The sequence below is a fragment of the Haliotis asinina genome, chromosome 3 (assembly GCF_037392515.1).
Source record: "Haliotis asinina isolate JCU_RB_2024 chromosome 3, JCU_Hal_asi_v2, whole genome shotgun sequence".
NCBI lineage: Eukaryota > Metazoa > Mollusca > Gastropoda > Lepetellida > Haliotidae > Haliotis > Haliotis asinina.
The window spans coordinates 19,289,314-19,511,384 of NC_090282.1; the positions used below are offsets into that span (position 1 = coordinate 19,289,314).

General features: G+C 39.5%; 1 protein-coding gene across 1 annotated transcript; it reads right to left on the reverse strand.

Annotated features, from left to right (window-relative positions):
* Positions 1-35,404: 35,404 nt before the first annotated feature.
* Positions 35,405-182,519, reverse strand: LOC137277617 (potassium voltage-gated channel subfamily H member 7-like). Its single transcript, XM_067809433.1, has 10 exons — positions 181,829-182,519; positions 98,823-99,719; positions 52,253-52,416; positions 50,938-51,105; positions 44,693-44,790; positions 43,639-43,788; positions 42,825-43,043; positions 42,085-42,231; positions 37,520-37,763; positions 35,405-36,607 (listed from the first exon to the last, which is right to left on the reverse strand). Exons 1-10 carry the CDS (start codon positions 181,870-181,872, stop codon positions 35,487-35,489), a joined length of 3,252 nt encoding a protein of 1,083 aa, XP_067665534.1. The 5' UTR covers positions 181,873-182,519; the 3' UTR covers positions 35,405-35,486.
* Between the last annotated feature and the right edge of the window lie 39,552 nt (positions 182,520-222,071).

Genomic DNA, 222,071 nt, shown 5'->3' on the forward strand with positions numbered 1-222,071 from the left:
CATCGAAGTCCCCTGACCTTAATTGAGCACGTTTCGGATGCACTTGGGAGAAGGCTTCGTGGTCTTAGGAACCAACCTCAGAATTTTCAGGATCTTGGCGCTACCTTGCGAGAGCGATGGCGCAGAATCCCCAAACACGTTTCACAAGCATCAGGCAGTCGATGAGGAGACGGCGTTTGGCAGTGGTGAATGCGTGGGGCCAGAATACACAACATTGCACTGAGAACTTTCGAATTTTTATTCTTGTGACTTGAAATTCTGTATACCCATGTTTTGGAACGGCAGTGCAGCCTAATGGAACTGATTGTGTCACTGTCAGTGTAACTAGTACATCACACAGATCTCAGCAATGAAATAATAAGATTTTAATCACCTTACCATCTCTTGTTCTTTTATAGTGCCCTGAAGAAAGAGTGTGAAGTTTTGTTTTTGACTCAGTACATAACCGCGTCCTGGGCTCAAATCGCATTCTGAACTTTTACTACCTTTAATAATGAAACATATGCATGCACAGGCACGCATATACAGCATACATATAAATTTGAGGTGTTAATATCAGTACATCTAGATAAGACGGATCTCATCTTCAGCTGCAGGTTAGAGGTCCTAACAAGGCGCCATTCAGTCACCGCACGTTCATGCCTATTGATATGGAAGCACTCGTAAAATGCATACCCTCGAAAATCCCAAGACGCCAATGTCGTTAAACATTTAATCAACCATTCATATAGAAAAATGTGAAATAACAATGGAAGGTGCTACGATAAAACTACCACAGCGACTGAAAGAAGAATATTTCAATATGATATTTTCTAGAACTATATACATGTATTATGGAACAATATAGTGAAGTGACATCAGCTCGGGACTCAAAGCTATGAAAAATTGATGAAAATGTCTGAAAGGGGGCAGACCTATGACCGAATTACCTTTTTCAATAACATTTTGGAAACTGAAAACCATAATTTTTTTTATTAAAGAAACATAGACACCAGGCGAATTTCCGCACCAGTACATAACAATCGTTAAAAGTAATACTCATTTTCTAAGCAAAATGAATATAGTCGAGGTATCGCTAACCATATCTTCAATTTCTGATGAAATATCACTAGGGTTGGGCACACATCTATCGCAACCACTTCAGGCATCCATGTCGTATTTACCGCATCATACTTGGAGTCAATTTGGAAATGCTTGTTTTAAAGGTAGTCATCAAGCGCTTCTCCCAAACACTGCTTAATACCCACAGACTTGCACGATTGTAGTATTTGACTTTTTCTACTTAAACATCTAAACGGGTAGTAGTATTGGCACGACATCATCACGTTTTAGTTTTGGTCTCTCTGTCTTTGTGTAACACTTGATGGCTTCTTTTCACATGCTAAGTTACTATACTAGGTTATGGGGATTTGGCAGTTAAGTGTCACTTTACAGATTTTTGGATTTACCACTTGTACGCATGGTAGCTGTGGTCTAATGGACAGTGTATCTGTCTGGAAACTCATCAACGGCTACATGTCCCCAACAAACCTTACCTTTCTGGTGCTATTTATTAAAGGTCACATGCAACCCCAAAATCAAACATAATTTAAACACAATTATCAGTTATTCGTGACATATAATATGCTTTGCTGATTATGAAAAACAAATAAACAAAATCAGAAGCGTACAGTCGCAAATCACAAGTACAATATTTTGTAGTTGGGTCTACTACACTCGAGACGAAGTAGCGAACCCAATCAAAGCAGATGGGTGTACACTCAAGTGTAGCGAAATCTTTTCATTGACTGTCTCATTTACCGACACACTTAACAGACTCTCTGTTTATGGCGTATAAGCCCAATAGGTGTTTATTTCAGTGATGGAAGTTGTGCATTGCATATTGTCATTAGCAGACAGGCATGCAGACATATACGTGTCAATAAACCAGACATTGAGTTTTCTCTGTAACAGAGGCTGCTTTTCACAATCAACATGTTTTTTAGGCAACGAGTAGATTATTTACTTGTTTGTGCACACAACCAAGATTACACACGACCTCACACAAAATTAGTGAATCGTTTGAACTCCGATTTCGCGGGCTTTTTTAATCGCGTTTTTTAAACTTTATAGGTTGAATTGGCATTTTTGATGATTTGTCTCGGTAAGTGCATGCCGACAGGAATCAGAATCTGCAAAGTTGTGTTGTACGTTGCATGTGACCTTTAAGTATATAAGGTCGGAATATGGCACTGATGTCTTCATCATTTTTTCGGCATGGTTCATATCTGTGGTAGTACTGGAAACATCGGCGATAGTCTGAACAAGTATACACAAGCACGCACATGCTTCAAGACACTCAGAGACACTCCTACGTACGTGTAACCTTAATTGTAGGTAGGTAGGTGCTTTTACTTTGTCGTACTCGGCAAATGTCCAGCTATAGGCTACGGTATGAAAATAATGAAGTCTGGACCAAATATTGCAGTGATGGAGTGAGTGAGTGAGTTAATAATTAACGTCACATCGGCAATATTTCAGCCATATCGTGACGAGAACATTTCTATATTGAAATGAAATATGTATACACTATAAACACCTGTCGTCAAAGGACAGTAAAACAACTAGAATATCACAGTTACATTTAAAACTAGTGTGGAGAGTTAAAACAAATACCACTGTTTGGACAATACAATATAAAATACGGGCTGTAGATCGCCAACAACTGAAGGCAGATCACCATACTAGGGACCATGGGGACTTACATTACTTTTGCTACCTGCATGGACCCTAGCTGGATTTACACCATCTCCTCAGCCGTTGGTGATTGTAGGAAAATGTAGCCGAAATTTAAAATGACAAAAATACTACGATTAAAAATTGGTCAGTTTAGATTTCACTTTGAAAGTTTTGGGACTTACGTATCCTCTCAGGGGGACAATAATTTTACGCTACTTTAACCCCCTTTGAGGGAACAGCCACGAACAATCGCAGTCGACAATTCTTACCACCATGGTTAAAATATCAGCTTTCTATTTACAAAACATATTATTCAAAATTTATGTAATTATTCTATTTTCTTTAAAAATTCAATAATTAAATGATAATTAACATTAAAAAGATCCTTCATTGTTTTGACATGAAAATATTTCTCCCTTGTGATGGTAAAATCAATACAGTCAAGCAAGATATGCCTGACCGTGATTCCTTCATCACAAGGGATACAAAACGGATGATCCTCACCTTGAAGTATATATTCGTGAGTGTATCTAGTATGGCCAATGCGACATCGTCGCATAACAACCTCCTCAAATCTGGACTGACAGCCCAAGTAGGTGTAACCAATATACGGTTTTATTTCATGTAATTTAATAACACCCATTTGGGTGTCCCACTTCTTCTGCATTAGATCACGGATATAAGATCTAATTGTCGCTTTGTAGTCTGAGTATGGAATCAGAAGTGGTGTCACAGATTTGTTGAGTGCTGCCTTAGCAGCAAGATCGGCCATTGTGTTACCAGAAATGCCTACGTGACTGGGTAACCAACAAAGGACGATGTCGCACTGGCCAGTAGCGAGATCGTTATACAATTCAATAATTTCAAGTAAAAGTGGATGTTTACAAGAGACATTTTCAATCTCCTGAAGGCAAGAAAGAGAGTCAGAAAAGATTATATATTGGTGGTATTTAGGGTATTTTTTAATATATTTGAGGGCTGTTAATATGGCGTTTGCTTCTGCTGTGAAAATAGAACTGTTATCTGGTAGTCTATAAGATATTGTTCTGGATCCAATGACAGTGGCACATGCTACTGCGCCACCGGTCTTGGATCCATCTGTAAATAAGGATTTGTAATTGCCATATTTGTTTTTTAATTGATTGTATTCTTGTTTGTATTGTAATTCATTTGTTTCTGATTTCTTAAATGAAGTTAATGTTAGGTCGACTTGTGGCCTAACCAACTGCCAAGGAGGAGAAGAAAGAAGACGGGAAGGAGCTATGTTTTCCAGTTCAATGCCGGCCGAAGAAAGAAATGGTTTAATTCTATGCCCTAGAGGTGGAACCAGAGAAGATTTCTTGTTGTATAAATCTTCATAAAGGGGATTGAAGACACAATTAAACGCAGGGTTAGATTCATTGGAGTATAATTTAGTAGTGTACTGTAAAGCTAATTTTATACGGCGCTGCTCAAGAGATGGTTCATCAGCCTCAACGTAGAGACTGTCGATAGGTGATGTTCTAAAAGACCCAAGACAAAGTCTTAAACCTTGGTGATGGACAGAATCAAGAAGTTTAAGGTTGCTTTTGCAAGCTCCACTATATACGATGGAGCCATAATCGAGTTTGGAACGGACAAGTGATCTGTATAGATGTAGGAGAGTTGCTTGATCCCCTCCCCACTTTGAGTTGGATACCACTTTCAGTAAATCGAGGGCCTTCAGGCATTTTGTTTTTAGTGATTTGATATGCGGCAAAAAGGTTAAGTGGGAATCGAAAATTAGACCTAAGAACTTGGCCTCCTTAACAACTTTGATGGGAGAGCCATTTAAAAACAGTTCTGGGTCCTTATGTGGCTTATATTTTCTACAAAAGTGTATACAATTAGTTTTTGACATAGAAAATTTAAAGCCGTTTTCTAGACACCATTTATTTATTTTGTTTAAACACAATTGCAATTGCCGTTCGATAGTATGCATATTTTTACCTCGACAAGAAATATTAAAATCATCCACAAATAATGATCCATCGATTGAATCATTTAAAACCTTGGATAAACTATTTATCTTGATACTAAAAAGTGTTACAGACAAAATACTGCCCTGTGGGACCCCCTGATCCTGATGATAATGGTCAGACAGGGTTGAACCCACTCTGACTTGAAATTGCCTGTCACTTAAAAATTGTAATATAAAAAGAGGTAAACGACCCCTCAAACCAAAATCATGTAAATCTTTTAAAATACCATGTTTCCAGGTGGTATCGTACGCTTTTTCAAGATCAAAGAATATCGACACTGCATGTTGCTTATTTACTAGAGCATTTTTAACAAATGATTCTAGTCGTACCAAATGATCAATTGTACTCCTTTTTTTCCTGAAACCACACTGGATATTTGTTATAAGATTATTGGTTTCAAGAAACCATGTTAATCTATTGTTTACCATTCGTTCCATGGTTTTACAGACACAACTCGTTAAAGAGATTGGTCTGTAATTAGATGGATCAGTGTGATCCCGGCAAGGCTTTGGTATAGGGACAACAATGGCATTACGCCACGAAGTTGGGAAATTCCCAGAAGTCCATATTTGATCAAAAATGTCTAAAAGAATTTCTAAACATGATTCGGGCAAATGCTTTAGGAGCTGATAGTGAATATTATCAGATCCTGTTGCTGTATCACGAGCTTGCTCAAGGGCGGTATGGAGCTCATGTAATGAAAACAATTCATTATAGTCTTCACCATTGTCCGAGTTGAAATTGATGTTTTTCTTCTCCTGTTGTTTCTGGTACTTTTGAAACTCAGGGATATAATTTAATGAAGATGAATGCTTGGCTAAAGTTACACCAAGTTTATTGGCAATATCAGTTGTATTAGTTAATATATTATCACCGTCCTTCAGATGGTGGACAGTAGATTTGGAACCTTTGCCCTTTATTCTTTGCATCATATTCCACACCTTTGAGATGGGTGTACATGAATTTATTTTGGAAACATAATTTCGCCACGACTGACGCTTATTTTGCTTAAAGGTACGTCTTGCCTTGGCATTAGTAATTTTTACTTTGTCTAGGTTATGGACAGTAGGATGTTTTCGAAAATATTTTTCAGCCTTCTTCCTACATTTTCTGGCCTGTTTACATTCATTAGTAAACCATGGTTTACGAATATGGGGAATTGCAGAGGACTTAGGAATTGCTTTAGCAGCAATGTCATTTAGTGTATCCGAAAACAACTGTATAGGATCTTCACTGTTCCTAAAAAGATCGTGCTTCAAGTGTTCAACACATAGAGTCTGATATAAAGACCAATCAGCCCTGGCAAAGTTCCTTCTTGATACAGGTGGATCATCACCAGGACTGATGTTTTTGAGAATGGTGGGGAAGTGATCACTCCCACATAGGTCATCATGGACCACCCATTCAAATTCATTATAAAAGGTAGAATCAGTGAGTGTCAGATCCAGGGAAGAATATGTTCCCGTAGCTGGATGTAAATAGGTGGCTGAGTCGTCGTTTGAAATACATAAATCATTATTGGAAATAAATTCCTCGATGATTTTACCTTTATCATTAGTATGGGCACTTCCCCAAAGCGGATTATGCCCGTTGAGGTCCCCCATAATAACACATGGCTTTGGAAGCTGATCATAGAGATTCTGAAGGTCCGATAGTCGAATAGAAGACGAAGGAGGGATATATAAGCTGCACAGAGTTAATGCAATGTGGAGAGTTAAACGAACGGCAACAGTCTGAAGATTTGTATGAAGTGGGACACGGCTGTGAATAATACCCTGCCGCACTAAAATAGAAGTGCCTCCAGTAGCTTTATCCCCAGGAGGGGAAAAGGAATGGTAATCGCTGTACCGACGTAAGTTAAAGGTATCGGAATGTTTGAGGTATGTCTCCTGGAGACATAATGCTGACGGCTGATGATCTTGTATTAGTAATTGTATTTCATTGAAGTTATTCTTCAGTCCTCTGCAATTCCACTGCAGCAAAGTGTAGTCTGTCATGAAACCGTTTACGGAGGTTCAACTGGAGATCGAGAACGGGAGGACGTCCTATTCCCACTGCCTGGGAGTGAGGGATTCACCTCCATCTCCAGAGGATCAAACATATTTTGAACCTCTACAGGGGATTGTGTTGGAGAAAGTTCCTCCAAGTGCTGGAGTGCCCTGGCCTTTCTCCTCATTTGCTTTTTTGATTTTCTAGATACATGAGCGTCATCCTGATTGATATTTACATTTGTAGCCTCTCTATCTAATGGTTTAGGATGAGTTGTGGATGGAATGTCTGTTTGTGTGGCAGATGTTAATACTGATGTATTGCCATAGTTGCTCTGGTCATCACGTACCCAAGAGATGTCAGTTTGAGTTGATGTCGTTGACATTGGTGGAGTTCGACGCGTGGAAGACACAGCAGCTGAGAATGTTTTAGTGTAAGGAGAAGACGCTGAGAGTAACCTTTTTGTTTCACTATAAGAGATGTTGTTGGTACATTTAAGTTGTAATATTTTTGTTTCGTGCTCAAAAGCTGGACAGGTCTTGGACGAGGACAAGTGCGGACCATCACAGTTGGCACACTGAATCTCATTCGTACACTCGGAACTCTCATGAGTTCCACTGCAGCGGAAGCATCTTGTCGGTCCAGTGCAAAATCTGGCTCCATGGCCAAACCGTTGACACTTATAACAACGGAGTGGATTCGGGATGTAGGTCTCCACTCAAATGTTAAAGTAACCAGCTTTTATTGATGTGGGAAGTTTTGATAATGAAAAGGTGAAAAGATATGTGTGAGTGTTCACAACATTTCCAGCTTCTGTTTTTCTAGTAAAGCGCTTTACGGCAGTTACACCTTGAGATGTCAGTTCATTTGCTATGTCCTCCTCTGTCATGTCCGACAGACAGCGAGCACGATCTCTCACTATGCCTTTGCAAGAATTGAGTGACTTATGCGCAGAAACAACAACTTTTAAGTTAACAAAATGCTCAACACTCAACAGATTAACAGACTGCTGTCGCCGATCACATTCCACGAGGACTGAGCCAGAACGAAGACGGGTGACGTTTTTCACTTCCCCACAGATACTTTGGATTCCCTTAGAAATTGCAAAGGGATTTAGTTTTAGGGGATTTCCATCAGCAGATGTAATAACTATGAACCTTGGCCAAGACGTTGGAACTTGTGAACAGGCATCTTCATCAGATGACAGAGAATCTAAATGTTTACGTTTGTTAGTTTTCAACGAACCAGAGTGTGTAGGTAAAGCCATGTTGTAAGAATAAGGTTCAGCATCCCTGCTCCCCACCCGCCATCGAGTGTCAACTAGGACGGTGCTGTAGTGGAAGCCAGCCTACGGCATCAGGGTTACAGGAATACCATACTCCAAAAATACGGACATGAAAAGCTGTTGTAAATAACAGGAGTAATGTCAGGCTGGTCCGGCCCGTGGCATTTTCCCGTAGAAACTCAGTAATCAGCGGTCCATATCACCAGATTGGCCCATGAGCCACCGCCTTCTGGCATAGGACTCTAGGCAAACGTATATTATAGTATATAATTTGAAACACGAAAATCCAATATCAAAACGTGTACACAATACAATAAGTGCATACGAATGTTGTCCATGCACAGGGCATGGCGTGACCAGCCGATTGATAGAATCGGGCCGATTCTACCACCCGTTTAGGTGAAGTAAGGGTCGAAGTGGCGTGTTGAGCAACGGAAACACGGTTGCATGCTCCCATTGCCCTCAACCACCAGACTACCGTCCTCCACCGACACGGGACGCAACCCACGGCAAACAGGTTGCCCAATTCGGCCGCTCCTTGCGACCAGCAATGGGGTGCTATGGACCATGCTGACCCGGGTCCACACGGGGTTGGCGAGCTCTTAGCGTTACCCAGCACCCACCACGAGGAGGTGGCTCGCCACGGGTGCCTGCAGTGATGGACATCGTGAACGTTGATCTACGCAACTGGGATACGGTGCATCAACCAAGTCATCAAGCCTGACCATCCAATCACGGACTGCTGAAGGCCAAGTGTAACCAGTAACGAGTGTTAATACATGTCTATAGTTACGTAAGGGTGGTGTTCCCGGTTTTCTTGCTGTTTCGCTGGAAGTATGGATTCTTGCCACTAGTGCCTAGAGGTATCCACAAACAATCGAATTGGGTTGTCAACTCCAATATTTTCCTTACATTCATCTTCCGGAAACTGCAATGACCTTTCCTTGAGGTAAGATACCTTGGAATGCGCTGAGTGTCTTACTGACAAACCCATACATCATCCTTTGTTTAAAATATCACAAATATGTCACAGCCGTTACCTCTAACTATGAAACATGCGAGAACTTGAACCTGTTTTCATACTTGAACTGACGGCTGGGGAAAAAACTACTTGACTCAATTCAGCTGACGAATCATTGAATCCAGAATTTCTGAAATTTATGCCAAACGAGGCTAACATCAGAAACTATCAAAGATAACACCAAAATACCAAAGTCTCGCCATGCACAGATTTCCACCGGAGCCCGCAGTTAGTGTTATACTAGTTATGCTTATAAGTGTGAAGTGAGCCTTATGGAAGCCTCTATTCTAGCACATATTATTTCGGATGGTTCGACCCCTAGCTCGCTCCCAAGATAGAAAATGCTATTTAGACTTGTTTTCATACAGTCAAAAATCAAAACTACTTACTAGCTGCAGTAGCTAATTGATGATCAAAATGATTTTGCTTGACACAGCTTGTAATATAACGATTTCATCCTCGTAAGCAAGGTTGTGGTCGAAGTGACAATAAGTAGTACAAATAATTATTATTTTTGACGCCCACCTCGCTTCCAAGAGTGAAATTGTTACATTATAAACTGTCATGCAAAATGTTATTGTCTATCTATCAAGTATATCTCAAGAGAAAGTAGTTTAGATTTTGTAACTCTGTGAAAAAGAGCCTAAATAACTTTTATTCTCAGACTGGCGGATGTCCAAGGCGCCGCCATATTTTTTAAATCATGAGGTTCTGGACCAAAGTCAGCTCGAGAATCGATTAGATTATGGTTTGTTTTTATCAAGTTGATCTAAACTACTTTCTTCTCGTAGTTAAATATGTATTTAAATCATGTCCAAAAGGATTTTGGATGACACAGCTTGTAACAACGATTTATAACTGCTATGACGATCTTGACAGAATCGTTTGTGGAAAGCAGGTGACAAAGGTAAATGACTGTTGATTGTGCAACGTAAAACTTTCTTTTTAACAAACATTGTCACGATTTCAGGTTTGGAAAAACCTGTAAACAAGGTAGTTCACCCCCGGAAATATGCACGAATTCTGCAGCGCCCCACAAAGACACACCTCACATTACGCCACGGAGACGCTCTCGTCTGACTGGTTAAATTTTCGTTCGCGGAAGAGAATTATGCACTATTGTGAAGAAGGTCAGACAAACATCTCGTTTGGAACAAGTTGAAGATCCAACGTCTCGGGGTAGATGACAAACGGATATGGTTCAGTCTGGTACCTCCCAGCGTGACGACACAACGCTCAGAAAAACACTTTTAGTTGGCACATATGGCGATATTTTTTCAGCAACACAATCAATGGTTATAGAACGTCCCCTTAGTAACCGTTCACCAGTAACGCCCATACCTCAACACCGATGGATCTTAACTACGTTCCTCCCACACAGATTCCAGCAACCGCTATACCCTTACTATATCTGGCAACAGAGGTGTACCTGCGAGAAAACTTTGACTACGTTTACACGTCATCAGCTCCAGGTGCACGATGCCTAACTTCTAGTATTGTTTTTTTTATTCAATTCATTTTCTTTTATTCAGGGAACTGAAGAGGCCATGGACCCATAGAACAATACAGTTGTGTATAGTCACATAATATTTAAAACAGATTTTCTGTTGTTGAACCCATGATAGATGTATGTTGAGAGATTTTTTTAACAATTTGTAGATTTGTTGCTTTCAAAAGTAATTTAAATTTATCTTCACAATGATTGATGCGGTAAAATGGAGGGATATATAACATTCTTAAATTGTGAAAATATGGACAAACTAATGTAAAATGATACTCATCTTCTATCACGCCTAACTTTTATAAACTACACAGTCTATTCACTCGTGGAATATTATGGTATCTGCCTTTTTTCTATATTTAATATATGTCATGTGCATCGTAATCGTGCAGTTGCTGTCTTAAAGTGTTTAATGTTAACATCAATGAGAAATTACACTGTTATACGATTTGATTTAAAATTGCTATTTAGTGAGGTTTAGGGTGACAGAGTTAGCGAGAAAGTCCAATATAGCTTTTAACCTTTGTGTTAAGGATTAAACAAATACTAGTACATCTGGGAAGCTAATACAATCAAATTTAAAAGCATATCCAAATCCACATGTTTCAAGCACATCTCTCACATTTGTTAGCCCATATATCTCACCATTTTTATCAGACGTACACATCATATTGTAACATTTTTTGGGACATCGTGACTGTGGCATATTTAAAAACCTTATCCTGTTTGATTGGTACTCGAGAAGAGGTCTCTTCTAGGATGAGTTACGCTTCCTTCTTGAACGAACTGATAGCAAGAGATGTGTCCACAATCTCACAGGTGAACGTTACATTACGCTATATCTTCAGGAAGGGGATCGTGTAGGAGATTGGGTGATATGATCTGGGATAGAATAATAGCTGTACTAAGTGCTAAAATGATTGTGATTTGGGGAATGTCAACGGCATAGGGTGCCGAAACATTGCCAACCCATAAAGGCGTATCAAGGGATAAAATCATTATCAGTTTATCTACAGGTTACAAAATAAAGACCACATCTGTTGTCAGTTACTCGATAAAGTACTGTTAAAGTCCATAATTAGATAGTAGATGATGCCGCTGCTTAGCAAACTATTACGTCATGTACGTACATGGGTATTTTACATAGATATAAGTATGTTCTCGAAGATGATAATTGTTTCAAACTGTCGCGTTGGTCTTCCAAACATCACTATACCCCAAACTATTGTTGATGAAACTGTTTTTACTTCCCACAATGTAATCCAAGATGCAAGGCAAAACACAAATATACATTAAAAACAACAAAGTCATACAGGTTGATGAAACCTCCAGCCCTATACCTGAAGATGACTTGTTAAGACCATACAAGACCATATCTGCCTTTGAAACAGGTGTACATTAAAATAGAAAATGAAATATTCGTCCGTTCTACGCCATGCAAAGAGAACACAAATTGCAAGCAGAGTTAGAATCTGACATTTTGATTTCTTTGAATCTCTAATTTAACACAAAAACTGGAACATTACTATGGGACCCATTTTCAGCACAGGACACTTTTCATCTTCAAAGAAAACTAAAGGAGTTTGAAGTTGTGAGGTTCTGACACATCAAACAATGTTAAATAAGAACATGATCAGAGTTACGTTGGTTTTTCGGATTAGTGGTTGAAATTTTGAAATTTCAAAATGACAGTGAATGGCCTTGACTCGGGCGTACAGCTGAACATCCTCGTTTTTTAAGCCCGTTACACAGCTAAGCTGACAACAAAGTCTATGTCTACTTCGATCTGACATATAGATTTTGCGCTTAATTTAGCGTCAGCCTTGAGCAGTGTGTCTGCAGATTAATCAAACATGTCAGCGTTTGAAGCTTAAACACAAGGCCGTGTGTGAATAGCATTTAGGCATGGCAACATGAATCTGAGAAGGTCCAAACACATGCGATGGCAAGCCGAGAAAACAAGAACATACTGTGTACATGTCAAAACTCGAGAAATTGCACACCGAGTTAAAAGGAACATATGTTTACGAAATAAAAACACCCCAAACTGTTGACTAGTGTATCTATAAGCAAACGATGTTTAAGCATACGTCGACGTCTCCGCTTGAGCAAGTCCGATGTCTTCGTTCACGGAACATGTCTGATTGTACCCCAAAGGTACTGAAATGAAAACACCAAGTAGAGGCTTGACCTCATGAAAAAATGCGGAAAGTTACCATTGGAAGGCTGAATCCATTCCTCTGGTCACAAGTCGGGAGGTGATTGTTGTCATTGTGATCTCCACAGGTATGAACAGAGATCATATGTCGCGTTGTCATAGGTCCTCTTTTCCTAATTCAGGTGAGTGAATCTTTGAATGTTTTTTGGGCCAAGTACGACATGTACTCGTCTATTTATTTCAAGTGAAACTTCATGGTCACATGCTTTATTGTCTAATTTGTCAGTCCAAAACGACTATTCAAGACGGGAGGCGCATTTTCGTGAGTACGGCGATGCCTTCCTCTTGTCGAAGTGTTTTGTCTCCACACTGATATTCATCAATGCGAACGTCCAGTGTTTAACACATGTTATTATCTGTAAAGCTCACGTCACATGTCTTCTAATTGTTATATAGACAGTTCGAAACCTCCTCCGAAAACTACACCTGTATAAAAGTTGTCACCGTGGTTAATTGCCAATACCAGTGGATCACTCAACGAAGCTTGGACAGAAATTCTCTTCATTCTCTTCTGCGGCTGAAAACATTCAAGTGGATCCCTTGAGGTTTTGAGAATGTGTGAATTGACTGTGTGAATATATACAAAAACGGTATGAAGCAATTGTTATTGAGACAGAGATTTCTTTGTACATTTACTGGACCCAGCAACACATGTCTTTTTGAAGGGATTGCTTTAATTCAGTAGAAAAAGGCTGTTGGATACAAATCAACACATTAGAGAAAGATTCGCAGATTTTGCAGATCCTTCAGAAGAGGCATCATCTTCTGTGTTACATACACCAAGCTCTTTGGTCAGAGAAATAATGCAGCGATATTTACATATAATGGTTACGATATTTTGCATTTCCTCAGTGGAACTAGGAACAGTTCGTAAAGTGCGGAGCCACAACTTCGAATCTCAGCTGGCAGGTATAGAAGGGGCGTCTGTGGCAATGGCATCGAATAGACCTAACGTCTCCTTTGTCTGTTTGGATACATGTTTCAACAGCTTTATCCAAAATGATGGTAGCAGGTTACTTCGCAATTCGTGTTTGTTGTCTGTACTTGAACAACGGCTGTAATTATCAACGATACCCGTGATTACATAACTTGGCGGAAACAATATTATCGAACTCCATGTTCCGTTCTGCTCCACATCCAACTGAAGACCTTGGATGACGTCGACATTCTGGTCGTCCAGCAAACCTAATGCTGGGACGCCTAAGTTAACTGGCTAATATGAAACGATCCATCCCCCTGTTTGCAAAATGTAAATTAAGGAACATGCGGTCTTTTCCTGATCTGTGGAGTGATTGTTCCAAGCAGCAACAATATCTATACTCTCCAGTCGTTATTGTGAGCTCTTATTGTTTGTAGACCGTTGCAGCATAAAGTCACTGGAATCGTTTGATTTCTTACAGGAGGACATACAGCTTATTTTTACTTTGTGCATTTATAATAGTTCTTGAAGGAGAGGCAACAATCTCCCGAATCAATGATATGATAAATTTTAGCCTTCATCCTGTCCTGTGGGCATGCCTTTGGCAATGCGTTACTTAGAGTGAGTGAGGTTTACTCTGCGGTTAGCAATACTCCAGCAATAGTACGGCTGGGAACGCCAGACATGGACTCCATAACTGTAAGTATACGGCGAATCGTGACGAGTGAACGCTGTAATTACTCGGCTAGCACACCCGTTCGTTAAAACCATTTCCTCTATTTTGTCATTGCACGCATGTTCAAAACATACAACGCACTGCATGTGTGACGCCTGTGGAAAGGGAAAGGATATACTGGTATGTGTTATTCTTTTGAGTGTGGTATTATGACGAACAATCTGTCACGGCGATCTGTGTTACCTCAACTAAAAGGGCAGTTAATCCGTTGTACAATTCAGAATGTACCTGCATGCCTTTATAAATCACCCAGTTTGTCACGAACTTAACAGTTAGTCGTCAGAAAACGTGAATTTGGTTTAAGAATGAATAAATATGATTTTACACCGCCTTCAGCAATATTAAACCAATATCACGGCAGGGGATACCAGAAATGGGCCTCATATATTGTACCCATGTGGGGACTCGAACGCTGGTCTTCAGCGTGACGAGCCAACGCTTTAACCAGTAGCTTACTCCACCTCCCCGAATTTGGTACAACTACACATGAACTAGGTAAGCACAGTGTGTCGGTTGTCAGGATGGGCTTGAAAAATGATTGGTTCTAGTCCCAACTTTTATGCATGTTATACCTAAAATAGTTTCTATCCACTAAGAGAGATGTTCGTTAGTGGATAGAGCGTTGACATGAAACACATGGTCTGGACTAGTTCAGAACATTCCATGGATTTGGTGTACAGCAATACCTCGTATTTAACCATAGAGACTCGATTTGCATAGTAAATCACGGGGTTGTCTGAGACGGCCTGAACAGCTACAGGCAATTGGGGACGACATCGACGGATTATTGGTAATCCCGCTAGCGTTTTATAATGATCGTCCGAGCTGATTCGATTCAGACAAGAGTCGTTCAAAGACTGAAGCAAGTTATCCCCTAGGCAGTCCATCATGGCGGACTCCTCTGCCATTCTGTTGACTGTGATCACGTCTACATCTCGCATATTCTCGTGGTTGATGTTGGCTACAGTTACCGTTGCACTTGCCCGTGATTCATTGAGAAAAGACAATATTTTTAGCCACAAATCGTCTGTACGTTGGCTCCAGACTCGATCGATTGCTTCCAATAACCAAGCTCCACTGTTGGGGCATTGTGAGAAGGTAATGTGATTTTTGAGGCATACGACCCCAGGCCCCTACACATATCTGTCTATTTGCTCATTTAATCTGATTTGTTGCACATTCCAGTCTTGTGGTGATGCAATACCGCAGGCTGTCCCGATCGAAGCAGCCCGGGCGCAACAGTAGATACGGTCAAGCACTTCAAGTAATGTGCTTCCAAGCATTCAAAGACATATAACAGAGCTTTAAGGAATAACTGGACATGAAGCCGTGGTCAAATCGAATTGCGGTTTGTGTAGCGAGAGTTAACCATGTGAAACTTCAGAAATGTGTAATAATGGGTTTCACAACCATGTTGATTGCTATGTTCCCTGGTTTCCAATGATGTCAGCGATAAGTAGACACACGACGTCAGCCCAGTTTTGCCTATCCTCAGAAAGAGAATCCCACGGTGTACAAGACAAGCTTAGAAGCGTATATACATGGAGCACTGACAATCAGAAATGAAAGAAACGACTGGCGTGTGACAGCAACCAGCAAAACCAGACTATCAAAGTGATTAACCTATCCTTTCCCATATGAACGTGGCTCATACAGGGAAATACATATTTGCAGCTATCTACAGGTATATGAAAATTTTGTTTTGAACACGATAAACACTATAATCTGTCCTTGACGATTATGGAGGAGTTGACATAGGTGGTAATGTCTTTAATGATGTCAAAATTAGAAGCAGATAAAGTGATAAATATAGAAGGATTAATACCTTCAATTGGATTCATTTCTTTTTTTTCGTTAATGTAAGCAATCGACCTAAATCTTTATACGTTTACGTACATGTCATAGACGAGTTTACTACTAGCGTATATTCGATCACATCGATATTAGAATAAATGTTCTTCGGAGTGACATCGCATAATAAATACAAATTGCTTTATTCTTAATTAGGGTGGAATCCACCTATAGAAAAATGCTACATTAGAGTGAAACTCGTCTTCCAAATACCTTTCGTTGTATAAAAATCTAAGTCGGATTGTTTAGGAGATCAGACCATAAAATCGTTGTGTAAACAGTTTACTTTCTGCACATGTCATAATACGCAGTACACATGTGTAAAACAGACTGTTGGTTACACTCGGTCGGAGTGCGACTTCATGATTGTTGTAATACGGCTCTTGTTTATCAATGTGTTTTATTCATTTCAAAGGCTGTTCATTTCATATTTACCTGTCTATGGTAGTCGACAAAATCATACATATCTTGAAGTGCTTTAAGACAAATATACCTCTAAATGTATCTGGCTCACTTCAAAAGGGGAACGAATAATCGACAACGCAGACGATGAACTGTATTGTGTGTGTTCAAAATGAAGACTTGGTGCTCACACAGTCGTCCACTGGTTAAACTTACTAAGGAGTGTGCGTAGATTGGTGACTTCAACGATCGATACAAGAAGTAAACAGAATCTATACACATGAATGCAAAATACACACAATATACAAACCGAACGTTGACTTCAATTAACAAAAAAGTACAAGTCGGAAAAAGGTTTGCAAGAAACATTAAAAAAAAGATCAGTATAAATTGAGGTTTATTCCAGCTGAAAATATAAGCTTATGCTTATAAAACTAAGTTCAGTACACGACATGGTAGGTGATGTGCTTTTTGGTCTCATCGTCTTCCGTCCTAAAACGTCGTTCTAATATTACACGCATGCGCAATGGGAATATGACCGGTGCTTCAGAATGTATTTGATGTAGGATGACAGTTTCGTCTGCCACACGAAATGGATATGAACACCAAGCAGATCCAATCAGCCGATTGGTTGATTTAAGTCTCACACATCTCGTCTCAAGGGAGCCGATTGGTCATTTGTCTTCATGTATGTCGAACTGTTTAAAAGGGAGTAGCGAATCTTTTCCCTAGTGGGGCGATGCATCATGGCTGCAGACGGGAGACACGTTGAAGCCGTCGAAGATGTTCCATCGCGGCTGCTTTAATCTCATCTTCTCAATAACAACAGTGGTTCTTTGATTGCCTTCAGTTGGGGAAAGTTGGCATGTCAGTGCTGGATTTGCTTACGTCGCTTAATCTTGACAGATCGTGGAGAATGTTTTTTAAAAAGTAGTCATATTGCTTTGAAATGGATTGCTGCATATATTTTTTAGCATTCTCTTGAGTTGATATCAATTGATGTCCAGTAAAACTGGCCCAACTTTTAATCGTATTCCCGAACACCTGGTGACATCGCACGCTTTGGGGGTGATTCGTATTATTTTTGCTTGTTTAGATTTAGTTGTATCTGTTTTGTCGGATAATCCAGGCTGGCTATTCTCTGGCATTGACTGCCATCGCTGACATGTTACAGCGGAAGAAACTCATACATTGTGCCTTTGGAGACCATGTGTTCACAACATACTGTTGCAGTTTTTAACAGAGCTTTGTTCATAAAAGCAAATTCTTTACGACCACCGGCGGAGTACTTCCTTGCAAAACCGTGAAATCACATGCCGCATCGATGAAAAATAATAATACAGTAGAGTTTCCTTTGTTTTCGAGTGACAAAGAGAATATAGTTTTGCACCGCTCGTTAAGATGACAGTGAATGGTAAACATGTTATTAACAACATCATCCCTAAAGGATGTTCGAATCAACGATAATATGTAAAACGGAAGCCTCGGTCCACCAAACTGGATGTTCGAATCAACGATAATATGTAAAACGGAAGCCTCGGTCTACCAAACTATATATATATATATATATACATATGTGTGTGTGTGTAGTAGTAGTAGTAGTAGTAGTAGTAGTAATAGTAGTTTGACATAAGTTTATCATGATTAAACTGCTGAAGCGAAATCTAATGACATATCAGCCCTATGAAAAGAATACCAATCACTCAACGCACTTTTACGTGTACGTAAGATAAATCCAATATAGCAATAACGTCCTCTTTCAGTGATGAAGGAATTAACTTGCAAGCAAAGGTCACGGGGTACGGAGCATCTTCATTAAGAATCTACGTTCAACTTAGTTCAGGATTCTGTTCAACACTCAACTTTCAAGTGAGTTATCAATTATAGCCATCATCGGCAAAATCTTCAAGTATGACAAGGTCTATTCTTGTACCGGTACATTTCTTGCAGTAGAAACTTCAGTGCCTCTTTTAAATACCAACACATTCAGAGTAATTTCAAATAAAGACCCGCCTTGTCAAGCAGCCTGTGAGGACACACTCAACATCTCGTCTTTGGGTTGAACGTAGAGAGCTTCAAGAAGGTGGACTTCTTCCGATGAAATAAAGCAGACTGACGAGAAATGTTCTGCCAATGAATGCATAAGTGCTTATAGACAATCAACAATACAAGAATCAAATCCTTTAGTTGTAGGGTTGGAGGGGGTTCTGCGGTTGGTGAAGGGGTTTTACGTCAGTATTCGGGAGATTTAGAAGAGATGTGGAGAGGGCAATAACTAGATGAGACTGCTTGAGAGGGACAGATGACCGTCATGGTGGCCAAGTTGATAATATGCTGTCATGTTAACCCTACAAAGGCTGGCGTGTAAATCATGGTTGTTTGCGTATGTGTTGCATAACACTACGCCATGCAATGTACCAGTAATATGACGGCTGTATGTAATATTACAGTGTGGATGAGCCTATCCATCGTGTGTACCAACAGATCGGTGTTCATAACACTGATCACTCGATTATTTACCGACAACCACCATATGGGTGGAATATTGCTAAGTACTGCGTAAAACTGAATTCACTCACTCCAGTGACTGACATCATGGCCAAATATCTACACAAATGGCATACGATGACACGAGTCTACCTTGAGTGTGTGAGAGTGAGTTAAGGTTCATGCCCCTTGAGTTTCTTACAATATGTAAGTCCTTTTTTCATATGCTCAGTTATACCAATCTTAGTATATAACGTTATCCACCATTCAATAGACGTTTCTCAATGCAATTACGCTGGGTGACCTACAAAGAGAAATTTATCACTCTGTCTGAAGCAAACTGTTTAGTTCTTCAGTTCCATAGAGCACTGCAATAACTAAACCACCCACATGCCTTCCTTTTGTGGCGCCCATGGGTGGTCACAATGTGCATGGAAGCCTCTCTTGTCGCCCGACTTTGTACTTTGTAGATTTCCCGTGTTTCTCGTCTTTGTAGATTCGTTTATGATAAGCTCTCAAAATCGTTTGTTGCATAAATCAAAGGCAGTTGGTCAGATCTGTGAAGTTCAGTGTGCAATAAAACCGTTTAGGGCAGCTTTAGGGTTAAGCCTCTCGTGAAATCATCAGCACGAGAGCTTGTGAATCATTATTCGGCTGGGCACGTTTTTGTTGCCTCCCCAGAATGCCGAGATATTGCAGTAACAAGGCCCCCTCCACGCTATGCCCCTCCCACCCCTTCCCAACCCTCGGCCATGTCTGGAACATCCCAGCAACAAATAACGTTTGTACAATCGATCGTCTCTTTCCTTCTCAACCAGTGGGGAATTTTGTAAAGCTAAATCAATGATTTCGTTATGCAATTTTGACATAACAATTGCCACCCTGCCAAGAATTGCCTTTTACAGGACGTAGATTACTTAATGAAGCAAAGGATCGATGCCTCTCTCCATCTTGTGTCCCATGTGACGGGGATCTGCCATTTCCTCACCATTACCTTCCTGATCTTTGTGGGAGGATAGATAACATTGATGCTGCTAGAATTGCATCAGCAGTGCCGAGGAGGTTGCGACACTCTCTTACCCAAGAATGAGATATCTTCCTTTTCACGTGATGAGCGGGGGAGTATGGCGTCACGCATTGCTCAGTTGCAGATGCAAGAGGGTGTCCGTCCTGACTCGAGAGTCATGTTGTGTTTCAGGAAAACCTCTGCTTGGAAGAGAGACGGGTAGTCTGGTGCAGGAATTGTACTTGAACAGACAAGGCAGAACGAGTTGAGATACTCATTGAACAATCTAAAAGTTAGATATCTAAACTTTCACCTGTTTTGTTGATCTTCACAACAACATCGAAGAAAATCGAAATATGAGACACTACAAACAGGACTACAAACAAGGAGGCCTCTGGTTACATAGTTAGTCTGGTGACGCCACCTCTTTATATAGGCTATGCTAGCAAATGGACCTAGGGTATTTATGAAAAAAGACACCATGATAACTTCGTTTACGTTCATCTGAAACGGGAAGGGTAGCTTGTGGTGTTCTCTTTACTACTGAAGGTGAGAGTTGGATGGCACAACGCAGTTTGAATTTCGTTCGATGAGGAGAGAATTTCTTTAACCACGGAGTATTTAGATATTTGCAAATTCGTCAAGCGGTCGCCACGACATAAAAATTGCTATCACTAAAAATTGCCATCATTGTTCTTCCAAACTTCTAAATGCAGCTCTAAGATGATGAACTATCTGTCTCTCTGACGATGTTCTGTCTGAACGTGGGCCAGCGTGTGGAAAGTAGATAGTACTGGGATAAAAGTTCAGGGTCCTATAGTTCTAGCATGAGCAAGATCTTTTGAATGTGACTCTGTATATCCTATTATGGCTATTCCAGGGACACCCAATCCTATTGTTTGTAATGGTTTTGATGTTTGGAAGACTGTACCTCATTGATGTGGTCATTTCTGTAATTTAAGCTGAACATTCATATAGTTAATCTATCGTATGTCTGTAAGCATTAACCATTATCCTTTGCATATGAGTGCACAAGGTCTGGGGAATCGCGGGTTATAGCATTAGCATTGACCATTTAATGACCAGATCCATGCCGCCATGAAACTGTGAGGAGCTATGGATCGGTGGAAGATTACCAGGAAGCCAATGGCCACATATGTATGCACTTCTTATTAATATCATGATCCTCTCCATTAACGTCTTTTCATGGAAATACCATTCCATTGTTCATGTACTTATGACCCTTCTTATTATTTTCACTACACTACCCTCAAGCTAGTGATACTCGATAATTTCTGATCCACTTCGGCGCATCCTATGACAACTTACCTTCGGATTAATAGACATCGTTTATCGGTAGTATGTTGGTTAATGAGAATTTGCTTACCGCACATTCATGGGGAATTCTGTTACCAGGTTCCGAGTGTACGAAAGTCTGGAAACCGCACTGTGTTCTTCGAGCGGCCAAACAAGTTACCAATACCGCATCAGTGGTTGGTGAGTGCCAATTAGCAGACGAGTACAACCTACTTTTGGCGATGTTCAATGTGTCAAAGGACAAATGAGCATTGTAAACTTCGGATAATACGACACATATCTTCAAGACCTCAAGGGTGAGCGCTAAATACTAAAATTAAAAAGTGGTTGCATGATCAGAATCTTTGATTGCAGGCAACAGAAAGTATAAACCTGTGTTTAAACGCGTGGTGTGATAAGGGTATAGATACGTTTGTGACCTTACACATGTTTGTTATACATATGTTAACACCGAAACGTAATTGGGCGAGAATATTCTCCGAAAAACTGTAAACTTGAGGTCCAAAACACAACTATGGGTATGTTTATAAATGAACTTCTACACGCTGCTGAACATTGCTTGCTGAGGTTTCATCCGATTAAATGTGAATTTTTAAATGTTGATAGCTGCATCGTTTTGAGCAGTAATCTTGTTGTGTTACAATGGAAAAGACGGATGGATGCCAAGCTTAGCGTCTTTGACCAAGTATGAATCAAACTTATATGATAAACCAAGGATCAGAATTAGATACCCTCGGATCCTTGGATGACAAAGGGATGTAACTCTGTATAGCATTACCACAGTACACTACTTTCTATTCGTATATTCCGCTACACATCGCCCACTATGATTGCTACCTTAACTGTACTTTTCATTTCTTATTGAATAGTCAGTAATTACTGGGTCCACGACTCATGTTAACGTAATCCGTGGCTTCCTGCACTATGTATACATTGTAATGACCGAATGCAACTCTTCCAGTACATAATGAATAGTTAGTAATGACTTGGGAGCATTGTGGTGAATAACATATACGCAATATTAGCTAGCCGAAACCCTCGGATCGATGATGACGGGGGAAACACGGGACATCGCTGTACAATTCTTGGCAGCGATACACTGAAGTTGGCTAATTTGTAATTCCGAGAGACTAGCGGGATAAAAAGTCAGGAAGAAATCAATAAATAAGAGCTGTTCCTTTTCAAAACAAGTAAAACATATGGCAAAACAGATCGAACCGGCCTCTTTCCAATGCGCGGAGAATGAATCAAAGAAATAATTATACATTCCCGCAGGTACGCCTGCAGCCTTCTTATGTATTCAATTATTCTTGCCTTCTTTATTCCAATCTGTGCACATTAGTTCATTCAGCAATTTGAGATTCTGCGATTCTTTCATGTTTTGGTAGCATCTTAGTCGTCAGTTTTTATTTTGTTCTGTGTTTATTTTCATTAAATGTATGCTCGTATATAAAAATGATATGACTGAATGGGGCATAACGCTGATCTGGAAAGTGACATATCACAGTGTTTCAGTATAATGTTAGAGAAACACCCGGCTTGATGTAGGTCTCTGATGTTTACAACTTTGGTGAAATAGCTCTGCTTTATGGTGCAGACAGATCAAGAAGCATAACCAGAACCACGATAATATGTTTTTCCGTGCCTAAGGGCCGTAAAAGACAAAAACTCAGTTAGTGACTTATATGTCTGAACAATATGGATTTACCTACATCTCTTTTATTGATTAAATATGTAGTTTGCTACTCGCGTTTCCTCATTACAGAAAACAGAATTGTTGTTATTTCCTGGATCTTTCTGGGGTCCTTGCGAGGCTGAAGGACTCATGCTGTGGATCGTAAGAACAGTGTAAGAACCTTGGTATAAAAAGCCTTGCTGTAAGAACCTTCATGTAAGAACCTTCATGTAAGAACCTTTGTGTCACAACCTAGGTGCATGGACGTTTGTGTAAGAACCTTGGTTTAAGAATGTTACTGTTAAAACGTCGGTGTAAGAACGTTGGTGTAAGAACCTGGATGTAGGAACTTGAGAAACTTGATGTAAGAATCAAACCTTGGTGTAAGCAGGTTGGTGTAAAAAGTTGATGTAAGAACGTTGGTGTAAGAACCTCGATAATAAGAACCTTTGTGTAAGAACCTTGGTACGAGAAACTTGGTGTGAGAGGTCGGGTGGAAGAAAGTTTGTGTAGAAACGTTGGTGTAAGAACGCTATTGTAAGAACCTTGGGGAAAAAACCATGGTGTAAGAACCTTTGTCAAGAGGGATATGAGAAACTTGGTGTAAGAACCTTGGTGTACGACCCTTCCCATTAACCATCGTCAACCGTTGGTAGACCGTTACCGTTCCCACTGTTACCGGGCAATCAGATGGAAAATGATGTATTTACACTCCTGAAATATTTACGTGGCGTTTTTTAATCTTGTGCTAACTTAAACCTGTTGTTGCTAAGCAAAATGTATTGATCAGGACATGTGGTATTATACCCTTTATTTGTAGTAATCTTTGCGTAACCAGTTTTCCGAATTGCTTAGTACAGGTCGAATACCATTTGGTGCCGCGAGTCAACTTACTCTTGTGGTCAATATGGTGGCTCATTCGGGCCATCGCTTTATCGCCCTGTAAAATCAAGGCGACATTGCGACAAAGCGATAGCACGACACGACATTGCGATGCGCCGACACGATATTGCGATATTGCGATACGGCCAGAAAACGAAATGGCGAAAACCCGACACGATATAGCGATAACACGACACGAAATGGCGATATCACGACACGAAATGGCGATATCACGACACGAAATGGCGATAACAAGACACGAAATGGCGATAACTAGACACGAAATGGCGATAAAACTGGGCGACATTGCGATATGGCGATAACGCGAAAAGGCGACATTGCGATATAGAGACACGATATGGCGATACAGCGACATTGCGATATTGCGATATTGCTTCCTTTCCATTTATGAAATATGGAAAAGCGGGTAAGCTGATTCAGTTTTAGAATGTGATAGGCGGAGTATGTGAGATAAACGCATTTGTAAAACCATCCAGTTTACAGAAATAGCTATAGCTCATCCAAAAGCACGATGAGTGATGACATATTTCAAACTGTGATAGTTGTGCAGGCCATGGTCATGCTAACTTTGTAGGCTATAGGATTTCATCAGAACGGATTTGGCATCATACCGTGCCTTTTTTTCTTCTTTACGAAATGAAAATATGATCATAAAGAAAAGTTGTAGAAACTTTATATTCTTGTATCTATAAATAAGAAAATATTACATTGTACACTGAATTAATTCCAGTAAGTATAGTAAGTCACTCTCAGAATTTAAAGAATTTAAAGCAAAATATATTTGACGCCGAATACAGTATTGTGGACCCACTGATGACCTTCAGGCGTTTGAGGAGACAGCCCAATTAAACAGTCCGAGATACAATATTACACATGATTAGATTAAACAATTTGATACAAAATTGGGTGGAATTGACTTTAGTTTAGGTTTGTTGAGGCTAGAGCGATAGAATTTTACTGGAAAGGTACATGTACGGGGATGTAAATGTTTTTGGGGTGAAACATCTAGTTAATAAAATACAATGTATATGATTAATGCACATGGGTTTCAATCTGTCTCTACAGATATTTATGGATTAAGAAAGTGTAGGTCTTGCAGTTGTTATAGCATGATCCCTCTGGTAAACGATTTGGAAACAAACAGATAAAAACATGTATGTTTGTTTGTTTGTTTGCTTTCTGACCATGTCAATGTTGTATTTGAATGGTGGGGTGGATATTACTATTTAAAACGTACCTCTTATGTCTTACCATCTGTGTAACTGCGGCGTCATATTACCACTAACTAAAGGATAATGGAACAACGTCGACACATTGTTCCATACATAAGGACAAAAAATATTACAGTAAATGTAGAAATGTTTGAGATATTTACCGATTTTCTCTAAATAGACATTAGCAGGGTTGGGTGTTACCAAAATGTTCGTATAGCGATGTTTTGTGATATACGTTGGCGTACTGCAATATGTATTGCAATACATTGTGAAAGTGGAACACATGGTTTAAGGTCATGAAATTACTGTTCCATTTCTTTTGAAACAATGCCACTTGTCAGTTAGGAATCAGGTGTGATTGTAGGAGAGATCAAATGAACATGTTTCTGAATGCTTTGCTCTAATGTTTGGAACTCGAGTCTCAGTTTGGACATAATAATTTGGAAAAAGCGCGTGGCAATAATTAAAGTATTTATAGCTCTGAAAATGAGAGTGTAATAAGTAAGATATAATTTGAATTTAGACAATAACTCTGCCGATTTACATATTATTCCAGATTATTGTAGCCTTGTATGACTAATGGAAGAAGGGAGTGTTATAGTGTTAAACTCGTCCAGTTGTTTTTGTTCTGGCTGTCTTGAGTATCTTTGGCATTATGAAGGAAATAGTGAGTATTTTTACCCACTCCTTGTGGAGCTAATCTTGTTAAGTACTCTGGCGTTAAACATGTACCATCTTATAAAAAATAAACAATTTATGATTCTTTCTCCTTTGGAAGAGAGATGGCATACATGTTTCTTCGTCATTTGTTTAATGACTGATACCCATGATGGCCTCACTTAAGGTACGATGAGCATCAAGGTGTAATCTTTCTAGTACTGATCCTTGTTCTTGGGATCAGTTGTCCCAAATGAAGTCACAGTATTCAAAGACAGGAAGGAGGAATGATATATACAGTCTTTCTGTTTAGTTTATTAGTGCATATTTAAGACTCCAAAAGCAATATATTACAGGACTAGTTTCTTTACCTGATATTCGATTTGCATATTCTATATACCATTGCTTTGAAATCGTAGCCCTAAATGTTTATGATAGTCATCCATCATTAAATCAGTTTTCGCTCTAGGTATTGCCTTTCAGTGAATAACGTTGTCACTGGTTTTGGGGGACTAAACGACACCTGCAATTCATTTCTTCATTCAGACGGATTAGTAACATCACTGTTCAATATTCTTGGTGCATCGGTGGGGTTACGTATGATTATGTAAAGGGAGGTATCATCAGCAAATAAAAGTATGTTGCTTGATACCAGTAAGTGATTCATTTATCTAAACAAGGAACATAAGAGGACCCAATACGGAGGGTATTAATATATAATGATATAAAGGAAATACGAATATTATTAGTAGTTTGGCTACATCACAAAAATGGCAGATCGTATCGGGTGAACCGGTTCGCGAAAAGTGTACCACAATATATAGTACTGTGAAGCTCGTATGGCAATATAACGGTTAAGCGGTGTTATCGGCCACGTCCACAAATTTATCATTGTCGTACTTTAAAACCAACTTCTAAGCTACAACCAAATCGAGAAAGTGTTAACTTTAACAAGTAAAAGATAAGGTTCTAATTTTAAATAAATAAATAAATAAATAAATAAATAAATAAATAAATAAATAAATAAATAAACATGAGATATTACTAGAATGCGCACGTAAAGCACGTTCTTCATCCAGTGTATACCAGTCGGCGGCAGGATGATGTGCTGTGAACGAGCCTAGCACATTGAGGTATACTAGTATATTTCAAAATTGTACTTTGTGCATTATGACCCAGACTTTCTTTATCTATAAATATCTGCAGAGATAGATCGAAACCCATGAACATTAATCATGTAAATTATTTTTTATTAACCAGATGTTTAATCCCATACTCCACATATTAGATTCTAAAAGTGAATAAACTTATCCACTTTTCCACATTTCACTTTGGAAAGGGAGCAATATCGTCATATCGCAATGTCGCTGTATCGCCAAATCGCATTGTCGCTGTATCGCTATATCGCTGTGTCGCTATATCGCAATGTCGCTGTATCGCTTTATCGCGATATCGCTGTATCGCCATATCGTGTCTCTATATCGCAATGTCGCCTTTTCGCAATGTCGCCATATCGCTGTATCGCCATATCGTGTCTCTATATCGCAATGTCGCCTTTTCGCGTTATCGCCATATCGCAATGTCGCCCAGTTTTATCGCCATTTCGTGTCGTGATATCGCCATTTCGTGTCGTGATATCGCCATTTCGTGTCTAGTTATCACCATTTCGTGTCTTGTTATCGCCATTTCGTGTCGTGTTATCGCTATATCGTGTCGGGTTTTCGCTATTTCGTTTTCTGGCCGTATCGCAATATCGCTATATCGTGTCGGCGTATCGCAATGTCGTGTCGTGTTATCGCTTTGTCGCAATGTCGCCTTGATTTTACAGGGCGATAAAGCGATGGCCCGAATCAGCCACCATAGGTCAATATGTTCAAGAAGTTCTGTTTTGTTTCTAGAAGTCTCGTTTGTCCTTGTTTCCTCCAAACAACTTTACCCTGTAAGGCGGGGACCGATATGGATGAGATCTATTTCTCGCGTAGGCCATTCGTGTTCATATCTCCATAACAAACCAAATTGAGGCCACTCCTGTTATAGAGCGCTGTTAGGTAACTCCACGTTATAATCGGTCAAAGCCGATTACACTGGCTGTCTATGCATTTTGTTGATTGTCTTGTCACAGGTAGGTTTCAGCTTTATTTTCTAATAACGGTTCTACAGTTAGGTAATCAGGTTGTGTATTGGCACATGGTTTCTTGGTTTCAGCAATCATTTTCTGTGTGTCATGAGGTCTTCATCCCATATGTTGCCTTTGGCTACATTTACCTGCTAATAATATAACTGTGACACTTTACTACGTTTTCAAGTAATACATTATTCGTACGTCAGACACTCTGGTCTCTGGGGTACAGGTTAGTGACAGTTCGTTTTGAGCGTTCATGTTTCGTTTGAAAGTGCATTTATGGGATTGAAAACTACACTCTGATGCATGGAATAAATAATTTAATTTTTTACATTTTCAAAGTTAAAGCTTCCAAGCAGTCATAAGCAGTACTTTTCATTTTATATTTTTTCGGTAATTTCAAAGGGTACAACACAGTGCCACAGACAACTCCCAAACTGTCATGTTCTCACGCTTTTGAAGGTCCGTGTTGCCCCACGTGGCCGACCGTCAGTTTTAAAACAATATATCGTCTGAACTTCACGTGAAAACGTATCAGTCAGTAAATCTTACTTTCTTGTGGGTTAATTCAGATGAATAACGTTTGCACTCGCAACCTAAACAACATATATAATACTTTTTCGGATACAAGCACTGACATGCTGGACATAAAGCTATTTCCTTCTGAAGCAATGACATTGATTCATTTTCTAATGTCGGTCTACAGACATTAGCCCCCACCTCTGGAAAAGCGCGTTATCAAATCACTTGACTCAAGGCAAAATTCACTTATTGAGATTTCGGAGTTATTTATCCAGAATATCGGCTTTTGCGTCAGAGGAAATTCTTGTTGTTGTACAAACGACATTTCCTTTGGTGCAGAGATATTTTGCCTAGTTATTTCTTTCGGTCAGTTTGAGTAATCGGCTTGGATCACCACTGTGTGCAAATGGCTATAGAAGTGGTACTGGCATCTTCGATGCACTTCTTAACGTGAACAATTGTAGCTCTATATAGGCTTGTTTCTTTGATGTCACCCAGCAGTATTGAGTCTTTGCATGTGCAAAGTGCATAACAAAGACAAAGTATGGTAGTAAGTATGATTAACCTAACATGTGTGTGTGTGCGTGCGCGCGCGCGTTTGTTACAGTGAATAACATATTTCAAATCACAGATTATGTGAAATCACTGAACATTTCAGATATTTTATATAATTCCTGATTCACTCTTTGGTTTCACAAACTCCCCGTCATTCCTATGGAATTACCAAAATACCTGAACACCCCGACAATATTTTGTACATATTCACCGAACTGAATAGGAATTCCAGGGTTTTTATGAATCCCTGAACTTTTCATTGTAAAATATACATCACCCATAAGATTAGGTATTTGTTTTAAAAACTGTTAATTTGACAACGCTGTACGATTCCGTACTGGGGTGGACCTGAGTAACGCTGTGTGAAGCTCTGGTACTGATGGAATGATACCAACATAAAAATACCAAGGCAAACTCTGTATAGAAAGGCAAGCATGCGCTAGTGATGATGCTTTTGCATTGATACAGTGATAGCTTCGTAAATCTGGATTGAATGTGTATAATATCATATACGTCGACGTGACATATGGACTGAAATGCAAGTGACATGCAATTGACAGCTTGTATTTTGGCAAAGGAGTGCTGGAACACTATTCTTGTCTAAAAGTTGTGAAGTCGTGAGACGTATGTGCGGTACTTTCACTTATTCCTTTGCAAAGCGGTCTAAAACATAACTTACTCATATTATGTCTAACACATGGCTACTATTGTGATAGTGTCGCGTAGGCCGGATGGTATACTTTTTGACGATTATTTCCTGTGATACTTTTAAGCAATGCATATCAAGTGGCACTTAAATACAATCTTATCTCACCTTTTATCTCTTTATGTATGCACTGTGAGTGTTTCTACAATCGTTTAACATGATTGTTTGATTGGCATTATTAGAAGGTGGTAAGTGATAAGAGGGTAAGATTCTTTATGGATAACAACTTCTTTATTGCATATGATGCGACGTTTCGGTATGGATCTTGACAACGGTATAAGGATCCATACCGAAACGTCGCATCATATGCAATAAAGAAGTTGTTATCCATAAAGAATCTTACCCTCTACTCGTTTAACAGTATTTCAGGTATACGGATATCTTTTCGTCAGTCACTGGAGACCGCCATCATACAGATAGGGAGTATTACTTATGCTGAACAAAATTATCAAAGGACGATTCACACCTGGGAAAATGAATTACCATGAAAATGTACACGGTAATTACTATGGGTAATAAGAACTGGTACTTGAGAGTTAAGTAATTATCATGTAATTATTTCATGTTATGACCATGAACGTGCAATTATCCTGCTGGTTAACCTGCTGTTAACGGTGCCATGAGATGCAGGAAATGGACAATGCACAACCTTTGGACACGTGTACATCAGTTTGTGACGCCTGATTGCCTCAGACGATTGCCTTGTGTCACCTGACATGGAACCTTGACCGGAACACACAATTCTTCGTACCTAGAGACATCAACACCAGAATGCTGAAGAGCTGGACGCCATGTTGGTGTAGCAATAGCACATGTTGTCTGATGCTATTGCTGTTGTAAATGCGTGAGGGGGCACACAGGGCACTGATTGAAAACCTTGGGTACCCGGTAGTTTAGTGTTACAAGAGTACATGGTCAATTCATCTGGAAACATGTCCGAAACGTATGTGGTTCCTGGACGTTTTGATAACGTCAAAGTGAATAGGTAGTCACAAAAAAGACACATTTTGGGTAAAAACTTCATTTATTCTCAAATTCTTTTATTTGTCACCTAATATACTCAGCATCAATAGAAACGCATCACTCAAACAACTCATACCCCTCTAGAATAAACGCCTAGAATCAAGCTGACACTACATTAAACCTAATTAAACTTAAGCCAGGAGATAAATCCTGGGAAGCGTCACATGGTTATCGCATGATCTATACAGTATTCATTTGAATTTTTTTTATTTCCGGACATGACTACATATTACCGTAGTTTTGCTTATAAGTGTAACTCGGAACCGTTTTGGAACACAGTGGTTTCCGCTGTATTCTTCCCACTTAATTACTGTCAGGAAATTTAAGAACTCATGTCACAGTCTATTCATTTACTAATTAATATCGGTCTTTGTAACTGCTAAAACACAGCTAACGAATATTTGTGTTTCAGAAATTACACACCAATCAACAGTAATTAATTGTGATCAGTTATCAGTAGTTTCAACGTGACGTTGTGTTGTCCCGTGGAAACTGCTATGTCCCGATACAAAGAAACATTATCACAACATATGCTGGCACTGGGTAATCAAAATATCAGTCATTAACTCCAAGCAAAAGCACATTCACCACAAACGCTGCCTCTTTGTGTTAACCTGATTTTCGTTATAATTAGTTATATCATATAATCATATATTGTTGCGTTTCTACTGATGTTCAGTATATATTTCGTTGCCTTGTATGTACTGATGTGTCTATATAGGCAATATTTGCATATCAAGTGACAATACTTACACTGGTAATTGGCCTAGGATTCCCTGTTCATGTGTCCCATTTTGCATATAAACTAGAACAAAAATAACACTATATACAAGCTGATGAAATCAACAACTGAAATAAACATCATGAAAGACTACTGAATATGGTAACCCTTCGTGGCACACGTCTACGTTGTTTTCATTTTGCGTGTAAAAGAAGTTGAATCAGGGCTATGTGACGTGTCATGAGCAACTAACTGCATTGAAAACGAAAACATTACGAAATAATTGACATACAAAGTCAGAAAAATGGTCAGTTTTAGGATTCCCAATATACTATACGAGTGTGTTTATGAATCACATCTTAAGAGTATTGATAATAGTGGATAGCGAAAAGATGAATGTATGCTGCTCCCCCGTCACATCGGTAACAAATACATGCAGCGATAGTTCGCTTAGAATCATGAAAACGTGTGGCCTAGGTACGGACATCTAGTGTACAAATCACATATCAAAATACTGTATCTTTACTGAATCGAACATGTTGTGTATATCTGCGTTGAAAAAGTTCATATCGAAGTATTTCCTATTTACAGTACTTTCTAATGAGTGAATGAGTGAGATAAATTTAAAATCACAGCTTTCTGAAAACAACGCGTGTGGGGGAGACACCTATCTTCATCTTGTTGAACACATCTGTACAACAGGTCGACATGTCTACACATTTCTTGACGAAACAAAACATAGGGCATACCGTTATCCTTTGATTATGCACAGGTCATGCATTTTGTGACAGTAAAAGTAGACTATTGAAGGTTATTTGAACTGACCGTTGAAGGAAATGAGCACGAAAACAATGTGATTTTACTAAACATGTAAAGATGTCAACTTCTGTATCGTGACGAACACGTTTTGGGGTATATTAATAGTCATTCATCACCCTCTTATATTGAAGTTGACGTGCGTCAGGTTTCCAGTTCATGAATACCACTTCTAAATGCCATTCAAAGATGTTAACCTAAATGATAGCACACAAGTCTGAACGCTGGTTCAGAAGCATGATATCATATAAGAAACATGATCTCTATGCATAATATAAGAAACTTCCACTTATATATGACTGAAATGTTCAACTCAATATAACAGTAATGAATTACATATAATTTAATATAATTTATTTACCGATGAGAAGTGCAGTGTAGTTTCATTGCTAATTGCCGCATAGCCCATAATTCTGCCTACGTTTAATGACGTTGGAAGGATACGGTCATTGTTGTGCTTTACAGATCACATCTAAAGCTTACAGTGACATTACCAGTAATAACCCGCTTCGGTTAAACACAAATAATGCTTAATGAAATAATAAATTAACAGTCGCATAAATGTCTTCTTTAGAAATAATATTTAACAACTTCATTCGTGGTGTTACATCTTTGAGGTGTATTGGTATCATTCGTCATAAACATCGTCCATGTAAAGCGTGTTGATGCACGACAATCAAATAATATACAACTTTAACACACGAGAGAAATGAGTCTAATATTTCGAGTTGTCTCGTATTGTGATATTTATATATGATATTTCTAAAAACTTCCACACAGATCTCAGATCTGTTAGCAGATCTGCTGTATACGTGTTTGACATTCTAGTAACTAAGGCCAGAAGATTAAACCGAATTAAAGGACATGTGTTTTTAGACGAAGGAACGATCAATTCAGATTGGATATCAAACATCACAGCATCCTAAAATCAAAGTCCCTTCTATTATGGAGCTCAAATTGAAAACACGTTTTTCAACAGACAAATGAACGTTAAAGCCAAACCGTTCCCGTGTGATGTTTTTAGCGATATCGATAAACATTTTGCAATTTAACTATTCGTGACATGACCTTATCTGGCTATGACTCAGCTTGACTTTTCGGTTCTTTTCTTTCAGATTCAGTTCCATCTAATATATCATCACAATGCCTCGAATAATCAAACAATTAACATTCTAATGTAAATACCCTTTAAATTCCTTCTCTTAGTTCTCTAGATGTCACTATTTAGCAAGCTGGCTGACATGTTGTTCATCGTTTTGAAAAAGGAGCATATGTTTCTTAACAACTGATAAGGTTTTGGATTGTGAAACACAAACCCTTCACTACATTACTTTAAACTTGTTACGTTATGTGGAACAGGAAGAGCAGACCACAATGATCTTAAGGTAACCCTTGAACTACAGACATGGAATCAAATCTGTGTTATGTTGATGACATTCTCGGCATTAACCAATGAAGCTCTTGATGGTTAGCTGTATGTAGCATCTCTCCTTGCTAATTGTAGAGACTAAACATGGCATCAGTTGGACGGATACCAAACCAAAATCGAAGATAGTAAAACTGCAGGTAGTAAAACGAGGGGCAAAATAATGTGAACAGAGTTTGCATTATCATGTAATGGTAGACTGACAGAACTGTTGATAAATGTGATTCCTGATTGTGATAAAGTAGATCACTCATTTTTGAAACAGTTCGTAAATCAATGGGATTCTATGAAAATCGGTCTAAGAGAAGCATTTCCAAACATATGACACTAGCTATGCCTGAAACATATCTACATGTAAAATAATAAGATTCCTTGGATACCATTCAGCAAGTGTGTATTATGTGATTACTTTGTAAATGTTCAAATATAAATATTTTCCAAACAACAAACAACCTGGAATCATTCTTCTAGCCCCATGTACAGATCATCGTTCACAAAATAACAAACACTCTGCTGAATAATAATGTTCCTTTTGCTCTCCAGTTTTCTGTTGCTCTCCAGTTTGGTAAGTTTGAATGAGGAACAGTTTTGGTAGTGAAGGGATACCTAGAGCTAGCGGACTTTATATAGCAATGTATTCCATATAAAATGGACTAATTCTTTACAAATAATATTACTTTGATTTATAGTGATATATAATATATGACTTCTGCTTTAATAAAACAATTAATTTTGCAATTGATCTCTTAGTAGCAGTGTGATATTACAGCCTCTCTGTGTATGAATCTGAATGTTTACATTTACGAGAGGGCGGTAGCAAATTCAAATGCTTGAGATAACATAAAATACATTGCAATAAAATTTTGATTACAGTTCTGTCACCGAGTGTAAAGCAGAACGGCTGTCTCAGATCCTGAAACAAAACATTATGTCAGTTATGCCTATGAAGCTCATACTGTTAAAATTATCGTATTGTATTTAATAATTTTAACTTGAAAATAAATCTGAAAAATATCTTTCAAAAATGCATGGAAAAAAGATTATACAAAAATCTATGTTAACCTTTCATCAAAGTCATATATCGCTGTAAAATTAAGGCAGATATGTGTGAGAACAGTAACGACATATGGACAGAAATGACAGACAGAGCATCATTCTACGCCTATATCGAGTACTAAGGGGAGGTAACCCTTTACATTTGAGGAATGATGACCGCAAATATGGCAAAGGCATGTGTGCAGATGATTTTCTAGGTCGATGTCCATGGCAGCTCATGAAAGGAATGGCCTTTATGCGTCAGTTATCAAGATTGGATCTGTCGTCACCGTCACGTGTCACTCACGAGGCAGCCACGTGACCAGAACAGAGGATATCAACCTAATGTCTAGGTAAATGTAGAAAACATTACGTGATTGTCACAGAGTCTTGTTATACAGTGTCCTACTATCAGTGAAGTGTTACTATAAAAGACACTCAATATATTCACGACCTCACGCCATTTGGTGTGTGTATGTACAGTTGATACATATAATTGGCTTCAGTAAAATGATCACACAGTCATTCAAAGTCACTTCTTTCTCACTGGCCCGATACTTATACTCGAGGTGGGTCAAAGTCAAGGTCATTGCACATCCTACACAGGAACGCCATTCGGCGGTATCACAACGTAACATGTTGAATAGCACATTCAAATAATTCATGCATTATCACCTGATTTTGGCGGTTTTTCCTGAGGTTTTTCCTCAATAATGACTTCTTTTCTGATTGTTACTGGTTGTCCTCCTGCCCATTTGGGCTGTATAGACTCGTCCTTTTGTGACTTGCTGTCCTTACTAGAGGGAACAGAAGGGCTGACACTTACTATGCTCTTTTTTATAGAAGGGTCATCCTTAGGGATTTTCAGAATAGGAGTTGGTTGAACAGTGACAGTCGTGGTTGTAGTTGTATGGGACGGCTCTGGCCTTTCATCAGATTTTACTTTGGTCTCTTCCGATTTAGTCCTATCTTTTGAATCTTTAGAATGTTCCTTGGAAGGATCGGAAGGTACAGCAAGGAACTGCTTAACAGAAGTGCCCTTTGGGTCTGAGACTAGAGGAACAGCCTCATCTAGACTGGGAGTTTTACCTGTATCCTTTAACTTTTTGGGTTTGCTTTCTTTCGTTTCAAAAGCTCGTAAAAATTTGTTACCAAGGAAACTACCCCTTCTCTTCTCCATATCCTTGTCTTTTTCTTCCTTTTCTTCCTCAATCCTTTCTGGGGTCCCGGTCATGGAATAAGCATCTCCTACACTTCCCGATCTCTTTCTTTCAGGAAGAGAAGGAACTCGAAGTCCAAAGAGATTAGGTCCTGAGGGAACCTTTGGCAGCTTCCCAAACTTATGAGATTTTCCATCAGTAAAATCTATCAGATCTTTATCCTTTAAATTTTCCCGAGACTTGCTTCTTTTCTCCTCAGTAATCCTCTGCAACCTGGCAGAAAAATCAAATTTGAATTTTTTCTTAGGTTTACTACCATCAGAGCTATCATCGGAGTCTCCATCTTCGTTCTCACTGGCGCTGGTAGGGATGGGTGTGGATTCCATCACTATCTCGTTCACAAGCTTCTGGTCCTCTTCAAGGTCTGCTCGACTGCTCACCAAGCTCGGGTTCTTACCAATTTTGGACAGTCTCTCTGCAGCAACACTCTCCATCGTTCTCCTCATCAATGGGTATCGATCCAACACATCGTTGAAGTGCTCCACGGCTAGAGAGTAGAGGTTCACATATGTCTCCGCCCGAACACTAGCAACACGGCGTGCATTTGTCAATAGACAAATTTCTGAAAATAACAAAAAGAAAGTTTTGGACACTTGACTCGATCGTATAATTACGACTCTGGTTACGGTAGAAAACGCCTCTTTACCTGTAATTTTGGTCTCCGTTTTATTCTGTAAATTATCATGATGCACTCTTCCTAACTGGTTTTGTTGATATTTTTAATACCAATGAATACTAACTGAATAACATTTCTGTTAACACGTCCATATTAGACATCTTTTTTTTCGGAGGAAAATTGGGAATATGTGACACAACATGTAACTATCGGATGCAAAAAATAACAGTTTGACAGTAGCCATTAAAACATGCCCTTGAAACACGTTTGATAGCTGTGGCAAAATGGACAAAGTTGAAAATATTATGAAAACGTAAATACATGCAAAGAATGAGAATGAAGTGTTACCACCGAATGAGGTGGTATTTTCAAAATATCGTGCAATAAGACAGTCCATGCTGATCAAATGTCATGCTGTAAAAGTGACTTAAGAAGGATGAAAAGACATCGTGATGATATGCATAACGGTAATTCCCTTAGGTTTTTGTTGAGAGCAGCTATACATTGATTCAACGGTTTTAAAAATAAAATATGTATTATCCTAAACGACCGGAACCCCAATTTAAATAAAACAGCCTTCAAATTTACAAACAATATTAGCTAATTATCATTAGTTCATCTACGCGACTTACACAGCTTTTTTACACTTTTTCAGTGTGTAACAAAAAATAATCCAACCCCTTCAGAACAGCACCCCCTAGTTTTTCAAACGTACGTGAACGTAATCGTTTAATTTTCGTGACGACAATGATGACAGAATGTTGTGGAATAATGTTAGTGCAATGAATTTGGGTCCCTTTGAGACACCCTAGTGAGTTATCTATCCCACAGTGATAACTCCGAGAGAAAATCATCTACCTCCGAAGTAAGACCCATCTGAAAGACTAGTGGCGACCTCCTTGTCTGACGTTATGATGTCCACAATGCCCTCTTGAATGAAGAACATCTTGGTTCCAATAGTTCCCTCCTTTATCACCAGGTCGCCAGGCTGAAAGACTTCGAACTTTAGTTTGCTAACCACCTCTGAGACGAAAGAGGGGTCCGCGTTCGTGAAGAACGGAACAGATGCTACGAGGGCCCGACAGTTGTGGTTGATTACCTCCTGGAAATAGATCAGAGTAATTAAGTGAGTGAGTTGGGTTTCTCGTTGCTCTAAATAGTGCTGTATTCATATCATGTCATAGCAGCTCAGCAAAGAAGAGGAGACCAAATTGATAGAGGCCCTGGGCCTTTACCCACATGGTACGCTACACGGTGTTGGCAAAACCATCAATGACAATCAGGCGAATCATGAATAAAAACCCATCATTAGATGGTCACCAATAACCCATGAAATTCATTCAGAACATGACACGAGAACACATTTCTATGTATGGCAAATGAATATGGCCAGCGTTGAAACGGTGCAGTTGTGTAAAGGATGTGTTAATACAATCGCTTTGAAAAAAAATCAAAGGCAAATTAGATCGACATATTAAGGAAAGTTTCTTTGAGGAACATCATTGCTATATGGAGCATGAAGATGCCATGTTCTTAAACCACTGAAGTTGTGTGTGACAAATACGATTCCTAGGTCATGAACATCTTTGAAGTAAGAAAGTGATTTGTTACAAATTTCTTTATGGCTGTAAATGTTGATTTCTTTTCACGTTATTCTAGTGTCATACGAGACAACATAATACAGGAACATTTGAAGCATTGAATTGCGATGTAGAATATTTCAAAACAACTATCTTTCGAAAAATGACAACACATTGTATAAATCAAATAATGAATCTTTCGTACCCTCAGGTAGACTAATGAGCACTGCAAAAAGAGTTAAAGGCATTTATTGTGCTCTATAATGCTGAACGTGAGGTGCTACCGTAGGATCAGTGAAGAGGCACATTTGACATACAGTCGAGCTTACGAGGGGATGTCAATAAGTTTGAGCCTTGTGCATTTTTCATACCCAGGTGTCACAGCCTATGGTACGACATTGAACCTCGGGGTGTAGCTGATGTTTTGGTATCCTACTCTCAGAAGTTATTGAACAGCTCACATTGACAGAAAGAGACCACCCTCACGGCAGTGAAAATGAATAAATTTGAGTATAGAACAGTAATTAAGTTTTTAGTTCTTGAAGGAAATTCGGTGAAGAACATTGAAGAAAGGCTTTCAGCATTTTAGGGTAAGTCTTCCCCTTCATCTGCTACAATCAAACGATGGGTCAATGAATTTAAGCATGGTAGAGAGAGTCTTGAAGATGACCCCCGTCCAGGTCGCCCAACAACAAGCACTAGTCAGGAAAACATTGACAGAGTGCATAGACTTGTGCTGGAAAGTCACACTCCACGAGTTAGAGGAGACCACAGGCATTTCACACGGATCCATCGAGACAATTCTTCATGAACATCTCGTCATGTCTACTGTGTGCGCAAGATGGATGCCAAGAATGCTTCCAGATGAAATGAAGCAAACAAGGGTCACCATAAGCTAACTCCATGCTAACCAGACACAACAAGAATCCAGAAGATTTTCACTTCAGGCTAGTAACCTGTGATGAAACCTGGATCCACCACTATGATCCTGAGAGCAAACAAGAATCCATGGAATGGAAACATTTCACTTCTCACAGGACCAAAAAGTTCAAAGCCTCCAGATCAGTGCAGAAGGGAATGGTGACACTCTTCTGGGATAGCAAAGGCGTCATCCACATAGATTATACTTACCAAAAGGAAGAACAATGAATGGGGAATATTAAGCTAACTTGTTGAGGCAAGTGCGACAGGAGAAGCGCCGGGGCAAGATCAGACGTGGTATTCTTCTACATCAAGACAATGCTCCAGTACAAATCTCTCGCGTTGCAGCCGCTGCTGTCCAGGAATGCGGGTACAAAATCTTGCCGCATCCCCCCTACTCTCCAGACCTGGCATCAAGTGATTACCATCTGTTCCCAAATCTCAAGAAACACGTGCGTGGTCGTAGATTTCAGTATGATAGTGAGCTTATTGCTGCTACTGAGGCTTGGTTTGAGGACCAACATGGTGCCTTCTAGAGAGATGGCATCAGTGCCTAGCAGAAAAGATGGAACAAGTGTCTTGACTCACAAGGGGACTATGTTGAAAAATATATGTGGTTCATACCAATGTTTTGCGTTTTTCTATGCAAGGCTCAAAACTTATTGTCATTCCCTCGTATAATGACTGGCGAATAACCTTTCTCCATTATTCACCTATGTACAGATTCCACGGGGCGTGACAGTCAGGATAGCTGTGAACACTATAGATTTGAATCACTAATAGTCACTAATCCCAAGTTATTACGAAAAAGGTAAGCTTGTCTTGCATCATCACAAACTTTGCCTGACTGAGTGAGGTAAGATTTTAAGTCATACTGTCAGTATTTCAGCTACATCGAGACTAAATCAAGCTACAGATTCATAGTAATCAAACGTTACTTATTAAAACCTGTCAGCGAAAGATATTAAAACAACAAGACTGCCACAGGCATAAACTTAAAACAAGTGATTAAACTGGGTAACACGATGACATGTGTCAATCAAATCAGCGAGTCTGACCATAATGATATACACGCTACAGTTAAAAATAGTATGTTTTTAAATTAATTTACGTCAATTGTGTTGGGACTTACGTACCCTCTCCGGAGGCCAATAATTGTACAGTACTTCAATTTGCATGACATTTATCTGACACTACATATCAGTTCAAGTTACTGAAGGAGGGTAGCTACGCTTCTAGCCGTCAGAGGCAGACTATACATTCGGTTACATGTATCTGAAAAACACTTCCTGTAGGACGAGTGCAGTCATACTGCTAGATAGGCATCTAGTAGCTGGCAATTAACTAACCAACACATACGGCTAGATAAGTATGTAGTAGCTGACCATGAACTGACCAACACCTACGCTTGATTAGGTATCTAGTTGCTGACCATGAACTGACAAACACATACGACTAGATAGGTATCAAGTAGCTGGCCATTAACTAACCAACACCTACGGCTAGATAGGTATCTAGTATCTCACCATGAACTGACCAACACCTACGGCCAGATAGGTATCTAGTAGCTGACCATGAACTGACACACATATATGAACGATCGGTATGGTAGCACAGAACGAGAAGGCTGATTTCATTGTGTACATGTATATATCAACATTAACTACCTACAAGACTCCAGACTTAATTCAAACGCGTGTTCTTGAATACACAATTTTTCAAACCCTCCATGCGTCGCAGTGTTACACCCTGAACAAAGAAGCAAAGTTTAAACACGGAGCTTCACTAATCAGTTTGTCGTAACCAAAGCATATCGCACAATCAAAATCTGTATAAAAATGAAGATACAAATGGATGCATCTTGTACAAGAGTCCCGCCATGTGGCAAGTTGGCCAAAACTGGAACAGGCAACTGTCTAAATATTTGATTCCTGAATGACAATAAAAGTCTGTCTAGATTAAGGTGTCAGATTTTATCTACTTCCTCAGCCTTTAATACAGCACCAGTGTCAATAAAGAAACAAGCCAATTTCGCCAAACACGACAGGTTTGGTATGGAAATGGCGTTCGTTGAGCTTTAGGGTGGTCTGCCGAAGACCATAGTCTAAACTCTGTTCTAATCCCCAGCGTTTGTGTTAGAACTGCATCAAGTTTGTATATTCACCTGTCGCCGACACACGATTCACATTTAACGTGATTTAAATGAGAACACGATGTAAGAACGTCAGCAATGTCTTAAATACATCAATTACTAACACACAAGATAACAACATGGCAAGGGAGAGCTTAGAGACCGAGGAGCTCATTTTGTCAGAATGCTAAATTAGGAAGACTTGCAAAAACGGTCGTTTATATTTGTATTGGTTTCGTCTTCTGTGGAGAAAACCACTGATCGGTAATTTCAGAGACGTGTTCAGTTCCCTGGTTTTAATTATGGTGTTTTTTCACGTTTCATCACCACAAGTGACATCATTACGTCGTTAACGCCTATTATTTTTTACATGTTTGCATACCGGTTTAAAATCTGTGGCTTTTCCCATTTATCCTACAGCGTTTACATTCATGCTGATTTAATACAAAAAATGAAAGCCCCCCGCAGATTTTCACAAATTTCATGAGAACATTGTTTTGCAATACATCACTATCCCCACTAGTGATACACTTCCACCAATGTTGGCTACCTTGCTGATACATCAAGAAACATATAGAAACATATGTCCATTATTACAGAACCATATGTCCATTATTAATGATGCCACGTGACAGCTGTATCCGTAAATATACAATTACACATATATATGAATCAAACATCAAATAGTTCCTCACATACCCGTTAGGTAAATATCTAAAGCTGTTGGCGTTGTCATGGTGATACATGACCTAAACTGCAGCTTTCCCGACATATGTGAACCATCTACTTACATGTTTCAGACACTCGTTAAGCTCCCCTAATATCGTCTCTTCGTCGAACATCTTTCCCTGATATCGATGTTCATAGTAATCCGTAATCCTCTGGCGAAGGTTTCGAGGTAATTTACGATATATCATGTACTCTTCAACTTGTTTGAACTGAAATGAGAAACAAACGGGACTATTTACAAACATGTCATAACTTTATCATAGTGTAAACTAATGTTTGTTTTCAAATGCATGCAATTCGGAAATAGTGGAAAGAGTAATAAATCGCGAAATAGTGTTAAATGTAACAATGACTCCATTTGGAGTTACACATTAATATAAAGTTCCACGTATTTTGGATAAGAATTCAGGTCAATGGATGCTATATCATATATCGAAGCTCCACGTCCATTTGCATAAGCAAATGTATCTATAATCATTTACAGTATGCATCTTGAGTTTACCATGATCACGTCACGCCTGTGCCGTTAATGCTGATTCAGGAATGCACAGACCATATCAAACATGTATTTTAACAAGCAAAACCATCGGTTACTGTGTCCAAGAGAACTGACGTATCAACCATGACTGAAAAGTCAATGACATAAATAAACTTCTACTTGGCTCTCTCCAGATACAAGATTAATCCATTGAGATATCATACAGTAAAGACTAGATGTTTTGACACACATTTTGGGGCGTACAAGGTTGAAAAACAAGTATTGTTCTAAATACACTGTTAAACACTTGAAATTCATACTTACTTTTTCATTATAAAGTCTTCTAGATGTGTCAAATGACTGAATGAGAGTAGTGGTATGAGCAAGGAAGAGTGCATAGCAGGTGGCGCCACTCAGCATGCTCAAAATGGTCAACCACGTGTCCGACATATTTTGTGGAGGGAAACGCCCATACCCTATGCATAGCATATGAGATAACGCTTTGAATAACGCCCATGTATATTGTTCAGCCCAGTGAGCATCCTGAAATGAGAACGCTTGATGAAGTTTAAGAATATAACTTGAATTGAAATAAAATACCTATATTCTGAAGGTAAATGAGGAAGCAGGGGCAGAGATTTGTATGAAAACATGCATAGTACATGGTTAGATAAATACATTTCGGCACGCAAAGATGTGAACTGAGAGCAGAACAGCTGTAAACATCATTGTTCACAAGACTAATGGTACATTTTCCGGATAGCAAAAGCTACAAACATATGTATGACAGAGGGCACACTTAAAGGACCTATTTCTAGTATACAATTCGTACGTACGGAGTGTATTACTTTTGACGCCGGTTAGTTTGGTTTATTACAAAGCTGCATAATACTTTCGAGATGGCGGAGGTTAATCAACACATGGTTTTTTAATGACTGGAAACACTTCCAGTTATGTGAAGTACCGAACTATAAAATAGGGAGGGTGACGCCCACTGTAGACTAAAGCATCTAATTGATGTGTTGGTACTGGAGTTTTTATATAATTTCATTAAAAATGGAACATGTGTTTCAGTTCTTGGTTAGTTAGATAAATACATTAGTGTAATGGTTAAATGTTTACGCATCAATTAGCCTACTTGAAGTTCCTCTATGGCTACCCAGCAATCCTTTGGGAAGTCCTGAAGCATTGGTATAAGAAACTGGAGGCAACCATTCCAGTGACCCAAGAGGAACATCAGGCAGATGAGGTTGAAGATTCGCATAAACTTGCCAGCAATTGCTAAAAACTGAGATAAGGAAATTATGAGTCAGTTAGTGGTTCTTCACGAGAAGAAAATCGGCATTCCGATGCAAGAAAAAGCGTGCTTGAAAGCAGAAATGAATTTGATTGCGCTAGTGAACTGGCGAATACATCATAAAACTGAACATCAAATGAGGTTAGATATAAAGAACTATTACAGAAATTCTATACTTTGCAATAAACTTTGATTAAACAAGTGAAGAAACAAAAAAGATCTAACTAGCCTGAGTTGCAATTAATTGGATGCTAAGCTGACATCAGATAGAGAAAGAGGTTCCCTTTGTACGTTGTGTTCTTTTTATAAGCTGTTTAGCATTCAAAAAAAATTACAAAGATAGTAAAGAGACATTCAAAGAGAAAGACTGAAAGAGTAAGCTCCTTACATCGACATTGAAGGTAGGGTATAATTACTTGTATCATAAAACAGTGCGTATGGCGCATTAATACTCTTAACCATTACCATTAATTAACCATTATCGCCATAAGAAAATACATTCAAAAGTAATATATTACTTTACGACATGATTACACAAACTTCTACTTGTTACACAAAAATGATATTTAACTTAGCATTGCAATAGCTTTTATGATGTTTCTTAAATACTTAAATATATTTATATATATATATATATATATTAATATCAAGATATAACATGAGTATTAGCACATAACATTGTAAGCTACATCAAAGCAGACATAAGGTTGACGTATCTCCATCGCCGATACTGCTCTTCCAACAAACCATCTTTCAATGTCTGAATGTCAGCCTGTAAGCGACAGACTACTATCCATGTCTACATCTACTGTGTACATGTATGTTCTTCTATACTTATACCCTTCCTATCAGAGAGTAAGGATGACTTGCCAGTCAAAGTTTAAATTACCCCCACCTCTTCCCACTGCTGAACATATCGGACCAGTCTGGATAACCGAAGCAGCCGAAGCAAGCTCAGCAATTTGGCCAATCTCAGCATTCGCAAGGCCCTTCCTGTTGAATCAGAAATGGTTAACTCAAGAAACCCATAGTGATTGGTGGATGTGAGCCCAATGGCTGCGTCCGACGTTTTCTCTGGTGTTTTCAGTAATTAGTACTTGCCTTCAACATGGACAAACATCAAAGTGGATAGAAGAATCATTGTGAATAGACCCATTTAAGTTTGCAACCTGAAACCTTCAGCAACTTTCAAGCGAAGTAAAAATATTAACTTAGTAACATATTCACCCTGTGTCAACTTTATGAAAGGCCGGTATATCTACTAGTATTTATACGTTTTCCTATTGACGTAGTTAGGTTTATATTTGGGTCATTTGGGTGCACGAAAATGAAGTTGAAATTTTTTTGTCGAACGCAACCATATGGTCATCGATATATTGATCAGCATTATGTTGTTGTACACACATCTTAGGTCATGTCTGAACATGTTGTCACATTACTATTTTCTCCTTTAACTATAAACCGACCAAATATGAAGGTTCTGTTCATTTTGTTTGCTGGGTCTTTATTCAAAGAAATAGATCAATTGTACCAGGACACATAACCCAGCAGGAATACATATATTGTGACAATCTGATGCCTGACAAGCCCAGATGTTGTTCCATACAGTGTGCAAGGAGTAGTGGGGAGGTATGAGGTGCACTTGTTTCACTCATGGTTGGACCTCTGTTATATCTCTACACATACGTTGTGCTGGGAGTTACAGGTCACACATGTCACTCTTGGCAGCCATCACTTCCGAAAGTGCATTTGGTGATTAGGAATGTTGCATATCTACCATGCATTAACTCTCATCTATGTTCAAACGTGTTTACCCGTGAAAAGAAAGACGATGATATCATTACAGTGACCCTAAGGTAAAAGAGTTAATCAAAGGACTCATTTAGTATCTTTACTGTAGCATCTTTCTCTTTGGATATTCCAAACTAATCAATCAATTTATGTCTCGGGACTGGACACTTATTAGAGTGTGGGTAAATGGTTGTGAGATTGAATGGAGAAAGGGAGAGATTAGTGGGGTGTGCTGGGGATAGGCTTGTGGAAAGTGTGTCACCAGAATTTACATGGGGAGATGAAAAAATAGCTTTCTGAAATAGATACAAGACATATCAGTTGGGCAACATTTCATGTACATCTTAAATAGGTCTGGTCTGTGCGTATTGGAGGGTGAATGGGAGTGTTGTCATAAGGGAATGTTACATACACCTTGAGGTTATGAAACTAGTCAAAAGGAGGGGGTGAGGGTGGAGGGGTTAGAAGGGGTTCTAAGACCAACAGCCAAACTGTCTCCCCCCTGCTTTTTACTCCCCAAAATAATAAATGACCAGTCCCTTTTTATGGACAATGCTTATTGCACTTTTAACATTGCTTTGGGACAACACTTCGTTAAATACACGGTAAGCTTTCGTGTAAATCTTTTGTTGCATTTTGTCGTTTAGTCAACAGTTTAAGTCTGTGACTTTGTGCACAGCAAAGGATACGCACAACCGATGGAATACTGGTAACCAACAACACTGACATATGGGTATCAATCCCGGCAATGCAAGCATGCGCCGTGACTAAGTACACAATCAATACGAATAATATGTCCATATTTGTTATAGAAACTACACGGTTGATCGAATATGTCTTCAAAACACCTATTTGATAACTTTATCCGAAACCCGAAAGCAGTGACAAAAAGAACATCCTGAAACTGAAGTCCCCGTTACACAAATCCTAATTCTGACACAACTATTGCGATGAGATCACCTTGGCACTTAGATTGCTCTGATGCAAAACAAATAACAATTTACTGACGTCAAACAAAAGGCTGTAACTGCTAAAAAACCTCTAGATGCTGGACATTTTTCAAAACTTGTACAAAGCTTTCTGTCTCAGAGTGTTGTAAAAAGACGTTTACTGCAACACCTGGCAGTGTACAGATAATATTTGTATTTGTAGCTGAACCACTCCTGAAGTCGCTAAACTTGCAAAGTCAGTCATTATATTGACTTGGGCAAAATAAATCAGTTGTTAGGGGTATTTCACTCTGTCCTGAAGCATAAACAATTTTTATTATTTTTTTTTCACATACATAGTGAAAATTTGAAAATATGTCATATTTTGTAACAACAAATATTTTGTGCCAACCGAACATTTCACTATTCTAGACGTGTTGTTAACTGGAGGATGATTTTCATTAGTAAAATAACAAAATCCTTAATGAAATCACCCTCGTTGACACTTCATATGTACATCATGTGTTGCTAACTGTTATATACATATGTTATATATCACAGACTATTGAATGTATTTTGGGTGTATAAAAGATGTTAGATGAATGGAATGCTGAAGAGATGACGGTGATTATCATATAGTCTGAAAGACAAAATGGTTACTGGATTGAACAGTATCACATACCCGCAGTGTCTGTGGTCAGTTTAACAAACTAGGTGTATTTCAAATGGTACACAAGTATACATAATGAAAATAACTATGATACTCATATACTTAACATTCAAATACCCTTAGAAATCTACAGAATTCTACCAGCACTGCATTTGTAAATCAGTTTAACCATAACACGAGGCATGGTTTAAAGAAGAATGTAAAATCTTTACAGAATACGTCGTATGGTCATATTACATGTTCACTGTAACAATAGACTCACAGCAGTTCACAAGGGCACAACACGCGAGACAATTTCAAACACTAGGCAGCATGCATGAAAGGTTAAGGAAAATCAGAACATAAACGGTAAAGAAGCACATCCATAAATGCGTGCAAACGGGGCATGCGCAGTATGATAAAGAGGTGTGTAGTTATGAATCTAAATGTGTTGTCATTAGTGCACTACGTTTGTGAGTGGAGAAGGCTTGTGGGGGAAACATTTCCAGGAATGCGTTAAAAAGGATAAAATTTAAAAGATTTAAGTAGATCTATATGCAGAATGGTATTAAAATGCCTTCCAAGGCGATCATTCTCTCCAGAATATCCTTCGTTGAAGATGAAAGACGTTCTTGGGCCAAATAGAAATAACGTCATTAGCGTCATCATTCTGACTTTCCAAATGGACAACCGCTGAAACGAACGCCCGGGTTACCAAATATCCAAACCTTTAGAATGGTTCTAGAAGTATAAAATAAAAGAAATGTGACAAGAGATAGATTTTGAAATAAATTAGGTGCATGTTCATGATCGCGCCTGTTCCCTATGCGCCATTGTGTTCTCAACTAGTATCGAACGCTATGCATCAGACATAGACTTGTCATCTACACCCAGCCTAATGGTATTCCGTAGAAGTTGAAAACGTATATGGCGTCTTGAGCAGCCGCGTTACCCTTGGCATTAGCAAATTAGTTGTGTTACATGCAGCTGGTTGATGGCCCTCTGTTTTGCATTACAAGAACTGTCTCGTGTAGGAGTGGAATTTAAGGTCTTGCAATCTTTCGCTTTCTACAAGAACCTGAAATCTACAAAATAGTCAAAAGTTAAAACCGTCATTCAAGAAAATAAACCAATGTCCACAGAGATTGAGATAAAAAATAATTCTCAAATATTTGTAATGCTATAATTTAGTACGATGCATCATGCTGAGGACGCAGCCTCTATCTACAGCTAACAAACTGTTGAACGCAGTGTGAACTGAATGAAGAAAAGAACAGCTACGTCTAAATAACAGAATGATTCTCTTCAACATATTAACTACGTAGAAGTGTCATACTTTCTGTGGATGGCAGTGCGTACCAATGACACCTTTTTTCGTTATGGTGCTATACTCAAAGGCTGTGGGTCAGGTCTATATGGTTTTGTGGTCTATATGATCTGTGGTCTATACGCTCTGTGCTTTAATATTAGTGAAGCATTTGTTATGGAGTAAGTAGCAGAATAACGCTGACAGAACTAATTCTTAGGACCAGAATATTTTGTCAATAACACAGTTATTGTGTTATAGTCAAATCTCTGGCTGGGCTAGCATGTTAATGATGTCAAAGGCTTACCAACAAAAATAAAATGAATAAAAATGATGAAAATAATAATAAAAGCTCTATAAACTAAATTTTGAAATTTAAGAGGATTACCGAGATATAAGGTGCGCCACGGTATATCTGAAAAAGTAAAAGCCTTTCATCTTGGGTATAGCACCTGACGATGGTGTCACTGGACCGTCACAATTAGCTTAAGCTTAGCACAATAAGCAGTTGTTGCATACGTATGTGTTTTTCACAGCATCATAGCATAGCTATTATTTTGAAAACAATTACGCAACGCTTTACTTACATTACTTACGGATCTTGAAGAAATTTATGGATCGTGAAAAGGTGCCAGTGATTTCATTTATATATTTGAGAGTTTCTGAAGCGCACATCATGAAATCTGATGTTAAATATGCCACATCGGATTGAAACGTTGCTACTTTCAATGATTGTTACTTACTTAGTTTAAGCTTTTTGTCCGTTCTCGTTGGAATGGTATAAATACAATGTCTTTGGTCTGTGGAAATGACATGACCACTTTATAAAGATTGCTTTGAATGCCCTCTGTACTGTTGTTCCAGTGTAGTAAAGGAACCATGGCTCCTGTGCTACAAACTGACAAAGTATGCTAACATGCCTACAAAGTAGTGTAACCTTGTGTGAAACTGTCTATTCATATACCTATTACATTGATACAATGGATACCTTGCTGTTAACGTATGTGCAAGTCTTTGTATTCTCAATTGCTAGAAATCCATAATAAATAAAAGAAAATATATCTTCCAACAAAGGTTGAATAAAAGTAGAACAAACAACAAATGAGAAGTGAATAAACAAAATTATTTGAATGATCATTAGTATCGAATAATTTGCCAACACAGTAATCCATTCGCATAGGTTTCACCACTACTTTGCCTTTCTCCGTCAATAGACTTCTTGTTCTAATGTTGCTCGTGTATACATGATATTTGTCTTGTCCTGATCATTACGGCTCGGTACCTCCAGTAATCCGTGAAGTCATATGCCCAAGCAAAGATAATTACAATACACGTTGGAAATGCTCTCAGGTCAAATGTTGACAATATTCACAAAGTGTGTGACCAAAGAAAGAACAAAACATGGATACTTTGTCACAGTGATTAACTATATAGGTGAACACTATCGTGTTGACAAATGATGACTAACATGTAGTTTTAACGTAATATTAAAAGCAAAGCATTTTGTTTATAAGGTGATGGAAAGGAACTTTATACACTTATCGTGAGTTTGGAATTGTCATGCAGTGTAAAGAGCATTTACCGAAATTACCGCATTTTGGACATCAGCACAATCACGTGACTATATTTCTATGGCATGGCAGTAATCAATGCCATGATGACTACAGCTGTAGTCGCTGAAGAAATCGCTGTATTTCAGAACGTGTGCTTGTAATGTTTCATGTAAGTACAAGCTGATATTTTTCGACGCGGAGGAAAATGAAATAATAAAGGAATATGCAAAACGAAATGTTAGAAAAACATAGATGATAAAGCAATATATAGATATAGCTGTATGCTTACGTGAAGGCACATCAATATATCTCATGGATGGTTCACGATACTAATGGTGTATCAAAGGGAACTCAGAGGTTCACTTTAGAGGAATAAAACATATATATACGTATGGTAATATGACTTTCAAGATGGGTGCATTTTACATACACGTAGTGGAGCGGGTACCTTTGATTTAACATAAGCACTAGTTTCTTCATGGTACAAATATTCAAAAATATTTGTTCGAAAAAATAAATTGAAACAAATGAAAGTATGTGCTTAATAGAACACAATTTTTGTATATTACATTTTATAATTCCTAACAGCGTGATAAAAATAAATTAAGCAGTAAAACAGCAGAAAATACAAACAGTATTTGACTAGGTACGTATTTTTCCTATGATTTTAACAGGTGTCCATGAAGACCCTAGTGGAACACTAGGGTAAAGGGGTACGATGACAATTGCCAACGGGGAGGTGACCAGATAGGTCCTTGAGCAGTTGCCTGTAAGGTGACCTAGGGATGGTGGGCGGAAAGAGAGAAAGCCACGGAGGTTGTCCACAGATTAATTTTGACAGACATTCCAGCCAAAAAATGCGAGAATGATCACCTTGCCAGTACGGGAGGGCATCCAAGCGAGGTTTCGTACCTGCGTGGAAGAGCTGACTGAAATTGGCCTCAGAGTCCCACATAAGAAAAATATAGTCCATTGGAATGGAGCTTATGAGATCTAGAAAGAACCATGTCTTCATGTAATGTTTGGCTATAAGTTTTGGATCCAAAATAATTTCATCGGCAAAGTCATTCAAAATAACACCTGAAAAAGAATGAAAAAGTCAGGTTATTGTAGTTTGAGTTATCATGACATAAGGAGTAAACATTAGTGACGAAAAAAACACAACAAATGCAAACTTGCTTTTGTTCAGGAACTAACTGAGTCAAACATAAAATCATTCGTAAAAGTAAACATCAATGTCATTAACAGTAATACAATTAATACTTAGTAACAATTAGAAAGCATAAACAAATGTTTCCATATCTATTCATTTAATGTTGAAAAGAGGCCTTATGAAATGATACAATTCAACTGATGTGCTTTACCTTGATAAAGTGACCTGGTTGAATATTAAGAAACTAAAACATTCAACTTCGCATAGAAACAATAAAACGAAAGACAAACAGATATACTGTATAATAATTCACAATGTTCTAGCACTAGTATTGAAGAACGAGATTGAATTATACAAATGCCTTCAACAGAATTGTGTTATTGACGTCGACTACACTGGGTTTTATAGGTCGTTTATAGGTCCACTGTCTGGATAGCTCACACAACAGGATCGTGACAGTGGAATTTCGTGCTTAATCTTGCATACTCATTCTACGAGGTCACTGTCAAATTCAATAACAGTCCCCACATATATATATCTATGTAAACGTACTGTGACCTTTTTAATGACCAATAACTACATCTGTATGGTGTTTCAGAGTGGATTTTACATTCGTGGCCGAATAACAAATTTCCATTCTTTTTACAGTTTAGAGACAAATATCCGGAAAGAATTAAGTTATTAATTTTCATACGTATGAATTGTCGTCGTTCAGTTTTAATACCGCTTTAAACAGTGTTCCAGTTATATCATGGTGTGCCAGCTTAACTGAAGCCCTGGTTAATACAGGTCTCAGACCACTTTTGTGGAACCTATGAACCAGGTATGGTGTTGACATACCAAGATTCGATCCTAAAATCATCGTTTCCTAGCTTGCCAAAGGGAAACAATTAAACTGAAATACTCGTGGCCTCATCACCATCACAGTGATGTATGCATGTGGAAATATGCACATTGGTGTTCAGTTCTGAGACGAGTATTTTACCGAACATTGTGATCAGGTATGAACCTGTTCATATAGGCTTATTTACCCAAATACATCAAATTAATTTCTGTTGAAATACAATTGCTTACCTGTTCTAAAATTGATTATGATGTCAAGAAAAAATACAGTATCTGATATACAATTGAACACGATCCAGTGTGTGCTGAGGTCGTCGTTAAAGAAAGATATTGCTACTGGTAAAATGATGAGGTTCGCGATAAGTAGCACCAGCATAAACAGATCCCAGTAAAACCTGAAATGTAAAAAAAAAACCATCATTGAAAAATATGTACAGTGAAACCCAGAAATCTGGACGTAAATGCGTCCGGAATATACAGTGTTCGACTAAAAGCATTTTGTTATTCCTGAGCAATTTCGTTTAGTACAAATATAATCTTTCCCAGAAGTCGCCGTTCTGCATGTTGGGTGTCTGAATTTAGAGAGTCCATATTATGAAGGTATCAGTCTATGTAGAATGGGTGGTTTTACGAGGTGAAACTAACCATTAGATATCGGGTACTTATGGACATACATACATGTATATCTATTGAAAACAACCAGTGATATTTAATCAAGAAGGCTTTACAATGCAACACTGAACTCAAATGAACAGATACTTTTAAGCCTCTTTGCAAAGTTGTCTTCGTCAAGATTACACACAAAAACATATAGTGTTATGTACACTGTTTTCATCCTAGGAAGTCCTGCGGGCAAAGAGCAAACGAGGAGATCGATACATGTATCTTATATATGGTGATCGCGGGTATCATGTGACGAGTCAATATTTGAATTCAAGAACACTACATATAACACAACAACATTCTCGAGGCTATATATAGATCCTACTCAGTCTCGGTAAATGTCACGTTAGACTGAAACAGTTCCATAATAATAGGATTTAATACGTGCAAATAGTACAGCGTGGAATAAAGTGTGTAAATATTTCATTTAGCAAAATAGTTAGGACGTAAATAGACGTGTTCTGCAAACTATTTCTAAATGTTGACTGAGTTTTCTGAGGAACACCGTGGCATGCAATGACACTCGTCATTCCGATATGTTTGCATACCATTTCGTAAGCCTAACGTGTGAATACATATTCATTCAACAAAATGCTGAGTGATAATAAAACACTAGGTGAGTTTGAATTCTGAACGTCCAACACAGTGCATCGTAGGAATGAATGTTGTTAATAATCAAGCCATCTCCACATCAGTCTCCAGGATAGCTGTATTTGTTTGACCGCGGTGTCAAGTTTCTGAAGAAGACACACTTACGACGTACACCAACAGGCACTGATGCTACGTACACCATTAAGCCCCGAGTGTCATGGTATGTAAAGACAATTAATCTACTAGTCCGTGTGACACGGGCTGCCCAGTTGTCTACAAGCGAACTTAGTTTTAGCAATCTTCCAGCAATATCCCAGGGACACTAGAAATTGACTTCACACACTGCACACATGTGGTGAATCGAACTCGGGTCTTCGGCGTGACGAGCGAACGCTTTAACCACCAGACTACCCCATCGCCCTCAGTTGTTTAAAGAACCTCAGTAACCTGTGTAGAAGTTTATCTGTTGACGGTTCGATTCCCTGTTCACCCTCATTATGTTTCTAAATTTTCAGGAGCGTCAATTCGGGCTTGTCGTGTCGAACTTTATGCTGACATGTAATTCACTCACTCACTCGCTTCTCACTCATTCACAACAATCCAATATCACGCAAAGGTTCCTAAAATTTGGAAACTAACAGTTGACCCACTATATACGTACCTAACGACCCAGACATCTTGTAATGTGTATACATTGGCATTGTCAGAAGCAAGACACATCTTTCAAAACACATCTGTCCTTATTGCAATGTATATGATACAGCAAGACCTTGTTCTCTGACTGCCAGATACAGACTCACCTTACAACATTACCCATATGTCTAATAGCGGTCTGTTCTTCCCTAATGTCAGATCGATGTGTTCGACTTGCTCAGGTTAGTCATCTATCACATTCTATTTCAGTATATGTCAGGATTCCTATATAGCACATAGTTTTGTCCATTCCGAGAAATCTCGGTCGGCGTGAATTATTGAGATCCAATAACAGCGAAGAGAATATTGATCAATGGAAACGACAGACACATCACTGTCCAGGATATGAACAAGACCTATATAGACCCGTCTGATATCCAAGGACTATAAAGTGTAAACTATGTGCTTAGAAATAGAAGTGTGACTATTGATATATATATACAAAGTCACAACACTTTTCCATATTCATAGGAATGTCTTTTTCAAAAGAGGCAGTGAGGTAGCCCACTGGTCAAGGCGTTCGCTCGTCACGATGAAGACCCCGGGTTCGATTCCCCACAAGGGTTCAAGGTGTAGAGCCATTTATAATAATAATGGAATAATAATGGCAAGACGGTGTTAACTTTATGATCATGATGATATGTAATTATCAATCACTACGAAATAGTAGTGATACCAGGTGGGCACGACAGTTTTACTGTTCCACTGGTTGCATAGGTTACAAACACATGCATCTCAAGCCAAAAAGATCAAACAAAAAAATACACAGGAACATTTGAGCCTCCACCAGTAAAGATATTTTCTGTCACTGGTGTGTCAAATGGAAATTGATTGGTGAATCCTCCATATATCCACTATAGATCGTTTTGAAAACTGAACCAAGAGTGAATCCTTCTGAGCAAGGTCTAGTATGAAGCTGATACGTTTTGCCGATCTATACAGCCGTAACAAAGCTGTGGCACCAAAACAGTTTTACTTACGGTACTTACACACTGGAGTGAACAAATCAGAAATAGGTCAGGGGTGAAGTTTCTGGCCAATGATGAAAAACCAACAGGCTGGTCATTTGTCAAAGATAACTGCTTTGTTCGCGTTTAACTGCGAAAATGACTTGAAAATGTATTCCCGAAAACTAAAATGGATGTTCCCTGACTTATGTATAATAACGCTACGATTATCACAAAGACGACCGTACTATTATCTGAGATAATCATTTAATATATAGTGAATAACAGGACAAACTGAGTCCTTGGCATAGTTAGTAAACATCAAGACATGTCTGATCGTCACACAGACAATCGACATGATGTAACAATCTTTCGTTTCAGGCATAAGTTTAATAATTAGCCGTCCAGTTCCGACTGGTGTTTACCATAACCATATTGTAGGTTTTATTGCAACTAGAGAATTTGGCATAAGTGTATCTGTTTTAGCTGCAACTAGCACAATTATTTCTTCCTGTAATGGCATCTAATGTACACCAAGGTGATGTCCCAGGAGTAGTCTAAAGTGAGGAAGCAGAAAACAGTGGGCAGAGACCCTTGGAACCTTTGCCTGCTTGACGCAATATTTATTCTGACACACAATGGCTTCTCTCCATTAACACAGTCACATTGGTAGGCGTGAGAGCACTTGGAAGTCTTCATGCAACAGCATAAACACTTCCAATCAGTGGCACATTTGGGGAAAGAGTCTACAGTTTCAACTGTTCACAACTTTCAGCAAACGTGTCAGCAGCTTGTTCGCATGCTTCTCTCAAGCAATCGACTTCAGAGTATTTCTCTAACGAGCGATAGATTAATTGGACGTTCTTGGTTCGTTTCAATTGCCTAAATCCAATTTTTATTTCCCACTTCGTGGTTCGTACTGGAATTTACACAATTCCTAAAACGGCAGAAGAGCGAGGTAATTGATGAGAATCTCCAAAACATGTCATGAGATAAACTGGTGTAATCCTAAACACAGTGGAATCGATATTTTGCTCCGAAAAAAAATGGAGATGGAATATAAATCCGGGAAGGTTTCAGTCAGGTTGCCTCAAAATTCTATTCAGTTTTCCCTCAAGTGCAAGTTGATTACACAGTTGCGCCAGGACATAAAATTGATCCCAATCTTGGTACCCTGTACCATCAAAGTCAGTCCGGCCAGATATTTGTGGCGTTCATTAGTTGACAAGATTAAAACTTCCTTACACGTGAAGTTGTGGAGGAGATAAAATTACATTTCCATTTGCTTGAACAGTAGGGCTATATATAGATGGATTAAGGAAAAAAGACTGAAACACAAAAAGATAATTTTCTAGAAAAGTAGGTTAAGTCTTCAAAAGGTGACCTTAATTGACAGAAATGTTGAGTGTTTCTGTGGGTGTAGCGTCACACCTACTCATGGTACTGAAGCCGAGGAATGCACATATACAGTTTAATAATGTAACGGTACAATGTCAAGTATTATGCCAATGAACCATAACCACCAATTTTTATGTTTCTCATCCCAGTAATGTCAAAAACTTATACGATAATCATACTAATGCTATTCTTTTGCATGGCGCTAAGTTCCAATGCAGCTCTGCTCAGAAGCGCTGAATTATTACCCCCGATAACCCAAGCTGCCTCTGAGGTCCTAGAAGGTTGATAGTCACATGGTTATCCCCTCGGGTACCCATATCCTGTTGGGAGAACAGGGAAATGTTTTAACAAATTCACATGCTTAAGGTACGATCACGTGTATCACATGTGCTAGGTTAGAGGACAGGAATGAAGTCCAAGAATTTCTCAGTGGCCAAGCTGCCAAACACTGTCACCCATAGAAGGACTTTCCGAGCTCAACGCTGATTAACTTCAGCTGCTCACCTCTATGCACAGGACCACACACGAACACCTTTGAATTGATAGTCATTATGTTGAGAATACATCTTTATTAACATGGAAAACATGAATGAATGATCAGGATTCGCGCTCGGTACGAACATTAGAACAGACTCTACATGATGATGTTTATAATTTCATGACGATTCTTCACAAAATCAATCATTTATTAGAATGTTTGACACCCCCTTTCAGCCTCCTCTCAGTCTTCTTAATAAATGCTTTCACATCTTCATCAGGCAACACTCACACATAGCAAACCAAACATGATCCAGAGTTCTTCAAAAGCTTTTGGCCTTTTAAACGTCATTGCACATTGTCGATAAACTTCACTTTAAAGCATTTTCCCAAAACACACAGACACTCTAATGAGTGAACCTCTTAACATTGAAGGGTTAATCAGGCTAATAAAACAGCGTCTTCGATTATTCAAATCATACGGTCGTAAATCGAGAACAACCATTGAGTGGATGACGTCCCAACGTGACAATCCTGGATGTAACGCTGTGAGAGAATACACTGACACTTCACACCCTGATCTCCTCTAAATCCCTTTAACTTTATCATATCCTCCCGTCTCCCCTACATTACCGATTCTTAAGTGAAGCCACCCAGTCTAGCTGGCGTCATTTGATAGTTTTCTTCAAACTGCAGATGACCTGAGATCAATGGAGCCTTGTACTTTCCACAGACATTTATCGTTCTTTCTGCTTAAGCTGCTAACACTCATGCAGGAAGACAATGTGTTACAATCTATAGCCTTTTCAGGCTGTATCAGTATCGGTAAGATGGACGCACCGTGATAATACGTTGTTGGGTATATCCCCGGCCAAATATGTCACACTATAAATTGGTATATAGATCTCTACCCACCCTTCAGACATCGTTTAAGTAACCTCTGGAATATCTTGTTTTCATCATGAGTCTTGACATACCTAACATAACAAAACACTACCTACAATATACTTCTGTCATTAACAGTCTCCTTGTTATTGCAACGACGCCCTTCCCCTATGGAAGCCAGATTGGTGGGGACTATTATTTGACATAAGTTCGACAGTGACAGTGAACATTTTGTAAATCAACAACGCTGCAACATGATACGTGTGCCGAAGTCCGAACCCTAGACCTTCTGACACCTACATTTCTTCACGAGGTTTGTCCTTTATATTCATCCTTTCGTACGTATGGACTGGGAAGGAGTTATTGCGATGATCAATAACTCCTCCCCAAAGTGACTTTTCTTCGACCTTAAAACGTTTCAGAACATTGCATGTGGAGCGCCAAGGCCATGCCAGTATCACTGTACTGAGTGAGTCTAACTTAACGGCGCATCGGCAGTTTCGTAGCTATTGGAACGGCACTCGAGAAGGAGAATATCTTAAACATTTCATTACTGATGCTTCTTATTGTGATTATTATTACATCTGAGTTAAGATTAGCGCTGATCAGACCATTGAAAGATTACTACAATAAGAAAAACAATCGAAAGTCAGCTGTCATACACGTGGATGACTTCTTTTAACAGTTTTGTAGAAGCAGATAGCCAACCTGAAACTGAAACTGAAAGTACTCTACAAGTGCAGTGTTACATACAAATCCAGTAGAGTGATAACAAAAGATCCTATCAGGAGCACCTTAAGGATTCACACTGTGCCTAGATCCTGCGTTGATACGGTCAGAACATCAATCACACATTACAGCAATGTCTTCATCACCGCCGCAAGAAGAAGAGCCATTAATATGCCTTATAACGGGTCATGTGGGAATGTGTGGCAGACTATATCAGTGTGGACTGAACAGAATCACGTTTAAGCCGCGTCTCAGATGACACCATAAGAACAATCTTGATCATTTTCGTGCACTGATCAACTCAATCTGACAAATAGGACGATAGCTTTATATTGTCAGTCGTCTTTAAGGCGACAGGTTAGATGGATGACCAGTATCTATCTAGATAAAGCAAGCACTCACCGTTGTTGCAAACACAGACCTATCAAGGATAATGATTTTTCATCAATCTCAAGCGAACGTTCCCAATACAGATTCGATGTAGAATGGAATGGTAATGAAGATAATTAAGGCACAAAGGGTCATGTCAAAATGCATGACGTTATAGCAACATGTCGAGTGAATACTGTATCTGAGAATTTTTCAATTCACAAATATAACAATGTACAGGCAGAAACAGAAATTTAGTCACGTGTTTAAGGAAAGACGTCCTTTATCCATGCAGAATGTGTGGTCTCCCGCAGAGACAATAAGACTATTATGAATTTCATATCGTTAAATCCAATCTGAAAACATATGTTCAAGATAGCTTTTGAACTGTTACTCTTTGCCTTAACTGCATTTTATTGTGTGCGCTTTGAGCCTCGGAGTCTCAGAGACTGTTGTGACTTTAAACATTTAAATCCAATGATAAAAACACAGTTCAAGATAGCCTTTGAACTGTAGCTCTTCGGCTTAACTACATTTTATTTTGTGCGCCTTGAGCATGCTTAAGCATGGATACATGGACGTTGCAAATATACTTACTTACTTTTGAAGGCACCTCACAATATTCAGCCAGAGGTTCAGTTAGGTGTAGTTAGTGCGCCGGCTACAACCACTTGGAATTGTGCTAAGCCATAAATGTACTCTTGCTTCTACATTGCAGGTGATTTGTGCACTGTGCGTAGGAGCAGGTGATACCATATGGTCCTCCAGTTTAACGACTGACAGGTGCGCAATAACGAATAAGATAGATAAATGTTCTCAAGGATAAACTAATGGGGTGTCTCTGTATATCAAGCACATATAGACTGGCAAAATCATTAGTCCCACAACCCACAAACATCTATAGGTTTGTTAGATAATATTGACTGTATCGATTACACGATATTTTACCAGGTTCAATTACTCTGCCCCATTACCTCACAGTCAAATCCCAATTTGACATTCGCTAAAAAATCAGCATCTATGTCTTGACGTTCAAACTTTAATTATAAAAAAATGATGAAGGGGATGTGGTCTAATTAGCAAGCTCGATGAAATTAGCAGCGATATGAAAAGCCAGAAGGAAGACAGTTGCCATGATGGCAGTATACGAAGATATGCCTGTCTTCCTGATCTCTTGGATCAGCTTGGAACAAAGAATGCTGTCCCAGGTTTATGATATTTCCCCAGCCGGAGTGTGCAATAAGCAAAGACGAGAATACGCCGAAGGTAGCTTGCTTTAGTCCTTATCATTGTGTCCTATTCGGACAGTACCACTCCTCATCATATAGGAAATTTGAAATACAAGAGAGTCTTCCTTTTGAAGTTGCCAAGGCAAGAAATGAGATTGATTTCAGACGCTCTTCAAAGAGTGACCCCGCCATATTAGCTAGAGAAATTTTTCATGATCCAGCCTCAGGATAGAGACTGCCTGCGGAAAATCATCCAAACTTTCCAAACCAAGTTTCCTTTTCACTGCTATTTTACAATTAAAGCCAGGGATTTAAGTTTGGCTGGGAAAGGATGCGTGAATTCTTTCGCTTTTAAGGAAATGAAAGGACACTCTGATAGAAAAACTATCGATTTTTCCTCGAAAAAAGAGCAGCGCTTTGGTTGCAGGACGGGATATACAAACAGGCATAGCAGAGAAACAGTACGGGCATTGCACAAATCCCTTCTCTTGCAAAACGCAAACACTCGGTTAATTTCAGTTGTTGGTAGGGATTCTCTGGTTTAATAATCTGACGTCATATGCATTAATCACCACAGCAGGCGACTTATCCAACGTGACGCAAAGACGGGATCAAGGTCACGTGGTGGTGGAAAACATGATCAATATAAATGTACTCATTGCTGTGTTTATGGAGTCGGAATAAACCACGCAGAGGGAAAAAGTGCTTAGCGTTATTTCAATCTGTAGAAGGCATTATCTCCAAAGAATTGATTAAACATATGAGATGCCGAGCTCTTCGCTCTTAGTGTCAGCTCTGCTCTTAATAGTAATGAAAACGAATGTGGAATATTGCAGGTACTGTGTCTCCAGTATTGCTATCCATTGTCAACCCATACACATCGATTTGTATACATTTGCATATATAGATATACACCTGCGATCTGGAAAACAGTCCATAATATGCATGCAGATTAATATGTATATGCATACTGATATTGAAAATATTGCCTCGGATATGTTGTCATTCCTCCCCGTCTTGAAACGACATGCATAGATACTTTAATGTGTTGGTGTTCTAAAGCACACGTTCACATTCACGACTTCATTGTTTCGGCAGTCTTAACTCACAAACTCTAAATTATCACACGTTACTTCATCGATATTAAGCAAATAAATAAATATGATTACAATATTCAACACAAAAGACGTTAGACACAACACATCTTATCCCCTATATTTGTCCAATTACGTGTGCTTTGGTAAAAGATATAACGTCTTCGTTTGAGACGACGGAGTGACTTTAATGAAAAGAATGCATTCCAAACTCGATGCAACGGAACAAGCTCATCATTACATCCTGCACAGGAGCAATATGGCTGTAAGTGTCTTATGTATTCAAACACCTGTTTTTTCCTGCTGCGGTCCAGAGCTCGTATCAGATTCATTTCATAAGACGGATACATTTACATGTATTTTTAAATCTTATGTTTGGAATTCCGAGGGATGTGAATTATCAATGCGATGCTTGTATGATGCTATTAAAAGTCCATTTTCACGCCATGGGATATAACCTCCTGATAAACTGGCAGAAAATAGTTCTTGCAGCATACACCATTTAAGCAAGAGCACGTAGGTCTTATCGTTTAGGGTAAAAATAACATTCAGGCTGTGGAGCCACCCAGTGTAGTCTCTGATACACAACACGTTAAATGCCTGTGTCTAGCATCATTCCGACTCCTTAACATGTTTTTAATGTTCGTAATTATTAGTCACTCATTTGTAATTCTTCCATCTAAACCCTGTACAAATTAGACTTGATAACGCCCATGCAATAAATTACTAATCAGTTCACTCATTTGAACGTTTAGTTTACCATTTAGTAAAATGCCAGAGACAAATCTTACAGTAGTTTGTATATGGCATTGATACGTTAGTGCACATGCTGATTATGAGGAGCATTTCCAATGCGCTGAATTACATATTACAGAAACATACTTCTTTTACGATACAGTCATTATTTGTTTTCCTGTTAAAATAATGGGCATTTGGATCAAAATCAGTCAAATATTTCTGAAATTATCTTAACCTTAAATCAGTAAAAACGGTCACACTTAAGGAGTACATGATATACATCTTCTATAACATTTTGGTCATTTGAATAACAAAATAAACATAATCTCACATTTTAATTTACTTTATTGTATGTTCTAGTTTCAATTGCTGAATTAAAATTACCACATCTAAATTTCGACTGTGCAGATCTGATGTGTAGAGGAATATCAGAATATAAATATCTTTCCACATTTAAAAGTTTACGATCAGTAGGAAAGAATATGTTACCACCTTGACACAGTAACTGTAACAGTTGATAATTCATCGTCTCAGAGAGACGTGTAATACATACATACTTGTAAAGCATTCATAGACACACGCATGTGTCAGCTGGTCCAGTTTGGCAAATGTATTGAACAGTCAGTGAAGCTAGAGGATTCTGGCATATATACTGATGGAAGCACATAAGGGAACTGCACTTCATATTTTTTATGCCCAGATGTCCTCCCACAACACTATTCAACATTTAAAAGATGAAAACTGGAACATTGTTAAGGAACACATGAATTTTTATATTTTTATGTTCCTTTTTTTTGTTCCTTTATCTGTTTCTCTGAGTATAGCTAAAAGTTTGCATAAATATCAGGGCGCTGAAACTTTTGTAGCATTTAATTTAATTGTTTCCAGTTATGTAAGTTTTCTTGGGTGTTTGATACAATGAAATGTCTTGTACCTTAAGTTGCATATCATCAAAATCAATATTATGATGATTCATCTTTAAATTGTTATTAATACTAGGGGTAGATGTATTTTATAATGTCACTGTATAATGTAAAAGATACATCAAACTGGCATATAGCGCCATTAATAAAATGCGAACTATTTAGTTTATTATACCCATTATGTTTGTTGGTTCGTGGGCATCACACCAGTAATTGTTGGAGACGGATTGATGTCTTTGAATTTGGTGCTATGACATTTTGTGTTTGCAAATAATAATCTAATGCATATATTGTTTTTTGTAAAACAAAAATTTGGATTTTGTACTACAAAATGTTTATGACTGCAGACGTGTTCTCGTCATTACATGGCTACAATAATGCCGATGTGACGTAAAGTTCAATTCACCGAAGTGGTAAACGGCGATACGTGCATCTCGCTTCGCATTCCTCCCACAAGCAAACACCCCATGTATATAACTGAAATATAGTTAACAGCAGCGTTTGTCCAAATTCACTCACGCCCACTTTGTGTACAAACACACAGTAGCTTGCTTGGATGGGAAGAGCGCATTCCCTAACAGCTGGCGGGAGGGTGAAGAACTCATTCAGGCAGGTGGAAATGAAATGACTGCTGGAATGACGATAAGGATCAAGCTAGGATTTCAGCGGCTGCTTTGATTGGGGAAGTAGCCTTCGTTTCCACATGATCATTTCCTAGAGATTAGAAGCCAGGAAAGAGAGATTGGATTGGCGTGGTCACTGTGGGTCAGGAAGTCTGTTGCAGAAGATGGCTTGATTTAGGGACATACAATGAGGGAATCCCAGATAGGTTCTTCGATTCGGAAGACACGCGTTTAGTGACCCTGATTACGCCAAAGCACGTTAATTTGACTGCTTAGATCGACGTATTTAGCAGGTTCAACTGGCGTTTAAGAAGGCAGACATACGTTATGTAATGATTTTTTAGAAAGATGTTTTGATAACATGTTACCTCAAGAATTATCGTTCCTGTAATACTTTCAGAATAGTTTTGGTACACCGGTAGAGAGGTTTTACGAATCTGGCACAGTGATGACAAAATGTATGTCTGCGAAATTGACTTGTACTATATGAACTCGTGTAGTTCTTGATGAGCAATTGACTTGCCTTTGCACGTGTTTCTGACGCCTGGCAACGGGAGACAAGTCATGCTCAGCTCCTGATGAGTGAGTGAGTTTAATTTTACTCACCTTTCAGCAATATTCTAACAATGCAAAGGTGGGGACATGAGAAATGGACTTTACACATTGTGCCCATGTGGGAAATTGAACCCGGGTCTTCGGCGTGATGAGCGAACGCTTTAACCACAAGGCTACCAAGGACACTCTGTCTTCTGTACAGAAAGATTTCACGTGAATATGGATTGGGTTTGTCGTATCTGTTAACCATGTCGCTGTATATTTTCACCATGACTTCGGTATATGAGCCGTTTACTCAAGTTGCCTGTATCATTGTAATCTAACGTACACCTCACGATGTTCACTATCTTACAGTGCCATGTTTTGGTTTCACTATCGGATACTTCCAGAATCTTAAATATCCCACTGACGCGATTCCACATGCTCTGTAGATAGGCACATATTCGTTTTTATTTCCACTTGGTTTGAGATGGATTAAATTGCATAATCCACGTGCAATAACGACATTATACTTCTATATTCATGTAAGAAACTGGTACATCGTGACGTGCTAGATAAATGCATAAGAATCTCACGTGCCATAATGAGATTACGTGGTCTCAATTCATGCGGAAAAATGATTGATGGTGGTGTTCGAGATGGGGGCACGAGAAGCACACTTGTAATAATGACATTACGCGGTCTCAAATCATGTTAACGTGGAAGGGTAACGTAGCAACCTACCATTGTCATGTTGACAATGCCCACTTCAGTATAAGAACAGTTTTGTCTGTACAGTTAATGTGAAAGTTAAAGACATTATCTCATTCACACGTAACTTCCTGATGTGAATACACTAGTGTGAATATCCACATGTTCAGGAAGGTGTTTGTTGTTGCTTTCTGCAAGAATATTTTATAAAGTATTAGGAAAAATATATATTATATATTGATAATATTAAAAGGATTAGAGAAAATTGTACGTCTGTGAAGACGTACTGAATGGTACTTTTCCGTTATTTTGCCTTTAACGCCAAATGGATTCAGATCTGTCGGACAATCGAGACTGGTTATTCTCCCGTAGAAGTGTAATGAAGTTGTAATTCAATTATTATTTACTAAAAGCCTGGGCAAGTCTTGATCGTCGGTAAGAAAGTTCTGTTTACTTGGAAACAACAGGGGAGGAAAGGTTCTCAGACTAAGTGTTTTCTGCCGAAGAGGATGCATATTTCGCCGACTAGAGACACAGCCGCACTTATATACAACAGACCCAGGGAACAGAGTAGTGCCATAATATTACTTTACGAGTTTAGGTCTTTTACATGATTATACTGTGTATTCATATAAAACAGGAAAAAATAAGAAAAAGTATCTTTTACTATTGTCAATTCCGAAGCATAGTGCATTACCGTTTGTTTATATCTCTCAAACCATTGGTGGTCGTATACATCAACTGAAGACGTCTTAATGCACCGGTTCCCTTATTATCGCCAAACATGTCAGTTCTTCAGGAGTAAACACAGCATCAAGACAACCATCTAAACGACGTGAAGATATCATCAAGTAATGAGACAGCAATCCTGTTTGTTTGTGCAAGAAATTCTCAAATACACAGCTGGATGATTCTTTATTTTCCCCTACAGCTGATATAGTTGCGTCTCTTGTGCTCACCGGATTAATCTCCGCCATGAGTTTACATGCACGTCACTCATAAATAACAATCTTGTCAATGTCAGCACTTGAACCAATCATTTTTGAACTCCATTCGAAGCCAAGTTGCATCTACACAGATGGGCTCCTTGAGGCCGATGGCAGAACATGTCAAATACAAACAGGAATGGTTATGTTCTTACGAAGGTCATGTTGAAAGATAACTTTGAAGGTGTTCCAGCATTATAACGGCTGTCTTGGATGCGGGTCTACTGGGCACGCCAAAAAGGCCTTCACAGTTTGGGCGGACTGTGTTGGGAACCAGCACTCGCCTTGAAACCTGTGCATGTTTAGACAGGAAGATCACTTCAGTCAATGCGAACGAGCTAGCGCCCTATAACGCTCTCAGGAAAATAAACCTCATGTCGTCGAGTTTACAGATAAATCTTAACCATCTAGCAGGGGCGGAGGAGGGGGCCGCGTCTTGATATGAAATACTTTATCTCATAAATCGTATCATATTCAAATTTAAAGATATCTCATGATATCCAGGGATTCTTGTTAAGTGATAGTAATCTTTGATGCAGCACAGCCTCAAGCTCCAATAACATTTAATACCCTTGATGATTATACAACATCGTCACAGCGTTTTAAACCATGATAAATGATTATAGTTAGAGTATATTGGTTATCTTTCAAGACATTCCAGATCTTAATGCAATTAATTAATACCAAGAGTTATGTCAACAAGCTAGATATTACAACCGGGTTTTTTTGTGCAGTGCTTTCTTTGAGTACGTAATGCCATTCAGAAAGTGGTCACATGTAACATGTCATATTCGAGATTACACTTTCTAAGCAAATTACACATTCTAGTACCTTTTGGGATCGAGTCCCATCCTGTATTCGAACCCACACCCTCAGATACAGGCACCTTGTGGAAGCCGCGTGAGCGGGCTAGGCGGCTGACTTTATGTGCAGGCGATTTGGCGACTGTCTGAGGATGTGGGTTCGAATCCCAAGTTACTAGACTCTGTACTTTAATGAGAAAGTCTAATCATAAATATAACATATGTTACAATGTTAAGAACAACATGGAACTGAAACAAATTCTCTATGGCCAATGTTCGCTGTTTTCATTAATATTTTAAAGACGTAAATGATGTCGAATGATCAGTGATTAGAACGTGTCATTATCAAAGGTAAATGCATTGCACTATTAAACATAGATCAAATATGCTATCCTTAATAAAAGTAAACATGACATCATCCATGTTTAAATGCAATATACTTCGCAAGCATATGGAACCAATATTTATGCCCCTCTTAGTGATCCTCTTAATGACATATACGTACAGTAAATAGCAGAAAGAGAATGCAGTCTTTCATCGCACACGTACAAATATAGGTCCTTCCCTACAAGAATTGAAAAAAGTCACCCATAAATAAAATGTAGTTTTTAAATCACACGCTTCTCTCTAAACTTTTAAGATCTATAACTTGGTTGGGAGACAGAATTCTCCTTTCCAGAGGCATTGCATCACATGGGATTTGTAATAATATTTTTCAGCCTGCACGCTCATACACCGGTCTTCCCTTAATACAACTAATCGAGCCTAGCTGGAAGAGGGAGCCTGGTAAAAGCCTCCGTTACAGCACGGCTGGTTCTTAAAACACGCTGCGGCACGAAGCAAGATACTACATTCATCCTGATGAGCGTACGGGGGCAAATTAATACACAAGTCATTTCCTCTCCAGCTTCTTCAGGAAATTAACACTATGTCCTGAGAACAGTCACGTTTATATAACTCGTGGAAGCTTCTTATGAACTTTTTTTTATTATTCAAATCATACGTTCTGTTTATTTTAGATAAAAGGAATAAACCAGACGTACGGGAAATTCTTCCACATGGTCTGGCCTTTACTGAGATTGTGGTAGGAATCTTTAGAGAAGATTTTAGCACAGCTATAGATGCTTCAGTATCGCGAGATGTATATCACTTTACTGGTTTGTCGCTTCTTTCTGGATAACAGTAAATATATAAATATGAATTCTAAACAAACATAGTTTGGAATCTTGAATATTTATTTATTGCCATTTGTATGGGAGATAATTGAGCCGAACTGTTTACATACGACATACCTGACAGAAACATTCATTTGATAATGTGATGTTTTTGTAATTTTCAGTTAATGAGTTGGGGTACAAGCCTATTCAAACTAACGTACCTAAACCACGGGGCGTTAACATGAAGTATGGAAATGCCATAACTTAAAGCAAACCAAGCCGCCAAACACGCTGGTAGACTCGAGAAACATAGGGACTACAAGTAGGATTCTTGTGAAAACCAACGATATCAGGGATCTTAGAACTCAAGTTTACACATCGGTTGCTCGTTACCCTTTTCAGTTCTTCTTGTACTTATTTGGTTGCCTTCAAACATTTTCTAACTAATCTGCAACTCAGAGACCTGACACTATGCGTGTTATCATGACAGTGAATAGGATCCTTTAAATACTCGTCGCTGTATCCGTTTTCAATAGACCCTTGTTAAGAACTGTTCATTATCGGTTTTAGGGGAGTTAACTGGATCAAAGCTTCCGGTGACAGTGGTATATTGTGTTCCAATATTCGGATAAACATTGTTTAGATACAGTCCGGCTCACTTAACTGTTTCAATGACTTCGATGATCAAATTAGGATAAAGCAGCGTCACGTTTGTCTATAACACTTAACCGGCAAGTCAGGTGTAAATATAACATGGACATCATAAATCATTATCATTATATTTCTCTTGACTGCAGACGCAATGCAGCAGAGAGAAAAAGGGTTTTTGAAAACTAAGCTCAGATGGATTCGTCCAAAGTGAGCGTCAAAATAATATGGAATGCAATTCTAGTTTCATCACTTTGCATCAGTTATAAACGTGATGTAAGAAGCAATGTGTCAATATTAATGTGAGAGAGGAAGTATGGTTTTATATTTTAACAACATTCCAGTAATATCACGAGCGGGGGACAGAAGAAGTGGGCTTCAGACATTGTACCCATGTGGGGAATTGACCCTCCGACGTCACGAGCGGAGGCTTAAAGAACCAGGCAACCCCCACCATTCCTGTCAAAAATGGAAGTGACCAAAGAGCTCAAGATTTGAACATTCTAATTAAAGGCCTATTCATTCCGAAGTATATCACAGGCATCTGATGCATCGAATAACGGAAACCTGATCCAACCACATTTGCGTAAGATTGTGTATCTCCTTGATATCTTCATGGTACCGGCTCGATTGTAATTCATGTAATTCTCATGTTCTCAAATAGGTTAATTACAACATGAAGGCCATGCTGGTTGCGACTATATTGCTAAGAAGATCACGATTGCTTACAAGATGGAAACAGAACACAACAAGCAAACAACATCATTGCCAGCTAGCTCACGACAACATTACTGTCAATGTTCCTCCTAAACGTCCAATCGATCAGGCTGAACGAAGGTGACTAGAGTTCCCTATAATACTTTATGCTTGGCATACCAGCGACAAAAGCCCTACTCGGGAGTAAGCTTATGTCAGAAAGAAGTGCTGAATCAGCGTTTGCATGTCAGCTATTAGAAAACCCACAAGGGAATAAATAATGAACGCTCTGGGAAGACCTTTGTACAGTGACAATGTTAAATAGATCCCTGGAGACATCTCTGTGTTTGTATTAACGGGACAGTGACGTATGCATTATAGCCACAGCGCTTATCGCTTTAAGTGAATCCCTTGACAATCAGGGATATAAGTGCCATGATTTACACATGTCATAGTCACGCATGCCGGTTGTTCTCCAGTAAGAGAAAACGTTCAGATCAATTCCTTTAAACATTTTCAAGATCGGTGCTGTTTTCAGAAGGTGTGTTTACAAATAGGCATGTGTCCCAGTGGGGATTCACGGCGAGAATAACCTATGCTGATAGTAATGAACGCCTAAATAAATCGCTCGGCAGGACGCTGTGACAAGGATGATATCCTACCAGGAGTCGTGGAGCCTAGTATCAATAAATGGTTTACGTGGTCCAAACTCGATTATTTAAATACATGTCTCATTGATGGTCCGTGTCAAAGAACAAACGCTCTAAGGCCAGGCGAGGGACCTGTCCGCGAATTCACCGTGGTCGTGAATAATGTCATACACCTTTTCTGATACGACTTGGCATGCACTGTTATTATTATGTTGGAAGTGTAATGTTAACATGCACTCAGATGACTTGCCAACGTCACATTTATAGATTCTGAATTTCTTGTGATAAAACCCGCTTGGCATCGTGTGACATATGTCAAAGATGAACAACACAATACCAGATGCACGCTACAATATGAAGACACAGAATGTATACATGATACGATTGTAGTATAAAGAAGCATGCATATGAATAGATGCAAGTGTTGCTCTATCCCCTTGTCGACAATATCAATTCAATGACTCTTTTTACTAAGTCTAATCAATGCAATACAATGTCGGAACAAGGCGTATTCCCCCTGTGTCCAAATCCACCACCAGCTACGTCTACCCTATCTGAAGCAATACATCACTATGATACCAGCGAGGTCATCAAGAACTGAGACAACCGTGACCTTTGATAACAACGCCATGAAGATGACCCATGCATCTATATGTCGGGATGGCTAAACTGCCGCCAGTTCAACGGTTATCACCCGAGGGAGTTGTTTCCACTGATAAGGGTCTATTTTAATGTGTGTGTGTGACGCGATGCTTGGTACCTGCAGCATATTTAGAAGCTTCATCCGACAGCTGATATAGGCCACGGACGACCCAAACAGGGCAAGATGAACATGTTAGTGTGGTAACTGGTTAATGAGTGTGTTCACAAAGGTGAGGCGAGATGACGTGTAACAGCTCCCAGGTTAAAACAATCACGGTTGGGCTGAGTTTTACCCCGCACTCAGAAATATTCCAGGTATATGTCTGTAGATAATAGGGTCTGGACAAGTTAGTGATCAACAGCATGAGCATCGATCTGCGCAACTGGGAATCGATGACATGTGCCAAAAAGTCAGGGAGACTGGCCACCCGATCCCGTTAGTCGCTACTAGTTAGGACATATGCATGTTTTATTGGGCTTGTCCATTGAGATATCTGCAGGTTAAAATTATTCTTATTATTCGATACTTACACCAGTTTGGCTTATGATATTGATACCTAGGTAGTTATAGGTGTAAGTATAGCATGGAAATCAGAAATAATCAGATGAATGAATGAATGAGTGTGTTCGTGTGCGTGCATGTGTGCGTGCGTGTGTGTGCGTGCGTGCGTGCGTGTGTTTGTGTGAGTGTGAGTGTGTGTGTGTGTGTGTGTGTGTGTGTGTGTGTGTGTGTGTGTGTGTGTGTGTGTGTGTGTGTCTGTAGTATACCCCTTCAGCAACATTCCAGTAATATGACGAGAGTAGGGACACCAGATGCAGGCTTCACACATTGTACCATGTGGGAAATCAACGTGACCACAAGCCTAGGCTACTCCATCTTTCGTATCAACATTAGATGTTGCAAAAGACATTTCCTCATGAGTTGAACATTTCAATGAAAGACGACTCATCTGTACGATTCCGCCTTAATATCTCACAAGCATCTGAGGTCTCGAATGATCAAATAACATTTGCGCAGGATTATGGATCCAACTGATATCGTCACAGATTACATGGCACAAATCTTAACCCTCATGTTACTTCCTTCATGCTGAATGACAGGCAGGGTAACAAGATAAAGGATAACTTCCTTTTGTACAAAAGAGCAAAAGATCGAACAGCCTACATTCTCATTATTCATTTCACCACCAAGATGTTCCTGTTTACAAAGAGTAGAGAAAGCTACCGGCTTAAAATGTTGACATGGAATTGTTACTTGAGTTAAGACTTATGAGATTGAAGAGATCAGTTTCCTTTAAGAAGGGGAGTCAAGAGGAGAAAATATTACATTAGTTATATAGGTGCCTCTTCAGCCCGACCTCTTATAACCGACCACGTGCGTGGTCAAGTGGATGGAGCGCCTGATGAAGAGCTAGAGCTCAACGGACGTTAAACGAGATGATTCTCCACTTGCTTTTACCTCCCCTCGCGCGAAATGAGGGAAGAAAAAGGACTGCTGGGTTAGCATACTGTATGTGAATAAATTATGGATGTTCATCTTGCACAAGGCTAGACTAGCACAGGCAACAACCTGCACACTCACCAACACCCACCCACACATACTTACACACGCACGTGTGTGCATGTCGCTATGTATGTGCAACATTCTTGAACGTTACGTAAAATCCAATTTCACCTCGTCTCACCTTTCACGGTTTCTTTAATAGCGTAGCGGTATTTCGACATTTTCGTTGTTTACAGTATGTGATGTGGAAGTCCAATTCCGCTTAAATGTGGTGAAACGCCAGACTTCATCAACAGCGGAACACTTTGGTGATATAGGAAATTAGCAGTATGGTGCTGGCGCAAGAACAAAATCTCTCATTGATGTTCACGCATTATGGGACAGGACGCTTCGCGTCAAGCCTTGATACCAGTAACTTGTCCAATTCTGTCTGGGTGCCTACACGAAGTTGGCCACTCGTGTGCCAGGAACCTCTATAAGCATACTGCAATATCACGAATGGTTGGGGCCTCTCCGAGCCTTAAGTAATAGACGCCAGTTTTCAATAAGACCATATGACATGGGTGTTTGAAGCCTTTGTGATAGTCATTAGTTTCTGCAACCACCACATGACTGGCGTGCCCTCCATAGGGCACAACTCTTTGACCACTTCACTGAGGGAATAGTTCAATACATGGAACAACTCCAGCAAACGAAATAGTTTTAGCAGCCTTAAAATTTGGTGGGTAACATCAGTTCTTTTTGAACATCAGTATTTTTGCACATTCATTTTCAATTGAACGTCGCTGTATTTTTTAAGACTTCGTGAACAGAAACCACGACAAACTGGCAACTTGCTGTTTTAAGGATTTGTAAGGAAAAGGAAATGGTTAGTAAAATTATTCCGGATATTTTGGGACTGCAGATTTGACATAATCTGTCGGTAAAAACATTTATCTAATCATCTTCTGATTTACATAGCACGCTATGTGTGACAATCAATGTGTCGTCCTCAATCAATTAACTAAATAACCAAAAATAATGCTTCTGCTACGAAGAATAATTCGGAGCTTTTTTCTCGCAGGAATCGATGAAGATAATGGGTTTGTATCGAACCAAATTCATGTCACTACCAGAGTTTCTGTCCATTTTCCAGGAGTTGTAATCCCATCAAGTTCTCAGTCTATTTTTTAGCACACGAATGATGGAGGGGCGATGTTTGATGAGGAGAGACAGTAATGGGTACTGAAGCAAGGCTCTTCGTGGACAGCTAATTCACAAATAGCACCAGAGCATTTGTGGGGTTACTGGCTTCTGTAAAATTTATGTTATCGTTTTTTCCTAGGATCGTAAGATTTAATGTCTTTGTTTTTATGTCTTTAATAATCGCATTCGTTCATAATTATGTCCTTACTGTCGAACGAAATAGTTCGATTTGCGGGGTTTGATGATTATTTTGAGCCTATTACGTTTATCGGTTTCGATAGTTTCATATCTGGTTTAGGGCGGATTGTAGTTAAGATTTCGGAAACGTGCCGAGGGCTGATTGAATTTGAAATTTGTAATATCTCATATTTCATATTCCCATGATGACGATTCAGTGCCACTTTGTTCTTCGTCTTGTCAAACTGTTAAAAGGAAATTGCTTAAACTGTTTTAATCAAAAGCAATTTGATTACTCTTTCACATTGCCATGCAATGTTTTTGATATTTTCCGTTCCAATAGTGTCCATATGCTGTGGATGCAGCTCGCATTGGCAAAGAAGAATGTCCACAGAGCTGAAACAAGCATTGTCACTGAGGTGAGATAACCCCCCGCCTGAAATTATCAAGTCAAACTTCGTGCTGAAACCTTCAAAGTGTCGCAGTGACCTTGAAATGACGTGAAGGTCGCCACAATCGACGGGGCCCTACACCATCTGTAGATGAAGCTTGGTTTCAAATATGAATAACATCCAGTGACCGAATCTTGAGCTATCTCGCTGACAAGCTAAACATGTAGGGAAACATGCTGAAACCTTCAAAGCTTGGTGTCAGATATGAAAAACATCCAGCGACCGGTTCGTGAATATCACGCTGACAAGGTAAAACGTTAACGTCCCTCGTGAAATGAAGGTCAAGGTCATCAAACCTGACCAGCACCTTTCTCATACTGTTATGAACCTAGCTACCAAATATGAAAAGAATGTAGGCAAATGTTCTTTACTTATTCCATTTCGTACGTACGTACGTAGCCTAATACTATAATATTATATAACTAGAGATAAAGAGATAAGATATGCAGATGACGGTTATTTCGACGTGAACGCTTGTATTGAAGTTAACATGAAACAAGAGTACTCAGCATTTTCAAAATACATGATTCTTTTCCCAGAAAATGGTCACCAACCACGACTTATGACGCTAGTTGTGCGTTGTAATATGTATAAATATTCCCTATAAAGTTAAGAGTAATCCAGTGTGATATACGTCCAAGTAACAAGGAATGTTCGCGCTGTCACACCATCCATGACCCTTTAAGACCTTCAGATCAGGTGGTGACGTTTGATGTACGCGGTGACGTCACAGAGAACCAGGCCCCTGCTGACCATCTCGCAATGTCTGCAAATGACATATTCCGATGTTTCCACCAAATGTCAGATCCATTAACCTATATAGGACATGTGCTGAAATGATCTCTGACCAGTGTATTCACTTATCATAGATGGGGCTGTCTGCATGTAAGTAATTCAAGTAGTTCTTGTGGAACCAGACAGGTCTTGACGAAAATAGATGAAACACGAAATGGCTGAAGTGTATTTTTTCGGTTTATAACTGATATCAATGACTTAATTAAAGGAAAATCTCATAAAACTGAAATAAACATGAGTTAAATTCCAATATCCTTCACATATGTATGTTACAAGCTGGCGTTTGAATTTTCTGCTATTAGCGTTTTGAAATAACTATATAATGGTGATTTGGAGACCTGAACTCTGTGAGTGAGTGAGTTTAGTTTTACGGCGCAATATTCCTGCTATATGGTGGGGGTCTGTAAATTCTCGAATCTGGACCAGACAATCCAGTGATCAAACGAATGAGCATCTATGTGCACAATTGGGAACCGATGACATAATAATATGTCATCCGGGTAGTCGCCACTTACGACAAGCATATTCGTCTTTTGTGGCAAGAATGGGTTGCTGAAGACCTGTTCTATCCCGGACCTTCATGGGTCACCTATAATCTGTATGACTATCTACACTCATGTATCAATCACAAGGAGGGGTAACACAAATGAAATTATCTGTTTCGTGGCAATGACTGGTGATGATCTTTGGCGAGTGTCGTACATGATTCAGTCATGAGTAACATACAACATATTCCTTTGGCTTTTTTATATCACTCACTGACATTTTCAAAGGGAAGATGAAAAATGCCTGAATGAATGTTTTCGCCATCTCAAATCATACACGTCCATGATTGTTTTGATAGCGAAATGTGATCAGTTTATGACGTCATTTCCAGTGGATGACGTCACTTTGTATTTTTCTCACATCATAATTACAGCTTCAACTGATCAACAAGCTTCGAGCATCCACAAATGTGTATTTTCAAATATCGGTTACCGTTACACTATCAGCCTACTTGTATGGTAATGTTAGATTCGCTACCCCTACTGAAGTACCTTATTAGTCGCTAACAGCTAACACAGACAGACAGACAGACAGACAGACAGGGCAGGCAGAGAGACACACAGAGCCACAGGAAGGCTCTAGCAAATATGACAACGAATATACGCACAGCATCTTATGTAAAATGATCAGCCGGACTAGACGGCTATTGATTGAGGAGACATCGTGCAATCGTATAATGGGATTGGCGACAGCGAGGATGGCTAAGTCTTACATAGCTCCAACATGACATTCTAACACGAACTCGATGGCAATGGAAGACGTGTCGTCATGCAGACTATCCAGGACTTTCATAACCTTTTCCATCGGTTGAATGCTTTCAACGCCACCATAGAATTTGTGTGATGTCTTTGCGCAAGACACGCAAATACTGTTTAAATTGGAGCAATTACTTTATACATAGTCCTCCGCAATGGTTTTCTGAAGCTGGATATTACGTTGGCATGACGTATCTCTTGGCAGTTGGTGTTTTATTATGCTATAAATGACGATACTGTGGATCCAGAAGTAGATGTCCATCTTGCATTGGTTCGATGGTCCGTGCGCTGATGTCACCGTAAGTCAAGGTCACTGTGTGTGGCGATAATTAGGAGATGGAATGACGTCACGCTCACGTTAAGCTGATAATTGACTGGTCATGGATGAATGTATTAATGTACTCGGTGCTGAGAGATGATCGATGAAAGTTTCATAATCATATTTCAGATTTGGTGACATTTTAAACATAAGGCTCATATTTTAGGTCATCTCGGGACTTGTTATAATTTCTCAGTTTTAACAGTTTAAAATCTTTACAGCATCATCACATTATTTTTTTATAATTAACTCTTGGTGTATTTCAACTATTTCAGTTCCGATGGGACAGAGAGTGAGCACTAAGAAGTGTTCCATCAACCTCACAGCTAATTGAACAATACCCGTGACAAGTGAAACAACTGGTTGATCTAATGAACATATTACCCCAGGGTAGAACGACACAAAACAAATCATCAAGTCTGACCGCTTTATTGTCCATTGTTTCCTCTTCAGCAAAGTCTCCTATCCCACAATATCAACTGGTTATATTATATAGTCAGCTGGAAAGGCCACTCCGTGGCAGGTATCTTGCAAATCGAGAGAGCGTATTCCTGAATGAATAAATTACCAAATAAACTACCAAACGAAGGAAGCTTACTGGCACAGTACATGAGGATAAAAAATAGCTATTCCAAGTTCAACCAATTATGTGATTAATCATACCGTCAGTTCACACAAACATGGAACATGATGGCCAATAATCAAAGAATCAAACTGTCTGCTAATATCGCTCGGCGACAGACCACAGCCGGACAAGCATCTTATATACATACATCATTCAGAAAAAATATTTGCATGCAAACAAGCACTTCCTTGTCACTGTTGGCATCGTTTGGACCAATGTGTGCTCTATTGGGTTAAGTTCGTTTGACGATAACACACTTATGTCACTCCTTTCATGTCTAGAAAGACTTAAGTGTACATACACAATGGGTCCACAGTACCGGAAATTTCTGATTCACAAAACAATACAGTTAATTACTCTATGGGAATCGGACATTGGGCTCTTTGTCCCTAACTGTTCGTTTAAAGTACCCATACTCTCACCAAAATGTAGTCCCATTGTACTCAGCCGAGAGGATCGTTTAGGGAGGGACTGTCTAGGCATTGTGTCAAAGCGTCTTCAGACTACCCCAGCTCCATCAGAATTCTCATGTGTTAATTAAGGATTTCAGAACTAAATTAAGCGATAACATGATGTATAACATGTGTATTTTCTTTAAATGTGACCATACAAATATTTCAGATAATGTAACAGTTACAGTATCTACATATTATAGCCTTGCGAAGAAAGATGGGTTTGATATTTAACGTATAATAAATCGTGCCAGTATACTATCGGAACAAATTCTATAATAATCTAATATCTAGAAATCAACAACGGGATCATGGTATGAAAGTAATATGTTCTCCCATCTTGCACGCTTTCATGTGAAGACCTCATTCCTCGCTCGCGTCCATTGTTTTACGTGGGGTACACATGAACGTAAACAGCTAGCATGGATTTATGGATAAGCTGCCGTCGGAAGGTGTATGTGTGTTTATCTGTAGAAGTATGTGGTATCCGTTCATCTGAAGCCTCACAGGAAATGTTGTATGAACGTCTTACTCCCCATCAGAGCGCTGGCCAATCACAGAGAACCCTGCTCAGCCGTTCGAGATTATATATCATTATTCAAACAAGAAATCTCGACGTAGACAGAAGATGAGCGAAATCAAACAACCCATTATGAATAATGAAGGCCTTTTTGGAATGACGCACGAACGTCCTTGATAGGTTAACACTCCCTATCACGTCGTTAAAGAGGTGAATTTTGTATTAATTCTTACTCGTTATGCTGCAGCAAGACGTCAGTAAGCAATATTACAATCATCAGCAATGTTGGCAAAACATTAATGTTTGACAATAGTTTGACCTTTCCTTGAATCACAGTGAAAGTATGCAGAAGGGTTAATAGATCAGATCTATATATAAAACTGCCTTGAGCATCTTAGCATTTACATTAGATATAGGAGCAGGTTATATTACTGTTACATAACGACTGTTTGTATGTAAGTGAGTGTGAACCAGACAGATAAGAAGGTGATCCCCGATAGCCAATACAGTCGGGGTTCGATGCCACTGGTTAGAAAGAACCAATTACAACCATCCGGTCCTGTTTTAATTATATTGTTATGTGAAACGTGGTGTACTAGTGGCATACATTTTCTGGGATCGCTTCAAGAGGCTGACATGAGATAAACAGCGGGCCTAGATAGCAGTAATGGCGATAAGGGAATCGACAGTAATTTGTACGTGGGTTTTATAGCTACATAGACAGGCGTGATCAAGTGAGCGCTACAGCTGAAATATCAATGGCATTGTTTCACAGAGAGAAACACACAGGCTGACGCCATTAATACACATTCTGGTGGTAAAACTGATAGGTTTACGCATGGAAAGAATGCATTTATTTCCTTGAAATTTCCAATCAAATATGCCTCATAATGACTAAACAATGATGACATCGGTTGGTTAATGTAATTGTAATTTGAAGGGTGCGGAGTCACATACAAGTCGGCAGCGTAAGATAAATATACACATATATCCTTAGTGACCCGTGTCTATAATGGACTACATCATACATCGCTCTATGAATGGCAGCCAGTTCAAAAAGAATGCAAGAAAGGTACAGCCATATGTTTTACATTTTATCATACCGTTTCATTTCCTGCCATAAATTAACTAGCCGTGAAGATCTCATAAGAATATATCTTCCGTCAACGACGCCTGTCTTAAGTGGCGACTAACACGATCGAGTGGCCATTCATGTGTGCTAGGTTGATGCCTGTCGTCCCAAATGTGTAGATAGATGTTTATGCTGTCAATCACTAGGTAGTCTCTTCTAGACGCGATAATTTGGAAACCAGTCGGAAATAGCTGGGATATTGGCGTTAAACGTCAATGTTAGGTCTATATTGGCGTTAAACGTCAATGTTAGGTCTACATTGGCGTTAAACGTCAATGTTAGGTCTATATTGGCCTTAAACGTCAATGTTAGGTCTATATTGGCCTTAAACGTCAATGTTAGGTCTATATTACTTGCCTAAATAGACTATAAACACACATGTGAAGTGGGTGAAGTACACACAAAACAAATATAGGCGACGTGGTCTTTAAAGGATGCTGTAATGTATAGCCTGTGACACAGCACATGCATTCTAGTGCCAGATATTGTCATGGTAATATGCAGACACTATCAAGCAAAGATAACCACCCATAATCATAAACTTGTCTGAATCAAGCAAGACACAGCAAAGGGAAGCTCGGTTGTCCTTTGGGAAATCAAATCTACATCATGCTTCAAAGACAAGGAACTGTGGCCGGCCATATGTCCATTGCGCTTAGCTAAATGCGGCTTTATCTCATTTAACTAGACACCCAAGACTGCCTGCAAGTAATTGACATTAGTAAGTGTACAGTGTATATTCTGTTATTCCCAGTGAGGCTGTCACTGTGTATCTCGGTATGTCCTTTGAAAACCTTCCTATGGTTTAGCTCCAAAATAAAAAAGTAAAGCATAATAAAGCCATATTGTAACTTCCGTTTTGAACTTGCCCACAAGAAAGGAACGTGGCCATATTTACTGATGGTCGTTCTCAACAAATGAAATCGTTGGCATTTGAATTTATGAATTTGGGTAATAAAAGTAATGAATAGTGATTGAAAACAATGCGTCCAATTCCATTTAATAGCATTTTTCTATTTTTCTACATACATATATATACATACATATATATATATATACGTATATATATATATATATGTGTGTGTGTGTGTGTGTGTGTGTGTGTGTGTGTGTGTGTGTGTGTGTGTGTGTGTGTGTGTGTGTGTGTTTTTTTGTGGTACGGTGCAACTTAAACGTATCAGCCAATATGGTTTTAAGATCAAAACACTGCTTTTGGTAGTACAAAAAAAAACCAACCAGTTTTGAATGTCCGTCCATGGGGGAATGATGTTCTGGGGGATATACCTTTTGACTCTTGCCTCTGATACTCGTGCCAGTGATTACAGCGTGATATTTTCAACATACACGTGGATGGAAAGATGAACTCACGCTTATAGTATCGACCGAACATTAATGGTGTGGCTGCGCTAAACTAAGGGGATCACTGGTGTGATGATTCCCTGTTCCTCACAAGACATGTGTTGCAACACGTGGAACTAGATCACAATAATATTCATTTAATGATCATCTGAGATAAGTGGTAACACATGTGTGAAGAACGTCCACGATAACATAGGCTGCGGGTTGTTCATACTGCTCGTGGAATTTCGGAATTTTCGCAATTCCTCTTTTATTTCTCGTTTATGGTTAGATACATCAATCCGTAGCCACTTTCATAAATAACACGTGTCCTAAACCGAAGCGCTAGTAAACATCGTTAATTAAAGTGTGCTGCAAGGATACTAGCTGAAGACTTGGGATTCGAGACGTTTTAATGACTGCATTTAGGTGTTCACTCCTCGGGTTGTCAATCGCATGATTTATGAACGCATGAATTCCTCTAGAATGAACATACCCGTGTCAACTAGTATTAGTTCGCATGGTATTTTATCAAAGATAATCGATTGTTAGCTGTTTACGAAAACATTGAAATACAGAGAATTAGATGAAGGGATGTTGGTGCGTAGTTTGCTAAGAAACATAATACCAATGTTCCAAATAGCAAAAGTATCATGTAGTCTAACTTGAAACAGACGATGAATGTACAACCTACCGCACGACAAATGACAGATGCTGGTGCTATTGACAACAAATCAATTGCGGTCTGTCCGTTTAGCCTGTCCGTTATATCTCCACACACTGTGCTGACTTTTTATCCGCTATTAATTTCTATAAATATGATTAGACGTCAGGCACCCCCTAGTAAGGCAGGCTTAGCCTGCTGAGGGATCAGTAAAACGTATTGATTTAAAAAGATGAATAAGCTATGTCAAATGTTTGTCTAAGATGTACACTTCCACACGTGTAATCTCAACGGACTGTTGCAACAGTATTGACAGCAAATTACTGTCTAGTGCTGTGAATTTGATTTAGATTCCCCATGCTGCCCTAAATTAAATTACAGTCGCACTTTCCCTGATAGGCAGTGGTTTCGTCACCCACTGTGAGACTATTCTAGGGATTTTCACCTCCCTCTTTAGCTCGGATTTCATTATATACACAGTCCTAAAAACTCAGGTCGATCTGGAACTTAAGCAAGTTTGCTGAGTTAAAAACTTAGGTAATTGTATTACGACATTTTTGTTCGGAGTTGAGAAGTGTAACTGCCTCTAATAAATTGAACTTTTTTGTGGGACAAATTAAATATTTTTTTTGCGGACGAATTGATTTTTTTTTGTAATATCTATAAACAGAATTTGTGGCCAGTAGGACGATACTGAACTATTTCCTTGAATAGAAGAGTTAAATGCTTCACTCAATTTCTTCGGCACTGGGCAGGGTTGGAATTACTTCAATGACAGAAGCGGTATTTCGGTATTTCGTGGAGTCGGTGAGTTCGATTGATTTGTCAGAATGATACAAAAACGCCACTTTCTGTATGGGCCATGCGCGCTGGGAAAGACCAGGAGGCTTGCTAATCCCAACTGTACCATGTCGGGTACATTAACTGTTAATGTCTTTCTGAGTCCGTTCCAAAGGAACTAGGGATAAGACCCTTTAATGATGATAAGCACTGATAACCGTTTAACAAATCTTGTTGCGTTGCGTATATGTATTGGCATGGGTATTGCTAAAGAACATGTTAAGACAATTCAATGTTCCTCGTAACGCCATAACCAGTTGACGTGATTCCACTGTAAGAGGTAATGAAACTCAGTGGTGAATATGAGCGTAAGAGACAAGTGTCTGGTGTATTTACGTACACCGTAGTACGTACGGTGTGCGAAGTCAAAGTTTATTCTTATTAATCAACTAATGATGGAAGCCCTTCATTTTTGAACGTCTTGATATACTTGTTACAGTTGTTTCATAACCAAACCTTGTTGCATTTCTTTGTTCAAGGTTCAGTATTCATGGTCTTAGTAAGGCTTCCCCAGTGTTTCATATTGAAGGCATTTCACAATTTGACAGATTGTTGACACAAAGGACACCGCTGTATTAATTTGTACCATATCTACCACATGGCTTGCCTTTGCGTGTGTTTGTCATCATGTCACGTATGAGCAGGATACTGTCACATTGCTGTTTAAAAGTGTCTTATAGAAAATGCGCATGGAAAGGTCGACATTTGAATATTGACAACGATTTATGACGATTATGAATATTTCTGTTTGTATAAGGACACAATATGTTGGATACAATAACGATATCAGGAAGGTACAATTGGCAGTTTTAGTTTGCTGTTTGCCTGTCCTCTCTACGATAGAGCGAGCATTAAATTGATGCTGCTGTGTTTGCTCAAATGATGGTTGGATTTGTTTACCGTAACATACAAACTAGAATTTACTATCTAACATTTTTAACACACGAATTCGTTGAATATTTACGCACAAGCATTCGTATGTACACATCTAGGCTCTTATCTGAGTAAGAACATAGCTGTTCGTCAAATCAATATGGCGGCGTGTTTGAGTTGTCCTACCTGTCAGTCATCTCAAGAATAGAACAAACATCCGTATATTTTGAAAATATACATTATTCGTTATCATAAAACTACTGGGCAATTGCAGTGGCCGGTAAGAAAGCTATAAAAATATATCCTGGATGACGCGAACGCCTTTAGAAATCAGTGACTTAAGGCACGTCATCGGCTCATGACCATCTTATGAGAATGGGATACATAATGTAATGAGGATTGTCTACATAGCTATTAAACATGGCCTGTTCCTACAGAAACTACTTTCCAATCATTACAGAGTGGGTCTGAGGAAAGACCCCGACCATAGACCAGTGTCTAGACTGGCCACTCTGCTTAAAAACTGCAGATCAATAGCAACAGTCACGATTAGCTTTCCTCTACATGGGGCAGAAATAAGGCCCGGTACTCGTTTATATGCTTGACATGTTTCCCTCTCCTGCAGGGGTTCTGCTAATTCAGCAAGATTTCGAGGGATTGGAGTGTAAAGGCCGTATACATACTAATGGTGTTAGCGAGAGTGGTGCCAGTGGTAGAGGAGGTGGCTAAACTTCGCAGGGAGTGGTTGATGAGGTCCTATATGGATGTCTGTTAGGGCCTTAATTACCACCCCCAGTAGTATGTAGCTCACCCCCAGGACATTGATTTACGTGATTGTATTAATTTATGGACGTGATGGAATAGACAGTTATCATGAGAGTCAACAGTAAAGTCAAAAACATCGATCTTCACCTTTAAACATAATCCTTAGGGCTGTTCTATTAGGATTTTCATCAGTTTGGCTATACACTTCAGTGCAACAATTATCCCTAGAAAACGGTGGTGGGTACTGGAATATAACTGTACAGTTAAGCAAAGTATCTATGAAATGTGGCCATTAGGATTACCTTCACACAGAGCGCAAAGAATCATGGAATCCCAAGGGGAGGTATTAATAGCCACATTAATAAAAAGGATTCTAGCGACTGACACAGTTATACCTTGATTTCATGGGTAAGAATCTTTAAGGATTCTGATACTGCTTTATCAAAAGATTATGTTTGATAACGTACGAAAAAGGATCATATGACACATTTGGTTTAAAGCGATATATGGTTTTTTTTCAAAAATAGAATTTGATTGATTCCTATAGACTCGTAAGAAACTTACCACAATGTCATTGAAATGTACATGTTAATCTCCCTTCAGACAACCGTACCCAAAAGGTGTGGCAACACATACAAATGGAAAAAGGAAACGTTGCGCAGGCAAGACGCCGTGCCTGACGCAGTGACAGTTTCGGGAAACAAATTCCTTCCTGTCGTTTCAAATTTCTTTCATCAACATGGAGCTGATGGAATAGTGGTGGACTTTACTGCTTGGACTGAGACAGCTGTTCGCCATACTCGTTGTGTCGCCATTTTACGTGCAATGCTGTAACAACCAGGATTAAACGTGTACACCAGATTGACAAAAAAGTTGGGGCTATGTTCGAGAGTAGTTTGTGTATCGATCGTCTTGTTGATCTAGTTCTCACCGGAGCGAGGTATGGCTACAAGCTAGAACTGACATAAAGGCGAGTGCAGTTTGCACAACTCTATCATCTATTGTAGCATTGTAAAATCAATATGGAAGTATTTGTCGCGGAGATCATAGCGCTCTAGAAAAACGAAATGCAAAAACAAGTTGATGTTGACATTTAAAAAAGTATTGATATGTAAGTTACAATACAATTAGTCTTAGAATCCGCTATAGAAAAGAGCTATACGAATGAGCTCATTCTTGTTCACACTCACAGACATTTGAGGTATCTGAGTAGCTGAGCTAGATGGGAACTAATAAGGGAATGTTGTTGATGCCTGTTGTTGTGTGAAACAAGGAACACCTGGGTTTAGAACACCTTAGGGTCTTGAGGTTGTCGGGCCAGTGCATTAGACGTGCAGTAGTGCGGATATTCTCTGCTGGCGATACGTACACACAGTCGTGTTATGTTACGTAATCTGATATTAATGCTTCCGGTGTTGGTACTTAAAGTGATATGCACAGTCGTTTTTACATTACGCCATCTGATAAAATATTTCTGGTGATCGCACGTAATATACATACTTCCGTATGTAATGTGATATACATATTTTTGGCGAAATACGTTGTGTGATATGCGTACGTCTTGTAATAATACGTAATGTGACATACACATTATCTTTCATGTTAGGTCATACATGACATAAAAAACTGATAATATAAACATGCTCCACTTTATGTTACACCATTTGATATACCAGTATAGGCTTTTGGTGGTTATATATTAGCTTATATTCCACAAAGTTAGTCACGATTTATCTAATGATAAAGCGGAATGAATGTTTGTCATGATGACATAGTGAATGTATAGCATCGATTGTTTACTGGGTTCCTCCATCCGTCCTGTTTGTCACACTGTGTGGTCATAGACAGTCACGTTCACAACACGTTCAGCGGGAACAGTGAGATACTAATCAGTGACGTTCCAAGAATTAGACCCATAGTACTGGAAAAGACTCATCTATTTCGGTCGGTAGGATTATACATTACCTAAGTCTTATAGATCATATTCCTGCTGACGCCTCTGTGTCGCCATTGCCGTGGAAATGACAGGTACTATACTTTGTGCAATGAAACCAGTGCTACGTTCCTAATGACTTTATCTGGCGACAAGACGTACCGTGTCACCGGGCATTTGACTCGCGGCAAGACGTACCGTATCTTATTTTCGATTATCTAGCGACAAGACGTGTCTTTCTAATTATCATTTATTTAGCAACTAGACGTACCATTTTATCATCCTTTATTTAGTCACTAGTCGCACCGTCCTCATTTTCATTTGTCTGGCGACTAGACGAGCCGTTCTTATTACCATTTATCTAGCGACTATCCTTTTGGCATTTACCCAAAGAATAGACGTACCCTTCCCACTATTTTTTTATCTAGCGACTAGATGTACCGTCCTCACTGGCATTATATAGTGACTAGATGTACCGTTCCTGTTGCTTCTCATTAACGGTAGATACTGTCTAGCCTAATGTCGTTCTGCAGTAACATGGTAATGTTCATCAGTGTCAAGGAATCGGGGTAACTGCTCCAGAAAACTGGACTGTGCCAATGGAAGTTCACATACATGAGATTTGTGAATAGTGCCTGAGTTACAAAGTCTGCACTGTCCAACAGTTCAGTACTGAAGGTTAATCACAAAAAAAGGAAATGAGTACGTAACTGGACAAAGTATAATGAGACATCCACACCATCGGTTGGAAAACACAAGAGTATATCCCTACGTCGACTTCGACTAAATAACACGATGCCAAATCCCCTGATTAGGACATCTGCTATCCATGTACAAACGCATAGACGAGAAATCTGTTGCGAAAATGTTGGATTTTCAAACATGTACAACTCGTCCACAAATATACTTCAGTGCATGGAATTTACAACAGATAGAAGAAGGCACTGTCTATACTACAAAGTGGATACTTTTACATAACGGAGACGTTGAACGCCATGGTGACAACGTAGCACGACACCGACATCGGGTTTCTTGGTTCTCAGTCCAATCTCTTTCATCGTGTTCTGTACAGTTTGACCAGATATCCTCTGAAGTCCAGGCACTGTGGCTGTTGTGCTCTCACCCGTGGCAGTACGATCACGCAAATGTTGTACCCGGATGTACCGATCTTGGGCTGCAGTGGTAACTCGAGGTGTGGCTGTGAGCGGTCTGTCATTTGTTATACCTGTTTGGCTGCAACGAGCTGAAACCATGATATCTTGCTAAGACTAACATCCAGACGCCTGACAACAGAAGACTGGTAATCCCCAGCATTCATTCTTTCAATGGCGGTGGGTAATAATAGATTTCAATAGGTAATTAATAGATTTTTCAAAACTACAAATTGCCTATGCGTTGCTTTTTGGGGATAGTATATTATACGATATCTCCGCATGAGTCTAGGACACCTAATACGATGCGATACGTTTTCTCTGGATACGTCTCGTTGTCATCTAACTACATTATCTTTAAGTCTGGTTCGGAAACATCTTAAATTACGCATTGTGCTATATGAAATTAGAATTCATATCTCTTATCGAATGGTCTTGCTTTGGCTACCTTTTTCATGATGCGTACAGCATTGCATTATAGTCATTTAACGACATTATAATAGATAATGGCAAACTATCAATACACAAATGCTTCAGGCAGGCATACATACGCTTCTTTATAACAGCTGTCTGCCTGACAATAATTTGTATCGAAACCACGCATCACCTGAATGAAGTGGTTCATCCTTAACGTTTGTCCTCGTCTGAATTTAAAACGTCTAAAATGCCACTCAAAAAAGACAATATTATAGATGAACTGTACAAAAATGCAGTTATTCTATGGGCGGTTATTTGTATCTTTCGTGGCTACAACGTTGCACTGTGGACGTCATACGACCTAAATCGATACCTCAACAAAAATGATGTCACAATTTCTATATTCACCGTCATGATATCATTCTAAGCACATTCTGTGTATGTGTCGGTACGTACCTTACAGTGAGGCCATGTCTACTGCTGAAACAACTCTTTAGGGGTAGTGTGTATGATCTTAACTAATGATATTAGTACCGTCAGAGGGAATTTACAACTTGTGATTAACTTCTTCCCTATGCACCTTTCAACCTTGTTGAATTGGACACATCTCAAGATATACAACAACTTGGAATGACAACACAGAAATATAGTGCATCAATATTGTCTGGAGACAAAGCTGCCATTCCTTGTGTTGAACAAAACATTCTGCACAAGCTGAACCCGTGACTCGGTGCAAGTGCATTTCTATCACTGTCCCTAGTTTTTCAGCTGCACCGCAGCCACTTACAGCAGTACCCTTGCAGCATGGCCACTCCCATACAGACAATAGGCACAAGAGGGAGGTCACAGACACGTCGACCCACCGACACGAAACGAAAATATAATGCGCAGATAACAGTTGATATGCCCAATCAGCAGATAACGGTTTATACTTGCACGCTTGTGTGTATATCCTTGTAGGGACTCGTGAACCCTGATTAAGGTCATTCTGTTTCTGTATGAAAGCTGCCATAAATCGTTAACCGAGAAATTTATTAATCTGACAAGCAAAGGACATTTACTATGCTTTTGACATCAACTGAATCAACCAACACGTGAAGGTAACAGCATGGACAAAACCGTAAGATAATCTTGCTGCGGATCAGTCGACCTTCACAAAATCGCCATGCCATAGATAGGAGATGATAGGAGAATTCCTCACGTTACTTGCGCAGTTTATTACAGGAACACTTCACACATTTTACCATCGTGGTGATGTTGTTCCACTAATACCTTCATTTCTACTTAATGGCTGGAATACTGAGAGCGGAGTTTGACCTGTGTGCAGTATGTATGTTGAACTTTGTACTGAGTGTGGTGAATTGCTTTCTGGCCAATCGTTGTTTTTGCGGGTCATTAATACATAATGAAATAAGCAGTAGTGTTGATCTCAACATAGCATGTGTCGGGATAATTGGATAGCGGCTTAGATTGATATTGACATACACTATTGAATGGAGAACGTAATTAAAGGCAGTGGTGCAAATTAACATCAATTGTGTATCTTTTGAAGAGAGCAACAGACATTCAGGCATTAAATACTGTGACAAATGCTCACCGAATACTGTACACCAAGTTCACTGTGTACCTTACACAGTACACGTCGTATACTGTACACCATACACATTGTATACCGTACATGATACAGTCCTGTTACACCCACCAGCACATCCATGGAGGTACAATGTAGGTACTTTAGATTATCTTGCTAAAAGTAGAGTAGATTGTCCACATGTAGTAGTTGATGGTCACCTGGGACGCAATAATCGCAGAAAAAGTCACATTGTCAAATGCACCGGGAGCTGTTCCCTACAATTGGAACATTTTATGGCAGGTCGCGTACTAATTCTGGCAAAAGTAAATGACAGTAGTTCCGCAACGTTTTTGAAACTTTCACATCGCTACAATGGGGAATAGGTAAACACGTCTTTGTCGATGTACCAAACCACGTGCACAATATATTATGACATTTTTAAGCATTGTTAACATATCAAAATGTTTGGCATCTATAATTCTCGGTAAATTGTTACCATGGTAATTTTTTTCCTATGTCCCTCTAAAGTGTAAAATTGGCTTGATAGTACACAAATTCGCCTTGCTCAATAAAATACAAATTTCTCCACTTTCCTTACTTTGACAGTTTGATTACTCAGTAACGATTTCTTTCCGATAGAAAAAAAACAACAACAAACAATAAGCACTTTTATTGTACAAAATAAATCGAGGCAACAAATTTCGAGTTGGAACCATCTCTGAATCATCGTATTTCAGTTTCGAGTAATCTCAAGGATGTTCCTTACAACACTTTTGGTGGGACGAAAGATCTCACAGATGGCAGATCAGCACTGCATTTGCATCGGCAACTGCGCCCCCCTTGACGCTGCGTGCTCTCAGCTCTCAAGCGCTCGTATACGTCACTGAAATGTTATTGCCACCATGTGGTCATGTGGTTGCAGGTCGGGTATAGGACAATCTGCCATAAACTGCCTACAATAAATCAGACCTCAAGGCCTTACACGCCATAACTGGACTATGGGTATATTTATTAGCATAGCGGAAGGTACGGCATAATAGTTCAGAGCGTCGTATTCAAACATGTGTCGATAAGACATTACTGAGCTATGAAAAATGTTTAGAGAGATTTGTAGTAAGCAACCTGCACAATCTTTAGCTCCCTAACATAACACTAATTAGATCCTTAATGTGTGCAAAACTGTCTATGACGCAAATTATTATCAAAATACAAAGAATTATGCATTTGAGCTAACACTTAAGGCAACATTTGTATCAATGATGTACTAACTTTATGCTTGTTACATGCTGTATTTATGTGGTCATTCATTTGTATAAGTGATGTACTAACTTTATGCTTGTTACATGCTGTATTTATGTGGTCAAGGGAAGGGGGTATATATACTCTTTAAAAAGTAGGGGAACTGTACTTTCAATGTACGATTGTCGAAATTGGGAGACATATGGGACTGAATCAATGTTGATACAAAAATAATGGATGTTTTGAGAATGCATCACCACATGGATTTCATTCAAAGCACAGCTGTTCGTTCAGTTATCCCCTTTGTCAGGTGACTGGCGTATGACACGAACATTTTAGGTTTACACATTTTCAGTTAGAAGTGTGTGATTTGACCTGCCAGAAAAGTGTCAAGACTTATAATGACACCCCATGCACGTGTAGGAGGCTCCCACGTTGTGCACGTGCTTTCATTGCATTGTGTTTGCGTGTGGTGATAACGTGAAGTTCAGGTTCCCCCACGTTTTTGAAGAGTATATATCAGAACTTCAGCAGCCGATGCTTGTAAAAGGCGACTAACAGGATCGGGTGGTCAGGTCCGCTGACTTGACTGACACAATTCATCGTATCCCAGTTGCGTAGATCGCAGCTATTCATATAGCTGGAATATTGCTGAGTGCGGCGTTAAACAACAACCAAACCAAAATCTTGAGGGTTATAAATATATCGACACTCGATGCTACAATTCAGCACTTTCTACAGAAGCGCAGATGCTTACTTTCTGAAAGTGCATTTAACACGACCCATTATAAACATCACGTTAGTCTCAGTGTAGGTGTAACAGTGCCGCTGTTGCCATGAGGCCTATCTGGAAAGGCTGATAAGGATCTGATGCAGCAAGTATTATCACATTTCACAGTTTCATTGCCTGGCTCTGTTAACAGATTTAAAACATTCGCTGCTTACAAAGGTTGCAGTCGCATTTTATGTGTCAGGACAACTAAAACCAATTGCTTCACAGTTCAGCCTGACAATACGTCTCAGTTAAAGCGAGGACTTCTGAAATAGTTATCTGATGTCCTATGTGCTGATAGGAGACGTAGTACATTTAAGGTAATTAAATGATTGAATATGGATGACGTGATTTTGTTGCTGTCACCCTAACGTATTATTTCTGTTAAATAGTATTTTGTGACACCCTTTTGTGACATGCTTAACCAACAGTGTCAAAACTCCACGAGGTATCACACGATTAATATTGTAACTGATGGCAGACTTCTTCTTAAAGATTATCCATATAAGCACGAGTGAATATACACTTTTGAACGTTTCTTTTCGCTGAAGAGATAAATAGACTCTGGTAATGAAACTGTATCTATGACAGTAAACCGACGTGTCACCCAGCAGGACTGGAATGGTTCGTAGATTCAATAGTGTGGGTCTTCGTGAAATGCAAGAAGTTTGGTTGACGATCAGCTTCAGAAACATCCATCAGTAATGATGAACACATGCCCCAGAATCAAATCTAATATTCTTCCCGTTGCATAAAGTTATCAAATAAAGAACGAAGCACTCACGTCACGCAATAAACTGGCGATTTACAGTCATTGTTAACATTGTTAACACACGTTCATGATAACGATAACAATAGCAACAATACATTGTCCAACTGTTGACCATGTCGAGTCGCAGAGCAAACACAGATAATTACACCAATTGAGTCTGTACACAGGTATGCGTGAACAGCGTTCTAAATATGTTAACAAAATCATCACCGGTATCAATTATGTACAAAGACCTGCCGAACAATGAAAGCGAACTGCTTTGAATGACATGATAAATGACATTATGTCTTTTATTCATGCTAAGTATGAAGGAAGGGTCATCAGCACTAAGGTCTTTTGTTCAGACAGGATTAGCAGATTCAGGTCTCTTGAGATATTGCTTAGTCCACATCAATGAGGCTTAATTAAGTCACGGCGGTGATTGTCCCACCATGTTCTTTCCTCGGCACTTCGCGGATCCCAGCATCCGAGTGTAGGTGTTATTGTGCAGAACATTCTGCTTACAATAAACCCCACACCTCCAAGTGGGATATTGTCCGAGCAAAGGCTTCATCACATTCCTCCTCGGGGGGTTGACTGATTGACCATCCACATCTGTCAGCAGAAAGGCCACGGCCACGTGTTAGGATCCATGTGTTATTAGACCTGATCCCCATGAAACGTGCAGTAAGAATTGATCATTTGTCGACGTCAAGGACAAATGTGACGTCATAGTTTGTTCGCAACTAGTTTGTAGTTGTAGAATGTTCCCTTAAAGCAAATTTCAAAAGTCGCTTGGATTTCGCATGTATATGTAGAAATCTGTAAATCGACAAGCCGCGATGTCTGATCTTATCCATTTTAGACAAATTGACTGTCTGGTTAAAAAACAGAACTACGGAAAAGCCTTCAGGTCAGACGAAAATCAAAGAAAATCACTCGTCTGTTTTTTTTTTCTGGCGTGTTTGAGACTTGTCTTATAAGGAAAACGTTATCATACGACGGAGGTTGTTGCACTAACTTCATGAGCATGACTTCAAATTGTAACACAACATTTAAAACAAACAATGAATACCCACAAAAACACAACATAATTCAGCCTAACTGTCTTCAGTTTAATGAACACGAACACATGAAAGATGAAGACTGAAAGTCAAAGTGAACTAATTTGAACCTGTAATGTCTCGGGTTGATTGATCACGGCATAGTTCGACCTCATCCTTGCTTGTTGCTCGCCAAGGCAGCTGAGCATGGCGTGTTCTCGACGTCTATGTTTAATTAAAGCCAACCACGATATCCACACGTGGTCGACCCCTCTCTGAGACGCCATGACAGCTTTCCAATCATGACAGATAGGCCCTGATTCAACCAAGAACTGATTAAACTGTTATTGAAGGCAGTGCAAAGTGTCCATAGACAATCTGTCCAAGTCTCCTCGACAAAGGCTGGTTATCCTGACAGCCGTTCCAGGAAGATGCCAATGCCACGAGAAGCCAAGGATAGCCTGGCATCAATAGGAGCAAAGAAGCTCTATTGTATGGGTTAGACTGCCTAATAGCTCGTAGGGATTGGAACAGGCATGCAGGTTTTTGTCATAACGGTAAATTATTCCTAAGAGGATTTTAAAGAACATAGAGAATAATTTGATAGCTAAAAGCCCCCTTCGACCATTTTGTCACATGTTAGTTGTGACTAACGACCGTATCAAGCGGATACGTGTCTCTGTTAAGTATACGGAGACATAAGACAAGATATACATGTCTTAAGGTGCTTTGCCCTGTCAGTCAACTGTCAGGACCACTGCAGCTTGGGAATTTGGTATAAGAGGTTCGTGATTGCTATCTGCCTTGTGTGCAAATATATAGCGATGCTATCAGCTGCAACTGCATTAGAAGTAAACAATTTTTAAAAGCATCCAAACCGACCTTATCATTCGCACATTGTGCTCTACAACGTACCAATCTTACGGTAAACGTGTATGTGATGAAGCAGGAGCTCTGGCTGCATACCAGGTTAGAAGTTGGACTAGCGCTGATGTCCCTAATCTTTACATAAATCACGATCAAGGGTCTGGGGTCGACATTGAGTCAAATACCATTGCAATCATCTCGGCTTGTTTCCTTTCAAGCCAAAGTTTAAAACTGGAATTGATTGAATTATGTGGAAGGCATGTCTCTTGTGGATAGGGTTAGGGTCTATGCAGTTATATTGCAGAAAATGTGTGATAATTCACTATGGAAGATGCATGGTCGATGCATGATAATATACGTGTACTCCAGTTTGGGAATAGGCGGTGTAAGTAGTGCCAGTGTAAAACAGACATATACGTAAGCAAATGCTAGCTTCATACAAATCAATAATTTTGAAACAGGACAATGTGTCGATTATTCTGTGAAATAGATTACATAGGGAGAAAACGAAAAGCTGTTTCGATATGGCTTATCATAATTTGTGGCCCCATTCCTTCAAGATTTTACTCACTATCATGGTACGATTGACACGATGACATACGCAACGTATTAAAAGTGCTGCGAACGGGTTGGGGTGTAGGGGGTGGGCTGTCTTAATTGTCTGGCTTTTCTAATAGGAACACAGACCCACGGACATAAAATATGGCAAGGGTATTTCAGTAAAGCCACATGTATGAGCGCACATTATTTACTTCGTACATGTTTTCTCTGTTGGGGACATCGTGGGTCGGCCATGATTCTAGTACATGGAACGTGGTTGAGAGTGACGTCCTAAAAGTCCACACTAGGTCATACGACATCACTTTACGATTATTATCCCCCATATTTCACTGATGGGATGATTCAGCCTTGTTATCAGGTCGGGGTTTGTTTTAATCTTCTGCTGTCAATGACCCAGACACTCTACAAATCACACTCCACGTAAAGAAGCATTGACAGCGGAAGACTCTGAGGCTATGCGATAGAGAAACACCGGATTTCAAGCTACCTTTAAATAGTCCATCAATTTGTGGTGAATACATAGAAACTCATCCCGACTAATCCATTGATGGAGGCTTATATTCGTCCAGTCGTATACAGCAAAGGAGACTGTAACGATGACCGTGGCAACACCAATACGTCAACGTTGCCCAGCTCACCCATCACGGAAAATTACTTCCCGTCGGGATGATTTTCCCTTTCTTGTATATCCTAGTTAGCCATCACCAACTTGACGCTAGCTTTCTTGTGTGTTTGTGTAATACAGCGAACTTTATTCGATAACAAATGTGATCTCCTCGTGGCAGCTTGTCGTTTGTCTTTGGTGGCAACCATGGCATTTTCCTGAGGATTTCACCAAGGAAATATTTCTTTCCAGCAAACAAGTGATTGAACTGTTTTTTTCTTCTGCGTCTCCGTTATTACCTCATTGCGGTGTGCTACACGCTATTGCTTATTTATTCCGGGAAGCTCCTGAACACTATACATGCTCCTTTCTTTAGGAATTACGCCTCTTTCGCCAGTGATATATCAATGACACACAGACAGGCTATTTGAACACATATCACTCGTCTTCTTGTTGGTAAGGAAGACACAGTGACACGGAACAGAAAGGAGGAAATTCTTGTATACAAGTGTCATGTTGTGTTGTTGTAAACTGTTATTGATAACAATGGCAAGTAATCGTGGGCCTTGTTTTGGAGTTTTGTGTGCAGATCTATATATCGCCAAAATAAGGAACATCACCAAAGTTCACACTGATATATGTACAAAATGTAATTGATGTTTAAAATGTTTTCTTTTTCAATGAATAAAATTGATACAAGATTAAATTAAACTACCATTACATTGAGAAACGAAAATAATTTAACTACACACTGACATAAGTTTAAAGGAACATACGAAACAAAATCCATTTTATCGTGAGTTCCAGACCAAATCAGTTACAAAATTAGGCTACAAACAATAATTTGAACAATTTATAGCATCGCTTGCAATTTCATAGCTTCAGAGAGCTCTCAGGAAACGGAAATCTGGTTGCCTATCGTGAAAATTAAGATTTCCCAAAACAAATATACTTCAAAACTAATCAACAAGTTTATGCTGGTATAAGTCCTGGTACAGTCAGGGCGGTACTGTAGATGGCATGCCAGATATGAGATAACCCATGGAGTATTGTAAATCAATGTGCAAACGTTACAAGAACGCGAGCCAGTGACGGTTTACCATTACGCTTCCTGGCAAGCACGTGCTAATACATCCCTATGGAAGAACATAGTCAGCGTTGTTTAACACATGGCTAAATAATCACCAAATAAAACAGTGTATTGCCCTCGTGAACCGCTGTAATAAGAACCTGCCGTCCTCAGATAACTGGGGTACGTTCGTGGCTAGGATTTGATCTGAAAGGGTTTTCATTCATAGTTACTAATGATTGTTCTGTTTTTCATTTGAAAGACCCAAGTGACATAACGTTTAATCGTAAAGTGTTTAATGGATCAGGATGAATAAATATTACGTTTCAGCATGTTCACTGCATGTGCACAGTGTTATGGTGGAAAAGTTGTTTCGCCCGGCTAGATAATCATAGGTTTCTGCTTCCGTAGCTTTTATAAAAGCGGAATGCCTAACATGTAGTGTTACATGATTATGTTCAGCAATAATAACTTGGTTTAACTAACTGGTTTAAATGTGAGCTTCATTTCAAGAAGCTAAATCATATTTCTCTTTTCAGTGTGTACCAAATTCTCCATAACAATATATTTTGATGTAAGTCATGACAGTCATGTTGGTCCATTTCCATTTCAAGCCATTTCTATTTTATGTGTTGGATGTCTTCGTCGGGCGCTTTACAATTTGCTTTTGTATGTTTTGTTTAGTTATTTGAAATGATAGAAAGTGAGGGTGAGGGTGAGTGAGCTTAGTTTTACGCCGCACTCAGCAATATCACAGCGATATGGCTGTGGTCTGTAAATAATCGAGTCTGAACCAGACAACCCTGTGATCAACAGTATCGATCTGCGCAATTGGGAACCGATGACATGTGTAAACCAAGTCAGCGAGTCTGACCACCTGATCCCGTTAGTCACCTCTGACGACAAGCATAGTCTCCTTTTAAGGCAAGCATGGGTTGCTGAACACCTATTCCACCCCGGATTTTCACGGGTGATAGAAATCAAGATGATGATTATTTAATCTGTAAAAATCTACTCCTATGTGGATTTGCTTTTAATTTTTACACGACTGAACTTGCCGGTATACATCGGCAAAAAACGTTTGGACACATCGTTGGATACTGTGAAGATCTTCATTCATTCCTGTTTCTGGCGGGATGATGATGCAGGACCAGATATATTTTTCCGTTTGTTTTCAAGCTGTGAAAGATTCCTGACGTTACAGAGATCTTGTGAATTTCGGAAAATGGCAGTGTGGAAACTGATATTGTCAACGCTCACTTCCCGAACGATAAGTGATAATGACCGTTAATAAAAAGGTCCTGATATCCTGTGTTTCATGTTTCAACCTTATTGATACACAGCGGATACAGAAAAGAAAGAAGAATTCTGTTTCTGAATTATCGACAGAAAGTATATAGCTGAATCCCAAGCCAAACTACATATTATGAATATGACCTCAACGCCACATCTGCAGGTGTTTTTTACATGCATGATATACCATGTGTTTCCCCGCTTACCGTCTCTGTCGTATGAAGGGGCGACACAATATCCTGTTAGTTTTATCATTATTCAACATGGCCGTGTACTTTCAGATGATATCTTTAAAACATCTATCACTGATCGACGTTTCGATTTTGACATTAAGGCCTTGAACTCATTCATTGGAAATCGATCTAACATGTTCACCTGAAGAATATATTCACTTTTACATGTATTCCTTGGGCACATTAATAATTAGTACACGTATAAAGCTCCACCTATATATATTTCCCATGAGTAAAAATGACGTACAGGTATGGCCTGTCCGTTATTAATATTGTACTAACTGTCTTACCGGTAAAATGTATCATCTTTCCAACAGAATCTTGACGGAAATAATACCTCTTACATCTTCGCGGAGATGTTGAATGTTAGGTTAACGCAAAATCATAGATCCAATGAACAGTAAGAAAAAAATTGTTTATCTTCTCCAGACCAATCTTGAGTGCCATGCTTGCATTCCTTCGCTTCCTTTATAAGATCATCAACGTCTTCCAATGAAATTCGCTGCCCCCCGAGGATAGACTCGAACGTGATGACATGGTATGCACACTTTATTTGATTAGTCTGCCAAACGGATGAATGTCTCATTCTCTCCATGTCCACGACTTCACTGGAAGGTTACGCCAAGCCATGTCCATCATGAAGTCCAAGCCAACAACAAAGGGCCATAACTGTGTTATTAAGTCTAAATATAGCTAAAATTGAGATAGCCTGCCGCTCCGACACGGTATATAACAAAGACACAGACAAACCTCATCCTTTTTACTCATCCTGGCGTCTTTTTCATGATGGCGAATTTACATTAACTATCGTTCATCCATTACCTTCATATGTGGTTGGCGTGTAATTCTCTCCAAGGATGAAGAGTTGCCTAAATGAAGGCACTGATTGGCCCTTAACTTCCTTTCGTCTAGATTTCGTCTTCATTCATTTTGTATTGTGGCCTTAGGCTACAGTTCTTGGAAGGAAATTGTTTATTCACAGGTTGGTTAAATACTTTTCAGATAAAAATAAAAATTGACAATGGGTAGCCATTAACTAAGAGGGGCGGTTCAACAACAGGGTTCTGAATGGGCCTAATTTGATTTTGGGGTTATTTTTGTTCTGATTGTTTTTCGGACTACGCATTGCCCTTCAAACCAAACCATCAAGATACGAAACGAAGTTACTGAGAGGTGCCATTCGTTGACAGCCAAACGACCTTATATTGTTCCACGTTTATCGGGTTCTCCGAGGTAAAACGTTGGATTAAAACATGTCACAACGTTGTTATCTGCCCGTAATTAGAAGTCAGGAGGTGGTACTCACACTTGTGATTCTTTTTTTCTAGGAGAAGGACAAGGGCAATAAACACTGGCAACGGAATCTCATAATCGTCAATAGCTTTTAAAACGTTTTTGCTGTCAGCAATTACAGTGCTCTTTCTTAAATTTGTTGTAATTTAAAAAAGAAAATAATGAGAAAAAAACACCCCAAAACAAAACCTCCCATCATTTGGTTTGGCATTACAGGTACTAAAGCATACCACATTCAGCAACTCAACGATCACATATATACAAATAAGGAAGGTATGTATCGCACTTGTCTTCTTCCTGCAACCTTGGACGATGATATCCTTTGCTTATAGAGTAGTTTACAATGCCATGCAATCACCGGTTTATTGACGTCCTAGTTGGTTGGTTTGGAAATGTCTAGGCTTGTAATAAATCACCGGGAAACAGGCATTCCATTCACAAGTGCTCCTTCAAACAGTGAGCTCTGTGGATGAGGTTACTCATTTCTGAAAAATGTAAAGTTTGGCTTTGCCATGATACGTAGTACAGGTTTCCTGTCTGGATAAGCGCCTAGTTAACAGATCAGTGGAGTGCAGTCTTTAAAGAATACCGACACAAACACGGAGTCCACGTGAAGGCTCTACATAGCCTGTAAAACCCATGTTATTTCTTTATTGAGACCACCGTGGGAACAATTTAGTTCTCGAGGGCATGTGTAGATACTAGACTGGCGCAGTACACGGGAGAGATGTATATACTGTGCATCGTCTCTAAAGACAAGGCGTCAGTGGTTTATCAACTATAAGAGGTGACAGACGGGAGCATGTACAGTGTTGAAAGATGCCAGACCTTCTTGTGATTGTTAGGAAAAGGTAAAGAAATGAGGTAAGCTTACCTGAAGTTGCTACAGGGATGTATCACCCAATTTCCGACCTTCCTATGTCGCATCTTCTCTTTCAACAGAGCGTTCTTATTTCCAAACAGCTTCATTGCGAGTTTATTGTCCGATGGTTGAAAGAAAGTTAATATCTGATCCTTTAGAAAAGTTGTTGGACTGGATTTATTGTCCCCGGCGTTACTGTCTGTGGAATTAGGGAGTAATTCCTCCTTCGGTGTCCCATACAGACTGGTTTCGTCGCCAAGAAATTGCACCTTGTTCTCATTTTTGTAGTTGATCTCCGGACTTAAATAATCACTGTACACAGAGTCATCGTCCGAATCTAGAGTGATGGTTATGGAAGGGTTAGTATTGTTAGGTTGTTGCAAACAAGGCATAGTCGCTTCTGACTTTTCTTTTTCTGGTTCTGCCTTTGACCCGACATTGAGTCTTTTCAGTTTCAAACTTGGCACGCGGCGTGAGGGCCTAGGTGGCGTGCCGTGCGCCATTGGATGAGGCCCTGAGCGATGAGCACTCCCATTGGCCGGCTTGCAGTACTTGACGGAATCGGAGCGGACCAGTTTAGGGGAAGCCATGTGCGCTACCCTGTCTGCCGCCGCAGCTGCCACACTGGACGAGGAGTCCTTCCGCCTCTTCTCAGAACCCTGCCGGTGGGGATACTCTGTGGGCGAATTGCTAGATCTCCGCACTAGGGGAGAGGAACGAGGTGTAACGAGTTTGGGTGAGTCTTCCAGCGAGCTGTTGCTCCCGTCAATGTCCCTCTCTCGGTGCAGCCTCTCCCTCTTCTCGTCCCTGTCCCGACCCCTCCCCGGGCTGGCGTCCGCCCGAAGGGGGTCGGACGGCGGGGTCCTGGGACCAGACATCTGGTCCACAGACGTGCCTCGGTGGATGTTCCTGTCAACAAAAGGAGAATCGATATAAGAAGCTCATCCAATTTGACCAAATATTGTTCTACGATACGCGGATTAGGGCAACACTTGGACAGACCAACTAATTATAACACACGTAGCCAGTATGGTAGTCGTGCGGGGTTGGATTTCATAGAACAGTTGACGAATTTCTCAGACTGGAATCGTGAAGTCCAGTAGGTGAGAACTCACACCACCTCACTGTGGAATAGAATAACACAATCGACCATCCAAGGGAAATCAATATCGGACTGGAGAGACGCAGTCCATAGCTTTACATATCGCAAAGCACTTGTGATCACTGACTCTTGGTCTAGCCAGATCCAAAGGCCCCCAACGCCTGCGTCTCATCAGACAACTTAAGTAGGATATAAACAGATTTATATATACTTTGCTATTTGAATCTACAAATTTTAAGGAATTTTCTCGTCAAAATGTTAGCAGACTCATACATCGCTGAATCCCCTCAAACGAGGGGTGTAATACTTCAGACCTCTTCACCAAAGCACACTCTGACATCTCGAGAATATTCTACTAAGCTTTAACAAAAATGGAAAGCATGAATTCATTCAGGATTGAAAATCATGCACACATTCAAAGATCGCCAGAGACTATGACGATAAACATTCGATGATGACCTTGCGAGGGATACAATTATGAATTAGTACCAGTCGATAATATCGGTTTCCCTAGCTATGAATCACCCATCGTAGTAACCAACCAGTTAATAGTAATATTCAATGGTTTTCAAAGGAATGCATCCGAAATGAAATGAAGGTCTGGCTGTACTCAATAATTACCTACAATACGATGGTACGGTAATCATCAAACGTTCTACGTCAGAGATATCGTACTGAACCGAATACCAAACTAACCCTGGAGGCTAAGAATACCTATACATTAATTTCCCTTAGAAACTACCGAACGCGTCTTATGTTCACCTAATCAGCTGGAATGTTTACCTCTTTACTGACATTTAAGGGGGTTATAGCTCCTGCAATAATTGATAAGCACTATCCGGAGCCATCCATTTAACCTCACCTTTGTAAAGTGGAACACAGCTTCAGTGAACGGTCTTCCATTTCATTTTGAAATGCACTCAAGTGCATGGAGATGTACTTTGATTGCTATGAGAACCGTATGTGCCTACATTGAGTACCTGTTCCACGTTGTTTAGATTTGGCTCAGTTTGTGTATGTTATTAATTAGGACTGTTTGTGCTGGTTTACAAAATATTAAGTAAGTATTGATTTTGACATTTGATGAATGCACACGTAGTAAACAAATCAACAGGCCTTAATTAGTGTGTTTATTCTTTGATTTCGTTTATTTATATGTATGTATACCAGTATGTGTGGTAGATTTGGCTTGCTGTAGTAACGTAAGCTTTGATGAAGATGCTTGCACAATCCAATTTAATGTGCATTTAGAATGAACCACACGTGTAGAACTTTCTCCTCAGTGTGAATACTCAGAATATATAGTCGATTATTTCTTTACCACGAAGCATTACGTTTCCAGAATATATTGCCGAAATATGTCTATATATCTTATTATTGCAAACAATGTCCTCACATTCACAACAAGAGCGACGAAAGAACGTAAATCTTTTTTTGTTTGGAACTGTTAATCAAGCTCTTATGTTTATAGTGTTCACTCAGAGCGGCAACAGTTTACAAAATGGCTATGTTTAAAACGTTGTAAATATGTGCAACGGTTTTAGTGATTTTTGAAGTCGGAATGTATCCATCTATTTATAATGTGAATTCCCTAAGTCTGAAATGTTTTAGATCAAGCTATAGCTTTGTAAATAGTATGAGTGAGTATGGTTTTACGCCGCTTTTAGCAGCATTCCAGCACTATGACGACAGGAGACACAATAATGGGCTTCACACACTGCACCACTAGGCTACCCCACCGGATCTGTTTAGACAATAAACCATAGATTTATTCTTTGTGTGTTGTCGCCAATACGATTAATTACATGTATATATCAAGGTATTTTCAACTGAAAATCAAACATTACATGATGAAATCAACTGGTTTCTTTTGCCCTTCAGTTTAGTTTACGTATATTGTACACTGCAACGTGTGCACGTAATTTATCCCCACTCCCTCACATCATCCTCTAACAATATGGTATGTTGACGCGAAAGCCCCATATAGAGGATACCCATATTGTGTCTTGTGATGAATAACCCTCATTTAATGACAAATTCTTTTCACGTACATCCATGTATATATCCATTTCGAACCCAGCTGGTATCAGTGTCGATAATGCAAACATATTACAGACTTTCATCCGTTTAAAAATCATTATCACATACTGATGACATCAGGACTTCGCTGAAACTCATGAAAGCATCCCACATCACTGGTTACATCGATTACATCATACACATACATGAAAAGGAGTGAGTGAGTGATTCTTGTTTTTCGCCGCACTATTCCAATGTTCTGGTGGTGGTCCCTGGGTCAGACAATGCAGTGACCAACAGCATGAACATTGATCTGCGCAATTGGGAACCGATGACATGTGTCAACCAAGTCAGCGAGCCTGACCACCCGATCCCGTTAGTCGCCACTTACGACTAGCATAGTCTCCTTTTAAGGCAAGCATGGGTTGCTGAAGGTCTATTCTACCCCGGATCTTCACGGGTCAACATGAAAAGGAAAGTAAATAGTCAACACGTACAGCACACGTGAGCATATACCACAAATGAAAACAAACTTCTGTAAACTGCATAGTGCATCATTTTGGTCATCGACACGGCAAATTTTGATATGGCCTTAACAGATCTACCACAAGACCTTCAGAAACATACACAAAGACAACCAATCGGGACAGTGCTATATATTCCGTCCGACGTGTGTATATACTTCATTCCCTGTCCCGCTGCAGACAAGTCAAAGACGCACCTGTTACATATCAAAAGTGAGATATATTGCCTTGTCTCGTCTACCGTACAACATGCACACACGAGGTTTCCAAAGACGTGAGCTACCTTAAAGCGTCTAGTTTTATTCATAGACGGCTATTATACTATTATTTATATATTATAATTACAAAAGACAGAGGGATCAGTCTCCAAGACTTTGTTCTGAATTCAATCCATTTTTTGTGTTTTTAGGGTAACTAGTAATTATCAGAAAGCAAAATGTTCATCCGAGTAGGCTATGTTAACTGGGTATTAAGATTTGAACGATGCTGACTGCTCAATCAGAACAGTTCATCTTCAAGGATTGTTAAACGGCTGTAACTCTCCGTACCAGGTGGTGTGATGCTTTGTGCATGGATGATAAGGCATGACGTTGTTGCAAATTCCTCTGGAAATATATAATATTTATGAGGGCACCGTTCTGGATTCCAATGTTTATGCACTTAACCGTACAGACCCTCTCAGTGGTCGTGTTGCGTTCGGCATTTGGAACAGTATCTCAACAAAACAAAACTCTGGAACAACAGTTGCTAATTTATACCTGGGCGTTTAACTATTCTAAGACAATAGTCCGTATTTGCTGAGGAGGTGCAGTCTGAGAGCTTACATTGTCCTGAGGAATGATTCATTCAAAGTGGTTAAGACTATCACTCAAATCAGTCTGAATAACCAGACTAGTGTCACCATCCTTAAGCATGATGTCACAATCAAATGACGCCAGAGACCTCTGTGCCATTAAAAATGGTAAGTTGTACGATGTAGCAGACATTTGTTTTCACTATTTACAAATTGGAAGAATTAATTTGAATTATAAAGAGAATTTCATTCTCTTGTGTTCTCACCTGGAAAATATTCATCAACAATGTCGTTGATAAAGCTGCAAAACTATGGAGGGTACGTGTTAATATATTTCATCAATAACAGAAATTAATATGGATGTGTAATTATGAATAGATGACGGAGATTGTACGGCTAATAAACAAGACTTGGTTTTGTTAATGAAAATACATATGTAATGCATGAGGGATACGAAAGTGGGTCATAAGGGAGATGCGGAATAGATAATTGTACAACCACTGATACACATCCATCCACCAATCCATCCATCCATCCATCCTTCCATCCATCTAGCCATCCATCGTGTCTCTTTCGCTCTCTATACAGCGTTGCTTCACATTTGTCTGAATAAAAGTGAACATGGCAAATGAATATGACTTTCAAATCTTAATAACCAGATCGATGAAGGTAGTATTGATCAACATATTCAACTGTCGGGAGCAATTGATGTGTCCTGACTCCAAACATCCTGACGGGCCATCAATCTTACTTGACGTTTTAATAGAAACAAAATATACGAGCCTGTGTGGTAGTATTCAATCAGATCCATACCATCGAGAAAGAATTACGAAACCTTCAAGCAGAATTCTATAGAACACCAAGCATTATTCTGGAAACCAATTATGGGAACAGCACACCTTTAAAGTGCCGAGGGCAAACTCTCAGATGACATCATTTTGCAGTCACACAATGTTGGCTTTATTCTGCTCATCAGGACGGGTTGCAGAGTGAATCTGTCCCCGACCCCTCTTCACACAGAGTCGACAAATAACACGGCAGTATTACACAGCTCCACGTTATAAAACACTTCAATCGATACATCGAGAAATCACAGTATCTCGGCTTTGCCCTAATGGCGGGAACTCGGAAAGCAACGCCATGAAAACAAATACAGTGAACATGCCAGTGCTGAAACGTTGACTGCGTTGAGCCAACAGTCAGAGAATTAGGTTGCGCATCCTTCTTCAGTACTGAGGGTGGCCATGAATTTATCCCCCCGAATGAATATGGCTTAATGAAGGAACGTATTTTAATCAGGGCGGAGGAAGGGCGCATCATGGCACGGCAGGTATCGTGACCAGTTGACGTACTTCAGATATGAAGGAAAACACTGAGTTCAGTCAAATGTCAATGTCGTGTAGGTGTATCCGAATAATCGTGAGAGCTGGTTTCTTTTTGTCAGATATAAAATTCCCTAATAAACAAATATCGTCAAACACTATTTGTAACCAGGTGTATGATACTAAATATGATGCGGCATGTCACAATATGTGTAACTAGAAACGTAAACGGTTATCTATGAAGCTGACATGTTGTCATGCTAAATTTCCATGTCAAACAAGCTCATTACCCAGATTGTATTTTCCATTAGTAATCTGATATGAAACGTTAAAACTTCATTAAACTAACTGGAACAAATTGAATCAAATTTCCCTCATACAAATATAACATCTGTTAATTTGCCAGGTTATCCCAGCGAATCGATCACACCTGTGCAGTATGGTTTGCTTTAAAGTTCACATACTGAAAATACGTTTCAATTAAGCCGAGAATCGTCTAAGATGCTTATCGCCTCCCATTCATATTTTACAGGTCTCCTTGCCACTGCCTGCAGAACATGGCATTTGCGGAAGGTTATGCGTGATACGGTTACCCTATCGACTGGAAGACTGCATAGGGTCTAGATGACATACTTTAGGCTGTTAACAAAACCTGCCCTTTATTTATCTGTATGGTTACTGAAACCGTATAGTTCACCTTAAAAGGGGAAACATAAGGTTCAAGTTTCCTAATCCTTTGAAGTCAGTTTTCATGCATCGGGAGAGCACCGTTCGGCGCTCATTAGACCCGTAGTAGACCGTATTACGATTACTGGCGGCAATGGTTATTAATAAGTAATGATTATTATGATTAAGTCATGATTACTCCGTACACAGAGTTCGTCAAAACGGACACATGTCCACTTGACATCAATGGCATCAATGGTACTGTCCGAATTAACAGCTAGTGATCTGTCCCTTTGTTTGTTCTCGTTCTCGTTCTCTGACTGTTTTTGGGTGAAGCTGGTAGCTTTGAGGGGATTATGTTTGCTTTTTGCTTGGTTCGTTTCTCAGAATACATGGTTTGACATTTGAAACCCCGTTTAGTCTCTCATTCCTGATCTTGTTAAAGTCTCATCCACATGAATGGACGTGTTTCAGTTAGTCTGCCCCAAAGCCTTCTTGAGAGCACATGGTGATACCTCTGAGTTCAATGATCCATTGACAACATTGCCACTACCGTTACCCCCAGTTGAACCTGTTTCGTTAATCGGTTATTTTCCGCCCTGACGTTATGTATTGAACTTAATATAGCAGTCAGTTATCTGCAGTGCAGTCAACTATTTCTCCGACGAGAATGTTGCTTCGCGTCTTATATAATGCATTTGTCAGCCTACCTGTTGGATAACAGGTGATGGTTTGATTGTGTCGTCATTTGAGATGAGATTAATCTGAGATTACTATGTCGGGTTCCCTGCAAATCACCCATCTGACCTGAAGACCGCTAAAATATCTATACTGACGGGCAAAAGAAAGTGTACATTCATGCTTCATGGAGTCTTAACAGTGAAACAAGGAACAAACAGATTGTCATTGGCGATGCATTGGTATCATGATTGTGTTTTGGACCTGTTGTTTACAGAAGTTTTGAAATTTGGGGGTCAAATCCATTTTGAAGCGTGTACCACGAAAATTCCTCTGAGCGGCATTTCACTTACTGCTCAATCTGGAATAAGACATTTGATAGATGCATACGTGGTATTAAGTTACACATGTTAAATGCCATGTAGTCATGTACGTATCAACTAGATGTTATTTCCACAGATTGGTGGCATGCTACTCCTGGTATAGTTGTTCGACAATTAAAAGTGTGCCAGGTGACATATATCTCGTTCAGTGCTTCAGTTACATCACCTGGTGGTACCGGAATGAGGCAGAATAATTAACACTAAACTGAAATCTTTGGTGGTGCTGGGAAGGACAGGATAATAAAATGAGATTCGAACCACAATCAACATGCATAGATACATCACAAAAAGAAAAAGAAAACCTCATTTGAAAAGCAAATGGTTACATTTTAGGGTACTTATGTCTTTCTGCAAACAGTTCTGACACATAAAAGGCCCATACAACATTTGTTAATAACACTTCAAAATGTCATTAAGATGATGGAGATGTACATGTTGCATGAGGTCAAAAAGCAATATTTACATTTCAAACAGATACAGAGTAGGGATGCATTATGCAATGAGAATGGTAATAGAGTTTTTCTTATCTGCTGCATCGCGATCCTCTAGGTTGCAAATCAATCTGCGACTGAATATGAAACAGGTTCAATACAAAAAAATATGAATAAAGACCTTGAGCCGATCAATAAGTTGGGAGCAGCTATCATGTGTCAAGAATGTGTAGATTTATGAATTCCCGAACCGTTTATGTAATACAGCGCTCGATGATGCGACCTTTCATAAAATCGGATCGATAATTAAAAACTACAAGCTATTTCCGTCATCAATATCTGTGAATAGCGAACAGTGTGGCACACCATTATTTAAAGCGCATTATGGCGAAGAACACCATATAAAGCCAGATACCACTGGCTATGAATGGGAAGGGGATTTCGCTGGGAAGCAGCTTCTCTGTCATTTTCCCCGCGCTATTCAATGCCATATTTGCTCTCTTCAGACTGAAGCTAGTAATCGAAAGTAATCTCAGGGCCAGATTTCAAGCATAACTAGCAATGTAAGAGTCAACACAGCCTTCTCCCGGAGTGGTTGGGGGCGCTTCCAGGGGGTAGGGACTACCTCTTGGTCCCAGGGAAGGGTTGTCACAACGGACGTATAGAAGGCGCTATTTCACACGCATTATGCTATATAAACGATCATTAGTCATGTTAACTTAAACTCTACCTCAAGGCATTGAAAAGGCAATAAATTTTAAACAACCATCATGTAGCTTGTCTGTATTTACTTCAGTGGGATAACTACTATGATCAAATCCCAGATTGAACAATTACATGTAAACTGGATTCTGAAATGGGGTCTGGAATTAGATTTTGTTGGCATTGCCTCAACTGACCAGCTCACAACAGCTGGTAGCACAGTTGAAGACCGATGCTGAGACTAGCCAGATTCGCCACACTACAAGCGGGCGGGAATATAGGCAATTGCTTTAAACCAAGACTACACCGATTTATTAACAGACTCACCTTTATTGCGTATGCAAGGCTAATGCTATGATAATATCCTCTTGTGAACGTCCATTGCTATGTGTGTGAAGGTTAGCAATACACTAAAAACAACTAGGATCCACAAAAAGGCATTCCTTGGGGAATACTCCCGCACCCCTGTAAGATACTTGGACGTAATCACCAGCCAAGATAGACCGTAGACAGGCCCGCGCTGTCGATCGTAGGAATCGCAATGCAGAGGGCGTTTTCACTAGCGCGAGCACTGAAGCGGCGTGATGTTCAGAGAGTGTCTCGGATGGAAGGACCATGGCCACTATTTCCCTACACAAGGCTGATCCCGTCAGCTTTTTCCTAGTGATAGCACGGCCGGATCAGACTTATGCGCCATGTTTTATCCTACTGTTTTCTTTCCATTTCTTGCGAGTCGGCCTTGCGCCTTGAGACTATCACGTGGATGGAAGGTGCCATTGATTATCAGCAAGCTCATCAAGTCAACACGGAGTTATCAAACTCTTACAACCTTCCCACGCTGTTCCATACTTTTTACGTTGATCCTGTATCGTGGAGGTTGCCTAGGATCTGTACCCGTGGCTTTACGTGAATCTTTACTCAAGTAATGAGCGCTAGTTTCCCTGTTTCACTCTTCTGTTGACGGCGTTGATCGATCGCAACCAATGCTAATTCTCATTGCCTTCTCACAGTCAGTGAGTTTGTCTGATCCCCAGTCTGCCTACTCCAACCTTATCTCCAGCATCTTCATCGTGTATATATCCTCACACATTTGTCCAATTCCAAACCATTCACACAACCATAAATATCATACACACGAGACTCTGTTATGTAAATATGCCTAGTTCCATAACAGTTCATTAAAGATCGCCTCTCCGAAAACATGGAATAATGCGATAAACAAATGTTCAAAGTGGCACCCCAAAGGCAATGAGGAGAGTAACCGCCCCTGGCGGCAGAGATGTAAATAGGGCTAATAGTGGTCGTGTTCTTCTCTGTTTCATTGGCACCGTTGGTTACTGCCAATCGAAGAATTTGGTTCCAAATCGGGCGTTAATGAGATATCTGAATGCACAGCGCGCCTTGGATAGCCCAGTACGTTATTGCGGGCAGTAATGAGCCCTGAAGTCTGACAGATGCGTTGTTTTGTACCTTCAAGCTGAGCATGATAAAGATGAACACACAGATACGTGCACTTAAGGCATGTTATTTTTGATCGCCATTGTTGGAAGAAATAGACCATAAGTTTTTAACCAAATCACTTGAAATATCCCAGAGATGAGATTTGTTATTGAGAAAGATAGGAGCTTAGAAGACCAGGGATGCTGTCAAGAACAAAGAAATGTCAACTTTTAATTTTCTTTATATCAGAGTAATGATTCCTTATGGTGGTTGTATTTATGATGTTGAACTCGATGCCTATGTCGTCTAATTCTCATGACACCGTTTTTCCAAACGGCCTCTAGAATTTTCACCCTGTTCGGTTCCAAACCAGCGGGACTTTGCGAAACGTAGAAATCAATGCTACTTAATTCCGTTTGAGATGCGTTTGTGATTCATGCATTTACAACACAGATCTGCCCGTTGTCTTTAATCGGAACCAGGCAATACCTACGGAAAGGCATCCCATGCGGACTGGAAATCAGTTTCTAATTAAACTCATGTAATTACTTTTGTAACAAACACAATCGATAGCCTGGCGTCTTGCACGATATAGACTCCATCATCAGTGTCTGTTTCGGACTTCTCCCATTTTCCCATTTTCGCAATCTTTCTTTGAGTTAGCAGTTCTGAGAGGCCAACGCGATGTTACTGAAAAGCAAGAGGCGCCATGAACGGCACGTGATTTCAAGGGCATTTACTTAATTCCATTGGCTGCAGGAAACTCGGTGCATGACATAGAGTCTATTACTGAGATTTGTTTCAATTTTTTGTGTTCGAAATTTTTCAACACTTTTTCTTAAAAGTTTATCAACTTCGATCGAAATCATACAATGAAGAAGGGCCTGTGCGTGATCGCACGAAATGTTGCCCTCATCTTGCTACTCAAAAGAAGATGAAGACCGCCCAGTTCTTTCATATTCTCATGGTTAGTCTGTCAGATGTAACAACGATGAAGTTGATGGAAATAGCATTTCTTTGCGCACAAATACACATCACTGTTTAATTCAGGAAGGCAAAATGTCATGCGGTACACTCGGATTCAAAGGGGTCAGAAGTTTTGTCAAGCTGCATCTGAATGCTGAATTTATGTGTTTACAAATACCTAAATCAAACATATTGCATTTCCAAACTGGATCTACATTTGCGAAGCTCTCTTAGCTCCAGGATAGTCTTAAGACTAACTTAGTCCCAAGGGATCTTCGTAAAAATCTAGGTCTTGACCATGTACACCAGCTGTAGATGTTTATGTGTGTGTGTGTGTGTGCGCGTGAGAGAGAGAGAGAGAGAAGGGGAGAAAGAGAGAGAGAGAGTTGAGAAGGAGAGGGAGAGTGCAGTATACAATTATCCTCGCTATGTTCGACCCCATCAAGCTTTGAACACAACATTCCATCTCAGATCTATGTAGGGCGATGCTCATAATATGAATCACTGGAACGCCCGAGTCAAAACCCGAAAATTTACACTATAGCTGAGTGCGGCTTATCGACACAAACAAAACAGTTTTAGCTGTTTTAAGCTAAGGGTGGTGAGAAAACTGATATACTCCGTAACACCTCGTTGCTAACGCCTTCGTAGGGCTAAGCTGCATCATGTCTAGCCTTAATATAAGAGGCTCGCTTGAGCATTGTGACCATTGTTCTGTCTGTTGACTCACTCTAAATAGCCATGAGTAGGGTGTTCAGAAGGGTCTATATGCTCATAACGATCTTAGTCGTGACTCGGAATAATACATCCTCTCTTAAGCATCGATTTCAAACAAACGTCTCTTTCTAGTAGGAGTCGAATGCACGGGATACAGGGATCCTTTCATCCACAGTGATATGTAACACCCACGCTGATTGGTTGACACTAGATGCCATCACATCCGTGGCCTTCACATCAGTGACAGTTAATGGAGAGTGCCTCGGGAAATCCCATACAGTTGCTGAAATACAGCACGGCTTTGAACGGCATGGCCGTAATCCGTCAAATATTGGAGGAATATGAATCATATTAACAGCAAACTGGTAGATCTTAATGCGATAGACGATTGTTGATAACCTTTCCACTGTTAAAGGTAGTCAGATTCGGTATCAAGGTTACAGTCTCCCAACAACATCATTGTCTTTGAACTGTTCAGTGAAGGGGTCCCGCCATTGCCATTAGAGTTGTCTCCCTTCGTCAATTAACACGGTAACGAGGGATTTTACTTTGCATCCTGCCTTTGTTCTGGAGGTTTTGTGGATATTGCATTAAAACAGAACATCTAATCGCATTATTTGGATGGAATGAGCAGTCAAGTATTAAAGTATCACGTGACAGTGCGTTTGAAAACGGATACGGCAAACCGCAAGGAATGTACAAGAGGAACAGTCGTAACAGCAGATCAGAGGAGAGGTGATTAATGTGTCATAGTGTTACACACCTTTCCGAGAAAACACCTGGAGTCATCATGAATTTCAGTGATCCCCTCCTTTAAATAATACAGCTAATATTTCCTTTACATCAAACAGAATTTGTTTCAGAGGATAGTTCAAACTATGTTTGTCATAAAAAATGTCTACATGTTCACCTTCAAAAGTTCAGGACATTTATTTTAACGATACATGCAAATTGCATCGGCGTCTACTGAGTAAACATATATGATCAGTTTTTGGATCAGCCATTTCGACAAGAAGAAGGCATCCCCACGGGAACCAAGTGTGTCTTGAAGACCTGTACGTGTCTCGTGCATTTGTCCGCGTTTTTGTAGCAATGGAACAAGGTGATGTATCCAAGACGAGAAATTCTCTTTATGATGTGATAGGTTGTAGGAAAAAGAGAGGGGAAAAAGTCATGGAAATTCATAAATATGGATAGAAAAGGTCTAAATTAAATAAGGTCAGTATTGATCATGTATTCACTGAACAAGTCAAAGCACTATTATCATAAATAGCATTACATACATATTTATGAACTACATTTGAACCTATGTTATAAAATTAATATAATACTCCAGGATAATACTTGACATCACATCAATAACACAAAATCAATCTTATAATCCTTTAAGAACTAAATAACCAATAAAATGTTCATTTCTCCTGTTTTCATACGATCCAATTGCTCGCAGCATCACGCTGAAAGGAATGATCAACTTGAAAGTGAAATAGTATTCATTAACTGGAAAAAAGAAGGTTTTGCAACAGTTATTTTTCTGATGACTTTTTTTCCCATGACCTTTTTTCCTATGAATTTTTACGAACACCATCTGATTCCGTTCAATGACGGGGAAAATAGGCATACTATTCCGCTGACATACCGAACGGAACAAGAAATGAATAAAACTCATAAGAACCTTCGCCTGCCTCATATAATTCAGATCAGTTATTCAAGATTCACAATGGCAAATACCCTCCTGTAGACTGTATAGAAAAAGGTCATTACTTCAACTTTTCAACAGTCGATTTTCCCATGATGTCGAGCAATATTCAGTTATCTCCCTTCCATCGATTTTCAATCGCAAAACATCGGTAATTTCCGTGCTTGATGCGTGATTCAATGTTATTCGAGATAAAAAAAGTACTACCATGAAGCACCAGAAGAGTTCGGAATTCTCAACGGAGTAAATTGAGAATAATAAAATAGCGCTTAGCCAATTAGAAAGCGACATTCATGTGTGAGGTAGGATAATGTTCAATGTTCTTCCTCCAAACGCTTCCTGCGAATCTTTGCAATGTTGGTTGACAGAGATAAGCCTTTCAACATGGTTTATGCTAGACACTAATGGGACATTTCATTTTCATCAGTGACCGCATCAATTCTTCATTGACCAATATCTATTGATTTTTAACGTGCTCATAAAGTTCCACACAGGATAGAATCGCCCCACGTTTTTGGTAACGCGTGGTACCTTCACATCTTGATACTTGATAAATATGGAGCTTGGTAGGAGACCGGTCTAAGTATAGTGATGCAGCGAGCTTGAGGTGCCGGGATCGAGCCCACCTGTAAGCGGGTGTAAAAACCTTAGATCAACTCAGCGTTGTTACAACCCCTACAGTACAGTACACAACCCTGTGAACCCAGGAATCCTTTGGTATATGATCAGATGGAAGCCACACGAATGCATGAAAATAACTAGTTGCTGGTACAGCAACGTCTAGTAAACTTGTACAAAGTATTGTGACCATGTGTCTCATTCCACCCAACTGTAAACTGGTACCTCATAAGGATGTGAAAGCCACATAACCTCGGTGCACCAAAGTAGCAAGAGTTGTATGATCCCCAAGGAGTAGAGGTTGATAGATGGTACGATACGCCGTTGAGACTGACATCCAATGATCGAGGGAAAGTAGAGCAGTTGAGCTGAGATACTTACTCTATACAAATGTATAATTTTATAAATAATAAATATAGTTAATTTAAATCAAAATAGAAACGACGTTTCATTTTGACCAAATATTACTCAAAGCTGATTCGATAGACAGATTCCGACCATATCATTACTATATGTTTATGAATCATGATGTAAATCAAGAAAGGGTAAACCGGATTATACTCTATTTTCGAAGGACAATTAATGCTGGCTATCTGAGATATTGACCATGTCTTAGTACTCCCTGGTAAGGATTCACTTGAGTATATACAAAACTATGCATCCATTAATGTCTTTCAAGGAAGTGACTCTTATCAAACAATGTGTAAACGATCGACACTGGGAATTCACACAGTACTTGAGACACAAACCAGTATGACAAAGACAAAACTGTTCATTGACAAAACCCTTTTTCGATCTATGGGTACATAGAGGTATCCATACGTACATATGTTAAAAGTTTCAAACTATTCATGCCACCAGCAGTGAATCAATAGCTCCCCTTTTCTCGAGTATATTTATAAACCACTTCCGTCGTGAAGGGCGTATGGTTAAACATAAATGTCCTTTAACAACAACAGCTGAAGGGTGTTTGGATGACACCCGTAGCATTTGTCTGGTGTTTATTGAACGATAGCATCTGTAGGTACTGATGACGTCATAACCATAGACGGAGATGATTGGCAGAAATCGACGTGCAGTTCGATGATCGAAGTCAGAACCGTTATCAGTGACAATGGGCAATTGTACCTTTGTCCAGCCATGGATCGTGGAACTGGTAGGGAATATTCATACTGACATCAAACACCTACAGTAGCTGAATTGTTGATTATGCCATTTGAATGTCGTTTAATGAGACGATAGAGATATACTCAATATCACCCAAAGGCACGTGGAATATGGCCCATCTTATTGGTGATTATTGTGTTTGTCATAATTGTGATGCCAAATATAGATCATGAGAAATACGCAATTATGACCAAAACTATAAAGTAGATAATTGGAATTATTCATACCTTTATAATTAGGGGTTGATATTTTACTGCTTTGGTGTACAGTACAAATATTGAATGATGTAGGTAATCTTGATTAAGTGTGATGCTAGCATTACTAATGCCTGATTTACGATTTTTTCCTGAAGAGAATCCGGTCTTTTCTTGAATATGCGAACTATTTGACGACTCAACTACCTACACCTTTCAGATTAGGGCTTAAAGCGTTCGCTCGTCACATCGAAGATCCGGCATGGCTACTGTGTTTGAAGATCATTTCTGGTCTCCCCTGTCGTGATATTCCTCGAACATTGCTAAAAGCAAAGTAAAACTAAACTCACTCACTCACTATCTTATACACGTATGCAAAGAGATCCTTTTTAGACATGAGCTCATACAAATATCTATATTTGATGGCAACAGAGATTCAGATATATATCTAAATAATGTTTTGATCATTTTTCGTTTCAGCGACTATAACGTTCAGATCACAGAGTCTTGAAGCATACATTTCTGTGTTGTGGGTACCCGTAAGTATTTACATGCAAATGGCACAGGATGCAATCGACATCATTGTGAACGGTGAAGTTTCAGAAATACTGGAATACTGAAGAACACGTTGCAGACAACTGACATTCGGATCACCGTGAAGACTAAATTGTTCACTATGATTTGTACTCGTCATTAAGCCAAACCTTCTGTCATTTACAGACAGACGTTTCCAATTATAAATACAGCATACACTAAAAGTGCCATTAACTGTTAACAGTGAGATCATTTTATCTAAAGGGGTTGTTAAGTAAACGAGATATTTACATAGGTGTTGCAACGAGTGTCAGTAGAAAACATTTAAATGTTGAAAGAGAACGGAAATTGCAGAAAGAGATTTAACAGTTGTTACAGATGGAGAGATTAGCGTTGTGAGGTTAACAGCATCGGTCGGTAACTAGATCTTGTTACTGGGTATCTGGCTACTGTTACGACACTGCCCACATAGTGGAATGTGTGTCTTTTGTATACCACCAAGCTAGAGCATTTTCTTACTGTTCCACGTGGATTAACAGGATATGCAATAAATAATTAAAAATATTTATAGCACCTTTCCAGGCTTCATATCCTTTTCAAATCGCGCAAAGGATACCCAAAACACAAAATCCAATTATCATTACCCCGGATAACCCTAACTGCCTGTGAGGCGCTAGGGGCTTAAAAGTCACATGTCTTATCTCACCGGGTAACCATTTTCTGCTGGATGAACAGGAACAACTTTAAACGAACTCCCTTGCCTAAGGTGAGACCAGGAGTTTGTATGGATATATATATCATGTAGATAAGATATGGACAACATGACAAAGCGTGTTTTTATTCATCTCTCTTATTGAAGGTAACCATTACCAACATTCGTCCCTTGGATTATATTTTGGGTTTTACATCCGTTATTCGAATCCGTTCTTTCATTCATTCATCATCTGTGTCAAGCATTTCTGGAATGGGATTAGAGATGTATCAATTTGTTCTCCATCAGAGACAACGAGCCTCTATCTGATGACACGGCTTTGTAAAATATGGCTGAAATACGCTGGCATACGTTCCCATTGCTTCATGACTAACACAAGAAATCAATTTTGTTCTCCGGGGTTAAGGAGCTATCAGGCAAAGTCCTCTTGACCCTCAATCTGAAGTCAAAATTGGTTGATGAATGCATTTTATACTCTTGGTCAGATATTACATGTCACAAATAATCTGCTATAAACAGTCTTGGTATTCTGGCGTCTTGTCAGCTTATTCGTTTTTGTATCTAGGTTGATACTTCAATTTTAATTTCATCCTCAGATTATACACCGTTACATGTTTCAGAATGAAACGGGAGATTCTGAGCAACGAATGCAGTCAATAAATTTCTTTTTCGAAATGATTTCCATCGAGAGCAATGTTGAGATAACTGCACGTAGTTAGTAGTTAGTGACTAAACCATGAGATCATTCTCAGCAGATGAGTAATGATTTAAGCTAGGATTATTTAACAAATGCTTCAGCGTTGGTGAATGTTCTATAGATGAAATGTGTTTTGAAATTGTCATTCACGCACTTACACTGTACATTTCCTTATCTGTGCTTTTCTCTGTGCTCACCACTGTTGTTTAGTGGATAGGTGGTCTGTGGTTCGACTTGCCTCGTCATTTATATACGTTAAACATGGCAATTGTTGTTGCCCTGCCTCCCAAGGATACGACAAGAGATCACCGTGTTGTGTTTGTGTTTGTGTTTGTGTGAAGAACACACATTGAATTGACCTCCCAGGGAGAGAGTAGTCTAAAAAGTTAGAAACACGCCGCGGCAACGTCACGCTCACAAGTCACACAGCCGAAAGTGATGCAGCTGGTTAGGACGTCAATCACTATGATAACCCATAAGATAGGGGATAACAAAGCCAGAGATAAAATAGGTGCGAAACGAGATAACAACTCACAATTGTGGGCTTCTACACAACTCTGAACAGCAAACCACCCTAGACGTGAATTTCAACCCTATATATAGCCTCACCATCTCATTATCTCACCGTCTCACCTCTTCACAATTTCACCACTTCACTATCTCATCACTTCACCACCTCGTCATCTCATTATCATTACTGACCTAGGCAGCACACAAGTGAAGCCCATTTCTAGTGATATTGCTACGATATTGCTACAAAGCAAGGTAAAACTAATCTCACTCACAATCTCACCACCTCACAAGTGTTCACTCGATGTCTATGTTACTGGAGCTAAGTCAATATCAGTTACATATGTCTACAGTGTCAGCTCTACGTGTTAAAATAGATCGTTAGTGACAGATTCTGAGATGACACTAATGATTACGTATGAGCGATATATATCCCACAGGTGGAGGAATTATCACCTACGCCCACGGATATGCACTCACAGCGAGATGGATGTCCGTTAAGTGCTTGCGTATATCACGCGATGTCAGACCGAATCGACTGTTCTTCAACATAGGTATAAAACGGTTGATTGATGCCAGCCTGTTTAAAATCAAGCGACTTCACATCCAGTCAGAACATCCACATTAGCCAAACAGTTTAGGTATTGAGGCGGTGGGGTAGCCTAGTGGTTAAAGCGTTCGTTCGTCACCCCGAGGACCCGGGTTCGATTCCCCACATGGGTACAATGTGTGAAGCCCATTTTCTGGTGTCCCCCGCCGTGATATCGCTGGAATATTGCTAAAAGCGGCGTAAAACCAAACTCGCTCACTCACTCAGTTTAGGTATTGGTCATTGTGTCATTGGTATTTTGTTGATAGTCATTGCTTTCAGTTGAAAACATTAAGAGTGATGGTGTAGTCATGAGGTTAATGTGTAGACTCGCAGTGATACAATGTACTCGGTTTAATTTCCAACGTGGGTGCAGTGTTTGTGGTGATATGGCTCTAGTGAGTGAGTGAAGTTAGTTTTACACGCCGCTTTTAGCAATATTCCAGCCACACCCTTGCAGGGGACACCAGAAATCGGTCTCACCCATTGTACCCATGTGGGGAATCGAGCCCCACCAAGATATGGCTTGAGCATAGATTATATATGGGGCATAACATAACACTCATTCACTGCTTAAATAACGTTTACTTCACGGACTTCTATGATGCATGAGACGAATGCACAGGAACACGATCTTTAATACGATAACAGAAACTGAAACAAATCGGCACGTACATTTCATGCATCTTTTCATTATTTCAACTAATCAACAACTTAAAAAGAAAGTCAATGATAATTTTGATATGTAATCTATTTGTTTGCACTGTGATATGAATGTTGTAGACGATGAAAATCATGTTTTTTTTATTTGCAATAGATTTTGCTTCTCCGTAAAGAATACTTCTTGTCAACAAAAACAACAATATTGTAAAACTAGGTTAAAATTACAACAAATATTAAATACACCTGATGTAAATATACTAAGGTTAACATCGTTATACTTGCAAAAACTGTTTAGACTCATATCTTCTTAATATGATTTTGGTAATGTGTCAACGACTGTGTACCTTACAACACAAATGCACTATGGACCATGTGGCTTAAATACTGAATAAACTTGACCAATACGATAATGCGAGATGTACGGAGTTAGCAGTGACGTTGCTATGCATCCTGGGTCACAGACAATAACCGTTCTATGCGCGAAATGAATAAGGTCACATGTCTGTGAAATGCGCCTGCACTCTCACTGATTTGACGTTCAGATCTTATAAAAATACAGGGCTACAAAGATGTCGCCTTGGCTAGGAGTGCCATCTGTTATTTCTCGAAAACGACAAACATTATTTCCTAATCAAACGAAACCCTTGCTTAAAGCAAACTAAAATTTGAAATTATCTTCCGACATGTTAAGATATAGTATTTTCCGATTGTATTAAGAGCACGTGGTTTGAAATCACCATCAAATAGCGAGGACACTCCATGCTGGGAAATTGTCAGCGTTGGAATGAGAGCGTTTTTCTGCCGCTTTTAGCAATATTCCAGCAATATCACACCAGAAATGCTCTTCACTCATTGTACACTTCGGCAAGACGAGCACACGCTTTAACCACTAGGTCAGAAACACAGAGACAGCTGGGGCAAGTATAACAAGCGTCAGGAGCACCTGGTACATACAAGTCTTGCAAAAGTCTAAATATGGAATTCAATCACACTTACGTTTATTCAGTGATACGCTAAATTATGGAAATGCCTTCCCTGATCAAAGAACATTTGATCGAATCGAATGACGTTAATTGAATTTTCGTCAGAAGGGCATGCTTGTACGTACTTCAACATCAGTGAAAAAGTACATACAGATATGTTTATACGGAATATAAAATCTAAGTTCACCAGTTGATTACGTCTTCAATACATTCCCAAGTTCATGTGGACGACAATATCAGTACTGCCCCTTCGATCAGAAATAGCAAAATTGCAAAACTTCTGCATCTTTTCATATCGATATTTATCGCATCACCCTGGAATCCACCCATCTACCGATAAAGTCATTTGATGTCCCATCTCAGGAAGTTTAAAACTCCATGATCAGAAGAATTTTGAGAGCTTATTCTAAATTGATCTATCCAGTCTCATCCCGGTTGGTGTTTTTCTCTGATATGCCGATGGCTAAAGGAAAAACTTATTATGGAGGCATCATAAAACAGCTCACATACGCCCACTGTTATACATGAAAATGTCAGCCAAATTTGGGGCTATGCCTAAATGTAGACCTGAAACTAATCTAAAACGTACCCCAGTGGTTGAGATGCAAGTAATGTGTGTGCCCTGGATCAGTAATGTTGTTGAGATACAAGTAATGTATGTGACCTAGATCAGTAACGTAGTTGAGATGCAAGTAATGTATGTAACTTAGATCAGTAATGTGATTGAGGTGCAAGTAATGTGTGTGCCCTGGATAAGTAATGTTGTTGAGATACAAGTAATGCATGTGACCTAGATCAGTAACGTAGTTGAGATGCAAGTAATGTATGTAACTTAGATCAGTAATGTGATTGAGGTGCAAGCAATGTGTGTGCCCTGGATCAGTAATGTTGTTGAGATACAAGTAATGCATGTGACCTAGATCAGTAACGTAGATGAGATGCAAGTAATGTATGTAACTTAGATCAGTAATGTGACTGAGGTGCAAGCAATGTGTGTGCCCTGGATCAGTAATGTTGTTGAGATACAAGTAATGCATGTGACCTAGATCAGTAACGTAGATGAGATGCAAGTAATGTATGTAACTTAGATCAGTAATGTGACTGAGGTGCAAGCAATGTGTGTGCCCTGGATCAGTAATGTTGTTGAGATACAAGTAATGCATGTGACCTAGATCAGTAACGTAGATGAGATGCAAGTAATGTATGTAACTTAGATCAGTAATGTGACTGAGGTGCAAGTAATATGTATTTGGCGTAGACCAGTAATGTAGTTGCGATACAAGCAATGCATGTGACCTACATCATTAATGTGGTTGAGATACAAGCAATGCACGTGGTCTAGATCTGTAATGTTGTAATTTATTTGGCCTAGAGCAGTAATGTGGTTGAGATACAAGTAATGTGTATGAGGCCTGGATCAGTAATATAGCTGAGATAGAAGTAATGTATGTGGTCTGGATCAGTAATGTGGTTGAATTACATGTAATGTGTATGAGGCCTGGATCAGTAATATAGCTGAGATAGAAGTAATGTATGTGGCCTTGATCAGTAATGTGGATGAGATACACGTAATGCACGCGGCCTTGATCAGTAATGTAGTTGAGATACACGTAATGTATGTGGTTTGGATCAGTAATGTGGCTGAGATAAAAGTAATGTATGTGGCCTTGATCAGTAATGTGGTTGTGATACACGTAATGTATGTGGTTTGGATCAGTAATGTGGCTGAGATACACGTAATGTATGTGGTCTTGATCAGTACTGTAGTTGAGATACACCTAATGCATGTGGTCTTGATCAGTAAAGGGGATGAGATGCAAGTAATGTGTGTTTTTCCTAAACCAGTACTAAGACACAAAATACTGTAAAACTAACAACAAATATTAAGCACACCTGATGTAAATATACTACGGTTAACATCTTTATACATGGCCTACATCAGTAATGTAGCAATGTGTGCTACCTAGATCAGTAATGATATTGAGGTACAAGTTGTGGATGTGGTCTAGATCTGTATTGTCTGTTGAAAGTAGGTATACATGACAGTGATTGGCAGATAATGCTATGATCGAATCCTTAACCGTCCATCAACAAAGAATCTACATCCAAAGGTGGCCTAGGAACAGTCAGTCAATATATTAAGCATTTCTTTGGATCTTCCATAATGCTCCATTAGATGTATATTTGCTTTATCAATTGCAAACGGTAGTGATGTTGATTTAGCCGAATATAATGATGCCCTAGTGCACGTGATTGGGACAATATTGCTCTACACGCAGATCTAAGTCTTGGTGACGGAAACTGGCTAAATGGGTACACGATATTAACATCTCAACACTAAAGTGCAGTCGACGATCTTAATGACAGTATGGCCGACCATCTATGACCCACTTAAATACACAGCTGGATACCGTTTTCATCCTTTTTCGTGAACAAAAGCTTCAAAGGCGGAATGCTGATGAAAATGTGATAAGCAGTGACATGAAACCCACCCAGATGCCGGCCTTCCTTGACCCGAGACTCGGAAATCTCTGCCGTACATGGACAATGAGATTCGCAGAAAATGAAAATTGATTCTATACCAGCAGGGCGATCAATGGCGACTACAGTGACTGATACCGACGTCCTGGGGTGGGAGTTGAACTGGAAGCTTTTTTGTCATCTCCTGGGTAATATGTCTGTTGTCTTCAAGGGTTGTCACAAAATAGGCTCTGAACATGTCCCCGCCTTTGTATGCATTAAATTGACGACTCTGCAGTTAAGTACATTTGTCCTTATGGACACTTGTGATATTACTGTTGTGAATCGACTCAGTGGTTTGTCCTGGACAGCCAATCTTTTTACGGCATGTAATAGTTCCTGGTGGTAGATGTAAATATCTGCATCTGACCTTGGTGTTGTTCCCGTGTGCATCATGTCGGAAGGCGCACGTTAAATCTCCATATCAACATACTCATGTTCATATTGAGAATAATGAATAAACAAATGTACTTAAACGTCGCTGTCAATATCATAGCATGGTGATTGCACAGGGATACTGAAATGTGTACCTATGTGGAACAGTAACCACCAACAGTAATGGATCGACTCTCAGGCCTCGCACGAAGTCCAGGAGACAAACCAACAAACACCAAACCACAGACCTATTCCCAAGGGAAACACTAGAAATGGATCCATGCATTAATCCCATTTGGAAAATTGAACCAGGGTATTCAGTGTGACGGACAGACGCTTTTACCGCAATGCCACCCAACCTTTACATAAGAACCAGTAATTATGAAGAGAATATGATTACAAGGTATTACCTAGTTGATTGGCCTGATCAGCTGGTGTTAGTAATGTCATTCATTACTACAGTGTCAGGAATATTGATAATAAACTATAATATGATGTAACACTTAAGTTGACTGAGTAAGTGTGAACGGGTTGATTTCCACGCTTCTTTTAGCAATCTTTGGCAATATCACCGAGGGATGGGATGGGGAATTAGGAGCACTGAAAACAGGCTTCACATTGGACCTATGTGGGGAATCTTCAACATGACGAGCGAACGCTCAAATCACTGGTCTACCTCACCGCCCCTGTAAGGTTGATGTGGCGTGCAAAAACAATTGACGTAATAACTATTCGTCAAAAGTACATCTAGGTGATCCTGGTATATTTGGTTACAACAAGCATTTCCAGAATAGAACAATGTAACTCTGTCTCTTTATAGCTGAAACCTGAGTTCGGGCATAACATCATACCCCCACAGTCTTCATGCAATTTGATCCAGTAGCCCTACTTTCGAGACAACGTGTCCTGACAATGTTCCCACCTCTATTGACGCTCAGGATATGATGCTATCCGCCTGGAGATCCATCAAAAAACACAAATATATATCTACGTCACATTTCGAAATACATGGGGGTGGACATGATGATCAGGACGTGTACATTTATCGTACACACGCCTCTCATTTGTGCCGGGCAAGTGAGATGCATGTACGGTCCATAAAGTCACCAGTCGTATAAGGGCGACACATATCTAGCTTATTCACTTGACTCATTATCTGTGTCAGCGAGTAGGAAATACCTGTCTGTGAATTATTATTTGGCAGATCAACAAGACATTTTTTTATACATCCAGGCAAGGTCCACATCAAGATGTAATATTCCTAGATATTTGCTTAGGTCTTGGAGTGCATGATCGAGCACATATTCGGCGTTGTTATCGGAATGATAGGCCGTCCGTCAACCCCATCTCGATACCTTAGACACACCATTCTCTGCACACTGCCTTCCTGAACGTCATCACGACGGCCTTACTTAACATATTATTATCCAAAAACAATTGATCAAATTGGACTCTTCTGTGTTTATGGTGTATCGAGTACGTCCGTTATGTTGCATAATGATGACGTGATACTTCAATCACTTAGATTATGACACATTTCCCAAGCCAAGCTCATAATACACCACCACATCGCTCAGACTCACTGAAAATGAGATCACGCACACCAGACATCACTGAGATGCATGCAATCATATTATGATATGTAAATGTATTGCATATATGTACATTTTGGCAGGTACGGACTCAACAACCACGGTCTTGGTGTGCCAGTATATGTACACTTAACCAACGTATAATCAATACATAACATCGCTTTTAGACTGAGTTGTACGAAACACGGGGCTTCAAAAATAGGTTTCCCAGACAGTTTCAAGGAGGTTTGGATTTATTGCTGAAATGTAATGTCCCTCTGTCCTCCTTTTTCTCACTCTTTCCATATCTGTTTGTCTCTCTCACTCCGTTTCTCTTGCACTCCGTCTTTCCCTGTCTCTCCATCTCTCTCCAATACTGTCTCCGTCTCTCACTCCGTCTTTCCCTGCCTCTCCATCTCTCTCCAACACTGTCTCTGTCTCTCACTTCGTCTTTCCCTGCCTCTCCATCTCTCTCCAACACTGTCTCTGTCTCTCACTCCGTCTTTCCCTGTCTCTCCATCTCCCTCCAAAACTGTCTCTGTCTGTCTGTCTCCAATTTCCCTTCCTCTCTTCCTGGACACACGAACACCCCCATCTCTTGCAGTAAGACGCCTACGGGCTTTGGATTTCGACAAGTTGTCCGACGAATCGAGTTACCTTAATCAAATAAATGTGCTTCAGCATTGGCAGAAAATTGTGGTGATCCTTCGATGCTCACGGAGGGAATTATTCCATGAGATGAAATTAGGTAACGTAGCGAGACATGTTTTGTATTTCGATTAACAATGATGAAACGTATACAGTAACGAAGCTCATATCGTGCCAGATCGGTCAATCTTGTGTAACTGTGTAATTGTGCTCATTGTCATGTAGATATTGCTTTCCAAGTTAGACACGTAGCACTAGGAATTGATAAATTATACCAACAATTGCCGCCTTCTGAAATACTAACATCAAAATGTATCTCTTCCTGCAGGAGCTATTTTGTATTTCCCTATACAATCAGATGTAGATCTCCTCGGTGTCGGTTTCTGATATTGCTAGACAGGAAAACGTTTGTCGTCACTTCCTGTACCTAATGCTAAGGTTTCACATCCTAGAGAAAATTTATATTCCTTCCTGACTTAACTGTTGAGCATGCCCCGAAGCGGTGAAGCTAACAGTACCGTATCGTCCAGTTTAGTGGCAGTCACTTGCCCTAGAAGATAGTCTAATGCAGAAGATGTTATACGATGTCCAGTGTTGACAAGTGATGTTTTGGGATCAGATTCTTACATGATCAAAATACTCGACCAGCCAAGTATCACGACTGAGCAACAAGGGATGTCATCAAGAGACGGTTGCGACCTGAGCTTATGTCAATGCATAATTACAGCAAATAAAAGTAAATAATCGTTATAGTTCTTAAATAAGTGTTTCCAGTATCTCTTGAATTAAGGAATGCATTCGGACAAATGTCACAAAACAATTACAGTGTTTGTTACGGTCTGTACATGGCTATGCCTGGATATACAATATACTATACAATCTCTCAAGTAGCCTCTTCCTGCACGTATGGGTGACTGTAGTCCAATTCTAACACATGGAATGCTGGGAAATAGACTGTCGCGTATTTTGACCTTGACAATTGCCCTCATGTCGCATTGTGGCCCCGTGGGTGAATAAAAATGATCATTATTCAAAACGCGACAATGCAGCATAATGGGCCAAATGGCCAAAATGTACATTTTCGCACTTCGGTTACTTTTGCATCATTCTGCTTGTTTCAGTGTTTCAGCACGACAATGCGACAGTGACCCTGCCATATTTCCATGCTCAGCCTTACAGTCACATTTTTCTGGCGTATCACGAGATTCCCATGTCAACACTTGCCGAACGAGGCTAGAATGTCGTGGCCCAATCGTAGTGTGGTCATTAGCTGTTAAGAGTTATGTCCCTTCCATGTCCACCCTACTGACCAGTCAGTTTCCACGTATCATATTGCTTTCAAGAAATTCTATATTGCAACAACACTAGCTTCACTCGTTAGTCCAGTCAAAAAACAACTCTAGTCTTCTTTAAGAAATTCCAGTCTTGTGTAAACTGAATACCATGATCAAGTCTCTGGACGATCAAGCATATAGACTCGGCCCCGGCACCGGTCACGTGATACAATACTAATTACACACATTTCTTAACTTTACGATGATGGTTTGTAGTGTATTTTCTTCCTATATCAACTGGAATTACATTTACTGGTCATCACCAAAGACATGTGCAGCAATTCATCATCTGTTACAAGACACATTGTGGTGCGTTCACGTTGTTCGCCGCCTGTTGACATTCGACTGTTGCCTTTCATAAATACATTCAACCGTATTGATCCCAATGGAATATGAAACATGGCACATTATAGTATGCTGGTAAAGAGGCTTTGTAGAAAAGCCTATGATATACACTATGGAAATTGAGTAAGCAACACCCAATTCACTGACCTATGATTCAGAGAAGTGATTAAAATTGCATTTTTATGAATGATTAATTTTGCGTAGTGTTGTATAGCATGATATTTTGTGGAGATATGCGCAATGCACGTTAAATGTCATTCTCCATCATTACTGAAATCAAGCACGTAATCTCTCTCTCTCTCTCTCTCTCTCTCTCTCTCTCTCTCGCTCTCTCTCTCTCTCTGCTTTCAATTTAGATTGAACATTCAGTACCATCATTGCCGGGGGATGTAGTAAATTGTCAGAGGATACAAGGTGGCAAGTTATTGCCATGAGTAATGCCGGAATGGCCCGCAGGCAAACTGGACATCAGTTTGGTCGTATATCCTTTCATCGTTTTAAGACTAACAATAAGGCTAAAGATGTCTAAGATCTGGAGGAACGCGTAAGACAACAATAAGAGCGGATAGAGCATTATTGATGGACCTCATCACCACTCGTGATAACCTTATTGGGCATCGATATCAACATCATATCCTTGCGTGAGATGCTGTCCCACATTTTGAGAACCATCCCCTCAGGCACAATACCCGTCTTTATGGGTGACAATGCTAGAACTCAGAGCACATGCTGTTACCGACTTCTGCAGCACAATGCTGTTGAAACCATCCCATGACCTCCTGCTGCTTTGCATGAGGAAAAGGACGGGATTGTGGAGATTGAACCAAGGAAAGAGGAAACGTCTGGAATCAGCCGTTTGTGTGCACGGAGGTTACACAAGATACTGGTTGAATGTCAGCATTTGACTTACCATTCCATGGACAGTAACTTTATTCTTCAATTGCGTAACAAAGATATGTGCTTGGTACTGATAGTTAAGTCGTATTGGTTTTGTAGGAAATGGAATTTTCAGATAACCCAGCATTTGGCTTGGCAATCCTGTCTGTGCTATCTCGCATCCTGATAACAGGTGTCGCAATTTAAAGTGAATGTTTTCCATCAGGTGTTTTTGTTAAATCTTCTTATATTCTTATTAAAATAACATTTGGAAATTATGTAAAACATAGGGTAATTACTTAACAAGTAATTCTTTGACCTTGACGTATTTGACTGAATCGTGTCATATTGTTGTTTGTGTGCCATTTGGTAGAATACAAAAACGCACAACACAATGCGACAAATGTCTCGCAGTTGCCTTGTCACTGTATCTAAAATATGTAAAGAAAAAGCTTTAAAACGAGACAATGCGGTACCTTTTGCTTGTTTTTATAAGACAATACGACGACACGGCAGTGTCGCTTCTAGGATTCCGTAATTAACCCGTAAAGGATTGATTGTCAGCAACCAATACATGTCGGCTAATGGGATCGGCTTGTCAGGCTCGCTGACTTGGTTGATGCATGTCATTGTATCCTAGACGAGCAGATCGATGCCCATAATGTCAATCACTAGATAGTCTGGTCCAGACACAGTTATTTTTCGATTGCCGTCATATAGTTGGAAAAATAGGGAAGTGAAATAGTACAATTATCTCGATATAAAAAAAGAAAACATTCTTTTTAAATGTACCTAATATACTCGAGACCCCAGCAAAACTGTCCTGAATGTAATGCATTCGGATTGGTAGCGTCACTACATCATGGCACCCCAGATTAGGGCCAACCCTATCGGTTATGGTATCCAGTATTTAATCAGTATAGTCGTCATGATATCGACCACTCGTTCGTCTGGTAAGGCGACCGACAGCACTCCTTGAATAGTCAAAGGAACATCGTCCTCACTATCTACTATCTAGCAATATTCCCACATAACAGTAAACAATGACAGTTTTTGAAATATTACAACAGTATCACGGAGGGGGGACGCCAGAAATGGGATTCACATTGTGTACCTCTGTGGATAATCGAACCCGGGTCTTTGGCGTGAAGAGCGAAAGTATTTACCACAAGGCTACCCGATCGCCGAAATCAAGTTTGGACCAGTCTCATTATCTACCGAATCCTTGTACAGTGAAGATATGCAAAACCTGACCTCCCAATCCCTCTTTGGAGCTGGCGCGACACGCACGGCTTAAGCAGGGGCTATTCTTCACAGAATAACCAAGGATTCCTGGTGTATTTGCATTCTGGAGGAGTGGAGTTGGTTGGTTCCGATATTGAAACAGCGCCGAAAAAGATTGATTATGTCAGTAGTGTATGCCCACAATGACATAAGCAATATAAGGTAATAATTCTTGATTCCAAATGTTTTAGTATTTATAACGAGAGGGAATTTTTCAACGAGAGGGCACTTTTCATGCATTAGCTGATTTCCCCAGTCTGCTCGCCATAAATCCCCTTTCACAACTTATATATCGTTTCACTTTGGCGTTTTGACAAAAAGGGCATAACACGCTAACTATTTTAAATATTTAAACAATGTTGATTTCTATTACTGTTACGAAAATAAATTTTCTGTACAATGCTTAATTTTGCAAAAGGTAAACTTCAGATACGCTTATACATGCTGACTTACAGCTAAATGGCTTTAAAAGTGCAATTCATTTCTGACCTCATTGTCCTACACGGCGATCGCAATAAGATCTACTTTCTTCACTGGACTTCTGGGGCGGTGGGGTAGAGTAATGGTTTAAGGCGTACGCTCGCCATTCAGAAGACCTGAGTTCGATCCCCCACATTGACACCATGTATGGAACCAATTCCTGGTGTCGCCGGGATATAGCTGGAATATTGTTAAAAGTGGTGTAAAACCAAACTCCCTCACTCACTGAACTTCGTGTTCATCATTGGTAGTTTAGTATCAAAGCTGACCCGAACAATTTTGAATTATGATAAATGAATCTGAATGAAAGACAATAACGACATGTGCTAGACAGTAGAACGAATCTACCCCTGCTTTGTACATCAGTATAGTGACGTCACATTGTGGTCAGGTCATTGTGGAAGGAAAGCCCAAAGCAACTCAGATGCCAGGCAGTTAACACTTTAGTGATACCCACGTTTGTATGGTACTAACAAATCCAGACACATTGTGGGGGCGATGGGGATTCAAACCCTCCGTCATATGTTCCTAGCGTGCCAAAGGGACGCAACTCCACTCAGCGAATTAACCGGGCCATCATAATGACAGATCTATTTTCATATAAACAGATATTAGCAAGCCTAACGTTAAAGTAATGGAACATGGCAGTTGACAAATGAAACAACCCATTCATCGTTAAAGGTCGAAGCTATTTGACACTGCATTATTCACATAAAACCAACGTTAAAGTAATCGCCTCTATCGTTTTGTGGAGCACAAATTACCGTGATGACAACACGTTCCTTATTTGATATCCATTGCCATAAAAGCACTCACCTATATTGACAGTATCTTCACGTTGCGTTCTTCTACTCGAGTATAACTACCCTACACTATGTGGGTACGTCAGAATACGTGCTTCCAGAAACCTCTACAATCATTGAATGAATTGATAATGTTCGAAACGCGCGTGTAATTTCCCACCTTTTACCTGTACGATTACGTCATACAGGTGAGTCATGTTGATATGATACGGGGGAGACTAGGCTTAAACAAAAGATTACTTCTTTACCGTTTGTCCGTGAGGCCTTGTTTGTAAAGGCAAAAGCTGAGAATAGCCACACGTGTGTGATAAATGACTTTCTCCAGAGAGCAACCAATATATTGGGTATTAACGTAACCGTTTGGGGTATTGATTTGTCCATGGAGGTGCGGACCGTTGATGTAATACATCATTTTTAGTGAATGAAACAACTATTAAGAACTTTGTGTTTATTATTTAGAGTAGTAAAGTTATGGTGCGATCAATTTCCCCTTACGTTACTATGTGCGAAGAGTGAATTGTTTTGACTAATAGATGTTATATCAGTGTCAGATGCCACAGCATATTACACTGTGCGATATTGTTTTTGACGTGTGATTGCGTGGGTCCCGTCGCGTGGATGACGTACCATGCATTGCTATAGCAGTGTTGTACCAGTTGTGCCTTGTTACAAGTATGTTGTATTGTACCAGCTGTGCCTTGTAACAAGTGTTGTATTGTACCAGCTGTACATGTGCCTTGTTATAAGTGTGTTGTATTGTACCAGCTGTGCCTTGTTATGTGTTGAATTGTTCCAGCTGTGTCTTAATTCAACTGTGTTGTATTGTAGCAGTCGTGCCTTGTTACAAGTATGATGTGTTGTAACAGTGTCTTGTTATGTGTGTCATTGCAACAGGTGTGCCTTGTTATAAGTATGTTGTATTGTAACCGTTGTGTCTTGTTCAGTGTTGAATTGCAACAGTTGTGTCTTGTTATATGTTGTATTGTAACAGTTGTGTCTTGTTATATGTTGTATTGTAACAGTTGTGTCTTGTGTGTGTTATTGTAACAGGTGTGCCTTGTTATAAATGTGTTGTATTGTAACAATTGTGCCTTGTTATGAGAGTGTGTATTGTAACAGTATTGGTTTCTACGCTGTACCCATATAGGGACTCGAACCCGGGTCTTTGACGAGTCGGGGGAAAGCAGTCACCATTTACCTATCCTACTGTACCTTATTAACTCTGGATAATTATACGCAACATGCATATACGATGCACCAAAATAACTCGACTGACCGCGTAATACACTACAAGTTACTCATCGTGACGTGGGGGTAAACTTCACAATGGAACATTGGGATAATGCTGAAGACAGTTCAAGACACAGTCAAAATGTGACTCCATTTTTAGGAAAACACGAACATTTTCGGTAGCCCAGATATTTTCTTTTTACAAGTATATTGGTTGGTTCTATTCAGCACCTTTGCTTTTTCAGTGATTTTCAGAACAAACATTAAATGTTATTTGCAATCCATCTAGAAAGTCATTAACATGACACTCTCTTCCACCGGAGTTCTTAGCAGGTGTACATTGCGTTGCCACAGAAATATTCCAAGGCTACATTTGTTCGAACGAATACTGATAACCAGTGTGATTGTAAATCTGCTCACGAAGAAAGTCAACGATTTCCAGCCTATGCTTATAGTACAAACAATCTTCAGCTTCCTTCAGCGAAAACATTTTATGAAACCAGGATCTGTTATAGAAGCTCGGATGGGCTCATGGGATTAACTGTGTAAATTAATAGCAGCTCATCTACTAAACATCCGCTGTTACATGCTCAGCGAATGTAATAACGTCATTCCCCATACCACACCAAGTATTTCATTAATACGGAGAGTTCCTCGGTACGCTACTGTGAGTAAGAAAGGACATAATGAGATCTCAATTGACCTGTGTTGCAGTGCTAATTCCTTACATCAGAATCTCCAGGGCACTCTTCTCGGAGAAATCTCAGGATATTTCTGAGGTCGTTAGGGTGTTCACCCTTGCGTTCTTTTGATTTCCGATGTGGAATCGACATCATGAACTGGCCACAAAAGTGCAAACGAGGAGATATGAAGTTTAACCCATTGTCTCCAAGGTGGTCAAAATAGCACTAAACATTCTAAGACCATCCCTCCAAGCTATGGCGCCCTGTGTCGTAATTAGGCATTTTCAAACCTCGTCTTTTGCAGAAGTTTGTGTAATTTCGCATTCCACTCAAATCAACTCTCGCAGAATTGGTTTATTGACCAGCACATTCTGTTTCTTTGCTTTGCGGAATATGCCAAGTTTATTGGCAACATCATTGAATCTTGTACAAGTGCTGATAGTTTAAGCAAACGGCCAACTGAAATCGTTAAAGCCGAGTCTGAACCTTGCTCAGATGATGCATACATTTTTAATACCTTTTTAATTGTTAGTTCTGTAGAAAACATGAACGGAACCGAGTCGTCCATCTCAGGACTGTGTAAAATCAGGCGTCATGAATCGAATCCCTTGTTATTTTTCGTGTTAATTAAGAAGTTACTTTCCGATGACGTTTTCCGTCCTTTTTTGCCTGTTTCAATATACGAATAGGGTGTGTCTGATATTTCAACGCAATAGCTCTCTAGAGAGTAGTCTTTGTGGATTATCTCCCCCTTGAGAAATCACATAGCGGCGTCACTGGTTTAATCCATTCCTTCGCAGCATCAAATTGACGTTAGCAACGCCATAATTCGTTGTTACGTAACGTGACAGATACGTTGTTCTATGTCTGTGATGGGCGCTGCTGCGGCTTCATATTTTTTGTAATGTTCACACTGGTGTTTTGCTAGCTTCGGAAGGATGTTTGCAACGCCCACGAGCGTTCCGCCGCGGACAACAGCGTAGTGAGAGCTAGACCTCATATAGTTAAAACATCGATCATGGTGTAAGGGAATCGATTGCTCCTGTCGAGTTTCGAACTCGAGTGCAACCAGATCGTGACACAGACGGCGCATTCCAGGCGATCACAAACCGGATCGGCATGTCTGTTTGCAAGCGAGAATCTTGGCCATGGAGATCACAACAGGCACCTCGGCCGACTGACCTCAATCTTCATCCACGTAAAAGTGCATTGCATCAGTGTCAGTTACTAGTACCCGCACATTATAATCACCTCTGCTTACGATCAATAATATTTACTATTCCGTGCAAGAAGCATTTTTTCTCTTATTCATACCATTTAATTTGACAAATGTGTTAGCACAGAATCTGTAAACTAATCGAATTGTGCTTCCAAAGGACTAAATTCTTACTTGTATAGCATATTAGTGTGGGACTGTTATATTTCTCTTCTAGACTACTATTGTAGGTAAAATCCTGTAAAATGTGCTAACCGCCTCTGCGAAACGAGTACAACCAACATAGATGATACAGTTTATGAAATGTCTGTTACTCTAGCCCAGACACATAAACGAGACATTGTCCACCATGTCCAGAATTAAGTAATTGCAATTTGACATTATAATGCCCAAGGTTTCAGGCGTATACTAAAATATGCAGTTCCAAAAATGAACACCAGGTGTTGAGTCTGTCTGGTACTTCTCCCAGCGTTCTAGGCAAGTCATAAAGTTCTATTTAGGTAACAATCGATGCGCGGCCTTCGATGGAGTTTGTAAAAGCTGTCTAATGCAGCATGTGATAACATGGCGCCTGCAACAGACCGCCTGTAATCGTCCCGTTGCCTGAACTTCCTCAGAATGGCCACTGGCACCACAACTATTGAATACTTGAGTTCATTAATTCTATATCAGCTGATAAACGTTTAGATGTTCCATTAGGCACAGAGGAATTGCCACGAAACTGCCCATTTCTCCTGCTTTTATATCTTGATGAGATTTCCAGATGTTTTTTTTCTGAACCCCATTTATTCAATTATGAAATCGAGTTAACCGAATTTCGACGTAAATACAACTATGTGTAGATTCGGAACAGGTTGGTTATTTCCCACCCAATAAGTGGCGGGTCTCTCTCTCTCTCTCTCTCTCTCTCTCTCTCTCTCTCTCTCTCTGCCTCCCCCCTCTCTCTCTCTTTCTCTTTATACATATATGGAGTTTGTGTATTTATGTTGCTATCATAGATAAATAAAAGTAAATATGACATATTATCAACACAGAATCCAGTTACTCTCATCACGTGTACCAACAGAGAATTACCCTAAAAACAGGTTCTAATTACTAATGAGATTCGAGATCATATTTGATCAACAGTCCGTAAAACGACGAAAGATGAACCATTTCATCTTTCTGATAACATTGCCCTTTGGTATTGATACTCACATTAATGATGTGCACGCACAACCCATTTACTATTACTAACTTTGAAAGTACACCGTGTTTCCGAACCTATTAATACGTAAACATCTTCGACTATGTGACATTTGTCCATACCAGATAGTTCTCTACCAATTTTAGCAGAAGATGAACAAGTCTAACGCTTCCTGCCCATCGATTTAGCTTCAGAGACAGAAGGAAGCCATGTAATACAACACCAGAATTCCATTAAAGTAAAGAAATGGTTGCAGTGCTTTTATCCAAAATTGAATTTTCTCACTGCTATATTCTAGCTAGTTCCTCCAAACGTGGTCTCCAGTTTCATTTCGCGATAAACATAGCCTTTCACGTAGGTTTCTTTCTATGGGTACCGTCTCCATCACCAGATGCCAGCTACAAGCAATATGTAGAAAGGTTCAAGCAGAATTACACCAGCGTTTTCAACCCTCTCAAAATTCATTGAACCCTTTAACTGAATTCCCCTTGGGTAATTTAAGATACGTTTCGGTCTCAGTTAGTTTGTATTGAAACGGACGAAGTTTGAAGTAACCCTGTTTCCTGAAATAGCGAAGGGTAGTGGAGTCCTGTGTGTAGGTCCAGACATCACAAGGTAATCGATTCATACTATCTTGTTTGCTAATTATTGGAATGACTTCCATGATACAGATGCTACTTTCAATTAACCTAGTATCCTAGAAGGGGTCTACAATCACATGTTATGTTCATGCTGAAGCTCACCGTGTGTATGTCGATAGCAATATTTTGATACTTGTATTGGGGGGGAGGTTTTGAAACCTATTGCATCACTGTATGAGTATCTTGGGTGCTGGGAGTATCGACCTTGATTACTTTGTCCTAGAATGTATGACGTATAATAAAAGAAGTATTAATGTAGATAGTTTGTGAAGCAGTACCGAAATTAAGCCATTGGTCGTTCGGGTACATGTGAGGTGAGTAGGGGGCTGAGGTGAGGTGAGGTGAGGTGAGGTGAGGTGAGGCTGAGGTGAGGTGAGGTGAGGTGAGGTGAGGTGAGGTGAGGTGAGGTGAGGTGAGGTGAGGTGAGGTGAGGTGAGGTGAATTGAGGTGAGGTGAGGTGAGGTGAGGTGAGGTGAGGTGAGGTGAGGCTGAGGTGAGGTGAGGTGAGGTGAGGTGAGGTGAGGTGAGGTGAGGCTGAGAGGTGGGGAGGGGAGGGTGAATTGATTTGAGTTGAGCTGATTTAAGTCACAACATGTGACTTTCAGAGGCTGCACAACGTTCAGGGTATTTCGGGAATCATTTTTACACCTGATACGTGATGGAACATCTCTGAGGGTGTGTGTGTTTTGGCGATACTGAATGGTGATGGCCTTGACCTTTCACACTGGGTGTGTGCCCACATCAGCAACTAGTGGCACATGGGTAATGTTTGTTAAATGTTTCTCGAATGATTCAAAGGTTATTTTGAGGAGCAATGCAGAAGCTGATCACCTCACTTGCATGTTTTAATGACCAAACTGTGTACTTATGTAAGCATGATTCAGGGTGCAGTATTGTGAACATGTTGCGAGATTGTCACTAAGCTACACATCAGTTGCTTTCAACTACATGTCGTTTCGTTTTAAAATTTAATTTTTTTTAAAATCACCACTCGTGCATATATGAACTGACGTACTAAAGTATACTCCTCCTACTTTGGATCTGATCGCAAAACAACGAAAATAACGTACACAATGTTTGTCAATTATAAGTCAAAATCAAAAGACTTTTCAAAATATTTTCACTGGGTTTTTGCTGTATTTACCATACCACCCAGATGTATACTTTCTTTTTACACCAGTTTATATTTTAGAGCTGTAATTAGCTGACTGTTCAGTTTGGGTCGATCATTCCTGTGAACGAGCTCCTAGGCGGAAAGATGATATCGCCTAAGAGGAATGTATACACATTGGTACACCGAGTTCACTAAGAAAAAAGGCAAAACGTAAACCGTATCGTTACCCGCTGATGTAGGGTGTATCACACACCCTTCTAAATTTGTACCCTGAGACACAAAAAACATACCGCCCAAAACCTAACGCCCAAAACATACAATATTCCTGTTTTCAAACACGTTGCAAGATACCAAAAATAACCGAGGCAACCTTTTTATCTCATGCGCGTTTATAAAAGCCCATCGTCTGATAATTTAGCGCCTTCACTAACGATACTTTCCCAATGTGCCAATCGATGTTCTATGCTTACTAAGTCGCTGGTTGTATTCATGTAGCAATACATCCATCAGATGACAAGGCTGTTGAAAAACCTTCCTTCTTTCAGCTGATATCAGAATGTTAAAGTATGTTTTGCTATCCGGTGACATCGTATTTACATATCACATTTTCCGATTGCAGCAAATCGATATGCTTTCACGTACACCGATAAGGACCCACCTTCGTTTCCAAAGCAACCGTATAAGCTAATAGTAGAAATCAACACACGTTTTCCTTAGTGCCAACGACGTTTTATGGCGACATTTACAGATATTTGAGTGTTATATATTTCCCTCATAGTAAACATAACTAATTTAAAATAACATTATTATAAAACGATATCCTTGTTGATAAGCCTCTAAATCTGATATTCTTTCATTATGAGTGACGCCATGTAAAAGATGTTAAAATGTATATTTGTTTTGACGGATGGGTTTTGAGGAAATGTATATAAAGTAATCCTTCACGAATGCTTATTAAAATGGGTGCAGTTAGATTTATTCCTTTTGAAGCTTACCAATGGTGCTTGTCCCTGTGTGTATCTTAATGGATTGGGGGATGGTAGCACAGCTGCACAGACAGTCACGTTGAATTGATTTTCTGCACAAAAGGAAGAGCGTATATTAAAAACTTTGTCGGTCGTGAAGGGCAGAGGCTGGAGCAGGTATTGCCTTCTCATTCATCACGATTGAGTCATGATTGTGTGGCGTGCCAGATATCAGGTCACTTTGACCCAGGCTCTCCATCTCAACATTAGCCGATACTTCAAGCTTCGCACACGATGTCTACGCACCAAATGGAAAATCCCGTTTGGGGAAGAATGTGAAAGTACTGCTCATAGTGTTGTTTTTGAAACTGATATATGTATATCTATCGCCTCAGGCAATTGCAACGAATACGTATGTACAAAACATATTCCTATCCCTATGCAATACAGTTGATGGTGCATTGCATATGTAAGCCTGAAACAGCCACATACTCACACACGCGCACGCGTACGTGCATGCGCTCGCACGCACGCAAACTACCTATCTGTTCTTGCGACACGTACCATATTAGTGTGAGGGTGAGTAAGTGAGCTGGAATAAATGCTACTTGGAACATCTAGAGTTCTATGTGCTTATATACATTAGGTATGCTAGGTTGTGAAATCCACGAGAACGGTGCCAGTGTTAATAGAATGGGATTGAATCTTGTACCAACGAACAAAGATTGCTAGTCTGAATCAGTTGTCTCTGAGAACAAATTTAAATTATTCTTCTAGTGGACAATATAACTGCATGAGACAAGGTGGTCTCATTACCTGTGGGGACTGTCGGGTAGCCTGTTGAATGAAAGATTCTCTCGTCACGGCGAATACCCTGGTTCGATTCCCACGAACATTGATACAGTACCAATGTGTGGAGTCCGTTTACCGCCGTATATTCAAGGAACATTTCTGAAAGAGGCGTAAAATTAACAAACTCACTCCCTCATTACCTGACCATTCCAACAGATATTTTAGTTTCATTCTATTACTTTTGCCCTTCATACAGTCGTTTAAGAACTCATTGTCATAGTTCTACCACAAACATCATTATTCATGCCTGCCTGGGACATTTTTTGCATTTGCAGCAATTCACAAGCATTTTATTTCTAATCAATTGCTAACCTGAAGAATTTGTTAACAGAGTAGTGCGTATTTGCTGACAAGAGAACCAATTAATTTCTTTTGTGACGTGCAGCTGCAGAAATAACTAACCATAAATACCTTTCAAATAAAGTATAACGATAATCTGTTATATCGACACAGCACTAAACCATTAAAACCACTGGCAAGAGACATTCATGCAACATTATGGCGCTACATTTTACTGTCACCAACATGACAGAATAATTTGTGTCAGCTGATCCTCTCACTCCCTTGAGGGAACTCGACCCCGCAATCGCTGGTTAATGGAGTTAAACATTTTCAATCAAATGCATATGTTGAAGTTCGGTATTTCGCTCCCAGCTGCATCCTGAATTTTAATAAACTGGAGGACTAAGGTGGCCAGAACATTATTTGCATCACGACTATATATAATGTGATATGAGATTGTGCTCTGGTGTGGTATTGTTGTGAGTTTGTGCTGTGGTGTGGTAATGTGTGGTGAGAGTGTGATCATGACGTGGTGTGGTAATGTGTAGTGAGATTGTACGTGTTGGGTTGTGTGTAATTTGTATGAACGCAACAGAGACAATGGACAAACAGGTTCAGCACAATCTACAACACGTTTTTAGTTGAAGTCAACTGCGAGATCAACATAAACACACATACTAGGGTATCAGTATACGTAGAAAAACAGATCTCTGAATTAACGTCAGTGCATAACAGCATAACAATTGCACAATGTCCGAAACATAAAAGCGATACCCGTTATATATCAGTATAATAGTATTTGCAGATACCCACTCAGAAGGCTGTACAGAACCAATATAAGCTACAGAGCAGAAAACAAGTATATCTGACTGTTTTTTATATCAAAGAATTATGTTAGCGTGACAGCAATCACGAGAGAAACAATGTAGAGAAGGCTAATATCTAATGTCTGTAAGCAAAATCCAGTTTCCTAGGATACACGTATTCATAATATCGACACCACCTATCCATAGCGATACCACCAATCCGTATTGATAACACCCTTCCATATCGGTACCACCAATCCATTACGAGTCAACATTGGTCGTAGCGGCTGAACAAATGCTGGCATCAATACTGTTCAACAAATTTGATACATCTTGGTACTTGTCTTGTGCATCTTCTTGGTACTTGTCTTGCGCAAGTTCATGGTACTTGTCTTGTGCAACTTCTTGGTACTTGTCTTGTGCAGCTTCTTGGCACTTGTTTTGTGCAACTCCACTAAGAATGCTGCCCTACCCTCTGCGACTAAGTAGTGTACGTCTGGTGCTTAGTCGATGACGTAAATACCTACACAAAGTCACACAACGATGTCAACAATAATGGACGTGCTTCTCATATTTGAGATGCACTATGTCACGAGCCATAGCAGCCTTGTTCCGACATCCCCATAACATTAGCGTGCCGCTTCCCATTAAACAGAAGCTCTCATTTTCCTTTCTACCACTACGGCCACAATTAATGACTTGATATATAACCCTTTCAATGGCACTGTCTGTCTTGTTAAAAGTTTAAAAGCCTGACGAAGACAGAGAAGTAACACTGGTCGATCGGTACTTGGTGTACGAGCTCACCACCGTCAGATGGTTCTTCAAGGCTTTTTCATCAACGATCCTACCTCAATAGAAAGGTTGATGATAACAATCCATAATGTTCGTGTAACTTAGTCTTCCTTTTGATATGATCTACTTATCTGTTTTGTTGTTTTTCCTATTCAAAGGAAAGGTCTGCAAACAGTCTATAGCACACATAATCTCTAATCTCTATCACATAATGATTAGAAAACTTGTTTCTGATTAGTAACTGATTTGTAACTTTGATGAGAAAAATGTCGATTTATATTCAGTTATAACTGATAACCAATTTCAATTCAAATTAAGTTATCAGTGATAGCACGGCTGTTTTGCTAACATTTGTAATCTATTTTCATAAGGAACCTGTCAGGTTACGGTTACCTAAATAAATAGTGTTTCCGGAAGTCAGAGTATTTACGCATTGATTTCTTGTATTTGGAATACATAAGCTCATTTCACGCATATAAGTTTACAATATTTTATCATCAAGCGGATAATTTAGAACATTCAATATTCTGTCAAACATGAAGCGTTTATCGATATGAAAGCATACCTTGTAGTCCTACACAGGTCTCTAAAAGTATCCGTCAAATCCCTAAATGAAAACAAAGCAAAGTTGTAAAATTATCCGACAACCAGCTGTTTGCAATACACTGACAAAGCTACGTACGTATCCGGCAATCAACAGTACCTAATACCCTGGCAATGTTCTAAAAGTATCTGACAACCATCTATCTGCAAATACAATTACAGAGTTATAAAGGAATCCGACGGTCGTCTCCGATAGTCTGATAAGTGTGAATATTACCTCACAAACACACGCAAGCACACCTCCCAGGCAGTTTAATGATCGGCCAAGCAGCCTTGTATACACCTCTAACGGTGTTCGGAGGAAAATGACTTTCATACATATCTCATATAAATGGTGTCCAGTTCGTAACCGCAGTGTTTCGCCTTTATTAAGCTAAAGCATTCCGATTTAGGTGTTAAACAAAACTCTCTTTTTTAGAACGGTTACAATGATATCATCGTGTGATCACATTTGAGCTATTATAGTTATATCTTCTTGTTTTTGCAGCTGCCACGGTCCAGTTGTTGGGATTTGGAATCCCAGATTCATTCACATCTTATAGTGAATGAATTGGTTACACCTTGCTGTAGGTTGTTGCTACACAGTTGCTGACAAACACAATAACCGTTAACAACGTTTTGTTCAAGAACATGATTTATTTGCCGAACGTGTATTCTGGGTAGTTACAGGTTTATTGATATGAGAACGGTGAACTGGATCAATTCAGTTAGCATGATTTTAGGTGGCAGGTAAATAGAGTCTGCTCTAGTGATCGATATCATGAACAAGCAGGCCAGATAGGAACAGAGTTCATGATCTGTTTTAATGCTCATTTTCAGCGGAATTCCTCAAATTGTAAAACTGTATTCAGCAAACATAATTCATTGTACTTGGATTAAATGGTAGGTCATCAGATAAATCCAGAAATTATTTTCTCCTGCACAGATCAGCACTTGGAAACAATATTGTATGAAACTAACCACAACCTATCAAAACCTGCTCAGTTATAGGAGATAATGAAGACTGTGAACGAAAATGAGTTCAACGCGGACTAATGGCTTACAAAGTTAATACTTTGAGACATGCACATATCCCTTAAAATATAAAGTATTGCCAATTTCCTGGTTCGGGGGAGCCAAAGTGTCAACACTTTCTCCTGGTGATGTTCCTCGTTACAAGAGAATCCATTTATCACAAAAGCACCGATATTCCCTGGGAGAGGCTTCATATTTGCCCTGCGCTTTAACAAGGATTCTGCATTGACTTTGAAAGGACGTGTAGTGCAAATGCTCTTTCCGTAACACTTTCTCCACTTCCCCTACATGAAGCGTAGCATGCCCTAACTAATACACTCTCAATGAAGCCAAAAGGGGTGAATATCGTTTGAAAGAAATTGTTAAAGACAGGCTTGAAAAAGAAAATGCGTTTATTGTTCCTCGGAAGGTGATAGTTAAACAAGTTGATGGCGACAGGTCTAAATTATGTATTCATTGACGTTGACTCGTCTGAGGCGCAAAGAACAACGTTGGTTAACAACGATTATATTCCACAGCGGATTCCTTTAATTAAAGCGCGAGTGTCTCTTTCAGAAATACTTTACAATGAGCGATGCTTTATGGATGATGGTGTTAATGAAATTCCTTTTACTGATCAATATTGTGGTTCTTGCTAACAACATATTTTTTATATTTCAAACTGTACTCTCAGTTGATACAATCCGATGTTTAAATGGACATTTCTAAACGGTTACGTTACTATCAAGATTTAATAAAACACTGTCTCCCCTCTCGGCGTAATAATTAAGGCTACATCACAAAGTTCGCTTGCGATGGAAATACATATCTAAAGATATTTTAGAATTTTTAGTGCATTGTGTTCATCAGCCAGAATGAATGATGATTTTATCTTGGGTAGCTCCTATGATCCTGAAATGACTCTTCATGGACGTGTGGATAGATAGACAATAGGTTGTTATATATATGTGGCAGAATCATTCAGGTTAGGATAAAAATCAGAGATTTTGCAGGTTATTTAATCGGTATGACCACAATTGGTTGCTGTTGTTATTTAACGCCTCACTCTTATTCCAGCGATATGTCGACAGTCTGTAAATAATCGTTGGCCAATCCAGTGATCAAGATCATTAGGATAGATCTATACAATTCCGATGTGATGACACATGTCAACCAATTCAACGAGGCTGTCCACCCGATCGTGTTTGCTGAAGATCGGTTCTCACCTGGATATTCACGATTTGTATGATCACAGAAGCCCATGACCCAATGTTGGAAAGAAAACAAAAGAAAACATGCATTCATATTGCGTGGTAAACAGATAAAGTAGAATGTTATTCAGTACAATTTATTGTCAATGGCTGTGTAATTTATTGTTGAAAAACTGAATGACAGTTTCTGATGGGATTCGGTAGACATTCATTACATTGCGTATTAACAGTAATTAGTTGTCAGTAATGCACCATTATCAAATATAAGCTCATACATTTCTATGTTTCTGGAGCCGATTGTATTATGCGTTTGGAATAATCCAGCACGATATAGAACCTTCTGGGGGACATGCACATGGCTCTCTAATCGCACATAACATTGCCTTTTTTGGAGGCGTGACTATGATTGTCGAATATTATGATACTATATGGTACAGCATGGTAACATATTGTGTCATGAATTCGTACTACAACTGAATTTTGTGCGGCAATTCCATCGTTTACAGTCAGGGTTATAGCTGTGCAGTAATCTGAGTGTGTTGATTTGCAAACCTAGTTACTTTATGATACAACTGTTAATAGTATTAACAACATTTATTTGTTATTTGTGGCTGCAAGCCGAGTTCGTCTGCGTGCAGGTTTCGAAGGTAATTAGAGTCAATTTGGGTACTATTGCGATGACTCGCGACATTTACTGAGAAAGCACTAGTTGGACGTCCTTATTGATAGCATTTCTGATGTCTTTTATCGGTATTTAGAAGTTGCGACAAAGGTATTTTCTGGATTTGATTTAAAAAAACAATAAAGAAAAAGAAGGTTAAATCCATAACACATCTTGGTCAACATCTTTCAAGGTATTGGGGACAGGAAGTATAGGTAGGAAGTAGGCATTCTCATGGACATCAGCTGTCCTCAGCTTCTTCTTGCCCAGCTTCCTGCTTCCTTATGTACATGACTGAGAATTTCTGCTCGGTCTGGCAAAATCACTTTCGCTCCAGTTCCATGTACCTTGATGATGTCCAAATGTTCAATCACATCAAACAGTCACGTCCATTCCCATATTGATCCATATGAACTAGAAATAATAGACTACAATGAGATCGTCTCGTCTTGTTCATATTTAGATCTGTGAAGTAAGACTGAGAATGACAAGCAAATCTCCATTTGCAAAATGATGAGCGATGTGAGGTTACATTTCCAATAGTCAGGTTTTCCTTTATGTCGGGCAACGGCCCATGACCTCCAGCTCTTTGTGTCTTCATTTCACAACTTGTAAGTTACAATCATACATGCTCTTCCTAAAATAATGTCATCGCATTGTGACTAAATACTGTTTGATCCAGGCATGGATAAAGTCTCAGTAAAGAGTTCAAAAGTTTAATGGTAGACACGTGGAAAATAGTTCCAAATCTGATGCGACGGTGACAAAAAGGATGTCCGATGCATTTAACAATTTTGACTCTTGCGATATGTTCCAGGTGACTTTTGTGACGGTTGCCACCGATGGATCAGGAACAATCACTTTTCGCGACTTTTGGCTAGTGACTCACTGAGAGACAAGATTTAAACGAATGGTATTGTATTAAATCCAACTCTTGTGAGTAATAGCTCAACTAAAAGTGAAATTTCAGAGACCAAACTGAATTCATATCAAGTTCAAGTTCATCGTATATACGTCGGTTAAGTCATACATGGTCTGAACAAGGCTCTTTAGGCATTACCGTTGTGTATCTACACATACGCTAATTAGGTAAACATTAATAGATCAAGCAATCTTTTCACAACTATCAAAGCTGACACTAGACTCACGGATCTGTGTCAGCATGTGGGTATACTCAAATCTGTACCACACGTTTGAACAGAACACACATTCCTTCAGGCTGCACGTGTCTTGAAGGACGCACCATGTCCTGTATGTAATCTTCGAACAATCTTAAGTGGGTGTACGATGGAAATATAACCCAAATATGAAAACATGGCACAGCTCACCTTCTAATTACTGGCGAAACTATTCGTGTTGTATGAAACCGATCGTGTAGTTTCTATGTTATCATTAATATAGACATTCATTATGGTATTGCATGACGATGTTGACATGTGTATATATAATAACGTCTTGATTTCACCGTGGAATTGTTTTCCTCATCCTACGTGTGATCTGAATTCTTGCCACAGATTAACAAGACATCCTTACCGTGAATGTGTGGGAGTCACGAAGGATTATCGAAGTTGACGACAAAAGAAAAAAACCGAAAAAAATCTTAGCAGGTATTTGTGTTACATTATCGCGTAGGTTCACTGTTTAAAAAGTAAGTGTTTGGTGGATAGTGTCGCGAGAAGGCACATATATGAGATTGATTGTAGCATTCATTACATCCAAGATTCAACTGATGACTAATAGTTTGAAGGTGTGTTGTAACTATCCCCAACTCTGGGTGTTTAAGCAAATTTCATGTATCATGTTCATGTTCGAAGAAGAGCCATTTGTACAAATGTAGAAATGATAAATTATAAAATAAGAAAAATGTATAAAATGATGGCGTTTAGGTGATGACACATGATATATGAATATTCCTGGCAAAAAGACTGTGTCTTTAATGCAGAACTAACGTCAAAATCAAGCGTTAACGTAACTGGATCGATGTGTATCCATACAATCAGGAAAACTTGTGATGAGAGAGCTTGCCTAGCTCCATCCTCAGCCACCCCATCAGCACACACATTCCAGCCCCGTGTCTAACGCCACACCCATCACTATTTCTGTCATGCGATGTCAACTTTTAAACCTTTGCAGCTTCCATCACACAATCCAGCGATCGATACCACGAGCACTGATCCCAGTCGCCGGGACATGAAACAGACAGTAGATCGGAATATGACATAAATCATGCCGATTACTTTGCACAGTCTGGTACTGATCGATGGGGAGAAAATAGAACACGATTCAGAAGAAAGGAAATTCATGTCAGACGTGGGAGCAGATTACATATTGCACGAATCATGACGTCATATCTGGGAACTGACGTCATATACTCCGCTCATAGCGCAGCTGCAATATCAAGCCTACGAGATAATATACAACACAAAGCAGCACGAAACACTTTGGGCCGTCTTCGTCAAAGGTCAGATGCAGACGTTTCGTGACAACAAAGGAAAAGTGTATTTACCATGTAATTAGTTCTTCAGGTCCGGGAACAAAGACATTTAATGTACATGTGATAGTGTGTGAAATGTTTACCTAATTTACTAATATAGCCCAAATCAAACGAGCTTCAGTTTACTTGTGTTGATATTGTTGCATGTAAAAGGTCAAATTTCAAATCAATGCGTAACTGAACATTGTTGCATGCCGCATTCTGTAACATTCAAACTGTGTCACGGCTGGATCTTGAATAGCTTTTGAAACCGAGTCTAGTGTGGTGAGCGAATGGTTTATGACCATTATTATATTCAATAGTCCATAAAATGGATTTCCAATCGATAGATGGGGAATGGTAGAAAGTCGGTGTGTTGGAAACGACGGCGATGTCCTCGGGCTCGCCCTCCCGTGTAGCCTACGTACAAGACGTTGAGACGATCAATCAAATAGGTAAATAATGTATATCTGTTACAGTTCTCCTCCTTGTGAAATAATGAACTGATCAATTCCTCCGCATGACACGTGTCTGGCGCTGTTGACACAATGTTAGACGAAATGATCAGGCCCCAAATCTGAAGTATGGCGACAGAGATATACCAAAACATACTTCATGCTTCAGTTTAATAAATCGTCTATACGGGGAAATGATTTATTGTAATAATACAACTGAACAAAATCAAAATGAAGACCTTTTTTCGAGAATGTTATGATGTAGTTATTGCTTGGGCTAGACTTTGAATAGTCTAAGGTCTACAAGAATATCTACCTGTTCCATGACCTATGCAGCTTCATTGACCGTATATAAGCAACACTCGACGCCAGAGTAACACAGTAACACATAATTCACACACTTACAGAAACTAGCCACCCATTAAATACAATGTGAATAGAAGTCACTGACCTGATGTTATTACAATGTGAAATACTGAAGTATTTATAAGTTATGCTTCGAATAATGCTTGTTTGGTAATCCTACAAAGATTCATGGGTAAATATTCATGAGTTCTACTCGAACGAACCCTGCCGTCCAACTTAAATTAAACATGGTTAAAACACAACCACTGTTAAATATTCATGGGATGTACTGCGAATAATTACATACAGTGTTAACCAGTAAATGAGGGCGTCTATTTATACAATTTCGAATTCAGTGAAAAAATTGAATATACATGGAATTCAAACCTGATACAGTTAAAAAGAGGAATTACGTACTAACCTAAAGTACTGATTCCTAATTTTGTATGGGATTCTAAGTGAACAATATTCTGCCGTTGTGGCGTTTATCACCTCGCGTTTGCCATTTTACCAAGAATGCAACTGAAACATTTGTCTGCTCAGTGTGAATAGGAATTAAACAACTCAAAACATTTCTTTGACATTCAATTGACCCGTATTCCTCACACCAAAGGACACAGATGGACCTGTCATCTGCAGAGTTGCCTCCCTTAGACACGCCAGGAACCCATGAATATGTTCGAACTTGTGATCAAACTGGAATAGTGATCGAAAGTGCTTCAAATTCACTCACATGCACTTCAACTTTTTCAAGTCCAGACACACAGTTCCTTGTCCACAAATCTATACCTGTACCTACTTGCTACATGGCGTGAGTGCGTTTTTGTTTCCATTCGACGACTTAAACCGGTTTACCGTAAACCACAGCAGTGACTAATTTAACTCATTTCTTGGGGATCTAGACTCTTACAAATATAATGCCAGACTGCTGGCTCGAGGAACCAATAATTAGATTTACCACCAGTACGTTCGGGTGAATAGGGAAGTTAATTATTAACAATCTCACGGTGAATAGGCAGTTACATCTCGTCACCGCGACCCTAGCACATTTTACATGGCATATGGAAGTATATCAATATTAACAATGTAACAATTTATTCAGTTAGCAGAAGAAGATGGCTGTTTCTCGGTAACTGCGCTTTCGAAGCCACCTTCATGTTTTCCAGACAGACAATATGAGGAATTTGTTGAACATAAGTAACTGTTTAACTTGTTTCTTCCCTGCGAGAAATTCATACAACTTTCACCAAATATATCTCGACGTTTGTAATGCCGATCATTTTGCGCTACCGCATTTTGAATTTCTGTCATAGTATGTACAGCATATGGCGTAATAATATATGATCTTTCTAGCAATACATGACTCACACTTTCATGAATGTTTCATGCGATGATCGCAGACCCCAGTAACGAGGGTGTAAAGAATAATGAAAAAGTCATATAGGGCAATAACTACTGTGTTTGAAATGTTGATGAATTGTCACGAGGTTTCCATCCATCCATACCGTTACACACTTTGAGATAAGACTAAAGTCTTGCATATTTTTGTTCGCGGTGAGGTCTGTTTGGTAAACAATGTTGCTGTATAATCACTAACATTGCCTTAACACGACACTCACTCATAGTCCTGTAGCTATTTTGCAGCTGTGCAATTTCTCAACGAACATCATATCATAGCGTGGGAGATGGTGAGTGATAGCAATCAGTGATGCCGGTCTGAATTGGTGAGTGAGTGATTTTATTGCCCTCAGCAATATCAAAGCTATAATCGAGTCTGGAGAAGACAGTGATCAACATCGTCTTGTGAGCATCGATCTGCTCATTTGAGATACGGTGACATATGTCCACCAAGTCAGCAAACTAGGACTTGGAAGGGTGCTCGCGCATTCGAAACTGGGTCGGGTACGGCTGGAATCGAGTCCTTTTTCTAGGAATCGAATACCCTGAAAGGAAGGGAACTAAGTAATGATAAGGGCAGATAATATCTTGTATTTTTCATAACTGATGTAACACACATTTACATCATTGGTATTGGTCGATTGATGAAGTTATTATTAACTAGGAACGCAAGCAATTCTGTTCCTCTGTATATTGGTTAAACATATGTGAATTAAAGTGACTAAAATAGATGTGTTTAAAAGTCTTATTGCCAATATCCTTTCAAGTTTTCTATCATAATCTCTGTCAACTCTTGATTGAATTTTCAGATAAGTGACAGTAACATTGTAGTCCTTACATTTCCGGGTACTCGATTTCGATTCGGGTAACTACATGCCGGTCTCGGTTCCATTATCGGTACCATTCCCATCCCAGCCCATCTGATCACGTAAGTCGCCTCTTACGACAGGCCTGGGTTACTGAAGATCAATGCTAACCCAGATCTTCACCAAACATCGTACAAGGAAAGGTGACATCCTCCTCACTCCTTCATGTGTTCCTTAACGCTAAACTATTTCAAGTCAACAACTTTCGAAAATGCTTAACCGACGTAACAAAGATGAAACGAATGTCAACAAATGTGGTTTCACTTCAATTCTTGTTTTTGACTACCTTCCAGTTCCACCTTCCAGTTTGCATGACGAAACAACTTTCGAAAATGCTTAACCAACGCAACAAAGATGAAACGAATGTCAACAAATGTTGTTTCACTTCATTCCTTGTTTTGACTACCTTCTAGTTCCACCCCATTCAAAGTAATACTTTGATAAACATGATATATCCACTGTAAACAAACGTAGTAGATATGGCCGCCTCGAAAATTCTTGTGATGAAAGGGGATATCTCCCATATTTCCCACTAAAAATACTCAATCAATTCATTTTCAGTGACTGAAAACTACAGCTAACAATATCGCATAGTACATTTGAAGTTAGACTAAATATATTCAAAACAAACTAGAAGTGGTTTTGTTTTCTGTTACACTTAAGACTCAAACATTTTCATTTTCAGCCCTTGAAAACTCAGATTTAAGAGCTAACAATATCGTACAAATAGTACACTTGAAGTTAGACCAAATATAATTTTTTAAAAACAAGAAGGGGCTTTGTTTTCCATTACACTTAAGACTCAAAGGGCGTTTAGCAGAGAAGAAAAGGTCATGTACATCGCTGATCTAAATTTAAGTGGTAAAAATGCAATGCCCCCAAAATATTACAGAGACTGCTATACAAACACAGGCACGTTCAGCTGAAAAACGTGTTGTGTTGACTGCCGGCACATGTGGAATGTGTAACGGGGAATGTGTAACGGGGAATGTGTAACGGGGAATGTGTATAATGCATATACCAAAAGTTATGTGTCAATATGCAGACAAGAGTAGAAATTTCTATGTCCCCTTTGACTTTAAAAACTACAAACAATACGATTTAGAATGAGTCAAATTATTCAGAATGTTATATTAATACTGACATGTTCAAGAACAAACAATTTACTAGTTCATATGCAACACTTCCGCACATAAGTTCCATTTTTATGCCTTCCATATTTTGTCCTCGTATCATAGCAAAATACTATATAGGGTTTTCCTTCATCATTGGCATACATTGGGCAACCTAGTTTAAAAATTTAGGTGTTGTGGTAACAATAAACCTGAACAGCCAAATATACAATGATTGTGTGTAAAATTCACATACCCAAACTGAATTGTCACAAACATGTGAACACAAAATTATAAATGAATATATTTCCTGCACAGCTACCCAGCTACCCATAAAAACCTCACATGCCAGACACTTTTGATAGACAGATTACAGACATACCGAGGCTGGGCAGCCGAGTGATGAAATGTCAGATGATGACAGAAATCAGCAGTATAGTCTGTATCTTTGTTTTGTAATCAATTGACCGATTGTACGCGTTCTAATAAATCGAGCGAGAGCGCTATAGAAGAACATTTGCGTTTCCGAGTTTATGCTTGAGTAACCTGTTTCAAAATGTATACATACTGCACAGTAAATATAACCGTGTCCTCACTTCCAGATAATCTTCACCATAGACGAATGCCTGGCCCAGCAGCCCTAAATCTCTATGACCTTTCAAGAACCGGAGTACATCTGGTCCGCATGCTTGTCGTGAGAGGCGAGTAACGGGTGGAGGACTGGTGGTCAGGTTGCTGGTTAGGTTGACACCCTGATATTGTACCCCAGATGTTCGTATTGATCACTGGGTAGCCTGGCCAGATACGATTATTAGTATATGGTCGATTATGGGTATTAGTGAATTATAGTCAGGGCAATGCTATACAACAAAATATACAACTGAATATTTCAGTGAAACTGAAATGAACCAGAAAGTTATCTTTGAACTGAGACTTGTGTTAGCTCTACGGCAACGTTGTGGTTCGGGTTCCACTATGTTCTGACCTAACTGTCTGGATGGCACTGGTGGTGCAGTAAGTACACCTCTGAAGGAGCTGGTGGGGTAAGTACTCCTCTGAAGGAACTGATGGTGCAGTAAGTGCTCCTTTGTCACTTGATGCTTTCGTCAACACAGTGAAGATGTCAGTTTGATTTTTTTAGTCTTCTGTTTAGCGTACACAACGTTTAAACTGTGTTGAATAGACAAAGTGAATGGCAATGACTGTTGCTTCTCATTGTTGAACTTTCACAGATATTGGAACTAAGACACTAAGCCGATCTGTTAATAGAATGTTGTTTTTAACGATCGTTCCAGTCATGTATACGTGCACTGTCTGGTTATGTCTCTGGATATTTAACACGAATACCAATCACAACACGTTTCTCTTAAATGTTGAAAAGACAATCAAAACTTGATTAATGTATCAAATTCTGCAATAACGCAATCTTCGTTTTAAGCACGAGTGTTGATGTAAGTCACTCCAATATCAACTTAATCATCCAAGACCCTCTGATGTGATGAAATATGTCTCGGTTGCCACAGCAACATTTGTATTTTGCACTCTGTGAAGGCTGCTGCTAAATCGGACCAAGTTAACTGCTGTTGTTGTTGCAGTAGGCATTACAAGAACACAAAAGAAAACCTGGACAATTCAGCGTCCACGATGCCGCCAATCCCATAGTTCAATTCAGTTTCTGAGCAAAAACTGCCTGCAATGAACTGCCACATCCAGGATCTAATTATTATTCCACTCATGAATCTTCAGAATAACCACATTTTTAATATAAGACAGTGTGACGTATACAGATAGGGCGGCTGTCTTCCTGGAAATACCGAACATGACACGGAGCGTAATCTCTAGTAGAGTAGTATTTATTCTGTGGTGATTTCTTCGCGAAACAAATGTGAAATTGGAAACGTGGAACTGCTTGATTCATTATTCGTGAGCACAATTACCATTGCCAGTATAAAGAGGGCTGTGGTGCGAACACCCATAAAACAGTCACCAAGGGATAGATTTGCGCCACGAAAATTTAAAGTTTAAAGTTAAACAACTTCCTCTGCAAACAATGTATTCTTATTTGGGTGACATTGATGGCAGATAATATGTTCATATTACCTAAATGGTTCCGTTTGATTTATTACAGGTATGGGGACGTTATTTTATATTCGCATATATTAACGCACATATACATGTTATCTCTAATGATTTTAATGCTTGATATGCTTGCAATGTTTATGTGATTTATTTAACAAAAGGTTGTGCGTTACATCAATCCATATTTCTTATTTCTTTCTTCAGCAATTAACATAGGGAATGTGGATATCGATTTACCAAAATTTGTTCAGTATTGAAGGAGTAGGCAGGTAGCCTAGATGTTAAAGCGTTCGCTCGTCACACCGAAGATCCGGGTTCGATTCCCCACATGAGTAACATGTCCCCTGGTGTCCCCTGCAGTGACATAGCTGGAATATTGCTAAAAGCGGTGCAAACCCAAACTCACTCGCTCTGGATTGAAATTACAACTGCATCACATCGTCCACAGACAATCGAGTCTGGTGCTGGTTGTCCGCTGGTTAATAGCCTGAGCATATACCTATGACGTTTGGATGCGGTGGGGCACCACCATCGGATACACATCGTAAGCAATGGCACCCATTGTACACCTTTCTGACTGATGAAGTGTTTTAAGTCAAAGCGTTTCACAGCAAATGTATGGCTGTCGGATCTCATGTCGTGATATGTATAAAGCTGAGCGTATTTGGGATGGAATAGGAAAGATAATCAATATTGCTGTGCAGAGTCTTTCGCAGTGCTTATAAAATCTGAAAATGCTGCTTAAGGTTTATGGATCGATTATTTAAATGGTCTGATAACACTACATCGAAGTGGTTACTGTAACGTAAGACTTTAACTCACAAGTCTGCAGATGTATTCTTCTTGATGGTCCTACTTGCAGTCTTCCTTATCATGACGATGATATGTATTTTAAAGTTGGAATAAAAGTGACATCAGATTAAGGTTAGGATAGATTTTAGAACTTTGATATCAAAACCTTGCTGCTTTGAAATACTACCCTATACACATTGAAAATAATGTTAGTTTTTGAACCTGTTCATGCATATGGCCTCTTAATACATATTTTATAATTATGCATTCTAATCAAAATATACCCTTCCATATCTTCATGTTGTCCTGTTGTGAGAGATATGTGAGGTGAGGTGTTACTCAGCTCAGAAGGGTTGAGCCAGCTGCAGCGGCCAGTTGAACCCACGCCGAGTCTTCAACCACATTTTGGAAATGTCAATGTTTATGGTACTTGACAGGTTGATAAATCTAAGAGCATTGATGGGTTACTATTTGGTACTGAAAAAACATTCACAGCACGATGCTAAAGGTTTGTAATACTCGATAATTGCTTTATTTATAACCTATTTTGACTTTTGCAAAGACAGATGACAGTCGTAGTCGTAGAATGCTTTGGGAAAAGAGGAGTAATATGGAATTGTGTGTCACATTCAGTAGCATTGCCGCTTACTCATCATTAAAGGTGTGTATACGTACGATATTAAATATACCAAAACTAATATGGATTTTCCAAGTCTTATAGACACACCTGGAATTATGACGACTGTGAGATATCTCCTAAATAGGCGTTGAGGGAGTCTAAAGAATGGTCGCATCTGTGGTTTTAGTACTGTTTCATATAAAATATTCATGAAAAGAAGTCTGGGGGGTTAGTGACCGGGCTCCTGCCACCTTGTCAAAACTATGTATTGTTAGGGAGACCATGCCTCCCATCAATTATGTAACTCATATGAACAGTTAATCACATCAGAACAAGTGACTGTACAGTTACCCGAAGCTTCTATCTTCTCTTTCAACAAACAATGTACATAATGACTAGGGAGACAATGAATATATGGATGATTTGAAAAACGTAATTCATCAACTATCGGTTCTGGCTACAACTGAATCGATGCAAAGTAGGCAATATGATTGGGATGGTGTTTACAGAGGTTTCGGGGACGCGGTGGGCGAGCTGGCTGAAACGCCAGGCTAGTGATCATGTAAGGTTGACGTGTCGGGATCAAGCCCACCTGTGACCGGATGTAAAAGTCTGGGAGTCAACATTATGTGCAGAATGTTTCGATGTTATCACAACCCCCAGTGGACACTACAGAGCCCAGTGCACATAACGGAACCCACGAGTCCTTTGGTAGGTGACCAGATGGTGGCCACAAGAATACGTGCAAACACCTAGTTGCCGGTACAGCAACGTGCAGCAAACTAGTCCAGAGGTAGTGTGACCATATGTCCCAGTCCACCAGCTGTGAAGAGGGACCTCGTTAGGATCAGAATGCCACAACAAACTCAGTGCGCCTAGAGGCAGGAAGAATTGTATGCTACCAAGGGAGTTGTGATTGATGATGCGATTGACGTTGAAATTGACATTCCATTATCGAGGGAAACAAATACCAGCACCTTGACCAAGCACTTGCTGCATGTATAAATATCCTATAGTAATAGTAATAGCAATAACAGTTTCTTTCCACACTACGTATATGGTGACACACATACGCAATGCTGTATTATACAACAGAGAAGGAGACAATGACAGAGCGAGAGCGTGACAGAGACGGAACCAAAATTAATTAGAGTGTGGCACATGATACACAGGTTTGCGCACCTTTGCCATTAGAGGATTTGACCGCGACTGGGTAATTGTTCTCCTCATTAGATGCAAATTCATCCCATTTGAGTAGATCAAAACACAAATGATGTCACAATCAACAAGAATCATGCTGACAGTAATTAGCTGACAAAGGTAACTTTTCATTTATCTCACTTATCATGCTAGTTGTGATCAACGAATCCTTCATTCCTGATATCCTATCTTCATTGCTTTGATTGCTTATCGATCTCACGATTGTTTCATTATCAGAATTTATAACTTTTGAACTCTTTACCAAGCGATATTGAATACATACAATCTTTTAGTAGCTTTACAAACAAGATTATTAATCCATATACCAATTTTGGAAACAGAATCTGTTTAGTAACACATTGTTCAGATTCGGTTATACCCATTTCAATGAAAAGAAACGAAACAAATAATTGAAATTATTGAGTTGACGCTTTTGAGACAAAAACCTTAATTTCTTATTTGTGTTAACACCGTGAGTAGGAACAACTGGCATTATTGTGCGCAAGGATGTGATCTAAAATTTTAAAACGTCTGATCAATAAAGCATCGAAATAATTTTATCATTCCGTCCATGCATTTCGTCTTAGAAGCTGTTCCTTTCAGTTATTAAGTATGGTCTTACACTGTATTTATCTGTTTGCAATCTAATGATTATGTTATTGCGTAACTGGTCGTATATATTATATAAATTGATATCTCGTGTTAACACATTTAGCAATATGTAATTGTCTATGTTTGGTACGGAATATATATTCTTGTCTTTGTATTGGAGTTGTACAAAGATAAACCTGTGGTCTGTTTACCAGTTCATTTCGCTGAGAAATACACATATTTGGACATTATCATTTTGTGGAACTTCCTGTTACATTTACTCCATATCCCGAGAGTATTCCATTGCCCCAGACAATTCCAACAGAACTGCCTCAATTACACCCAACAACATGCAATTACACCACAGGCAGTATCGTGGAATGGGAACTTTCATTAAGAATAACAGCAGTGGAAGGGACTTAGAATATTCCATAACGCATAACAGGAAATCATTTCACATCAGACAAAATAGCAACTAATAAAAACTTCCATCAACATTTATTTTTTAAGGTAACCAAGTTGTATGATTCATTCAGGTTCAACCTTTACCATGCACTTTTAATTTCTATAGACAAAGATAATTTCGACAATGATGCACCATCATTCTCCTCCACACCACGAAAACAATGAACACTCACATACAGATAACTATAAATCAAGCAGATTGTGTTGTTCTTGCACCGTTGTGCATTTTATTTCTGCCTTGCAATGACCCGTATGTCGCACAACTTTGTTAAACATAAATCATCTCTCACTATCGATAAAACAGGTTGTTTTATATAAAAAAACATAAAATCGTAAATATTTTTTACCTTGCATGCCACAATGGGTTGGTTCTACATTGTAACACATAGATTTTGTCTCCTTTCAAAATCATATTTTGCTATTTCTACATCATAATACAAATATTGTTTCTACACTGCATACCACATTGTATTGTTTCCACATAGTAATTCATTGATTATGTCTACCTTGTAACAGCACATTGTGCTGTTTATAGCACATAATGCATACGTGGTGTCTACCTTGCAACAACTTATTGTGCTATTTAAACATAGTAATACAACGATTATGTCTACATTTCAGCCCTGCATAGTGTTGTTTCTACATTGTGATACATTAGCTATTTCAACTTTGCAATTCCACATTATGCTGTTTCTACGGGTAAACGTTCAGGTAATCTATACCCTCCCATACTCTGTTCATTCCCATCCAACAAACATTGCAGTTCCAGCAGAGGTGGCCCCTACCCTTCCACTGTGACACTGCATACAGTTCCAGCAGAGGTGGTCCCTACCCTTCCACTGTGAGACGGCAGATAGTTCCAGCAGAGGTGGTCCCTACCCTTCCACTGTGAGACGGCAGGCAGTTCCAGCAGAGGTGGCCCCCACTCTTCCACTGTGACACGGCAGACAGTTCCAGCGGAAGTGGCCCCTACCCTTCCACTGTGAGACGGCAGATAGTTCCAGCAGAGGTGGTCCCTACCCTTCCACTGTGAGACGGCAGGCAGTTCCAGCAGAGGTGGCCCCTACCCTTCCACTGTGACACGGCAGACAGTTCCAGCGGGAGTGGCCCCTACCCTTCCACTGTGAGACGGCAGATAGTTCCAGCAGAGGTGGTCCCTACCCTTCCACAGTGAGACGGCAGGCAGTTCCAGCAGAGGTGGCCCCCACTCTTCCACTGTGAGACGGCAGAGAGTTCCAGCAGAAGTGGTCCCTACCCTTCCACTGTGAGACGGCAGGCAGCGCCAGCAGAGGTGGCCCAGACCCTGCTCCTGTGCGAAGACAGACTGTTACACATTCCTGGTGTCAGTCAACAAGACCGGACGTGAGGTGTCACTATTTAAGTGGCCGTCCTTAGGGTATTTGACTCTTCGACCGAACCGTCAAATTAGACCAGCGAAGTCAAGTAAGGATACTACCAGCTTTACAAGGTTTATAACAAGATGAGTCTGCGTTTGTTCAAGTGCAGCTTGTAATAATCTTAGATAGGTACATGATACTGTGGCGTCTAGACGTTATAAAATGACCTTCGTTGACAGTACGGGCAGAAAGTTGCTCAGAAGCAGGCAGCAGTCTGATCTCTTATATGAAAACAAAAACAGGCAAATTCGTTCGTTATATCTCAGACCAAAACAGCTAACACTAAGACTGCTTCAGAAAGCGGTTACTTTGGACATCGTTCAGACATGCATGTGGAAAAGCACGATGGTGATGTTGGCCAGGAGCAGTGATGAAAATAATGAAAGACTTTGGAAATTAAGTTTTCAATGATATGACGACAAGGAGTTGTGTAACTTTCATCTCTGTATCTTAAACCCCATTAAAGGGCGTCGCATATTGATGGACGGTTTGATGATACTTAGCTGGAAGATTGGTCTGTCTGTGATGCATTATGAATATTGTGTCTGGTTTCTGCTTCAGTATAAGAAGCTATCCTCGATGTGCATCCTGATAGACGGGGAATGATTGGTGACTTGCAACAATCTTCTGCTCTTTTAGAAGAGAAGGGAATTACATGTAAAGACGTAGTCGACATCATGAAGAATGCTATGTTGATGCTTATGGATGCCGTCATGTGTACCTTACGCCTGGGTACATATGCCGTTAATCAGCTTCTACCACTACTATATGTATGTTACCACTGGAAAACATACACAGCCCCTCAAATATTAAGTTCCCTGTCCATCCGTCTAGTCATACTCTTTAGAACTTCTCTGAAATTTCGTGTATCAATGTTTTGGAAGAAAAGGAATATTCACCATTTTGGTTTTCAAGAACCCTGTAGAAATAGGGCAAAACGTTCATCCGATATCCAATATATATTTATTTATATGTCAGCTCACATGTTTATTATGACGAGAATTTAAGAAAAAATTATCAACGAACGGAGAATGCTTCCTCCGAAAGCATACCACCTGCCATTTCATTTAGAAAATGTTACTTGTATACTTGTGTAATGTTATATGTATACTATTTTGTCATACTATTTGCTGTTATATACAGTTAGAGATAAGATTTGTGTACTGGCACTCTGTTAAATCAAAACTGGATATTTTTTAAGACAGTTAAACAAATCCGAAAGAAATCTTTTGAGAAGTTATTTTAAGGTTCGAAATGATTCAAGGAACTTAAGAGATTAAACACTGCAGATTTGTGGCTAAAGTCGATATTTCTAAGAGAAACTAAATATAGAGAGTTAACATGAACGAGGTCTAGAGGCTACATATCACTGGTCACTAGTAAGTTCTGCTTTACGCTATTTGAAAATTTGAAGAAAAAAAATATCTCCCCTAGATAAATATGAGCAAGCTGCATGCCAAAGGAATAGAAATACTGAATACAACCATGAATTTTGTACATTTCTCATGCATATGACAGAAGAAAGTGTTTGCTGAGAGACGTGTAAAAGTATTCATAGCTCCACTAGTATACACGCAAACTGCTGTGTATATGGACCACTACTGATGATATGATGAGAATCAGCACACATCATCATCAGGAATACCCAGCAGTCAACAAACGTATAAGACTATTTCAGTATACAAAGCTGGGACAATAAACATTCGCGTCACACAACAAAGAAGTCGTCAGTATGCCCTTCGATGTGCCTCTACTGGACACAAACATATACACAATCGAAAATATACTACAATAACACTAAGGATGAATCCGAAGTGTGATGGTCATCATGTTCGGATCATCACTGCGGTAGTAACACTATAAACAACTTTAACACTCTGGTTCTTGACCACATGATCGAAACATAAAATATGCTTGCAAGTAAATGGCAATTCATATAAACCACTAGGCCAGGTTGAAGGCTGTCTGGAGGAAGTCCTGCCTGATTAGACGGTAAATAAGTAATGCGAGGTTAGATAATGAAAATACCGATACTACTCCAACCTTGTGGATAATGGTTGAAAGCGCCCTGACCAAATAGTGAAATAGCAGAATTTACCGTATGTGTCATGCATGTGCCCTAGGGCTACACCAGGCTACTTGTATTCTTTCAAATGCAGATATGATCTTTAAACGGTAGTTGTTAAATAAGTATATTACCTACTTGAACATTCATTGCGAGAGTATATTTAAATTTGATTACAACATTTGGACCATGCTTTGTTTTGCATTTTCACATTGAATCATAGTTCACCTACGTGGAAGCATAAATCCCAAAATTTATCCTCTATAAATCACAAAGATCAATCATATAATGACAAGTAAAAATGGCATACAACTGATGTCTTGGCGTGAACCAGTTGTGGCCCTCTAAATTGTTGTAAAGAGCATAGCATGGAGTGGTGTCAGTGTTGGGGAGGGACAGTCACGGTGTGGTGGTGAATGTGGGTATATGGTGCTATGAGAGGTACAGTTATTGTTTTCGGGTGGGAGAGACAGAAGTTATATTTGGTAAATGATCTCGTGCTCCTCGCACTATCAGGCACTTCCTACAGGAGAAGGTCGTGTAAGATTCGCTTTCCTATCACGTAAAAACAAAGTACCTCTGGTACATGTGTTACATCCATACATACAATGGACAGATTATTGAAATCACTGTATCAGCATGTATCATGCCACTTGTATCATCTGGACTGGACTTTTACTATAAGAACCGTATGTATCAGAAGCACTAGTAGATTATCACACATATCACCATGCTCCTTATGCCCCAGTAAATGTGCCAGTAGCAGATGCACACAGCATACAAAAATGTCAACTTACTTACTTACAGTTTAATACTGTTACTGTTTGTGTCAGCAGCACAATTATATAGATATATATGACATTTGTTCATTGTCATCTAGAACTGTCTTCACTCTGGTTATATAGTTAGATGTATGTGACATACGCTCATACCTACTTAGGGTTGTGTCATTATCATAGTTAGATGTATGTGACATATGCTCATACCTACTTAGGGTTGTGTCATGATCATAGTTAGATGTATGTGACATATGTTCATACCTACTTAGGGTTGTGTCATTATCATAGTTAGATGTATGTGACATATGCTCATACCTACTTAGGGTTGTGTCATGATCATAGATAGATGTATGTGACATATGCTCATACCTACTTAGGGTTGTGTCATTATCATAGTTAGATGTATGTGACATATGCTCATACCTACTTAGGGTTGTGTCATTATCATAGTTAGATGTATGTGACATATGCTCATACCTATTTAGGGTTGTGTCATTATCATAGTTAGATGTATGTGACATATGCTCATACCTATTTAGGGTTGTGTCATGATCATAGTTAGATGTATGTGACATATGCTCATACCTATTTAGGGTTGTGTCATTATCATAGTTAGATGTATGTGACATATGCTCATACTTATTTAGGGTTGTGTCATTATCATAGTTAGATGTATGTGACATATGCTCATACCTACTTAGGGTTGTGTCATGATCATAGTTAGATGTATGTGACATATGCTCATACCTACTTAGGGTTGTGTCATTATCATAGTTAGATGTATGTGACATACGCTCATACCTACTTAGGGTTGTGTCATGATCATAGTTAGATGTATGTGACATATGCTCATACCTACTTAGGGTTGTGTCATGATCATAGTTAGATGTATGTGACATACGCTCATACCTACTTAGGGTTGTGTCATGATCATAGTTAGATGTATGTGACATACGCTCATACCTACTTAGGGTTGTGTCATGATCATAGTTAGATGTATGTGACATATGCTCATACCTACTTAGGGTTGTGTCATGATCATAGTTAGATGTATGTGACATACGCTCATACCTACTTAGGGTTGTGTCATGATCATAGTTAGATGTATGTGACATATGCTCATACCTACTTAGGGTTGTGTCATTATCATAGTTAGATGTATGTGACATATGCTCATACCTATTTAGGGTTGTGTCATTATCATAGTTAGATGTATGTGACATATGCTCATACCTATTTAGGGTTGTGTCATGATCATAGTTAGATGTATGTGACATATGCTCATACCTACTTAGGGTTGTGTCATGATCATAGTTAGATGTATGTGACATATGCTCATACCTATTTAGGGTTGTGTCATGATCATAGTTAGATGTATGTGACATATGCTCATACCTACTTAGGGTTGTGTCATTATCATAGTTAGATGTATGTGACATATGCTCATACCTACTTAGGGTTGTGTCATGATCATAGCTAGATGTATGTGACATATGCTCATACCTACTTAGGGTTGTGTCATTATCATAGTTAGATGTATGTGACATATGCTCATACCTACTTAGGGTTGTGTCATTATCATAGTTAGATGTATGTGACATATGCTCATACCTACTTAGGGTTGTGTCATGATCATAGTTAGATGTATGTGCCATATGCTCATACCTACTTAGGGTTGTGTCATTATCATAGTTAGATGTATGTGACATATGCTCATACCTACTTAGGGTTGTGTCATTATCATGGTTAGATGTATATGACATACGCTCATACCTGCTTAGGGTTGTGTCATTATCATAGTTAGATGTATGTGACATATGCTCACCCACACCTAAGAAGGGATATTACTGTGGCAAACATATGTCTCACCAGCACATGTAGGTGTTTATCATACATATAATCATACTTCTCAACAATCAAGAAAGGTTAATTGACAATCTTCACCTTTGGTTATGAGAACGTCAAATGTAAAATGTGATTGAAGTCATAATGATTTAGGAGACAATACTTTTAGCAGTTTCTTGGATTGCATGCTTCTGATAAGATCTGACCTCTGATGGTTATTCCATTTTGTAAATGCCTTGATATAAGGAACATTTCAACGTCAAATGACGCCAAAAGCAAGCCATCTGTCATTCAAGAATTTCACAATATGAAGTAGCTTATTTAGACCTGTTACCCATAGACAGAAAATGGAAACACAATATACACTACTATTTGCTGATGCTCCTTAGGTAGTTGTACACAATACATATGTATCTATACTTTTCAAACGCATGCGACTGTGATAAAGTTGAAGCACTGCAGCATGCTTAGAGATATAACATGTGAATATATATACATATATACAAAGCCAATATCTGCAAACATTTTAGCACACATCAGCATTAAATGTCTAGTGCATACACGTACGGTCGGAAAGGTGAACCTGACATCAAGTAGTCAAAACGATTCTGATTATCGATAACGTCCATAGAAGCCATGGAATCAGCTCATCTGTCTCCCAGCATCTCAACAATCCCCCAACCGAACCAAGCACAAAAAGGTGCAGTCTGTCAAAACACAGTCATCTAATGACATTGGTGCAAATGCGAAGGTCAACCATGAAGGTATTTCCCAAAGAAACCGCTAAATAACGTGCTATCTGAAAGCCGTTAAAGCAATAGGCTTGAGTTAATTTAGTGTCTAGACTCACTGCAATCCTATACACTTGCCTTTCACCCCACATTAAGTTCTGTCTAAGGTACTCACCGGAACCTGACTCTACGAGGGGGCATTGTCTTTCCCTGTGTAGGTCCCCGTCCAGCCACTGTGCAAGTGAGGCCTGGTATGCTTTGATTGATAATAACACATTCACCAAGGATGTCTTGCCACACTCAGCCCTGCGCGTGGCACTTGTCAAACGCGACACAGTAAAGTTGTACCGTCTGATTGCAAACGTCCACAATAGCAAGACCGAATTTCTTTACACATAAAGAAGTAAGGAGAGAGATAGAGAGAGCAGTGAGATCGATGAGAGAACGAACAGGCAAAACTTCGAATTAATTGACTTTGTGGCGGGGTTCGAACAGAGCACGAAACTCTCTTATCTAATCTTGTCCTTGCCAAACCACAATGAAAACAACACTGCTAGTCCGTGTTGTTTTTCAGTGAATTTTGAAAAGAGAATTAGACAACCGTCTCGCACGTCAGGCGTTGAAGACTGATTCCTCGAATCCATGGCGATTTACAAGCAAAGGGATTCTATAAACATAAGCTGGACCTAATAGCACCATGGCATCTCCACGATCAATACGCAATAAGACGAAAATACGTAAAAATACCATGGTCAATTTTAGAAAATTGCGAAACGTGCCGATTTGCGGTATGATGAAAGCTCGAGTATTAGACTTAGTGATATCGTATTGGCTACAGGTGCTTATTAGATACAACAGGAAGATGATCAAATAGCTTTCACCCATGCACGGCTCCTCGTTCTCACTGATGGAGATGTTCCCGTTGAGTCTCCGTGATATGGACAGGTAACGTCGGGCATGGTGTACCGTGGACGGTCGTGGCGCTGTCTGCTAGAGACACTGGACAAATACTGAGGGAAGGGTATGAGAGATGTCAAGTAAAACAAACACTTCTCGCGTCAATTGGGTTAATTGAATCACGTCCTTTAATATCAGATGCATCAACACTAATCCGTATCCTTTGGACATTTTATGGAAGAAGCGGCACATTTTACGTGTCAACAACTCCTGTTCAAATACTCTTTCCTCGCCCTTCCGTTTCCACTGTGGTGATGACGGTTTCGATTGTATGGGAGCTTAGAGTGGAAACTGCTACCAAATAAAAAGTATAGTTTCAGAACTTCATATTGTAAATGTATGGTGTTTGCCATTTCCATGAGTGTCTCCCCAAATATAGGCATCGATTAATCCTAATTCCCTCACATACAGAGAGCAACTTTTTACTGCGTTCAATCATTGATCAAAGAACGGAATAAAGCCCGCGAGGAATTAGAGAGGTGAGTGACGTAAGCGTTCCCCTTTAGTAAATACATTGGCCCCTACTTCATACTAATGTCTGTCACTGACAGGGTATATAAACGTGGGGAAAGCTGGGTCATTACCTTCACAGACGAAGTGATGGCGAACCTATCGAACGGTCATGATACTCTCTCAATAATTCAACGTCATACCATGATGGTGTTTCTAACGTCATATCCGGTTTACATTTGTGCCAGAGACACCGTTAAATTACCTTCTAGCTGAGTAAATGGGTATTTAGAAAATAAACATACAGAAAAATGATTCTTTAACAAAGGATAATTGTCAATTTAGCGTCAAATATGATGGAAACACATTGGATGTAAGATCCAGTTCAAAGGAACTTCTTACATGTCAAACTGTGATGCAAGAAACACTCATATGGGACTGCCAAAGCTCATCCAATGAATCCCTGGAAAAAGCCTTAAATCCCTTTACACAGTGGAACATTCTGCTCTTTTAATGCCGAACCTCTTGAAGAACCCAAACGTTTCTGTCAAAGACATTAATGGGCAGTTGCATTCAGCCGAGAATCATGTTGTCTTCGTATTTCTTTGTATGCCTCGATATGGTATCTGTTAGGGTCAAATTGGGACGTGAAGCAATCTATTTATCGTATGTCATCTCACTTTTATCTTAGTTTACGCAAATGTAACATATGCTCATCCTTCACGCATAAGCTACATTGCACTTGTTTTGTAGTGTTAGAGATACTAGTGTGTTAGAGGTACCTTTGCTCCTGTAAACAATGCAGCTGGAGAATGAAAATAGCAGAATAATTGTAAGGCTCTAGTCATTCTCCCCTAAGCTATGAAACATTTTCCTGTCATTTTAGAGACCAGCATTCTTATATAAATATATTTCAGTGACCGAGAAATGCGAATAACATTATGTTTCTTTTTTTTTAGAATGATTGAAATGGAGCCATACATTTCGAAATATATCGGTCGCAGAGCTAACATTTCTTTTATGTCACGTGGCATGATGTGATCTTTTCAGGGATAAGATAATGTTTCTAAGACAATTCTTTTGCAAGTAAAGGCAATTTTGTTATTTTCCATCTGGAAGTACTGATGTTATCTACCAAACAGCCATTATATGCCCATAACTACGACTGGTCTTCATATGCATGAATTACCCCCACGTGCTATGGATAATTGGACGTTAAATGATCAGAACAGAAACTGTAATGAATGAATACGATGGAAAGGTAAAAACAGAAACGACTTCAATCAAATTGCATGCCACGTTAAACCTTAATCTGCATTAACAAATAAACACTTCTTTAGATTAAACTGTGCGTAATAGGACAATGAATCAGTTCTGTAATTTGACATATTTCGCGTTCATAACGGTCGGACAATCGTGAATGAAACATGCACTTATCTATCATTTGATTTTTATCTTTGCCCGTATGTTTCAAATTGTTAACTTGTAATATGGTTCTGTTGCCACAGACTTTACAGAATCTAAACCATCAGTAATAGTACTACGCATACAATGCCAAAGATCACTGATGTCACCATACTATGAGATAGTCAGAATTGGTCTTCTGCGAACCATCTGCGTCGCAGCAATCGACTAACAGGATCTGGTGTTCAGTATCGATGACAAGGTTGGCATATGTCATCGCATCCAGATAGATGGTCATGGCGAAAATCACTGTATTGGTGGTTCAGTCTCGACAGATCTCCATCATAACGTCGTACTGATGGAAACACAATGTACTGAGTAGTGAGTTCAAAGCTAAACGATCAAACCATCAAATTTGTGTATCCATGTCCGACTCTATACAGGCATGAAATAAAACATACCATGCAGTGACCTTGCCCTGGCGTACGAAGACCAAAGGTCAAGATCACATCCTAGAAGGCTGTAAATGCTTGAATATTTTCCACATTTTTAAATGTCTACACTTTCTTCTTTCTAGATACTTTTACACTAGGATCTGCTAAACACTATCATGATACAAAACTCTGTCAAGATTGAGCATGTGACGTGAGAGTCAAGTTGTTTCACACACTGCTTTTGATAATGATTCAGTTTTGTCACCTTGAGTCCGCGTATTGTGGCAATAAAGCATGAATAGATAGAGCTCAAAGGAGTTTACTTCTTTGAACACTCGTCAAGATATCACTCTTCGTTCCATCAAACATAGAAAAACTACCATATGATTCATTCCTCAGAGCACATTGCGGGTACCACTCTCAGTGGATAGGAAGTCTGTGTTACTACTACTGTTAAAATGGAGATACCAGAAAAGGCTTTCTACTGTCCGAGGAAAGTCCTTTACAATGATCCACTTTTCCCAATAGCAGTAAAGGAATTTGAAGACATATGCACGTTTTACTTTCTACTCAAACACGAATTATTTGTAGCACGCAATCTCCATTAGGCAGACATATATTTGTGCTCTTTGAGCACTGTATGAAGTCTGGGACGGCACTTTATAAATATTCGACATTACATGTTTTCTTATTACTGAGTATTTAACTGTTCACCAATATCATTTTTGCTTTGGATCTCCCCACCCTTCAATGACGTTCTAGAACTCAGGCTGTTACGATCTTCAGTTTCTCACCACTCATGTTCTGTCGAGATTCTGTTTGAGTGTGTTTCGATCTGCTACGTTTAACGATGGATTCTTGTTCCACATCTAGCAGAATCTTCATAAACTGTAAATAAGATGTCGACTTCTCAGCTGTCCATCGGGACCTCTCACCATCTGATCAGTTATTTTATCTTTATTCAGATGACGGCGACTGGCAATGTACATTTCTGTGTATGTTTGAGTCTCAGTACATGACTTATGGCACTAATCAACATCACTTGACCATCCATTTTATGAAACGTCCGGAATTGCAGAATACATGTTAATGTCATAACAGAAGACAGATGGTTCGGAATACGGCCATAAGATTGTGTGAGCAGCTGCCATTTAGTATGTATTCCGCAGACAGTCCCACACTTAAAAGATGCTTTTAGAATCTGCATTGTGATCAGTATTGAACTGAAATTGCACATTCTTTAGAATCTCCATAGCCTGGAAAATTATCCGGCTGCCACGTGGCTGGTGAATGATAAGTGCCAATTATTCTTTCTACCTAATGGAAGTTAGATCTGCACTGAACTGCTTCCACTCATGGTGAGAACTTTGGTAAGTATAAGTTCTTAGAGTAGTAAGGAATGTATTCAATTTGACTGTAGGTAATTATGCAGATGAATGTTCATACACATCACTCAATGTATGCTAGAGACGTAATGAGATGATTCCAAATTTGGTTTTGCCACGGTTCAATCGCCTCCTTACATGTACCTTTCATTTTAAAACGTCTAATTTCGTTTGGAAGGAGTTCTTGTTTTTCATGACTACCGCCTATTGATTAACGTCGAGGTTATTGACATATTCACTATAATACGCGTTATTGTGATTTTAACATCAATGCGCTGTGACATTACACAGCTGAAAACGACGTTACAAACTTTATCCCGAACACATGTAATCAATCATTTGATTGTAATCAATCAGCGATCGAACTGTGTTGGTGGCCCATTAAAATGAACTTTCAACACGTGATGATTGCATTCCAGTATCGCAGCATGCAAAGCAAAACAGTTTGTTGTAGTCGTAATTTGCAATTCTGTGAAAATATATTTCAACTTTTCATTCCAAAGTTGCTCTTTAACCAGCAATTCCCTTTGTTACACAGCTACGTTCGTTGATTGCATTGAACATTTCATTGCGGCAATAGTAAGCATTCAGAGAGAGAGAGAGAGACAGAGAGACAGAGAGACAGAGACAGAGAGAGAGGTTTAAGGCAACAAACAGTATTGTAGAAAGTGGGTTTTTTTTTTAAATAATGACAAGTGTCAGATGTTTACTACTTTGGTGAAGCCGACGCGAACAGTTATGGTGCTCTGTAGTGGAACATAATCTCTTGTGGTGTAGATTGCAAACTGATTACTGTGTAGCCTTGACATTTCGACTAACGTATCATATGAATTTAGATCAGCATCTGTGTATGGCATCCTTTCCAACTGGATCTCTAATAAGTCACTATTGCAACCTCTGGCATTCCATCTGTGCAGGTACGAGGCATTCACAACAAAACAGAGTTATTAAACTTATTAAACTACGTCATATTAAGGTTCAAAGATACATGTTATAGTCACATCGGTTGTTTCCTTACTCATTGTTTGATAGAGAACACATTTTGTTTAGAGACTGTTTCTGTGCAAAATGGACCGGTTTGAAGGATACCAAAATCATGCTAGTTGCTCGTGTGTCAGGATTTGGTGGATGTTGTTTTCGGGCGATAGCTGCATATACGCTTTGTGATACTGTGGGTTACAGACGAATTTCAAACATCAAATATTCAAGCCGCCTTCGCGATTGATTAAATATCTCCCTCAAGAAATGATTTCCCCATCAAATATATGTGCACATTTGCCAACTTGTATTTATTATTTGCATTGTAAACTGAAAACCACAATCACTTTGCTAAAGCAGAATGCATAGAGGGTCATTGTACATAATTAGCCACCGTAGCTTATCTGAAGAGATGCGTATCGATCGTAGCCGTATCTGCATCCGATTGTTCTGAGTTCGGATCCCTGATACATCCGAATTGTTATTGGCTGTATCAAACTTGTTGCATAACCTGTGTTGTTTCCTCCCTCGATGAAACTGCAATACAGCGGCAATCAACCCCGCCCGACTCACTTCTCCATGTACGTACCGCTAATCTTTGCCCGGACAGGATCTTTATGGGGGACATGTGCATCTTTAATCCAAACCAGGAGCGATGTAATGGATGCTAATCGATATGGAGGCACGGCTGTGTTCATGATCAATGTAATGGGGATAAAGTTAGATCGCAGATGATAAATAATTCAATTACATATTATCTGACACATTGTAGGTTCCCAATTTACACAGCCTATTCTTGTGTGGTTCTTGACAAATTCTTAATCATATGGCCATTGCCTGGTTTCCATAGATATCTACGATTCAACCAACAGGAGAACATGCAATTAACTTTAGAAACGGTTCATAGGGTTTTCAGCTTGACCCTGCTGTGAATGGAATTGCTCGTCTAGTGTCCTGCTGTGCTAATTCAAATAATGGTGTTCTCTTGAGAGAGGACATTCGGGTCATCACTTGCCAACTGTAACTCTGATGGTAACATTAAAAATCAGATGTGACCTTCGGCTTCCAAACCTATCCGAACTTTTAGTCTCGCTTGTCAGGATCACACCGTGGAAAGTCGGAGCTACCTGGCTTAGAGATTACTTGTCAGTTATGTGGACAAGAGTATTTGCACTTTAGCATCCCGTGTCTACACGGACATGATGCAACCCAAACACATGGCCGACACTTCACTCTGTGGTGTCAAGCATCGTCCGTGATAAACACCAGTTTTACGAGAATTCACGATCTATATATAAACTGCCGGAACCGGTGGATTGTATTGGGTGCATTGGCAGCGCATCTGATATGGTTTTCTTGCCTAACGGGTATTGATCCTGCAGGAAGCCAGACAATCTTGTTCTATGATTTGATCGACCTTAAAATAACCTTGGTCTAAAACTGTAAAAGCGCTGAATAACGCACTGCAATGACGGAGGCATGGTATCAAGTATACCTCACCCTCAGTATGAAAGGCTCTACACACATGGTTTCACATATATTTACTAAAAAGATAAATTGTTGTATGAGCGCGAATCGTAGCCGGAATCGTCACTTGAGTCTCAGGAAACGCTACAACATTGTTGTAGTATATATACTAGTGATGATGTGTATGTGATGTGGTTGTCGTGCACGAACTTAAGCATGAGCCAGGTCAGCACCAGCGATCTTTAGGTGACGGGCTCGAGTCCACCTGTGACTGGGTGTAAAAACATCTGGGTGTCAACTATGTGTGCATACTCTCTCAATGACGTTCAAAACCCTCGCACACAGTACATAACTCTGTGAACCCACGAATCTGTTGGTCAGTGACCAGATGGTTGCATAAGAATACGTGTTGCGTCCGGTTGCGGTTACAGCAACGTACAGTAAGTGAGTGAGTGAGTTAATATTAACGTCACATCGACAGTATTGCAGCCATATCGTGACGAGAACATTCTTGAAAAACGGTTTTTGTGTATATGGTAAACCATGGATTTTCACCATTCCCTCATTTGTTGGTGGTTGTATCCAAGATTAGCCACAAATTAAAATGACAAAAATACTACGGCTGAACAAAATGAAAGATCAAATTTGACTTCAAATGTTTTGGGACTTACGGACTTACGTACCCTTCCAGGAGGACAATAATTTTACGGTACTACAACAGTCAGACAACAAATCTAATTCTTTTAAAGATGCGATACTTAAATGAGAACTTACGTTACTGAAAAGGTCCTTCATAGTTCTTGATTTGAAATAATTGTCCCTTGTGATGGAATATTCTACACAGTCAAGCAAGACATGCTTAATTGTGATTATTTCATCCCATCTGTTAGAATATCCTAGAAGCTTAAAAAACGTCGTGCTTTTCTCTTTCGCCAAAGATATCTAAATTTATGCATTCTCTTTAGGTGCACTGGTTCACATGCCATGCCAGACATTTTTGTTGCATTTCTGGACGTGTCTCCGCGAAAACAGTCGAAAGTCATTGTGTAGGTGAGATGGGGTAGTACAAGGACTACAGCTATAGTGAGTGAGTGAATACGCTTTAAAGCCACTTTTAGCAACAGTGCAATATTCGTGGGACATCAGCAACGGGCTTCACGCGTTGTACTCATGTAGGCGAATCGAACCCGACCCTTTGCCGTGACAGGCGAACGCTTTAACCATTAGGCTAACCCACCCTCTTACAACATTACTTATACACAAATATTGACAATGGTGAGATAGACCATCTACAAAGCCACTCTCGATATCTTTACCCATAGTGCCCCTATTTATTATTGCGTGTATCTATATGGTATAAATCTTACACATCTGCGTTAACTTGACACCTGGAAGTTAACATCGCACCACCCATGTTTTCAACCATGTATGTAGAGTTACCGACAATGTAGTACTGGTGTCAAGTCTGAAATACAATGTACAAATATACCGGATTGAGGCTCTTGACTGATGAAAAGACACATAAAAATAATGTAACAGGTAATAGCGACATTGTACAGTATTCTCACAGCCCCAATACCTGTTTCGACAGAGCTATAAAGGATTCAATACTGGAACCATTATCTCCATTCGCATTGGGAAGTGTATGGTCGGGTATAAATGCCCATTAAAGTCCGGAAACGTTCATTGTAATCTCGAAAATTAACTAAATCCTTAAACTCAGTGGCTAGTATAATTGCTTTGTTTACCTTGCCTAAAAGACACTAAAAATCCACGCTTCCCTTAAACCTGTCAGGAAATGCATGCAACAGTGACATGCCTTGGTCCATGGTTGAAGTCACTGAAACATTCTTTGACTTCGGTCGCCGGTAACGAATCCGCCAGAGAGCATCTGGCAGTTTGTGCAGAATCTGGCAGTTAAAGCGGCAGCAGTTGACACTTTTAGAGGCCAGATAAGGTTCACTGTATAAATGTAAAGTAATGCTGATTCTATCATGTTTCAAAGGAAAACACTCAGGTTTCGTAGAGTGCACTCGTATCGATGCCCCTACATTAATCATCACCTGGTACTGGCACATTGCATCGAGCTCTGAGAGTGCAACTCGAATGATATGATTAATGCCTTGACATTGCTTCACAAGCTTAAAAATCCAATTCCCAAAGATGTCTGTCCGGGATTCGAATCCAGAATCGTTACGATTAAGATATTGTATTGGTCACCATTTATATCCGTGAACAATGGCTTTTACGAACTGGTAATCTCAAGCATTTTGGTGTTTTCGTCAAAATAAACCTGAGCTTCAATAAAGAAATAATCATTATGAGCCGCAACAGGTGAGTGATCAGTTGACGTGCCTTTACAAAATAAATTCGTGACGGGTGCCGACGGAAAAGCACAAATCCAAAACATTCGTCAGTGATTTGATTTCTTGTTTATATTCAATATGCACATGCCTGCAAAAACATCTTTGTCAATTTCAAAGATCAAAACATTCGCACTATTTAAACCTATTATGACATGCAAGTAAATTAACTGGCCAGTTTGAAAAACATAGCAAACCGAATTCCTATAAAAACGTAAAAACACAGTGTCCAGTACTTGGTTTTACAACCGATCAAGATGTCACCTTGTTAACTCAATAACAAATATGTCATTATGATGATGTACAACGCATCGTCCGATAATCACCGCAAATGTCATGTCCACTATAACTCAAGTAACATCATCCTCCGTAAAGACGTCTCACACGACATGGGGGAAAAGATGCCACTCTACCCAATTAGGTAAACGTTGTACTTGAGATCCACTCAGAGATGCGTTCCGTCTTGTTTGAAGACCGTGTTTAGTCATAACACGACAGTTTTGACAGCTATCAGAAGAGAGTGATCCCCATTATTCCATGGTTTCCATTCTGCCTCGAAGTAGAAGCAGATCTCACAGCCAATCATGTACTCGCTTCCACCTGTCTTCCTAGCGCTTGGGATTCATGTTACAGTCTCCGGATGTTAAGGTGACTACAGTCTGCAACGATGAGGGTGTTCTCAGATTCATAACACGAGGTGCAGTCACCAAAGACGCGAACAGCGCAGATAGGAGTGTTAATGTTTCAGGTCTTAGAACCCGGTTGTTTCGAATTTCGATTCAGCTGATAGAAATATGGGCACGTGGATGGCATTACAAGCTAGGGTTTCAGGATATAGCCCACTCTGCGACGCGAAGTCGTAGAAAATTCCTTATATCAGTTATATGATCAAACAATAACCAAATTATCAAAATGGTTGCCTCTTCCTAGGAGTCCGATTACTCTACATTAAAGGAAGAGATTATCGATTATTAGACATATTTATTTCAGTATGCGTACCTTTGGAGACAATTCATGCATACGCTATTTATGTTTGAGCAATGTAAATGTACGTTTTGTCACGTTTGCAAAATGACACTGTAGCCACACTTTAGGCTTGTAAACTACCGTGTGGCATCATTGTACAAGCATACATTTATTTATAGCTTTTACATTGACAGTCTTATATTGTTTTTAGAAATGCGTTCACGCTACTTGACTACTTAATTATTGAAGACGAAAAGACTAACCGGCGGAGTTCTTGTGGTGAGTATACGTATGTAAATGATTGTTTTTAACACTATTTGCAATTACACTGTGCTACTGAGATCAATACTGCAATCTCCGAGGAACTTCTGCATAATCAATTCTATTGCGTGTCACAGAAAATGGCAGACAAACCTCCGACCATGCTCATTAACATCATCAGAAAAGGGACTTCAAACAAAATGTTAAACATGAAATAGAGCGAAATGTGTTGTATAGTGTGTAAAAATCTATGTGTTTACTATAGAGTAAACAACGGTTAACTCGAATACGGAGATACAACTAATGATAGTTCGTTATAACTGTAGTGTGGTGATCGTGAGTGAGGAATCAGCGTGAGTGACTTAGTTTAGTTTTACACAGCACTAAGCAATATTCCAGCTATGTGGCGACGGTCTGTAAATAATCGAGACTGGACCAGCTTATCAACAGAATGAGCATCGATGAAGCATTTGGGAACATGTGTGTTAACCAAGTCAGCGAGTCTGACCATCCCGTTAGATGCTTCTTACGACAAGCATTGTTGCCCCTTATGGCAAGCATGGGTTGCTGAAGGCCTACTCTACCCTGGACCTTCACGGGGCGACTGAAATATAATCAACTGACAATGAAACCTAAAGACGAGACTTAATAAATGTCAATTGGTTAGTTTGGTGAACATGACGTTTTGGAGGATATTCTTAACCCTTCACCAGAACATCACCTTTCGAAGGAGTAAGAATATACTCCGAAACGTCGTGTTGAGATGCACAAGTTGACAACTTCTCGCCTTGTGGTGACTTACTTCAACTGCTATTCAAAGACCCACGACAAACTGTTCGGGTGTGTAGGTTATATACGTAGTTTACTGTCGTAGGTATTGGCTGAGATATTTGGTTTGTCATCATCACAGGTGTCCCGGATTGTATCTCTTATCACGTCACCGTGCATTTAGCGATTTACTTTTTTGTAATTCAGTGATTTCTGACAGCGATGTACCATGCTAGCCCCTCTCTATGACACGGTGATCAAAATTTGATATGATTTGATGTGGTGATTTTAATAGCAAACATTGTTTGTTTATTTCGAGTTAGTACAGGTGTGGAGACATCTGGAAACTCATGACGTTTATACGGTAGTTAAAGTGCGCATCAGTACACTCGAATATCTCATCATCCGGAATCATAGTCGAAATGATGGCATGAGGAAAGACAGCTTTAGCAGCCAAACCGCCGAATGTATGACTTTTGTGTGACGCGGATCACCAAAAGGTCTGTACACTCCAGATGGTTTCATTTAATAACAAAGATTGGCGGTGGAGTAGCCTTGTGGTTAAAGCATTCGCACAACACGCTGGGGACCCGGGTTCGATTCATTCACGCATGGGTACAATGTGTCAAGGCCATTTATGGTGTCAGCCAACGTGATATTGCTAGAATATTGATAATAGCGGCGTACCACTAATCTCCCTACTCATTAATAAATGTAATACATACCTTTGAAATTGTTTGACCCGTTCCAGTCATTAATGTACATGATGTAATGACAGTTTTACAACTACATTTTAACACTCACATGTATGTATGTATGTATGTATGTATGTATGTATGTATGTATGTATGTATGTATGTATGTATGTATGTATGTATGTATGTAGGTATGTATGTATGTATGTATGTATGTGTGTGTCTCTGTGTGTGTCTCTGTGTGTGTATGTGTGTGTGTGCGCGCGCGCGCGTGCGTGTGTGTGTGTGTGTGTGTGTGTGAATTATGCGTCAAGCAACAATGCGATATATGGAGGTTAAGCGTTTTTCTGTCCTGAAGCTTTCCCTTGTCTGTTCAGATGAACAGTTGAGGTGTCTCTGAATGTGTTCGTTAAGGGTGTGTGCGATCGAGCAGGACACGCTTTCTCGCACGTTGGTATCTTCCGTATTTGACAGTGATTCATACGATAGGCTTTTTGACTCGAACAATGGACTCTATCAACAGAGATTCCTTACGCCAGTGGAAAGAGTTTGGCGCTATAACTAGATATCATTCTCTTGACTCAAAATAATCAATCAATAATGATTTCAAAATAATCGTTAGTTTTATGCAACCAGTATAAAGCTACAATGAGTATCTTTGAGCTATTCTTACCGAACAGAAGTACAGATGTCGCTCTACATTGAAATCGAAAGTCAAATGAAAAACCTGATAGTTATCATCGAGGAGGATCTACATCTTGGTGATAGACGAACATTTCAAACCATCTTGATGTGACACTTCTAGTCATATGATACTCACAGTCAGTGTGATTATCTTAAACTGATGTCTGAACAGAATCAACGTGACTATAGATACATGTGACAAATATCCACAAAATTAAACACAGTGATCACAATAGGAATGTCAAAACTCTTTATTATACTTACAGGTCTCAGGCCATAATTATATTCCGTACTCTCGCCAGAATTTGAATGGACAGAAATTATATGTGAAATGTTTTGTATGGAGAAATAAGAAAGTCCGTATCAAAAATTGATTACATCCTAGTTATAAATGACATAAAAGATCTCAGCCACAGTTGTATTTATTATTAAACAACCCGTTATCTGATCGATAGTTGCCAATTAATAGCAACCATGAGTTGTCCGAATCAGCAGCTAGCTGTGCGAGCAAGTGAGAACTAATCGGAATCCATATGCCTTTCCGTAACAAGATGGTCGACATTCAGCATATATAGGAGTGACTAGAGTTGGTCCCTGATGTTTGACGTTGCCTTATTTAATAATAAATAATGATAATAATGAAGCCATTTGTAATGCCCATAGCGCTGCAAATTTGACTAGTTCGCTAATCATAGTATTTCTGGAAATTTCCAATGATAGATTGGGTGATGTGCCCATTGCAACATACAAAGGTTAAATTTCAGACAAATTCTATTGTATTAACATGGGGTGAGTCTTGTCTTTCAAAGCGATCTTTACACTAACATGAATGTAACTGGCATGCTTTAACATGCAAGAACGCCATCTGTTGTCGGACAACTGTACTGTAATGATAGATGTGCCACCAGTAGTGGATATGCATTATATGTGGTCATGAATACAAGAGCTACGGTAGGACAGCTCAACATATAGCCATACAAACGTATGTGGCAATGCTGAGAGAATCTGTAAAGACATCCTGGTCAGATTACCGCATGTATATATAATGTGGCTGAGCATAGACAAAATATAGTTCCCAACGTCCTGAAGTCGTAGGTGTCAATGCAATGTTGCATTAAATCGACGCTCGTGCCATTTACTGGTTAAACTCTATTTCAATCGAACTTCATAGCGTAATGTCCCTCGGAGAGCTGTTTACAAATATCCTATACCTAAATTGTGATTGAAACCAGTTCGGCAAACACCGACAATCCCTCCTACGACAATTCTCGATGCAATTGTTTACATTCCATATACGGCAAGTGTTCTGTGTTTGGAAGCTGTTCACTTCCATGTCTCTGTTATCGATTTCTGGCAAGTCGTAAGGTATAAGTTTTTTATTACACCAAAGGGAAGCTAAAGTTGGTATATGCCCGAACACATACGCACACGCACACACGCACACGCACACGCACACGCACACGCACACACATATACATATGTGTGTGAGTGCGCGAGTGCATGCGCGTGTGTGTGTATCAAAAAACGAAAGAGAGACACTCATGGAAATAGGACATCATACTTTTCACTGACATGCTAAAAAGCACATTATTACACATTTTCGACAATAGTTTGGCCTATATTTGGCACGTCAGTGAAAACTATGATGCTATTATTCCACGAATGTCTCTTTTTTGATTTTCGATTCAGAGCAACACGCAACCTGTGATACGATACTCTAAAAAATACAAGATCTCCAAGACACAACTCTCTAGACGCGTAACGTTTTTAAGCGATCAACTTTCTTTAACATAATTTTGTTACAAAATTCCATGGACAGGTATTTTTTCCTTATGCCAATGAAGATACAACATATCTTTTACCTTTACATTTGCTCAGAGAATATTAAAATATGAAATGTAGCCAATAAACACTATTTAATCCATTATACAAAGACGCTTTGTAATTGAGTATTGAGTACTGTAATCTCCCCACAGAACGACGACGTATCATTCACTTTTTATGTCATAAACAGTGATCAAGGTAAGTTGTAATGAGTATGTTAGTTCCTTGTATTCCAAGCATTGTCCATCATCTCACAAATATGTCACAATAGCAACAGAACTCGTATAATCTGTTATTTACACTCAAGTTGTTAGCAACTGTCTTATGACAAAGCCTATACCTAGAATCGTGTTTTATGAACCGAATATGTGCTTTCAGAAGAACAGCCAATAAATATGTCTCTCTTAAGCCGGAAATTACAAAGTAAAGACACTCAAGGACGATTGGTCAATAATCACCCTCATAATTCACTTATGTTTGTGGATGGGGGTGGGGGTGGGGGAAGTTCAACACCAACACCCAATCAATATGAACAATATCTATCTTACACATACAGGCGAACCTTATCAATCACCACGAACCGATCCAGACAAGGCTTTGAATAGTGCTATCAGTAAAGTGTTCGCAGGCTGAAAGGAATGCTTCGGAAATTTCAGTAAATCACAAACAGGTTTGTCAGCTTATCGAAAAACATGATTTACGGACATGTAGGCCCAAGATGCGTCATTAACCATAGGAGAGGGTTTTTTCATAGGACGGAAACAACGATCAATCTAGATTTTCGTAATTGCGAACTTTATTATAGAACACGTGATGAGGAAAGATTGTGGTTCATTTGCCCGTGTTTCCCTCGTTGTCATTAACTCAGATCAGTGATACTAAAACATGAGATTGAAACGTTTCTTTATGCAGTGCTTTCTATTTCGGGTCTCCGTAATGGAAAATGTCAATAAACATATTTCAATGAGGTTTTAGGAAGTCCTTGATAATTGTACTTGGGGTTGTATAGTTCATCGTTGTAGCCAAATACATAGTCATAGCAGGACCAAGTTTCCTTAAACACCAGAGCAAATTAGGTGTAGCCTCGTGTAAACATGCTAATCTTGACACGCAGAAATTTAGATTCCTTGTGTACAAAACCACTCTTGGGGAACCCCAGCTGTGATATTGATGGAATAATGTAAGATGTACAGTCACTCGTTCAAACCAAACCAGCAGCAAAAATACCAACATGCAAAGGTACTGCAATGCCACCAGAATCATGCAAATAGCACGAAAAGACGTGGGTATGGTATATCTTGATCAGGTAATGTGAAAACACAGACAGGTGTTATTTGCCGTAGTTCCCTTCTGACCTGATTCTGGCGATAAACAGTTTTTTACTGCACGTCCACTCATTGGTCCTCTTAACCTGTTATCACCAACAAATGAGATCATTTTACATTGCTTTTATAGCCCAGCCTAACACTTAGACCAAAATGACTACCGCAAAACGCCTGGGTCAATTGCTCTACAGGGTTGTTATTTACAGTAAGTTACGTTCGTTTACGAAGTTGTCGTTAGTCGCTGTCATTGTCTGAGCCTTCGGTTGTCAAGCGCGATTAAACTGCAAACACTTTCTGCCTAGTTCAGAGGAGCGACTAAACAAGATCTACAATTTTCTTCCAGTGTCTTCACTCATTGTTTCCGTGTGAGCTGACCGCACTTTATGGTAGAACTAAAATATTTGCATGTTGTTTGTTAGCTTTAAGTGTTGAATATTCATAATATACCCTTCATAAAAAGGTAGGAGATAATGAACTTTCAATTTGGATAGGAAGTGTATACGTCAACAAACTTTTCAAGGACGGACATCTTAGGAACGCACCACCATTTCCCTCTATTACCACCACTAAACTCAACGCATGATGTGCACTTGCACAACGTAGTCCCATCTTGATTTTGACTTTTTTCAAGAAGGTCGAGAAATCACTTAGAACTGTTACATTAATTTTGACACTAATCTTGCATCACACATTTGTTAGTGTTTGTTTCTAGTCGTTTGTTTAAAATGAAAATCGTATACATGCAAATTACATGCCATACACCAATCATCTTTCAAAAGCGACTACGTTCCAAATAACTATGGTTGTAAGGAAGTGCAAATGGTGATGCACTCTCAAAACTTTCAGTAATATCATATCAACATTGGTTGACTCTGACAAATCTCCTAAATATGTTTAATCGTAAATAAAAAATGAAGATCCCCTACTTTTTTTTTGAAGAGTATACATAGCGTCCATAGTATATCCATGTCACTGGGCCATAAAACACCGGGCGCTTGTTGCTGCCAGATCGGCATCTTGATACTCAAAAGCAATATATGGTTTCCTGGAATTGTTTATCCATAAATTGTATTTATAAGGAGTTTAATCGTATTCTTTCATCTTGCATAATTGTATATTCACAGAGGTTACATCACGTGTATCCATGTATTGTAGATGTTTCATTAACTTAAAGTTTTATGTCATACAGTACCGAAACTATATAGATATCCTTTATATATCGCCATTCTGTGTCACCTTGTTATTGGTAATTATCTGTTCGTAAATATTTCGTAGTTTTTGGAGCCTATGTTCAGCCCTTTAGTTTGGTACCTACACCTTCGCTGTTGAGTTAGTGGGTCGTTTGCTACTTGTGTATTCCTTCATTCCGAAAACATCATTATTGTTGTTTTAAGGATAGTTACTATTTGCTTGTGCAGGCTGTTTTCTCCGAACACAACTTCCATCGTGAGGCTTAAATCTAACCCACCAACGGACAGTTTGATACATTGGAATAATGATGATGTGAACATCTCCCGCTCGTCATCATACTCTTTGCAGAGTCGAAACACCTTCATTATAATAATTATTTACATCAACAAAACGTTCAATGACATTTGACAACAACTTAATCAAAATGTGTAAAGCAGGTGATACATTAACTGTAAAACCGTTACATTAACGATGTGTTGCAGGGCGGCGAGTGAATGAGCTGAACAACCTTATCACAAGTTTGTCGGTTAAAGGTGTGTTGGAGGATGGTGAGTGAATGAGTTCGATGACTTTGTCACAAGTTTGCTGGCTAAGGGTGCGTTGCAGGATGGCAAGTGAATGACTTAGGCGACCTTATCTCAATGCTGTCGGCTAAGTTGTGTTGCAGGATGGCGAGTGAATGACTTAGGCGACCTTATCTCAATGCTGTCGGCTAAGTTGTGTTGCAGAATGGCGAGTTCGTGAGTTCGTGAGTACTTTATTGAGTAATTTAGTGAGTGAATGTGTGAGTGAGTTAGGAACTTCATAAGGTCCCTTTCCAGCGGAGAATCAACCACATCCGTAGAACATGTACCTTACCCATATCGATTTTGTTTACCAACATGTATGGTAATTGTCCGAACTTCCGCCAACCACAGCTGCAAAACATGCACCTTACCCATATCGATTTCGTTTACCAACGTGTATGGTAACTGTATGGAATTCCGCCCACGTGTACCGACGAGACAAGAGTCGGGGAAACAGTGACGCTCATGCATACACGGAGGATGTTGTTTTTTTTCTCTCTCTCCCGTAATTGTCGACACTTAAATCTATCAAGTCCGCAATCAACAAACGGATCGTATTTCAGATGTCATCACACCCACACTAGTTGACACTACCAAGTGTTATTCGTTCTGATTGATGTGTATGTCAACGCCGCACAGGGTATGTTAACACCCAAATAGTTTAACAGCCATCAGAAACCTAATAAACAAATATGAACGTTTATATTGGGTCATGTACTCCTTGGTAAATGAATGCCATAAAGCGATTGAGCCAATGCTACTCGGATATTGACGTAGAAGCATTGATTTGAAGAACTGGAGACCATCATTTGGTCAGCACGTCAGAAAAGGACGGTCTAAGCTGATAATCTGATGCTATTATGGGCAAATCACCAAGGCAGTACTGTTTACCATTCTCTGACTCACAATGCCAATATATGCAGGTCCACTTCATGTCTGAGAAACATTGCTTATAGGGAAGACGAGTCGTAAATCATAAAGCATATTAAGGAACTGAAATATCTCACCCAAATGTGTGAATACTATAATTTGTAAAACATATGAAGAAATACCACTATACATGGTAAATTACAAATATACTCACGTCTGAGTTACAACACACAACATATTTATGACATAAATGTGCAGGAATGTTCAAATGCGCATGCACGTGCACATAAGCAAGGGATTATCAAGCCTATATAATGTCCAACGCTGAGGTGGCACGTCGAAATAACGCCGAAACGCTGCCAGCTGATCCGCGACCCAGAACACGTTCAAGACGAAATTGGTGATTTCATTATTCATCTCGTATCAGATTATTTGTGTGGTGTCTCTGTTGCCCTTGAACGCCCTTTCGTGTTTACTTTACGTGTGCGAGAGAACGCGTGACACCGGAGACATGGTTATATTATGTGGTTAACACGTTCAGTAAATCATGACTTTGTTGGTGCATTATATTGATATCTTTCACCTAGGGATAATATGGATACAGTGACATGGAATAATTAATATACATTAGTTTTGATTACCAGGCATTGTGCTAGTGCTGTTAATTAATCTTTTATGGTGCAGTAGAGTCGGGAGAAATTCTTGTTTCAAACTTTAAAAGAAGTTGCTATACTTTTACTGAATACTTTCCCATGTATGTGTAGTTCCAAATGATAACATTGATCCTTATCATAGAAAGCTAAATGTTAAAGGGAACGTTCCACGGTGCTATGTTTAGAGGTTTCTGGAATTTTGAATACAAACGACATAAGTGGGTCACATATGGCCTTTGTCTTAAAGATCATGCATTATGCTCCTCGTTCAAGTAGACAACGGACACGAAATACACTGCAACATTCAGCACATGTACTGATTTAAGACCTCAAACAAACAATCGCATGCTAATAATACAGATCGTATGTACGTAAGTGACACTCCTAAGTACAAATTGTATTTATACATGGGTATCAACACATTTTCCTGATTGTAGTAGTGATTAACTGTACATACGCATGATATCATTTTACTCGACAAAACTAGTATACCATTTTTTTTCATCATTATTTCAACATAATTGTAAACCGATGACAACTGATGCAGTACCTGACCTGCTGAAAAACTTGTAATTGTCAACCGAAGCTGTTCTTTGTTCTTTCCCGGATCTCTATACGGCCGTAGAAGCATATAGAGACACTTGAAGACATGTCGATTATCTCATTGATCTCGTTGTGCTTCAGTGTATATTGAGTTTACCGAGTGCATGGAACAAATCGATACATCTTCTGTCTCATAAATGACGATGGTTCTGACACGGCGTCCGCTATTTTATTCCAGTAGCATCAAGTGTTATGAAATATATAACATGTACCTCTTTCTGGTATTGAGCTATCCAACATGGTTTCCATTCATGACATCACCATCAGAAATAGATCTCCCTAACTGCTTGCTAGTGTGCACTGACCTAATGCATTGCATGTAGATTTCATGTTGATTTCATTTCTGTTGAAATGTAGCTGTATCAGGAGATGTACTTACCTCTTCCTTGGAGGAGGCAGCTCGTCTTCGGAGGATGTATCCATGTTTTCTTCTATTTGTATATAGAATCTCTTTCTACGTCACCGCCCATTGATGGGTTCGACACAGTGAATACACGCACCAGCGTATTTCATCTCCCTTATATCGCCATATCAAATCTATAAATCTATTTCTGACACGAAACAGCAAACAAAGCGCATTGTGCCATTTCTGGCAGCAACTGTTTACCCACTAGAGTCTGTTTTTATCCTTCACTCTGTTTTAAATAGCCATGGTTGTTCTCTACTTGTTAATGCAGTTATCGAGGACACTAGCCGAGAAACTTTCCACTGCCGGAACAGCCTGGTCTGAGCGATGACACAGAGTTACGTCAGGGTTATGCGCTTGCGTGACGATCATCCTGGATTCGAACTCAAGAAGGAAGTACACAGGAGGTGATTTAGGGAAGTATCAAGCCATTAGCAACTTAAGCCATTGTAGGAGGACCAGAATATCTCCAGGAGACTCTAAATCACAGGGAAAACAGCTGCCGAGATTTACCAATTCATGAAGACCGAATGTTCCAACTGAGAATGTTTATAGTGCACAATTACTTGTCATCGACCAGTTCCGTACACGCATAATGTATCGTTAAGATTGTGAGGCTGTCATCGCATGACTGGTGAACACAAAGGTCCGACTCAGCTAATGTGCTGTGAACTTTGATGTGTCTAATAACCATCCCGCATCAGTCGATTTCACTCAGGCCAAAGGCTGGGCGTGTATATATGTTTCCAATTCCAACAACATATTGTGAGACTGATGAGTTGATGGGTAACCAGATTTCTTGTTGCTAGGGGTGAATAAACCAGAGGCAACTGAATATATGTTAGACCAGACACGACATGATCTAATCACTTACCTTTACGACTGTCGTATGAGATAAGACAGGCAGGCACCGTGTGTTTAATTGTGTCACTCATGGACAGTCATGCCACAATAGTTTGCCATGAAGGAAATAATCCTTGCTATATGTGTGTAAGTATAAATAACTATAGCTGCATCAAATAAATCAACTTATGCAAATATACTTCAAATACTTTATTTCGTAAATATATATATCTTCATTCCAACTAAATATAGGTGAACACGATCTTTTTAGTTAAATCACAGAATCACAATGGCAGTTGCTCTAGTGAAAAAACAGGTGCAAGTATCACTTTCAGTTAATCATCAACGGCATTATTACGTCATACGATGCCGTGACACCATTAAACTAAAAGATTCAGAGGTCTCACTGATTAATTAAGTGAACTCTTAACGTTTTATCACAAAGACATTCGCACTAGAATAGCTAAATGATTTGGTGAAACTTATGTAATACCAAGACCTGAAAAACATCAATACTTGAACCACAGTTTGCAAGATATGTGACAAAGGAATTGACTACTGCCTAGGCATTTCTCATCCTTCTATCACAAACAGAAGTATACACAGCCGTCAATTATGCACAATGTTTTCGTATTTTACAAAGGACGTCATACAAGTTTATTTTTTTCTGAAAGTCAATTTGTCTCTTCTGTCAGTGAAGTGATAGGGCGTATGAGATTCATTCAGAAAACACATATATAACACTCCATCTTTATTTCTGTCCTCAATGACGTCATAGAACCGCATTGTGGGCTGTCCACTTTGTTATACAACAGTATCTATTTGAATGGATCCCACAGCCCAAGCCAGAATCGATCATGGAACCCAAACATGGTTTGTCTTGGAATTAGTCTGCCCAGCCAGATGCCACGTGGTTGTATCGATTTGCCGTGAGTGGGATGGAAAATGAGACTTGTAGTAGGATCATGTGGGAAAAGGCCGAACTTGTCCTGACCGCTGTAATGATACATGAAAAAAGATATACGACCCTCCTCCCTCCCCCCCCCCCCCCAACACACACACACTCCCCCCATCCCTACCCACTCACCCTCACCCCACCCCTCCATTCCTCGTGTCTATTGGGAATTCGAACATATTATATGTTTTGGTTATTTATTCATGAACCACCTTGTCAGAGACATCGTTGATGTTTGCTTTATCCGACTTCATTATATATAAAGTGGTTGAGAGAGTTAATATACTTTACACTACGTATATTAGAACATGACAGGCTTAGCTTAGGAATTTTAGTGCAATAACTACGCGCGCGCGCACACACACACACACACACAAACAAACAAACACAAACACACGCAAGCACTTTGTTTCTACACGAAACAGTGCCCGGTCAACAGCTTACGTACCCAATCAAAGAGATATTTAACTATATGCTGTTAGTATTAATGGCTGAATGTGTCTCCCAGTCATGAACCTATGCTCACTGACACTAAGATTCATGTCATCAACATTATATCGTACCGGTTCATAAATATACTCTATAAATCTTTCATATTTTCTTTTTTGTGCAGGTTCAATCCAAATGCTGTAAAATTAATCTACAATGGAACTATAGATAATCACATAATAATAATCACTAATTAAACTTTCTGCATGTTACCAGAAGCGTGTTGAGACGCTAGCTTCTCGGTGGGGTTCGCCTTTAAACTGTAACCATTCTTTACAAACTGCCAATCCAACTAAAATAATTCCATATTCAATTTAAGTTTCTAATTCGTCTTGTCATTCGATACGACCCTCAGTTAAATTCTTGTCTTGGAAGTTCTCCATCCATTACGCAATTTGGTTTCTTAAAAGATCTGCGTCTACTGTGGCGTGTGATCTGCTTGTAAAGGAACATCCGTTCAGTGGCAGAGGACATATGGAATCTGCATATCAGGGACAATAACATTCCGGAATAGTCTCACGGGCGTGACACTTTTCTTGAAGTGTGGCCTCCCCAATTACAAGATTGTGTCTTTAAGGCAGCGGGTGTGTACGAACACGCACGGACCGTATGCACGGTTCGATCCGAAGTATAAATAGAAGTGACCGATATGAGGTCAGAGTGACATGTTATGCAATCTGGTGTCCCGTCTCCTCCGTGTTCCCGTTGGAATCGATCCGAATTGGATGCGATCTCTTTCTGTCTTGTTTCTCTGATGGTTCTTAGCCCAGCGGCGTCATGGCGCTCTCTGTTGCAGGCATACAGGAACAACCGATTGTTCTACATCCAATTTAATTTGGCTGCCAAGGAGAAACGAGATAACTGAGAGCGCATTTCTCTTCTTCTCCAATTGACCATCGCGTGGGCGTCTCTGTCGTTTCTCCCTCCCCCGTAGTATTCTCCTCAAGGGCGCAGCGGTGGAATGACCGATGGTGATGGCGCCATATCTCGGGTTAGACATCCCTGGGGTCAAAGGATATATGACGTCAAATACTGCAAGTGTCATAAAGCAAAAAGATATTTTCAGTTACACTATTTTGGTGATTGTGCTGTATGCAGACATGTATGTGTATAGGGGAAGAACCGCTTATGATAGAGAGAATAGAGTGTAGATATGTCAGCATTGTTTGTCTTTTACGTGGTATTCCTTAATGGTTGTTTTGGTAAGTGAAAAATAGCAAATAAACCATCTATATACTTTTCTTGCTGTATAGTCATAGCACATATCTTATGGAAACGTTATTGCACAATGCAAGTGAATGCACACATCAGCATTCCTGATACATCACAGTGATCGTTGGCGTTGGCTAAGGTCTACCATGGCCAGTGGTTGATGGCATGCACACCACATCGTACAACCGTGGTACGACGATCAGCAAAGTCGTATAGCATCAACATGTATGTTTTGTTATGTAGTCGACAAACACATGATCTTGGAGGAATCGTGGATTCCTTGTGATGATTGTTATGTTGGGCACTATCTCGATGGAACTCTGCAGATCTTGGTCTTCAGCAACGAATGCTTTTTTTCGAAGCGGGAACTAACGGGATCGGGTGGTCAGTTTCGCTGACTTGGTTGACTCATATCATTGTATCTTAAATGCATTGATCGATGCTTATGGTGCTGATCACAACAAGCAAACAAATTATCGGAGTGAGAGAAAAAATGTGTTTTGTATTTCGTCTGCATGTCTGTGTTATACATTCTTCATAAAAGAAACGAATAAGTCATTTGGGAAAGAATATATTGCGGTAGTGTAAGAGCAGTTTTTAATGCAATGTCAATGGTATAAAGGTGAAAATGTATTCACATGTCTATAGACAAAGAGTTCGCAAACACACCAGCAGCTTTTATTGTTGTGTTTCTGTTTACTTGAGTCAACGAGATGACGTCAGTTAGAACCTTATTACGGCCACCATTGGCATCAATTACTGCTCGGAACCGTCTCGGCAGAAGATGTCGCTCTTGTGGAATTCTTCCCCATTGTTCCTGCAATGCGATGGCCAGTTGTGGAAGTGACTAAGGTATGTTTCTTTCTTTGACGTAAACGTCGATCGAGTATATCATTGGTGTTAACTCATATCATTGGTTGTTTCATAGGCATTTAGAAGTTGGTAGGGTAATACTAGACACTTGTTATGGATATGCAACTGTTTTATTATTTAAGTACGACGTTTCTGGGCTAATACTTGCCCCTTCATCAGGCGAATGACATCATTGGTGTTTAATCGGGTTCCGATCTTATGCGAGATATGGAACGTTGAAATGTCGGCACCTGCAGACTGCGTCTCCCCATCATCAAGGGATCTATATTTCGATTAAAGACACTCAGTCGTGGCATGATGATTTCATCTTTTCCAGGCAAAATAGAATAACAAATTAAACAACGCTTCATTTATGCTAATCGATACCGATTGTTTTTACCGCTGTTTCACAGGTATTTTCCTTTGTGTATCTCTTTGGTGAAGTCTTGGCGAATATTTCTTCCAACACTTCTAAATTCTAAAACAAATGGTGCCGAATGTGTTTACAATCACGTTTTGTTTAGGACGCAACTTCTTGAGTCCAGTATTCTCAAAATCACCTATTCGTTTCTTTGTAATATTTTTTCTTTTTTTTCTTTGCTTTTTTCGAAGAGTGTATTTTCACTGTTATATTCTTACTTGTTTGCCCTTCTTATGTTGGATAGAAATGGACAGGCTAAAAAAAACGTTCACAAACTCTACAAGCCTAAACTCCCTTTAAATGTAAACAATGTCAAACAATTTGTGTGTCCTTTGTATCTATCAACTACTTTGATCAAAACGAGCCCAGTCCAACGCAAAAAAGTGAGCTAAAACATTTTAAATAACTATACATGAAGATATGCTTGTTTATTATGCTGAATATGAGGGTACAAACTGAAATATCTTTACATTGCCACACAGAATAGCAACCACGAAAGCAGACATTGTGTCCCCTAAGGCTGCAACATCACAGGGTGTACTGAAGTATAACATGTGTTGGAGAAGGATCCCACTGTAATGAATACGAATAGAGCGCACCGTTTTGTTTCAAGATCGTGTTGTGTCAGAAGATGACAGCTGTCAGAAAAGAGCAGTCCTCATTTCTCTCTTTCTGCCTCCAGTTAGAAGCAATCGACTCAGTTACTAATACTCTGGACTATCCCCCTACACTCACATCATGTGCCATTATCCGGATGTTCAAAAGACTGCAATTATATTACTTTTAAATCTTATCAAAAACACTAATATGACTGTAATGGATTATTTAAGCGTTTCTTGGGTCAAAGGATGTGTGGCCTACATTACTGATATATAAGAGGTCGCCATTTACTGGCCGCTGTGGTACGTGAAAGAGTACATACGCATGTCGACGCATGGGTAAGGATGAGCAAAGGGTTCACTCCAGAAGACTGGATGAAACTGAAGGTTGCACGACGACTAAAGAGATGAGAGACAGGTTTTGTGAAAGATGAAGAATAGACATGTTCGAAGTAACTGCTAGTCACAGATACGGCAGTATTTTGTGTCTGTGAAATTCACTGCGAGAATAATTTAACATACACGTAGTTTAAATTTGGATTTGAGTTAATAGTCTTGCTGCGATATGATTGTTAATCGGAAGGCAGTAATAAACAAACAAACCCCATCAGCGAATATTTGAGCAAGGACGAGTATGACGATACCAGTTCATAGAAGTGTAAGTTATTGCATAGCGCACGACAGACCACAACAATAAACGCACAGTTTACGTTTACTGTCATGCTGAATCCTCAACATAAATAATATATGTGAAGACCAGAGTTCACAAACATTCATGTTTACCTCGTGTAACCAAGGTCGATCTTCATTGTGTGTCACTGCAGATCAACATGCTCTGTGGACATTTTCCCTCTCAAATCATGATACTCACACATTAGGAGCCTTGGTGGTTCACCTTCAAGATGATATCAAATCAGATTGAAGATTTTCTCTGATTTGTTTTCACAAATGACGTTGTTTATGAAACCGAAAGATGTATACATTTGGTGTCTGGCAATGTTAATTGCTTATACAGATATGAGACACCATCATTCGAATATTATTCCTATTTGCTTCGATTTGAACTGACAATAATAAAAAACGTCATGCACGGAAAATGCAATTTTATGGATAGGTGGAGGGAAATTAACAAAATAACAGAATTTGTTTCATGATCTTACACTTATTTCGTTTAAAAGTTCCCAGGATATATACAGTATTGGCAAATACAAAACCAAAACGAGTGGTCCACGTAATGACAGATCACGTGAAACCAAGTTAAAAAGCCAGCATGCCATGTATAAATACATGGTAAATATCGAGACTGCAGGGTAGTTGACCTAAACACAAATACAACAAAAAGGTCTCTGAAGATTTTAACCGCCAATCCAATACGCAGAAATGACTGTGCACTAAGAAAGAAACAGTTATTGCTTCTCTATACAATACTGACACAGTCACTGGTTATTTGTGTCTATCTAAATTGATTCATATCGACTTTGAAGAATACAACTGGTAGTCTTTTGAGTTACAAGATCATAACACGACATAATAGAATAATTTATGTAACCAGTGTCTGTTATGTTTGGCCCTCACCTCAAGACACGATCGATGAATATATAAATACGATCAACAATAATTTGTGCTGAATCCCTTAGCGAAGGTGTAAGATCTCATCATCTGAAACTTGCTTTCAGGGAAATACATGTCATCCAAACCTGTGGTTCACAGGAGATATCGCTTGCGTGAGATCCTAGCACAATGTCCTGACAATGCTGTCACTTCATGAACTTTTTAACGTCACACTGCTATGGCATCGCTAGTAGTGCTGTGTTCAGAGATGTACATTTTCCACTGAAAACTAATGAGGAATGATTTTGGGTGATAAATAGAATCTCACCCTCGTGTCTGCTGATTTCAATTATATCAACACTCGTTGATAATGGTAAATATTTCCTTGGCAAGCCTCTGATATTTGTTACTCTATCAACTTATGTTGATATGTTTGATATCAATAGACATTTGGGTGACATTCTCTATAGGTTGCACGTTATACACTCCGCAATTCATGCATTAAATTGATCATGTATTCTAAGCGTTTCTGAAGGACTAAAATCTTAACGCGTTGCCTTATGGCGGTCACTACTTACACCATATCCTACAAGTGAGCGGGTGAGTGAGTTAATATTTAACGTCACATCGGCAACATTCCAGCCATATCGTGACGAGAACGATTAATTATAAAAATACAAATGAATCAATAACACATACATTGTACTAACCTGTCAGCAAAGGAGAGTAAAACTAACTAGAATATTACAGAGTAGAATGTAAAACTAGTGATTAGACTTTAAAATGTATCAACAGAGGACAATGCAATATAAAAATGGTCGCCAACAACTGAAGGTAGATCACCATAATAGGGACCGTGGGGACCTTACAGTACATTTGCTACCTTCAAGGACCCCAGCTGGATTTACATCATCCCTTCAGCTGTTAGCAATTTAGACAAATCTAGCCATACAATAAAAGAACACTTCTTCTACGATTAAGAAAATTTGCTTCAATGTTTTAGGACTTAAGTACCCTCGCAGGAGGACAAATATTTTACAGTACTTCAACCACCTCTGAGGGTACAACCACTAATGATCTGAGTTACTAACTTAATCTTCCAATTGTGAAATGTTTAGTTACAATTCCACTAACAAATCTAATTCCTTTAAAAATAAAATAATTAAACGAGGACTAATATTGCTGAAAGGATCCCTCATATTTCGTGAATTAAAATACTGATCCCTTGTGATGGAATACTCAACACAGTCAAGCAGGATATGCTTCACTGTGATTCTTTCATCAGAAGGGATACAAAACGGAGGATCCTCACCTTTAACCAAATATTTATGTGTATATCGTGTGTGGCCAATACGACATCTTCGTAGAATAACCTCTTCAAATCTGGACTGACAACCCAAGTATTCCAACGTGACCGGGTGACCAACAAAAGACGCTGTCGTATTGGCCTGTGGCAAGATCATTATACAATTCAATAATTTTTATTAAAAGTGGATGTTTACAAGAAATATGTTTAATTGCTTGAAGACAAGAAAGAGAGTACGAATACAGTATATACTGTTTATGTTTAGGATGTCTTTGAATATATTTAAGAGCCGTTAATATGGCGTTAGCTTCTGCTGTGAAAACAGAACTGCTATCTGGTAGTCTAGAAGATCTTGTTCCGGATCCAATGACCGTGACACAAGCTACTGCGCCACCGTCCTTGGACCCGTCTGTAAATAAGGACTTGTAATTGTTATATTTGTTTTTTTAATTGATGATATTCCTGTTTATATGTAGGTCGTTAGTTTCTAATTTTTATAAATGTAGTTAACGTTAAGTCAACTTGTGGCCTTACCAACTGCCTATCAGGAGAAGAAAGAAGACGGGTAGGAGCTATATTATCCAGCTCAATGCCGGCAGCAGTAATGAAAGGCTTAATTCTCAGCCCAAGCGGCGGGACAAGAGATGATTTCTTGCTACACAAATCTTCATAAGGAGAATTGAAGACACAGTAAAATGCAGGATTAGAGTCGTTAGAATATAACTTTGTAATATATTGTAAGGATAATTTCATACGGAATTGTGTAAGAGATGGTTCGTCTGCCGAAACGTAGAGATTGTCAATAGGTGAAGTTCTGAAGGACCCAAGACAAAGTCTAAGGCCTTGATGATAGACAGAATCTAACAGATTCAGGTTGCTTTTGCAGGCTCCACCATATATGATGGAGCCATAATTAAGTTTTGAGCGGACGAGTGATCTGTATAACTGGAAGAGGGTAGCTTGATCCCATCCCCACTTTGAATTATAAACGACTTTTAATAAATCTAGCGCCTTCAGACATTTATTTTTTAGGGATTTGATATGAAGGAGAAAAGTTAAATTTGAGTCGAAAATCAGACCCAAGAACTTTGCCTCCTTAACGACTTTGATGGGAGCGCTATTTAAAAACAATTATTGGTCTTTATACGGTTTGTATTTTCTACAGAAATGTATACAATTGGTTTTAAAGCCGTTTTCAAGATACCATTTGTTTATTTTGTTTAAGCACAATGGCAGTTGCAGTTCAACAGTATGCATATTTTTCCCTCGACAAGAAATATTAAAATCATCCACAAAAAGTGATTCATCGATTGAATCATTTAAAACCTTGGATAAACTGTTTATCTTGATACTGCATGATCTTGATACTTGAGTGATACAAACAAAATACTGCCTTGTGGAACACCCTGATCCCGATTAAAATGGTCAGACAGCGTTGAACCCACTCGGACTTGAAATTGCCTGTCTTTTAAAAACTGTGATATAAAAGAAGGTAAACGACCCCTTAAACCGAAGTCATGTAAATCCTTGAAAATGCCATGTTTCCAGGTGGTATTGTATGCTTTCTCGAGATCAAAGAAAATCGATACTGCATGTTGTTTATGTACTAGAGCATTTTAACAAAGGATTCTAGTCGTACAACATGATCAATGGTACTACAGTTTTTCCTGAAACCACATAGAATATTTGTGATAAGGTGATTGGTTCCAAGATACCAAACTAATCTATTATTCATTATACGTTCCATGGTTTTACAGACACAGCTAGTGAGAGATATTCGTCTGCAATTAGACGGATCTGTATGATCCCTGCCAGGCTTTGGTATTGGGACTACAATGGCATTACGCCATGAAGGAGAAAGTTTTCCAGACGTCCATATTTCATCAAATATATCTAAAATTGTCATCAGACATGGTTCAGGTAAGTGTTTCAGGAGCTGATAATGAATATTGTCATCACCCGCTGCAGAGTCGGGAGCTTGTTCAAGAGTCGTATATAACTCGTGTAATGAAAAGACTTCATTATAATCTTCACCATTATTGGAATCAAAATTAAGTTTTTTCTTTTCCTCGTGTTTCTGATATTTCTGAAACTCAGGGACATAATTCGCCGATGATGAATTGTTGGCAAGAGTTTCGCCAATTTTATTTGCAATTTGAGTTTTGTCAGTTAATAAATTTTCTCCATCTTTAAGATGGTGAACAGCCGATTTTGAACCTTTGCCTTTTATTCTCTGAACCATGTTCCACGCCTTGGACATAGGCGTGCGTGAATTAAGTTTGGAGACATAGTTCCTAAAAGTAAGCCGTTTATTTTGTTTGAAGGTACGACGTACCTTCGCATTTAATATTTTAAATTAATTCAAGTAGTGGAAAGTTGGATGGTGACGGAAATAATACTCTGCACTTTTCCTCGTTTTTCTGGCTTGTCTACAATCTGTATTAAACCATGGTTTTCGTACATGTGGAGTCGTAGAGGTCATTGGAACTTTCCATTCAAATTCATTAAATAGGTTAGAATCTGAAACCGACACATCTAAAGAAGAATATGTGCCAGTGGCTGGATGCAGTTACGTGCTTGAATCGTCATTAATTATGCACATAAACTATGCACATAAAATACGCACATTACATATGCACAGGTCGTTGTTAGAGATAAACTCCTCCAGTATTTCACCTGTACCATTGGTGTGTGTACCTCCCCAGAGTGCGTTGTGGCCGTTTAAGTCACCCATGATAACAGGGCTTCGGTAGTTGATCATAGAGAGACTGAAGATCAGTCTGCTGAAGTGTTGCCGAAGGTGGAATATAAAGCGAACATAAAGTAAACGCAGCACCAATAATAAGTCGTGCTGCTACAACACTGAAGATTAGTTTTGAGTGTAACAGGGCTGGGTATAATATCCTGTCGCACAAGGATAGGAGATCCTCCAGCAGCCCGATCACCCGGGGGAGAAAAACAATGAAAGCCTTTGCACTGACGTAATGTAAAACTGACTGTCAGTTTCAGACACGTTTCCTGCAAACAGAATGCTGATGGTGTTAAATCCTGGACTAATAGCTGTACCTCATTGAAGTTAGTCTGTAGACCTCTACAGTTCCACTGCACAATGTTTTCGGAATAAACTATCTTTTTGGTGGGTCAATAGGGGATCTACCCCTCACCTTATTCGAGGGCGACAAGCTATGTGCCCTGGGATGGAAGTTTTCTGACACTTTCATGGTCTCAAATGATCCGTACTTATTGAATAGTTTTACAGGATTTTCTGAACACTTCGGGAGTCTGCCACTCTTTTTTGAAGACTCTGTTCTTGAGTCAGTTTTACTTTGAACAATATTCTTCGAGTTTGTTTTTGATCGTGATTTGTGAGTTGACTGAGACAACGATTGTTCTCCAGATACAGATGAAGTCTGACTACAGGACTGTGACGGGACTTGCGATACCAACTGAGTGTTGACAGAAGATGTCAAGGTTTGAGTAGGCTGTTCGGGTGCAACAAATGGAGCATTGTTTGTTTTTTTACCCACGTCAAATCTGTCTGGCAATGTATCGACTAGGTAGTTACTTTTGAGAATAATACATTCAGGAGTTCTGACTGATGCAAATGATTCAGTATGTGCTGCAGATTCCACAAGTTTTCAGAAAAGGTGATGTTCTGGGTGAATTTAATTTTATTGATTTCCATTTGTGTTTTTCCAGATTGGACACTCTTTGGAGAAATACGAATGATTTCTCGTACAATTTGTACACTTTTTATGGTCACTGTTACAGCCCTCGGTGACATGAGTATTCTCATTACAGTGGGCGCATGTTATGGGCTTGGTACAAGTGTTAACAGCGTGCCCATGCCTTTGACATCTAAAACATCTCAAAGGATTTGGGATGTACACGTCAACTGAAATACTATTTGGTATTCCATAGGTAGTATATATGTTTCATCATCCGAGCTCCCCACCCACCACGGAGTATCACAAAGGACAATGCTAAGTACAAGCGGGTCTCCGGCTTGCAGCACCAAGGATAGTCGGATGAGATACTCCAGGAGAAAAACTAAAACATTAAATCTTCCACCAGATTGGCCCATGACCCACCGACTTCTGGGCATAAGTCTCTCGGCAAAGTTCATGATAAAAATCAAAACATGTTACATGAACAAAAGGTACCAAGACTACAAATGAAACAATTCCAAGTCAAATTTTGTGCAGTTATGTAAAATCAATGCACATGGCCTGGCATGACCAGCCGATTGATAGAACCGGGCCCATTCTACCACCCGTCTGGGTGAAATCAGGGCCAAAGCGGTGTGTTGGGCACAGGAACGCCGTTCATAGCTCCTATGCCCTCAACCGTCAGAATCCCTTCCGCCACCGACACAGAGGCCCAACCCACGGCAAACAGGTTGCCCAATTTGGTCGCCTCTTAGGACCAGCAATGGGGTGTTGTGGACACATTCGGTCCCGGGTCCACACGGGAGGACATCCTACGACAACTTTGCAATATTTCGATATACCAGAAATGTACCCATTTACTTTGCACTTGACGCGAAACAAGCAGTTCCATTCACCCTGATATTACAAACTACGACCGTGTTTACCAAGCACTTGTGACACAGCAGAAAAAAACGGACCCATGTTTATTTTACGTCAGAGCGATAATTCTTCAAGGACGTTCATTACTTTGGAACTGTTGAGGGAATGGATTGGCATTATAGATTGGCAGATACTTACGTCGTTATGCCACGACGTAGTGCTAAATCATTGCATGACGTATACAAACGTCTTCAGTTAGGTCAGAGTGTGATGTCCATGATAGAATTACAGATGGGATTCATGTTCGTCTCCCGACTGAGATTAAGTAACACATCATATGTATGCTAGGAGATAACGTCAGTCTCAGTAAACTTAGCCTCGGTATTATTCGTTACACTGCTTATACTGAATCTAACAAGCCCTATAGGGTCGCGTCAGCTAATCTTTGAGCTACCTATGACCGTCCAATGAAATGCGAGACGACGGAACGGATTTAACCAATCAGACCATAGCTACTGTTTAGGGTTTGGTTTGACTTTAAAAATCCCCGGTCACTGACACTGATCTTTCAGCAAACGAAAATCTGCATCAAACAGATATTTGGCCTGCATTATATACGGTTATGGCTTTATGATGACATGGTTTCCATTAGCTAATATTTCCGCAAGCTGACATCCTTGAATATCCACAAAACGTTATTTTCAGCGACTGTTTAATCACTGTTGTGGCGTGCTCCATGTGCATTACTCGGAAGCGATCGTACTGAAAACGACGTTCGGAATCGTTTGGTTACCAACTTTTCGAGGTAAAAGTTCACATGGTACGCGCGAATATAAACTTTCGCGTTTTGAAAAGCTGTGTTTGCTCAGTTGAAAAGGTTAGGTGATGCGACTTTCTACTGGGGCTTGCTGTAGTATAAGCAGTGTAACAAATAATACTAAGCCAGAATTTCTCTAGACCAGAGAGGACGTCATGCACGTGCCTCTTTTGAGCTCCACTATAAGGGTAGTATGTGTATGTGCTTGTGTCCGTGTCTTTCTATGTGGTTGAATTTCGAGGTTCACTCACAGCTGACAACGACGTTTGGTGTCTGAATCTCGTTACTGTGAAAACTTTCCTCTGGTAGGGATAAAGGTTCCTCATAGAAGTACTGGTACTAGCACCTGAACCATTGCCAGTTCTTGCCAGGTTCTTTCACCACATCTTGGAAGAATTGGAGTATTTGGTGATTACAAAGGAGATATGCGGAAGTTCATCTTTCAGTATACATAACCCAAAACACCATATTGTCACCTAATGGACCATACATTGCCTTCTTCTATGAAATAGACTCCCGATGTTTCTACAGTCTGGATTGTTGTTTTCTCTCTGTTTTATCATAGTTCTAAAATACATAGTTCTTACATGAATATTTCTGAGTTCATAGAATAGAACTAAACAACCCAGTTTGTATATTTTACTCAAAAACGAGAATACCGAACGCTGTATCTGTCATTGATGATCTTCATTTTCCAGGTTATCCGATAATTAGCATTGTGTGTTAAGCTTTAAGATTACAGGCATGGTCCGTTCCAAGTATATTAATCCTTCAGTGAGATATGCGCTCGTCTTAATTACTAAGTTACTCGATAAGCGTTATGTACTAATCGTTAAGAACACATGTCCAGAGAGAAAGGTAAAGATTACTCTATGATAACACACTCGCCGAGAAAATTGTTAGATAATTTTAGTCATTTCTGCATTCTCAAGTCTTTGAAGCTACGCTGGTAATCTCAAAATTCAGATAGACAGCAGTGTAGATTAGTAACATTTGTAAGTATTGTTTAAGGATTACTCAGTTGAACTTGCGTCCATATCACGAACTCTGAGAGCATCGGTGGTATATATAACGGCCTTTAATCGGGGTACTTCACTCATGAAATGCACCGAATAAAGACTGGCCACTAATTGATGCTTCTCTTGGTTATTTTGAAGGTAAGCCATGTTCATTTCACTCAATGCATGTTCCTAAATTATGTTCAATGACATGTTTTCTGTTTTCTGTTGCGTTCCATACTGTTAGTTTATACGATATACTGTCACTTAAACTTTGCAGTATAGGCTAACTACACTAGGGAATATTTTAGTGAGGTATGACCATGTAGCACCACCCTAAATATGTAGTCTACGTCAAAATAGCTTACAGTATAATTTAGTAGCGTCAGGCATAATCTAACTTTAGTACATCACATTTACATATAATCGGGCTCGTGGAAGCAGAGAAATCATTGTGCACGTCTTGTATATTTTATTGCGTGTTTACAATCAAATGTATACCAGTGAATGTATTTCTAAATGATTATTGAGTGCCTTTAATTCAAATGTATTACATGAGATAACTATACTGTACACGCAAAACTAGGGAGCGCGCATAAGCCTTGCTGTTGCATTCTGCTGCTCGATATTGCTACGTTTTCAGTATTGTTAAGCTCTAATTATATATACGTTGAACACTTTCAACAACATGATGTTCGACATATGATCTTTTGTATCTCACGATAATCTAGATGTAAAAATGTGGTCATATGATTCAACTAGCACACTGACATGTATATTATTTGTGTATATATATTCCGCCCTTTAAGTTGTGTTCCCTGTCATTTACGACCTCCACAGACAGAAGATTATTTTAGTTATTGATAACACATGTATTACTTATCTTACTAAAACGTTACCTCATCCGTCTCTATGCTTATGTGTCAGCTGCGCCCGTTTCACCTCCGTGTAATCCTTGCAATTGTTTATTATAAGGTATTTTGTCAGTAAGGTTTGTGTAATTGTTAATTTACTTATCTTACTAAAACGTTACCTCATCTGTCTCTTTGCTTATTTGTCAGCTGCACCCATTTCACCTCCGTGTAATCCTTGCAATTATTTATTATAAGGTATTTTGTCAGTAAGGTTTGTGTAATTGTTAATTCACATGGCTTTCATATCTATTACTGGTACAAGTTTTGCTAATGTTTAATTATGTGATGACTCATGAAATGCACCGAATAAAGACTGGCCACTAATTGATGCTTCTCTTGGTTATTTTGAAGGTGTGCGGTCCCAAGCTAATTCCCCGACAACAGTTCTAGGTATTATAATTATCCTAGGCCACATATAAACCCCAAAAAGGTTACTATAAGGTCAATGTTATTATAGTTTCATAATGGTGGGCCCAATGTATAGTTAATATTCCCCCATTGCAAACGGACGTAAATTTACATAGGAGTTTGATGAATCAAGACCGTTCCTGCTAACAACTTGCATGCTGATCCCTTTCGCATGCTAATCTCTGTCCCCACAACGCCATGTGATATGTCGTCTTGTCGTATCAACTATTTCTTATTGTCTTCCCGGTCACCTTCGAAGTGCTCTCTGTCCTTTTTGACTGCCCAATGCCTAAATGTTGCAAGGAAAGGGGCATCATCCCGTAAAGTTGATACCTTGACTGAATGGATGGCTGTGGGCGGTTCTTGGTTAGAGCACTGTCACACGTTTTGAGCATCTGCATCAACACTGAAAAAAAAATTTATAACAGACACACAATGCCATCTGATAGTGTACTTTGTTCAAATACAAACTGGAAATGTACTACACCAATACAGGCAGCTTCCTGAGAGTTACTTATATCCTTCCGGGTTAGGTTCAGAAAGGATTCAATTAAAGTGCGATACCATTGTCAGGATAAAAGAGCAGCATATATCAAGTTACGTTTGACAAGCAGATAACGCCTGTTCTCATTATAGCTTCATTTACAATCACTGAAATTACTGCTCGTCACTCTGCTACAAGGAAAACACGTTCAAATCAAATGAATCCTTAGAAAACAGAGCAGCTCTGTACAAATAGACGATAAGACATTTTACGTCAGTGACAAAATGCCTTTGACTAAGAAGAAAATACTTAAAGCAGACTTTAGGATTACATAAACTGGCATGTTGACTAATGAATGGGATGACCTCTGCACATGGGACATAACACGTTCGATGAAGCAACAAAGAAGGAGATAACACTATTGTCACATTGTGGCGTTACAGTAGTTAACCTTCCTTGTAAATGTTGTTCGATGCTACAACCTTCGTTCAGGGCCCTGAACATGGGCGTGGGAACGCCGAGGCAGCTGCCAGGTGAACCGCGAGCTAATTTCATGACTTTTTCATACCGATTTTCATTGATCTGTCGGATCAATAGTGACAAAAAGTCAAATGATAATACAGCCTAATGGAACCGCCATGATGATGAATTCCGTCTAACAATAACGTAACAAAAAGCGTTTGTACAGCGAAGTTGCCCGGATACAAAACGATTATGGATAGAGAATTAACGACTGTTTAGTTGGCAGTATGCGCTACACAATTAGGGATGTTGTTGGGGAATTGCTGTGGTACTAGAAAAGGAACAGGTTAATCTTGTTCAATATATTGTAATTGAATGCGCGAGGCGTATTCGTATACACGCTAGTCTTAATTGCATTTAGCGAAATGATATCTTTTGATGTCTTAGTTCTTTTGACTTTTTATATCTAGGCTACTTCTTGAGAGTAACATTCTGGATGAAGGTTCATTTTCACCACACTGAACCGATGATAGTGCTCGGGCTGAGCAATAATACAGATGTGTCTGCCAAGCGAAGGGATACGAGGTTGAAGGTTGCACTCTGCTGACTTGTCACTGAGCAGCCAGAAAAAAAACTTATTTTATCTGGACAAGGTAAATGCTGTAATGTATCAGCATTCTGCACATCACGGGCACACATGTCCAAGTCTCCGTAATTCATGTTGCAAAGTTGCCTCCCTTGGGTTCACCACGAACACAAGGGTTCGAACCCTATTTACGCCAGATGATTGTTCTGGGTTGACTTTGAAAAATCATTCCAAGCGTTGCAGCTTGATGTTAGGGGAAGGCGTGAAGTGATACAAGCTTCCACTTTGTGAAACACTTACACAGCAAATGGTGCTGACAACCAAGGTGCAAGCTCAAAGCGATTCATGGTCACATGTTTAATGAACACATTTGAGTCGCAACCGCACACATCGAATCACGGTGTTTTGGATTCTTGAAGAAATGCATCAATGTACTCTTTCTGGATACCGCTGTCAGCTGATCTTGCAGAACCATCACGTTCGCTAGTTGTAATGGTCATGATGCTAAAACCGTTTAACTCTAAATAACCAAACCCTACAATATACATATCGCTTTACAAGGAACAAGTGTCACATGGGATGACAGAACAGACAATTGAACTAACGCACACGTGTGACAAGTGTAACAGTTACAGACGAAGCTAGTGTTTGTACATCGGAATTAGTACAATTAACCTCAAGATAAGGAGACCTCATAACAACGGTGCGACATTTCAAAGAGCACATAGTCTATGTCTATATATAAATGTTCGACACAACATCGTGGCCAGTGCATAAGCCGTGAGTTAATTCTTAAGAGACACAGATGATTGATCAGACAGCAGAAATAGGGCATGTGCACAATCATTGTAGATGATAGTTCATATAATTCACAGAACTGACATTCTGACTAATGCACTGAAATCACTAACGTATCATAGTGCCTATGTCATCAGTTTTCTTTCATGGTGAACCGATGGCATTTTCTGAACATCATACATGAAAGCCGAAAATCATTTCTCTACAGTCACTTCCTCATCATTTCATAAGAAATCTCTGCTAATTGTATACTCATGATTCTATCATCATTACTGTTTTTTTTTCGAATCAGCATAAAATAGACACATGTAGTCGCTGAGTGCATCTTGGCCCTTCGGTAGCACCCGTTACAGACCCTAGATGCTGGAATGTTCAGTACTCTGATACTGATTTTTTTATCTTTATGATTGTTGGGTCAGTGAACATTTAACAGAGAATATGTAGCATTAACAACATGTGATAGAGTTTTAAGAGAAACCAAGGGCATAGAGAGACATGCGACAGGCCATTGTCCAATTACAAACAGGATGTAACAGGAATGATCTGACAGTCATAATGAAGCCCTGATAATAAAACAGGCCAGGTGTTTTGTTTGTTTGTATTTTAGTTGTATGATTGAGATGAGATGGGTGAAAATTGTCGAGTCTGAACCAGACAATCCAGTGATCCAGTGGAATATGCTGACATGTGGCAACCGCGTCACCATGCCTGAGCGTCTGACCAGAGAGAGAGAGAGAGAGAGAGAGAGAGAGAGAGCGAGAGCATGGGCAGGAATTATTATCATTAATTGGATTTTTAGTATAAACAACCATGACCAACTGTCAAGTGCGTGATATCATTCAAGAGAGACATCTCCATTAATCTGTTCATTACTTTGTGAAGAGTTATCGCCCTCGATCCTCAGTATGGATGACAAAGAGAAGAGGAAGGTGAATTTAGAGTGTCATAACAAGGACATCAGATCGGCTAAAGTGAGTGATTTCTGGCAGAAGAGGCATCGCTTTGTCCCCTGTTTTCAAATGGATATGGCACTGAGCACCAGGGAGACGCAGGTAGGCCCAGAACATTGACTGTCGGTGACAGGAGGCGGCTTAGTATTCTTGTTTGTAAAAAACAAACGAAGGAGTTTATAATTTAGAAAACGTAAGGCTGGATATGATTGATAGAGGAATGTGGCTGTCTGTAAGTCGAGAATTAGGAGGAAGCTTCATGCAATGTGTTGGCAGAAAAGCAGCGGAATTCCATCACCGTTTATGAAACCCGAACTAAATGAGCGGAGATTGATCTGGTGCTTACAGCATGGGAATTTTAACTGGGACAATGTGATTTCTCAGATGAAAATTTTGTATGGCTGTTTCCTAACAACGACGAAGTGACTGAGAACATGAGAGGATTTCTAACAACGACGAAGTGACTGAGAATATGTAGCAGAGTGCCTGACGCCAACAGTATGACACAGAGGATTTAACAAAGCCCATAACAGCGACACCAGATACACATATACAAGACGATGGGCGTTTGTTGATTGATAACTTCCATATCATATCAATTATTCTATATGAGGACAAGCCAATTATTGTTTCACTGATATATTTGGATTTTGAAAATGTTTAAAAGTGACTGTACCTAGACTTAATCAATTAGCTTGTGTGTTCGTAACGTTTTTTGACATCACGGGAGTTGCACTAGACACATATATATACCACCTCAGACCGTGATGATATTAAAACTTCCCAAATTAGATCATCCGAAATCATTTTTCGAAAAGCCAACTGAGTTGAATTAGATCAGGATGACATTTTCTCATCAGTTCATTTGCTTGAAAGGGCTCGAGAGGCCGATTCTAATTATGCATGGCACGATGGTGTAAACGTTTTGCAAAACATACACGTCGGACGTCTAAAAACTTCTATCTACAGAGAGTTCCATTACCCGCCGCTCGAAAGATAGCTAATTCGGTGTCACGAAATGTCGTCTGCTCCCAGCTAAAGGAGTCTACCACGACGGAAGGTCATCATTCACCATCTGTTGTTGAATATCCGCGAGGTATTAACTATCGTCACCAACAGCCACAGTCTGGCCGCCACGTCTCCTACTCCTTCTGGGGTCAATCAGAACTACATCTTTCAGAGTGTTGGTGTTTCAGCTGCTATCGTACTGCGAGTCAGTATTGGCAATATATCAGATTGATATCAAGACATGTTACCATATGTGGTAAACGAAAATTTCTCAAATTAAAAATCGTCTACAACCTCCATAATGTTGTTAACTAACGAGAAGTAAGAATTTGGGATAATTTGATCTGATTTAACTTAATAAAGGCTGTGTGATTATACAGCATTGTATTTCACAGAGAAATGAAAGACGACTTTTTTCGGTTCATGATTACGAATTCCATTGAGGAAAAAAAACGGGAAATCATTTTGTATGGCAGCAAGAGACATTCGAAGCAAAGTCCAATAAAATTATCCAGTTATCAGCTACATTCAGCTTCTTAGCTCACTTGAATTGCATGTTACGTACTGTATAAATATAATGAAACAGGTTTATGAGAGATTGAAAACTGCACGACACAATCTATATTTTGCAAAGACATCTGTAATTGACAGCCACATTATTGGTAGCACAGCTCCATTGAACTCGAAAGCTGTCTCCACAGCTTTTCAAAGTAAAAGGATAAAAAATATAATTTCGAGAGGCGTGCCAAGAATGAAGTACAGTCAATGTCGCTTCAATGAACTGAAATACAGACCCAAAGAGATAATATTGGGACGTGTAACTTACCGAACCAATGCCACCAGTTAGGGGGCGATATATAGGTGAACATAGCGCCATATCGGATCTTGATTATTTTATTATTTATCTGACGTACGGATTAATTATGTTTCGTTATATTGAGATCACAAAACCCGGGCCATCACTCGGTTGTTTTCGCTCTATTGTATTGTTTTTATTCTTTCAGTACAAACTGTGCCGTGAACATCTTGAATTTGACATAAAATTAAAAGACAACATATAGTTAAGTTTGTTTCTAAAAGCATGCCAGTGGACACTGTTGGTTCTTTACTTCATATGAAAAACAAATAACAACAACCCAAAAGACAAGAGGATTTCATGATTCACTCTGTTTTGCTAACATCTAAGGAAGACGCAGCAATCCAGAAAAAAGTCACCAGCTACGTGTTGCCACCAGAAGAAAGTATATTTTGATCTCATGACGAATTCATGTAAACTCCTGGAAAAGAAGCCCATGGTAACATGTAGGACATGGCACACATTTCCTGGAAATCTCAACATATATGATATATTGCCAAATGAACAACAATGGTCGCTAGTCCAATATGAAGATACTGCATGACAAGGTCAAGGTAATTACAGTTCAATGCTGCTTGTGACCACCGCTAATGTAATGTCTGACACCTCCTGCCCATGGACGAAATAAGAGTATAGATCACCCTTTGGGGAATGTCAGGCCGTGCGTTGTGTCAGTGGTTGTGATTTAACTTGTAGTTGGTCTTTCTTGTTCACATCTGGCGATTAGGACACGCATGGACGTGTACAGTATGGTGTATGACATCCAGTCTAGTGCTGGAAGCTGATGTCAAACTTTATAACCTTTTCAATGATGAATCGTTTTCAGATGGTGATGTTGCAGAGTCGTGTTAACATGTCAGACTATGTTGTCTCTAAGGTTTTGCCTTAAAATTCTTTTCTGTTCTATCTGGTTATATGTCCCTCAGCGCAGTCCTGGAAAGGCTCCAGGTGACTGCAAAACTCTGCAAACCTCTGCAAAACTATATGAGTGAAAGAAGCATTCGTATGATGTAAAAACAAAATAGCGTGGATACTTCAGGCCAGGGCCTGGATTTTCGAAGCTCTCTTACAGCTAAGTCGTCAGTATCTTACATTATCACTGACGATTTTTGTAATTATATTCAACCAATTTGAAACAATACGACATCGCAAGCCAGGATCAATTAATAAAAGCCTGGCTCGACTGGATTCTAACTGGACGCAGTTTTGAGGATAACATCACGATATAATACACTTATTGAATTTTCTAAATGAGGAACCATTGCAACTTGCTTGCGCACGGGATAACAATGACTGATTACTCATGGTTGCAGAAAACAGGTTTATTTGCTCCATGTTCTGAAAGTCTTTTCACTTACAAGACATGTTTAGTTGACGATTTTGCTAATACCTAGTTTTTACAAAGCTTGTTCCCTAGGGACCTAATTTTCCTGACGCCATTGTGGAAGGTGTGAGTAATCTCTCGCTGATAAAGCCTGGTCCGAATGGTTGACCGTAATGATTACATCTTAGCAACATTGATATAACGCGGTCTCGATATGTCGTGTGGAAAATTAGGTTTGACGAACGCTAAAAGAGTGCCTCCCTCGGCATCGTCTAGATGGTGATGAATGTGCGATTCGCATAGATTTAATTCTTTTTTCAAGCATGTTGGATATGTGAGTTCAATGTGACCGAGCAGGAAATCAGAAATGGACGGTGACCATATATTTGGCTATATCAAGGAGAAATAGTGAGTGCTGTATGTTCATTTACTACAGTTATATGAAGGTGCCCTGTACATAACTGAGTCTGTAAAGAACCAAGCAATCCAGTGATTGATATAGAGGTGTAATACTTATGGTCAGACTACGATTCCTCCCAACCAGGCACCAAACGCGTCTTCCCAAACTATTAAGTCATAAACTGCTTTGAATTTTTAGCTTGTGTATCGTGTTATGTAGCAGTGTAATTTATTGTAAAAGCAGTTGTAACTCTTTTGTTTTGTTTTTGGTACATCCTAGTATAAAATCATAATATTATTATAGGACATCTATATAGTGCATATATAGAAGTGTTTGCTCAAGGCGCTAGTATTTTTCCCCTCTACTGCATGCCATCTCATATTGTCCAAGTTCACTGCAAGTTGCTGTACCTGCAACCAGATGCACGTATTCATGCGACCACCATCTGGTCATATAATATCAGATTTGTGAGTTCTTTTGATTGTACAGGGTTGTGAACTGCACATTGGGGCTGTCACAACACAGAAACAGTCTACACAGAAAGTTGACGCCAAGGTTTTTACACCCGGTCACAGGTGTGCCCGATCAATTATGTTTGATAATTAGCTGCAAGGGACGACATAGTGACCAATGTGGAGTGTACGGTGTTCCTTAAGTTTGTTTTGTTTCTGTGTTTGTTGTTTAATGCCGCACTCAGTGATCAACAGCATGAGCTTCGTTCTGCACAACTGGGATATGATGACATGTGTCAGTCAAGTCATAAAGCCTAGACAGACCAAACTCTTTAGTCCCATGGGCTGCTGAAAGTCAATTCTAACCAGGATCTCCACGGGTCTGGACATGCTGGAATGTTCAATACAATGATATTGATTTCCTTAAAATTTTCTTTATGATTTTGGAAACTGTGAGGTTTTGTTTTCACACACCTCACTGCCGTCACCACTCTACTGGGTACTGCTCGTACAATTTTTTTGCACTTGTTTGTTAATTTCACTGAAGTTTATTAGGTAAACGTATCGTTTACTAGGTAAACATATTGTTTCTCTTTGGAAGTACACTCTTTTACGAACATGTTTTCATATATGCCGTGAATAGGGGAAAATATAGCTGGTGTTTAGCGTCGTGCCTTGTATTTAAAAAAATCAGACAATAAAATTTGGGTACTGATGAAAAGGCAAATAACCAACCAGATAACACTTCGGCATAGCAGTCACTGTTTACATACACCAGGGAGATGGGAGATGATGATTTTTATGGAGCCGTATGTACAATGTGAATGACTACCCCCACTCCCTCAAAAATTAAAGTATTAAAGTACAAAGTATATGACCACGACTACCTCCCCAGTGGCCCCCTTAAAATCAACATCCCCCCCCCCCCCCCCCCCCCCACACACACACACACACACACTCCCCAACCCACACACATACTCCCGCCATAAATTATTAACGGTTCCTTACTAAAGAATAATTTTGATTCCATAGCCTCGGGGATCATACTATTCATAACTTTATTATGTATGGAAAGCAAATGAGAGCGACAATTAACAAGTAGTTGGGTGTCACAATGCTTACAACGGTGTTTCAGATATATGTCATGTTTTTCACCTTGTGAGTACATACAGTTCGCTCGTCACGATGAACGTCCGGGCTCGATTCCTCAAATGGGTACAATGAGTAAAGCCCATTTCTGGTGTCACCTACCGTGATATTGTTGGAATGTTACTAAAAGCGGTGAAAACCTACACTCATTCACTCACTAACTGACGAATAACTTGTGTGAGTGAGTGAGTTACGATTTAACGTCACATCGGCACTATTTCAGCCATATCGTGACATGAACATTCATCAATGAAAACGACTATTGTGCCCATTATAAAACCTGTAAACGAAAGACAGCAAAACAACTCGGATATCACAATTAGCATTAAAACTAGTGTGGAAAGGTAAAAGTGATATCGTTATATGGACAATACAGTATAAAAACAGGCTATAGATCACCAGACTAGGGACCATGGGGACTTACAGTACCTTTGCATCCTGCATGGTCCCTAGTTGGATTTACACCATCCCCTCAGCCGCTGGCAATTGTAAGAAATTTTAGCCAAAATGAAAATAACACAAATACTACACTTACAAGTCCTGGAAAGTATAAATTTACTTTGAAAATTTTGGGAATTATGTACCCTCTCAGGAGGACAATTATTTTACAATACTTCAACCCCCGTTGAGGGTACAGCCACTAATGATCAATGTTCCTAATATATACTACCCACCATTAAAATACAACTATCTATAGAACATATCAATTATAATTCAACAAGGAAATCAATTTCCCTTAAAAATCCAATAATTAAATTGACTGTGTTAAAAAGATCCGAAAGTGTTTTTACATTGAAATATTTATCCCTTGTGATGGAGAATTCAACACAGTCAAGCAGGATATGCTTGACCGTGGTGTGAACAGTTGAGGGAATGAATTGACATTCCAGATTGTCACACACCAACGTCGTTTTGCCATATAGATATAGTGTTGAATGATTACATGGTGTATATCAAATTACCGAAACCACGTTTGTGCGTCTCCATCAACAGTAAATTCCCATCCTTTTGCATAACAGTAAGTCTACTTGGTTCAAATACATGCAGTTTGTTGAAGGTTTATTTATATCATTCATGGTTAAGTTCAGAAAAGTTTCAGTCTCAACATGCAACTCGATAACATTTGTTAGGACATATAGTGGCATGTATCAGGTTTGTCAAGCAACTTGTCAATATAAATTCATTTCCAGTAACTGTAATGACCGTGTACGTCACCTTTCCATGACGAAATCGTGTTCAAATCAAATGAATCTGAAAAACGCAGAAGGTCTATAACAATGAGTAGAAATCATTGAGTAGCTATAACAGCTGAGTAGAAATACGTAATAGGAGATCTTACGTCAGAGACAAAATGATTTTAACTAGAAAGAAGATACTGAAAGCAGACTTTATCATTAGATAAATAGACATATCGATCAATGTGTGTGATGAACTTCGTACATAGGGCATAACGCGTCCGACAAGGTAACAAGGAAGGAGATAACACTATTATCACATTGTGAGGTTTCCGTAGCTGCACTTCCTTGTAAATGTTCGATGCTACAACCTTCGTTCAGGGCCCTTGAATGACATGGGCGTGGGAACGGCGAGGCAGCTGCCAGGTGAACCGCGAGCTAATTTCATGACTTTTTCATACCGATTTTCGTTCATCTGTCGGATCAATACTGATAAAAAGTCAAATGATAATACAGCCTAATGGAACCGCCATGATGATGAATTCCGTCTAACAATAACGTAACAAAAAGCGTTTGTACAGCGAAGTTGCCCGGATACAAAACGATTATGGATAGAGAATTAACGACTGTTTAGTTGGCAGAATTCGCTTCACACTTAGGGATGTTGTTGGGGAATTGTTGTGGTACTAGAAAATGAACAGGTTAATCTGGTTCAAATAATGTAACTGAATGCGCGAGGTGTTTTCGGATACACGTCAACTTACGGACATGATATCCCCTGACGTCTCAATTCTTTGAGCCTTTATATCAAGAAGGTGAAATAATTCTAGACGAAGGTTCATTTCCACCACACTGAACCGATGATAGTGCTCTGGCTGAACAATGCATATGTGTCTGGGAGATCGGGGTGACGGTTACCGTCTGCTGACAGTGGCCAGTCATTGAACAAACAGAAACAAAATCCTTGTTCTATCCCGGCAACGGAAATACCCCTATACCCCCGGAAATACTCTATTTCGGCCTGATAATATTTCTGGGTTGAGATCGAGAATCGTTTTAAGTGCTGTACCTAGATGTGATGGGATGCCTATCATACCCCTTCCACTCTGTGGAACTCTTCCACAGACATGGTGCTGACAAACGAAGATACACGCGATAATAGTCATGGGTGTAAGGAATACCTCTGATCAGCAACCCCAAGTGTAGAACCACGACCCTCGAAGATTCTCGAAGAAATCCCTTAATATACTCTTTCTGCACGCCACTATCCGCTGATCTGGTAGAACCATTACACCCAAAATCACTAAACCCTACTATATACATGTCGCTTTACAAAGAGCAAGTGTTACGACAGTGTATTTTCTGTGAATTGTATTATTAATTAAGCACACTAATTATTATTGGGTCACAACTTTCAGTGTTTTGAATGATAATTATTATAGGTCACATTCCGTATCATAAATATTCAATACTTTTCGTAGTTTGGCAGCAGGCTTTAAGGAAGTGCCCTAGAGTTGCCTCCCTTGATTAATTGTTTACTTCCGGGAGACTACTGCTGTTCTAGAGAATTCTACGTTGATGGCGATGGTCGTATGTGCTCATTACACTTTCAGGCTAGTTGCCGTGTTATCGACACGGATATACACAGATACTGGAGTACATATCTGCCAGCCTCTCCGTCAGCCGCTGCCTGGCCGCTTGCTTATATTCAGTAAAACCGTTTCTCACATTAAGTCTATGGTGAGCTGACATCATATATGTAAACTGTTGTTACTTTAGAATTGACTTAGGTGTATTGTACATCAAAAACCTCTCTTGTGAATCATTTGTATCTTTCCTTTGTTTTTGCTGAATACAAAGGGGATTTCTTACAACTTTTGTCACGGCAATTTTCAACCGTAACAAAATTGGGGGTTTGTCCGGGACAGATGTCATTCGACATTTGAGACCATTTGTGCAATGTATTTCAATTTTGCAACAAGTTAATTGTGGAAACAGCAAAATGGTGTTAGAACTTGAGAAGTTTGTATTGGCCTCTGACTCTGAGACAATCAGGCAATTGCACAAATCAGATTTGTTGCAAATGTCTTCACATTTCAAACATGATGCCAAGCCGGAAGGCAAGTATCACCTAAATAACAAAAGAAAGACAACTAAACTAACGCACATGTGTGGCAAATGTAAAAAATACAGATGAAGCTTTGTTTGTACCTCGGAAATGAATAATACAAACCTCTAGATATGGAAACCTATGAGGTTCGCAACCAACTATTTACAAAGTGTTCCATTACCCGCTGCTTAAGGCGGAGCTAATTCAAAGTATTCAAAAATGTCGCTTGCTTCCAGGTAAAAGAGACAACCACGACGGAAGGTCATCAATCACCGTCTGTTGTTGAATAACCGCTAGGTATTAACTATCGTCACTAACACAGTCTGACCGCCTGTGTCCTGTTCCTTATAGGGGTAAACCTGTGCCATATCTTTCACAATGGTTGGGTTTCCATTGTTTTCGTACTACGAGTCAGTACTAGCAATATGTCGGATTGATATACACACACGTTTTCATATATGGTAAAAGAAAATTTCTCAAATTTCACATCGTCTACAACTACCTTTATGTTGTTGACTGAAAGGAAGTAGGAATTTGGGATAATTTGGTCTGATTTAACAGAGTCACATGAATCTATATAATAAAGTTGTATCATTATACAACATTTTAGGTCACAGAAGTATCAAACATGCCTTTTTCATGTTTTTTTCTGTTACTTTCGCTTCATGATTACCAATTCCATAGAGTTGAAGCAAAATGAAATCATTTTATATGGGAACAAGAGACAATCGAAGCACAGAGCAATAAAATTATCCAGTTGGAAATATCACCAAAATTCATCTTCTTCGTTAGATTCCATTGCCTATTACATACTGTAAATATAATGAAACAGGTTTAAGATGTATTGAACACTGCACGACACATTCCATATTTTGTAAAGACCAGTTTATTTGACAGCCACATTATTGGTAGTACCACTTACAATGAACTCGAAAGCTACATCCACATCTTTCTAATGTAAAAGATAAATATTAATTTCCAGATGTGTGCCAAGAATAAAGAACAATCAATATCGCTACAATGAACAAAAAAACATCTGAAATACAGACCAGATATAGCTGAGGCATGTGACTTCCCGGTATAGTGCCACCAGTGAGGGAAAACTAAAGCCACATCAGACCATAATGTATTATTTATCTGACGAAGAAAATAGTTTCCATATATTTAAATCACTAACGCAGGGCTAAGTCTCGGTTGCATTCGCTTTGGTGTATTGTTTATATTGGTTCAATGTAAAATGTGTTGTGAACATGTTGAATCTGCCACAAAAGTGAAAAGACAGCATATTGTTAAGTTTGTTTGTAAGAGCGTGTCTACGGACACGAACAGTATACCCCTTTACACAATATGAAAGAAGAATGATAAATGGAGTTCATGTTTCAGCCCGGTTGGTTCACATTTAGGGAAGACACTCCAGGAAAAACAAACTCACCAGCTGCGTGTTGCAACCAGCAGACCAGCAGAAAGAACGCTTTGATCTATGACCATTGCGTGTAAACTCCTGAAATAGACATGACACAATTCCTGGAAATCTGAACACTTGATGACATATTGGAAGAAGAACAACAACGGATGCTTGTCCAATATGAAAATATCACATAACAAAGGTCAAGGTAATTATAGTTCAGTGCCGCGTGTGACCACCATTAGCGTCATAATGTGTCTGGCACCTCCTGCCCATGGACGAAATGAGAGTATAGATCACACTCTGGGGAATGTCAGGCCTTGCGTTGTGCCAATGCTTAAGGCTGACGCCGTCGATTCATCTCGTAGTTGCTCTTTCGTGGCGATTAGAACACGTATAGACTGGTAAGAATTGGGTAGGAATTCTGTCGCTGTATGTTCTGTGTCTTGCACTAGATCATTGCGAGATGACGCTGACAAAATTCATAACCTGAACTTGATTAATTTTATTCACAATAGTTTCTATGCTTATGTTAATGACTGAGTGAGTGTGTTAAAAATGTAGCATAGGCTACCTTACAGGTGTTCATGGGGCCAAACAGTACTTCATCTCCCTTCATGTTCACGTTAAACTGATTCGTTGTATGTGGCACAGTGTTCATGGTGACGTGGGAACTACTAGACGCCCCAATCAGTATGATGAACAGTGCATTTGGGCCCATGACAGAACCAGCTCTCAGATGCAGATAGTAATGTAGCTGTGTTTTATTGATATTATATCAGAATATGTCTGACAAAGGGGTCTGTCACAAGAAGCCGTTAACCATCGCACAGCAGTCTTGGAGGTGCTCGAAGTGTATGCTGTGCGTCTTTTCAAAACGATACAAACCAAGATGTCAACAAGAAAATACCAGAATAGAAAACACTAGAAAAATCCGCCGTGAGACACAAATTGAACACACACGCATGAGGAGGATATCTATGAGTTTAGGTTCCAGAGCAGTTACACTGTAGCTAGCTATTTTCCCCGAAATACGTTCTGCCTTGTCCTCATTTCTAAATCTGGCTCAAAATTGTTACGCCTTCAGTATCGAAATTCTTAATACATCTCTTACGTGCAACCTTTCCACAAATATCTTGTGTGATCTCAGATTTTCAGTGATCCCGTCACATATTTTTCGCATCATTTGCTTTTTACACCCGGTGGAATGTGCAGCAGAATTTAATACTTTTTTTCAAGAAATAAACCTTATCCTTACCAGTCATTACCTAAATTTTCAAAAGTCATTTTGCTTTGAAGGTCATCTGAAAGTTTGGAAATATGAAACTAATTTATTTAGACATACGAGTTTGATGTTTGGACTTTTGTGAACATCGCCTGTATCTTATGTGACAATGGTTATTCAATCACTACTGCCAAAGCACAATATCCTCTGGCTGAAATGCAAATGCAAAAAGTAGTAATACTAAATCATTATCAGAGTTTTACATTCTGTCACTGGACAAGACAGATAAGGCAGATCAACTGAGATTCCAGTAGTAAATATGAAGTTGGTATTATTAATGTTACGTTTTTACGTTGTACCAAAAATTCCACCTATGTGAAAATTTCCTGAACCTTCTATGACACGCTGTCGTGATGGCTGTATCATCATGGGTCTAGTTTGTGCCAGTGGACAAGACAGAAAAGTCACTGAGAAATCCAGGAATATGCTTTCCACATAGTACCATCAATATTTAATGGCGATTCATGAGCAAAAGCTTTTGATACAGTTGCAGACATATAAAAATACCTTTGCAAGGGATTGCTTTGTCACCTTCTAGGTTACTGAAAACCAAAATTTTGTTCTTCCCCAAACATATTGAGCACCTACGCTCGTGACTGAGATTGTCAGCCACACGGATGCATTTCTACACACCTTAGACTAGCATTGCGCCTAAGACCAACATGGCCCACTCGATTTCGCATCAATACCAATTTCTACCATTATATTCATTCAATTTGAAACAAATGCGATTTCGCAAGTCAGGATCCATTAATAAAAGCCTGGTTCGACTAGATTCTAGCCCGACGTACTTTCGAGGATAACATCACAATGTAGTACACTAATTGAATGTTCTAATTTAGGAACAATTGCAACTTGCTTGCGCACGGGATACCTAACAATGACACATTGGAATGTGCTCATGGTTGCAGAAAACAGGTTTATTTGCTCCATGTTCTACAAGTCTTTTCACTTACAAGACATGTTTGGTTAACGATTCTGCTAATAACTACATTTTACAAAAGCTTGTTCCCTGGGGACCTAATTTTCCTGACGCTATTGTGGAAGGTGTGAGTAATCTCTCGCTGATAAAGCCTGGTCCAAATGGTTGATCGTAATGATTACATCTTAGCAACATTGATGTAACGCGGTCTCGATATGTCGTGTGGAAAATAAGGTATAACGTATGCTTACAAATTCGCCATCGCCCAGATAATGATGAATGCATGATTCGCATTAAATTAATTCATGGCAAATGTTTTTTTTGCTCCAGCACGTTGGATACATGAGTTATATAACCAAGCAAGAAAGAAATTAGGAAGGTAAGCTCTCTCTCTCTCTCTCTCTCTCTCTCTCTCTCTCTCTCTCTCTCTCTCTCTCTCTCTCTCTCTCTCTCTCTCTCTCTCTCTCTCTCTCTCTCTCTCTCTCTCTCTCTCTCTCTCTCTCTCTCTCTCTCTCTCTCTCTCTCTCTCTCTCTCTCTCTCTCTCTCTCTCTCGTCGGCACCCGTGGCGAGCCACCTCTTCGTGGTGGGTGCTGGGTAACGCTAACAGCTCGCCAACCCCGGTGGACCCGGGTCAGCATGGTCCATAGCACCCCATTGCTGGTCGCAAGGAGCGGCCGAATTGGGCAACCTGTTTGCCGTGGGTTGCGTCCCGTGTCGGTGGAGGACGGTAGTCTGGTGGTTGAGGGCAATGGGAACCTGCAACCGTGTTTCCGTTGCTCAACACACCACTTCGACCCTTACTTCACCTAGACGGGTGGTAGAATCGCCCCGATTCTATCAATCGGCTGGTCACGCCATGCCCTGTGCATGGACAACATTCGTATGCACTTATTGTATTGTGTACACGTTTTGATATTGGATTTTCGTGTTTCAAATTATACACTATAATATACGTTTGCCTAGAGTCCTATGCCAGAAGGCGGTGGCTCATGGGCCAATCTGGTGATATGGACCGCTGATTACTGAGTTTCTACGGGAAAATGCCACGGGCCGGACCAGCCTGACATTGCTCCTGTTATTTACAACAGCTTTTCATGTCCGTATTTCTGGAGTATGGTATTCCTGTAACCCTGATGCCGTAGGCTGGCTTCCACTACAGCACCGTCCTAGTTGACACTCGATGGCGGGTGGGGAGCAGGGATGCTGAACCTTATTCCTACAACATGGCTTTACCTACACACTCTGGTTCGTTGAAAACTAACAAACGTAAGCATTTAGATTCTCTGTCATCTGATGAAGATGCCTGTTCACAAGTTCCAATGTCTTGGCCAAGGTTCATAGTTATTACATCTGCTGATGGAAATCCCCTAAAACCAAATCCCTTTGCAATTTCTAAGGGAATCCAAAGTATCTGTGGGGAAGTGAAAAACGTCACCCGTCTTCGTTCTGGCTCAATCCTCGTGGAATGTGATCGGCGACAGCAGTCTGTTAATCTGTTGAGTGTTGAGCATTTTGTTAACTTAGAAGTTGTTGTTTCTGCGCATAAGTCACTCAATTCTTGCAAAGGCATAGTGAGAGATCGTGCTCGCTGTCTGTCGGACATGACAGAGGAGGACATAGCAAATGAACTGACATCTCAAGGTGTAACTGCCGTAAAGCGCTTTACTAGAAAAACAGAAGCTGGAAATGTTGTGAACACTCACACATATCTTTTCACCTTTTCATTATCAAAACTTCCCACATCAATAAAAGCTGGTTACTTTAAGATTGGAGTGGAGACCTACATCCCGAATCCACTCCGTTGTTATAAGTGTCAACGGTTTGGCCATGGAGCCAGATTTTGCACTGGACCGACAAGATGCTTCCGCTGCAGTGGAACTCATGAGAGCTCCGAGTGTACGAATGAGATTCAGTGTGCCAACTGTGATGGTCCGCACTTGTCCTCGTCCAAGACCTGTCCAGCTTTTGAGCGCGAAACAAAAATATTACAACTTAAATGTACCAACAACATCTCTTATAGTGAAGCAAAAAGGTTACTCTCAGCGTCTTCTCCCTACACTAAAACATTCTCAGCTGCTGTGTCTTCCACGCGTCGAACTCCACCAATGTCAACGACATCAACTCAAACTGACATCTCTTGGGTCCGTGATGACCAGAGCAACTATGGAATACATCAGTATTAACATCTGCCACACAAACAGACATTCCATCCACAACTCATCCTAAACCATTAGATAGAGAGGCTACAAATGTAAATATCAATCAGTATGACGCTCATGTATCTAGAAAATCAAAAAAGCAAATGAGGAGAAAGGCCAGGGCACTCCAGCACTTGGAGGAACTTTCTCCAACACAATCCCCTGTAGAGGTTCAAAATATGTTTGATCCTCTGGAGATGGAGGTGAATCCCTCACTCCCAGGCAGTGGGAATAGGACGTCCTCCCGTTCTCGATCTCCAGTTGAACCTCCGTAAACGGTTTCATGACAGACTACACTTTGACTAGCCGTCAGCATTATGTCTCCAGGAGACATACCTCAAACATTCCGATACCTTTAACTTACGTCGGTACAGCGATTACCATTCCTTTTCCCCTCCTGGGGATACAGCTACTGGAGGCACTTCTATTTTAGTGCGGCAGGGTATTATTCACAGCCGTGTCCCACTTCATACAAATCTTCAGACTGTTGCCGTTCGTTTAACTCTCCACATTGCATTAACTCTGTGCAGCTTATATATCCCTCCTTCGTCTTCTATTCGAGTATCGGATCTTCAGAATCTCTATGATCAGCTTCCAAAGCCATGTGTTATTATGGGGGACCTCAACGGGCATAATCTGCTTTGGGGAAGTGCCCATACTAATGATAAAGGTAAAATAATCGAGGAATTTATTTCCAATAATGATTTATGTATTTCAAACGACGACTCAGCCACCTATTTACATCCAGCTACGGGAACATATTCTTCCCTGGATCTGACACTCACTGATTCTACCTTATATAATGAATTTGAATGGGTGGTCCATGATGACCTATGTGGGAGTGATCACTTCCCCACCATTCTCAAAAACATCAGTCCTGGTGATGATCCACCTGTATCAAGAAGGAACTTTGCCAGGGCTGATTGGTCTTTATATCAGACTCTATGTGTTGAACACTTGAAGCACGATCTTTTTAGGAACAGTGAAGATCCTATACAGTTGTTTTCGGATACACTAAATTACATTGCTGATAAAGCAATTCCTAAGTCCTCTGCAATTCCCCATATTCGTAAACCATGGTTTACTAATGAATGTAAACAGGCCAGAAAATGTAGGAAGAAGGCTGAAAAATATTTTCGAAAACATCCTACTGTCCATAACCTAGACAAAGTAAAAATTACTAATGCCAAGGCAAGGCGTACCTTTAAGCAAAATAAGCGTCAGTCTTGGCGAAATTATGTTTCCAAAATAAATTCACGTACACCCATCTCAAAGGTGTGGAATATGATGCAAAGAATAAAGGGCAAAGGTTCCAAATCTACTGTCCACCATCTGAAGGACGGTGATAATATATCAACTAATACAACTGATATTGCCAATAAACTTGCCAAGCATTCATCTTCATTAAATTATATCCCTGAGTTTCAAAAGAACCAGAAACAACAAGAGAAGAAAAACATCAATTTCAACTCGGACAATGGTGAAGACTATGATGAATTGTTTTCATTACATGAGCTCCATACCGCCCTTGAGCAAGCTCGTGATACAGCAACAGGAGCTGATAATATTCACTATCAGCTCCTAAAGCATTTGCCCGAATCATGTTTAGAAATTCTTTTAGACATTTTTGATCAAATATGGACTTCAGGGAATTTCCCAACTTCGTGGCGTAATGCCATTGTTGTCCCTATACCAAAGCCTGGCTGGGATCACACTGATCCATCTAATTACAGACCAATCTCTTTAACGAGTTGTGTCTGTAAAACCATGGAACGAATGGTAAACAATAGATTAACATGGTTTCTTGAAACCAATAATCTTACAACAAATATCCAGTGTGGTTTCAGGAAAAACCGGAGTACAATTGATCATTTGGTACGACTAGAATCATTTGTTAAAAATGCTCTAGTAAATAAGCAACATGCAGTGTCGATATTCTTTGATCTTGAGAAAGCGTACGATACCACCTGGAAACATGGTATTTTAAAAGATTTACATGATTTTGGTTTGAGGGGTCGTTTACCTCTTTTTATATTACAATTTTTAAGTGACAGGCAATTTCAAGTCAGAGTGGGTTCAACCCTGTCTGACCATTATCATCAGGATCAGGGGGTCCCACAGGGCTGTATTTTGTCTGTAACACTTTTTAGTATCAAGATAAATAGTTTATCCAAGGTTTTAAATGATTCAATCGATGGATCATTATTTGTGGATGATTTTAATATTTCTTGTCGAGGTAAATATATGCATACTATCGAACGGCAATTGCAATTGTGTTTAAACAAAATAAATAAATGGTGTCTAGAAAACGGCTTTAAATTTTCTATGTCAAAAACTAATTGTATACACTTTTGTAGAAAATATAAGCCTCATAAGGACCCAGAACTGTTTTTAAATGGCTCTCCCATCAAAGTTGTTAAGGAGGCAAAGTTCTTAGGTCTAATTTTCGATTCCCACTTAACCTTTTTGCCGCATATCAAATCACTAAAAACAAAATGCCTGAAGGCCCTCGATTTACTGAAAGTGGTATCCAACTCAAAGTGGGGAGGGGATCAAGCAACTCTCCTACATCTATACAGATCACTTGTCCGTTCAAAACTCGATTATGGCTCCATCGTATATAGTGGAGCTTGCAAAAGCAACCTTAAACTTCTTGATTCTGTCCATCACCAAGGTTTAAGACTTTGTCTTGGGTCTTTTAGAACATCACCTATCGACAGTCTCTACGTTGAGGCTGATGAACCATCTCTTGAGCAGCGCCGTATAAAATTAGCTTTACAGTACACTACTAAATTATACTCCAATGAATCTAACCCTGCGTTTAATTGTGTCTTCAATCCCCTTTATGAAGATTTATACAACAAGAAATCTTCTCTGGTTCCACCTCTAGGGCATAGAATTAAACCATTTCTTTCTTCGGCCGGCATTGAACTGGAAAACATAGCTCCTTCCCGTCTTCTTTCTTCTCCTCCTTGGCAGTTGGTTAGGCCACAAGTCGACCTAACATTAACTTCATTTAAGAAATCAGAAACTAATGAATTACAATACAAACAAGAATACAATCAATTAAAAAACAAATATGGCAATTACAAATCCTTATTTACAGACGGATCCAAGACCGGTGGCGCAGTAGCATGTGCCACTGTCATTGGATCCAGAACAATATCTTATAGACTACCAGATAACAGTTCTATTTTCACAGCAGAAGCAAACGCCATATTAACAGCCCTCAAATATATTAAAAAACACCCTAAATACCACCAATATATAATCTTTTCTGACTCTCTTTCTTGCCTTCAGGCGATTGAAAATGTCTCTTGTAAACATCCACTTTTACTTGAAATAATTGAATTGTATAACGATCTCGCTACTGGCCAGTGCGACATCGTCCTTTGTTGGTTACCCAGTCACGTAGGCATTTCTGGTAACACAATGGCCGATCTTGCTGCTAAGACAGCACTCAACAAATCTGTGACACCACTTCTGATTCCATACTCAGACTACAAAGCGACAATTAGATCTTATATCCGTGATCTAATGCAGAAGAAGTGGGACACCCAAATGGGTGTTAATAAATTACATGAAATAAAACCGTATATTGGTTACACCTAATTGGGTTGTCAGTCCAGATTTGAGGAGGTTGTTATGCGACAATGTCGCATTGGCCATACTAGATACACTCACGAATATTTACTTAAAGGTGAGGATCCTCCGTTTTGTATCCCTTGTGATGAAGGAATCACGGTCAAGCACATCTTGCTTGACTGTATTGATTTTGCCATCACAAGGGAGAAATATTTTCATGTCAAAACAATGAAGGATCTTTTTAATGTTAATTATCATTTAATCATTGAATTTTTAAAGGAAATAGAATTATTACATAAATTTTGAATAATATGTTTTGTAAATAGAAAGTTGATATTTTAACCATGGTGGTAAGAATTGCGATTGTTAGTGGCTGTACCCTCAAAGGGGGTTAAAGTAGCGTAAAATTATTGTCCCCCTGAGAGGATACGTAAGTCCCAAAACTTTCAAAGTGATATCTAAACTGACCAATTTTTTAATCGTAGTATTTTTGTCATTTTAAATTTCGGCTACATTTTCCTACAATCACCAACGGCTGAGGGGATGGTGTAAATCCAGCTAGGGTCCATGCAGGTAGCAAAAGTAATGTAAGTCCCCATGGTCCCTAGTATGGTGATCTACCTTCAGTTGTTGGCGATCTACAGCCCGTATTTTATATTGTATTGTCCAAACAGTGGTATTTGTTTTAACTCTCCACACTAGTTTTAAATGTAACTGCGATATTCTAGTTGTTTTACTGTCCTTTGACGACAGGTGTTTATAATATATACATATTTCGTTTCAATATAGAAATGTTCCTGTCACGATATGGCTGAAATATTGCCGATGTGACGTTAAATATTAACTCACTCACTCACTCACTCACTCACTCACTCACTCTCTCTCTCTCTCTCTCGTACATCGATGCCCATGCTGTTGATCACTGGAGTATTTGTTCAAGACTCGATTATTTACACATTTACACACGACCCCCATATAGTTGGAACAACGCTAAAATTTAGTTCTATTTTTAATAATTAGCAGTAAAGGACTAAACGGAGCCCAGAGTGGCAAGAATGGTTATTTAAGCAACTATCCAAGTAATTTATTGTTAGTGCCTGCGGAGCCAAGAAGGAACTGGAACAACATCCAACATTCACCTTGTTTGGAGGTTGGACCTCATTGCCATTACCATGAAATGGTATTCACTGTATTTGTACTACAGGCATGTGGTCTGAGTACGGAAAGAAATATTGAACTCATTGCTATGATACCCTTACTGTTACTGTAACAGCACTGCCACAGAATTTGGTTCTCCACTGACTACTGTTGTGTATTGTAATTACTATGCAGTTATTTATACTGATTTATGAACATTAGTTTTATAATAAAGCCGTTATTCGAAACAGTATGTTATTTGTTATTTTCACACTAAATGTTTTTGAGTATTGTTTTCTGGGTAAACATATTGTTTCATTCTATAAGTCCACATATACCAGCCCGTCTTCATAATATAAGTGAATAGGAAAACATAAATAAGCTGGTGTTTGGTCCCAAGTGTTGTATATAACACATCCCTCATCCAAAGTTGGGTAATGTTCAAGATGCAAGTAATCAACATCAGATGAAAGCATGGATACAGTGTTAAGACTCTCAAACTCCAAAGTTTACTTGAACTTCTAAAATCTGTTTCTGGACGCACCGCAGAGGGTCACGAACCGTGCCCCAACCACAAGTCGATGCAATTGCCCATCAGTTATGTGGTAAAGTCCACGTCCGTCAGACAGAGTATTGGCAAATTCTCTCAAAAAGCACTGATTTTCTTGAAATCTGAACAGCACGCATGGAGCTAATTGATGTCTGTTAAAAACTGACAATGGAAGATGCTTGAGGAATGGCTATGGGGAACTTTAATAATTGCCAATCTGATCTTGAAAAGACGGAATATAGCGATTTTGAGAAAAAAATGTCTTGCATCCAGCTCTCAAACAAATACGTTAATTCTTTATGGAAATGAGGGTTCTTTTTAAATCAGGTGAGTACGCAGGTCCATAATAATGTTCTCATATACATTAAAGCCAACATCACACAAGTCATACAAAGTTTATATCGTGCAAATGTCACCGTGGTACTTGGTGGTTCTTTCATTGACAAAAACATTGAATCCAATACCACATGGTCACTTTATAGCTTTATAGGTTACATAGGCATTGCATTTCAGCCTACGCCAAACGAACATGTCGCGCTTCTGTCACTGTAGCCCTTAATCACACGAGTACCTCATGTCTTTAACACACAAACCATTGGCTCTTATGCCACTTGGTCATCTATGCCTGTGTCACTCAAGCGCATTCATGTTACTTCACTACTTGCGTCCTAGGTTATACAAGCGTTAGTTTGTAATATCACAGCCGTAACGAGTGTTGCATACCTTTCTCACTGTAGCCGCTAAAGCACAAGCACTTAAAGTCTATGTCACGGGCACTGTATGTACATGTCAATTTATAGTATGTATAGTATGTCTATTCTATAATAGACGGGTACTCGACGCTCTTTTACAATACTTGGCTCGGGGGTACTTTATGCCTTTGTTACGTTGCAACTGAAGCCAATGTATCTCTGATACTAGTGGCTTATATTACACGAGAACTGTAACCACACGGGTTCCTTGTACCGATGCCCTCAAGCACTTATATCCATCGTCACATGGACTCACACCTGTTTCTCTCGAGTTGTTAAAAACTATGGAACTTGAGTGCCAGAAAACAAGCAGTCTCAAATACGATTTACAAATCTTCACCGGAAATTCGGTCTAATTCATAAAATTGTAACCTTCATTATCGGCTCGCAAACGTCTAGAATGTCGATCAAACAAAGATCTGTCACCTGACAGCCCCCGTCGTGGTATCAGGGAAACAAACTGAAGAACCACTTACATTGCCTGACCACTGATTTCCCCAACCAAAGCCTGCCCCGCAATACATCGACTGCCTGGAATGGGACATATGCCGTAACAAAGTGGCCCATCATTCCGTATCTGTTTCCGTGAACCTAGTTTCAGCTGACAATCCTGCAGCTCACGTGACTAGAACTGCCTTATGTTTAGAAAACATATTTTTCTTAGAAACTCTTGTTCCTTATCAAATGGAACTCACATAAACAGTCTTGAAACTGTCTTGAGGAAGACAACATT

Excerpts from the sequence above, each read along its gene's own strand:
- LOC137277617 (XM_067809433.1), bottom strand. The coding sequence starts at position 181,872 with ATGGATACATCCTCCGAAGACGAGCTGCCTCCTCCAAGGAAGAG. Across the intron at positions 43,044-43,638 it reads TAGCCATAGAGGAACTTCAA|GATGCTCACTGGGCTGAACA; the intron begins GTAGGCTAATTG and ends TTCTCATTTCAG. Across the intron at positions 36,608-37,519 it reads AGATGGGTCTTACTTCGGAG|AAATTTGTCTATTGACAAAT; the intron begins GTAGATGATTTT and ends TGTTATTTTCAG.